The sequence below is a fragment of the Mesoplodon mirus genome (genome assembly GCF_964341445.2).
Source record: "Mesoplodon mirus genome assembly, chromosome: 7".
Taxonomy (NCBI): Eukaryota; Metazoa; Chordata; class Mammalia; order Artiodactyla; family Ziphiidae; genus Mesoplodon; species Mesoplodon mirus.
Window position 1 is genome coordinate 56,580,216 of NC_138983.1, and position 288,358 is coordinate 56,868,573.

The window sequence follows — 288,358 nt, forward strand, 5'->3', positions numbered from 1 at the left end:
ATCAGCTGCTCCACAGCAGCTCCTCAGAGAAAAGCCCCCACCCCTGTCGTCCCTGGGGGAGCCACCGAGGAAACGTTTAAAGGAGTGTGAGTAAACAAACAAGGGCAAGCCTGTCTGTCTCCTCCCCATTCTCTGCTCCAGGCACATAATGGGAGCACTGTGCTTGTCGGGTCAGCAGGGCAGCCACCCACTGCGCTGGGGTGGGGCTGGGGGTCAGAAGCCTGGATTCCAATCTCAGCCCCATAACCTTGACCAAGTCCCTTCTCCCTGGCCTCCACTTCCAGATCTGTAAAAGCATGTCCATCAGGCAGGTAGAGACTGAAGTGAGGAACTCTTAAAATGTTAGAAACCCTGGAATTTTGAAACGCTGGCAGCAGAGAATATTAGAATCATGGCAATGAATGAGGGACTTTCATGATAAGAGAAGCCTCCCTCACATTTGAACCCCACCAGAGCCATTTACAAAGTGCATAAAATAATAGTTCAACAGCAACTATGATTGATCGAGCACTTTGTGCCAGGTATACTTCTCAGGTGCTTTCATCTAGTATCTCGTTGAAGCCCCACAATAATCCTTGTTATTCCCAGGAAACTGGGGCCTGGAGAGGTCCAGGCACTTGTGCAGATTTGCTTGGTTATTAAGCAGTGAAGACAAGATTCACACCCAGCAGTCCTGGCTTCTAACCATTATTCTAGTAGGAGCTTTTAAAACTCCCGATACACAGGTCATACCCAGTAATAATTAAATCAGAATATCTGGGGGCAGGAGGTAAGCACTGATAGTCTTCAAAGATACCCAGGTGATTCAGTGTACAGCAAAGTTTGGGCCCCACTGCAACTCTATTGGGTACTTTACTAGATGGGTAGGATCTTTACTCCTATTTTACAGATGGACAAACTGAGCTATAGCATGTGACTTGTCCATGTGTGTGACGGAGCTTGGATTGGAATCCAGGTGCCCTCTGATCTTGAGCGCAGCTTACTTTTGAGCTGGTGCCTTCGCCCCTCCCCCCACTAGCTCACACCTGTTGCTGCGCAGCAAGGGCTGGCTGGCACACCTGGGTTGGAAGGCCCGGGCTTGTCCCTGCTTCTCTTGCTACTCCCTCCCATCTTCAAGCTCAGACATAGGTCAGATAAGACGGCCAGGTGCAAACTCCCTCTCCAACCCCCCTTGATGCACCCACCTGTCTACACCTGTTGCGACGCTGCTGCCAAAACGGCCGCTACTTGGTGCTGCGGCCTCCCAACCCGCTGCGCCTGCGCTTTGTGCGCCCCAGAACGCCCGGGGCTGTTCACTCCCCAGGCGGCGCCCGGGGTCTAGCTGCCTCGGGGCCCCGCCCTCCGGTCCCGCCCCGCCACCAGGGAGGGGGCGGGGCGCGTAGAGATGTGCGACAGGAGGCCTTCTGGGACTTGTAGTCTGCAGGCCTAGATATGGGTAATCAATATACAGCCTCTCGTGGGTGGTAGCCCTGTGCCCAACCGGAGCACAGGTGAGAGGCCGCACCTGCGATTTTATTTTGTTATTAAGTCATTATTTTGTTCATTCATTTATCATGAAATACTTTTTTCCCAAGAATCTTGAGCTCTAATTTTCTAGAAAAATGTAAATTACAAGGAGAAACCAGGCTCCTAGTTTTGCCATGTTTTCTTGATACTCAGTTTGTGCCTGGCACCGGGCGTTAGTGGAGGGCACAAAAAAGCATCCGACAAGGCTCTTCCTCTTCTTTTCCCGGCTTCCCGTCTGGTGGAGGAGACAACATAAACACACAATTAAAGCACAGGGTATGGTTTGACAATGGAAAGAAGACTCTGACTTTGACCAAGAGGTTCAGGAAGGCTTCCCAGAGGAGGCTGAAAGAGGTCTTGAAGGATGAGTATGAGTGTCCAGTATTTCAGCGTGTTTGGAAAGTAGAGTGCAGGGGTGGGGGTGGGGAGGGCATGGGGATCAGCAGGTGATGAAGCTGCAGGGGTTGCAAGGATATAACCTGAAGGTCTTGGATGACAGGCTCAGGAGCTTGGGCATTATGACATAATGACTGGAGCTTGGGCTTGCGGGTTTCAAGGTGAAGAGTTCGGTGGTTTAATTTATGGGTTGGAAAGGTATTTCTAGGACAGTCAAAAATGGATTGAGGGCCTCCCTGGTGGCGCAGTGGTTGAGAGTCCGCCTGCCGATGCAGGGGATACGGGTTCGTTCCCCGGTCTGGGAGGATCCCATATGCCTCGGAGCGGCTGGGCCCGTGAGCCATGGCCGCTGAGCCTGCGCGTCCGGAGCCTGCGCTCCGCAACGGGAGAGGCCACAGCAGTGAGAGGCCCGCATACCGCAAAAAGAAAAAAAAAAAAAAAATGGATTGAAAGGGGCCCAACTAGAGAAAGACTGTTTCTCTATCTACCACCACAGTCTGTTCCTCCAGGATCATTTCCTTGAATAGCTCAGCCCCACAAACCGCCACCTAGGAGCAGACCCAGGATGTCATTCAGAGGATAGAGCTTGTCAGGGCCTGAAAGATCCCTTGAGAAGGGAACCCACCCTGCCCTGGGCCCTTTCTCCTGTCCCAGAGATCTCTTTCTTACCGGAGCTGCAGGGCTCATGGTTCCAGGGCGACTAGAGCAGCATGTCCCAGAAGGCTTCTGCAGGGGGACATTTCCCTAAGCACCTTGGAGATAAGGGGATCAGGAAGGTGCTACCAAGTGGAAACCGGAAGGGGGTGTCAAAGAGAGGGGGCACATAGATCCTAGAGAAAGTCGTCCTTTCTCTCCAGTTCCAGGCCCACCGACTGATCCCCTATTTGACCTTCAGTTCACTGGATAACAAGTCATCTGTGATTCGGAGGTGGTCTTGGACTAGCATCGCTCAGATTCCCGGTGGGGGGCGAAGCCAGCCCTCCTTCCTCGGTTGGGGGCGGGGCTCAATCCTCCTCCAGCCGGGCTTGACCGTGCCATCACCCCAGTCCTGGATGCACAGCTTGGCTCTTTAAGCTTCCCTGTCTTGCTCCTGGTTTTCTGTAATCCTGACCTCAAGCTAACCCGGTGCCTCGGACCTTCATGCAGTGCGTGCCTTGCTGGGGGATCCGCCAGGGCTGATCCTATCTGCCTCTGAGCTCATCCCCTCCGTGCAGCCCCAGGAATCAGTTCTCCTAAACCACGCTGTTTTCCATCCTTGTGTCTGTCTGGAATGTCCCACACCTACCTTCTCCAGACTACAGTTGCTGCTGCTACTGCAGAAGGACGGAAAGGAGGGAGGGTAGGGTGGAGCTGGCCTCAGGGAATCTGGGTGCTGCCCCTCTTCCCTGCTCTCCCTCCTCCCCTTGGTGGCTCCTTCAAAGTGGGATGGGGCGGGGGAACAGTGCAGACAGCTCCCAGATGACATTCTCTGGATTTAGTAACAGATGAAAAGAGAAGATTTTCCAGCATCAGTGTGAAATTCAGGGAAAGGTCTCCTCACTCCCCAACCAAAGAGGGGGGGCGCTATGATGAGAAAAAAGGGAAAGGGGAAAGGATGCTTGGCAAACTAAAACCACAGATGCCACTACAGAATCTAAACGCAGCATGACCTGACATAAATCTCTAAAATGTTGGTCAATGACCCTCTTTGAGAAGCTGATAAATGTTGTAGACGCTGCCCAGGAAAAAATGCACACACATCACATTTTGCATATAATTCCTGGGGCTTCCTAGACCCCTGAAGCTATGATGGTTACTACTGAGATTGTTTTTAATCTTCACAGCTGTGCAGATGGGTGGGAAGAGTGTGGATCGACAAGTGAGAAGTGCTGAGAGCATAGTAGGAAACAGCTTCAGCAGTACTGGCTTTGAGAGGCTGTTTAATTAACTAAAATGTACTGGCTTTGAGAGGCTGTTTAATTAACTACAATGTATTGAGACTAACAAGCCAACAAGTTAACTTTTACATTTCTGTTGTAACTGTGGTACATAGAGCCATTAGCAGAGAGAAAAGTATTTTTTATTTCAAATGTCTCTGGTGGATGAACAGCTCATGGATAATATATTGTTTAGAGAATAGTGGGCTGGCTTATCAAATTAAAATTTACTACTTACATTTTCTAGAGAGTATAATATAATGAGAATAATTTATATTATCTCCATTTATCAAAAAATTCTGAAATTTATATCAAAATGCAACTGGAGCAAAACCTCTTATGTAAAAGTTTAAAAATAATTTTAGTGAGATATAATTTACATACTATGAAATTCACTCTTTTAAAGTATACAATTCACTGCTCTGATATATTCACAGAGTTGTGCAACCATCACCGCTATCTAGTCTCAGATTATTTTCATCACCCCAAAAAGAAACTTGTGTGGTCAGGCCACTCAAGATGGCTGTTCTCTTACTCTCTGTGAATCCCCTGCCAGACCAGTGCCTGCTTCACCTAAACCCTACGCAAATGACTGACCTTCCTACATACTTGCCCCAGGCCCCAGCTGTTAATTGTTCTTATCAAAGGGGCAGTGATACTGGTTTCCCTGGTAACTAATGAGCCCACCTGACATCAATTCCCCTATAACTGGTAATTTTCCCTTACCTCGGAGCGAAAACTGCCACCATATCCTGCCCCCGTCTGCCGTGCATCGTGGGGTGTCACTCCAGGATCTTGCTTCGGACGTGTAAGCCCCCCCATCCATTAAATCATCGATCTCTCTGTTGATGACTTCGGGCTCTTTCTTCAGTCTTGAAGCTGGGCAAGCACAGGCCTTGTAGGTCTGTGGGGCGCAGCCCAACAAAACTCTGTATCCTGGGACTTCCTTGGCAGTGCAGTGGTTAAGACTTCCTGCCTCCACTGCAGGGGGTGTGGGTTCGATCCCTGGTTGGGGAAATAAGATCTCACATGCCATGCAGCCCAGCAAAAAAACACAACAAAACAAAACTCTATATCCTCTAGCAGTCACTCTCAATCCCCTTTCTCCCCAGCCCCTGCCGACCACTACTTTGTATGAATTTGCCTATTCTGAACATTACATATGTGACCTTTCATGATTTGCTTCTTTCACTTAATGTTTTCTAGTTTCATCCATGTTGTAGCAGGTATCAGTACAGCTGACCCTCTGTATCTGCGGGGAATTGGTTCCAGGACTCCCCAAAACACACACACCAAAATCCTCAGGTGCTCAAGTCCCTTATATAAAATGGCATAATATTTGCATATAACCTACACACATCCACATCCTATACTTTATTTTATTTTTTAAAATTTACTTTATTATATTATTATTATTTTTTGGCTGTGTTGGGTCTTTGTTGCTCCGCGCGGGCTTTCTCTACCTGCGGTGCGGGAGCTTCTCATTGTGGTGGCTTCTCTTGTTGCGGAGCACGGGCTCTAGGCACATGGGCTTCATTAGTTGCAGCACGGGGGCTCACTAGTTGTGGCTCACGAGTTCTAGAGTGCAGGCTCAGTAGTTGTGGTGCACGGGCTTAGTTGCTCCGTGGCATGTGGGATCTTCCCAGACCAGGGCTTGAACCCATGTCTCCTGCACTGGCAGGCGGATTCTTAACCACTGTGCCACCAGGGAAGCCCCACACATCCTATACTTTAAAATATCTCTAGATTACTTATAATACCTAAAACAATGTAAATACTGTGTAAATAGTTGCAAATACAATGTGTTTTTACAACTACATAAATTTGCCTTCCCTAGGAAAATTCAAATTTTGCTTTTTGGCACTTACTGGAATTCTTTAAAATATATTTTTGATCTGTAGTTGATTGAATTCACAGGTGCAGAAACTGCTGGTATGGAGGGTTGACTGTACTTCATTTCTTTGTATTGATGAATAACATTCTATACCATGTTTTATTTATCCATTCATTAGTTAATAGACATTTTCGGTTTCTACCTTTTAGCTATTATCAACAATACTGCTATGAATATTTGTGTACAAGTATTTGGGTGAAATATGTTTTTATTCCTCTTGGGTATGATATTGCTGAATCATATGGTAACTTTCACATTTTGAGGAACTGTCAAACTATTTTCCAAAGTGGCTGCACCATTTTACAATCCCACCAGCAATCCATGAGCATTCCAGTTTTTCTCATCCTCATCAACCCTTGTTATTGTCTCTCTTTTTGATTACAGCCATTCTAGCAGGTGAAAAGTATTGTCTTGTGGTTTTGATTTGCATTTCCCTAGTGATCAGTGATGCTGAGCATATTTTCATGTGCTTATTAGCTATTTGTATATTTTCTTTGGAGAAATGCTTCTTCTCCATTTTTTAGTTGGATTGTTCTTTATTGTTGTAAAATTTTTTTAACTTAAAAAATGTAGATAATTTTCAAATAACTTTGAAGAAAAAAATGAAATGGTCTTGCAGTGTTTCAGAGGTTTGAGTAGAAAGAAGGGTTACATTCAGGCTCAAAGAACCTGGAAGGTAATGTACTTCCATTTGCTGGACAGGAATGTCCAGAGAAAAACCCAGCCCGTGAGGGAAGATAAGAAGGACAGCAATCTCTTAGTGGAAAGCCATCCCTGAAGGCTTCATCCAGGCTTCTGGCGTGGGAGGCAGTTAGTTTTATTTATGTCTAGGCTATAATACCCATTATTCAATCAAAATGCTAATCTAGGCGTTACTGTGAAGGTATTTTGTAGATGTGGTCAACCTCTACAATCAGTTGACTTTAAGTAAAGGAGATTATCCTTGATGATCATCCAATTAGTCAAAGGGCCTTAAGAGCAAAATGGAGATTTCCCTGAGGAAGAAGACTATATAGTCTGTGGACTATAGTCTCAGCCCCTGACTGAGAGTTTCCAGTCTGCTGGCCTGCACTACAGGTTTCAGGCTTGCCAGCCCTCACAATTGCATAAGCCAATTCCTTGAGATAAATCTCTTTATATATGTATGTATAGCCTACTGGTTCTGTTTCTCTAGAGATCCCTGACTAGTACAGGGAGGAAGATGTCTTCTTGTCAGGAACTCCCTGTTTGAATGTATTGGAAACACCAGATTTGGGAATGGAAGAAGAAAGCCTGGCAGCCAAGGAGAGGGTCTGAGGGGAGGGGTGTTGAGACCCTCCTATCTCAGAAGAAACAGCACCCCATGCCCAGAGATGAGGGCTTGCAAATGCTCCCTGGAAGATTCTCCATCTGGATCATCAGATGCATGAGGAACCACTTCTAGGAGCTCACTGTTTCCATTGTTGTTTGTCTCATATCTGCAATGTTTTGTCTTGAGATGAAGAGGTTTCTTTCAGCCTCCTGTGCTCTTGTCCAGTGATCAGGACCTTTTGGTTCAAGGGAGATAATTTGGTTTTGAGAACAAATGATGCTTTCCAGCTTTTCGTAAAGGTCTTTGATTTGCTCTCTGAAGGTCTTCAGCTCTTCATTTGCATGCTCATCCTGTCATTTGCTTCAGAACTTTCCTCCTCTTGTTCCAAGTAATGATCTTCCTGGACAGATAATTTCTCAAGAGACTCCATTTCTTTCTCTTGAAAAAGTTCAGTCACTTCCTCTTCCCTGAAGACTTTGATATGCACTTTTTCAAAAGTCAAGATTTGCTCAGCCTGAAGACTTCTAAGATGATTAGTCATGTTGGCTTTTTTGTTTCCTTCTTTAGCAATGTTGATGTAGAATTGATTTCTCCCTCCATCTTGGATGTTTAAATGCACACTCGACTTTTCAACATCAGTCAGTTTCCTCCTGGCTCCTCTGGTCTGGTCATAAATACTGTCTCCACTTCCCAAGTCCAAGTCATTATCTGTGTTCTCTTCTCCAAGGGGAGCTGTCAGGTCTTTCATCTTTAGCCAACATTCCTCCAGAGACTTGACCTGACTCTTTACACATGCCCTGGAGTTCTGTATGAAGGTCCTGAGTCTTTCTTTTGTTACCCATACAGCATCAGGTTTGCTTTTGCTTTTTCCACTTGTATTTTTGATGGATTTGGTTTCTGCTTCCAGAGACAGGATCTTTCTCATGTTATAAGAGATTGGCTTATCTTGATATGAATATTGGAGTTTTTCTTTTCCTAGCTGGTTTGCTATTAAGCATAAGGTGGACTAAATCATGTGGTTAGGCATTTCCAGGGTGTCAGGCACTCCTTTCATTGCAGTGTGAAACTGACAAGGCCTTTTATTTTATTTTATTTTATTCTATTTTATTTTTTTTGTGTGTGTGTGTGGTACGCGGGCCTCTCACTCTTGTGGCCTCTCCTGCTGCGGAGCACAGGCTCCGGACGCGCAGGCTCAGCGGCCATGGCTCACGGGCCCAGCCGCTCCGCAGCATGTGGGATCTTCCCAGACTGGGGCACGAACCCGTGTCCCCTGCATCAGCCGGTGGACTCTCAACCACTGCGCCACCAGGGAAGCCCGGTCTTTTATTTTATTATAACTATTGCTGAATTGTTAATAGTGTGTTCCTTGACTCTTTGTACAAAAAAATTCTGCCTAAAACCAAGAGAACTGTTAACACATATACTGTCATGGCACATGGAACCAACTCCCAATGATGCCCAGGAGAGTGAGACATGGTCTCACATTGTCAGGTACTCCTGCATAGAACTGTGCAGCGGCTCCCAAGTTTGCCAACAGTGCAGCTCCATGTCAGGACAAAGCCCGTCCACAATATCTAGGCTACACAGAGCCCCCTCTGCTGTCACCAAGTCCCTCTGGGAGTGGAGAACACTGAGCAAGTTTCCGCCCAGAACCAAGCCTGCTTCTGGCAACTGGGCAAACTGTGAACGAGAGGGTCAAGGCGGGACAGAAAGAATACAACAGCCCTGTGTCAGATACCCTGATACCCTCAACCTTGTCCAGGGCTCCTTCTTTTCTCTACTTAAACCTCTCCTTCTGTGGCCCTGGAGGCCTCATCCTATTCCCTCTGCCCGGAAAATGCTGCCCAGCTGTGGGCAAGGCCCATCCTGTGGTTACTTGGCCTCATTGTCTCTGTGTCCCCTGTGCCCAAGGCAGAGCTTGGCACAGAATAGGTGCTCAGTGCTCCATGAATATTCTTGGAGAGAATGAATGAATGAGTGAACAGATGAAGGAGGGACAAAGCCATCATTTGCCATCCCTGCAGATTCACAGGTAACACTAGCTCTGTTGCCTCAGGAGATGGTTCCCTTAGGAGAGCTTAAAACTCCTCTCCAATCCAGTGTAGGATGGTGGAGAGAAAGGGGCAGTGGGAGTTCTGCCCTAGGCTCCTCATTCCTGGGCCGCTCCCACCCTGCCATCCCCGCCAGGAGACTGTTTTATCGGCATGTGTAAATTGGTACAACAATGCCTGCTTCACATGAAGTTGTGAGGAGTAACACAAGAGTAGACATAGAGCCTGGCAGGTAATGGGTTCAAAAGAGTTTAGTAAAATTCCGTCATCCAAGGCATTAGCTCCTTCCATTAATAACTCCTTCCATTAATCAAGTATTCTGTTATTCCACCCAGGTTTAGCAAGAGCATTGAGATAAGAAAACAAAATAGCAGTTATAAACTTAAGAAAAAAAGAGAAAACTCTTTTTACTGTTAACAGTATATGCCTGGTAAACATTAAGAGACTCTAGTAAAAACTGCTAGAATTAATAAAAGAATTGGGCAAGGTGACTGTATACAAAATAAACAAAAAGTGCAAGTGCTTTTTTTTTTTTGAGAAAACTTCATATCGAGGTATAAAAAGCAACTGTAGACTGTTAGCTCCTCTCTCCTTCGATTCCCTCCTCTGGAACCTGGCATCCCCAGGCCTGGTTGGTTCCACAGCTTGCCAATGCTGAACATATTTTTGGGGGCAGAGTGGTGGGTAGGGAGAACTATTTTATCTGGCTTTTGTAGTTGTTCTCAGCAGGGGCACTCACTGCCAAAAGCTGCTCTATCACACTTGGAAGCAAAAGTGTCAATCTTTTTTTTTTTTTAACTCTTAGAATGATTACTTACAATGAAAACTGGAGGGAAAATTACATTTATAGCAACCCAAACTGGAATACTTCAGAAAACACTTAACAAGAGAAGTATAGAACCTATAAAGAGAAACCACCAAATCTTATTAAAAGGTATAAAACTAGACTTGAATGAGTGAAAAGACATGCTGCATTCTTGAATGGAAAGATATAAATTCATAGAAATGTCAATTCTCCAAAATTACTATATACATTCAATTAATTCCAGCTAGAATACTAACAAATTTACTTCATCTTATTTTTAGGAATTGACAAAAGAAAGTATGAAGAATAAAAGCAGAGGAGGAGATGTTGCCAAAACTTGACCTCTGTTCACTGGTGCTGAATAGAAACAAGGAGACAGAGTTTTGGGTGAAGTAGAAAAGAATAGCTTTATTGTTTTGCCAGGCAAAGGGGGCCACAGTGGGCTAATGCCCTCAAAATTGTGTGTCCCACCCTGGAGGGGGTAGTGAGGAGTCTTATAGTGTTCAAGGAGCAGTGCGTGAGCAGCTCATGGGCATTCTTCTGATTGGTTGGTGGTGAGGTAATTGGGAGTCAACATCATCAACCTTCTGGTTCTAACCAGCCTGGGAGTCTATGCACTTGTGGGCAGCATACAGAAAACTTCTCCCACCTGGTGGGGGTTTCAGTATCTGCAAAACAGCTCAAAGGACATGGCTCAGAATATTATCTGTAGCCCTTGAGGAAGAACTAAATGTCCTTGATTTTGTTTAATGGCTAAAGTATTATTATTTTGTCCTGCTTGACTGCTTTCCTTTCTTTCTGCATTTTCTCATTTCTCTGATTAAATTTATTCCTTTTTTTAACATCTTTATTGGAGTATAATTGCTTCAGGATGATGTGTTAGTTTCTGCTTTATAACAAAGTGAATCAGCTATACCTATACATATATCCCCATATCTCCTCCCTCTTGAGTCTCCCTCCCTCCCCACCCTCCCTATCCCACCCCTCTAGGTGGACACAAAGCACTGAGCTGATCTCCCTGTGCTATGCGGCTGCTTCCCCCTAGCTATCTATTTTACATTTGGTAGTGTATATATGTCCATGCCACTCTCTCACTTTGTCACAGCCTACCCTTTAAATTTACTCTTTGACTAAAATTTTTCTACAGACAAAAGGCAGGCAGAGGACATGAATGGGGGTCTATTCTGGGAAGGCCTCATAGGGTCCTGCTCAGTTACAGAGACTTTTCTCCAGAAATCAGAATTGACTAGAAAGCCATGTAATCAAAGCAATCTGTGGCAGACACTGCTAATTTACCTACAATATTCATTCTCCTCTTCCCCAGTGGAACCCGAAATTTACATCTGGGCACATAGCCACTTGGAATAAAGACCATAGCTCCAACCTATCTTCCAGCTTAGTTTGGCCACGTAAGTTTCGCAAATGAGATATAGGCAGAAGTGTCCTGTGCAACTTCAGGAAATGTCCTTAGAGGGAGAGACATATCTTTGTTTCTTTCACCTTCTGTTGGTTGAAAGGCAGTCATTATGGCTAGAGCTTGAGCAGCCATCGTGGACTATGAAAGAAAAGCCATGTGCTGAGGATGGTGAAACAAGAAAGAAGAGGTCTGGGTCCCTGAAACTGTGGAGGGTCAAGATTACTTATATCTGGACTGCATTTATGGGAGACAAATAAACTTTTATTTAGTTTAAACCACCATTACTTTAATTTTTCTGTTACTCACAGGTGAACCTAATTCTAATTGATGTTGAATTTGGTACCTGGAAAGAAGGCACTGCAAGTGACAGAATCTAGATGCTTAATTAATGAGTGCAGTTGGGTTGCAGATGGCAAGGACTCAGGCATTGCAGACTGGAACGCCTGTGACTCTGGTTAGACAGTAGTAAAACATTTGATCAAAACTTTGTGTTAGTTACCTATTACTCTGTGGCAAACCACCCCTCCCCGCCAAAACTTAATGGGTTAAAACAACAAGCATTTTATTACCTCACATAATTCTCTGGGTTGACTGAGATCAGCTGGGTGGTTCTTCTGCCAGTCTCACAGGGGTCTTGCATGAGGTTTCAGTCAGATGGTGCCTGGGGATGGAATATTCGAGATGACTTCACTCACATGTGTGGCACCTTGCTGAGATGGCTGAAAGGGCTGTCACCTCTCTCTCCATGTGCTGTAGCTTGGGCTTCTTCACATGACAGCTGGACCCCAAGTATGCAAAAGTAAAAGCTGTCAGACTTTCTTAAGGATTTACAGTGATTCACAGTGCCAGCCCGGATTTAAAGGGAGGGTACTGGGAATTCCCTGGTAGTCCAGAGGTTCCCTGGTCGGGGAACTAATTTCCTGCAAGTGGTGCGGGGTGTCAAAAAATAAATACATAAAGGGAGGGTACTACATAGGTTGTGAATACTGGGAGATGTGTTTCATTGGAGGCAATCTTCAGACACTAGATACCCCACCTTGAAAAGCATATTATGGTCTATTTGAGGTTGTGGCAGTGCAAGGTAGCAATGTAGAAAGGTAGGGAAATTTAGAATGTTGGTGTTTTCTGGCTTCTTCGTGCTACTTCTAGCAAAGTCCTACTAGACAGAAAGACAGAGAAGCTCAAACTAGAGCTACCTACTCTGTACAACTTTGCTAAGGGAGAATTCTTTGCTATAACCTGTAATCTGGGTTGACTGAGAATCCTGTAATTTTGAGTTTTGCAGAGTCTAAAAAGTCAGTTGCTTCCTCACTGAAGCACTTATGAGTGGTAACTGCGAAGTGGCAGCCTTAGGAGGAGCTGAGACTAGTGCCTCTTTAGAAAAGCTGTGAGCCTATTGGCAAAGAAACATGGTGCTTTCCCACTCAAGCCTGGTGTTTCAGGTGGCCTGAAGAGAGCCACCATCTAGTTGGAGGAATGGCAAGAAAATAGATCAGAATCTTCACGCTTGAAAGCCATGTCTAGATAAGATCTTTGGCTGTAGTTACTCACATTGGAATTGACCAGAACCAAACAGACCAAAGGTCTACTAAATTTTTTAAGGAATTATGCTATCAATGAAACCCAACCCAGCCTGCAAAAGCCTGTGATTGCTCAACCTTCAAAAACACTTCTTGGGGGCTTCCCTGGTGGCGCAGTGGTTGAGAGTCCGCCTGCCGATGCAGGGGATACGGGTTCGTGCCCCAGTCCGGGAAGATCCCACATGCCGCGGAGCAGCTGGGCCTGTGAGCCATGGCCGCTGAGCCTGCGCGTCTAGAGCCTGTGCTCTGCAGCGGGAGAGGCCACAACAGTGAGAGGCCCAAGTACCGCAAAAAAAAAAAAAACAAAAAAAAACCACTTCTTGTGCCCTTGAACCTGCACCAGCAGAAAGTGAATTTGGATGGCTGTGAATTTCCCAAGAAGTGCATCCTCTCTCACATACTTCATGGATGTGGCTATCCAGCTTTGGGCTTGTGTGCTGCTTCTCAGTGACGTGGCCAATCTAGGAATTAAGTGAGGACTGTTGACTTCCTCATGAGTTTAACCAATTTTTACTGAATGCTTATATGTGTCTTGTATGGGATTAGTGCTGGGGAAGCAGTTGTGAAAGGAGAGAGGGGCAGTTGAGGGTCCAGAAATTCTGGGAGGACCCCCATTCACACAGGCTCATCATCCACAGCTGTGTCTCCTCAATGAGGCCCTTTGGAAGGGCTCCAGAATTTCCTACATCTATCTCTGTAGTTGATCTCGGTGCTCCGTATCCTGGCTGCACCAGCTTCCTTTCATTTTCTAGATGTCAGTCTTGTTGGAGCTCTCCAGGTCATTTCTGTATCTAGGCCTCCCTCTGACATTTCCATTACACTGGTTAGAAAGGTTACACTGGGGCTTCCCTGGTGGCACAGTGGTTGAGAGTCCGCCTGCTGATGCAGGGGATGCAGGTTCGTGCCCCGGTCCGGGAGGATCCCACATGCCGCGGAGCGGCTGGGCCCGTGAGCCATGGCCGCTGGGCCTGCACGTCTGGAGCCTGTGCTCCGCAACGGGAGAGGCCGCAGCAGTGAGAGGCCTGCGTACCGCAAAAAAAACAAAAACAACAACAACAACAAAAAAAAGAAAGGTTACACTGGTTAGATAAGTTGCGCAGGTTAGGATTCATGCCCCTGGTGACCTCAGACAGAATATTCCCAAGAATGGACGGTGCAAGGAAGTGGTTATAACCTATTGTACAATGGGCCACACCCCTCCTGCCTAAACAACCCATCCCAAGTGGGAAGAAAACCTGGGGATAACAGCAAGTATTTTTAGGACTATATTTCAGTTTTATTCTTTAGCAGTAGGAGTATGAATCATTTAGATAAATTTAGATAAGTAAGCAAGACAATAGGATAAATTCCAAAGGAAATAAACAGTGTGTTGTAATAGAAATAATAGTGTAGGTGGAAGGGGGAGTGCTGGTTAAGAAAGTCCTTCTAGAGGAGGTAATGTTGAAGCTATGACACAAAGGAGGAAAAGGAGCCAACCCCCAAGAGGAAGAGCAGCACAGGATGAAGAAACAGCTGGTGCAAAGGCCCTGGGGCAGGGAATAACCTGGTGTATTTGAGAACAGAGAGGCTGGGCCTTAGTGAACAAAGAGGGAGAGATTGGTATGAAAATGTTCAGAGAGGAAAACAGGAGCAAACATATACTGAGTGTGATGGAAGCCCTTGGAGAGGTTTTATTTATTTTTTTTTAATTTAACTTATTTATTTTGGGCTGCATTGGGTCTTTGTTGCTGTGTGCAGGCTTTCTTTAGTTGTGGTGAGCGGGGGCTACTCTTCGTTACGGTGCACGGACTTCTCATTGCAGTGGCTTCTCTTGTTGCAGGGCACGGGCTCTAGGTGTGCGGGCTTTAGTAGTTGTGGCACGTAGGCTCTAGAGCGCAGGCTCAGTAGTGGTTGTGGTGCATGGGCTTTATTGCTCCTCAGCATGTGGGATCTTCCCAGACCAGGGCTTGAACCCATGTCGCCTGCATTGGCAGGCAGATTCTTAACCACTGCGCCACCAGGGAAGCCCCCTTGGAGAGTTTTTGACAAGTAAATGACATGATGTGATTTATGTTTTTAAAAGCTTACTGTACCTGCTAGGTAAAGAGTCTTCAAGTGGGACAAAAATGGAGCAAGAAGACTAGTTAGGAGACCATGCCAGGCAGTAGGTGGAAGTGACTTGGAAGGGGGAGGTGGCAGTAGAGATGGCAAGAAGTGGATGGATTTTGTATGCATTTTGGAGATTTTGCTAACTTGCTGATGGGCTGAGTGTAGATGTTGAAGGAAAGAGAATTTAGGAAAGGCTCTCAGGTTTCTAGCTTGAAGTGGAGGCATTTGCATATATATATGAATATATGCACATATATATATATATATATGATTTGTTTAAATATGTACAAAATATTTCTAGAAGGCCAGACAAGAAATTTGATGGGAAGTGTGATAGATTACAAAATATGGCCACAAATTCCTCCCAATCCCTGTATGCATAGCCTTTTGCTATGTGATTTTGCTGCTCCTACCATCAGGAGATGGAGTCTAGGGAATTCCCTGGGGTCCAGTGGTTAGGACTCTGCATTTTCACTTCCAAGGGTGGGGATTCAATTCCTGGTCAGGGAACTAAGATCCCGCACGCTGCATGGCGTGGTGAAAAACAAAAGAGGAGATGGAGTCTGTTTCTCCCCACTCTCACAGCTGTCTGGCCAGGTAACTTGCTTTGACCGATAGAATGCAACTGAAGTGATGTCAGAGTTCTGGGCTTGGGCCTTAAGAATCCTTGTAGCTTCTATCCTTTTCCCCTTCTTGCCCTGAAACCGCCATGTGAAGAAGCCTCCCTGGGGATGAGAGACCACAAGGAGAAAAAGGCCCAGAAGCCTGAACAGCCACACATGTGAGTGAGGCCATCTTATACCTGTAGCCACAGTCTATCTGCCAAGGGACTGGGCAGCATGATTCACCCCAGGTAGGACTAGCAGAAGCACCACCCAGCTTGGTCCCGCCCAAATTACTGACCCACATAGTTGTGAGCAAATAAGTGGTTCTTGCTTTAAGCCCTTAAGTCCTGGGGTGATTTATTGCACAGTTATAGATAACTGTTACAGGTCGGAACTGAGTGGCTGAAGAACAGGAATGGGAGAGAGATTTTTCATTCACCCTTTTGAATCATTAGAATTTTGAACCTTGTGAATATATTACCTATTTATTCTCAAAAACTTTTATGCCATATTCAATGCATAAATCACTTATTTTGAACAAAAAGAGTACAGTTTTTAATTGACCCATCATTACCATTGATGTTTTATTAACTTTTCTTGAAGCATAACATACCTACAGAAAAGTACACAAATCATAATGGTCCAGCTTGATGAACTTTCACAAAGTGAACATGCCTGTGTAACTAGCACCCAGATCAAGAAACAACACCAGCCTCCTTCAAGCCCCTTCCTAGCTGCTGACCACAAGGAATATATTTATATTTATATTTACATATATGTATTTGTAGCTATTTTTATTTACATATATTGTATTTATTAATAGAAAAGTAGTTTCTTTTCCTCCCCACTAAATGCATTTAAACACGTATTTAAAGAAAGTCATTTTAAAGGCACATCAAGTTATTTGCCTTCACCAGGGCACCCGCAAATCTCCATCTGGCTTTTCTGCTGCAGCGGGGTAAAATCATCTTGAGGTGTTCCTGGTTGTAGCCAAACCCCTGCAGTTGGGAAAATGTTCTACTGCCCCCTTGGGGCCATACTTTGTTTTTGCATCCAAGCCGGGCATCCAGATCAGTATAGGACTTTCCAATGCTTTAGCCAAGATGAAGAATTAGATAAACTGGGCTCCATTCTGGACTGGCATTTTATTTATTATTATTATTATTTTTTTGGCTGCACCATACAGCTTTCAGGATCTTAGTTCCCTGACCAGGGATTGAAACTGGGCCCCACCAGTGAAAGCGCCGAGTCCTAACCACTGGAGTATCAGGGATTGAATTTCAGAGCAACCCTTCTAGCTGACAGTCCCCCGCTTGAGTAGCACCTGTAAAGGTACTCCAGGGGCTAGTAGATGATTGCTACAAGCAGTGGTGATTGTCCACTGCTGACAGTCACCCCAGGAAGTGATTGTCCTTCATGGGGAGAAGATGGGTTAAGATGGGGAGTAGGGAAGGGCAGCTGAAGGTTCCTCCTGAAAGAGCAGCCAGCTTCAACTAGAGACTGGCTTTGACATTCTCAGAACATGGTATTTGGGAGGACCCTGCGTGGGCCCATATGGTTGAAGCCCTGAAGCCCCACTTCTCTGGAGCTTCTCCCTGACTCAGGTCCTGTGGGAGAGGTGTGGGAAGCTTCAGTAAAAACCAGGGGGCATGGCCACGGAAGCTCTGGACTTCACAGGATAGGACCCACCAGTGTGAGCAGGCACAGGGAGGAAGAGAGGGGCGAACACACAGAGTGCGATGGAAAGCAGTGGAGGGTTTTCAACAGAGAAATGACATCACGAGGGCTTCCCTGGTGGCGCAGTGGTTGAGAATCTGCCTGCTAATGCAGGGGACATGGGTTTGAGCCCTGGTCTGGGAAGATCCCACATGCCGCGGAGCAACTAGGCCCGTGAGCCACAACTACTGAGCCTGCGCATCTGGAGCCTGTGCTCCGCAACGGGAGAGGCCGCAATAGTGAGAGGCCCGCGCACTGCGATGAAGAGTGGCCCCCGCTTGCCACAACTAGAGAAAGCCCTCGCACAGAAACGAAGACCCAACACAGCCAAAAATAAATAAATAAACAAATGTGGGGTTTAAAAAAAAAAAACCACTTCTCTAATAAAAAAAAAAAAGAAATGACATCACGTGATTTATGTTTTTAAAAGCTCACTCTTTTTTTAAAAAAATATTTATTTGGTTGCGCCAGGTCTTAGTTGTGGCTCACAGGATCTTCATTGCCACGTGTGGGCTCTTTGTTGCAGCATGTGGGATCTAGGATCGAACCTGGGCCCCCTGCTTTGGGAATGCAGCATCTTAACTACTGGACCACCAGGGAAGTCCCTAAAAGCTCACTCTTGGGAGGTGAAAGGAACTGGTGATTTCTTGAGATGGGACCTGGTAGATGAAGGGCCACAGAAAGTGGATCTGCTGGGGGGGTCTCTATGAATAGATAGTGCTGCTGGAGGCCTTGTCTCCTGCCTCTCACAGCTGGGGCTTTACCCTGCAGCTTGAGGAGCGGGTCTGGTTGAGAGGACAGAGCTAGTTGCAATCAATTGATGTTGACAGTGGTCAATTCTAGTTTATGGCTACTTTACTGTCCCTATCTTACAGTTTCCTCTTTGCCTGTCATGCAAAGAAGTTATGGGACACACACCACTAGCCCTACTCAGCAGGGCAGTTATAAAAGAGGGTAAAATAGGGGAAGCTGACAAGCAGAGAAGTCAGGCACAGGCAATCCTTGGAATTCTCATTACCCACTGCACTGTGGCCCAGTAGAAAGGGACTGTCCCAGCAGTGCTGAAATGGAGAAGGAACATATTTTGCTGACATGAATGATTTTTACTTGTTTTTTGATTTTTTTTTTTTTTTGGCCACACCCCGCGGCTTGTGGGATCTTAGTTCCCAGACCAGGGGATGAATCCGTACCCTCAGCAGTGAAAGTACAGAGTCCTAACCACTGGACCACCAGGGAACCCCATGAATGATCTTTAAAAAGTAACTTAAATAGAGTGGATATGGGGAAGAGAACAGCTATGTGTCTATGTCACATTGCAAGCTCCCCTGTCGAGGAAGTAAACTCGTTAGAAAGGGGGAGCTCCTAGAACCCAGCAGCTGACACCACTGGGCTCATACAGACATGCTGAGCTGACTGTCTGGGGGGTGAAATGAGCCTCCATTTAAGGCCATCCAGATATATCTCTTTGTAGACTTAAAAAGATATTTCATATCAATTAGGATGTTTTTGGCTGTAATTAATTCTTCCCAACAGAAAGTCATAGAAGTTTTATAATCTTGTTTCACAGGAAGTCAGCTGCACAGCCCCTGGTTTGACTCAGTGGCTCAATCTGTCACTCAGGACCTTGCTGTCTCTCCCCTCAGCCACCCTCCCTGGCAACATCTTCCTTCAAGGTTGTAAGACTGGCTGCTGCAGATGCAAATATCACAGCATTACACAACAACGTGCAAAATCCCCCCACCCCACCCTGCCCTTGTCTCTCTCTCTTTACTCTTCTTTTTTATCAGGAAGTGAAATCTTTCTTAAAATTCTGCTTCCACCTCCCAACAGGAGACCTCCCCTTTCATCCCACTGGTCAGAAGTGCGGCACACAGACTCCACTAAACCAACTGCAGGGGACAGAGGCTGGTTTGGACCAGTCATGATTCATCCTATCAATGGGGAGAAAGAGAGAAGGCCTGTTGGGAAGTGACTTGCCTGTGTGGGCCATTAAGTTTTTTGTTCTCATCTCTCATTACAAAAGTCGTATATAATCATTGCAGAAAATTTGGGAAATCCAGAGGATAAGAAGAAAATCTCCTAATATTCTGCCACCCAAATCCAACCACTGCCTTATCCATTTTGCACTGGTTTTATCCCTCTCTGCACTCCACTCCTCCCAGCCCCCTCCATCCTCATTTTGCACCAGCCCAGAAATCTGCCTGCCCACTCTCAGGCACACAAAATGTTGTTGTAAGCCATGGCCCTGAACTTGTCGCTCACTTTTTTTTTAAATTAAAAAAAAACCCCAGGGCTTCCCGGGTGGCGCAGTGGTTGAAAGTCCGCCTGCCGATGCAGAGGACACGGGTTCGTGTCCCGGTCCGGGAAGATCCCACATGCCATGGAGTGGCTGGGCCTGTGAGCCATGGCTGCTGAGCCTGCACGTCCGGAGCCTGTGCTCCGCAACGGGAGAGGCCACAACGGTGAGAGGCCCGCGTACCAAAAAAAAAAAAAAAAAAAAAAAGGAAAAGAAAACTAGAAAATCCCAAAATGTTTGGAAATTGAACAGTATACTACCAAATAATCTGTAGGTCAGCAAATAAACCACAATAGAAATTACAAAATATTTAAAAACTTGTGGAATGCAGCCAAAGCAGTACTTAAAGTGAAATTTATGTTTTAAATGTATGTAGTGGAAAGAAAAAAATTGCTGAAAATTAATTATCTATATATCTACCTCAAATAGGTAGGAAAAGCACCCAGAAATTAAATCCAAATAAAGTAGGAAGAAAATAATAAAGATGATAGAAGAGTTAATAAAATAGAAAACATGAAAGAGAGCATCAAAAGAACCAAATGTTAATTCTCTGATAAGACTCCTAAAACTGATACATTTCTGGCAAGACTGATGAATGAAAAATAGAGGATACCCAACTATCACTTTAGAAATGAAAAGAGTGTGTCATCATTACCAATTCTACATTCATCAAAAAGATAACAAGAGGGGAATTCCCTAGTGGTCCAGTGGTTAGGACTCTGCACTTTCACTGCCGAGTGCTCGGGTTCAATCCCTGGTAGGAGAACTAAGATCCCACAAGCCACGCAGTGAAGATATTATGAATAACTATATCCCAACAAACTTGAAAATTCAGATGAAATGGACAAATTCCTAGAAAAACAAAGCCTACTAAAATTGACACAAGAAGAAATAGGAAAACTGAGCAGTCCTGTTTCTAATAAAGAAATTGAATTAAAAAAAAATCTTCCCACAAAGAAAACTCCAGGTCCAGATATTTCCAGAGAACAGAAAAAGTGGAAGTACTTTTTGACATAGTCTATGTGATCAGCATTACCTAGGTACAAGAACCTAACAAGAACATTGTGAGGAAGGAAAATTATAGGTCAAACAGAGATGCAAAAATTCTAAACAAAATATCAGCAAAACTAAACCAAGATCTATAAGGAAGATAATATGGGACTTCCCTGGTGGCACAGTGGTTAAGAATCTGCCTGCCAATGAAGAGAACACGGATTCAATCCCTGGTCTGGGAAGATCCCACATACGAGGAGCAACTAAGCCCGAGAGCCACAACTACTGAGGCCGCATGCCACAACTACTGAAGCCTGCTAGCCTAGAGCCTGTGCTCCACAACGAGAAGCCCCTGCTCGCCTCAACTAGAGGAAGCCCGAGTGAAGCAACGAAGACCCAACGCAGCCAAAAATAAATAAATAAATAAATTTATATATTAAAAAAAAGATAATATTACACAACGAAATTTTGTTTATTCCAGGAACACAAGGTTGGTTTGACATTTGAAAATTAACATAATTCACCCCATTAACAGAATAAAGTTAAAAAAAATCACAGATCATCTCAAGAGGTGTAGAAAAATAACATTTGATAAAAGTCACTGCCCATTTATGATAAAATCCTTTTCAAACTAAGAATGGAAGGGAACTTCCTTTATCTGATAAACAGTAGGCACAAACAACCTACAGCAAACATCATGCTTTTTGGGGATATATAAAAATCTTTCCCCCTGAGATGGGGATGAGAACAGGGTGCCCACTATCACAATTTCTATTCAACATTGTAGTAGAGGTTCTCCCAATAAAATAACAAGAAAACTTAAAAGGTTAGGGGCAGGGCTTCCCTGGTGGTGCAGTGGTTGAGAGTCCACCTGCGGATGCAGGGGACACGGGTTCGTGCCCCGGTCTGGGAAGATCCCACATGCCGTGGAGCGGCTGGGCCCGTGAGCCATGGCCGCTGAGCCTGGGCGCCCGGAGCCTGTGCTCCGCAACGGGAGAGGCCACAACAGCGAGAGGCCCGCATACCGCAAAAAAAAGAAAAAAAAAAAAAAAAGATTAGGGGCACAAAAAGGTAAAACTGTCATCATTTGAGGGCTTGGTCTGATTCCTCTGCCAGGGCCTGGCACAGAGTAGGTGTTTGGTGAATGACTGCTGAGTGGACAGATAGGGTAATAGATGGACCATGAGAATGTTAAGTAATGGGCCCCAAGGCAGGGGCCTTCACTATGGACACTGGCCACTACACAATCAGTAGAAAAAATAAAACAACAGTGAAATCCCATACAGTGAGAATTTTTATTGATGAAAAGTTGTTGGAAGAATCACAGAAATCTTGATAAAATGCAGACCAGCCAAGTCCTGTCTCCATTTCTATTTTCTCTCTAGGAGCTTCAGCAGAGAGGTCAGGAATTTGGCCCACTGTTTTGACCCTAAGGATGTTTTTGTCTTGTGTTTATAAATGCAGATTTTTAGATGGAATTATATCATATTGATTACTTTTGTCTGAGATAATATTCCCCAGAACAAATGCCATTAGGTCAGTTCAATACTTTTGATTTTTCTACACAGCCTATTAAATCTATTTCCAACCTATCCATATTCACTTAAACTGAGCTACAATTATCTTCATCTGAAAAACAGTTTTTTGTATAAATTTTATACTGATGATATGAGTTAGTCAATTAAAAAGATCCATATCACAGTTTAATAATTATAGCTTCTGCCATCGTAAGGTATCTTCTGTGGTCATTATTTCTATGTTCTATCAGGTCTACTTTTCCTGGGACAAATTTGCCAATCTACATTTTGTCAAGAAGATTTATTTGATTTTTCCATCAAGTTTTTGTCAATAAGTAATTTCTCTGTGTGCAATTTAGCTGCTGTCACTGTTATTTTTTTCTCTTGATTATGTAGTGGGTACAAATCTTACTCCACAAACTTAGGGGAGTAAGAAATGACATTATTTTATTCAATTTAAATCAAATTAAGTCCTGGTCATTATTTGGGTTCCTTCCCTTACAAAGATCTGGGGTGTGAGGCAAGAAAAATATTTGGGGAGTCTCCTTCCCATGCTTAGTGGATACCAATAGACTTCTGTCTACCATTCCACCTCCAGAGAACAGGCCACACACATGTCCAAGCCCCAGACCTTCCTGGTTCTAGGAATCTCCTCTCTTTCACCGCCTTCAAAGGCACTGGCCTTCTTTCCTCCACTCCTCAACACCCACCCCAAACCCCAGCATAATCATTTCATGGCCTTTCCAGAAAACAGCCTCCCAGACTGTCTTGGATGAGAAGCAGACAAATTTCTCTTCCCCTTAATTTATCTCTTTAAGGACTGGAGTATTTCAAGGGAAGTTTAGGAGAAAGCAAAATGCCTAGAAGAAAATATGAGAGCTGGAAAGGATGGAGTTGGTCTGGGAGCACAGATTTCTCATTCTCTTTGAAATCAGTCTTGATGGACAAAGAATGGTCATCCATAACATATAAAGACTTTCTAAAATTAGAGGAAAAAAAGAACCGCCCCCCCTTAAGACCACAATGAGAGCAGACTGGTGGGTACACAGGTGGTTGCTATTCTGTCCTCAGACCTTTTCCATCTCTTGGACTTCATTAATGTAGCAGGCCCTACATATTTGGGCCAAGCCCCAGCCTTTGAGGGGTGTCCTGGTTTCCAGGCTTTTCCCTCCTGGAGGTTGTCCTGTCTCCATCCTGCTCTCTCTGCACTGTTTTGTTTAACTAAAGTGTATTCTCTGAGAAGTGCTAAGATTGCTCCATCCTGAGACAACTTCTTGCCTGATCTTGCCACTCTGCTCCATGTATCCGGTCATCCACAAGTGCCTTTTGTGAATCTTTCTGGAGCTTTCCTCCTTCATAAAGAACAACAACAAAAAAATACAGGTGTAAGCAAACAAAACAGAAGGCAAAATACCTGTCTCTGTACAGAGCTTAAGGGTTAAAGGGAAATTTACATTAGACTCTCAGAACAGCCTTGTGAGGTGTATGTGAGTAAACTTTCCCAAGGGACCTCAGTCCAGAATGGAATTTGATGCCTAGAGTGCCAGTGACCCCTGTCTTGCCCCCTTCCCGTTCCTGTCCTTGAGCAGCCATTGCAGGAGTGTCTGTTCAGGGCAGCCTATCTCTCTGGCAGTGCAAGGAGCTTGCTTTGCTGGTGATCTTTGATGGAATAGCAAGGCCAAGTCAGAAGCTGGAAGGAGGCCTGCTGAAGCTCCAGGTACAAGAGTCCTGACTGCCTTGGGGCCCAGGTGACTGCACAGCACAGAGCTGGGGAGAGGACCCATCTCTCCTCTTCTGAATGGAATCTGCTGCTCTCCTGGAACCTGAGGCTGAGCTAAGGGGATGTCAGCACAGGGCACAGGGGAGCTGGGCCAGGGTTGAAGGAGCATGGGATTTACACAGGGAATTTTTTGTTTCCCTAGACCATGAAGTTCATGAAATCTTGTTTGTTTTGGCTCACAACTCAGAACCCAGAATCCAGTATGGTATCTGGCAAATGGTAGATATTCAGGAAAAGCCTGATGAATGAATAAATGCATGGACATTATACCTGTGGGAGTGGGGGTTGGAGGGGCTTTGTAGGGGCACAAGGTCCTGTGCAATGTGACTTAATTTATATTCATTCACTTGACAAATATTACTGAGTGATTAATATGGGCCTGGCACTGTTACTGTGTTGGGGATACAGCAGTAAACAAAATAGACAAGCATCCTGGCCCTCATGAAACTTATAGTGTCTTGAAAAGAATCTGCAGGTGGCAACACTATCCTTATACTTGACCTCTTGGCCTGGGTTAGGTGTTCCCTCTGGGCTCCCACAGTCCCTCACTTTCTTCCACCATGACACTGATCACATTGGGATGTAACTGTCTGTCAGCAGATTCCCCTAGACTGTGAGCTCCTTGGGGACAAGGCCATGTTCAATTAACCCTGGGGCCCTAGCACCAGCAAAGGATCTGGGGTCAGTACCTTAAGCTGAATGAATGATGAATAAATATCGAACATGGTCCATCTTCTTCCACAGGGGTCCACAGACCCCAGCTGGAGGAACCTCAGCTCTTCTGGGAATAGAAGCCCTTTGTTCTTACCCTTTTAATGGAAGGCTTACCCACCTTCTAGTTGAAATGAAAGTTGGTGACTCCCTCCCTCCCCCTTCCCCATCATCCATACATAACTCAAAACAAAAAGAAAAAAAAGGAAGGAAGGAACAAGGGGAAAGAAAAAAGAAAAGAAGAAATAAAGAAAGGAAGGAAGGAAGAAAGGAAGAAGGGAGGGAGGAAGGAAGGATCTCTCCTGCTCTCTGGACAAAGCAAAGTTATGAAACTCCTAGGGGTCAGGCACTGAGTTTTCCATGAATTAACTCATTTCACCCTATAGGGAGATAATTTTAGCCACATCTTACAGTTGAGGACTTGGAAGTCCAGTAAGGAGAAATGATTTTCCCAACATCATAGACTCTAAGTTACTGAGCTGGGTTATGAACCCAGGTCTGGCCTCCTCATATCTGTACATTTTGTATGACACCAGAGCTCTTCACACTGATTTGAAGTATGAGCCATCCCAGGAGGCAGGGAAAGAACTAAGAGTGCAAGAAGGATTAAGAACAGAAAAGGCACAGGTTCAAAGACAATGAATGTTAACACCAGTTTTCCATAGCTGCTGTTAGAGATGACAGATTAAGTGAAACTGAGAAACATTTCCCGAAATAGGTTCCTCTGAATCTATTTGGGGGACTTAAGATATTTGCTAATTACTTGATTATGTGGGTTTACAGTTTAATTGGTGTATTAGTTTCCTCCGTGCTGTCTTAACAAATTGCTACAAACTGGGTGGCTTAAAACAACAGAAATTTATTCTCTTACAGTTGTGGAGGCCAGAAGTCTGAAATCAAGGTGTTGGTAGCGCTGGTTCCATCTGGAGGCTCTGAAGGAGAATCCCTTCATGCCTTTCTCCTAGCCTCTGGTGGCTGCCAGCAAGCCTCGGTGTGCCTTGCTTGGGGCCACATGCCTAATCTCTGCCTCTGTCCTCACATAGCCTTCCCCTTGGTGTTTCTGTGTTTCAGATCTCCTCTCCTTTCTCTTATAAAGACATCACGCATTGGGGTTAGGGTCCACCTAAATCCAGAACTGATTTCATCCTGCCTTCTTAACTGCCAAGACCTTCCTACAAAATGAGGCCACATTCACAAGTATGCAGGTATGGGGGTTAGGACTTGGACATACCTTTTTTGGGAGATGCAATTCACGACTCAACGCACTATAATTGGTATGCTTTTTTGGGGGTTAAGTTTATCAACATGAGCAGCTTTATGCAAAAGATTCTCCTAAGTGTAAACTTTCCTCCAAATTCTCTTCTAACCTTTATCACTAACAACCCTCACCTTGGTCAGCTCTTCATAGCTTGTAAAGCATCTGGTGCCTTAATTAACTCTTTTTTTCTACCCTGGGAGTTCTGCAAGGTCAGCCATTTTCCAGATATGGAAATAGGTGCAGGAGGGGAGGGAATGTGAGGACACCCAATCCTGGCTGAAGCGGCATTTGAACCCAGGATGTCAAAGCTCTTTCCTCACTGCTGCTGCTGCGCTGGAGCTTTGGTAGCTGTAATCAGTTCTTGCCGATTCATTTGTGATTTACTTGTGCCCTAAATTTTATTTAATGTGCACTTTTCCGTTGTCAGTAATTTTTTTCAGCTTTACCGAGGTATTTCCCTTGTCATTTTAATTGATTATCTATAGCGTCTATATACGTCATGTTAATTGATTGATTGATTCATTAATTCAACCACCATTTACAGAAGCCTTACCCTGTGAGAAGCTTCAGGCGGAACTGAGCTCTATGCCACAGAGATGAATGGAACCACCTTGGTCCTTGTCCTTGAGGGCAGTAAATTGACAATGAACATCCAGTGTGAGCTGGCTGTGGGAGCTGAGTGGGCTGCTAACCTAACTGGGGGGTCAGAAGAGGCTTCCTGATGTCTGAATTAGGTCTTAAAGGATAGGCAGAATGCAATGTTATTCCTTTACTATTGGTTATTAGAATTAAATATTAGGATGGGCATTTGACATTCATCTACTGAATGTCAGGAGTGTGCTATTAGTTTTCTAGCACTCTTCCAAGCTGGCATAACAGGTTTATATATCAGCCTTCATCACAAATGGCAGAAACATCCATTTGCCCAATGTTGGGTCATTTACAAAACATTTTCACACTCCTGGTCTCATTTGCTGTCACAAAAAGCTCTTTGAGAACGCTTTGTTTATATCCACATATTCCTCTTGCTTTGTATCCTGGTCAAACTCAAAAATTTTAATTTTCCAACAAGATGAAGTGCAGGGACTTCCCAGGCGGTCCAGGGGTTAAGACTCTGCACTCCCAATGCAAGGGGCACAGAATTTGATCCCTAGTTGGGGAACTAAGATCCCAAATGCCGTGTGGCTCAGCCAAAAAACAAACAAACAAACAACAGGATGAAGTGCAAAAGTTTTAAAACTAGATAATTTTGGACATTATAATCATTCAAATTGCACTGAGAATTAAACCAGGGCCTGGTTTCTGTTCCTAACGTGGCCAATATCTCCTTCTCTGGGTCTTAATTTCCTCTACTATAAAATGGCCATGTGAAGGAAATTTAGGCTGTAGGATTAAATGAGATAATGGATCTTAGACCCCAGCACAGCCCCTGGCTCATTAAAGATTGGTTCTCCTAACATGGTCTCTAACATCCATTTTCCTGCAATTCTGAGGCATTCTTAAAGTAATGCTCCAGCCCACATTTGTGTGCCAAGGCTCCTAAAGAGGTGCTTTGAGAGAAAGAGAGAGCTCAAAGCCGGCTCATTAACATAGCTGGGACAAAACCATTTCACAGTCTGAGTCAATCAGATAGTAACAGGCAAAGGATAATGTTTTGACACTGTCATTTTGTCCCTGAGTTTGTTTTTGTTGGGTTGCAGAAAAAAAATTGGACGGGTAGAAATAACACAAAATAAAACTGACAATGGCTAAAACTACACGTGGTAAAAATTTCTTATGGATGGAAAAGCAAACTGAATGATCCCATCTTTGTTGGTAACATTGAACATTGCAAAGTTGACCCCTGGGAAAATTCCACTTGGTAGAAATAATCAACACAAAATAAAACCGCCAATGGCTCAAATTGATTCCAAGAAAAGGTGGACTTTGTGGAAATAATGACTAGAGATTTCATGACAGCTGAAGCAATAATCAGTAAAAATTGATAAAGATAAAAGATAACAGATGAATTAAATCTTTCTTATAAAACTGATAGAGAAAAGGATATATCTTATGAAATTACAATTTAGAAAAAAATCTAGGAAAGTCAGAAATTGTTTAACTGTGCTATATAGAAAATTTATCAAGAAATTAAATTGGCTTAATAGAGCAAATTCCTAAAACACTTTAATAAATTCATTAATTATAATATAATTCTGAGTAAAAAGTTTACATGCCAAGAATTAGATGCAGGGATTTGGAGAGAGAATTCTCAAATTAGATGAAGGGTTGGATTGTAAGTGGCAATTTACAGTCTTCAAAGCACTTTCATACCCACTGTTTTATTGGACTCTCCTAATAACATTATGAGGTCACACGCCAGGAATCATCCTTTTATTCATTTTACAGACGTAAACATGAGGTTCAGAAAAAAAAAAAAATTAAGGGACTTACTAAAGGTCACCCAGCATGCTCATGGCAAGGTCTAATTTAGGATCTGATTACCAGATTCCTAGTCTGGTAAGCTTCCTCATACCTATTCCCGTAGCTCAGATGTGCTTTCCTCGCTGGACAGATCCATCCCTTTTAATTTTGATTGCCCATCTCCCACTGTCTGCCAGTTGGAGAAGTGGAGAAAAGGAGGAGGAGAAGGAATGAAGTGGGCTTAGAAGATGGGATGGTCAGTGCAACACTCAGAGAGGGGAAGGGACATAGCCCACATTTCATAGGCACATTTCTTATTATTCTCAGAGAAGGGAGCAGAGGATATAGGACTTTTTTGTGGGGAGGGGACCTGGAATTTTAAGGCTGGGAGAATAGGATGAAAAACGAGGTAGTTTGAAAAAGACAGTGCCTGATGTATTTGGGGAAAATGAGTCATAAGGCACAGGAGTGTAATTAGATTTAGGTGGGGTGAAGCTGCTGAAGAGATTGCAGCAGGACTATGGACCAAGTTAACCTTTGATTCAGGCAATCTGGACTTTCTCTGATAGGCCTGTGCTTCTCCAGCGGGCTGGCTAGTGGAGCTTGAATGTTCTGGTGTTTTCTTGCAGAACGGTGAGGAATAATTACATAAAATCTAAAATACTGTAATTGAATACCGGATTTATGTTAAGTCACAGATCATCTGATACTATATTCCATATTCTAGAAGAGCTGGACACAGAAGGAAGCAATTTTTTTTTTTTTCCTGTGCCATGTGGGATTTTAGTTCCCCCACCAGGGATGGAACCTGTGCCTTGTGCAGTGGAAGTGCGGCATCTTAACCACTGGACCTCCAGGGAAGTCCCAGAAGGAAACAATTTTTAAGTGTAAGACTTATTTCTTCAGTCTATAGACAATGCTTTGTTTAAATATTGCTTTGTAGACCCTTTACAATAACTTTATTTCTCCCTCTTCATTCCTCTTCCCCACAGTGATCTCTGGCTCACAGATTAGAAACCATCGCTAGAAGAATTCAGACACAAGGAAAATCAGTATACCTAAAATATATGTTCTAGGGAAGGTAGGACTTTGGCTTTAGTTTCAAGAATGAGTAGAAAAGGAGGAAATGGGTGTGGAAAGACCAGAAGAAGGAAAAATTTGAGAAGAGACAATGAAAATTGAGAAAATCCTCCCTACTAACTTAATGTTCTTTTGTGAATTGTAAGTGACCGCCATTATTTGTTTTAGTTATTTATTTTTAATATATTTGGCTGCATTGGGTCTTAGCTGTGGCACGTGGGATCTTTGTTGCTGAGCGCAGGACTTTTAGTTGCAGCATGCAGGATCTTTTAGTTTCAGCATGCAGGCTCTAGTTCCCTGACCAGGGATTGAACCCAGGCCTCCTGCATTGGGAGCTCGGAGTCTTAGCCACTGGACCACCAGGGAAGTCCCCACCATTATTTGTTTTAATTAGTGGAAATGTTGAGCTCCCAGAAAAACCAGACAGACCTCGTTTTGGAGCACCACTGAGGGCAATAGAAACCCATGAAAAGCTTTTAGGTAGCAAAAACAGGTTGCTGTTGGATTTGAAAATTATATTTTTTGAAAATAGTTTTATAGCTTAAAAAGTTATGTGCTCTTTTTAAACAATTCAGGCAATATGAAAATGAAAATTACTTGAAATCTGACACTCTTTACTCCAAGATAATCACAGATGTTATTTTGGGGAACCTCTTTCCTGAAATCTTTCTATGCTTACAGAACATTGTCTCAAGCTTCATATAAATTAGATCATTCTAAACTTGCTATTCTCTTATCAATTTTTTTCCCTCGAGAATAAATTGTGAATAGCTTTTGATGTCAAGAAAAAGATCCATATCATTATTTTAAACGGCTGCTTAGTAATGCATTGTTTGTATATATAATTTAACCAGCTCCTGTTGAAGGACATTTAAGTTTACCTCACTATAATCAACAATCTCAGATAACAACCTTGTCCATTCATCTTTTCCAAATTGTTTGATTATCTTTCTAAGGTAAATTCTTAAAAGTAGCGGAGCTGGGTCAAGAAGTACGCTCTTTATATTTGGGTTCAAGCTGCCAAATCGTCTACAGTTTTGCAGGGAGAGCAGGAGGCTGCTGCATTAGCTCTGGTGCGAGACAGTGGCAACGGGTATTGCGAAGAAAGTACAGACTTCCAGGTGATCTAGCCAATCTAGGCCTGTTCTCGGTGGGTTGACATATTTCCTTCCTTTTTTCCTCTCTTTCACTTCTTTTTCTTAACATGGAGGAAGAACTGAGAACTGCATCTCCCAGCATTTCGCAAGGACCACACTCCCTGGGAACTGTAGTACCGGGTCTGAGAAGGGTCCGGAAGGAGGGCGAGAGTCTGTGGGCATGCTGGGAAATGTAGTCCAGCGGGAGGTGGTGGCGGGGCTCCGTGTGGGGAGGTGTGCGCGCGCGTAAAGAAGTCGGAGACGCCGCTAACACCGTCCCTTGGGGGATGGGCCGCTGTGCGGCCTAACTTGCCTCCTATGTGGTCTTTGAGTCTACAAAAGCCACCCGCGGATGGTTGGCTGTATTCCATTGTCTGAGACCAAGGAGGGAATGGTCCCTCCGCGTCGGGCGCGCGCCGGGAGGCGCCGGCTGCGCGCGAGCCGGAGTGGGGCATGCCGGGAGTTGTGGTCCCGCCGGGCTGAGGCTGTGGGACGTGTCGCGGAGCTGCGCTGGCTCCTCCTTCCCAGCCCTTCTCAGCGGTCCCCCGCCCCTTCCCTCAGCCTCCTCCTCCCTAGCCCGCAGCCCAGCGTCCCCTCCCCCCACCCGTCGGGCTCCTCGGCGGCTACTGCAGAGGATTCAGAGCCGAGTCGCTGAGGAGGAGGAGGCTCCCAGTCCCTGCGCGCCATCCGCCACCTTACTGGACACGGGCGAGGGAGCGAGAGCGTCGCCTCTGTAGCCTTCAGAGAAGACAAGGGCATCGCCGCTTCAGCTGCCGCCGCCGCCGTTTTCGCCTGCAGCGGCTCGCCGGTGAGGAGATCACCCCCCCACCCTACCCCGGTCCGCTCTCCCTGAGCCTGGGCCGGTGGTACTGGGGAGAATGAGAGTGGGGGCTGCGGAGCCCCTTCGCGGGTTGGGGGAAGGGGGTTGAGGTCGCGATGGAACGGCGGGCTGGCTGGGGAGACTTGTCCAGGCGCGGGCTGGGGGTGGGGTGAGGGTGGGACACAAGCAGGTTGGGGGGGGAGAGACAAGGGAAGGGGACTTTTAATGGGAACGACCTGGGACAGGAGCTTGGGGTTGTAGGGTTGGGGTGGAATTTGGATGGTTTTGGGCGAAATGGATGTTGAGACTGGAGTGGGCTGGCTTTTAATGGGGGAGGGGACTGACTGAGGGTGGTGGATTTGGGGTTGGCCTGGAGCAATTGACAGCTTGGGATCTGGGCCGGGTTGCGGGGTAAGGGATTGATTGTAATAGAGAGTGCGATTGCAGAGTTGGATAGGACCCTGGGGGGTGACTAATTCAGGAGGGTGGAATTTGGGGTGGACCTAGGGCAGGCTGATAGAGGTGGTAGGAGCCGGGGGTGAGGAGGGGCTTGGCATGGGCTGAGACCTGAGCTAGAAGTGGGCGCTTGGCATCTGGGGGTGGTGGAATTTGTTGAGATTTTATGGCATAGCGTGGGTTAGGAGAGCAGAGGAGGTAGAATTCGGGGTTTTCCCGGTGAGTGCTTATGGAGGTTGGAATAGGAGCTGGTGGGGGTGGGACTTTGAATGAGGGGAGTGTGAGGGTGAGCTGGCAGGAGGGGGTAAAGTAGAAGTTAGGCCCAAAATGGGCGGACAAGGATTGAAATTGGGCGGGGAGGGGAAGGCGGGGGGAGCACAGTGGGATGGGATTTAGAGTGATCTTAGAACCACTGGTGGCTCCCTGGGTACAGGGTGAAGGCAGAGGGCACAGAAGATGCTTCTGGGCTGGACTCACTGAAAGAATAGTGGCAGGTGGTGAGCAAGGTTGGGGGATGGTATCTTGAAGAAAATGTCTCTTGGCCAAGGTGGCAGAGGGAGTTTTGGGGCAAGAATGTCTGAGATGAACTGGTAGGACTGGAGAGGTGGTTGCTGATAGTGAGGTAGCAGATGGGGCTAATTAAGGAGTGGGAAACCTGGGGTTGTTGGTATGGAGGGGGCAGGGAGGATGGAGACGGGCAGTGAGCAGTGCTGGGAAGAGGTGGATTGGATGATTCTGGAGAAGGATTGAGATGGCCTCCAAGAGACACAAGAGGGTTGGGAGTTGGACTTAAATGGACAGTTTTGGAGGCTGTGGTTGGGGAGAGAGAAGGTACATAAAAGACTTTTCTAGAGGACTTCTTAAGCTGTTAGTTTTTGTTTGTTTCACTTGTATTAGTATCATATTTGGAAGTAAACCAACACAAAGGGTAAAGTTGAGAGGGGCTTAAGTTAAGGTAGAATTGAGGAGGGGAAATTATCTTCTTTTTTTTCTTTTTTTGAGGAGGGGAAAGTATCTTCTATTATTCATGTATTATAAAAAGAAAGTTGGGGGAGAAAAACCCACTCCAGTAACTAAAGATGAAGAAGATGAAACTGGAATGTGATAGATGTCTTTCTATTTGATGTCTCTGCCTTCTCCTTTCCTCTCTCCTCCAGGTGCATTTAAAAATTAGTCCTGGAATTTGGTATTAAATAGATTTGATGAGCTTGAGGAGGTGGTTAAGGGAGCATTCCCTGCTTGAGAACTGATGAATGAGACTGAAAAATACAAGGCTGAATTTATTTCCCAGTCAGGCAATGTGCATGTATTCAGAAAGAGCTTAGGCCTTTTTTTCTCCTCCTCTTAAAATTGATTGCTTGAAGACTCCATTTATTGGTGTCCTGGTTTGCAAGGCAATTAGGCCCATCATTGTATTGCAGGCTAATAATCCAGAGATGAATCTTGGTACCACCGTTTTATGTAAACAGAGAAGACAGAAAATATGGAAATGTCATAAATATTCATTGGTGAGATAGTTCGGTATTTTCATTTGATTCTCTTTTGACATTACCTGATAAGATTTAAAATAATTGGACTATATTTCTGTAGATTGAATTTTCTTCTAAAGGAATTCAGGTGGTTAGAATTCTGTCAGATGTGGATAAAAACATAAAGAATCATTTTTATTTTATTATTTTTAGGAGATGTAAGCGTATTCCATTAACTACAAAAACAATACCTCCATCTATTCATCAGAAATTTTGTTTAAAGCTTAATGATATGCTCATTCTCATGGCAGAAGAGTGATGCTGGAGGGTAGAGAAGGGTGTTAATGGAGGAAAGATCTTTAGGAAAATAGTTTTCTGGACTTAATTGCATTAGCTGTGATATGTTAAACATGAAGTGGCTGTTGATTAGAGCTTAGACTGGGGAAAAAATGGGGAGGGATGTAAGGCACCAACGGGATCAAAATAATTCTTTTTTTGTTCAAGCTTCAGGGTTCAGCTTGTAAACAAACCATTTTCCTTGGCCTTCACAATTGAACACATGAAAATACCCAATATTAAGAATCTTTTTTTTTTTTTTGTAGCTCCAAAATGGGCAGAATGATTGAAGGTTGGACTTATCCTTGGAAGTGAAAGTGTTTTGTTATGAGGAAGCTTTCTGTATTGCAATAAAAATCAGGTTTGAGCAGTTACCCATAATTTGATGAGAGAGTAATCTAACTAATGCAAGCATTTCTCCTCATAACTTTACTCTGGGGTAAATGGTTGCATAACATTGTGAATGTACTTATTTCCACTAAATTGTACAATTAAATACAGTTAAAATTGTAAAAAAAATGAACAAAAAACAGTTGTCAAGGAGCTTTCAGTGTCATGGGAGAGACGGATGATTTAAATGTTGTGAGAAAAGTGAGGCAAAACTAACGTAGTGGTCAAGAGTGTGGGTTCTGAAGTCTGTCCACCATTTACTACTAGCTATGTGACCTTGGGCACAGTGGTCTCATCTGTAAAATGGGCATAAGAGACCTAGTCTCATAGGGTTGTTTTGAGGATTAAACAAAAGAATCCATGGTAAGCATTTAATACAATGTGTTACATTGTACACATTAAAAAATATTAGATGTTATTATTAGATAGAAGAGACTAGAATGTGAATAGCCTTGTGTGTCCTACCATTGAGTTCTTAGTATTATGATATATTATTTAGAAAGGAGGTATTACTGTGTATTATTATCTCACAGTTTATCTGCATATTTGTATGTTGGTACTGTAGTCTAGGAACTTTAAAATTTTTTATTTATTTATTTATTTATTTGGTTGCACCGGGTCTTAGTTGCAGCTCGCAACTAAGCCCATGCGCCTTTATTGAGGCATGTGAACTCTTAGTTGTGGCATGCATGTGGGATCTAGTTCCCTGACCAGGGATCAACCCAGGCCCCCTGCATTGGGAACGCAGAGTCTTAACCACTGCGCCACCAGGGAAGTCCCTAGTCTAGGAACTTTAAACAGTAAAGTACTAAACATATATTAGTTGTGAGTTTCTTCATCTATAAAATAAGAAGAAAAACTGCTGAGAGGTAAAATGATTTGCTTAAGATTACACAGTGAGTGGAAGAGTTTGGGTTACAGCCCTGATATTCTGATTCTTCAACCCTGTTTATATCTTCTTTTTAAATTGTGAGATAAACCATATGTATAAAAGTGCATATAATATAAATCTTCAGTTTAAAGAATGATAGCAAATTGAAGGCCTGTGCTTTTGCTACCCAGTTTAACAAAAAGGAGATTTTTAGTACCTTTAAAGCTTCTTGTGATTCCCTGCCTGATTGAATCTCTGTCCTTCTCCCTCAGAAGTAACCACTTTCCTGAATTTTGTGTGAATCATTCCCTTGCTTTTAAAAATAGTTTTACCAAACAAGTATGTATCCTAAACAATATTTTTTGTACCTTTATAACTTTATATAAATAGAATCATAGTGTAAGTATTTTTCTGTGACTTGCTTTTTTCTTATTTATGATCCTTATTTTTTAATTTTAAAAGAGCTTTATTTCTTCCACCATTAATTAAAATAACATGCTCATAGCAGAAATTGAAAATTACAGAAAAAGTAAAAGGAAGCAATATTATTGTCTATAGTCCCATTACTCAGCAACACTTCTTATTTGTATGTATATTATATATACACATATAAAAATATATTCTTTAGTATATGTCTAAGTATGCGTGTACATACATATATGGGTAGTCAAGATGGCAAGAGGAAGCCAGTTTGCATTTATGGATGATCAGATTATCCAGATGTGGATCAATCATACTTGGAAATAGGAATGGGAGAGTGTAGTAGCAGCCTTTGTGAGCTGTGAAAGAACAGCATCTTAAGAGTTTTTTCTTATTGGCGGATTTTTTATTTACTAGATACTGATTCTTTGTAATACCAGCTTAGAGCTTCATGTCATGTTTTGGCAAGTCACTTAACTCTTCTGATCAGAATTTCTGTGCATCTTTCTTTTTGCAGAAAGGCAGCCTGGTACATTGGTCCTCACCTGATTGTACGGAGGGTCTGTTCTCTGATGTACAGAGTGTACCATGAATAGGAAATCATTAGTTATGCATATCAGAAGCTTAGCAACCTAAACCCCAAGAATTTTTTGTCTACGAGATGTGAAATCCAAATGCATTAATAATCTGTTGGAGTTTCAGTTTACTCTCCTGTAAAGTGGGGCTCAAATGAGGTAATAAATGTGAAAATACTCTTTAAACTGTAAAGCACTATATAAATGTTAGTTGGTTTTTTTTTTTTTTTCCTCTCTAGTTTACAAAAATGAAGTCAGGGCACCCCACACAGAGGTGAAAAGCTTGTCATATTTGGTTTATTGCCTTTCCAAAGGGTTCTTCTCCCAGTGGAGGAGGAATACATGAAGATCAGTTCACAGTTTCTCCCTTAAAACTTGCAGATTGTTGGATATAGTGGGACAGAGAGGGTGCTAGAGGACTTTCTCCTAGTGAATTTATGGGACCTGGTTCTACATTAACTGTGCTGGCTTGCTCAGAAGGAAACAACTGATGCTTTTTGAAGTGGAGGATGCAGTATACAATGTTTACTCTTCACTATGCTGACAAATACAGTCATTTCCCTCTTAGTTTTCTACCTGTAACTTATTACAGGGTAGAGTAGTACAGTGAGATGGATTATTTATGCATAAGTAAAAGAGAGATAATACTCAGTTGTTGGGTTGTTAATGGATTATATGAGATAAGAAGGACAAAGAACCCGGAACACTGAATGGCACATACGTAGTTGGTGCTTAATATGGTAAATACTACTGTTGTTATTTTTATTTTACTTATGAATTGTTTAGAGCTAACTTTTCCTCCAGGCTATTCTTTTATTATTCAGTGTTTTCCTGCTGCTATATCTCCCCTCACTCATTTTACATTTGGAATATACATTTATTTTAAAATTATCATAAGTAAAGCAAAACAAAGAATGTAAATCCTCAATGCATTCCAAGGCCAAGGAACTAGTAGTTGGGTGTGTGACAGATATGTTTAAGACATCTGTTCCAACAAGTATCTATTGAGTGGTTATTAGATGACAGTCAGGGAGTGCTGGGAGTATGGGATACAAAAATTAAAATTCCCTCCTCTTAAGGAGCTTATAGTTAATCTAGTGTGGGGACAGACACGTCACACATAACTGTAGCATAATGGAATAATTGCTACAGTGGGGACCTGGGCAAGGGCCATGGGGAGGATGGAGGTTGACATGGCCTGACCTGCCTGAGGGAGCAAGGAAGAGAGAGATGCTTGGGGGAGTTAATGCTTGAGCTGAGACCTGAAGGATATGTGGGTGTACTAGGGAAGTAGAGGTTACGAATGTTTCATGATGTCAACAGCACAATCTTCCTTGATTTTTCCCTCCCAGTGTTCTTGTAGGCCTTACTTTGTACCTCTTTTTTTTTTTTTTTTTTTTCGGTATGCGGGCCTCTCACTGTTGTGGTCTCTCCCGTTGCGGAGCACAGGCTCCGGACGCGCAGGCTCAGCGGCCATGGCTCACGGGCCCAGCCGCTCCGCGGCATGTGGGATCTTCCCGGACCGGGGCACGAACCCGTGTCCCCTGCATCAGCAGGCGGACTCTCAACCACTGTGCCACCAGGGAAGCCCTGTACCTCTTTTTAAGGGCTTTCTAGCATGTATGTCTACTGTAAAACCAAGTAAACAGGGGCTTAACTGCTGGTGGCGCAGTGGTTAAGAATCCACCTGCCAATGCAGGGGACACGGGTTGGAATCCTGGTCTGGGAAGATCCCACATGTTGCGGAGCAGCTAAGCCTGTGCGCCACAACTACTGAGCCTGCTCTCGAGAGCCCGCGAGCCACAACTACTGAGCCGCGTGCCACAACTACTGAAGCCTGCACGCCTAGAGCCCGTGCTCTGCAACAAGAGAAGCCACTGCAGTGAGAAGCCCGGGCACCACAACGAAGAGTAGTCCCCTGCTCACCACAACTAGAGAAAGCCCACGCGTAGCAACAAAGACCGAACACAGCCAAAAATAAATAAATAAAATAAATGAATTAAAAAGAAAAAAATAAGGGGAGAGATTCTCCCCTCCCTTTAAAAAAAAAACAAACCAAATAAGCAAATCCCCAGACATGCTGTACTATTATGCCCTTATTCTTTCCATATGTTGTGCCTTCCACCTGGAAAGCCCTTCCCCTACTAAGTTCCTTAATCTTTACTTTGTCCATTAGATGAGCTGTACTAATGAATATATTTCATGGTTGTTCTTTCCAGTCTGTTGTTTAGCAGGAAGAGATTTTTGAAGCTTTTGAAACTACCTAATATTTAAGAAGAGATCTTTATTGTTTCTGCTTTCTTAGTAAATGTTGATATTCCTTAGTGTTGGCTCCTTGACTCACTGGACTTTTTAAGATTCTTTCTTTGAGTAGTCTTGCCCACTCTGTTGGCTTTAACTGCTGCTGTATGGTGATGACTCTCAAAATCTCTATCTCCAGCTCCGACCTCTTTCCTGAGCTCTAGACTTGTATATCTCACTGTCTACTGGCAACCTGCATACATCCATTTTGATGGTCCTTAAATTCAGTAGGTCCAGAGCAACTCATTTTCCCCATCTCCTTCTTCTGACCTCTCCCCTTTTGTATCTCCCCCAGAAGTTAAAGTCATCTCTTCCTGTAGTTTTGTCCTAACTTAAAGGCACTGCTGTTCATCCAGTCATTCAAGATATGAATCTGTGCTATTAGTCTTTTCTTCTCCCTTATCTCTATAGCCAAAAATAAATCCTTCCAAATATTTCTGAAACTCATCTCCCCTTTCCTACAGTTATCGCCTTAGTTCAGGCCCTAATCTTACCTGGACAAGGGCAGTAGCCTGCTAACTAGTTTGTATATCACCCATGTAGTAAACCTGTCTTCCACCCAGCAACCAGAACATCTACCCGGTGGTGTATATGTCCACATCACTCCCTTGCTTAAATCCCTTCATTGGCTCTAAAGTCTTAAGCTCCTTAGCATGACATATTAGGCCTTCTATGACCTGTCCTTATGTACTCCTCTGCCTGATCTCCCATCACTGGTAATACTGAGTAGCATGTAGTTTCTACAGATATTTTACAGTTTCACACCTTTGCTCATGCTGTTTCTCCTTTTATTCATCCCTCTGGGTTAAGTGCATCTCCCCTAAGGAACCTTACAGAATTCTTAAGGTTGTCATAAGTGCCCCCATTTTGTTCACAGGGAGTATCCAGTGTGTGCCTCTGTCATAATATTGATACTTGCCCTGTTTTAGGAAAATTGACTGTTTCTGTCTGCTCCTTCACTTAACTGTAAGTTTCTTGGGGGCAGGGGCTGTCTTCTAGTCATCTTATAAAGCCCTAGGTCCTGGAGGGTGCCTTGCAGGTAGTGAATGATTAATTTTTGAACTGAACATAGTAAGGAGAGATGACAAACCAGTAGTATGATATTCTCACGAGGAGTAAGGTGATAGGTGTTTTTCCAGATGTAGGTTTTTATTTATTTAGAATGGAATTTAGAATTTAATTGGATTGATAAAGGCTTTGATGATGATGGTGTATAGCACAAGGTTCAAAAGTAGAAGACAGCAAGATGGTGTGCTCAGAGGTTGGCAAATGCTTTCTGTAAAATATTTTAGGCTTTGTGGGTCACATACAGTCTCTATTATTTTTTTTTCCTTCTCTTTCCCCTCCCCATCTTCTCCCCTCTTCCCTCCTCCTATGTTTCATTCTTAGCTCACAAGCCATACAGAAAGAGGCCATGGGTGTGCCATAGCTTGACAATCCCTGGTATGTTATCAGAAATCAGACTTAAAGTTGTAGACTCCCCCCCACCCCCCACCGAGGTCTGCGGGGGTTCCCCGAACCGAGCCCCCGGCAGTGGAAGCACAGCGTCTTAACCACTGAACTGCCAGGGAAGTCCCTTAAAGTTGTAGACTAGTGAAGAGCAAAGAGACTAAAGCAAGTTCATTTTTCTTGTTTTATTTATTATAAAATTTAGTTCCTTAGGAAATTATGCATATCTTTAGTACTGAAAATAATTGTACAGAATCTTTTTTGTCAAACTACTATTTATCTAAAAGTTTATTTTGTTAAATAGGCCATCAATTTCTTTTTTTAAATATTTATTTATTTATTTATTTGCTTGTGCTGGGTCTTAGTTGTGGCAGGCAGGCTCCTCAGTTGTGGCTCGCTGACTCCTCTGTTGTGGCATGCATGTGGGATCTAGTTCCTTGACCAGGGATTGAACCTGGGCCCCCTGCATTGGGAGCGTGGAGTCTTAATCACTGCACCATGAGGGAAGTCCCTAGGCCATCGATTTCTGTATAAAGATGCTATGAAAACACCTTGGTTTATAAAGCTCCAATACAACTCCCCCACCTTTTTCCTTTTAGGCAGGTGTCTGGGTACTTTCAGAATATGCCTATTTTTATGATATTATAGATTGTGCTTTTTCTTAGATACAGACATTTTGAAGGAACCCTGGGCTGATATATTTTTCACAGTAAACTTCAATCCCTGGCTGACTAGAGATTATAATCTCGATTTGGCTTCTGATCATGTCCTTCAGGTTTGATAGTTTCTGCTGGTGCTCATATTTTCGAGCTTCTGTTTTATAGCTTTATATGCATATCCTAGTTTTCTTTTTTTTTTAAGTATTGTGTTTTTGTTTTTGTTTTTTTTGGCTGCACCACGCGGTTTGTGGGATCTCAGCTCCCTGACCAGGGATTGAACCCAGACCATGGGAGTGAAAGCCCAGAATCCTAACCACTAGGCAACCAGGAAACTCCCTATCTTAGTTTTCTAATGTGTTGTCCTCTCTCTTTTATTTTGAGTTGGTAGCAGAAATCCCTGTCTGTAAATATAGTTACACTATTTATACTTCTGCAAATATAATTATACTATTTTATTTGACCTACAGTGCATAGGTTGGTCATGTAGCATTATTTTCATTTTAAGGATGAAGAAATCAAGAGTCAAGAGGGTAATTTAGTTTTGGCCTTAGGACTAGTAGGAGATGAAGGTGGAAAGACAGAAAGGACTTAATATTTGAATATCTGTGGTAGGCAATATGCTGGGTGCTTTCTCTCCCTTATATAATTTAATCCTCACATTTACCCTGTTTAGGGTATTGTGCCCATTTTACAGAAGAGGAAGCTGAAGCAACTGAGGCCTATAGGGATTAAGTAGCTTGCTTGCATTTGGTTACATAATAAAAGAAGAGAAGCTAGTATTAAAAACCTGATCTGCCTTGCTCCAAAGTCCTTGTTCTTTTTACTGTGTTGTATATAAAAGCTCCCTGGTTTTAAATTCTTAGATCAGTATTTTTCAACCTATTTAGGTGAGCAGTAGCTTGGCTACACATTAGAATCACCTGAAAATCTGTCTTTAAAAAAAGCCCTGCTTCTACCCTGACCAGTGCTAACAAAATTTCTTCACGTGAGCCTAAAGCAGGTGTGTGTATGGGTGTATTTTTTTTTTTTTTAGAAAATATAGATTAAAAAGAAATTGTATTGAGGTATATATACAAGAAAAAGTGCACAAAAAGTGTAACCAGCACTCAGATCAGGAAAGGCGGGCTTCCCTGGTGGCGCAGTGGTTGAGAGTCCGCCTGCCGATGCAGGGGACACGGGTTCATGCCCCGGCCCGGGAAGATCCCACATGCCGCGGAGCGGCTGGGCCCGTGAGCCATGGCCGCTGGGCCTGCGTGTCCAGAGCCTGTGCTCCGCAACAGGAGAGGCCTCTCAAAAAAAAAAAGAAAGGGAACGTTGGGAATTCCCTGGCAGTCCAGTGGTTGGGACTCGATGCTTTCACTGCTGTGGCCCGGATTCAGTCCCTGGTTGGGTAACGAATATGCTGACTTCCAATACCATAGATTATTTTTGCCTACTTATGAACTTTTATAAGGTATGACTGGCTTTTGCACTCAGCTTTGTTTGTGAGGTTCATTTATGTTCTTGTATGTAGCAATAGTTTATCCTTCTCATTGCTATATGGCAATAGTTCTCAAACATTTTGGCGTCTTCACTCTTTCTATTAAAGACCCCAAAGAGCTTTTGTTTGTGGGTTGTATGTACCAGTATTTACTGTGTTAAAAATTAAAACTGTGCATTTAAAAATAATAAACTTATTAAATGTTAGCATATTTTAATGAAAATAACTATTCCACCAAAATAGAAGAATAATATTTAAAATTTTTCCAAATCTCTTCACTGACTGGATACATATCTGCTTCTACATTCAGTCTGCTGCAACTGGTTGTTTTTTTGGTGGTATATAAAGAAAATCCAGTTCCACATATATGTGGCTAGAAAAGGGAGGAATTTTTTTTTTAATAAATAAATAATTTATTTATTTGTGGCTGTGTTGGGTCTTCGTTGCTGTGCGCGGGCTTTCTCTAGTTGCGGCGAGTGGAGGTTACTCTTTGTTGCGGTGTGTGGGCTACTCATTGCGGTGGCTTCTCTTGCTGCAGAGCACCGGCTCTAGGCACGCGGGCTTTATTATTTGTGGCATGAGGGCCCTAGAGTGCAGGCTCAGTAGTTGTGGCACACGGGCTTAGTTGCTCCGCGGCATGTGGGATCTTCCCGGACCAGGGCTCGAACCCGTGTCCCCTGCATTGGCAGGCGGATTCTTAACCACTGTGCCACCAGGGAAGCCCTGACAGGCAGATTCTTAACCACTTCGCCACCAGGGAAGTCCCAGGAGGAATGTTTTAATTGACTTTTTTTATTTTTTGGCTGCACTGAGAGGCTTGTGGGATCCTAGTTCCCCTACCAGGGATTGAACCCAGGCCCCTGGCAGTGGAAGTGCAGAGTCCTAACCACTGGGCTGCCAGGGAATTCCCTTCATTGACTTTTTAGATAACTATGGATATTCTTTTTTTATATACTACACCAAAACTTGTCAGTTGGTAGTTTCTTTAGAGTTCCATTATCTTGTGGAATCTGAAACCACATCAGTGAGCCTTTCATACTCTGTTACACTAAAGTCCATTGGTCTGTTTTGTACTTTGAATGGATTTTCTACTCATGCATAATTTTGTGTCATTATGCTTTGGTCATTTCGAAAACATTGGTTCATTGAGTTATGCAGATCTTCTAAAATTTGACATATTTTATTATACAGTATCAAAAAATCACATTTGTTAATATCTCTACCCATTTCATCAGACAAGTCTTCTCTAGTTTTTGCTTGAAAGCCCAAATTCTATCATTGGCAACAAATACTGACAGTTGTTTTCCTTGAAGTGACAGTCTCACATTGTTCATTTTTGAAAAAATGTCTGCCAAACATCCAAGTCTGAATAATCAGTTTGCCTGGCAGTTGTTCTTTCAAGTAAAAATGGTGTTTCATGAAAAAAAGCAGGTAGTTCAGCTTGCAACTTAATTGCACAAGTGCCTAAGTGCTTTTCCTTGAGATAACTCTTGTACTTTGCTCTGCAGAAAGATGTGTAGTTAAGGACTGAGATTTTTGTGGCTTCAGCAAGACCTCAAAATAGTTCTTTTTTTTTTTTTTTTTTGGCATGGCTATGTAGAATGCAATGACACTTACAGTTTGATGTCACTGCCTTAATTCAATACAAGATGATATAATTTTATTTATTAGTATAATTATGTTTCCTGGCTTTACTGATTTCTTATTGAATAGGTGGATTTGTTAAACCTTTACTAAAAATACTGCTTTGAAAGCTAGCATGAATGCAGTTGGTCTTTCACTTACTAGAACTTTAGAGTTGAGCAGTTTTACAGCTTTGTCAGGATGTTAGAAAATCACTGGGCTTGGGACTTCCCTGGCGGTCCAGTGGTTAAGACTTCGTCTTCCAGTGCAGGGCGTGCGGTTTCGATCCCTGGTTGGGGAACTAAGATCCCACATGCCTTGTGGCCAAAAAACCAAAACATAAAACAGAAGCAGTGTTGTAACAAATTCAATAAAGACTTTAAAAATGGTCCACATCAAAAAAAAAAGAAAGAAAAAGAAAATCATTGGGTTTGATGCTTATTCTTTACCGCCTGTGCACGTGTGTGCACACGTGCATGCGTGTGTGTTTTAATATTTATTTATTTTGGCTGTGCTGAGTCTTAGTTGCAGCATGCGGGATCCTTTGTTGTGGCGTGCGGGATCTTTAGTTGCGGCATGCATGTGGGATCTAGTTCCCCTACCAGGGATCGAATCTGGGCCCCCTGCATTGGGAGCGTGGAGTCTTACCCACTGGACCACCAGGGAAGTCCCACCACTTGTGTTGAAAGAAAGGCATGAAGTGTAGTCTTTAGAGAACTGTGCATAGCTGTGTATAAAAGTGATTCTGTGTCTTCTTACCCTTAACCTGGAGCATTTGCAGCAGAAAAAGAAAAAGATGCAGATGAAGCCACAGCCAAGTGATCTTGTTGTGTAATGACTTTGGTTTTTCACTATGATTGGGCAGAGGGAGATGGAGGAGGTTGGCTAAATAAGTCATAATAATGAGCATTGTCTTACCTTTCAGCCAACACCCCTATACAGTCTGGAACCTTAGTTCTGGGGGGAGGAGAATTAACATTCATTGTGTGCCTGCATTGTGCTAGGCCCTTTATGTGTGGTAACTTATTTAAACTCACAGTTAGACTGTAGGGTGGCCATAATTATTTTATTTTACACATGAGAAAGCTTAGGCTCAGAGATGTAGCGCCTACTCAGGCCCACCAGCCAGTAAGTGACTAGGGTGGGATTTATTCCCAGACTTTGCTACCTCCATAGCCTATGAATGGTCTTTCCTATATTCTGTGCTATCTTCCAAAGACAGTGTGTCACTGATTATTTCTGTATCCTTGATACCTGGAACCTAGTAGGGTTTAGTACATGTTTGTTGAAAAATTGAGTTGGTGCTAAATGAGTGAACCAGTTTTTACAGATTAGGATGTTACCTAACACCCCTGGGCTACTGTGTAGATTGGTGCATGGTAGGGTCTGGTCACCATTGGTGGTTGTTGTGGGGAAAGGGTCAATCTTCTTAATGATAGACTCTGAAACTATTTAAATAATTTGGATATTTAGGAATTGAAGAGATCTAATAAGATGAATTTTCCTTAGATTGTCAATAATCTCTTCAGAAATAGGTAATATATCTATGCTGCCCTTGTTTTCCCCCATACCAGCTGTGAGACCTTGGGCAAGTTACTTTACTTTACTGTACCTCATTTTTTTAATCTTTAAAAAGGGAAGGACAGCAATAATAGTACATAATTCCTAGGTAGTTGAGAGGATTGAATGAGACAATTCATATAAAGAACTTAGCACAGTGCTTGGAATATATTACTGTCAATAAATGGGAGCTGTTATTCATATTATCCTTCTAGAATGAAGCATGGATTTAATGTGACTTTTAGCATGTGAAGAAGGAACAGTATTTTGGCTTTTAAAGCATTTTTTTTTTTTTTTTTTTTTTGTGGTATGCAGGCCTGTCACTGCTGTGGCTTCTCCCGCCGCGGAGCACAGGCTCCGGACGCGCAGGCTCAGCGGCCATGGCTCACGGGCCCAGCCGCTCCGCGGCATGTGGGATCTTCCCGGACCGGGGCACGAACCCGTGTCTCCTGCATTGGCAGGTGGACTCTCAACCACTGCGCCACCAGGGAAGCCCTAAAGCATTTTTATTAGAGAAACAAAGCACTGAATTTATTGGGGTTTTTTTTTTTTGAATTTGTTTTCTGAGTGTAGTTTACTTGGTCTTCCTGACAGGGAAGGTCTGTAATTTTGGCTGTTTGCCTGGGTTTGTTGGTGAACCAGTGCAGGTATAGTATGGCTTTTGGCTCTCCATCAACTTTTTAAACTTTTTAGTCTAGTTGAAACAGTTTGAATTGTTCTGGAGAGTTCACTGATGTTGATAGTTCTTTCTAAATGAAAAATGTCAGTGAATGTGAGAAATGCCCCTTTCTAAATTTTTTTTCTAACTATACTACTCATTACTGAGGGGATCAAATATTTCTCCATAGTACTCTGCCCCAGAACCAAAGGAGGAGGGTGTTTTTCGAATTTTTCTGCATTTATTTTTGTTGGTGGTAATTTTATCCATACTTTTGAGGTTTAAGGCTTTGACAGAACTTTTTTTTTTTTTTTTTGAAGTATAGTTGACAGTACATTTTGATCAGGCTGTGGAGTTATGGAGGAGAAAACCAACTATCCATTCTACATGAGCATATCTGAAAGCCTGCCTGCCCTTCAGTCAAGTGTCAGTGTAGGTACACTGTCTCTTAGATGGGGTTCCCTAGTATGGTTTTTAGTAAGAGAGTTAGCTCAGTGTTCTCTCCCTAACTCTCTCCAGTGTCATTCATTGTTTGCCTCTCCTCCCAGCTTACATGTTTTACCTTTAGTAGTAATGATGTAGTAATGATTGTTTGGTGTTTGCAGGTCTCCAGATGTGCCAAGCTTCTTGCTTTAATGTCTTTGCACATGCTCCTCTCTGGGCCTGGACATCTCCTTTTAACTTTTAACTTGTCTAACTCCTACTCAGCCTTTAAGACTCAGCCTAGGAGTTAACCTTTTCCAGAAAACTTTCCTTGACTTTTCTGGGTTGGGATTGGGTGCCCCGTCTCTGGGTTGCCCTATCTCTGGGTTGTAGTTATCCATTTATTATTTATTGGTCTCCTCTACTTGCAGTGAGCAGGGATTGCATCTAATCATCCTTTTATTCTCAAGAGCTCATTTTTGGACCTTACACAGAATAGGCACCAGTAAGGTCTTGTTGAGTGAATCCATAGTTTCAGCCTGGTCTGTTAGCACTGTAACTTCCCAACCATGTTGTTCTAGGCTGAGTTTTAGTAGAATGACTTTTCTTTTGTGGCCATTGCACCTTCCCCTGCCTCCCCTTGTGTTGTGTCCACTATACTTCAGCTCACACTCATCCTCTATTCTTTGCCCATAGCTGGGTCAGTGGAATGGTGTACACACTAGACATGTATATCTTCATAAAGAACTTGATTTGTGACAGGTCCTGGAATCTCACTTGGAATGAATGAAATCACATTGGTAAAGGGAGAAGTTGGGACCTTATGATTGCTTTTCTAACTCTTAGTTCTTTTCTCTGCTTCCAAGTTTCCTCTTTATTAATTTTTTTGTCAATTTTAACTTTTAGGTAACATAAAATGAATGCTACAAAACCAAACCACAAGTACTCTGCTTATGCATTTGATTTTTTTGAGCATAAGTATAGGATTTGACTTATCTGTTATGGTGGTGGGATGACTGAAACTTTAAGAAATGTAGGGTTTTTAAGCCTTATTAAGCCCTTCATAGTTCCTGACACATGATTTAAATTATGGCTTCCAAAAAAAATTTTGTTGATTAGAGTCTTAGTAGCAGGCAAAAATAATTATTTATGCTTGCATTCATTTAGTTAACATGGATATCAGGCTCTGTGCTAGGTAGGTTCTGATGATACACAGAGATGAGTAAAATGTGGCCTCTGTCTCCAAGGAACTCCCAGGTGCAAGGGAGAAGCTATAAATAAATACATTACAGTTCAGTGTATGGTACATGCTGTAGAATAAGTAGCAGAGAGGGAGGTGTTAATGACTTTTTCAGGGAAGAGTTCTTGGAGGAATAGACACCTGAGCTTATTTCTGAAAGGACATTAGGTCTTGTGTGTGGAAGATTCTGGATACATGGTCAAAATCTGGATTTGAACCCCAGCTCTGCCACTTACTAGCTGTCTGACTTGGGGCAAGTTGTTTAAGCACTCTGAATCTCAGTTTTTTTCCCCTGTAAAGTGAGGATGACCATGTCTGTATCTGCTTTTGAAAGTTGAGAGGATTTAATATATGTGAAAGAATTTCATAAATGTGCTAAACAAATATTATATCCTGTTTGTTTTTCTTTTTAAATAAATTTATTTATTTATTTATTTATTTTTGGCTGCGTTGGGTCTTCATTGCTGCACGTGGGTTTTCTCTAGTTGTGGCGAGCGGGGGATACTCTTCGTTGTGGTGCTTGGGCTTCTCATTGCGGTGGCTTCTCTTTGTTGCAGAGCACGGGCTCTAGGCACACGGCTTCAGTAGTAGTGGCACAGAGGCTCAGTAGTTGTGGCTTGCGGGCTCTAGAGTGCTGGCTCAGTAGCTGTGGCACATGGGCTCAGTTGCTCCTCTGCATGTAGGATCTTCCCAGACCAGGGCTTGAACCCGTGTCCCCTGAATTGGCAGGTGGATTCTTAACCACTGAGCCACCAGGGAAGTCCCTATATCCTGGTTTTTGTGTTTTATTTTCATTGATAATAGTATTTTGACAGATTGGAGCATAAGTTTTCTTACTCAAATCAGAAATGAGAAAAAGAAAAAGATTGGGTATGTTAGTGTATAGATGTCGTTTATAAAGCATTAACACTGTATAAACATCATGATTTAGAGCAAAGAGTTTTTAAGTCCAGAATCCATGAAACTTTGGTTCTGTGCTGCTATGGAAGATACTGCTTAAGATGCTTAAGGGGAGTGGTCTCTGAAAAAGTACTGAGTGTGGTTCTGAGTGACTTGGATGGCAATAAGCCAAACTGGAAAGAGCTCCATTTCTTGTCAGGAGACTTATATCTGTGCCACTATTAAAGGTTATTTAACATTTCAGAATTGCATTTTCCCCATCAATAAAACAGAGAAAAATAATAGTAATTTGCAGACTGAGAATTAGGGATAAAATGGGTAAAGTGCATACTGTTAGCCATAATCAGTTAAAAGTTTAATTTGTAGAATATTAAAACAAATTTTCTCCTCTTTCAATACAAGAGACTTCTTTTAGAGAAACTTGCTTAAAGAATAGAGGGGACTTTCTATCATCTGTACTATACTAAGACTTACAGTATTTTACTTCTTTTTTCAAGTTCATTCCTCAGAAAAATTTTGCAAGGTGAGTTTAAGTCCCAGCTCTTGTACTCAGTGGCTGTATGACCTCAAAGTTACTTAATCTTTCTGTAACTTATTTTATCCATCTATGAGATGGGGATATAGTGGTATTTACAATGTATAGTTGTTGGGAGGATTAAATGAGATAATTACATAAAGTGCTTAGATTGGTGTTTGGCACATGATATGATTTCAATAAATGGTAGCATTGTTATTATCACTTTCATTTTATAAATGAGGAACTGGATACAGATTTAGCAACCTGAATAGATTCACTTGAAACCTGGGATTCAATCCAGGTTTGCGCAATGCCATTACTCTTTATCCTTTTACCAGGCTGCATTTTGTAATTAACATTTTATTTGTTTGGATACTATTCTGAAGTGCTGTAGAGTGTGTTTGGAAATAATCTATTACTCTTAGTTATCTAAAACTTCCTTTCTGTGATGTTTTACTAATAGTTTATATAAACTCAGAACTAAGTTGGTTAGGGAAAGAACTCTTTGGCCTGGTTTTCCTGTGATTAGACAAAATTTAAGGGCAGATATTCTGGGGTCATGGTCAGTGATTAGTAAAAAGAGCAATGTGTTTTTTCCTTCCTGAACAGGTTTATTGAGGTAAAACTGACAAACAGTAAATGACACAAATTTAATGTAGTTTGCTAAGTTTTAGCACGTGTGTACATCTGTGAAACCATCACTGCAATTCAAATAGTGAATATATCTATCACCTCTCAAAAGTTTCCTGGTACTCCTATGCAATCCCTTCTTCCTGCTCTCTCTGATCCCTCATCCAAGCAAACATTGGTCTGCCTTCTATAACTTTTTACTTCTATTATTATTATAGATTAAACAATGGTTTTGAAGTCAGAGCAATCAGGACTGAGATCCCCAGTCTGCCACTGTGTTAGTTGGGTGACCTTGGAGAAGTCATTTTATCTCTCAGCCTGGTTTACTCACGTGTAAAATAGGGATTCTATCACTGGCCCAAAGGACCATGAGGAAGAGAGGAACAGTGTGTAGAAAGAGCCCAGCGTGGCGCCTGACTCATAGCTGGCCTTCAGGCCCTGGAAGTCGCCAGCCCAGAGTACATTTAGGAGTCAGAGCTCCAAAATGCTTTTCTATCACCTAGACCTTGTGTTCCCTCTTACTGAATGAGCTTTCTTGAAATAGGAAAGTTTAGATTAAGCAGCTCAAGGACCTAAAGGGCTTTCTGGTACTCCTTCCTTCCCTCCTCCATGCCCAATGTTCCACATGCTATTAATTATGAACAGATGTTCTTCATAAATAAGCAAAGAACTCCACCACAGATTTTTGAGTTCTTTATGCCTATGTTTAAGTCTGGCATTGTGATAAAGCTGCATGAGCAATGAGCTTGTAGTCAAAGTTCTGGGTTTTAGTTTCCATGCTGTCTTAGGCAAATTGTAAAATCTTTCTGAGCCTCAGTTTTCTCAGATATAAAGCTGGGGCTGGGCTTCCCTGGTGGCACAGTGGTTAAGAATCCGCCTGCCAATGCAGGGGACACGGTTTGAGCCCTGGTCCGGGAAGATCCCACATGCCACGGAGCAGCTAAGCCCGTGCACCACAACTACTGAGCCTGCGCTGTAGAGCCCGTGCTCCGCAACAAGAGAAGCCACCGCAATGAGAAGCCTGCGCACCACAACAAAGGGTAGCCTCTGCTCGCCCCAACTAGAGAAAGCCCGCATGCAGCAGCAAAGACCCAACACAGACAAAAAATAAAATAAATAAATAAATAAATAAAAGTAAAGTTGGGGCGGATCATACCACACAAATTTGTTGGGAGGATTAAAGGAGAATTTTGAAAATGAATTGTATGATGATGTCATAGTTCATCTGCATTGTCCCGTGACTGCCTTGCAGTGTTAGAACTCTGTGAAAGGTTCAGGTAGCATTTAAATTTGATATCCTAGAGGTTTTTTTTTTTTTTTAAAGTATATTTTATTAGGTTTTACTAATAGGTAGCACAAAAAAGCAAAAACCAAAGGTTAAAAGTGCTTAGAATTTAAAGTCAGAGAAACGTTAATTCAAATTTTAGTTTAGTAGCTGTGTGACCTTGGGCAAGTTATTTATTTTCTCTGAGCCTTAAATTCTCACCTGTCAATAAGGGATATCTGGTCTTCCTCTGAGGGTTATTGTGAGGATTAGAAATAATATGTGTACAGTGGTTGGCAAATAGCAGATAGCCAGTGATACTAGTTTCTTTCCTTCCATTTCCAAAATTGGTAGATATGTGGAGTTCAGTGAACTATTACTGAAGGGATTACTTTTGTCTTCCCCATTCCATGATACAGTTTGGCCCAGGATAGCCATTAGGTGGTGTCTCAGATTTCCCATTTAAGTCTGAAAATGCAGCTCGAGGTTTATGATGCCAGCAGTTATTGTAAAGGGATTTTCTTTTTCCTAATGGAGGAACTGATGCCATGTTTTTGTACTTTCTGATTAATTCTCATTGCTGTAGCTGGAGGTACTTTGTATTGTGGGAGCCAGGGAAACCGGTATCCATTTTCCTTGTCTCTTCTGTCTGTGTTTATTTGGGTTGGAGAATTGTCTAAAGGCTTCTTAGTGAATAAAGTAGATTTGCTAAGTTCAGATTCTTCCTTCCTGGGTGAGCCCAGGAATGACCTAGTGGGGGGAAAAACAAATAGGAAATTGTGGGGGTGATTGGTGAGTTCTGCTTGTAAAGTTGTCAGCAACTTTGAGTTTGGGGGCAGCGGAGAAGAGTTGTTCCTCCGTTCCCCTCTTCCCCTCCAGAGCGTTTACAGCCCAACACAAAGGGAGCTTTAAGATGGAGGTCTGCATTGTAATTTCCTAGAAATTGCAGCTTCTGGTAACGGCTCATTCAGTTTGCACCTCTTTGCTGCAGTAGATGAAACAATGGGGACAATAAAGCCATTTATCTGATAGCTGTAGCCTCAATGGCATGTTTGTTTTAATAATGGTATAATTTGCAGGGCTCATAAATTGTGATTTTATTCTCATGGAAATACTGCCTGGTGGTATTTGGATTCTCAGGTCTCCTGTTGTGGATAATTTCACTAACATCCTGGCTGACAATTCTCTTTATTCCACACTTCGTTTTAGATTGTTCAGGCTGGTTGGGTAATTAGACCAGTGCAGAGCCAATTTTCTTTAGTTTGAGGCTGGCAGGTGGTTACTAGGTAACTAGAGGATCTTCTGAACAGGCAAGAAATTCTGCTTAGGGATTCAAGGCAAAAAAGCTGAGTTTGTTCTTGATTGTCATGTGGAATTTTTTTTTTTTTTTTTTTTTTTGCTGTACGTGGGCCTCTCACAGTTGTGGCCTCTCCCGTTGCGGAGCACAGGCTCCGGACACGCAGGCTCAGCGGCCATGGCTCACGGGCCTAGCCGCTCCACGGCATGTGGGATCTTCCCAGACCGGGGCACGAACCCGTGTCCCCTGCATTGGCAGGTGGACTCTCAACCACTGCGCCACCAGGGAAGCCCCTGGAATTTTTTTTTTAAGGTTTTGTCTATCCAACGCCAAAATATCTGAAAGAAAAAAAATTTTTTTTCCAATCATCTGAATATTTACTTTCCATGGTACCAAACATCCCATTCTATTTGGAAAATCATATAGTTGAGTTTTTAATATTCATCTACATGTTTTTTTCTGGGAGTATTCACAGAGGGCAAAGGATGAGACTAGCTACCATGTGCTAGACATTGTCCTAGGTGATACACACATTATATCTAAATCTTAATTAGAACCCTGAGAGGTAGGTATTGTTTCTTCCATTTTACATATGCAGAAACCTAAATTCAGAGAATTTAAGTAACCAAATTAAGGTATCTCAGTTAATACGTGGTGGGCAGTTTACCGGACTCAAACCTCGTGTTAGGTTTTTAATTATAGCATAAGATATTCTGAAGATACATTAAAGTTTCTCTTCAGCTCTTAGACATTACAGTGATTGGCTCAGTAATATATTGTACATGAATTAGTACCTGTCATCAGATGTATATCTGATTGTTCTTCCTGTCATCTAATTTTTTTAAATCTAATTTTTATTTTATATTGGAGTATAGTTGATTTACAATTTTGTGTTAGTTTCAGGTGTACAGCAAAGTAATTCAGTTGTACATACACATCCATTCTTTTTCAGATTCTTTTCCCATATAGGTTATTACAGAATATTGAGTAAAGTTCTCTGTGCTATACGGTAGGTCCTTGTTGGTTACCTATTTTATATATAGTAGTGTTATATGTGTCATCTAATCTTATATTATTACAGCAGTTAAGGTTCATGGAGTATTTTGATTATCTTACCAAAATTAAAGGCCTTCCAGACATATTCTGTTTTAGGAATTCTTTAAAAGTTTGGCACTATATCATGCGCCAAAACATGATATAGTCGCTGGAAATAACCTCAGACTTGTAGTTTGGGAACTGGGTTTTAAAATCTGGGCACTGCCACTTATTGGATGGTTTTGGATAAACCTTTTAACCCTCATTGGCTAACCGTTACTCCTTGCATAAGCCTCGTTACTCCTTGCATAAGCCTCGTTTTGCTCATCGGAAGAATAGGGATATGATACCCACATTAAAGGGATTTTAGGGTTAGTGCCTAGTATATGCCTGTAACATAGTAGGGGCTCAGTAAGTGCTGGCTTCCTTCCTTCTTGACTTACTCTATTACTGAACTATTGGGATAATTTGATGCTTCTTTCATCATTGGCCACAGGATTTACTAAAAGACGGCCAACTTCTAGTGCTATTTTGTTACATTTCATGTTGATGCTGTTAAACTGTATAAGAGTTCATTTTTCTCTAGGAACTTGCTGCCCAAACTAGGTAATTTGTTTAAGGGACATTTAGACATCTGGTTCATTGTTTATACTCTTAGGCAGGAGAGTGAGTGCATATATGGAAAGGGCATTGGATTTGTGATTATACAAACTTGGTTAAAGTTCTAGCTTTGCTGCTTACTAGCTGAGTTGCTTGGGACAACTGACTTTCTCTAGCTGAGACCTGGAGGAGGAATAATAATAACTGACCTGTTTTGTTGTGAGGATCAAATGAGAATGGATGTGAAGATGCCTTTTAAATTGAAAAATGCTAGGTGAGATAGTAACCATTATGTGACTTGCATAGTTAGACCAGGTGGGGCTTAGTGAGAATCCACTACTGTTTTAAGAGAGAAATTTTAAATTTCACTTGAACTGTATAAAGGAAACATTTTTTTTTTTTTTTGCGGTACGTGGGCCTCTCACTGTTGTGGCCTCTCCTGTTGCGGAGCACAGGCGCCGGATGCACAGGCTCTGCGGCCACGGCTCACGAGCCTAGCCTCTCCGTGGCATGTGGGATCTTCCCGGACTGGGGCACGAACCCGTGTCCCCTGCATCGGCAGGCGGACTCTCAACCACTGCGCCACCAGAGAAGCCCCATAAAGGAAACATTTTGATGAGTTTTATGTTAGCTCTTGGGGACAGCTGAAGAGAACAGGCTAGAATGAGGTCCTGGGTAGAGAAAGCATTGAGTGTCTATAATTGGATGGTAGAGGTGAGAATGGGGTGGGGTGGGAGTACAGCTGTGAGTCAGGCCAAGGGAACTTAGAGAATAGTTAAGACATGAAGTTTGGATCTTGGTCTAGTCTTGATCCATAGAGCAAAGAAGAGGGAGGCTCCTTGATTAGAAAATCTTAGAACACTGAGCAGTGTGTGGAGAACTGGTTGAAAGAGTAGGGATGGTTGAAAGAGTAGGGATGAGAGAAGCTAACAGTTTTAGCTTCTCTCATGAGGACGCTCAAGTTGAAATCCCAGTTTTAAGTCTTCTAGGAATACGTACAGAAGTAAAATAGATTTTGTTTCATTCCCAACTCCTCCTACCCCACAACAGCTGTGTGTCCATTTTGGCAGGGGTGGGGGGACGTTCCAAGTGAAGCTTGTGCTTATTGTGCATGAATCACTTGGTGGCTCTCAGGTGGGAACATCGGCATGTTTTCATTTAAAGAGGTGCAGGTGGCTGGCAAGTGGGGAATTAGAAAGCTTAATTTTATGCAGTCATATTCAGGTTATCTCTTCCCTGAAAATTGGTTCTGTTTACAGCATTTCAGTAGTGCAGATGGTATTTTTCATAAGTGGAACATCAACCAAAAAAATTTTTTTTTATAAATTTATTTTATTTATTTTTTATTTTTGGCTGTGTTGAGTCTTCGTTGCTGCACATGGGCTTTCTCTAGTTGCAGGGAGCGGGGGCTCTTTGTTGCGGTGCACAGGCTTCTCATTACAGTGGCTTCTCTTGTTGCGGAGCATGGGCTCTAGGCTCATGGGCTTCAGTAGTTGTGGCGCACGGGCTTAGTTGCTCCGCAGCATGTGGGATCTTCCCAGACCAGGACTCGAACCCGTGTCCCCTGCATTGGCAGGCGGATTCTCAACCACTGCGCCACCAGGGAAGCCTAACCAAAATTTTTAATGTGTTTAATTATTGATGTGTCTGAATGGTGCAGTGTATTGGTTAAGATAAAGATTTTTTCATATGAAGAAAGCCTTCTGGCTCTGAAGTTTGGTACTACACCAGTTTTTTCATTTTTCTCTCAGGAGGATGTTGTTTTTTTCTTTACTACAAGTGCCTGCATTATGCTTTCTGCATCATTACCTTCTCTTTTGAGTATTGAGGTAGAATAGTTGTTGAATAGGATAGTTTCAAAGCCTCCATTTATTTGATTATCAGAACACATTTAGGCCTCTGTCTTCTACCTCCTTTGTCTATTAGTTTGAAGGTGTTGCAGTGATTAGGTAGGAGATGGATTTCTATAGGCTCCACTCAGAATCAGTCTGAGTTATTTTATATTAACTTCTCATATAATAATGTCAACTGATATTTGCATAATTTTTTTAGGTAGGTATTTTGTTATTAAAATTTTTTTTCTTTCTTCTGACCTGTTTCTTGCACTAAATTGGTAGCTCTTTTGGGGCAGGACCATGTATTTCTTCATCTTTGTATTCACTGTATTCAGCACAGATCTAATAATAATGATGCTAGCTGCACTGTGCTATATATCTGACATTGTTCCAAGGGCAATATTTGTTTCAATCCTCATTATCCCCATTTTATAGAAGAAAAAACTGAGACTTGGAGAAAGGAAGTAACTTGCTCAGTCTCACATATAACGAAGGGATGCAGCTGTGATTAGAACCCAAGTAGTCTAGGACTTCCCTGGTGGTCCGGTGGTTGAGACTCCAAGCTTCCCACTGCAGGGGGCACGGGTTTGATCCCTGGTCAGGGAACTAGGATCCCACATGCCGCGAGGCATGGGGCACCCCCCCACCAAAAGAAAAGAACCCAAGCAGTCTGACTTCAGAGCCTACGTACTTAACCTCTACCCTATAATTTCTCAGAAACTGCTTGTAAGCATATATAGGTATATATAAAATGTATCTTATTTGCACCTTAAAACTCTGTGAAGCAGATATGCTGTATCCACTTTATAGATGAGGAAAAGTGAAGTAAATTAATTATACAAAGTTATGCATCTGTTGAGTGGCAGAATCTGGAGTCCAACTCCCTGGCTTCCTGACTCCAACTCCCATATTTTTTCCCCTCTATCATTACTATAGCCATTGGTTAGAGCTGTACATCTATTTTAGGAATAATCTTTTTAGGTATGGAAATAAATTTATTTATCTAGACTATCTGGCTATAAGAGGCAGGTTTAAAGAATCTTTCTGTACTCCCTTCTTTTTCAAATCCAAGGGGCAAAATTCCCCAGTAGATAGACTATGAAAGCTCCTTGAGAGTACATAGGACAGCTGTGTGAGAGTGTGTGTGTGTGTGTGTGTGTGTGTGTGTGTGAGTGTGAGAGAGAGAGAGAGAGAGAGAGAGAGAGAGAGAGGGGTGGGGGGTGGGGGGGAGGATCTCTATTTTTCTAGTACCTGACATGGAGTATGTTTTCTGTAAAGAAAGGTTGCTGACGGACTGCATGATTGAAAGAGTTCATGCTAAGTCTAGTACTATTAAAGAGTGATGATGCTAAAATTGCTAGATTACTTTTATATCCTTTGCTTTCTCCTGATTGCTTCATTCTTGGTCACTGATTATGTTTGAAAATTACAGTAACACTAATTATAATGGCATTTAATGTATATTTGAGCCAGTATATGGTCACTGTCTATATAACAGAGCCTTCATATTAGAGAGGGGTTGCAGTTATGCATTTGTAATACTTGAAGAAGCAATTTTTCTATGTCTAGGGGAACTTAATTTTACTGAACTCTTTCTGATTGCCTTGTCAGATTTTCTTTTTGTATTTCTATGAAGAAGATATGACAGTGGCAAATTAGTTTTCCAGGTTTTTTTTTTTTGCTTAAATATGCATTTTAAATAAATTGAAGTAATGCTCTATTGTGACTTCCTTTTTTTACATTGAAATATTAACATTAAAATAATTGAAGGCTAACTCAGTAGTATATCATTAGAATATTTATGAACTTTGGAACTTCATAGAGCTGGGTGAGATCATCATCTGCTCCACCCTCACACTGTCCTACATTTCAAATGAGGACTGGAAGCCCAGGAAAATCAGTTAATTTGTCCAAGGTCATACAGTTTGAAAATGGATAACCTGGGACTAGAACCTAAGTTTCTCTGTTTTTTCCACACTTTTTCTCCTTTGAAAACTATTTTCTTACTTTGGCAATTTCGAAGCCAAATATTGCCTTTAAGGTGACATCATACGGCCAAAATCACAAGCTCAAGAGTTTTGGCTCATCTGTCCTGTAAATAAGTAAATAGATAAATATAGATAGATTGTGTGGCTTTTGATAGGGACATCCTAATAGCAACAAACATCAAGGAGCAAGTTCCATTAATAGCCTTCTTCCAGGTCTTTGAGAAGAAGCTGGTTTTGTTTCATTTAGCTTCTAGGCAATATCACATTCACATATGGTCATGACATAGCCTAGCTACTTGATTTTCTGGGTACGTTGCCCTGCATTATTTTTTGCGTATGATTATAGTGCAGCATGTTTGAGAATTCCTAAGCCCCTCTTATTTTAGTCTGACATGGTTTTTATGTTCATGTAAATTACCCCTTACCTAGGAATGTCATAATTGATTCCTTTGTTCCAGATTGTAGATTTGAGTGTCAGGTAGTATTCTACATATTACTTTATCTTTTAAGAGTTAGTTGTTTTATTGTGGGAACTGTATGAGATCAAAGAATTTGAATTTTCAATCTTGATTACTTGGCTACAGTCCTGGTCCTACTCTGTCACTTGGCATACATCAATCCAGCTGTTTTCTCATTTTATGTTTGTGAGTGCACACGTGCATACATCATGAATGTTCCCCTCAAATCTTAAAGGTATTACCAATATATAGTAGGGCCCTGAGATTTGTCTTGCATAGTTCCTTGCAGGATTTACAAGTTTAGAGGGTATATAAGTCGAGTACAGGTTAGCTGCTGAAAGAGACACTCAAAAAGTCAGTGGCTCAAACAAGAGAGACATTTATCTCTTACAGCTGGGTTGCACGTGCCTCAGTTAAATCTTGGCAGAGAGTGCGGGTAGGGTAGTGTCTATACTGAAAGGAAGAAAGGGAAAATGGATACTCTTAGCAGCTTCTTCCACAGAGTCATAGGTAGAGGCTAATAATAATATAGTCCTTCCCCCATCCATTATTCTCTTCAGTCCTCACCACAACCTTTGAGGTAAGTGGTATTATAACCATTTTGCTAACTAGGAAACTGATTTTGAGGTATTAAGTGACTGATTTAAAGTCACATGGTTGGCTCAAAACCTGAACCCATTATCTTCTTCCCCAAACCTTCTCTAGTGTTTCTTGTCTTAACTAATGCCACCACCATTCTCTCAGTCACTCAAGCTGGAAATTTGCGATTTCCTTATCTTCCCATACTCCTGCACTCACTAAGCTGTATGGATGTTATTATTAGTTTAAATTTATTTTATTTATTTATTTTTGGCTGCATTGGGTCTTCATTGCTGCACCTGGGCTTTCTCTAGTAGTGGCGAGTGGTGGCTACTCTTCGTTGCGGTTCGTGGGCTTCTCATTCGGTGGCTTCTCTTGTTGCGGAGCACAAGCTCTAGGCGCACAGACTTCAGTAGTTGTGGCTCGCGGGCTCTAGAGCGCAGGCTCAGGAGTTGTGGCACATGGGCTTAGTTGCTCCGCGGCATGTGGGATCTTCCTGGACCAGGGCTCGAACCGGTGTCCCCTGCATTGGCAGATGGATTCTTAACCACTGTGCCACCAGGGAAGCCCTAAACTGTATGGATATTATAACCTTAATATTTCCCAAATCTATGCCTTTCTCTCCTCCCCATAGCTGTTGCCTCAGCTCAGACTCTCAGTATCTCTTGTCCAGACAGTAGCTTCCATTCTTCCCTTTGCTGCCAGGGTCACCTCCAGTGACCCTCCCCCCCCAACCCTTCTCAGCCTGACCTTGCCAAACTACTTGTAATCCCTGGGATTTACCATATGCTGTTATACTGTCAAACCATTACTCATGTTGTTACTTCTGTTCAAGTGGTCCTTCTCTTCTTACCCTGGCAACACACAGCCTTATTGTATTTTAAAAAATCTAGCACCAATATCTCTTCCTCTATAAAGCTGTTGCTTTCTTTTCCGGGTAGAATTGACTGTTTTTCTTCATGTTTCTCCTGTGTTGATGCCTGTCATAGAACCTGTAATACTTTGTTGTATTCATTTATGTGTCTTCCTTGAACCATCAACACTTACTAATTGCTTGAATGAATGGAGTATATGACAGGTACTTAAATCCAAATTCTGTGTTTTTCTTATCATAATGACTCATCTTACGTGAGTGTGTACATATTTCTCTGGAATTGCTTCCCAGCACCGAATCTGGAGTTCTGACCTTCTGGGAGCTCTTTTCTTTGGCAGTCAGGAGCAAACTCTGCTTGAACAGGGCTATTTCAACAAATAGGTGCCATTGTGGTATCATCATTGCCCTGTCACATGTTTAGAGTTCACATAAACAGTTTAATTTGTAAGAGTCCATCTCTTCGAAAGGACCTTAGAATAATCAAACTTGTGGGAAAATTATTTTTCCATTTTTGGGTTTTGTTTATTTGGCTTTTAATGCAGGTGCTGCTAATACGATTGTCCGTGACCTGCAAAATAAATGTTGGATGTTTGGGCTTAATTTTTATTGATTAAATCAAGGGACAAAAGAGGTTTGCTATACATTTTGGAGGAAAAGTAGACAAGTTAGAAAAAAATGCATCCCCTTAAATGTGGTTTTATTCTTGAGGTTATTTATAAAGTAAATGAAAATGAAAAATAAATAACTTCAATTTACAATAGGCACAATTTAGGGAAACATGGTAACATCTTAGCCATGAGTGTAAATTCAACTTGGTCATTATCATTTCTGATCACTGAAGCTTACTTATTGTGGATTGAAACCATCTGTTTTGGTGTTAATCCTTTAAAACTCAATTGGTGGATGTTAACATGATAAAGGGTAATAAAGCTTGAAAGATGGTAGTCATTTGGTCTGGTTTACTTTTCAACTAATTGCATGCAAACTTAAGTGTCTTTGGGAAAAAGGAAAGGGAGGAATTAATGCTGTAATCAACTATTTTGATCTCAGCTTGAGCCCTGCACACCTGTCACTGGCTTGTGGAAGTTTTCCTCTGTAGTTAAAGCTCCTCTCTCATATTATTACTTAATTGGATGCCACTAGAGCCCGGTGAAACAGTGGAATCCTCTTAATTGCATACCAGCTCTTAAAACAAATCACCAATGTTTAATGTGGTATTGTTTTTATAAGCCTTTCCTGGAAACAGTTTTGATCTTCAAGTCCAGAAGGAAATGTAGTCCCTATATTTTGAAGCATTGAGGATTCTGGTCTTTATAGAAGTCATATAATACTTTGAAACATCTTTCCACAAAGAGTTAAAAAACAGAATAACTAATATTTACACGATGGTTTACAATTTGATCATGTGCTTTCCCGTGCTCTGTGTTGTTTTTTTCCTATAACAGCTTCATGAAGAAAGAATATACTCATGTTTCCCATCTTACAGGTGAGGAAACTGAAGGTTAGAAAAGTGACTTGCCTGGGGTTACACAATTAGTAACTGGTGGGGACTGATGTAGACCCAAAATCCTACCTCCTTTTTGGTACCTCATGCTGTCTCAATGAGCATAAAGTGCATGTGTGGATATGCCGGTTTTGTGGGGTTTAATTTTAATTCTGTTTTGTCATATGATAATGTGGTCTCAGCTTAGTGTGTTTGGTTCTTTTCTCTTTGAGCTTTCAACCCTTATACATATAGTGGAAAGAGGCAGCGTGGTAGTAGGTAAGGAAGCTAAAATGCTGGAAAATGATGGATTGTTTAGTTCCATGTTTGGACCATGACTGTATCTAGCGGAAACATCTTTCTGTAGGGTTGGCATGGTCTTTGCAGTCCTGCTGCTTATGTGGACAAGGCCTTTGCAGTATATATAAGTGCTGAGCAGTTTTGACAGCTAATTTAAGTGAGCTTCTGTGGCAGTCACCTCCACTGATGCTCCAGTACCCATCTTCCTCTCCTACCATTAGGACCTAGTAGTGGAAGGAGCTCTTGACAGGGAATCAGGAAACCTTTGTTCTACTCTTGTAGCTGAGTGATTTGCTACCTGACCTGGACTAAGTTTGGTTAGTACCACCTCTATGAAGACTTCCCTGAGTCCCCTGGTGGCCTTAATGCCTTTTGTTTCTGGATCCTGTGACACTTAGCCGCTGTAGCACTTATTGCTTTGTACTGCAGTTATGTTTCTTTCTTCTCCATTGGAACCATAACTCTAACCCTTTTTTCTACCAGACATTTGCACTTATGAATCATTGCCCTAAATTCTAAATTCCTTGAGAGCACAGTCACAGGGTTCCTTGTGGTGGACGTTTGTAATTTGCTTCTTTAGCTTGATAATGGCCTCAGATGTTGGTTTTAGCAACCCAACCTCCCCATTATTTTGTGGTTTGGGTAGGAACTTCTTAGCCCTGGTGTACCTGAACTAGGCCCAAGCTAACCAGCACATCACATTCCTCTAGCCACAGTGATTGATTTAGGGGTAAAAATATGTTCTAAGCCTCTCTAAACTGGATGTTCAAGACTTTTGTGGGAGCTACTATAGAAAACCCTCTCTCAATCCTGCTGGACTAGAAGGGTGCTAGCTTCTAGAAGGACTAGAAGGTGCTAGGCTGTTTGGCCACCATAAGAGGGGACTTTGGCTCATGATAGAACCAACATTGAGGAAGCAAGGCTAAAGAGATGGAGATGATGACTTGAGCTCTGAATTAGAAGCTCTTACCTAGGCTTCCCTAATCCTGGGCTTCAGTTAATTAAGCCAGTAATTAGACCTTTTGCTTAAACTAGTTTTGATTAAATTTTCTGTCATTTACAGTGGAAAGAGTTTTAACTGATCTATTTCTCTTCTGCACCTAGCATAGTTCATGGCCTAGAATTTGTTACATGCATAAATGATCTCTGTGAACATGAACAGGAATTTTTTCTCTCAGTCTGTTTCTTTTTTTTTAATAAAATGAGAATAATAATTTCTGCCTGTGTAATTCAAAGAGTTTTTGTGAATTAATAGAAGGAGAAGCTTTCTAGTCTCCTTCAGCACTTAGTCTATGCCAAACAATTTACAAATTTAATTATATAATTATATATAATGGTTAACTTGTTTTCTCTCAACTAGATTGTTGAGAGACCCTCTAAAAGCGGGACTGCATCTATACCTATTGTTTTACTCTAGTGCTCAGCACAGTGTTGGGAGAATAGTGGGCTTTCATGAATGCTTATTAATTATGTCAATAACAGCTATAATTTATTGTATACTTTCTTTTAAAAAATATTTATTTGATTGTGCTGGGTCTTAGTTGCGGCAGGCAGGCTCCTTAGTTGTGGCTCACTGGCTCCTTAGTTGCAGCACACGGGCTCCTTAGTTGTGGCATGTGAACTCTTAGTTGCGGCATGTATGTGGGATCTAGTTCCCTGACCAGGGATGGAACCCGGGCCCCTTGCATTGGGAGCACGGAGTCTTAACCACTGCGCCACCAGGGAAGTCCCTGCACACTTTCTTTAGGCCAGACATTATGTAGAGATTCTATGTAAATTACCTTTAAAAGTTACTTAGCTAATAGCACTACCTGTTAGGTAGCTATTAGATAAGTAGTGTTGTCTTCAGAAGTTAGGTCATACAGTTAACAAGTGAGAAAGCTGAAATTGTTGGTTGAGCTATGATGGGAAATAAATGTGACTGAGCCTTCCAGAACATATACTAGGAATGTTTTTTGTTTGTTTGTTTGTTTGTTTGTTTTAAGAAAGTGTCTCCTGACTTCTTTTAAATACATTTATTTATTTATTTTTAGCTGTGTTGGGTCTTCGTTTCTGTGCAAGGGCTTTCTCTAGTTGCGGCGAGTGGGGGCCACTCTTCATCGCGGTGCACGGGCCTCTCACTATCGCGCCCTCTCGTTGTGGAGCACGGGCTCCAGATGCACAGGCTCAGTAGTTGTGGCTCATGGGTCCAGTCGCTCCGCGGCATGTGGGATCTTCCCAGACCAGGGCTCGAACCTGTGTCCCCTGCATCGGTAGGCAGATTCTCAACCACTGTGCCACCAGGGAAGCCCACTAGGAATGTTTGAGGGGTCTGGCTTAGGTGAACGATAGAGATGAACATCAAGTAAATACCTGACAGGCCTGGAATTGCTTCAGAAGCCACCGTAGAGTCTCTTCTTGGCATAATTTCATTGATTTCCCCAATTTTATCAGTATTAAATAATGAAAGATATAGAGAGTAGAGGCATTGGCAATTCCGGTTGTGAGTGTAGTGTATAGTATGGTGGTGATGCCCCATTGAATAGCTCAGTAAATGCCCGCTTCCTGGGTCCTTCATGAATTAATGCCTTAGCAAATGGGCTTGACTGGTGCCCAGGGAATATTTTGCTCAGGTTCTGGCAGAACTACCTTGCTAGTAGGTAACCTTTAGTTTTTTTTGGTTTTGGTTTTTTTTTTTAATATTTATTTATTTGGCTGCACCGGGTCTTAATTGCGAAACCTTTAGTGTTGTTTTTAAAAAATATTTATTTATTTTATCTGGTTGTGCTGGCTCTTAGTTGTGACAGGCAGGCTCCTTAGTTGTGGCATGTGAACTCTTAGTTGGGGCATGCGTGTGGGATCTAGTTCCCTGACCAGGGATTGAACCCGGGCCCCCTGCACTGGGAGCGCAGAGTCTTATCCACTGCACCACCAGGGAAGTCCTGAAACCTTTAGTTGTTTTTTGTTTTTTTTTTGAAAGTTATTTATTATTTTATTTTATTATTTATTTTTGGCCACATTGGGTCTTCGTTGCTGCTTGTGGGCTTTCTCTATTTGCGGCGAATAGGGGCTACTCTTCGTTGTGGTGCTCAGACTTCTCATTGCAGTGGCTTCTCTTGTTGCAGAGCATGGGCTCTAGGTGCATGAGCTTCGGTAGTTGTGGCACACGGGCTCAGTAGTTGTGATCCACGGGCTCAGTAGTTGTGGCTCATGGGCTCTAGAGCACAGGCTCAGTAGTTGTGGCACACGGGCTTATTTGCTCTGTGGCATGTGGGATCTTCCCGCACCAGGGCTTAAACCCATGTCCCCCGCGTTGGCAGGCGGATTCCTTTTTTCCTTAATAAACTTATTTATTTATTTATTTTTGGCTGCATTGGGTCTTCATTCCTGTGCACGGGCTTTTCTCTGTTTGCGTTGAGCGGGGGCTACTCTTTGTTGCAGTGCGCAGGCTTCTCATTGCGGTGGCTTCTCTTGTTGCAGAGCCACAAGCCAAGGATGACTTTTAAAAGGAGAAAACAAGGGAGTTCCCTGGAGGTCCAGTGGTTAGGACTCGGCGCTTTCATTGCCATGGGCCCGGGTTTGATCCCTGGTTGGGGAACTAAGATCCCTCAAGCTGCACAGAGTGGACAAAAAAAAAAAAATTTTTTATGTATACACACACACACACACACACACATGTTTATATATGTTTATGTATATATGTATATGTAATATGTGTTTATATATATATATATATATATATATATATATATACATATATATATATATATATATATAAATGTGCAAGCTGTAGTTTAAAGTAGTATAGGGTAAGTTCCCAGAGGTGGGATTAATCTGCACTTCTGTGATTATAGGAGCTCCGAGGAGGGGGAGGCCACTTTTGGCTGGCGTAACCAGGAAAGACTTCTCAGCAGAGCAGTGGTTATGTTGGGAGTCCAGCAGGTAGACATGTCTGGCTGGAATGGGGACTTCGTGTAGGAGCCCAGGCCATCCAAGCACATAGGTATTCAGACACTCCTGTTGCAGGATAGGTTTCAACCTCTTCCCCCTTTTCAGGACTCAGAGGCTCCTCATTTCTCTATACCAGTTGCATCTTCTGCCAAGGCCCTCCTTTGTGGTCTGGTTTACCCCCATTTCCCAGGATGGATATACTCCAAGAAGCTACTTTACCTCCTATATGTTCAAACATGCTTGCTCTTCTTTCTTTCTTTTTTTTTTTTTTCCTGAAATGACTTTTTCCCCAGCTTACATGTTTTTTGCACCTTTCAGGCTCTTCTCACTGGAAAAAGGAGAGCTGGTGATACATCTGTGAGCTCCTGATATATTTGTTAATGGTGTAAAAAAAAGTGCTTTGGCATGTAGAGGTAAGAACATACTTCTTAAGTATGTTAATAATAGATTAAGGTTAGGAGGTTTCCATATTAGAGAAAATCAATAGATTAGTCTCAGCAAAAAGTACCTTAATTTTAAAGTGGATAAACCAGGGATATCAAAATTGAAAAAAATTTGGTTTTAGACAACATTGTACTAGATAAGTTTTTTGATGAATTACATTACATTACAGAATGTCTTTACATAGTACCTGACATATTGTAGATATTCAGTAAATTTTTTTTTTAATTTTAATTTTTGGCTGCATTGGGTGGGTCTTCATTGCTGTGCACAGGCTTTCTCTAATAGTGGTGAGCAGGGGCTACTCTTGGTTGCAGTGCGCTGACTTTTCATTGCAGTGGCTTCTCTTGTTGCAGAGCACGGGCTCTAGGCGCACGGGCTTCAGTAGTTGTGGCATGCAGGCTCAGTAGTTGTGGCTCACGGGCTCTAGAGCGCAGGCTCAGTAGTTGTGGCGCCCGGGCTTAGTTGCTCCGTGGCATGTGGGATCTTCCCGGACCAGGGCTCAAACCCCAGTCCCCTGCATTGGCAGGCGGATTCTTAACCACTGCACCACCAGGGAAGCCCAGTAAATGTTTGTTGAATTGTATTACTTAAAAACAAAACAAAACAAACCTTTTTATTTTGAAATAAATGTAGACTAGCAGGAAGTTACAAAACTAGACATAGAGTCCTGTGTAACCTTCCAACTTTCCCGGGTGGTGACATCTTATATAATGAAGAGAATGTCAAAACCAGGTAATTGACATTGATACAATATATTTACTAGACTACAGACCTCATTCATTCATTTTACCATTTTTTTTACATGCATCGCTTTGTGTGTTTGTGTGTGTGTGTATAGGTCTATCTCATGTATAGACTTATGTAACAGCTGCTGCAGTCAAGATACAGAGCTGTTCTATCACCGCAAAGGAACTCCTCCTACTGCCCCCTTTATATTTGCGCATAAACCTCCTTCTCTCCCCCAACCTATTCCTATTGCCGTCCTCTGGCAACCAGTAATGTGTTCTTCATCTGTAAACTAGTTTTGTAATTTTGAGAATGATATATAAATGGAATCATATAGTGTATAACCTTATGAGATTGGCATCACTAATCATAATGCCCTTGAGAGTCATCCAGATTGTTGTGTGTATATTATATTATCCTTTTTTTGCTGAATAGAATTCCATTGTATGGATGTACCAGCGTTTATTTAACCATTCACCTGTTGAAGGACATTTGGGTTGTTTCCAGGCTTTTGCTATTACAAATAAAGCTGCTGTGAGCATTTGTATACAGGCTTTTGTGTTTTTATTTCTCTGGGATAAATGCTGAAGAGTGCCATTGCTGGGTTGTATAGTAAGTGCATGTTTTGTTTTATAAGAAACTGCCAAACTGTTTTCTAGGGTGGCTGTACAATTTTACATTCCCACCAGCAGTGTATGAGAAACCCAGTTTCTCTGCATCCTTGCCAGCATTTAGTATTATCATTGTGTTTTATTTCAGCTATTTGAATAGATATGTAGTACTTCTTTCAGTTTTTCTTTGATTAAAGATACATTTTTTAGCACATGGTGGGTTGATAGCCTTAATCAAGACTAGCTTTTCAGATTTGTTGTTTGTACCCATTGCACTTAATTTTTTTTTTTTTAATGTACTTTACTTTTTTTTTTTGGCCAAGCGTTGCGGCTTGCGGGATCCAGGGGTTGAACCCAGGCCCCCTGCAGTGGAAGCTTGGAGTCCTAACCACTGGACAGCCCGGGAATTCCCAATGTACTTTACATTTTTTAAAAAATGTAGGCCTGGGCTTCCCTGGTGGCGCAGTGGTTGAGAGTCCGCCTGCCGATGCAGGGGACACGGGTTCGTGCCCCGGTCTGGGAAGATCCCACATGTCGCGGAGTGGCTAGGCCCGTGAGCCAAGGCCGCTGAGCCTGCACGTCCGGAGCCTGTGCTCCGCAACGGGAGAGGCCACAACAGTGAGAGGCCCGCGTACCGCAAAAAAAAAGAAAAAAAAAATGTAAGCCTACAAGGCTATTTAAAACTTTTTCCAGTATTTTAGTTTTCTCTTTGTCTCTACGTGTATCCTGGATCCCAGCAACAGGAGTATTAGCAAAAGTGCCTTCACTGGGCTTCCCTGAGTGAGACTAATTCTATGGATACGGACACCTGGACTTATTTAATGTTAGTGTAGAGCAATTGAGAATTTTGTTTATATTCTCATTTGCGGCAGCTCCCTAGAGATCTTGTTTTCTTTCTTGATGAGAATCAAGAAATGCCTTCTGTCTGTTGCTATAATTTGGGCCATGGAAGGAAAAGGCAATAACTCAGTTTTGGGGATGTGTTTGTAAGGGGAGTGTTCTCTTATTGACTGACTGAAGTGAAATTCACATAACATGAAATTAACCATTTTAAAGTGAACAGTCCAGTGGCATTTAGTACATTCACAATGTTGACAACTATATCTGTCTAGTTCCAAAACATTTTCATCACCTCAAACAGAAATCCTGTACTCATTAAGTAGTCATTCCCCATCCTTCCCTTCCCCCAGCTGCTGGCAACCACCAGTCCAATTCTGTCTCAGTGGATTTACCTGTTCTGTATATTTCATGTAAATGAAATCATACCATATGTGGCCTTTTGTGTCTGGCTTCTTTCACTTAAGATAGTGTTTTTGAGGTTCATCCACACTGTAGCATGTATCAGTGCTTCATTCCTTTTTATATTTGAATAATGTTACACTGAATGGATATGTCACAATTTGTTTATCCATTCTCCCGTTGATGGACATTTAGGTTGTTTCTACCTTTTGATTATTGTGAGTAGTACTGCTGTAAACATGTGGGTACATGTATTGTTTGAGTACCTATTTTCAATTCTTTGGGGTCTATATCTAGGAGTAGAATTGCTGGGTCATATACAATAATTGCTTAAGCTGTTGAGCTGCCAAACTGTTTTTCGTAACAGTTGCACCATTTAACATTCCCACCAGCAATGTATGAGGGTTCAGATTTTTCCACATCCTTGCCAACACTTGTTATATTCTCCTTTTTTTTAAAATGACCATTTTAGTGGATGTGATGTGGTATCTCATGGTTTTAATTTGTATTTTCTTATTAGGTTTTTATTCTTTTTTCTTTTTTTTTTTGGTTGGGCTATGTGGCATACGGGATCTTAGTTCCCCAACCAGGGATCGAATCTGTGCCCCATACAGTGGAAGCATGGAGTCTTAACCACTGGACTGCCAGGGAAGTCCTGCATTTTCTTATTGACTAATGATGTTAAGCATCTTTTCATGTGCTTGTTGGCCATTTATATATCTTTAGAGAAATAACTATTCAAGTTCTTAATCCATTTTTAAATTGGGTTGTTTGCATTTTGGTTGTTGAATTGTAAACATTCTTTATATATTCTGGATACCAGATCTTTGTCAGATATATGATTTCCAAATATTTTCTCCCATTCTGTAGGTTGTCATTTCACTTTCTTGATCATGTCCTTTTTTGTACAAATGTTTTTAAATTTAATGAAATACAGTTTATCCATTTGTTTTGTTGCTCATGCTTTTGGTGTCATATCTAAGATCCATTGCCAAATCTAGGGTCATGAAGATTTACCCCTGTGTTTTCTTCTGGGAGTTTTATGGTTTTGGCTCTTATATTAGGTCACTGATCTATTTTGAATTAATTTTTATATATGGTATGAGGTAAGAGTCTAGCTTTATTCATTTGCATGTAAATATGCAGTTGTCCTGGCACCATTTGTTGAAGACACTAGTCTTTCCCCATTGATTGATCTTGACCCGCTTGCCAAAAATCAGGTGGCCATAGATGTATGGGTTTACTTCTGGACTCAGTTCTATTCCATCGATCTATATGTTTCGCCTTACACCAGTACCATGCTGTTTTGCTTACTGTAGTTTTATAGTCAATTTTGAAATTGAGACTTAGAGTTCTCCAACTTTCTTCTTCCTTTTAAAAGATTGTTTTGGCTACTTGGAGCTCCTTGTAATTCCTTATGAATTTGAGCATTGGCTCTTCCATTTTTTAAAAAAAGGCTGTTGAAATTTTGTTTTTAATTTTTTTTTCAATAATTAAAAAAATTTTTTTTGGCCGCGCTGCACAGCATGTGGGATCTTAGTTCCCTGACCAGGGATAGAACCCACGTCCCCTGCATTGGAAGTGTGGAGTCTTAACCACTGGATTGCCAGGGAAGTCCCAAGGCTTTGGGAATTTTGATAGAGATTGCATTGAATTTGTAAATCTCTTTGGGTAATATTGACATCTTAACAGTGTTAAGTCTTCCAGTCCGTGAACATGGGATGTCTTTTCAGTAATAATTCAATTTTAAGGTCTTCACTTTTCCAGCCTCCCCTGTGAATCACGTTTTGAAAGAAGAATCCACCTTCTTTAATAATGTGGAAAATCCACTTTTTGGAGTCTTGGAGATTTACAGACATTCATGAAGCATCAAGTTCATCCCCCTTCTTAGTTTTTAGTTAAAACTGCTTAATCTAATAATCTTAGTGGTTCACTATCCTCAGTGGCATATACTGGAAATACCTTGAATTTTGTAATCAGATAGATCTGGGCTCCAATCTTGGCTCAGATTGTATAACATTGTGCAGTACAGATACTGTGCTGAGCAAAAATAGATATAGTTCCCATAAACTTATGGAGCTTACAGTCTAGTGGATGAGACATTGATCAAATGATCATACACACACAATGTGTAAAATTATAACTTAGGTAAGTACTACCAATTAGTGCTTTGTGTTGCTCTGGGTAAATATCATATGGGAATCTGACCTAGTCTGGAAATTCTGTGAAGGCTTCTCTAAGGAAGTGATATTGGATGTGAAGTCTGAAGGATGAGTTGGAGTTTTTTAGGCAAAGGCAAGGTGGGGATGGTGAGTAGAGTCTTCTAGGTAAAGGAAACAGCATATATAAAGCCTCTGTGACAGAAAAGAGCTTGGTATATTTGAGAAAATGAAATAAGGATTGCCTATCTACAAAGTATAGAGCTAGAGGGGGGACATAAATAAAAAACATTAGAGGACCTGATGTTTTTCTTTGTTTTTTTGTGTTTGTTTGGTTTTTGGTTTTGGCTGCGCCACGCAGCATGCAGGATCTTAGTTCCCTGACCAGGGATTGAACCCATGCCCCCTGCAGTGGAAGTGCAGCGTCTTAACCACTGGACTGCCAGGGAAGTCCCTGATGTTTTTCTTTATACTAAGAATAAGTGGAAGCCATTAAAGGGTTTTTTTTTAAAGTTATTATAAAATATTGGCTATATTCCATGTGCTGTACAATACATCCCTGTAGCTTATTTATTTTATACATAGTAGTTTGTACCTCTTAATCCCCTACTCTTATCTTACCCCTCCCCATTTCTGTCTCACCACTGGTAACCACTAGTTTGTTCTCTATATCTGTGAGTCTGTTTCTGTTTTGTTATATTCATTTGTTTGTTTTATTTTTTAGATCCCACATATAAGTGATAACATTCAGTATTTGTCTTTCTCTGTCTGACTTATTTCACTAAGCATAATGCCTTTCACGTCCATCCATGTTGCTGCAAATGGCAAAATTCTTTTTTATGGCTGAGTAGTATTCCATTGTATATATATGTCACATCTTCTTTATCCATTCCTCTGTTGATGGACACTTAGGTTGCTTCCATATTTTGACAGTTGTAAATAATGCTGCTGTGAACGTTGGAGTGCATGAATCTTATCAAATTAGTGTTTTTGTTTTTTTCAGATATATTCCCAAGAGTGGAATTGCTGGATTACATGGTACTTCTACTTTTAGTTTTTGGAGGAACCTCCATACTGTTTTACACAGTGGCTGCACCAATGTACATTCCCATGAACAGTGTACAAGCATTCCCCTTTCTCCACATCCTTGCCAATGTTTGTTGTTTGTGGTCTTTTTATGATAGCTATTCTGATAGATGGGAAGTGATATCTCACTGTGGTTTTGATTGCATTTCTCTAATGATTAGTGATGTTGAGCATCTTTTCATGTCTATTCAGTTCTTTTGCCCATTTTAAAGTCAGGTGTTTTTTTTTCATATTGAATTGTATCAGCTGTTTATGTAGTTTGGATACTAACCCCTTATTGTTTATATCATTTGCAAATATTTTCTCCCATTCAGTAAGTTGTCTTTTCATTTTGTTGATGGTTCCCTTTGCTGTGCAAAAGCTTTTAAGTTTAATTAGGTCACATTAAGGTTTTTTTGCTTTTGTTTCCTTTGCCTTAGGAGGCAGATCCAAAAAAATATTTCTCCAATTTATGTCAAAGAGTGTTCTGCCTATGTTTTCTTCTAGGAGTCTTCTGGCCTTACATTTAGGTCTTTAATCCATTTTGAGTTTATTTTTGTAAATACATAGTGTGAGAAAATGTTCTAATTTTATTCTTTTGCATGTAGCTGTCAATTTTCCCAGCACCACTTATTGAAGAGACTGTCTTTCCCCCATTGTATATTCTTGCCTCCTTTGTCATAGATTAGTTGACCATAGTGTGTTGGTTTATTTCTGGGTTCTCTATTCTGTTCCTTTGAGCTATGTGTCTTTTTTTGTACCAGTACTGTACTGTTTTGATGACTGTAGCTTTATAGTATAGTCTGAAGCTAGGGAGTGTGATACCCACCTCTCTTCTTCTTTCTCAGGATTGCTTTGGCTATTCGGGATCTTTTATGTTTCCATATGAATTTTAGAATTATTTTTTCTAGTTCTGTGAATAATGCCATTGGTATTTTGATAGGGATTTCGTTGAATCTGTAGAGTGCCTTGGATAGTATGGTCATTTTAACAATATTAATTCTTCCAATCCATGAACACGGTTTCTTTCTTTGTGTTGTCTTCAGTTTCTTTCATCTGTGTCTTATAGTTTTCCGAGTACAGGTCTTTTACCTCCTTAGTGAGATTTATTTATAAGTATTTTATTCTTTTTGATGTGAAAGTAAATGGGATTGTTTCTTTAATTTCTCTTTCTGATAATTCATTGTTGTATATTAGTTTTGTATCCTGCAACTTTACCAGATTTGTTGATGCACTCTAGTAATTTTTTGGTGCTGTCTTTAGGAGATTTTCTATGTATAGTATCATGTCATCTGCAGACAGTGACAGTTTTACTCCTTCCTTTCCAATTTGGATTCCTTTTATTATTTTTCTTGTCTGATGGCTGTGTCTAGGGCTTCACCTTAATGGGTTTTATGCAAGGGAGAATTGCAAGATCTGAATTTGGAAAACAGCACTATGCCTGAGATGTAGAGAAAAGATTATAGAGGAATATCAGTCAGTGCAGGGATGCTCTTGCACAGATATGGTCCGTGTAAGAGACCAGATGGTAGGTTGGATGAGGAGGATGGTAGGCAGAGATGAGGAGAAATGTAAGAGATTTATTTAGTAGGTTGAATTGGTAGAACTGTGTGATGGATTATATATTGGGGATAAAGGAGAAGGAAGTGATAAGGATGGCTCCCAGTGCCTGGCTTAATCACTAGGGGGTAGATGGTAGTACCTTTCACTGAAATGAGGACACTGGAAAGGGACTGGCTTGGGAATGGAGTATTATGAATTCAGTTTTGGACATGTTGAATTTGAGGTGACTTTAAGACATCCAAGGGATGATGTTGAGTAGGCAGTTAGATAAATGTGCCTGGAACTTAGAGAAAGGTAAGGGCCAGAGGAAAATTGGTTGTATGTTTGGCAGTTAGATGGTAAGTAAAGTCATGGACGTGGATTAGATTGTCTAGGGAGAGAGAATAGAGTGAGAAAAGAATAGAGAATAGTATAGTCTTTAACATTTAACCACTGGGCAGAAGAGGTTAACCTTGGAAAGCAGGCAAAGAAGGGGCAGATAGAGAGGTAGGAGGAAAATTAGGAGAATGTAATGTTCAGAAGCCAAGGGTTTCAGTTAGGAGGAAATGAACAACAGTGCTAAATGATGCTGAGAGATCAAATAAAAATAAGCACTGTTCATTGGATTTATCAGTGTGAAGGTCATTCATAACTTTAGTGAAATATGGTGAAGTGATTAATGGGGGATTATTTAGCTGATAACCTGTTTCATTGAAAAATAGAATGTTAACCTAGAAGGAAGGTTATCTAGTTTAGTGAATTAAAAAAAAATTTTTTTTGAGCGCTAGAACCCTTTTTCTACCAATTATTATGAGGCTCAATACAAATTGATCGAATGAGAGCTATTCTGGTTTAAGTGGGATTTAAAACACTACTCCTTTTTATCCCCCTTCTATTTACTTCTGGTCCTGGATACCTTTTCATAACCCTGAATTCTCTGAAGACCAGTTTGAAAACACTTATCTAGGTGGTCTCTTATTACTAAAGGGGAAACTGAGGGTTGGGGAGAGGTGGTCCCTTAGCAAAGCCTACACAGGAGGATTTAAGTTTAGAACTAGTATTAGTATAGTACTTTTACTAAAACTAAAGACTCTAGATCCTCTTCTAGAGCACGCTCCACAGACTCTGGACTCTAGTGGAATGTCTGTTCTCTTTTCCCCAGGCCAGCAGTTCTGACCCCTTGAGTCTTCAGGGTCCCTGTGACATGAAGAAAGTATACTAAGAGGGGTCTGGAGGCAGCCTGCTTCCCTCATTGTTTCATATTTGTGTCCTTGAGGTGATGGGCACTGTGGTGGTTGTGTATTTGCCAACTTTCATTACAACCCAAAGAATTAATTTGTCAAGTGGTCATGGTAATCCCTTGCCTCTTGCCAGTGAATGACTTAGGAATGAGTATGTGCCCAAAGTCTGGCCAGGGAGACATGACAGGAATGCTACTAGAAACTTTTGAAAAAGGTTCTTGGCTTTAAAAAAACAAACAGAAAAAGATACCTGAAAGGTGGCCTTTTTTTCTGGTGGATATTTTCTGCTACTTAATTTTTTAGAATAAACTGAGTTTGGTCAAATGGAGATTTTTTTCTTAAGTGAATTTAAAAAAAAAATTATTTATTTATTTTGGCTACGCCAGATCTTAGTTGCAGCTCGTGGGCTACTTAGTTGCGGCTCGCCGGCTCCTTGGTTGCGGCTGGTGGGTTCCTTAGTTGCAGCTTGTAGGCTCCTTAGTTGTGGCATGCAAACTGTTAGTCGCGGCATGCATGTGGGATCTAGTTCCCTGATGAGGGATGGAACCCACGTCCCCTGCATTGGAAGGCAGATTCTTAACCACTGTGCCACCAGGGAAGTCCTGGTCAAATGGAGATATTAATACTTATCCCTCAGAGTTGCTGTAGGAGTAAATTATTTAATGCATTTGGAAATTCTGAGAACTGTTTGTTCACTGGATAGTATTGTAGATCACCCAGTAGAGCTAGGTAGAAGAATGGGCCACAGGATTGGAATGTTTTTAAAGTATATGGAGGAATAAAAGATCTTATTTAAATTACCCTTGAACTTGGTGGTGCTGGGAGTGGGAGAGGATGAGGGAAACCAGCCAGAAGGAGACTGGAGCTGGTAATGATTTCTAGGGCTGGTCTGGGGGAGGAAAGGGAGTGAGGGTTATTAATCAGTGAAGCATGGTTAAGCAGTAGCAATATCTTGGGCAGTGCCAGTGGAGTGTTTTTGTGCTCCTGGAGGAAACATTGTAAACAAATGACCTAAGTGTCTTTGTCCTGCTTGGTCAATTTGGGGTCTGAAAGACCTGTGGTTAGCCACGCCTCTTTTCTCCTATAGTGGCTCAGTGTTGAGAGCATCCCCATCACTGGCCACTGGGGATTGCCTAGAAAAGTACTTGGTAATGACTCAATCTAGGTACTCCTAGCTGGTAACTTCTAGCAGAGCTGGAGGGGAGGACAGGTCAGGGGCCTAGGAGAGGCCCTAACACAGGAGAGGCACCTGCTTGGGAAGAAGGTAGCATTTTTGTTGTTGTTTGGTGGTGTTTTTTTTTTTGAGACAACAGTTGATCACTCCTCAAGGGTTTGGGAGTCAGATTGACCTAGATTCACATTGCATCTTTACCATTTATATCATCCTAGATAAGTCAGTATGAAAACAAAATTGTAACATTTACCTTTCAGGGTTACTGTTATGATTAGAGAGAATGTTTATAAAGCTCCAACCATAGGGCCCCATGCATATTAGCTGCTCAAGTAAATGATAGTTGTTTTGCTGTTACTAACAATTAACAAGGTTAAGTCAATGAGACCGCTTTCATAACACATCTCTCAGATTACCCATGGATTTGCTTGTTTGCGGCCCTTTGGGGGTTCTATGCTTAGTATTTGTTTTAATTAGGACTCAGTTGCATGTAAAATTACTAAATTGGATGTGGATGGAAATGGCAATTGAAGGGAGGGATGGGGGAGACATTGCTGTTTTCCTTTGCCTCCAAGCTCCTAAGGATTTGCCTTAGTCTTCAGAGTTTTACTTCTTTATCCTTTTTTCCATTTCTTTTATTTTCCCCATTTTTTATCCTTAAGTAACTTTTTTTTGCATTTTGTAATTTTTGAAAATTGTGGTGAAATATTTATATACACATGTTAAAATTTACCATTTTAACCATTTTAAAGTGTACAATTCAGTGACATTTAAGTACTTTCACATTGTTATGCAACCATCCTACCATCCATCTCCAGAACATTTTTCCTGTTGCACAACTGAAACTCATTAAACAGTAACTCCCCATTTTCCTCTCCTTCCAGCCCTCAGCAACAACTGTTCTATTTTCTGTCACTGTGGAATCATACAGTTTTTGTCATTTTATGAGTGGCTTTCACTTAGCATGATGTCTTCAAGATTCATCCATGTTGTAGCATGTGTCAGAATTTCCTTTTTAGGGCTGAATAATATTCCATTATATGTATATACCATTTAAAAAAATCTATTCATCTGTCAGTGAACACTTAGATTGCCTCTACCTTTTGACTATTGTGAATTTCCCATTGCTTACTTGCTTCTCTATCTATCTATCTATTTTCAACTGCATGGGGTCTTTGTTGCTGCGCATGGGCTTTCTCTAGTTGCGGTGAGTGGGGACTCCTCTTCAGTGTGGTGTGTGGGCTTCTCATTGCAGTGGCTTCTCTTGTTGTGGAGCATGGGCTCTAGGAGCTCAGGCTTCAGTACTTGTGGCATGTAGGCTCAGTAGTTGTGGCACATGGGCTTAGTTGCTCCATAGCATGTGGGATCTTCCTAGACCAGGGATTGAACCTGTGTGCCCTGCATTGGCAGGTGGATTCTTAACCACTGCGCCACCAGGGAAGTCCCCCCAGTGCTTTTTTTTTTTTTTGTGGCTGTGTTGGGTCTTTGCTGCTGCGCACGGGCTTTCTCTAGGTGTGGCGCGCGGGCTTCTCATTGCAGTGGCTTCTCGTTGCGGAGCATGGGCTCTAGGTGTGCAGGCTTCAGTAGTTGGCAGTGTGCAGGCTCAGTAGTTGTGACTCGCGGGCTCTAGAGTGCAGGCTCAGTAGTTGTGGCGCACGGGTTGAGTTGCTCCGCGGCACATGGGATCTTCCCGGACCAGGGCTCGAACCCGTGTCCCCTGCATTGGCAGGTGGATTCTTAACCACTTCGCCACCAGGGAAGTCCCCTCATTGCTTTTTTTTTTTTTTTTTTGCGGTACGCGGGCCTCTCACTGTTGCGGCCTCTCCCGTTGCGGAGCACAGGCTCCGGACGCGCAGGCCCAGCGGCCATGGCTCACAGGCCCAGCCGCTCCGCGGCATGTGGGATCCTCCCGGACCGGGGCACGAACCCGCATCCCTTGCATTGGCAGGCGGACTCTCAACCACTGCGCCACCAGGGAAGCCCCCCTCATTGCTTTTTAATATAACAGCAAGTCCCCCTCTCTCTTTTTCTTTTTCTTCACAAGTATTTATAGAGCACCTTTTTCATGCTCACTGTTTTTAGTATTGGAGACATGGCAGTGAACAAGGCAAAGTGTTTGGAGCTTACATTCTGCAGGTGAGAATGGGTCCCGCTTTGGAAGTCTTGCGGGGGCTGGTGCTCTGATTTGTAGAGTTTGTGTCAGGCCAGAGTTTATATCAGTAGTGTGCTACCATCTTGAATGTTGCTGCCCTTAGACCCATTTTTCCTTTGTGTCTCAACTTTGGCACCTTCTCTCAGAGGCCTTATATGAGCCCCCAGGCTGAATTGTTTGCTCCTACTCTGTGCTAACCACCTTTCACTTATCTTTACCATAATGCTACCTAACTGTCTCTTCTGCTGGAGTTATCTCCTACTGGACTGGCACCCTTGTTGACTGGTTCATGTGCAGCTGCTTGGCTATAGTACATCAGGCATTCAGGTCCTTTGGGACAGGCCCCTGATGACTTCTGCAACCATGTCTGTCACCACTGCCCGCCTTGCACTTTGTACTCTAGCAACACTGAAATGAATATCATTTCCCCAGATAAATTGTTAAATTGTTTCTATTCTCTGGACTGTGCCTTTTTCCTAGAATGCCCTTCTCCCCTTCTCCAGGTTCATGCCTTTTTCCTTTATTTTTTTTTTCTTTTTTCTTTTTTTTTTTTGAAGGCCTAAACAGAATAAAAAGGCTGACCCTTACACGCCTTTTTCCTTTAAATGAGTTGTCTTTCAGAAAGCCTTTGTGGACCCTCTCTAGACTATTTTGCCACATTCTTGTTGCTGGCTTCTGTCATGGTCTTTTTTTTTTTTTTTTTTTTTTTTTTTGCGGTACGCGGGCCTCTCACTGTTGTGGCCTCTCCTGTTGCGGAGCACAGGCTCCGGACGCGCAGGCTCAGCGGCCATGGCTCACGGGCCCAGCTGCTCTGTGGCATGTGGGATCCTCCCGGACCGGGGCACGAACCCATGTCCCCTGCATCGGCAGGCGGACTCTCAACCACTGCGCCACCAGGGAAGCCCTGTCATGGTCTTTAAAACACTGTATGGTAATTGACTGGTTTCGTGCCATCAAGGAACTCACAGATTTTAGCACTAGGTATTAGCTGGATTTCTGCCATCTTCTTCCAGTCATCAAGCTTCAGTCCTCACCTCATTCATTGAACTTGACTTTGCTGTTGACAGACATTCTGGAATGAAAGTGACCTCCTGGGAATCTGATTGGATTTCCTTCTTATTGCTCTCCCATTGTGTTTCACCCTTGTAGTTTTGTCAGTTCTCACTAGGATTAACGTAATCCTTCTGTATAGAAATAATATGCCTTTTATATTCTTCTCACCTGGCAGAGAGTCCAAAGATCTTGATCAATCCTGATGGTATTTAATATTCTTACTTTTCTTCTGTAAATCTCCTCCACCCTGTGGTTTTTTGAAAAATGCCTATTATGGAAAATTGGAAAACTTGGCAACATCTCCCTATAGCCTATTCTTCCTACGTCCTACCATGCAGAAATAAACTTTAAAAATTTTCAACATTTTTAAAAGTTTTTTTCCTATTTTATATAAAGATCATATTATATATACTATTTGTGGAGTGCTTTTTAATTTAATATTAGGTTATAAGCATTTTTCAGTGTCAATTTTTTTTGTTTAGCATCTATGACTATGCATTGCATGATGTGATTTATTTACTCATAACCTTATTGTTGGACATGTAGGTTACTTTCCATTTTTGGATATTATAATACTGTGATAAGCATCTTTGTAAATTTTGGTCTGTATTTTTTGTTAGCTTTATTCAGATAAAAATTTAGGAATACAGTAATTGGGATAAAGGTATACTATTTTTAAGGCTCTTGCTACATACTGTCAAGTTGTTCTAGTTCATTGCAGGGACTCAATAAATAAAATATTTGTTAAAGGAAATAATAAATACTACCCCAAAAGACTGTACCTAGTCATGCTTTCAACAGGAAGGAATGAGTACCTGTAACCCTCATACTGCCTTTCATATTTGACCCTATAAGCACCCTCTGTCCTTATTTGTTCATAGTTAGGGCTTTATTCTCTTGTTAGTTTCAGATTTAGTTGCTTTGTCTATTTTCAGGTCACATAAAATCAGGTCTTTGCTCCTTCTCTCTCAAAGAAGAGACACTGATTTTCTCCTCATTTGGTCATGTTCCTTCTTGACCCTTCCATCATTCGTTGGTAGTATCTTCTGATTCAGTGGTCTCTTCCTGTAACCACAGAGTATGGAAAAACTTGACCAGTCTCATAGGTAATGTTTAAAATATGGAAAGAGAGTAAGCCCTAGTAGAAGAAAATCTAGTACTAGTTTCTGAGAGACCAAAGGGGATTCTTGTTTCTGTCCTAGCTGAGTGATCTTAACCTTTACTCACTCTGGGACTGTTTCTTATCTGTGAGGTAGACCTACAAGAATACTTTCCCTATTTACCACATAGGCTTGGTTGGATTAATCAGTTCTTGGTGTGATTAATCAATTCAAAATGCATTCTTTTTTTTTTTAAAGGAATGAATCAGTGTTGATTTTTATTTCTACACTTATTTACTGGACAGAAAAAAATCGTCTCTGTTGATTCATTTTATACAAGTTAACTCCTAATTTTTTTTTCACAATACATTCTTATTGAATGGCTGCTGTGTGAAGATTGTATGATAAATTCAGAGAGATGTTCCTCTTGTCACAGAACTGTGATATCTTCAGTTCATTCATTCAACTAGTCATCCATTATTTATTCAGCTGGTCAGCAGATGTTTATTGAGGTTTTATGCTAAATATTAATGGGGAGGAAGACAGCAGATAAGTTGTAATTCAGTGTTGGTAGTAACAACAACAGCAACTAACAGTTAATGATTGCCTACTATGTGCCGGGCACTATTCTAAGCCCTTTACCTATATTAATTCATTTAATTGTCACAATAAACTTCTAAGGTACATGCATAATTACTGTTCTACACAAATTATATATAGTAAGGTACAAAGGAGAATGTAAAAATAGTTAACCATTTAGTGAATGCCCACATGAGCCAAATATTCTGTAGATAGTTTACGTACATTTTCTTTTATCCTCACCACAACTCTGCAGGTTTAGGTATTATCATTTTACACCTGAGAAAGTAGAGTCTCAGGAAGATTAAGAAATGTGTTAAGTTCATACAGTGTGTAAGAGGTAGAGTTGGAATTGAACCCACTTTTAGTCCAGTTCCAAAGCCTTGGTTCTTAAGATTTTATTGGTTCAAGGCAGGAGGGTAGGTAAAGCTCTCTAGGCTAAGGAATTATGGGTTCAAAGATACCAGAGTCCATTGCCTTTTAAGAGAATTGGAGGTAAACTGAAAGCTACTTTCTTAAAATTGTGAGATTGTGCCTTCCATTTCCCCATATATCCCCACCTTTCCAGGACAGGCTAAGTAATCCTCTTATACCAGTGTGAGCATGTAGGTAGTTTTTTTTTTTTTTTTTTTTTGCGGTACGCAGGCCTCTCACTGTTGTGGCCTCTCCCGTTGCGGAGCACAGGCTCCGGACACGCAGGCTCAGCAGCCATGGCTCATGGGCCCAGCCACGCCATGGCTCACGGGCCCAGCCGCTCCATGGCATGTGGGATCTTCCCGGACCGGGGCACGAACCCGTGTCCCCTGCATCGGCAGGCGGACTCTCAACCACTGAGCCACCAGGGAAGCCCGTGTAGGTAGTTTTTAAGTACTGTACTTGTGGCTCTTGCTGTTTGTTGATGGCACATGCCAGTTCTGAATGCTTTAGCCAAGTGCCTAACAACTGAAAATGTTATATTCATTCAGGACAGCTGCACCATGTAACCAGATGGGATTTTAAATTGACATGTTCATATTTTTTAAAGCTAATTAAAAAATGTCAATTTGCAACCTGATGTTGCCATGTTAGAATTAAATTTTTTTTCTCTCCAATAAAGAATAGGCAGTGTTTTGTTAAACTCCTGTTAAATTGTTCACCCTTGTTGCACACTGCACAGATGTGCTCAGCTGGCTGAAGTGGTTTTCCAACATTGTGTGCAGTGAAAAAGAGAAAAATGTACAGTTTTAGTCTGAAGTCCAGAATAGCTATTGAATAAAAAGAGTGAGTAATTTTTTAGAGTTTATGTAACTGACTTTAATAGTTGCTTTTGTAGTTGTGCTATATAATTGAATCATGGTGTTACAGCTTTGGGTGGCATAGACTAATGGAGAGAGACCCATTTAAAATAGGTTGTGTTTAAAACTATTTGCATCAGATGGGCCCTGTCTCATCATTTTTTTTTTTTTTCCATTTTTGAAAAAAAATTGTGGTAAAATATACTGTCTCTTCACTTCTTGCCGCAACTTCCTGACTGGTCTCCCTGCTTCTGTCTCACCTCCCCCAAATCATCCTCCGTACTGCTGCTCTGTGAGCTTTAATGTAGCTTTCACTCCTCTTTCCTGCTTTAAAACTTTCGGAGGCTTCCCATAGCTTTGAGGATAAAATTCAAAAAGCTTTGAGGATAAAATTCAAACTCCTTAGTTTAGCTTGCAGACCTTTTTCATGATTTGGCTTTTGCTTGCCTCATTAGCCTCAAATTGTCTTTCTCATGTTGTTCCAACCAACCTGAACTACTAGACACTTACTGTCAAGTCAAATTCCTATACCTTCATCAATGACGTTGTCTCTATTTGTGACACCCTCTCGCTCTTTCTTCATCTCCCAACCTTTTAATTTCCTTTCAAAATGTAGCTTGGGTTCATTTCTAAGCAGCCTCCCTTGTGGTTCCCCCATCCTTTGCCACATTACACCACTGGATTCTGAGCCTGTCCTTTGTGTTCTTCATAGTTTCTGGTATTTCCCCGTATCATAGAGCACTTAGCACTTTGTATTATTCCAATTTAAATTTCTATCTGCCTAAACTAGAACTTATTTATTTCTCTTTCTTTAGCCCCTAGCCCTTATAGATGTTCAGAAAATGTGCCAAATGACTATTTTTTAATATAAAGAGCATACTTTATACTTTTTATATAGAGAGGATATATTAATTTGAGTCCCCAAAAGTGTGATAAATTTTGAACAGTGTCTCTCTGTTTTTATTTCTGCCGAGTTGTAAGATTGTTCCAGTATTTGAAAGAAATTCCTTTTAAAATCAACTGCAGTTTAATAACATGCCAAACTTGAAACAAGAAGTAAGCTTCTTCTTCATCAAGTCTTACATTAAATAGTGGAGCCTTGGTTTGGGGAGAGGGACTGAACAAAGGCTTTCTGATTACCTCTAGCTATCGTGGTTCCTACCTCTTTCCACAAGTTGGGATGTTGGTGGGTAATTATACTGATTCTAGCCTATAAGGAACATTGAACTTACAGAGCAGAGACTCTGGTGGTCTGTGATAATACGAAAGGTGGGACAAGCTCCCTGTTACCCAGTGTCATTCCTAAGAGACATTTACTGGGAATTTAGTAAGTGCTAGGTGCTGCGATACAGAAATGAATTAAGCATAGCTCCTGCCAAACTGCCCGCTAGACTGTGTTCCTCAGAAAACATACACAATCTAGACACAACCCTGTCCAATTGAACTTTCTGCAGTGATGGAAATATCCTATATCTGTGTTGTCCAGTGTGGTAGTCACCAACCATATGTGGCTGTTGAGTGCTTGAAATATAGCTAGTGAGGCTGAGGAACTGAATTTTAAATTTTATTTAGTTTTAGTTAACATAAATTTGAATTTAAGAAGGTACGTGTGGCTACTGTATGGGAAAGCAAACATCCAGAAGGACAAATCGGTAGGTAGACAGACATGTAAATAAGGAAGTATAATTAAGTGTATGTAATAGGTTCTATGATAGAAATATATCTAGGGTTCGGTCAGATAATATCTGGGGTAAAGTGGAACCCAAAGGAAGAAGTGGATTAGTCAATTCTGGCAGTGCGGAGAGGGATTTAAGAAAAGTTTCATAGCTTTATGAGTCTTAAAAGATGAATGGGTATACCTGATTGTCACATGCTAGCTTAAACAGTTACTGCTGTCTTAGAGCATTCACAGGTTACTAGTTTTCCAAGAATCAAGACATAGTAAGACATAGTTACTCTTGAAACCTCGCTGTACACAGTGTAATCTTATCTTTGATTCAAAAAGAAATTTGGAGATAGGAACTTGTAAAAGTTTGGAGATAGATCATTATTATTAGAGCACTTATTGTATAAAATTGATGAGAAAGCTGGTAAATTGGTAATCCCTTTATTATATAATAATATAATAACTTATATTAGTTGGTACTTGTACTTTAAAATGGAAAAAATGTTCAATTTTTACATGAACAAGCAGCATTTACTAGAGATAGGCTAGTTTTCTAGCCACTGGCAATAGAGTAACACAGGTATGTTCTTGCTATTATGAGAGTTACTGGTTGGAGGAGCACACCATACGTACCCTTGTATTTTTTTTAATTAATTTTTTTTTTTGGCTCTGTAGGATCTTAGTTGCAGCACACAGGATCTTCATTGAGGCATGTGGGATCTTTTGTTGTGGTGTGCAGGCATCTCTCTAGTTGTGGCGTGCGGGTTTTCTCTCTCTAGTTGTGGCACACGGGCTCCAGGGCACGTGAGCTCTGTAGTTGTGGTGCGTGGGTTCCAGAGTGCGTAGGCTCTGTAGTTTGCGGCACGTGGGCTCTCTAGTTGAGGCACACGAGCTCAGTAGTTGTGGCGCGCGGGCTTAATTGCCCCATGGCATGTGGGATCTTCATTCCCTGACCAGGGATCGAACCTGCATCCCCTGCATTGTAAGGTGGATTCTTTACCACTGGACCACTAGGGAAATCCTTGTATTGATCTATGTGTGGATATATGCCCTCTATGTAAAGATAACAACATGGTATTGTTGAATATGGGATGAGAGCTATGGATAGTACTACCTTAAGTCAGGAAAGGAGATGAACACTATGGTCTGGGACAATTATAACAGATTTTGTAAAAATGGATGGGACCTGAGTTGTTTCATGAAAGGTGAATTGAACTTAGGTAAACCAAATTTTGGTGGTGATGAGTCTCATGGGAACTGCAGCAACAAAGGTGCTGAAGCAGGTTTTCAGGGCATAGTTAAGGGGAAGAGGGCTTCATGTTTGGCAGGTGCTCAGAGTTCTTGGAAAGATGTATCTGGAAAGAAAGGCAAGAGCCAGTTTACAAAAGGACCTTACATGCTAATTAAGGTGTATAGAGTTTATTCTGAAGGTAGTGGGGAGCTGCTGGTAGGTCTTATTAGGGATTTGCTGTCATTTTTTTTTCCAGAAGTAGTTGTGGGTTATCTAGAACTCTTGGGGAGATGGACTGCAGATGCACCATACTTTTGTGTGTGTGGGTATTTATGAGGAATTATGGATTGCATCATGCTTGCTTATAGGAACCCTCCTTGTGTAGTACTAGTACACTGGAAAAGATGGATAAGCTCTTTCTTTTAATCCGACTTTATTCATTTACGCAATTATTTATATATTCAAATATGAGTGCTTCTCTGTGCCAGGTTCTGTGCCTGGGGATCTAGATGTAAGTTATAATTTCTGCCCTCAAGGAGCTCATAATCACATTTTCGTGAGTTTTTGTTTGATAGATCAGGGGCACCTGACCCATCCTGAGGACTAGGGATGAGGGCCCCAGTGGGTGGTGCTGACCATCCATTTTAGATATTCCCTAGTTCCCACCACATGGCGGTGACTCCTTTTCCTCCCCAGTAGATGCTTATTTCTCCTCTCACTTTGCCAGCCAGAGAATTCTTGCTTCCCCTGCAGCCTGCTGCCTGGCTAGAACACTGTGGCTTTTTCTATTTCTGTCACTTTATGTTAATTAAGCTAATTGTGGCTTAAAAAAATTTTCCACCTGCGTATGTGTCTGTTTGTCTAAGGGAGAATAGAGGAGAGGAAGTAGTCTCTATGCAAGTTTCTGAGCAAAAAGAGCTCTACTGCAAGCATCTCAGCTGCTAGGTGAGCCAGAAGTGCTCCCAAGATATCCCAGGATTATGAACGTCCTTGTGAGGACCAAGACAAAACCAGTTAATAAGATAGCTAAGAAAAACAAAGTGTGAACTTAAAAAAATTGCTATTTGTTTGGAATAAGCCAACAAACCAGACATTTCAAGCATGAAGGAAAAAAGGAATAAAGCTAACATTTATTGAGGAGCAGCCCCTGATCTAAGTGCTTTGCATGTAATTCCTACATCAACTCTTTTTTTAAAAAATTTTATTGATTGATTGATTGGCTGCATTAGGTCTTTGTTGCGGTGTGCGGGCTTCTCATTGTGGTGGCTTCTCATTGCGGAGCACGGGCTCTAGAGCGCGCGGGCTTCAGTAGATGCAGCATGTGGGCTCAGTAGTTGTGGCTCGTGGGCTCTAGAGTGCAGGCTCAGTAGTTGTGGCTCATGGGCTTAGTTGCTCCGCGGCATGTGGGATCTTCCCGGACCAGGGCTCGAACCCATGTCCCCTGCATTGGCAGGCGGATTCTTAACCACTGTGCCACCAGGGAAGCCCCCCGAGAAGCCTCCCGAGAAGCCCCCCCTACATCAACTCTTGAAGATAGGTACTATTTCTTGCTGATGAGGAAATTAAAGTTTAGAGAGGTGAAATAGAAGGTCTGAGTTTGAATCCTGGCTCCTTTACTTCTTTCCCTTTGCTTTTTAGCTATGAGATCTTTGCAAGTTACTTAACTGCCTGATTCTCACTTTACTTGGTGGTTAAAAAAAAAAGGAAGGGTGGCAGCCAATAATAAGTCAAAGGATTCTTTTTTAGGATTGAATGAAAAACCTCCTGTGAAAAAATCTAATTCAGAAACGTAGTAGGTGCTTAGTTAAGTTTGGTTGAATGTGAACCTCTTGACACTTTCTTTAATCAGTGATTCCTTTTAAGGAACAAATTAAAATTCCTAGAAGGACTAAGATGTTTTTACAAAGAAACATGGAGAATTAAATGCAGTCTAGGGTTTAATAAATACAGCTAACAGGTATATTTATTATTTGGTGTATTATGTTTATTTGATAGAAGCAACAGGAGAGAAAGGAACTCATGTGCTGAGGAGGCTTCACTGACCTTCCTTGAATAATAAGGTCTGATTATGCAGAAAGTTAGAAAGTTAGTTCCACGTACCCTCTCTTCCATCATCAAGCTCCTCCTTAGGTCCCTGTTCATGCTGTTGGCACTTTAGTTCGGCTTATTGTGCTGCTTTTTTTTTTTTCTCTTTTAAAATTTCTGCTTTTCAGATAAATAAGCATTGACACATAAGTCATAACTATGAGGTATGAGGGAATAAAGAACTTAAGTAGAAACAAAGGATATTTGCTTAGTGTTGGGCATGGAGTTAAATTATAGCATCCATTTGTAGGATGGGGATACAGAGTGTGATGTTTGTTCTGCAGAGCCTTGGGCTAAAGGGGACAGTCCTTCGCCCAGAGCAAATATGAAAACTACTCAAAAGTACAAAATGCCACAAAGTAGGATGGTGGCACTTTGAATCTGACAGTATTGGAGGGCAGTATTGAAACTGGGATGCTGGAGTCTCGGGCAGAGGGGGTCTTAGTAGATTGTGTGTGTGTGTGTTTCCTGCCTGTGATGATCTAGAACTGTCATTATTTTGCTTTTTCTTTTATGGGCTGCATTGGGGCATGGTTCCGAAGGGAGTGACTGTGGAGCCAGCTACATTTAATTATGTACTTTTTTTACAAGAATGCTCTTGATGTTTCCACAATGCTTTTAATCTGCTATATTGGTTGTATAGTATGTCTGCTTCTAATGTGGTTCTGTTCAGTTGAAAGCTTAGGTCGTCAGGACTAGCCTGAGTAGTTATCTTTGTCAACTTCTATCTGCAATATTTAATATAGTATTTTATGCTGTAGTATAGTGGTTAAGGGCCTGGGCTATAGAGTCAGACTGCCTGAGTTTGAATTCAGTCTGAGTTAACTAGCTATGTGATCTTGAGCAAGTGGGTTGGCCTTACTAGGCTCAGCTTTCTCATTTGTGAAAGAGAGGTCTAATAGTTGGGGTTATGGTCAGGGTTAAGTGAAATAATGTGCTCGCTCATAGTAAACACTGATAAACATTAGCTATTATTATAATTTTACTTGAAGTAACATTACCACATATGCCTAGCTTATTTATTTATTCATAAATAAATAAATAAATAAATAAATAAATAAATAAATTGTGGCTCATAAAATTTACCTTTTTTTAACTATACAGTTCAGTGATATTAAGCGCATTAATATTCTTGTGCAACCTTCCCACCATCCATCTCCAAAACTCTCTTCATCTTGCAAAAGTAAAACTCTACACCCATTGAACAACCACCCCCCATTGTCCCCTCCCCCAACTACTGGCAACCACCATTCTACGTCCTGTCCCTGTGATTCTGACTACTCGAAGTACCTCGTATAAGTGGAAGCATACAGTATTTGTCTTTTGTGACTGGCTTATTTCACTTAGCATAATGTCCTCAAGGTTCATCCATGTTGTAGCATATGACAGAATTTCCTTCCTTTTTAAGGCTGAGTAATTGTATATATACACCAGATTTTGCTTATCCCTTCATTGTTAAGGGATACTTAGGTTGCTTACACATTTTACCTATTGTGAATAATGCTGCTATGAACACAGGTGTACAAACATCTCTTTGAGACCCTGCTTTTAGTTTTTTTTGAGTATATACCCAGAAATGGAACTGCTAGATCATATGGTTATTCTTTGTTTAATTTTTTGAGGAAACACTATAGTGTTTTCCACAGCAGCAATACCATTTTACATTCCCACCAGTGGTGCACAAGGATTCCAATTTCTCCACATCCTCATCAACACTTGTTATTTTCTTTCTTTCTTTCTTTCTTTTTTTTTTTTGGTAATAGCCATCCTAATGAGTGTAAGGTGGTATCTCATTGTGGTTTTGATTTGTGTTTCTTTAATGATTAGTGATACTGAGCATCATTTCAGTGCTTATTGAGCATTTGTATATCTTCTTTGGAGAAATGTCTGTTCAGGTCCTTTGCCCATTTTTGAATCAGGTTTTTGTTGTTGTTATTGTGAGTTTTAGGAGTTATCTATATATTCTGGATATTAATCCCTTATCAATATATGATTTGCAAATATTTTCTTCCATTCTATGGGTTGCCTTTTTACTCTGTTGATAATGTCTTTTGATGCACAGCAGCTTACTTTTTAATATGTATGCAGGTTTTCTTAAATTTTACTTTTATTTTTTATAAATTTATTTATTTATTTTTGGCTGCGTTGGGTCTTCGTTGCTGCATGCAGGCTTTCTCTAGTTGCGGCGAGCGGGGGCTACTCTTCGTTGTGGTGCGCGTGCTTCTCATTGTAGTGTCTTCTCGTTGCAGAGCATAGGCTATAGGTGCGTGGGCTTCAGTAATTGTGGCAGCCGGGCTCAGTAGTTGTGGCTCACGGGCTCTAGAGCGCAGGCTCAGTAGTTGATGGCACACGGGCTTAGTTGCTCCGTGGCATGTGGGATCTTCCCGGACCAGGGCTCAAACCCCAGTCCCCTGCATTGGCAGGCAGATTCTTAACCCCTGTGCCACCAGGGAAGCCCCTTAAATTTTACTTTTAAGTTAACAATAGAGTTGACCTTTCTGTGTCAGAATTTAGTAATGCTTAGATTTGTGTAATCACTATCATAGTCAAGGTACAGAATAGTTCCATCACCCCAAAAAACTTCCTTGTCACAGCCTAGCTTTTTAATAAGTACTTTTGGTGGTATCATTAAGATGTCTTGTTTCAGGAATTACCAAGATCAGTTACAAACCTGTCCGAAGTGTGTATGGTTCTTGATTGGTTTGCTGGGGAATGCTGTGGACTTTTTTTGTCTTTCTCTCTTTCTTTTTTTCCCCCACATAGGTGACCTTGGGAATCAGATCCAGCCAACTCTCTTTTCATGTAGCATAGCACTGCTGACCCAGTAGTTAAACGCAGGGATATTGGATTTTGTGTTATACAGTTTTGATCATCATTCTGTTAATCTGTGATTATAAATCTGTGTTCTTATGATCTCTTAGTTCTTAGTACTTACTTTTATGAGTAAGTGCTACAGCTAGGTCTTAATTATGCTTACTAGCAAGAAGTTGGGGATGAGTGGTGAGAAAGAGCCCTAGATTTGGAGATAGTGAATGCAGGACCAACTCCTGGCTCTGATAATTTACTGTAGGTCTGAAATCATTTATTTATTTGGCCACACCATGTGACATGTGGGATCTTAGTTCCCCGACCAGGGATTGAACCTGTGCCCCTGCATTGGGAGCATGGAGTCTTCACCACTGGACCATCAGGGAAGTCCCTGAATCATTTAACTTTTATGAGCTATGGATTTCTTACCTGCAAAATGGATGAGTTGATAACTCCTGTCTCACAGCCTTTTTGGTTGTATTGAGTAAAATAAAGTGAGAGTTATCTAACCTTCAATAAATGTTAACTTTTCTTTTTCCTTAAAACATTTTTTTGTTTACTGTTTTACAAAAACTATTTTAATTTTTAGAAATTCCATATATTTGGCAACCACAGCCAAGGCCAGTCTCATCTGTGCTTGGCTTTTATAAGCTCTTATTTTATCTCCTAATGCCAAGGACCTGTTCAAAGTCTGTCTGAAGATGAGCTCTGGTGAACAATTTGATAGCTGCTGCTGTGAGATGAAATCCTACCCTGAATAAATGTTAATTTGAATGTGAATGGTAAGAATGTTGATAAATGGAACCTGAAATAAACCCCAGATTACATTTTTAAAGTTTTTTTACTAACAGCTTTATTGAGCTATAATTCACGTACCATACAATTTGCCCATTTAAAGCGTACAGTTCAGTGCTTTTTTATTCACAGAATTGTGCAGCCATTGTCACAATCAATTTTAGAACATTTTCATTACCCCAAAAAGAAACATGTACCCTTTAGCAGCCACCCATACTTCTCCCATCTCCACCAGCCCTAGGTAACCAGTAATCTATCTTCTTTTTTAAAAAAAAAATTAATTTGTTTATTTATTTATTCCACCCCATACTTCTCCCATCTCCACCAGCCCTAGGCAACCAGTAATCTATCTTCTTTTTTAAAAAAATAAATTTCCTTCTTTCTTTCTTTCTTTTCTTTCTTTTCTTTCTTTTCTTTCTTATGTTGGGTCTTTGTTGCTGCACACAGGCTCTCTCTAGTTGTGGTGAGTGGGGGCTATTCTTCGTTGTGGTGCGTGGGCTTCTCCTTGCGGTGGCTTCTCTTGTTGTGGAGCACGGGCTCTGGGCATACGGGCTTCAGCAGTTGTGTCACATGAGCTCAGTAGTTGTGGCTTGCGGGATTTAGAGCGCAGGCTCAGTAGTTGTGGTGCACGGGCTTAGTTGCTCCACGGCATGTGGGATCTTCCTGGACCAGGGTTCAAACCTGTGTCCCCTGCATTGGCAGAGGGATTCTTAACCACTGTGCCACCAGGGAAGTCCACTAATCTATCTTCTACAGTAGGTTTGCCTATTCTGGATATTTCATATAAAAGTTATCATACAGTAGTTGGCTTTTTATGACCAGACTTCTTTCATTTAGTATAATGTTTTCAAGGTTCATCCATGTTGTAGCATGTATCAATACTTCATTCCTTTTTACTGCAAAATATTCTATTGTATGGATATACCACATTTATTCATCTATTCATCAGTTAATAGACATTTGGGTAGTTTCTGCTTTTTAGCTATTATGAATAATGCTGCTGTGAACATTTGTATATGAAGTTTTTGTGTGGGTATTTGTTATATGTTTTCATTTCCCTTAGGTAGAGGAAATGAATTCTAGGAGTGAAATTGCTGGATCACATGGTAACTTTATGTTTAACCCTTTGAGGAACTTAAGACTGTTTTCTGAAGTGGCTGCACCATTTTATTCCCCCCAGCAGTGTATGAGGGTTCCGGTTTCTCCACATCCTCTTCACCACTTGTCTTTTTTATTTTGGTCATCCTAGTGAATGTGAATTGAATGGTATTTCACTGTGATTTGGTTTGTATTTCCTTGATGGCTAATGATGCTGAGTATCTTTTCATGTGTTTATTATCCATCTTATTACTATTTTTATGTACCTCTCTCTGTTTTACTACCTAGCTAGGTAGTATCCTTCTTTAATAAGATGGTGCTCTGTACCTAAAGGTGCTTATTAATACTTACTGATTTGTTAGCTGATTATAAGAGGATCCCAGAAGAAGAAAAATATGGCTTCATTTTACCATTCTCTCCTTTTTAAATTACTTCTACATTATCACTAGTTGAATTGAAAGTTCTCAGAGAGGATATCCAGAATTGGGAGATTTTCATTTGAAAATAGTATTTAGTCTGTTTAGGGGAAGACTAGATTGAGGACATAAGATATTAATTACAAAATAATTAATGGCTAAATTGATTACTGGTATGGATTATAGAGCACATACAATCTTGGCACTGGGGATATAGCAGTGAATAAATGAAAGTCCCTGATTTCAATGGCACTCTAGTGGGCAGAAATATGAAAAATTAGGCAATGTATGGGGAAAGGGAGTTATTGAAAAGGAGTCTGTTTTACTTTTATTATTTTATTTTATTTTTGGCTGCACCGCACAGCTTGCAGGATCTTAGTTCCCCAACCAGGATTGAACTTGGGCCTCTGGCAATAAGAGTGCCAAGTCCTAACCACTGAACCGCCAGGGAATTCCCAGGAGGGGTCTTTTTTAGATATGATTGGTTGACCTAGGCCTTTTTGGTGAGGTGAAATTTGAGAAGAGATGTTATGAAATAAAGGAACACGTCATATTAATAGTCTGAGGGAAGAGTGCTTTAGGCAGAGAGAACTGTAAGCATTAAATCCCTGAGGTGGGGTTGTGCTCAGTTTATCAGTGAACAACAAGGAGGGAAAGAATGTTCCTGCTGTTCACATTAAGGAGTCCAAGGCTTGCATATTCTTGGTCTTTGCTTTTGGCCACTTCAGAGTTGTTCCCAAACAACATGAATGTTGGTGTTAAAATTTAATTTTACTGCAGTGTGGCTGAAGTGTAATGAGCAAAGAGGACAGTGGTAGTGGGTAAGATCAGATAGGTAGAATGGATCCAGATTACATGATGTCTTGTAGCCCATGGTAATAACCTTTATTTTATTCTGGTTGAGATGAGAAACTATTGCAGGATTTCAAACAGAGTAGAGTGACATGCTCTAATTGAATTTAAAAGGATCATTTTGGCTTCTGAGGAGAGAGGGATAGGGGATGGATAGGGCAAGGGCAGAAGCAGGGGAATCAGATAGGAAGCTGTAACAAGAGTTAGGGAATGAGATAAAGGAAGCTTGAGACAGTGTGGTAGCAGTAGAAATGGTAAGAAATTGTTGGAATCAGGATATGTTTTGAAAGTAGAGCTGACAGAATTTGCTGATAGATTGAGGATTATGAGATTAAGAAAATAGTCAATGGAAGGTTTTTGACTTGAGTGACTATAAGATTGGAGTTGCTGTTTACAGAGATAGGAAAGACTGGCAGGTGCAGGTTTGTAGTGGGGGGGTCAAGTGTTTGATTTTAGACATATTACATTTCAGATGGCTGTAAGACAACCAAAAGGAGACGTTGGGTAGGCAGTTGGATATACAAGTCTGGAATTCAGAGAAGTCCAGGTCAGAAATGGAAATCATTAGTATATGTAAAGTCATGGAGTAGATGTGATTACCCAAGAAATGTGTATAGATAGAGCAGAGAAGAGATCTGACATTTGAGCTCTGGACACGCTGACCTAGGTGGTGGTGGGGTGGGGGTGGGGTTGAGAAGATCAAAGGATCAGCCAGTGAAGTACAAGAAGAATCAAGAGAAAGTGGAGTACCAGAGGTCAACTAGTTTGTGGGGGTAATGGCAGGTGTCCCAGCTTGGTTGCCTGGAGACCTAGAGTCTAATTATTGTTCGGTTCTAAATAACTGTGGGACATTGACAGTTCACTTACCTTTTTGGGCCTTAGAGTGATCTCTAAAGTGAAAGCCTTGACTAGATTGCCTCTAAACTTTTTCTCATTGTCATAATTTCTCATCATATATTTATATAACATATTATAGTTTGCATAAAACATTTTCATGTGTTTATTGGATTTAATTATCATAATAGATCTATGGGCCTTATTTTTTAATACCCACTTTACAGATAAAATTAAAGAAGTTTAGAGACTTGTCCAAAGTCACACAGTCATACTCAGTTAGAGACTTGAACCCACATCTGCCTGATTGCAAAGCTTGTGCTCCTTATGCTATGTAACAAGTACTTTTTTTTTTTTTTTTTTTTTTTTTTGCGGTACGCGGGCCTCTCACTGTTGTGGCCTCTCCCGTTGCGGAGCACAGGCTCTGGACGTGCAGGCTCAGTGACCATGGCTCACGGGCTCAGCCGCTCCGCGGCATGTGGGATCCTCCCGGACCGGGGCACGAACCCGTGTCCCCTGCATCGGCAGGCGGACTCTCAACCACTGCGCCACCAGGGAAGCCCTGTAACAAGTACTTTTTTACACTAATATTCTAGAGCTCTGTGATTTTGATCACAGAATTCACTCATTGATTCACTGAATATTTGTTGAGCACCTGCAATGTACTAGTCACTGTTCTAAACACAGGGGATACAGTTGTGACCAAGAAAAAGTCCTTGTCCTCAAAAATCTTTCATCTAGGGGCTTCCCTGGTGGCGCAGTGGTTGAGAGTCTGCCTGCCGATGCAGGGGACACGGGTTCGTGCCCCGGTCTGGGAAGATCCCACATGCCACGGAGCGGCTGGGCCCGTGACCTATGGCCGCTGAGCCTGTGCGTCCAGAGCCTGTGCTCCACCACGGGAGGGGCCACAACAGTGAGAGGCCCCCATACTGCAAAGCAAAAACAAAAACAAAAACCTTTCATTCTAGTGGGAGAGACTGACAGTAAACAAACAAATAAACTAATAAATAATGCAATGTTAGTGTCATAATAAAAAAATAAAGCAAAGTAAGGGAACAGTATATGTTGGGGGGATGATCAAGAAAAGCTTCTCTGAAGAGATGGCGTTTGAGTAGAGCCCTGAATGATCTAAAGTAGGAAACATTGAGAAGATGTGAAGATAGAGGAAATAGCAAGCAGAAAGGTCCAGAGGTAGGAATCTGCTAGCTGTGTTTGAGGAACCGCAAGAAGGCCATTATTGGTTGGACAGGAGGTTGACAAACAATGCATAGAGCTTTGGAATCATTTAGCCCTGGGGGGTCATTTCTGACTCCTGTCACTTAATTTGCTGTGTGACTGGGCAGAGTACCTGAGTTTTAATTTCCTTATATACAAAATGGAGATAAAAGAAAGGCTGTCTCGAGAATTAAAAGAGACAATATATGTATAACACCTAGAATGTTGCCTGGCACATTACTTTATTAAATATATGTTTACTGCACATCTACTATTATCAGCTGTGTCATTAGACACTCATTCCACCATCATCTGGTAAATTCAGTTCGTTTTTCTCTGTTTTTTCAAGTTGTTCTAGTCAGCAGATCTTAAGGTTCTATTCTTGTGCCTGGGCTCTGCTAGGCATTCTCCCTGAACTCGCCTTTGTATTGAAAAATCAAGGAAGAAAGTGTTGGACTGAAAAGAAAATGATTTAGAAGTTGGTGAGTAGGTACAAAAGTAAGGGCTTGGGATTCTGGTAATTGCAGCCTCTGATATATTCATTTATTATGGAAAGAAACTGCCTGTGCATTTCTGTCATCTTTCCTCATCACTGAATGCTAGTTCTACTCCAGCACTTCCCAGCCAGGCTTCCTGCTGACCCAAACCTGCTTGCCTTAGGAAAATCAGATAGGAGCCAAGTCCTCCATCCTTATAAGACCATCTGTTTTCAGAGCCACAGCTGCTACCCTTACAATTGCAACCCAACACAACTGGAATGATTTATTCATCTCCAGGTAACATTTGTGCACCAGGCTTCCAGCAAACTATAGTATCAGCTTTACACTTAATGAAGCATCCAGCACAGGTGGGGAGCTGTACTGTAAAGGATGCTTCTGGCTTACGAATGGCTGATGGACAGGTAGAGGTAAGCTGTTAGTCCTGAACGTGTGGCCAGGGAGAGTAGAGTAAACACTGGGCAGTAAGGGAGCATTTCTTGTCCAGTAAAGAGTCTCGATTGTATATACAATATTCCTGGAATTTCAAGATAACTTAACTCATCTTTAAGTTAAATGTTGTACTGCTGTTGAGTTAGGTGAGAAAATTAAAATCCAGAAAGGGGAAGAGACTTAATTTAAGCTGCATACCAGTTTGGCACAGTTAAGTCTAGAACTCAGGTATTCCATTTCCCAGCCCATTGTTTACCTCCACATGTTTCATTGTGCAGTGAAAAACTTTAAAGCAAGTATGAGATGGCATTATTATTTTTTTGCTCAGTTTATAACTTTCTGATACTGTGAACAAATCACAACTTTTGTCCCTTAATAACTAAGTGACCAAGTTGCTAATTTTTTTGAACCCCTCTTCTTATATATAAAATGAGGATAATTAACACTTGTTCTGAATTATTTTATGGATTAAGCAAGGTAAAGTATACAAAAGCTGTTTAGGTTATTTTTATTAATCAGCAGGTACTAAACAAATGCGAATTTGTCTTTTTCAGTTCACTTGAGCAGACACTGGTTAAACATCTACTTTGTGCCAGCTCAGTTTCTAGACTCTTTACTTACATTATCTTTTTTTTTTTTTTTAAATAAATTTATTTATTTATGTTCAGCTGCGTGGGGTCTTCTTTGCTGAGCGCAGGCTTTCTCTAGCTGCGGCAAGCGGGGGCTACTTTTCGTTGTGGAGCACGGGCTTCTCATTGCGGTGGCTTCTCTTGTCATGGAGAACGTGCTCTAGGCGTGTGGGCTTCAGTAGGCGTGCGGGCTTCAGTAGTTGTGGCACGTGGACTCAGTAGCTGTGGCTTGAGGGCTCTAGAGTGTAGTTGTGGCACACGGGCCTAGTTGCTGTGTGGCATGTGGGATCCTCCCGGACCAGGGCTTGAACCCTTGTCCCCTGCATTGGCAGGCAGATTCTTAACCACTGCTCCACCAGGGAAGTCCCACATTATCTTATTTAACCTTTAGTTTCCTTTCTTTCCCCCCTTATTATATTTAGGATCTAATTGATACAATAGTACTCTTTTTCCATAACAAAATACTTCTATAGTGAAATCTCCATAACTGAGCACAGTTGTTGCAAACAAGTGATTCTTGCTTTTAGGAAAAATCTATAGTGTTAGTGTGAACCTGTGATGATGTCTGTGGACCAGTGCAGCTAGAGCTAGTCTATGAGTCTTGGCTTTTGCCCCTCCTACAAGGTGCTTTGGGGACCCTGTGTTTAGAGGGCAAGTCATAACTGTGACAGCACTCTTTGTCACCTCAGAGAAAGTTTCTCTTTCGGAATGCTTGGTTTTAGTGAATTGCTTCCTTTTCCACCTTAGGTTTTAGGCTCTTTGACAAGCCATCTGCTTCTCAAATCCAATTTCCCTTTACCACCAAGGGCTTGTAGACAGTAGTTCAGATGGAGAACAAAAGCTTTCTCCAGTTCCTGGTGGTTCTGTAAGAGTGGGAAGGCCTCAGGGAGAGGTTGCATCTGCTTAATGGAATTCATTTGTGATGTGTGCCTGACTAGGCAGTATTTTACCAGGCACTCTGCTGGGGCTGGCTGAGGAGACGAGATTTAGAAATGGAGATCTGTCAACATGAGTTTCGGCTATTTCTGTACTTGCCCGTATCAGCTAGGGCTCCAAAGAGCTTGTTGGAATCGATGTTGCTGCTGCTGCTTATTTTCTTTTTCCTTTTCCTTTTCTTCTTCTCGTCTTTTCTTTTTTCTTTTCTGTCTTTTTGCTACCTGTGTCTATTGTCCAAGTTTTCCATTTGCACCTGGTTCTTCTGTTTGGTTGTTTTTCTAGGTTGTTGATCTGTTCAGTGAGTGGCTCAGTATAATGCAATTCAACGACTAAGTGGAGATTTAGTAATGACTAAAATAAGGTACAGGGAAACCTAGTGTGAGGTGTAGTAGAAAAACATTGGTAAACCCATAGACATGTGGCTTCAAATCTCAGCTTTGCCTTATACCTGCTCTGTGATCTTGGGTAAATCATTTGTTCTCTTTGAGATATAGTTTCTTCATCTCTAAAAATGGGAATATAAATATCTGCTTTGTTCAAGGTTGTGGTGAGGATTAAATGAGAGATTAAATGAGAGAAATGAGGAAAGAATCAAGCATTAAGTTGGTGCTTGTTAAATATTCCTTTCCATCTTTCCTCCCATCTCCTTAAGGGAGTGTACATGGGAAAATCAGACATGTATACAAATGAGTGTGTATGAGTGTGTGTGTGTTCTCATGTATCTATGTGTTAGTTTAATATAGCTCTGAGAAATGGCAGAAAATTGCCCTAGTCATTGGGAATTGGGAGGTGAGGGCTTGGGAATTGGGAGGTGAGGGCTTGGGGTTGATGCATATCTTCCTTAAAACCAGGCTGAGAGACATACTCTGATACAAGGTAACATAACACAATCTTTGTGCCTTTAAAGAAGACCTTAGAGGAGAAAAAGAAAGAACCTGTTGGTGGAGGCCTTAGGATGCTGCTTTCCTCAGGGGGATCATTAGGGGGGATCATTAGAGTGTCTCTGGTAGCTACTGGTCTCTTAGAGGTAGAATAATCTGCTTCACAGTAAGCTGAGCGTTTGTAAGCATGAGAGTTGCCTTTTAGGAACAGTTAGTACATAGCTCGGAAGGTTGTAGCCACCAACCTTCCTTTCCCACCCCCCAAATCTGTTATATCATCATCAGAATGATCTTTTCCTAGATTCAAACCTTATCATCTTTTTTTTTTTTTTTTTTTTTTTTTCTTTTTGCGGTATGCGGGCCTCTCACTGTTGTGGCCTCTCCCGTTGCGGAGCACAGGCTCCGGATGCGCAGGCCCAGCGGCCATGGCTCACGGGCCCAGCCGCTCCGCGGCATATGGGATCCTCCCAGACCGGGGCACGAACCCGTATCCCCTGCATCGGCAGGCGGACTCTCAACCACTGCGCCACCAGGGAGGCCCCAAACCTTATCATCTTAATTTGCTGTTAAAACTCTTCATTGGCTCCAAGTTGCCTTCAGGTTAGAGTCTAAATTCCTTGTATAACATACAAGGTCTTCCTTGATCTGATTTCTGCTCATATCCTACTGCTCTTGCCTGTACTCTAGTGACACTGCATTATTTGCAGCTTCTTAACCTCTCCATCCTCATGTATGTTGTGGCCCATGATAGTCTTTCTGCTGTGCTGTACTCTTTCCTGTTCTTCTGTTTTACTTGACAATCTCTACCTTTCTTTAAAACTCTTCTCAACTACTGTGTTTTCTGTGAAGTCTTCCCTGACTTCTGAAGGTGAGGTGCCATGGGATGAGAGACTTCCCTTCTCTAGGTTCATCTAGAATTTTGTACATACAAATGTCTAACTACATGTAGCATCAGTGATTAGTAGGCACAGTGATGTCTCTTAATGCTTTTATGACCCATTGGCTTCTTTTAGTGCCTTCATTGGGACACTCAATCCATCCTTATGTAGATCTATACACAACAGATATCTTTAGAATTAGAAAAATAAATGCAGTTACAATATAGCTCCTTGCTAGACTTAGCAAACTCTATTTTATTATATGCCTCTTACCCCTGATGAAGTGAATAGCCATCAGTAAAATGAACCATTAAGTTTGGAGGAGCTATTTATTATCAGGTTGATGGCATAAGTCCATCTGATCTGATTTTTTTTTTTTTGCCATGCTGCACGGCTTGCGGGATCTTAGTTCCCTGACCAGGGATCAAACCCAGGCCCCCTGCAGTAGAAGTGCAGAGTCCTAACCACTGGACCGCCAGGGAATTCCCTGATCTGATATATTTTTAAAATAGACTATTGTATATTTTATTTTATTTTTCTTGATTGCTCCACCTTTTTATTTTATTTTTATTTTTTTAACATCTTTATTGGAGTATAATTGCTATACAATGCTGTGTTAGTTTCTGCTTTATAACAAAGTGAATCAGCTGTACATATACATATATCCCTATATCTCCTCCCTCTTGCATCTCCCTCCCACCCTCCCTATCCCACCCCCCTAGGTGGTCACAAAGCACCGAGCTGATCTCCCTGTGCTATGTGGCTGCTTCCCACTAGCTGTCTGTTTTACATTTGGTAGTATATATAAGTCCATGCCACTCTCTCACTTCATCCCAGCTTACCCTTCCCCCTCCCTGTGTCCTCAAGTCCATTCCGTATGTCTGCATCTTTATTCCTGTCCTGCCCCTAGGTTCTTCAGAACCTTTTTTTTTTTTTTAGATTCCATATATATGTGTTAACATACGGTATTTATTTTTCTCTTTCTGACTTACTTCACTCTGTATGACAGTCTCTAGGTCCATCCACCTCACTACAAATAACTCAACTTCATTTCTTTTTATGGCTGACTAATATTCCATTGTATATATGTGCCACTTCTTCTTTATCCATTCATCTGTCGATGGACACTTAGGTTGCTTCCATGTCCTGGCTATTGTAAATAGAGCTACAATGAACGTTGTGGTACATGACTCTTTTTGAATTATGGTTTTCTCAGGGTATATACCCAGTAGTGGGATTGCTGGGTCGTATGGTAGTTCTATTTTTAGTTTTTTAAGGAACCTCCATACTGTTCTCCATAGTGGCTGTATCAATTTACATTCCCACCAACAATGCAAGAGGGTTCCCTTTTCTCCACACCCTCTCCAGCATTTATTGTTTGTAGATTTTTTGATGATGGCCATTCTGACTGGTGTGAGGTGATACCTCATTGTAGTTTTGATTTGCATTTCTCTAATGATTAATGATGTTGAACATTCTTTCATGTGTTTGTTGGCAATCTGTATATCTTCTTTGTAGAAATGTCTATTTAGGTCTTCTGCTCATTTTTGGATCGGGTTGTCTGTTTTTTTGATATTGAGCTGTATGAGCTGCTTGTAAATTTTGGAGATTAATCCTTTGTCAGTTGCTTTGTTTGCAAATATTTTCTCCCATTCTGAGGGTTGTCTTTTGGTCTTGTTTATGGTTTCCTTTGCTGTGCAAAAGCTTTTAAGTTTCATCAGGTCCCATTTGTTTATATTTGTTTTTGTTTCCATTTCTCTAGGAGTTGGGTCAAAAAGGATCTTGCTGTGTTTTATGTCATAGAGTGTTCTGCCTATGTTTTCCTCTAAGAGTTTGATAGTGTCTGGCCTTACATTTAGGTCTTTAATCCATTTTGAGTTTATTTTTGTGTATGGTGTTAGGGAGTGTTCTGATTTTGTTCTTTTACATGTAGCTGTCCAGTTTTCCCAGCATGACTTATTGAAGAGGCTGTCTTTTCTCCATTGTATATTCTTGCCTCCTTTATCAAAAATAAGGTGACCATATGTGCGTGGGTTTATCTCTGGGCTTTCTGTCCTGTTCCATTCCTGATCTGATTTTTTAATCATTGGTAAACTTTGGCCAAGGTAAGAATAATTATTATACTTATGCTTTCTTTCAAATAAGTTTTCACTTGCATCCTCAAATTTCTTCTAATATTAATAGGATCTGAATTCTGCTTTTCATGCTGGAGTTTTCCCCAGATGTCTGGTAACCCTTGATTGTTTGTATTTTAAAATGGGATACTAAAAAGCTGATTGGAAATTTTAAATACTTGGGTGGAGCTTACTGATTATGGACCTCAACTATAATGGTGATCTGCCTGGGCTATTTGTGGGGCAACTGCAATGTCAGTATCTTTAGATCTTTTTACTAGGGCTGGTCAGATTCTCTTGAAGGATCTTCTGGTCTCCTTCCTAGAGGTTATAGGCCTGGCTGCCAGTGGTCTGGAAGCTGGGGGGCGGGGGGCGCTGCAGGGGAAGGTGTGGGGAGGCCCTCAGTGTTCAGTTCACTTAACACTATTATTTTCAGTATAGTAACCCTGCCTTCAACTGTGGTGCTCCCACATTATGAGTTTATTAGATATGTTTTTAAAGGAAGAGTGAGGCCCCAGGGACTCTACTGGTAGTAAAGTGTGAAGAATTAGAGGCAGTTATTTTGGTTTTGAAGATGCTTTTTTTACTTACTTCCTAGTTCTCTGTGTGTTCCAGAAAGACAAGGTTAATTCCTAAGATGAAAATTTAGTGCAATAAGGAATAGTCCTCATTTGATCCTTATGGTAGCCCAGTGGGACAGGTAATATTTTTTCCTATTTCCCCCCCCCACCAGGGAAATTGAAGCTCACTGAGATTAAATGACTTGTCCAAGGTCACTTGGCAAAATAAAGAGTGGCAGAGCTGGGACTCATTCTCTTCCTTTGACTCCAAATCCTACTCTCTGATTGCAATGCATGATACTTCCTCCCTCAATATGAATGGGCTGCCAAAAGAGAAAATATGCCAGCCACATGGGTATTAGACAGCAGTAGTTTGAACTGTTAGTAAACAGCCAAGTCCTCTTCCCTGGGAAGATTTCAGCTGATTAGAGTTCTCAGTCTATTTTTCCAATTTATGTAAAGGAGGAGGATAAAGAACTGTTGTGTTCGGACTTGCAACAAACTTTAATTCCTTTAGTGGAAGCACTAAAGATACACAGTTGCATTGCCAGTTTGGCACAAGGAAGTACTTAAGCTCTCAAGTAGAAATAACTGAGTTTCTAGTACAGCTTAAATGTTCTGGACTCCAGGAGGGATTCATCATGAATCTGGGGAAAGTTAAGGCTCTAAGATCCATTCATTCTTGGGCTTGAAGGCTGAGTTTGTCTACACAGTTCATTAGAATAATTCTGTATACCTTTTTGAGCTCCTGCTTACTAGGAGCAATAATAGACACTGGGAAATATCTTGCTTAGGAATCTCATGGTCCAGTTGGGAAGGGACACACAAACAAATAATTACATTATTTGTAAGAAACTAAGTGTAAGAAAGTACTATAATTGAGAGATATACAACAAGTGCTGAACAGGGCATGATTCATTCTGCCCAGATCAAGGGTACAGGGAATGACTGGAGAAGACTTTACAGTGAAAATGCTGATTGATATGTGCTTTGCAAGAAGGGTCAGATATTTAGATAGATAGGAAATGAAGGGCATTGTAGGCAGAGGGAACAGTATGTGCAAAATCCCAGAAAGATGAAAGAGATTGTTGTTTTGAGGGAAGCAGTGGGCAGCTTGATTCAGCTAGAACTAGAGAGTAAGGTAAACCAGGGCTCTTCTCTGGTCTAGGGCTCCAGGGTCCCTTCCTATCATGCTATGCCAGCATCTGCTCACCATAGGTGTATCCTTCCTAATACGCAAGTGTTCTCTGAAGCAGCCTGCATCTCCTCTCTATTCTTGCTTGCCTTTCTTCAGAGCTTATTTAGTATAATTACCTCTCTTCTCCAAACTCCTGTTGCCCTTTGAAAGCCAGTGCAATTCCCTCCTAAGTTAATACCGACAAGTGTTCATCCATAATTTGTTTCTGTGTCGCTTTCTATTCTAGAAGGATTTTCCATTAGTGATATTTCTGATTATGCCCAGAGTGGAGGTTTATTGTTTGGTTACTTGCACTTCTTGAGCCTTGGTTATAGATTTATTTTCAAGTTCACCTTCTATTCAGCTCAGGAATCCTTCAGCTTAGAGAGTAAAGTGTGGTAAAATGAGAGCACCTAGGAAGCATCTCTTACTAGCCTCGAAGAGCTAGTAATTTCTTTTTGTCTTGGTGTTTGTCACCCCTCCCTAGAACTTCCTCTTTTTTTAGTGTCTGTCTTCCCATCTAGATAGTGGACCATCTGAGAGCAGGGATTTATTATAGTTCATCTCTTGTGTTTTCAACAGCCAACATAGAGCCTGGACACATAAGAAGTGTTTGATACATGTTTATTATTTATTGAGAGTCAGGATATAGGAGTTCTAGTTTCAGTTCAACAAGCGTGTGACCTTGAGCATATTACTTTCAATCTTTGAAACTGTAGTTTTCTTATCTGTAAAATACGGAGGCTGGACTCTGTCGGCAGTATCATAGCATTTATCCTACTTATAGCAGTCAGGGTCCGGTTGAAGTGATAGAAGTCACACCATTAATTTGAAACAGGTAAAATTTAATATCAAGAATTGTTAACTAGGTAAAAAGTAGTTAACTACTAAGAGAGATAAAAAGAGAACCCTGAGGTATAATAGAGGTGGTGACTGCAAAAAATGACTACCATCCCTAAGTCTGAGGGAAAAGCAAACAAGGAAGGAACTTACAAGCTTAAGAAAAGAGAGCTCCACGAGGCCAAGATTCTGAGGAGAGTGCATGGAATACACTCATAGGAATGTGCTGCTTATTGCTGTGGTGAAGAAACTGCCTAGAGGGCGCTCGCCTCAGAACCTGGAGAGCCACTGTCTTCAAATCTACCATGTCCCCCTGTATGCTGATCTGCTTGCTGCCTTATGGAAAAACCAAACACTGGAAAAAGTCCTTTCTTTCTCCCTTAGCCTTCTAGTCTCCTTCCAGTACCTTCTATTGGCATAACCTGATGTGAACCAGCTGGGGAAGGAGAAATGTAGTCTGCAGAATCCAGTCAGAGTAGAGCAATGAAGAATTGGTTTGGAGCTGTAAGGCAAAATTAACAATTTCTATACTGTAATAATCTGTTTCGATATTTGTCTTCCTCATTGCATCATGAGCTCGGTAGTGGCTGGAACGTTGTCATATTGGTCTCTGCATTGACCCAGAATGGGCCTGGCGCCTCAGAGTTGTTCAGTAAATACTGTTTGAATGAAGGAAAGTCTCTGTAATATAGGGAAAATTAGGTGTTTCTCTAGGTTGGCTTAAGTCTTATTATCTTGAAAGGGATTGGGGCTAGGCATCCTCCTCAGCAGTTAAAACCTTATTGAATGCTATTGTCTTGGGCCTATCGTGTGCATAGTTGCATTAGATGCTAGAGTAAGGACAGGGAAAACATTCTGCAGTTAATATTCGTATATTCTATGAAATTAAACATATTCCCTTTTCTAAAGGGTAACAATCTGAATAGGTACTTTGTAACCAAGGGTATTCCTCACAAGGGCAAGGAGACTAAGAGAGTCATGTGCAATTTAGTCCATTTCATCCCTACAGCCCATTGTATTATGCCCATTTTACAGATAGAGGGCTTTGCCTGGTGGTCTGGTGGTTAAGACTCCGTGCTTCCACTGCAGGGGGTGCAGGTTCGATCCCTGGTCAGGGAACTAAGATCCCATGTGCCGTGAGGCCAAAAAAAAAAAAAAAATCCTCATATACAGAGAGAAAAACTGATGCTGGGCTTCCCTGGTGGCGCAGTGGTTAAGAATCTGCCTGCCAATGCAAGGGACATGGGTTCAAGCCCTGGCCCGGGAAGATTCCACATGCCGTGGAGCAACTAAGCCCATGTATCACAACTGTTGAGCCTTAGCTCTAGAGCTCGCAAGCCACAACTACTGAGCCCATGTGCCACAACTACTGAAGCCTGTGTGCCTTGAGCCCATGCACCGCAACAAGAGAAGCCATGACAATGAGAAGCCCACACACCGCTATGAAGAGTAGCCCCCGCTCACCACAACTAGAGAAAGCCTGCGCACAGCAATGAAGACCCAACACAGCCAAAAATAAATGAATGAATGAATGAATGAAGAAACTGATGCTGAGGGACTTGACCAAAGTTATACAGCTAGTAAGTGGCAAAGGTAGTCCAGGCTTGACTGTTTTAAAATTTGAACAGGGTGGTACTCTCTCTCTTTTCCCCAGCTTGAGGGCAAGCACAGAGTTTTTGTTAGCTGATGGCAATAGAAACCTGTGGAACTGATTTCTGTTTCTGGCTGTTTGGGGCTGAGCAAGTAACAACAGAATAAAATAGCAGCACTTGCAAGGCTGCAATCATAGTGTTTGCTAGTAATTGGCCTTTTAAATAAGCCAGTTTGAGCCTGTGCTTCAGACACCTGATTTGTGAAGCAGTTGCTATCTGGCAGCAGGGTATTCATCTTCTTCCTCTTTTTTTTTTTTTTTTTTTTTTTTAAACCCCACACTAGCAGCTCACAAAAGAGTTCTGATGCATTCCTTGCAACATTAAGCTTCTTTTCTCTTGCTCTTCCAGGTTTCTTCCCTTTTCTGGGGACTGAAACTAGATAGACTGCTTAATTATTATTAGAAAGCAAAATTTATGAGGCTGGTAGTGTTTCTTGCTTCTGGGCCAGCACACACGAAGCCTTTAAGTAAGTTATTTAGGGTTGAGTGTCAGTTGTTCCTTTCTCAAGTCATCAGCCAGGCAGAGTTGGGGACCCTGATGCCTGTCTCATTTCTTGAAGGGTCAGAATATTGCAAATGGCCTGGGAGAGATACTGTTACAAGAAAAGCTTTCCATTAAAAGTACTGGAAGAGGCTGGTGATGTCAGGATTTGCTAATCAAATTATTCATCTGGTTATTTTGTGATTATCCATTGGGATACCCACTGCGATTGGCTAATGTGGGAGTGTGATTTCATCATGACAGTGAAAAGCCCTTGGACAAATGTCATCTATCCTTGGTTTCTTTTGTACTGCCATTGACTAGGGAATCAGGATAGTCACGTTCCCCTTTGACTTTCCTGGGAGTAAATGCTGCTGCTTTACTGCTTTTCAGAAATGACGACATTTATACTTTGGAAGGAGCTGAAGAAGGAGTCTATACGTGTCATTTATTTTTAACTGCATACTCATTGGAGTTGAAGCCTTACTTTCATTTTGTGGTTTAGTATCAAACAAGAAAGGGGATGTAGTAGAACTAGTATGGGCTTTAATAGCAGAACCACCTGACAAAACCCTATTCTGCTACTTAATAACTTAATAGTTATTTATACTGTCGAGCCTCAGTTTCCTTATCATTAAAATGAGAATAGTGATACATAATAACAACAATAATAGTGATCCACAATTTTGGGTAAGTGAATTTCTGTGAACCTCAATTTATTTATCTGTAAAATGGAGGCAGTAATTTCTCAGTAATAGGTTTGGTTTGAGAAAGAAACTGGCTAACCTAAATGGAAGTGTCTAGTGGAGTGCCTGGCACATAGTATTTGTGAAAGCTAAGTGCTAAGTAAATGGCTATGACTGTTCTTAGGAGATCTGAAGGAAAAGATTCCTGAGGGTAGCATAGTTCCTGTGGGATGGGTCAGGGCTTAATAAATATTCGTTGATTAATTCTTTCAGTAGGGAGCTCTTGTCATTTCCTTTAAGGACAGTTTTACTTGATCTGCTGGTGTTCTTTCTCCTACCGTCATTTCTCCAGACAGAGCTATGGAGTTGTTTCCCCTGAGAGTTTCCTTCCTAAGCTGTAGTCTTGATTTTGTTGTTCCAAGTTGCTCCCTATAGAGAAAGTGGGGTACAAAGTCTGAGTTGTGCTTCAAAACCTAGTAGTGTGTATTTCTGGGTCAGTGTTTTGTATATCAGATCAAGGCGGGTTTGTCAGAGGTCTTTAAGGAGATGTGATCATGCTGTTATTTTGCTATTTCTTTGGTATATACCAAGAAGGAGGGCTGGCCAGTAAAAAAATGTTTTATGGACCAGTAAACTAGATATCTCTGTAAAGCTGGGCTGTGATCTACTTAACCTCTTCAGGCAAGAGACTCTGGCGAGTGTAAATTCCAACTGTTTTAGTACAGGGTTTCATTTCTCTTTTTGTCACAGAATTATAGAATCCTTAGAGATCTTCAGAAGCTGAAACACAGAGATTAGAGGGCTTAAGTCATGTGGTAAAACCAGAACCTATATTTCTTCCTTTTAACTCTCTTCCTGTAGTTTTTTGGAAAATTAGCAGTTTATTTCATAGACTGTCTAGCCAACAATAAGCAGTTTATTTTTGAGAATACTCTGATTTTCCTTCTTACGAATGCTACAGGATTGTATTGAGCTGTGAAGTTTACAAGGTTCTTTCATGGCCAGTGTTGCTCTTCTCTTCACACCTTTGTGCCATAAGCAAGTCAAATACTCTTAATGATTTCAGTTTTTCTTCTTCTTTTTTTTTTTTTTTTTAAAAACTGATGAGAAAATTGAGGCCCAGACAGGGGAGATGACTTGTTCAGAGTCACATAGTGAGTGAATGGTAGGGTTAGTATTAGCAAGAAGGCCATTTTATTTTTTAGGTTTTTGATTATCCCTGGGAACATTGTCATACCTTGTCATCACTGGATATTATTACTCTCTAAAATTTTTGCATGTCTGTTGAGAGAAAAATAGCTTATTGTTTTAATTTTCATCTCCCTAGTGAAGTTAAATATTTTTTCATGTTTATTGGCCATTTGTAGTTGTTCTGTGAATTTTATGTCATTTATTGCACATTTTCTGCTAGGCTCTTTTTTTTTTAACATCTTTATTGGAGTATAATCGCTTTACAATGGTGTGTTAGTTTCTGCTTTATAACAAAGTGAATCAGTTCTACATATACATATATCCCCATATCTCTTCCCTCTTGTGTCTCCCTCCCTCCCACCCTCCCACCCTCCCTATCCCACCCCTCTAGGTGGTCACAAAGCATCAAGCTGATCTCCCTGTGTTATGCGGCTGCTTCCTACTAGCTATCTGTTTTACATTTGGTAGTGTATATATGTCCATGCCACTCTCTCACTTCATCACAGCTTACCCTTCCCCCTCCCCATATCCTCAAGTCCATTCTCTAGTAGGTCTGTGTCTTTATTCCCGTCTTGCCCCTAGGTTCTTCATGACCATTTTTTAGATTCCTTATATATGTGTTAGCATATTGTATTTGTTTTTCTCTTTCTGACTTACTTCACTCTGTATGACAGATTCTAGGTCCATCCACCTCACTACAAATAACTCAATTTTGTTTCTCTTTATGGCTGACTAATATTCCATTGTATATATGTGCCACTTCTTCTTTATCCATTCATCTGTCGATGGACACTTAGGTTGCTTCCATGTCCTGGCTATTGTAAATAGAGCTACAATGAACGTTGTGGTACATGACTCTTTTTGAATTATGGTTTTCTCAGGGTATATACCCAGTAGTGGGATTGCTGGGTCGTATGGTAGTTCTATTTTTAGTTTTTTTTTTTTTTTTTTTTGCGGTATGCGGGCCTCTCACTGCTGGGGCCCCTCCCGTTGCGGAGCACAGGCTCCGGACGCGCAGGCCCAGCGGCCATGGCTCACGGGCCCAGCCGCTCCGCGGCATATGGGATCCTCCCAGACCGGGGCACGAACCCGTATCCCCTGCATCGGCAGGCGGACTCTCAACCACTGCGCCACCAGGGAGGCCCTATTTTTAGTTTTTTAAGGAACCTCCATACTGTTCTCCATAGTGGCTGTGTCAATTTACATTCCCACCAACAATGCAAGAGGGTTCCCTTTTCTCTGCACCTTCTCCAGCATTTATTGTTTGTAGAGTTTTTGATGAAGGCCATTCTGACTGGTGTGAGATGATATCTCACTGTAGTTTTGATTTGCATTTCCCTAATGATTAATGATGTTGAGCATTCTTTCATGTGTTTGTTGGCAGTCTGTATATCTTCTTTGTAGAAATGTCTATTTAGGTCTTCTGCCCATTTTTGGATTGGGTTGTTTGTTTTTTTGATATTGAACTGCATGAGCTGCTTGTAAATTTTGGAGATTAATCCTTTGTCAGTTGCTTCATTTGCAAATATTTTCTCCCATTCTGAGGGTTGTCTTTTGGTCTTGTTTATGGTTTCCTTTGCTGTGCAAAAGCTTTTAAGTTTCATTAGGTCCCATTTGTTTATTTTTGTTTTTGTTTCCATTTCTCTAGGAGTTGGGTCAAAAAGGATCTTGCTGTGATTTATGTCATAGAGTGTTCTGCCTATGTTTTCCTCTAAGAGTTTGATAGTGTCTGGCCTTACATTTAGGTCTCTAATCCATTTTGAGTTTATTTTTGTGTATGGTGTTAGGGAGTGTTCTAATTTCATTCTTTTACATGTAGCTGTCCAGTTTTCCCAGCACTACTTATTGAAGAGGCTGTCTTTTCTCCACTGTATATTCTTGCCTCCTTTATCAAAGGTAAGGTGACCACATGTGCGTGGGTTTATCTCTGGGCTTTCTGTCCTGTTCCATTGATCTGTATTTCTGTTTTTGTGCTAGTAACATACTGTCTTGATTACTGTAGCTTTGCAGTATAGTCTGAAGTCAGGGAGCCTGATTCCTCCAGCTCCGTTTTTCTATCTCAAGATTGCTTTGTCTATTCGGGGTCTTTTTTTTTTTTTTTTTTTTTTTTTGCGGTGCACGGGCCTGTCACTGTTGTGGCCTCTCCCGTTGTGGAGCACAGGCTCTGGACGCGCAGGCTCAGCGGCCATGGCTCACGGGCCCAGCCGCTCCATGGCATGTGGGATCCTCCCAGACCGGGGCATGAACCTGTGTCCCCTGCATCGGCAGGCGTACTCTCAACCACTGCGCCACCAGGGAAGCCCATGGCCTTCATTATGTTGAGGTAAGTTCCCTCTATGCCTACTTTCCGGAGGGTTTTTATCATAAATGGCTGTTGAATTTTGTCGAAACCCTTCTCTGCATCAATTGAGATGATCATATGGTTTTTATTCTTCAGTTTGTCAATATGGTGTATCACATTGATTGATTTGCATATATTGAAGAATCCTTGCATTCCTGGAATAAACCCCACTTGATCATGGGGTATGATCCTTTTAATGTGCTGTTGGATTCTGTTTGCTAGTATTTTGTTGAGGATTTTTGCATCTATGTTCATCAGTGATATTGGCCTGTAGTTTTCTTTCTTTGTGGCATCTTTTTCTGGTTTTGGTATCAGGGTGATGGTGGCCTCATAGCATGAGTTTGGGAGTGTTCCTCCCTCTGCTATATTTTGGAAGAGTTTGTGAAGGATAGGTGTTAGCTCTTCTCTAGCTGTTTGATAAAATTTGCCTGTGAAGCCATCTGGTCCTGGGCTTTTGTTTGTTGGAAGATTTTTTATCACAGTTTCAATTTCAGTGCTTGTGATTGGTCTGTTCATATTTTCTGTTTCTTCCTGGTTCAGTTTCAGATGGTTGTGCATTTCTATGAATTTGTCCATTTCTTCCAGGTTGTCCATTTTATTGGCATAGAGTTGCTTGTAGTAATCTCTCATGATCCTTTGTATTTCTGCAGTGTCAGTTGTTACTTCTCCTTTTTCATTTCTAATTCTATTGATTTGAGTCTTCTCCCTTTTTTTCTTGATGAGTCTGGCTAACGGTATCAATTTCATTTATCTTCTCAAAGAACCAGATTTTGGTTTTATTGATCTTTGCTATCGTTTCCTTCATTCTTTTTCATTTATTTTTGATCTGATCTTTATGATTTCTTTCCTTCTGCTAACTTTGGGGTTTTTTCGTTCTTCTTTCTCTAATTGCTTTAGGTGTAAGGTTAGGTTGTTTATTTGAGATGTTTTTTGTTTCATAAGGTAGGATTGTATTGCTGTAAACTTCTCTCTTAGAACTGCTTTTGCTGCATCCCATAGGTTTTGGGTTGTCGTGTTTTCATTGTCATTTGTTTCTAGGTATTTTTTGATTTCCTCTTTGATTTCTTCAGTGATCTCTTGGTTATTAAGTAGTGTATTGTTTAGCTTCCATGTGTTTGTATTTTTTACAGACTTTTTCCTGTAATTGATATCTAGTCTCATAGCGTTGAGGTTGGAAAAGATACTTGATACGATTTCAAGTTTCTTAAATTTACCAAGTCTTGATTTGTGACCCAAGATATGATGTATCCTGGAGAATGTTCCATGAGCACTTGAGAAGAAGTGTATTCTGTTGTTTTTGGATGGAATGTCCTATAAATATCAATTAAGTCCATCTTGTTTAATGTATCATTTAAAGCTTGTGTTTCCTTATTTATTTTCATTTTGGATGATCTGTCCATTGGTGAAAGTGGGGTGTTAAAGTCCCCTACTATGATTGTGTTACTGTCGATTTCCCCTGTTATGGCTGCTAGTATTTGCCTTATGTATTGAGGTGCTCCTATGTTGGGTGCATAAATATTTACAATTGTTATATCTTCTTCTTGGATCGATCCCTTGATCATTATGTAGTGAGTGTCCTTCTTTGTCTCTTGTAATAGTCTTTGTTTTAAAGTCTATCTTGTCTGATATGAGAATTGCTAGTCCAGCTTTCTTTTTTTTTTTTTTTTTGTGGTATGCGGGCCTCTCACTGTTGTGGCCTCTCCCGTTGCGGAGCACAGGCTCTGGACACGCAGGTTCAGCTGCCATGGCTCACAGGCCCAGCCGCTCCATGGCATGTGGGATCTTCCCGGACCAGGGCACGAACCCGTGTCCCCTGCATCGGCAGGCGGACTCTCAACCACTGTGCCACCAGTGAAGCCCTGTGTTTAATTTTTGATAGTTTGATTAATATGTGTCTTGGCGTGTTTCTCCTTGGCTTTATCCTGTATGGGACTCTCTGTGCTTCCTGGACCTGAATAACTATTTCCTTTCCCATATTAGGGAAGTTTTCAACTATAATCTCTTCAAATAATTTCTCAGTCCCTTTCTTTTTCTCTTCTTCTTCTGGGACCCCTATAATTCGAATGTTGGTGTATTTAATGTTGTCCCAGAGGTCTCTGAGACTGTCCTCAATTCTTTTCATTCTTTTGTCTTTATTCTGCTCTGGAGTAGTTATTTCCACTATTTTATCTTCCAGGTCACTTATCCGTTCTTCTGCCTTAGTTTTTCTGCTATTGATCCCTTCTAGAGAATTTTTAATTTCATTTATTGTGTTGTTCATCACTGTTTGTTTGTTCTTTAAGTTCTTCTAGGTCCTTGTTAAACGTTTCTTGTGTTTTCTGCATTTTATTTCCAAGATTTTGGGTCATCTCTACTATCATTACTGTGAATTCTTTTTCAGGTAGACTGCCTATTTCCTCTTCATTTGTTAGGTCTGGTGGGTTTTTACCTTGCTCCTTCATCTGCTGTGTGTTTCTGTCTTCTCATTTTGCTTAACTTACTGTGTTTGGGGTCTCCTTTTCGCAGGCTGCACGTTCATAGTTCCCATTGTTTTTGGTGTCTGCCCCTAGTGGCTAAGGTTGGTTCAGTGGATTGTGTAGGCTTCCTGGTGGAGGGGACTAGTGCCTGTGTTCTGGTGGATGAGGCTGGATCTTGTCCTTCTGGTGGGCAGGTCCACGTCTGGTGGTGTGTTTTGGGGTGTCTGTGGCCTTATTCTGATTTTAGGCAGCCTCTCTGCTAATGGGTGGGGTTGTGTTCCTGTCTTGCTAGTTGTTTGGCATAGGGTGTCCAGCCCTGTAGCTTGCTGGTCGTTGAGCGGAGCTGGGTCTTGGTGTTGAGATGGAGATCTCTGGGAGATTTTCGCCATTTGATATTACATGGAGCTGGGAGGTCTCTTGTGGACCAATGTCCTGAACTTGGCTCTCCCACCTCAGAGGCACAGCCCTGATGCCTGTCTGGAGCACCAAGAGCCTGTCATTCACACGGGTCAGAATAAAAGGGAGAAAAGAAAGAAAGAAAGAAGAAGATAAAATAAAATAAAATAAAGTTATTAAAATGAAAAGTAAAAACTAATTATTAAAATTTTTTAAGTAATTACAAAAAGAAAAAGGAAGAAGAGAGCAACCAAACCAAAAAACAAATCCACCAATGATAATGAGCACTAAAAACTATACAACCCCTCCCGCCCCAAAAACGGACAGACAGAACCCTAGGACAAATTGTAAAAGCAAAGCTATACAGACAAAATCACACACAGAAGCATACACATACACACTCACAAAAAGAGAAAAAGGGAAAAAAAAAATATATCGTTGCTCCCAAAGTCCACCGCCTCAATTTGGGATGATTCGTTGTCTACAGGTATTCCACAGATGCAGGGTATGTCAAGTTGATTGTGGAGACTTAATCCCCTGCTCCTGAGGCTGCTGGGAGAGGTTTCCCTTTCTCTTCTTTGTTCGAACAGCTCCTGAGATTCAGCTTTGGATTTGGCCCCACCTCTGCCTGTAGGTCACCTAAGGGCATCTGTTCTTTGCTCAGACAGGACGGGGTTAAAGGAGCAGCTGCTTCAGGGGCTCTGGCTCACTTAGGCCGGGGGGGAGGGAGGGGTACGGATGCGGGGAGAGCCTGCGGCGGCAGATCCTAGCGTGACATTGCAATAGCCTGAGGTGCGCTGTGTGTTCTCCCGGGGATTTTGTCCCTGGATCACGGGACCCTGGCATTGGTGGGCTGCACAGACTCCCGGGAGGGGCGGTGTGGATAGAGACCTGTGCGAGCACACAGGCTTCTTGGTGGCTGCAGCAGCAGCCTTAGTGTCTCATGCCCATCTCTGGGGTCTGCGCTGATAGCCGCGGCTCGCGCCGTCTCTGGAGCTCCTTTAATCGGCGCTCTTAATCCCCTCTCCTTGCACACCTGGAAACAAAGAGGCAAGAAAAAGTCTCTTGCCTCTTCGGCAGCTCCAGACTTTTTCCCGGACTTCCTCCTGGCTAGCTGTGGCGCACTAGCCCCCTTCAGGCTGTGTTCACGCAGCCAACCCCAGTCCTCTCCCTGGGATCCGACCGAAGCCCAAGCCTCAGCTCCCAGCCCCCACCCGTCCTGGTGGGTGAGCAGACAGGCCTCTTGGGCTGGTGAGTGCCGGCACCGATCCTCTGTGCGGGATCCTCTCTGCTTTGCCCTCCGCACCCCTGTTGCTGCACTCTCCTCCGTGGCTCCGAAGCTTCCCCGCTCCGCCACCCGCAGTCTCCGCCCGAGAAGGGCCTTTCTAGTGTGTGGAAACCGTTCCTCCTTCACAGCTCCCTCCCACTGATGCAGGTCCCGTCCCTATTCTTTTGTCTCTGTTTTTTCTTTTTTCTTTTGCCCTACCCAGGTACATGGGGAGTTTCTTGCCTTTTGGGAGGTCTGAGGTCTTCTGCCAGCATTCAGTAGGTGTTCTGTAGGAGTTGTTTCACATGTAGATCTATTTCTGATGTATTTGTGGGGAGGAAGGTGATCTCCACGTCTTACTCTTCCACCATCTTGAAGCTCCCTCTCTGCTAGGTTCTTTGTCTCTTATCAATTTTGCAGGGTGGGGGGGCTCTTTGTATATTAAGGGTATTCACCTTTTGATATATATGCTGTAAATATTTTTGATGTTTTATTTATGAAACTTGGTGCTTCCCTAGAGCACCCAAAGAGAAAAATCCTTTATATTGGAATAGCTATTAAAAAAATAGCGTACCAAAATAAAGACAAGCAAATAAAAAAGATTAAAAAAAGGAAAACATAGAATACTACTGCTACCACTAACACTATTACTAAACTTTTACTTAATAAGTTTCCCCAAAACTTTCATATTCTGTATTTTGTCCTTTCAATAACTTCATGAGGGGGCTTATGATTAAAATAAGTTGGATTGAACATGTACATCTTACCTTATCTCCTTTTAAAAACTCCATTGAAATGGCATAAAACTGGTATTAACTCACAAAGACTAAGAGAAGAGACAAGATGGGAAAGAGGCACAGATGATGAATGATTTAGTGGATCAGGGAAAGCAGAAAGCTCAAGCTACAGAGGGGATGTGAATCTGTATAAAGGCATTTTGTCATACAGAACTCTAGAAAGCCCTAGGTATTGGAGGTTCTTGGCATCTTGAATATTAGGATGAGAGGTGGAGCTGAAAACAGGAGTTCAGAGGTATATAAGGAACAATTAAACCATCACATCTTTTCTCTATTTCAGCAGAACATTGGAGGTTTATCCTCTAGAGAAATAAAATCAGAGAGGCCCTGGCTTTGGGAATACCAAATTTAGCTGAGAGTAAAAGAGAGGTGCCACTCTAAAAACAGGGATTAAGTGAAGGGCTCCATCTAGTTCTTATCTCCCAGAAATAGGTAGTCAGGTTTATTTTCCTCAGGTGGGAGATTAGAGGATTCCTTGCTGAGAAACTGACTCACAGACATCTGGGAACCTCCCCAGTAAAAAACCGGCTTGACATTTTCTCTTGTTACATTGAAGCCTAGAAGTTAACATGCCCTGCTGCTCATACAATGTTTCTCTGTGTGCCTTACTCTTAAATATGAAAGAAAAGGCAAAGATCACCTGATGTTTGAGAAAAACCTCTAACATGAATAACAAATGAAAACAAATAGATATAAGGACCCCCATCCCCCCAAAAGAGAGCAGTGGGTAGAGACAGAGCACAAGAGACAATGTAGGGAGCAAAAGAAAATTTGAAGAAAACTCAGATCAGAGAAGATACTGCCTCAGTGAAACAAGAATAGGGTTCTGTTAAAAGGAATAGAGAGGTGGCTTCCCTGGTGGCGCAGTGGTTGAGAGTTCGCCTGCCGATGCAGGGGACACGGGTTCGTGCCCCGGTCCAGGAAGATCCCACATGCCGCGGAGCGGCTAGGCCCGTGAGCCATGGCCGCTGAGCCTGCGCGTCCGGAGCCTGTGCTCCGCAATGGGAGAGGCCACAACAGTGAGAGGCCCGCGTACCAAAAAAAAAAAAAAAAAAAAAAAAAGGAATAGAGAACAAAAAAGAAGTTTTGGACACTTAAAAAATATATCAGAGTAAAGAATTTAAAACGAAGAAGTAGAAAATAAATAAGAGGATCAGTTTTAAGATTTATTTAAATATAAAAGTTATTTAAATTTAAGAGAATTGATATAATTATTTTTGATGACTTTATTCTCTCCAATTCCTGCAGTTTTTCTCCTTTAGATCTTTGGATCTCCTAATAGTCAGATGTGGGGTCATAGAGTGAAAGAAATCATCAAAGAAATAATATAGCAATTTCCCAGAACTTAAGTACACATATGTTTATATTGAAAAAACCCCATCAGGCACTCAGTACAATGAATTTTAAAAAAGAAACACATCATTATGAAATTTCAGAACACTGAGTAGAGTGAGAATATCATAAAAGCTGCCAGAGAGAATTAACAAGTCGCATACAAAGGCATTGGACTTCTCAAAAGCAATATTGGAAGCTAGAAGAAAGTGGAGGAATTGCCTTACATTCTGAGAAGAAATCATTTCCAACCTAGCGTTCTATACCCAGTCAAAACTAACAATCAAATATGAAAGTAGGGGGAAAAAAGACATTTTCAGACATCTCAAAAAGATTTATTTCCCATGTATGCTATCTCAGGCAACTTAGTAGTTTGATATACCATAATGAGATAGGAAAGAAATAGGAAGGCATGGACCCAGGAATCAAAGGAATCTAACATAGAAGAGAAAAGTGAGTATAAGTCCCAGAATGATGATTAAGGGGTATTCCAGGACCACAGCTATGCAGGAGACCTACAGACTAGAGAGAGTTATCAGATTTGAACGAGAGGTTGGGGATTCCAAGAGAGATGCTTTAAAGCAGTGGTCCCCAACCTTTTTGGCACCAGGGACTGGTTTCCTGGAAGACAGTTTTTCCACACATGGGGTGGGCGTGGGGGGAGAGGATGGTTCAGGCGGTAATGCAAGCGATGGGGAGCGGCAGATGAAGCTTCCCTCGCTCGCCGCTTACCTCCTGCTGTGCAGTCCAGGGCCTGGGGGTTGGGGACTCCACTTTAAAGAAAATACAGAACAACATCAGTAAATTATCTGACATGTTTGACCATTTTAAAAAGAACCTTAAAGTTATTTTGGAGAATTTGGAGATGAATTGGGGAAAAGGACATTAAAACCAAGCAAATTAAAAACGAGACAACTATTAATTCTAGGAAAACCCAGAATTCTAGTTATCCAAGAAAGGCAATGTAGTCATAATACACTATGTGGTTTAGTTGTGAAAATCATTGTATAGACCCTGAGTATTCTTGAAAAAAAGAAAGTGTTGGAATACTGTTCCTCCAGATAACAAAACATTAAAAAGCTTTGGTAATCATGCCTTGGTGTATTCCCAAGAGAAGTGAAAGCAGATAGCCACATAAAGGCTTTTGTATAAATTTTCATTAAAAACAATATTTATAATAGCTAAAACTTGAAATCAACCTGTTGTAGGTTGAATTGTATTCCCTCTAAATAAATATGTTGTGATTCCCCCTGAAAATAATATAGACCTTGATGTTAAGGTTTTATTTAATTTTTATTGGGGTATAGTTGATTTATGAATATTAATTTTGAAAACATTTTATTTTGAAATAATTATAGATTGACAGGAAGTTGCAAAGATAAACAGAGAAGCCCTATATATATTTTACCCAGTTTCCTCCAATGGTTAGATCTTGTGTAACTGTAGTACAGTATCAAAACCATGAAAATGACATTGGTGCAATGTGTATATATGGTTTCTGTGCCATTTAATCATGTGTGTAGATTTGTGTAACCACCACTGCAATCATGATACAGAATATTCCATTACTATAAAGATTTTCCTCGCTCTACCCCTTTATATTCACAGCACAACACCCCCTACCCCCATCCCTAACTCCTGGAAACCACTAGTTTATTTAACATTTGTATAATTTTGTTATTTCAAGATAAATATATAAATGGAATCATACAGTATGTGACCTTTTTTTCACTCAGCATAATGCACTTGAGACCCATACAAGTGGTTGTATATCAATAGTTCATTCTTTTTGATTGCTGAGTAGTATTCCATGGAATGGGCATATCCTAAATATTAATTTAACTAAAAATTGTGATGCGACTATGTTGGTGGAAGGGGAAGTGTGTGTACATGTGTATGTATGGGTGGTCATGGGGGTGATGATCATGATATGAAAGAGCAGATCTTCAAAACAGAAAGATGATAAATAGTGACTAAAATTGACCCCAAAAGTGCCAATATAAGCATTTATTTTTTGGAAATAAAGAGATAAATACTAAGAGAAAGAGCTAAAAGTTGAAAGTGATTGCCTTTGAGAAGCAGAAATTCAGAGTGAGGTAGGGGACTGCTGCTTTTTGTTATACATCTGAAGTCAACTATTACCATACTTAAAAATAAGGCCCAGAGACTTAGGGGCCCAAAGTTTTAGAATGAATAACTAGAGAAGCTGAGCCTACAGCTCAGGCTCTCTGACTCTCACCAGTGCCCTTTCTGCCTCTCCCTGCCTTGGAATGTTTGCTGATGTTTATATGAGTGAAAGCTTGTGCTCCCAACAGAGCTCTCTCAATATTTTTTATATTGGTTGTTACAGCCTCTGCATTTGGGATACTGCAAAGTACCTGACATAGCAAACAAGAGTCCTAATGACTCAGTTCCTAAGTAGCTGATGCTGGGGTAATAAATTACCATAAAACTGCTTTTTGAAGTGCCAACTTGACAGCCATGTCCATTTTCATTTCTTTTGATGAACTAGGCATGGCTCTTTTATAGGAATTGTATGGACCCATTTTTTGGTTTGTTTTGTTTTTTGTTTGAAAATCGGTTGCTGGCCCCTGACAAAATACCCGTGTCATGAGAGAGGGAAGTCACAGTCTAGGCTCAGGAGTCAGAGAACTTGAATGCAATCTAGTGCTCCACTACTCTCTTTGCTTTTTTTGGTGGGGTGTGTGTGTGGGGGGGCGGTGATTGTTTCTCCTTTAGCAAGGTTGGATTCCTTCCTTTCTAAGCTACAATTTCAGCTTCCTTGAGAATTCCCTCCTTGACATCTTTGTTTAACTCTAGTGTTCCCAGATTTCCTGTGCCCCTGATAGTTCTTTGGGTCACTTCTGCAAATGATTTATTGCTCATCCATCCTGCACGGGAATTTTATTTTCAGTGAGGAATCCCATTGTCTAGTGCTGGAGAATCATTCTTCGCTCTTTGCTCGCATGTGCCAACTATAAGATTCAAGCCCAGAGGGAAGGCTTCAGAATGAGCCAGCACCCTAGTGCTTTACTTCAAATATTAGGTTATCCCCTTCCCAACTGTTGTTACCATTATAGCATTCTTGTCCACAGGCATTAGCCGCAAGCTCCCTTGGTTTTCTTTGCTTACTGATGAGGGTGCGCTGTGGTTGTTTTATCCAGCTGAAGACTAATTTCCTAATTGTGAAGATGAAAATAAGAGCTGTTATTCACCACCAGAGCAAAATGTCATGACCAGGTAGGAGCACAACCGAGAACAGAGCTGCTTCTTTTTTTTTTTTTTTTGCGGTATGCAGGCCTCTCACTGTTGTAGCCTCTCCCGTTGCGGAGCACAGGCTCCGGATGTGCAGGCTCAGCGGCCATGGCTCACGGGCCCAGCTGCTCCGCGGCATTTGGGATCTTCCTGGACCAGGGCACGAACCCGTGTCCCCTGCATCGGCAGGTGGACTCTCAACCACTGCGCCACCAGGGAAGCCCCGAGAGCTTCATTTTTATCACCTGCCACCCCTGGGCTCAGTGGAGAGGAAGAGGGGGGCCCTTAGCCTGGTCAAGTGCTCTTGACCAGAAGGTAGGTAGGGGTAGGTGTGTCTCAGCTCTCTTATCCCAAAGAGCGATCCCTTTGGAGGGTTCCACAGATGTTGCAGTAACAGTACAGGCAAGAGTATAGAGTGCTGTTATTCAGACTGCCCTGGAGAGTGGGCCAAAGGGCTCCTTTTATGGCTGTTACTTGAGAGCCACAATAAACATTCATAGGCTAGGTTGCACATGCAGAAAAAAGCCATCAGTCCTTTCAAATTATAACTCTAAAATCAATCTCATTATTAAAATAATAGCACATACATTTTCTGAAACTACTGTTCTATAATAAAATTTTATCATCTCATTTATAACTTGGTACTTGCTGGTTTTAACTAATGTTAGAGATAGGCTTCTAGACCAAAGGACCTTGCTATAAAGTAGCATTTGCTAGGAGGTCCCAGACCCTTGAAATGGTTTTCTGGGAACAATTGCCAGTATCAGCTGATGATTTCAGTTGTCTTTGGGTGCAGGGATAGATGTTTGACAGTAGTGTGAAATAATGGGTAAACCCATCTTTTTTTTTTTCTCCCGTGGGCTTGACACATGATAAGAGGACAAAGGCTTTGAGTGGAGTAAGCCTTTGGGCAGGTTATTAGGGAGCTGCTTTGATGTTCTGAATTCTATGAAGGAGCTGTTTCTTTTTAGACTGGGCATCCTTTGGTGACAGGCTTGATCATCCTCCCCATTAGAGGATTGTGGTTTCAGTGAAACATTTTGAGATGACTGCTGAAGAAAACTAGGTCAAATCAGGTATGATTTATGAAATGTATCATTAATGAGGCAATGAGAAAGTCAATTTTGTCTTTCTGTGCCCTGAAATTCTAAAGAGGTTAATTACAGGAAGTCCTTCAAACCGTATGGTCCTTTGTCTTGGAAACATTCCCATTTTTGAATAATGTGCTAGTCATACAGTATCAGTATCAGCACTTACTACTTGAGTTCTTTTGTTTTACATCTGAACTTATATAAACCTGGCTTTAAAATAATATTTAAATTAGAATTTTGAGAGGTGAATCTACTGATATGCTACACTCACTGATCTATGATTAACCCAAAAATTATATGCTTCAAAAATTTCTTCTCAGGTCCTTTTGCTACTCTCCGACTTGTTCACTCTGTTCTGCCCATATTCATTGTCTCTTAGTCTCTTAGTTCCTCTGAAAGCGTGTCGAGTTCTTTTCTGCTTCAGTGCCTTTGCCCATGCTATTCCTTTCCCTGAAATGTTTCCCTGCTCCTCCCTCCAACATGACTAACTACTCATCTGTTATGGCTTATTTAAATGTCCCCACCTTGGAGTGTTCTTTCTTGACTTGTCATTCTTGAGAAGATCTCTATGGTTCCTTCTTTATGAGCATCTCTTACATGTTATAATTAGAGGATATATTAGTTTTTCCCACTTGCTCTTCATCTTTTTCCTCCTCTAGAGTATAAACTCTGTGAGGACAGGGACAGTGGCTGAGTGGTTCACTGTTGCATTCTCAGTGCCTAAGACAATGTCTGGGGCCTGACACATAGTAGGAATTTGTAACAAATACTTGTTGAAAGCTTGAATGAATGAAGGAGCCCTTTCTTTTGGGGGAGCATCCAAAAGCCAGGCAAAAACTTGAATGGCCTATAGTTGACTATATTTATGGCTCATTTTTTACTTAGCTTTGGAAGTCACACAACATTACTTCCTCTGCATCCTATTGATCGGGCTAGTCCAGCTCAGATTCACTGGGAGGAGAGTTAGGCTCTACCTCTTCATGGGATTGTGGCAATCTTTGGAAAATACAATCTGTCACAAGAGATTATTCCAAGCTGGGTACTGGATATCATCTCAAAGAAATGATGTAGCTCTATTATAGGCATTTATACTACTCTGATATCCCTAGATAGACACCCCTGGAGTATAGAGAGGCAGAGGTTCAGATCATGATTCTGTCACTTACTAGTGATAGAGAAAGAAAAACCTATCAAAAAATGTAAGTGGTTCCTTCATTCATTCAGGCTTTCAATAAATGTATTTTGAGTACTGTGTGCCAAGACTCGGACATTGTGTTAGACACTGAGAATGCAGTAGTGAGCCAGACAGCCTTTTACTACTATCCTCAAAGCACACAGTCAATAAATGGAATCACTGGGACTCCCCACTCTTTCCCCTAAACTCCACTGCCTCTTTTTAAAAAAAAGACTCTTAAAATAAATAAATAAATAATAAAAAACTCCATTTTCTTAGAGCAGTTTTAGGTTTACAACAAAATTGAGAGGGAGGTACAGAGATTTCCCATATACCTCTCCCCACCACATGTGCGTAGTCTCCCCCATTATCAATATCACTCATCAGAACGATATATTTTTTACCAAGGATTAGCTTACATTGACACATCAAGATTACCTAAAGTCCATAGTTTACCTCAGGGTTCACTCCTGGTGTTATACATCCTATGAGTTTGGACAAATATTTAATGACATATATACATTATTATAATATCATACAGAATATTTCACTGCCCTGAAAATCTTCTGTCTATTCATCCTACTCTCCCCTCCCCACCCCCACCAACCACTGATCTCTTTATTGTCTCCATAGTTTTTTTTTAACTTTTTTTTTTTTTTTTTTTAGATGTTGGGGTAGGAGTTTATTAACTTATTTATTTATTTTTGCTGTGTTGGGTCTTCGTTTCTGTGCCAGGGCTTTCTCTAGTTGTGGCAAGCGGGGGCCACTCTTCATCGCGGTGCACGGGCCTCTCACTATCGCGGCCTCTCCTATTGCGGAGCACAGGCTCCAGACGCGCAGGCTCAGTAGTTGTGGCTCACGGGCCTAGTTGCTCCGCGGCATGTGGCATCTTCCCAGACCAGGGCTCGAACCCGTGTCCCCTGCATTAGCAGGCAGATTCTCAACCACTGTGCCACCAGGGAAGCCCCTAAAACTTTTTAAATTGAAGTATAGTTAATTTACAACATTGTGTTAGTTTCAAGTGTACAGCAGAGTGATTCAGTTTTATATATATATATATATTTTTTTTTTCAGATTCTTTTCCATTATAGGTTATTATAAGATATTGAGTATAGTTCCCTGTGCTATACAGTAGGTCCTTGTTTTTTACCTATTTTATATATAGCAGTGTGTATATGTTAATCCTAACCTCCTAATTTATCTTCCTTCCTGCCCGCCCCCACTATCCCCTTTGGTAACCATAAATTTGTTTTCTATCTCTGTGAGTCTATTTCTGTTTTGTAAATAAGTTCATTTATATCATTTTTAAAGTTTCCATCTCCATAGTTTTTGCCTTTTCCAGAGTGTCGTATAGTTGGAATCATACAGTATGTAGCCTTTTAAGATTATATATTTAGTAATATACATTTAAGTTTTCTCCATGTATTTTCATGGCTTGATAGCTTATTTCTTTTTAGAACTGAATAATATTCCATTGGGTGTACTACAGTTTATTTATCCTTTCACCTGCTGAAGGACATCTTGGTTGCTTCAAAGTTTTCACAATTATGAATAAAGCTATTATAAATATCTTTGTGCTGCTTTTTATGTGGACATGAATAACAAGGAATGTGATTGCTGGTTTATGTGGTAAGAATACGTTTAGTTTTGTAAGAAACCGACAAACTGTCTTCCAGAGTGACTGTACCATTTTGCATTCCCACCAGCAATGTACGTGTGTTCCTGTTGCTCCACATCCTCACCAGCATTTGGTGTTGTCAGTATTCCAGATTTTGGTCATTCTAATAGATGTGTAGTGGCATCTTCTGTTGTTTTAATTTGCATCTCCCTGATGACATGTGATATGGAGCATCTTTTTATATACTGTTTTCCATCTGTATATCTGTATATCTTCTTTGGTCAGATGTCTGTTAAGGTCTTTGGTCTTGAAGTTGGTAGCACCAGTCCTCCAACTTTGTTCTTTTCCTTCAATATTGTGTTGGCTATTCTGGGTCTTTTTCCTCTCCATATAAGCTTTAGAATCAGCTTGTCAATATCCATAAAATAATTTGTTGGGATTTTTATTGGGATTGCATTGAATCTATAGATCAAGTTGGGAACAACTGCCATCTTAACAATATTGAGTCTTTCTATCCCTAAACTTGGAATATCTTTCCATTTTATTTAGTTCTTCTTTTATTTCATTCATCAGAGTTTTGTACTTTTCCTTATATAGATCTTATAATATTTCGTTAGCTTTATACCTAAGTATTTAATTTTCTATGATGCTATTGTAAATGTGTTTGTAAATTTTTGTAAAAATATTGTAAATGTATTGTGTTTTTAATTTCACATTAACCTGTTCATTGTTAATATATAGAAAAGCAGTTGACTTTTGTAATTAACCTTTTAGCCTGCAACCTTTCTATAATCGCTTATTAATTCTAGGAGTTTTTTGTTAATTCTTTTGAATTTTCTATGTAGATGATTATTTCATTTGTGAACAAATACAGTTCTACGTCTTCCTTCCCAAACTGTGTGTACCTTTTATTTCCTTTTTTTGCCTTCCTTCATTAGCAAGGACTTCCAGTATGGTGTTGAAAGGAGTGGTAAGAGGGGACCTCCTTGCTTTGTATGGGATCTTAGTGGGAAAAGTTTGAGTTTCTCACCATTAAGTATGATGCTAGCTGTAGGTTTCTTGTAGTCATTATCAAGTTAAGAAAGTTCTTCTCTCTTTCTAGTGTACTGAGAATTTTTATCATGAGTGCATGTTAGATTTTGTCAAATGCTTTTTCTTGCATCTGTTAATATGATTGTGATTTTTCTTTTTTTTTAGTCTATTAATGTGATGGATTACATTAATTGATTTTGAATGTTGAACCAGCCTTGCATAGCTGGGATAAATCCTGCTTGGTCATGGTATATAATTCTTTATATAATTTTTAGATTCAATATTTTTTAGATTCAATATGCTAATATTTTGTTGAGGATTTTTGCATCTATGCTCATGAGAGATATTGGCCAATAGTTTTCTTTTCTTGTAATGTCTTTGTCTGGTTTCGGTATTAGGGTAATGCTGGACTCATAGAATGAGTTAGGAAATATTCCCTCTGCTTCTGTACTCTGAAAGAAGTTGTAGAGAATTGGTATAATTTCTTCCTTAAATATTTGGTAGAATTTACCAGTGAACCCACCTGGGCCTGGTGCTTTCTCTTTTAGAAGATTATTAATTATTGATTCAGTTTCTTTAATAGATATTGGTCTATTCAGATTGTTTCTTTTTGTGTGTTTTGGCAGATAGTCTTTCAATGAATTGGTCTATATCATGTAGAGTTGTTCGTAATATTCCTTTATTATCCTTTTAATTTCCAAGGGGTCTGTAGTGATGTCTCTTTTTCATTTCTGATATTAGTTATTTGTGTCTTCTCTCTTTTTTTCTTAGCCTAGTGATAAAATACTAGGCTAAATACTTAGCCTAGATAAAATCAGGCTTACTGATTTTATCGATCTTTTGGTTAGGGTTTTTTTTTTTTTTTTTTTTTTTCTTTTTGCGGTATGCGGGCCTCTCACTGTTGTGGCCTCTCCCGTTGCGGAGCACAGGCTCCGGATGCGCAGGCCCAGCGGCCATGGCTCACGGGCCCAGCTGCTCCGCGGCATATGGGATCCTCCCAGACCGGGGCACGAACCCGTATCCCCTGCATCGGCAGGCGGACTCTCAACCACTGCGCCACCAGGGAGGCCCTTGGTTAGGGTTTTATCGATCTTTTTACCCTTTTAATTTCCAAGGGGTCTGTAGTGATGTCCCTTTTCATTTCTGATATTCATTATTTGTGTCTTCTCTCTTTTTTTCTTAGCCTAGTGATAAAATATTAGGCTAAAATACTTAGCCTAGATAAAATCAGGCTTACTGATTTTATCGATCTTTTGGTTTTGTTGATTTTTCTCTATTGATTTTCTGTTTTCAGTTTTAGTGATTTCTACTCTAATTCTTATTGGGTTTTTTTTTCTTCTGCTTATTTTGGATTTAATTTGCTCTTCTTTTTCTAGTTTCCTAAGGCCCACTGCCTTTTTCATAGGCATTTACTATCAAGTTGCGACCCATGCTGAAAGGAATGGTTCCAAATCTTCTGCTTGTGTAATTGACCCCAACTTGAATGGCTTATGCTCCCCATCTTATGTTGAAAAGATACAGTATCTGCCTTCATGTTAAAAAAAACACCCAGGGTCATATCGGGTATTTCAAAAAGTGATTGGTATCCCTGAGTCAAGACCAAGGTTTGCAGTATAAAAGACACTTAAATGAGATGTTTTCCCCTGATCTCCTTGAGAGACAGAAATATTTATTTTTGCATTTAGGAGTGTACTTTCAGAGAACTAATGGCAACAAGTTCAGAGCTCTTGTTATTATAGGCTCATTTTCTAGAGTTCTGTAATGTTCCCTCAAAGGGCCAGAGTTCCTAGTGCTTTTGAGGAGTTTTCTAAGATTCTGATTCTTAGAACTCAGCCAAAATGCCATCTTTCATGATGCCTTTCCTGTGAGAAGTGATTTCTTCAGCCTCATTTCTCATTTATTAATATTCTGTGGCATTTTTACTTTTTAACTTTAGCTATGTGTGCCCAGTTTTTATCTTTTCTCCTACTTATAGTCCTCTTGAAGGCAAGACAGTTGTTCTGGATATTTTTGTATTAATCAGCACATGTTCATTGAGCCCCTGTATTAGTTCATGGGCTTTTATAATTTGTATATCATGAATGGTTATAGTTTTTCATACCTTCACTAGAATTCTTTTGTTATTTAAATAGATTGAGAGAGGCACTTTTTCTTTTCCTTCTTTTATTTATTAGATAGTTGTTTTCTTTGGTTTATAAGAAGTAACATAACTGTTGAAGTGTTACCCCTTCCTGGAATAAATGTCTTATAGAAGACACTATAATTGGCCAGAGGAAGCTCTTCTGAGGCAGAGTGAATTACAGTACCTTTCCTTCACACCTGGAGGTAGTGATGAGGAAGCTGCTGACAGGGAAGTACTTTTTCATTCTGTTACTTTAAAAGGACACTTGTCTTTTCCTACTGATCCTTAGATAGGTGTAGATTAAGCTCTGGGGGCTTATATTAATCTTTCTTTAATAAGAATCTTCACTGGATTCTCGTGAAGATCAAATGTAGCAGTGTATAGGAGGTCATTTGGACATATAAAGTACCATACAGACAGGAGTATGGTTTTTTACCCCCCTCGAAAATTAATAACTGCTCTTTCTGAACTAGTTAAAGCACAGTTCTTCTCCCAAACAGTATGTTTTTTCTTGCTTTAGACAGCATAGACTCCTATTAGAATTTCTCAGTCAACCATCAGGTTCAATGTCACATTTTTGATGGTTCAATGTCACATTTTTTCCCCCAAAGGCAATTGAATTATGCCACCTGTTTTTGTATATTTCACTTAATTATCATAACAACTCTGAGAGGATGGTGTTAACTACCTCCATTTAAAGTTGAGTAAATCAAGGACCAGTGAGTTCAAATAACCTAGCGAAAATAGTAAGAGGTAGAATATAGATCTGAATTCATATATTCTGGGTTTGTTTCTCGTTAACATTTATATTAGTCAGGACATGCAGAATTATGCTGTGGTATCAAATTGGCCACAAGATTTCAGTGGCTTAACATGACAAAGATTTGTTGAATTCTTGCTCATATGAATTCCACTGCAGGCCAGGTGACTCTGGAGGGCAGTTGTCCTCCAGGAAGTGATGACTAGTGCATTTATGCTGCTTTTGTCTTATGATGCCACCATCTCAACATAAGACTTCCAAGATGTCTTTGAAGAATAGAGAGAAAGGGAGGCAGGGAGGGAGGGAGGAAGTGCATGTCAGAGCTGTAGGGTCATATACCAGATTTTGAATACTTCTTCCTGAAGGTGAGACATGTCACCTTCGTTCACAGATCATTAGCGCTAACTAACTGCAAGAGGTCTGGGAACTGTGGGGGCCGGCCAGACCACTTCACCCAGATGTTTCCCAAGGGAAATTATTTTTACACAGAACATGTTTCCTTCTAGCTTGCAAGTTAGGGATAGTTCAACATGTCTGAGCCTCATTTTATACTGTGAATGTCTCAAGGTCAGGAATTAAATTAATAAATTTGATAATTTTTAAGTTCAATTCAATTAAATATTATTGAACACCTGCAGTTTCAGGCCTTGTTTTCTTTCCAGAATCTATAGCCTATATCTATCTGTCTATCTATATTATATGTAAGTAATAGTAACTAGATAGTTCTAGATTTTAAGTTCCTTGAGGACACTATAGAATAATGGTTAAAAGCACTGATTTTGAGAATCAGAATTCTGGGTCTGTCACTTCCTAACTCTTTGATCCTCGGCAAGTTGTTTGTTTGTTTGTTTTGGCTGTATCGCGTGGCTTGTGGGATTTTAGTTCCTTGACCAGGGATTGAACCCGGGCCCTTGGCAGTGAAAGCGTGGAGCCCTAACCACCAGACCGCCAGGGAATTCCCAAGTGTTTTTGTTTGTTTGTTTGTTTGTTTGTTTGTTTTTGCGGTACGCGGGCCTCTCACTGTTGTGGCCTCTCCTGTTGCGGAGCACAGGCTCCCGATGCGCAGGCTCAGCGGCCATGGCTCACGGGCCTAGCCGCTCTGCGGCATGTGGGATCTTCCCGGACCAGGGCACGAACCCGTGTCCCCTACATCGGCAGGCGGACTCTCAACCACTGCGCCACCAGGGAAACCCTGTTTGTTTGTTTTTTTAAACAGCTTTATTAAGATATAATACACCATAAAATCCACTCTTTTTTAAAAAAATAAGTTTATTTTATTTTATAAATTTATTTATTTATTTTTGGCTGCATTGTGTCTCTGTTGCTGTGCGCGGGCTTTCTCTAGTTGTGGCGAGTGGGGGCTACTCTTTGTTGCAGTTCATGGCCTCCTCATTGCGGTGGCTTCTCATTGCAGAGCACGGGCTTTAGGCGTGCAGGCTTCAGTAGTTGTGGTGTGGGCTCTAGAGCACAGGTTCAGTATTGTGGCACATGAGCTTAGTTGCTCCACGGCATGTGGGATCTTCCTGGACCAGGGCTCAAACCTGTGTCCCCTGCATTAGCAGGCGGATTCTTAACCAGTGTGCCACCAGGGAAGTCCCATATCCACTCTTAAAGTATACTATTTGTAGTTTTTTAGTATATTCACAGACTTGTGCAACCACACCTCTAATTTAAAACATCTTATCATATGGAAAGAAACCTTGTACCTATTAGCAGTCACTTCTCATTCTCCCGTTCCCTCAGCCTCCCCCCGCCCCCTGCCCCGCCAGAACACCAAACTACCTTCTTTCTCTGTGGATTTGCCTGTTCTGGATTTGGGCAAGTTATTTAACCTTTCTGTGTCTCAGTTTTCTCATTAACAAGGTCGGGACAATAATACTTAACCTCATCAGCTTGTTATAAGTGTCATATGGGAGCAGGAAGAGTTAAAGGACTTAGAATTGTGTCTGACACATAGTAAGTGCTATGTATTTGTTGTTGTTGGGTTGTATTATTATGTTCAACATTATCGTGATCATTATTTTGTTCCCCTTATACCACCTAGCATAGGACTGGACACATGGTAGGCACATTCATCTAATTTCCTAAGGCCCCTGCTTTGTGCCAGGCACTGTTTTAGGGGATCTCAAATATAGATTAAAATCTCTGCTCTCAGGTTGTTGACAATCTCATGGCAGAGGCAGATATAGAAAGAGTATATACATATACTCTAACACAGGCTGACCCTGTGAGGTGAGGATTCTTAGTCACATTATTATAGATGAGGAAACTAAGGCTCGGCAATGTTAAATAACTTACATGAGGTCATGTAGGTAGTAAGTAGTTGAGCTGGGATTTGAACCTGAATCTGACTGATTGTAAAACCTGTTTTTACTATTGCTTTTTTTTTTTTTTTTTGCGGTATGCGGGCCTCTCACTGTTGTGGCCTCTCCCGCTGCAGAGCACAGGCTCCAGACACGCAGGCCCAGCGGCCACGGCTCACGGGCCCAGCCGCTCCACGGCATGTGGGATCCTCCCAGACCGGGGCACGAACCTGCGTCCCCTGCATCGGCAGGCGGACCCCCAATCACTGCGCCACCAGGGAAGCCCTGTTTTTACTATTTCTGATGCTTACAAAAAAAATTGCTGCTACTTCTCTGAAATCTTAAGCTCTACAAAGCAAAAACTATATTTTTGGCTAAAAGAACTTGAGATTCAGCACGGTTTTTTTTTTGGTATATAATTTTTAAAAAGTTTTATTTATGTATGTATGTATGTATTTATTTATTTATGGCTGTGTTGGGTCTTTGTTGCTGCTGCACACGGGCTTTCTCTAGTTGTGGTGAGCGGGGGCTATTCTTCGTTGCGGTGCGTGGGCTCTAGGCGTGCAGGCTTCAGTAGGTGTGGCGTGCAGGCTTCAGTAGGTGTGGCATGCAGGCTCAGTAGTTGTGGCGCATGGGCCCAGCTGCTCCACGGCATGTGGGATCTTCCCGGACCAGGGCTCGAACCCGTGTCCCCTGCATTGGCAGGCGGATTCTTAACCACTGCACCACCAGGGAAGTCCCATCAACACATGTTTTTAAAAAATTCAACCAGTGGAGCCCTGCTGTTCTATTCCTCCCTTTACCTGCTCTGGCAAGAAAAAAAACAAAAACAAAACACAAAAAAACTGAGGACCAAGATGGCCCAAGATGTGGCCTCAGCTCTGGGCAGGATGGGCTATGTTTCATTTGGCTTTGTCCTTTGTCTCTCCTGCCAGGCTCCTGACTGGTCCCTCTCCTTCTCTGGTCAACGAGGCTCCTTTGTATGGGCAGGGACTTTGGGACCTCAGTGGAGTGTTTGTGCAGAGCTTCCTGTGAGAAGTGTTCCTGTGATTAGCCGTGACCTCCTAGCAGCAGATGCATTCATCATTTGGCTTCAACTTTCCCATCCCCCATTTGAAGTTCCATTGGGTCTGCCCATCACAGAGCAGCTTCCATTGAATTCAGCAGCCTGTTTCTGGTTACATTAGGCATTATCTGTATTGCACTTTTGGCTCAACAAATGAATGGTCTAGTACTATGGTTATTTTCCACAGAATATCAAAGTTGTCAGGGCCCTTAAAAATCCCTGACCTAGGGAATTCCCTGGTGGTCCAGTGGCTAGGACTCAGTGCATTCAATGCCAGGGGCCCAAGCTTAATCCCTGGTCCGGGAACGAAGGTCCTGCAAACTGCATGGTGTGCCCCCCCCCCAAAAAAAAATCCCTGACCTAACCCCTGCTCATTTCACAGAGGAAGAAAACTGAGACCTAATAAAGGGAAGGTATTTATCCAATCCCACAGGTTCTGTGATAGAGGTAAGACCAGGACCGTGATGCCTTGACTCTAGCCAATTTTCCCCTTACCAGGCTCTGCTACCTCCTTCTCCCCAACTTACATAACATCATAAGCTCTTAGAGGGCAGAGATCATTCCTTATGTACCTTTATATCCCTCAGAGAGCCTAAGTTACTGGTATGCCTAATAACCTCTGAGATTTGTTATTATCTAATTTTACATACGGTGAATATGTTGCCTAGTCGAAGGAGCTAGGTAGTTGTGGGTGGGGATCTTGGCTAGGAATTAATGGAGCTGGGATTCCAACTCACATATTCCAAGTCCAGGTTGTCCAGTTTTCTTTCTAGTAAATTATAACTGGATTGGTGTGATTTTGACAGTGGAAGAACAGTCCAGAGAGAGCCAAGCTCCAGAGACAGTAAGTGTTCGTTGCATTTGGAGAGAAGCATTTAAACTGATGTGGCCAGGGCACAGGTTGAATTAAGTGGAGGGAGATGGGGGGAAGGCAATGAGAAATGAGGTGAAAAAGATTCAGAGCCAAAGAGAACAGATCCCTTTAATGTGGGCTTTTCAGAGGAAGCCTCTTGGAGTTGGGAGCCTTGAGCTGGGCCTGAAGGATGGTTAGGATTTAAATTTACAGGGATGGTGCAAGATTTGAGAGCATACATTTCTATTCCTCTGTAAACAAAGTGAAAAAGCCAAGCACTGGTCTAATTTGCCTAGAGCATTGTTGACAAGGGAAGGATGCTGGAGAGTAGAGGTTAGGGCTAGGTTTTTAAAAGCCTAGAATTTTAGGTGTGAGGATTTTACTTTTATTTCCATTAATATCACTGTATGTGCTTACTTGTTCTTCAAAGATGAGTTGTGGGAACACTGGATGACAGCTGAGTAATGCACTCTCTGCCTTTTTACTCTGTACAGATCAGGACTTTGTTTTAAACATTTCACTTTGATGAACTTACCATATGTAGCTCTGGCTATTCTTGAGCGGCCTCAGGGGTCCATGACATGTCATAATTTCCCACTTTCCTGAGGTGAGCATTTGAAAACTATTTGATGAGGCAGTGGTGGATGAGAGTGATTTACTTTAGCTAAGGAATGGCTCCCACTTACAGTTAATGGCATTTCTAAATTCGCAGATTCTTCAGCCATCTCTGGGGATTTGTTCACAAATGATAAGGTTTTTAATATATTCCCTTCCTACATACTTTATACTCAAGTCCACAATTGGCCTAGTCCTGGGTTCTGATCTCAGCTCTACTCCTTGTCTGTGTGACCACTGATAAGCCTCTTTCCCTTAGTTCTTATATCCATAATAACAGTGATGCTGTGCTGGATAATCTCTAAAGGCTCTTCTGGTTCTGATATTTTAGGACTCTGTATATGGGGTGCAGATCAACTTTTTCTTTGACATTCTTCGTGTACACAGATCATAATGCATTAAAACATATTTGTATCACAGTGACTACACACATATTGGCTTATTCAACACATGCTTATGAAACAGTTCCCATTGGTGGTCATGCTACACTGACTTTTTGCGTATTTTTATTGTGTCCTCTCCTTTTTGTGTCCTCTGCTGCCTTCATGTTCTGGCTGTACCTTCTGTCATCCCGCAGAGCAGGCCAGACCCAGACACCACTGTGTTCTAATAGTATCAGAAAAGCAAACAACAGAGAAACACAACCAGCTGCTTCAATTTAAACTGGCCTTCCTGGCAGCTACAGATTATCAATTCCTGCACAAGCAGCCTGCAGGGCTAGAAGGAGGAGATGACAGTTTTGTCCCAACTTGGTGGTAAAACCCCAAGCCTCACCTTTCATGTCAGTTGCAAGTACATTTGCAATTTACATAGCTTGCATTTCCACTCCTGCTTTTCTGCAGTATTAAAGATGTTTGGAAGGAGGCCAGAAATGCAAAAGAGGGAGCTAGCTATAAGGAACTATATTTAGAAAAATGTTTAGGACAACTGTCTTTGGACATGTTTTTTCCTCATTCTAATTAATTTGCTGCATAGTTTTGAATACGAGTAATAGTAATAAGTATTCCAGACATTTCATGGCACTTTAAACTTCAGAACCTTTTTTCTCCTTATCTAACACATCTTTATAAACAACCGGGAGATGATGCATACATACTATAGTTACTATAGTATGAGTATAAGTAACTATAGTTACTTTTTATTGAGTGTTTACTATGTGCCTGACACTGTGCTGAGTGCTTAACATGTATTATTTAATTTAACTTTTATATCAGCTGTAAAAGTGGTATTATCACCGTTGAAACAGATGAAGACACTAGGAACCAAAGGGGTTAAGTAAGGTGCCCAAATTCACACAGTTAATATGTGATGGAGTTATGATTTGAATCCAGCCAACAGTGCCTGGCTTCACAGCTGCTGGTTCTGTTAACTTCTGAGTTTTACAGACTCTCTGTGAAGTGTGGCATTGTATCTTGCTCACTAGAGAGGTTATAACTTGCTAATAATCATGTGGCATGTATATGGTCGATATAGGACCTGAATTTTGATCATTTGATTTAAATCTATGCCCCTGGTTTTTATTTGTTTTCATTTTTAACTGTCTTATTTTTATATCTTAATGAGATGAACTACTTAACATCCTTTTGGATTAGTCTTGGTATGGATTATAAATAAATTATAAAAAGGTCTTACTTGGGATGCAAAGAAAAATAAGATATTTTCAAGGAACTAATAGTTGGTTGTAAGAAAAAGAAATGCACAAACATAAATAAATAAGTAAATAAATATTTTTAAAAAATATATATGTATACATACACACACAATGGAATATTACTCAGCCATTAAAAAGAATTAAATAATGCCATTTGCAGCAACAAGGATGGACCTAGAGATTGTCATACTGAGTGAAGTAAGTCAGAGAAAGGGAAATATAAATGATACAAATGAACCTATTTACAAAACAAACTCACAGACTTAGAGAAAGAACTTATGGTTACAGGGTTATGGGGGAAGGATGGGGGGAAGGGATAGTCAGGGAGTTTGGGATTGATATGTACACACTGCTATATTTAAAATGGATAACCAACAAGGACCTACTATATAGCACAGGGAACTCTGCTCAGTGTTACGTGGCAGCCTGGATGGGAGGGGTGTTTGGGGGAGAATGGATACATGCATATGTATGGCTGAGTCCCTTTGCTCTGCACCTGAAACTATCACAATTGTTAATCGGCTATACTCTAATGTAAAATAAAAAAAAATTTTTTTTAAGAAGATGTTGGGGGTAGGAGTTTATTAATTAATTTATTTTTGCTGTGTTGCATCTTCGTTTCTGTGCGAGGGTTTTCTCTAGTTGTGGCAAGTGGGGGCCATTCTTCATCGCGGTGCGCAGGCCTCTCACTATGGCAGCCTCTCTTGTTGCGGAGCACAGGCTCCAGACGCGCAGGCTCAGTAGTTGTGGCTCACGGGCCTAGTTGCTCCGCGGCATGTGGCATCTTCCCAGACCAGGGCTCGAACCCGTGTCCCCTGCATTAGCAGGCGGATTCTCAACCACTGTGCCACCAGCGAAGCCCTAAAATAAAAAAATTTTTTAAATGAAGTTATAGGAGTAGAGGATGTAGCAGGGAGCTTGGCATATAGTAATAATAATAACTAATTAAAGTGACTTTTTTAGTTCTGGCTATATGGATTGTTGTATTTAGTACTCAAGGAATCCTATTAGGTGGGTACTATTTTTGTACCGATTTTATGTATGAGGAAATTATGTATAAGGAAATTAAATTATGTATGAGGAAATGAAATCTCAGAAATGAACTCTGACAGGCTCATTAAAAAAAGTAAAAAAAAAAATTTAAAAAGAAAAAAAAAATTAAAAAATAAAGAAAAATTAAAAGAGAAAAAGAAACAAAAAAAACCATTAAAAAAGAAAGAAAAAGACAGGTACAGAATTAGAGGTGCTCCCACTATATATTAAGTGGGGAAAAAACCCTAACTGAGTAGTTTGGACTATGAGGGCTTTAAAGAAGGGAAATACAAGTGTGAGCTGTGATTTACTAGGGAGAGGGTTTTTTTTGGGGGGGGGTTAAGTATAGTATATAATAATAAAAGACCCAAAACTCTCTTAAGTGTGATTAGGGAAAAAAAAAATTGGAGCCACATTTTGTTTTTAGTAGGAACACAGCTCTGAAATGTTTCTGTGAATAGGAAAGGCAATATATGTGAAACTTTCATGAATTTATCATTTAGTATATTTGTGTTTTCAGTGCCTAGCTTACACAAATATTTATTGAATGAATGAATTTTGGGTCTGACTCTGAAGGTGTGGGGGTGCTATGCCATTATTATAATACAATGTGCTATAAAGGGTTGAAGATGGAACCTTTAAAGAATACCTAGTCTAACTTCTACTTCTAACTGATGAGAGAAGTGGGACCTAGGGAGTGGAAGTGACTTTTCTAATAAGTTGTAAAGGAGGACTAGAATCCACTGCTCCTGGCAGCACTAATGGTTTTCTGGAATAGATGGCCAGTATTTTCACAGCGGTTTCATGAACACGGGTAAAATGTATAGAGTAAATATTGTTGAAAGTATTTTGATTCACTGGCTTCTTTACAGATAAAGTGAGGATATAGCGATTTGTTCTTTTCTTCTTATTTCTGTAGTTCTTGTGTACCAACTTTAGATTAGAAAGTTTCAGTAGGTTGAACCTAAGTTGATTGTAGTTCTTCGGCAGTGCAAATATAGCAGAGCCTTTCCCCTCAAAGGCCTGGTTGGAAGCAGTGGCCTTTATTTCTGATGTATAATTTACCTCTCCTTCCTGGTGTTTGAGTCTTGTTGGTCTTGATAAATGCCTGTTTTCTATGCACAGCATGCAGTTAACATGGGGTCCTGGTGTGGAGCTGCTTAGGAAGTGGTGGGTGAGAGTGCATGTGAGAGTGGGCAGTTAAAGGCAGCCTGGACCTTTAACTACTTTGGTTAATCCATTAATCCAGAGAACTTGTCTAATCATAGTGAATCTGTAAATCTCAGTGCTAGAATGGGAAACTGATGTGAAAAGGATTCATTGGTCTTGTTTCACTGCAGAAAGGAATGGAGGTCAAACAGGGTCCAGAAGTGGAGAAGAAATTGGAGTCAGTAGTCCCAGATTTGACTCTAAGCTCAGTCATTTATAAGCCATGTGACCTTGGACAGGTTCCTTAGTCTGAACCTCAGGTCTCCCATCTATAAAATGGTGTTAGTAATATCAAGTACCTCAGAGAGAATTCAGTTCTTCCCCAGATATCTGTGTGGCTTGCTCCTTTACTACTCTTTTCGGACCTTTTCTCAAGAATCACCTTCTCGGGCTTCCCTGGTGGCGCAGTGGTTGAGAGTCCGCCTGCCGATGCAGGGGACACGGGTTCGTGCCCCGATCCCGGAGGATCCCACATGCCGCGGAGCGGCTGGGCCCGCGAGCCATGGCCGCGGAGCCTGTGTGTCCGGAGCCTGTGCTCCGCAACGGGAGAGGCCACAGCAGTGAGAGGCCCGTGTACAGAAAAAAAAAAAAAAAAAAAAAAAAAAAAAAGAATCACCTTCTCAGTGAAGGTTTCCCTAACTATCATCTTAAAAATTGCAGTCCCTATCTTGGCACTCCCTGTTCCCTTACCCTGCTTTATTTTTCTGCCATATCACTAAATGGCCATATTTTTTGTTACTATTTGTTGATTGTCTTTGCCCCCACTAATAACAATAACAAAATACAGCAATAATGGTAACAGCTAGTTCTTATATTTGGGGCACTGTTCTAAGCACTTTACATACGTTAACTAATTTAATCCTTACAGAAACCTTATTAGGCAGTACTATTTTTTTTACATCTTTTTTTTAAATTTTTTTTTTTTTTTTTTTTTTTTTTGCGGTACGCGGGCCTCTCACTGTTGTGGCCTCTCCCGTTGCGGAGCACAGGCTCCGGACGCGCAGGCTCAGCAGCCATGGCTCATGGGTCCAGCTGCTCTGCGGCATGTGGGATCTTCCCGGACCGGGGCACGAACCCGTGTCCCCTGCATTGGCAGGCAGACTCTCAACCACTGTGCCACCAGGGAAGCCCCTTTTTTTACATCTTTATTGGATTATAATTGCTTTACAATGGTGTGTTAGTTTCTGCTTTATAACAAAGTGACTCAGTTATACATATACATATGTTCCCATATCTCTTCCCACTTGTGTCTCCCTCCCATCCTCCCTATCCCACCCCTCTAGGTGGTCACAAAGCACGGAGCTGATCTCCCTGTGCTATGCGGCTGCTTCCCACTAGCTATCTATTTTACATTTGGTAGTGTATGTATGTCCATGCCACTCTCTCACTTCATCACAGCTTACCCTTCCCCCTCCCCATATCCTCAAGTCCATTCTCTAGTAGGTCTGTGTCTTTATTCCCGTCTTACCCCTAGGTTCTTCATGACATTTATTTTTTTTCTTAGATTCCATATATATGTGTTAGCATACGGTATTTGTCTTTCTCTTTCTGACTTACTTCACTCTGTAAGACAGACTCTAGGTCCATCCACCTCACTACAAATAACTCAATTTCATTTCTTTTTATGGCTGACTAATATTCCATTGTATATATGTGCCACATCTTCTTTATCCATTCATCCGATGATGGACACTTAGGTTGCTTCCATCTCCTGGCTATTGTAAATAGAGCTGCAATGAACATTTTGGTACATGACTCTTTTTGAATTATGGTTTTCTCAGGGTATATGCTCAGTAGTGGGATTGCTGGGTCATATGGTAGTTCTATTTGTAGTTTTTTAAGGAACCTCCATACTATTCTCCATAGTGGCTGTACCAATTCACATTCCCACCAGCAGTGCAAGAGTGTTCCCTTTTCTCCACACCCTCTCCAGCATTTATTGTTTCTAGCTTTCTTGATGATGGCCATTCTGACTGGTGTGAGATGGTATATCATTGTAGTTTTGATTTGCATTTCCCTAATGATTAGTGATGTTGAGCATTCTTTCATGTGTTTGTTGGCAGTCTGTATATCTTCTTTGGAGAAATGTCTATTTAAGTCTTCTGCCCATTTTTGGATTGGGTTGTTTGTTTTTTTGTTATTGAGCTACGTGAGCTGCTTGTAAATTTTGGAGATTATCCTCTGTCAGTTGCTTCATTTGAAAATATTTTCTCCCATTCTGAGGGTTGTCTTTTGGTCTTGTATATGATTTCCTATGCTGTGCAAAAGCTTTTAAGTTTCATTTTGTTTATTTTTGTTTTTGTTTCCATTTCTCTAGGAGGTGGGTCAAAAAGGATCCTCCTGTGATTTATGTCATAGAGTGTCCTGCCTATGTTTTCCTCTAAGAGTTTGATAGTTTCTGGCCTTACATTTAGGTCTTTAATCCATTTGGAGTTTATTTTTGTGTATGGTGTTAGGGAGTGTCCTAATCTCCTACTTTTACATGTACCTGTCCAGTTTTCCCAGCACCACTTATTGAAGAGGCTGTCCTTTGTCCAGTGTACATTCCTGCCTCCTTTATCAAAGATAAGGAGACCATATGTGCGTGGGTTTATATCTGGACTTTCTATCCTGTTCCATTGATCTATGTTTCTGTTTTTGTGCCAGTACCATACTGTCTTGATTACTGTAGCTTTGTAGTATAGTCTGAAGTCAGGGATCCCTGCCTGATTCCTCCAGCTCCGTTTTTCGTTCTCAAGATTGCTTTGGCTATTCGGGGTCTTTTCTGTTTCCTTACTAATTGTGACATTTTTGTTGTAGTTCTGTGAAAAATGCCAGTGGTAGTTTGATAGGGATTACATTGAATCTATAGATTGCTTTGGGTAGTAGAGTCATTTTCACAATGTTGATTCTTCCAATCCAAGAACATGGTATATCTCTCTATCTATTTGTATCATCTTTAATTTCTTTCATCAGTGTCTTATAATTTTCTGCATACAGGTCTTTTGTCTCCTTAGGTAGGTTTATTCCTAGATATTTTATTCTTTTTGTTGCAATGGTAAATGGGCGTGTTTTCTTAATTTCACTTTCAGACTTTTCATCATTAGTGTATAGGAATGCCAGAGTTTTCTGTGCATTAATTTTGTATCCTGCTACTTTACCAAATTCATTGCTTAGCTCTAGTAGTTTTCTGGTAGCATCTTTAGGATTCTCTATGTATAGTATCATGTCACCTGCAAACAGTGACAGCTTTACTTCTTCTTTTCTGATTTGGATTCCTTTTATTTCCTTTTCTTCCCTGATTGCTGTGGCTAAAACTTCCAAAACTATGTTGAATAAGAGTGGTGAGAGTGGGCAACCTTGTCTTGTTCCTGATCTTAGTGGAAATGGTTTCAGTTTTTCACCATTGAGGATGATGGTGGCTGTGGGTTTGTCATATATGGCCTGTATTACGTTGAGGAAAGTTCCTTCTATGCCTACTTTCTGCAGGGTTTTTATCATAAATGGGTGTTGAATTTTGTCAAAAGCTTTCTCTGCATCTATTGAGATGATCATATGATTTTTCTCCTTCAATTTGTTAATATGGTGTATCACGTTGATTGATTTGCATATATTGAAGAATCCTTGCATTCCTGGAATAGACCCCACTTGATCATGGTGTATGATCCTTTTAATGTGCTGTTGGATTCTGTTTGCTAGTATTTTATTGAGGATTTTTGCATCTACGTTCATCAGTGATATTGGCCTGTAGTTTTCTTTCTTTGTGACATCCTTGCCTGGTTTTGGTATCAGGGTGATGGTGACCTCGTAGAATGAGTTTGGAAGTGTTCCTCCCTCTGCTATATTTTGGAAGAGTTTGAGAAGGATAGGTGTTAGCTCTTCTGTAAATGTTTGATAGAATTCGCCTGTGAGGCCATCTGGTCCTGGGCTTTTGTTTGTTGGAAGATTTTTAATCACAGTTTCAATTTCACTGCTTGTGATTGGTCTGTTCATATTTTCTGTTTCTTCCTGATTCAGTCTTGGCAGGTTGTGCATTTCTAGGAATTTGTCCATTTCTTCCAGGTTGTCCATTTTATTGGCGTAGTGTTGCTTGTAGTAATCTCTCATGATCTTTTGTATTTCTGCAGTGTCAGTTGTTACTTCTCCTTTTTCATTTCTAATTCTATTGATTTGAGTCTTCTCCCTTTTTTTCTTGATGAGTCTGGCTAATGGTTTATCAATTTCGTTTATCTTCTCAAAGAACCAGCTTTTAGTTTTATTGATCTTTGCTATCGTTTCCTTCATTCTTTTTCATTTATTTCTGATCTGATCTTTATGATTTCTTTCCTTCTGCTAACTCTGGGGTTTTTTTGTTCTTCTTCCTCTGATTGCTTTAGGTGCAAGGTTAGGTTGTTTATTCGAGATGTTTCCTGTTTCTTAAGGTAGGATTATACTGCTATAAACTTCCCTCTTAGAACTGCTTTTGCTGCATCCATAGGTTTTGGGTTGTCGTGTCTCCATTGTCATTTGTTTCTAGGTATTTTTTGATTTCCTCTTTGATTTCTTCAGTGATCTCTTGGTTATTAAGTAGTGTATTGTTTAGCTTCCATGTGTTTGTATTTTTTACAGATCTTTTCCTATAATTGATATCTAGTCTTATAGTGTTGTGGTCGGAAAAGATACTTGATACAATTTCAATTTTCTTAAATTTACCAAGTCTTGATTTGTGACCCAAGATATGATGTATCCTGGAGAATGTTCCATGAGCCCTTGAAAAATGTGTATTCTGTTGTTTTTGGATGGAATGTCCTATAAATATCAATTAAGTCCATCTTGTTTAATGTATCATTTAAAGCTTGTGTTTCCTTCTTTATTTTCATTTTGGATGATCTGTCCCTTGGTGAAAGTGGGGTGTTAAAGTCCCCTACTATGCATGTGTTACTGTCGATTTCCCCTTTTATGGCTGCTAGTATTTGCCTTATGTATTGAGGTGCTCCTATGTTGGGTGCATAAATATTTACAATTGTTATATCTTCTTGGATCGATCCCTTGATCATTATGTAGTGTCCTTCTTTGTCTCTTGTAATAGTCTTTATTTTAAAGTCCATTTTGCCTGATATGAGAATTGCCACTCCAGCTTTCTTTTGGTTTCCATTTGCATTTCCATCCTCTCACTTTCAGGCTGTATGTGTCCCTAGGTCTGAAGTGGGTCTCTTGTAGACGGCACCTATATGGGTCTTGTTTTTGTATCCATTCAGCCAGTCTGTGTCTTTTGGTTGGAGCATTTAATCCCTTTACATTTAAGGTAATTATTGATATGTATATTCCTATTCCCATTTTCTTAATTGTTTTGGGTTTTGTTATTGTAGGTCTTTTCCTTCTCTTGTGTTTCTTGCCTAGAGAAGTTCCTTTAGCATTTGTTGTAGAGCTGGTTTGGTGGTGCTGAACTCTCTCAGCTTTTGCTTGTCTGTAAAGGTTTTAATTTCTCCATCAAATCTGAATGAGATCCTTGCTGGGTAGAATAATCTTGGCTGTAGGTTTTTCTCCTTCATCACTTTAAATATGTCCTGCCAGTCCCTTTTGGCTTGCAGAGTTTCTGCTGAAAGATCAGCTGTTAACCTTATGGGGATTCCCTTGTGTATTATTTGTTGTTTTTCCCTTGCTGCTTTTAATATGTTTTCTTTGTATTTAATATTTGACAGTTTGATTAATATGTGTCTTGGCGTGTTTCTCCTTGGATTTATCCTGTATGGGACCCTCTGTGCTTCCTGGACTTGATTAACTATTTCCTTTCCCGTATTAGGGAAGTTTTCAACTATAATCTCTTCAAATATTTTCTCAGTCCCTTTCTTTTTCTCTTCTTCTTCTGGGACCCCTATAATTCGAATGTTGGTGTATTTAATGTTGTCCCAGAGGTCTCTGAGACTGTCCTCAATTCTTTTCATTCTTTTGTCTTTATTCTGCTCTGGAGTAGTTATTTCCACTATTTTATCTTCCACGTCACTTATCCGTTCTTCTGCCTCAGTTATTCTGCTATTGATCCCTTCTAGATTTTTTTTTTTTTTTTTGCGGTACACTGGCCTCTCACTGTTGTGGCCTCTCCCGTTGCGGAGCACAGGCTCCGGACGCACAGGCTCAGCAGCCATGGCTCACGGGCCCAGCCGCTCCGTGGCATGTGGGATCCTCCTGGACTGGGGCACGAACCCGTGTCCCCTACATCAACAGGCAGACTCTCAGCCACTGTGCCACCAGGGAAGCCCCCTTCTAGAGTATTTTTAATTTCATTTATTGTGTTGTTCATCGTTGCTTGTTTCCTCTTTAGTTCTTCTAAGTCCTTGTTAAATGTTTCTTGCATTGTCTCTATTCTATTTCCAAGATTTTGGATCATCTTTACTATCATTATTGTGAATTCTTTTTCAGGTAGACTGCCTATTTCCTCTTCATTTGTTAGGTCTGGTGGGTTTTTATCTTGCTCCTTCATCTGCTGTGTGTTTTTCTGTCTTCTCATTTTGCTTATCTTACTGTGTTTGGGGTCTCCTTTTTGCAGGCTGCAGGTTCGTAGTTCCCGTTGTTTTTGGTGTCTGTCTCCAGTGGCTAAAGTTGGTTCAATGTGTTGTGTAGGCTTCCTGGTGGAGGGGACTAGTGCCTGTGTTCTGGTGGATGAGGCTGGATCTTGTCCTTCTGGTGGGCAGGTCCACGTCTGGTGGTGTGTTTTGGGGTGTCTGTGGCCTTATTCTGATTTTAGGCAGCCTCTCTGCTAATGGGTGGGGTTGTGTTTCTGTCTTGCTAGTTGTTTGGCATAGGGTGTCCAGCACTATAGCTTGCTGGTCGTTGAGTGAAGCTGGGTGTACATATTGAGATGGAGATCTCTGGGAGATTTTCGCCATTTGATATCACGTGGAGCTGGGTGGTTTCTTGTGGACCAGTGTCCTGAAGTTGCCTCTCCCACCTCAGAGGCACCGCACTGACTCCTGGCTGCAGCACCAAGAGCCTTTCATCCACACGGCTGCTAGTGCTGGAGGGTCTCCTTCAGAGGTAGGGGGCAGCTGTGGCTCACTGTGGGGACAAGGACACTGGCAGCAGAAGTTATGGGAAGTACTCCATGGCATAATCCCTCCCGGAGTCTGCCATTAGCCCCAGCAAAGAGCCTGTCAGTACTATTATGATCCCCATTTGATAGATTGAAAAACTGAAGCATGAAGAAGTTAAGTAATTTTCAGAGAGAACATAGGTAGTTAGCAGTGGAGCCAGGCTCTGAACCTAAGCCCTCTGGCTCCAAAGTCCTTGCTTTGACCACTGTCCTATACTGCCTCATTAGAACATAAGCTTCTTCTTTTTTAAAAAAAATAAATTTATTTATTTATTTATTTATTTTTGGCTGTGTTGGGTCTTCGTTGCTGTGTGCAGGCTTTCTCTATTTGCAGTGAGCGGGGGCTACTCTTTGTTGTGGTGCGCGGGCCTCTCATTGTCGTGGCTTCTCTTGTTGCTGAGCACGGGCTCTAGGCGCACAGGCTTCAGTAGTTGTGGCACGTGGGCTCAGTAGTTGTGGCTTGCAGGCTCTAGAGCTCAGGCTCAGTAGTTGTGGCGCATGGGCTTAGTTGCTCCGTGGCACGTGGGATCTTCCCAGGCCAGGGTTCGAACCCATTTCCCTTGCATTGACAGGCAGATTCTTAGCCACTGCGCCACCAGGGAAGCCCAAGAACATAAGCTTTTTAAGAATAGGGTTTTTTTTGTTTTTTTGGACTGCGTTTGGTCTTCATTGTTTTGCGCGGACTTTTCTCCAGTTGTGGCAAGTGGGGGCTACTCTTTGTTGTGGTGCGCAGGCTTTTCATTGCGGTGGCTTCTCTTGTTGCAGAGCACAGGCTCTAGGCGCACAGGCTTCAGTAGTTGTGGCACGTGGGCTCAGTAGTTGTGGCTTGCAGGCTCTAGAGCTCAGGCTCAGTAGTTGTGGCACATGGGCTTAGTTGCTCTGCAGCATGTGGAATCTTCAGGGCTGGAACCTGTGTCCCCTGCATTGGCAGGCGGATTCTTAACCACTGTGCCACCAGGGAAGTCCGAGAGCATGGATGTTTGTCTTTGTGTTTACTGTTGTTTCCCCAGGACGTAGAATAGTACCTGGCACATAGTAAGCAATGAATATTTGTTGAATGAATGAATGAATGAATGTGTAGTGATAATATGTGATGGAAAAAATGTTAAATGGCATTGTTTTTACCTTGGCCCCTCTTTATCTTCTGGGGTCCTAACTATTGCTTTAGTCCTGTGCTGTTCAATACAGTAGCCAGTAGCCACATTTCAGGTGCTCAGTAGCCATGTGTAGCTAGCTAATAGCTTCTATATTGAACAGCACAGATGTAGAACATTTCTATCACTGTAGAAGTTCTGTTTGGATCAGACAGAGGGCAAGTAAAATGAGGCCTGAGGAGGAGCAAGTGGTGAGAATGGAGAGATAGAGAAGGATGGGCTCATGGAGGGCTTTGGATGCTAACATAAAGTTTGGACTTTATTTTGAAGCCCGTAGTTCCTGAATTTGGCCACATAGTAGAAAAAACTGGGGAAGCTTGTCTAAAATTCTGACTCCCAGATGGTCTTGTTTTTTTTTGGCTGCATTGGGTCTTAGTTGTGACATGTGGGATCTTTTGTTGCAGCTTGCAGGCTCTCTAGTTGTGGCACACAGGCTCTAGAGTGTGCAGGCTCAGTAGTTGTGGTGCGTGGGCTTAGTTGCCCCGCAGCATGTGGGATCTTAGTTCCCTGACCAGGGATCGAACCAGCGTCCCCTGCATTGGAAGGCAGATTCTTAACCACTGGACCACGAGGGAAGTCCCCATCCTAACCATTTTTAAGTGTGCAGTACAGTAGTATTAACTATATGCACCTTGTTGTTCAGCAGATCTCTAGTACTTTCCTCTTGCAAAACTGAAACTGTACCCATTAAACAACAATTCTGCATCCCCCAACAGCCCCTGGCAACCACCATTTTTTTCTGTTTCTCAGGGTTTGTCTGCTTTAGATACCTCATGTAAGTGTAATCATGTAGTATTTGTTTTTTTGTGACTGGTTTATTTCACCTATCATACACTTATTCACAGTGTAGCATATGACAGGATTTTCTTCTTTGTTAAGGCTTAATAATATTATTTTGGGGCTTCCCTGGTGGCGCAGTGGTTGAGAGTCCGCCTGCCGATGCAGGGGACACGGGTTCGTGCCCCGGTCCGGGAAGATCCCACATGCCGCGGAGCGGCTAGGCCCGTGAGCCATGGCTGCTGGGCCTGTGCGTCCAGAGCCTGTGCTCCGCAACGGGAGAGGCCACAGCAGTGAGAAGCCCACGTAATGCAAAAAAAAAAAAAAATAATAATAATAATATTATTATTATTATTTTGTATATATACACCATTTTCTTTATCCATTCATCTGTCAGTGGACATTTAATTTTCTTCCACCTCTTGGATATTGTAAATAATCCTGCAGTGAACATGGGTGTGCACATATCTCTTCAAGATCCTATTTTCAATTCTTTTGGATCTAGACCCAGAAGTGGGATTGCTGGATCATATACTAATTATATTTTTACTTTTTTTGAGGAACCTCCATACTGTTTTCCATAGTGGCTGCACCATTTTACATTCCCACAGATAGTCCACAAGGGTTCCAATTTTTCTGCATCCTTACTAACACTTGTTATTTTCTGGGTTTTTTTGTTTGTTTTGTTTTTTTTAATAGTGGCTATCCTCACAGATTTGAGATGGTATTTGATTTGCATTTCCCTGATGATTAGTGATGTTGAACACCTTTTCATATGTGTGTTGGCCATTTGCATGTCTTCTCTGGAGAAATGTCTGTTCATGTTCTTTGCCCTTTTTTTTTTTTTTTTTTTTTTGCGGTATGCGGGCCTCTCACTGTTGTGGCCTCTCCCGTTGCGGAGCACAGGCTCCGGACGTGCAGGTTAGCGGCCATGGCTCACGGACCCAGCCACTCTGCGGCACGTGGGATCTTTCCGGACCGGGGCACGAACCCGTGTCCCCTGCGTCGGCAGGCGGACTCTCAACCGCTGTGCCACCAGGGAAGCCCTCTTTGCCCATTTTAAATCAAGTTATTTGTAAAACTCTGTTGTAAATAAGAACTCCAGGTGATTCTGATGGAGGGTGGTGGTGAGTGGGCCAGCAGCTGTGTTGGAGAGTGAGGAGGCTTGGATTGCTCAAGCTGCATTATTCTTGACTAGGTTATTCTTGGCATCACATGTGATCTCCAGTTTGATTTTTTTTGTGTGATGTCTATACCATTAAGGTTCAAATTAGACAGGTGCTTCCCTGGGGAGTCTTTACCATGTCCTGAAATTACCCTTTCTTCCATTTTCTGAGCTTTTAGCCTCTTCTAATACAATCTCTTTCCTTTTCATCAAGAGTGCTTTCTTAGTGTTGGTGCTTTTGGGCAGGAATCTAACTCTCCTTTGCTCCCATCCCCCCCCCCTTTTTTTTTCAGTTTTTCTTCAGCTTCATCACAGTAAAACTCTTCCTGATCCTGTGCCCAGGCCTGTAGCCCAGAGCATCCTGGGGTCTTTGCATCTAACAAGGGTGGTTCTGCCAGGTTTTTCTGAGCCTTTTTGTCCTGAGACAAAAGATTTGGCCTCATATTTAGAGTCTCAACTGTTTGGAATGCAGAAGCTCCTGATCAGTCTTAGACCTCCCATTGCAAGGGCCCAGTAGGCTTTGAACTAACCAGCAAGCAGAGGAGATCTCTTGTGCTTTGGGTAGAAAAGTGGCCTCATTGCCACTCTCCTGGCTGGGAGTCTGGAGGCCTGAGGTCCAGTCCTGGATCTTTTACTGACTTGCTCTGTGACTGAGCAAGTTACTGGGTCTCTGTTTTCTCTGTTGCAAAATGAAAGGATTGAATTAAATGATCTTTGAGACCCTACCAAACTCTAACTTCTCTGGTTCATTTCAGTTACTTAATAGTGTGCTTGGCTCTGTATTAGCCAGTGAGGAACTCCATAGGTTAACAAGGTAGCCTCTGCTTTCACAGAGCTCATAGCCCAGGAGAGAAGTAGTCATGTAAACAACCTGGTCTAACTTGAGGCAAGTCTAGAATGGGGCTATCACCAAGTGTGTTTGGAACAGAGTGATTAGTTCCAGTTGGAAGGATATGTGAAGCTTTATGTAGGTTGGAGTGTTTGAGCCTTTGGTCCCGTCTTCATCTCTTCTGTTGTTCTTTCTTCTCCCATCTCATATGAATAGCCAAGCCCATTCCCTTCCTAAACTGTCACAGTTTTCATGGTAAATCATGTTCCTCCTTAAAAAACAAAAACTAACAAAAAACCTAAAACAAAAAAACCCGAAAAAACCTAAAAACTAAAGGCACACAGTCACAGAAATCCTCTCCTCCTTTCTCCAAACTCCTGCAGTAGTTTATAGGTTACCTGTAAAATTCCTTTAACTGTTATTGTCTTGCCTTTCTTTTCTTATTTGGAACTCTGAGTTCAAGCTGCTTCTCTCATTTTGTCTGCTACCAGGAGTTTCAGCTCTGAGTAATTGGGTCTTATTTTTGCTACTAGATTGTGTGCTCCATAAGGGCAAACAATATATCTTTTTTTTTTTTTTTTTTTTTAAAGAAGATGTTGGGGGTAGGAGTTTATTAATTAATTAATTTATCTTTGCTGTGTTGGGTCTTCGTTTCTGTGCGAGGGCTTTCTCCAGCTGTGGCAAGCGGGGGCCACTCTTCATCACGGTGCGCAGGCCTCTCACCATCGTGGTCTCTCTTGTTGAGGGGCACAGGCTCCAGGCGCACAGGCTCAGTACTTGTGGCTCACGGGCCTAGTTGCTCCGCGGCATGTGGGATCCTCCCAGACCAGGGCCCGAACCCGTGTCCCCTGCATTAGCAGGCAGACTCTCAACCACTGCGCCACCAGGGAAGCCCCAAACAATATATCTTAATCTCTCATAATCCATGCCTCTTCCAAGTGATTTACATAGTAGAGTGTCATTAAATGTGGGTTTGTTTATTTTAAACCAAGTCTCTTTGCTCTGATATGGATGTCATATTTGCATATTTATTCAGCATTGCTTTTTATGTTGTTAAGTGATTAATTTATAACATGTAACAGTCTTTTTGTCACTCTTGATCCTTCTTTCTTGCCTTAACCATCTCCTTGGGTCTAAGAAGTATAGTGAATATCATGACATGTTGGAAGGAACACTGGGCTTGGAGTGTGAAGAGTCAGGGTAAAATCTGGGCAAGTTGCTTTTCTTCTTTGAGGCTTTTCTCATCTGTAAAGTAGATCTCAGCCCTGATTCCCCATTGAGTTGTTGGATGGCCACAGAAATGCTTTGGAAAGTCAAAAATCAATGTTTTTATTTCTTTGGCTTTTTGGGCATTTTGAATTTAACAGACATTCACAAAGTACATATTATGTGCTAAGTCCTTTGCTAGAGGGGCAGAAGGAAGAATCACATATGGCCTTTGCCCTCCAAGGACTTTACACACTAATTGGACAGGTAGGTATGAACACAAAGGAATCAAGGGAGTGAACAAAGAGGAAAATAACTGGGGAAATGCTTGAATGTGGGACTTGCCAGCTTATGGGGTTCAGTTTGGGCACTTGGCTTGCCTTGTGAAGATCCCATCTATGATATCTTTTCTCAGAGTATAGCTGAAGTTGGAGAGAGGGTCAGTGTTCAATCAGTTAGTTTTATATAACAATAACAGTGTGGCACAGGACAAAGAACAGGGAACTTGAGTTTAAATCTCTCGTCTGTCACCTAGAGGATATGCATCCTTGAGTGTGTCATGTAATGTTGCTGAAAGCTCAGCTTCATCATGAGTAAAAATGGAGAATAAATGCCTCAAATTTAACAAACATTTATAGGAGTCTACTCTGCTAGCTGGATTCTGAAGTTGCAAGAGTGAAAGGATAGTCTCCCAGGAACTCTGTCTGTGGGAAGAATTGTGCCATTCAGAGTGTGAAACAGAAACCATGTGAGAGCATCCTTTGATTGTAAGTGCTATATAAACATGAAGACTTCCACCATGGATGGCTATTCATAGGGCTGCTTCCCACTGGAATGGTGTTACCATAAGTAATGTCCCATCATATCTCCTTTCTGTTTGTGATCCTCTCTCTCAGCCTACCTCTGTGTGTGTGTGTGTGTGTGTGTGTGTGTGTGTGTGTTTTCTTTATGATCAGCTGGCCCCTGAAAGCTCTGGATTATTATAAGGAGTAAATATAATAATATCCCAGTGAGGTCAACTGGGATTATCATCTGATACACAGTAGGCAGTGACTAATGGGAGCTTTCATTATCCATGATCTGTGTGTCATCCAAGTCACAGAACAAGGGCAGCCTCTCAAATTAATTGCATGTTCTGGGTCTTGGTCTAGGTACTAAGGGTACAACAGTGAACAAAATAGTTGAAAATTCCTGCCATCATGGGACTTATAATTTTGAGGAAGACACATAATTAACAAAATAAAAAGTAAAATATTAAGTATGGTGGATAAGTGGGAAAGAAGAAAAATAAAACAAGGAAGGGAGAACCATGGGGTGATGGGGGGGTGGTGAAGATTTAACTTTTAAATAGGGAGCCAAGGAAGGCCTCACTTCAGAAGGTGACTTTTGATTAAGACCTGAAGAAGGTGAGATAATGTACTAGAGGAGGAACATTCCAGGCAGAGGGAACAGCAAGTGCCAAGGCTCTGAAGCCAGACCTGGTATGTTTCAAGGAACGGCAGAAGACAAGGATGGCTGAAGTGAAGTGGTCAGAGGGGAGATCAATAGAAGAGGGCAGAAGATTGTGATGGGAGCACATCTTTTTGGGTCTTCTAGATTCTAGTAACGACTTGGCTTTTCTGTTGAGTGAGATGGGAAGTCATTGAGGATTTTGGTCAGAAGAGTGGCTTTTCCATACGTTTTCACAGAATCATTCTGACTGCTGTGTTGAGAATAGAAGAAGTGGTAAATGCAAAAGCAGGAGACTAGTTAGGAAGCAATTGCATTAATCCTGGTAAGAGATGATGGTGGCTTAGGTTAAGATGGTGGAATTGGGGGTAATGAGAATTGATTTTAAAGGTAGAACTGAAAAAGATTTATTGATGGACTAGTTGTGAGGTATAAGAAAAAGAGAAGTCAAGACTGACACCAGAATTTTGACCTGTGCAATTGAAAGGATGGAGTTGTCATTGGCTGAACTGGGAGAAGACAGGAGAAACAGATTTCGGGGGAGGGGATGAGTGAATATAAAAATATGGTGGTATTTAGATCATGAGATTAGATGAGGTGACCTTGGGAGTGCATGACAATAGAAAAGAGACTCAAGATTTGAGCCTAGGTCACCATAAAGTTTAGAAATTGAGAATAAGCTGTCAGAATAATGGGGGGAAAACAAAACACTCCCCCCTCCCCAAACTCAGTATAGTGTCTGGAAACCAAATGAAAGAAGTATCTAAAAGAAGGAGAGAGTGGTCAACTGGGTGACATGCTGCTGTGACATATCCAGGAAAATGAGAGCTGAAAATAGGTCACTAATTGTAGCATGGTGAAGAGGTCATTGGTGACTTTGATAAGAACAGTTGTGGTCATATAGTGGGAATGAAAGTCTGGTTGGAGTGAGTTCAGAAGAATGGGAGGAAGGATGAGAGAAAGCAAATATATATATATATATATATATATATATATATATATATATATATATATATATATATATATATAAGCTTTGATGTGAAGGGAAGGAGAGAAATGGATTGGTAGCTGGTGTGTTAGATGGAATAAAGAAAGGAGTTTTTATTTGTTTATTTTATTTATTTTTTAGACAAGACAAGTAGCAGTATGTTAATAGGCATAATTCTGCAGAAAAGGAAAATCCTGATGACATGGGAGAAAGAGGGGGGGAAATGCCTCTCGTTTGATGAAGGGATGTAATCTAGTGTATCAGTGGAGGGTTGGACATGGACTGTTATCCATAGTAATAGGAGAGAAGTTAGTTAATGTGCTCAGATGCAGTTTGATAGGTAAAAGGATGGGGACTTGTGAAAGTGCTCTTCTGGATGATTGATTTTATGTAGACAAATAAGCTAAATCACTAGGTGAAAGTGAGATTAGGAGCAGAGAAAGCATGAAATTGTCTAGGAAAGTAAATGGTCTTCGCAAATATAGAATGACTGTCAGGTTGCATTTAGAGTCCACATGAAAATAGTGATCATGAATTTAAAGTTTAACTTTAGTGAGTATAGTTGTATATGTTTTCCTCCTCCCAAGACTTGTGCCAGTGTAAGCAGAGAGTAGATTGTGAATTGGATTTAACCAGGGTTGTTGGTTTAATCAAACTAGTGTTAATATAAGTGATAGAGGGCCAAGGGAGTGATTTTTAAAATCAACTGAGGGACTTCCCTGGTGGTGCAGTGGTTAAGAATCTGCCTGCCAATGCAGGGGACACGGATTCGAGCCCTGGTCCGGGAAGATCCCACATGCCGCGGAGCAACTAAGCCCATGAGCCACAACTACTGAGCCCGTGCTCTAGAGCCCGCGACCCACAACTACTGAAGCCCGCATGCTGCAACTACTAAAGCCCGTGCACCTAGAGCCTGTGCTGTGCAACAAGAGAAGCCACTGTAATGAGAAACCCGTGCACCACAACGAAGTGTAGCCCCGCTCGCCACAACTAGAGAAAGCCCACTTGCAGCAACGAAGACCCAAAGCAACCAAAAATAAATAAATAAATTTATATTTTAAAAAAATCGACAGGAATTTAAACCTGCCAGGGTTAGGAATAAGGAAGCTGATGGATAGGTAGGTAGGATCAATAGATTAAATGTCCTGATAGGCTAAAGGATTATTAGAGGTGGGGTACTACAGTGAGAAAACTGGAAAAATAAGAGATAGTGGTTGGAGAATGAAATCTTTGGGATTATGATTAGAGAAGATTGGCAGTTATTGGTAACGACAAAGTCAAGAGTATAACCAGAGGATTGAGAGGCTGAAATAGAGTGGAAGTCAAGATCAACAGAGGAGAGGCAGTCAAGTAACTGGGAGGGCAGTATGTTGTAACCATTATTTATATAGTTATTAAAATTACCAAGAATTATGGCAAGAATGGTGTTGGAGTGGATTTCTGGGAGCCACAGTCTTTAAGCATTAAAAGGGGAGTAACTTGGGGGTGGTAAATGGCTGCAAGGAAGAGTGATGTTGAATCCGATAATGTCAGATTCAAAACTGGTTGTTTGCATACAGGAGGGTCTGGAAAGAACAATGAGGTTCAAGGCCCACTGGTAGATAGGGAGTGAGAGAAAACCAGCCACCCTTTGAGAGGGGTGCAGAGGAAATATTATAAGGGACTGCCAGCTTTTACTTAGAGCAGGAAGGTGAAGGGGGCATTCACAGAAGAGGTTGAAGATACATACAGAAATTTAGCTAACCTTGAGGTCCAGAGGTTACAGTGGAAAAAAAATGTCAGGAGTTGAAGAGGGGAGAGAGATGAGAATCAGAACGTGTAATGTATAGAGGCACATAAGATTGAAGTCTGGGAAATGAGGGATGGCCTGGGTGTCCTGGAGGCAGGGGCAGGGGCCAGGTGGGGTGTGGAACAAATGACACTCCCAACAGAGAAGGAGGGGGTCTTTTCTAATTGCTTGTAGTAAGATTATCCACATTGGTCTTCCAGTGCCATTTGGAAAGATATGATTTGCTGGTTAAAAACTAATCCATGTGGATAATATAAATCAGTGTGGATAATAGAAATTTGTTTGCAAATGTTAAAAGCATGCTACTTTGGAATAGGAAACATTTATAGATGTATTATGAAAACCAGACAGATACATATTTGTCCTCCAAGAAAATGTTTGGTAATATCAAAGCAGATCAGTATCTTGTTCTAAACATTAATCTTCTTTATTCAAACATTGATACCATATTGTCTTTTTTATTGAGGGTTATTTTGCTTCCTAATGAACACGTTGGAATTTATTTTCACAGTAACAGTTTACTCCATCTGAATGATCTATAGTTGAAAATAGATGTGCAAGATTGCAAATCAATTTGGAAATCTCAATAGAACCAGAAGGAAAAAAAATCCTACAGTGAGCTTTAGATTTTATCTTGAAAAGCTAAGTAAATGGTGGTCAACCTTATAGTTTGTGATCAACTTTATCTGAAATTGAAAGTCTGGAATTTTTGTTTGTTTGTTTGTTTGTTGCTGTGCCATGTCTTGCAGAATCTTAGTTCCCCCACCAGGGATTGAACCCGGGCCCTGGCAGTGAAAGCACTGAGTCCTAACCACTGGGCTGCCAGGGAGTTCCCTGGAATATTTTAAGAACTAATGTTTTTCATGCTACAATATGGATAAACCTTGAAAACATTATGCTAACTGAAATGGAAAGTAGAATGATAGTTGCTAGGGAGAGGAGAGAATGAGGAGTTAGTGTTTAATGGGTACAAAGTTTCAGATGGGAAGGATGGAAATGTTCTGGAAATAGATGGTGGTGATTTGCACACCAGTGTAAATGTACTTAATGCCACAGAATTGTATACTTAAAAATGGTTAAAATGGGGGCTTCCCTGGTGGCGCAGTGGTTGAGAGTCCGCCTGCCGGTGCAGGGGATACGGGTTCGTGCCCCGGTCCGGGAAAATCCCACATGCCGTGGAGCGGCTGGGCCCGTGAGCCATGGCCGCTGAGCCTGCGCGTCTGGAGCCTGTGCTCCGCAACGGGAGAGGCCACAACAGTGAGAGGCCCGCCTACCGCAAAAGAAAAAAAAAAAAAAAAAAAAAAAAAAAGGTTAAAATGGTAAATTTTATGGTATATATTTACCACCACAAACCAAAAAATACTTCCAATGTTTTAAGTGTCCAATGCCTACAAGACTGCTTGTCAAATTTTGGTCAACTGTACTTGCATCATATTACAAATAATGAACCCCTTTTTCTTCAACACTTTACGTTAGTGTAGTACTCTACAGTTTAGGAACTGTCTTCTTACCTGCTTTCCCTTTGGATCTTCAGAACAGCCACAAGAAGTAGGTAGATAGGAATAGATAAGGGATTCTAAGAGATTTGTAGGTCAGGGACAGAGATAAGTGTCTAGACCAATATGGTCTGTCTAGTTCCAGAACCTCCCCATCCATAAATGTGGGGGCTGAAAACTTAAAATGGGAGCATTTCAAGAGTAGAGCCTTGGCATCTTTGAAGCAATATAGTTCCTCCAGCAAAGGCTTCCTTTATTAGAGCTCAGAGGCAGTTGAGCTCTGCACTGCTGACTTGCACATGGGGCCTGGTTTGTCTCCAGACCTTCAGCAAAGCATCTGGGCAAAGGAGAATGATCATATCACATCATCACATCAAAGCTTGATTGACTAAATACTATATACCCAACTTTTTTTTTCCCTAGAGGAAATTAGTTTTTAAAATATGCATAATGTAGTAGGATCACAAGTAAATAAAGAGTTTCACAGTGAAGGAGGAAATAAGGAAAACAGAGTAAGTGAATGCAGAAGTTCTTGTTTATTGCTAAGGTTTGGTTCAACCCTGAGCTTCTTAGTGGCCAGAGCAAGGCCTGGTCCAAGGTTCACAGGATCCAGCATTTATTCATTTATTCTTTCAACTGATAGTTTATTCCTTTTAAGTGTTTGAATAGTCAGAAGACACACTGATCTCTGAGTGTAATATCTGAAGAAAATAGAGCTCATCCTAAACGATAGATGACATTAGTGGTTGCCACAATAAACCTGATGGTAGAGTCTGTGGTTTATTTCTGTTGAGCCTATACCTGGCACCAGTAATTGGCTTAGACTGAATACTTACTATGGATCTACTGAATGAATAAGAAATGATTGCTTTTTAAGGATCTGATGTAAAACTTGGACAAAGAAATGACTTCATAACAGTCATTTTGATGTTCAGCAAATACTGAATACTTTTGGTGTATACTTGGTCATGTAGGAGATAAAGACATGAATAAATTACGGCTTTATCCTCAAGGGGTATTTTTTAAAAACCAAGGATACAAAGTAGTGTGTGATGATATAAAATGCTTTGGGAGGATAATGAGAGCTCAGAGGAGAGTTCTTTGTAGGCCAACTGTCCAGTTTTCCTATTGGTAAGTTGGGAATAATAAATAGTACTTTATAAGGTAGATGTGAAAATTAAAGGAGGTAACATATGTAATTATCTAAGAAAAATTCCTCTCCTAGCTAAACATTTCATAAATGGTAGCTAATATAATATTCAGGGAGGACATCCTGGAGAAGGGGTGTGTGGAGTTAGGTTCTCTAGACCTCCATGCTCATCTCTACCGCAGCACATGGATGTCCTTGTTTGACTCTTTACCTGTTTCCCTTCTTTGCTAGCACCAAGGTCCTTAAGGGCATGTTCCATAACTTATTCATCTTCATATCCCTAATGCTGGTACTGGGCCTGGTATAAAATAAAGACCTAGTGAGGTTTATTGACTGAAAGAAGGAAGCAAGCAAGCATATTGGGAGCCAAGCAGGCTTGCTTCTTTAGTGACTGAGAAAGTTCTAAAGACATGCTTTAAGGGAGCCCTACTCGGCTCTGAATTACATCTGACAGCATATTCTCCTGTGCTGTTATTCTTCTTCCATGTTTCTTCATTCCTTACTGCTTTTATACGCTTACTGGACTACTACTTTTTTTTTCCAGCCACGCAATGCGGCTTGTGGAATCTTAGTTCCCTGACCAGGGATTGAACCCGGGCCATGGCAGTGAAAGCGCCGAGTCCTAACCATTGGACAGCCAGAGAATTCCCTGGACCACTTCTGCTAACCTCTAAGCAAATGAACATAATGGTTGGTGGGTAGTTAGTTCGCAGCAGTCATAGTCTCTCATCAGTATTTCCAGATACCCAGTTGTTCATTGGACATCTCTGCCTCTGCTTGTTCAAAAATGAACACTATCTTTCAGTGCTTACCCTAGAAACCCCTTACTTTCCCCTCATCAAGCCCTGCATATAGAGAGTTTCTAAATCCTGTCAGTTCTGACTCCAAAATATTTCCTATATTCTTTCCTTCTTTTCTGTTTCGCCTTTTTTTTAGTTAAGACCTTCTGTTTCTCTTCTGCCAGTCCATCCTCCATCTTCTCATGAAATATTGTTCTAAAACACAGATATGTTTATGGCACTTTGTTACTTTAATCCTTCATGGCTCCCTGTTCATCTTCATAGCAATTCTTTGGATTAAATGGTAGTGTTTCCATTTTATAGATGAGGAGATAATTGCCTTCCTGTAGCAGATAGCCTCAAGGTGACTAGTACCCCTCTTACTCTTTTGAGGCTTTCTAATTACCCTTCTAAAGCCATAGACCTGGGAAGAGGATAGTCCACGGTCCTGGGTGTCACTATGGGCATTGTGGGTCCCAGGCCATTGAAATCACATGTGATGAGGATGTTTCCCCAGATGAAATAATGATAAAGCCACCATTTGTTAAGTGTTTACATGTCCTCTGGCAAAACATATATTGTCTCATTTAACCCTCTCAACAATCCTAGGATGTAGTTACCCCTGGTATTTCCACTATACAGAAGAGGAAACTGAAATTAAGTAAGCTATCCAAGGCCTCACAGCTGTGGTGACTTAAAAACCTATGTTCTTGGGCTTCCCTGGTGGTGCAGTGGTTAAGAATCCACCTGCCAATGGAGAGGACACAGGTTCAAGCCCTGGTCCGGGAAGATCCCACATGCCGCGGAGCAACTAAGCCCGTGTGCCACAACTACTGAGCCTGCACTCTAGAGCCCGCGTGCCACAACTACTGAAGCCCATGTGCCTAGAGCCTGTGCTCTGCAACAAGAGAAGCCACCACAGTGAGAAGCCTGTGCACTGTAATGAAGAGTAGCCCCTGCTAGCCGCAACTAGAGAAAGCCCGCATGCAGCAGCAAAGACCGAACGAAGCCAAAAATAAATATAAATAAAAATCTATGTTCTTAACCATTCATTATATGAAATTGCTAGGCAGCACTTTGCACATGTTACTTCCCCAGGAAAGGTGATGACTTTGGGTGCTATAAACTTACTGTTGAGAATTCCCAATATAGTGGGCTTCATGGGTTTGCTTCAGAGAACTAACATATTCTGGTTACACTTTGACTGAATGGGTTCTTCAAACAAATACCTGCATTTCTTTATATTCCCTTAGTATCCTATGTCTCATGACAGATGAATCTAAAATACCAAGAAAGGGACTTCGCTGGTGGTCCAGTGGTTAAGACTCCGCGCTCCCAGTGCAGGGGGCCCGGATTTGATCCCTGGTCAGGGAACTAGATCCCACATGCCTCAACTAAGACGCAGTGCAGCCAAATAAATAAATAAATATTTAAAAAATGAAATGCCAAGAAAGACACAGGACCAGCAAAAGGGCAGAGGGGCATTCCTGGAACTGTATTGTCATACAGCTTATTTGTTCATTTCTCTTTCCACTTAATTGTTTGATCATCTATCTAACCAGAGGATGGTAGCAAGGTGATACAGTGGAAAGCCTCCAGTCTAAGGGCAGGAGACCTGGATTTTGTTCAGGGCACTGTCCACAACCCTGACTTGCCATGTATTTCTAGGGTAGTCCTTTCCCTTCTTTGTGCCTCAGTTTTCACTTCTAAATAAAAATAAGTAAAGCTATTGGGTGTCATGACCATAGTCCTCTTCCAACTAGCTCTCTGCAACTAGAAGGTGATGGAGATAATATGGCACTTGTACTTTTCAAAAGGAGCACCATTATTTTTATACTGTGTCACAGGCCTTACTAAAAAGATAAAATATGGTTTATATCTTTGCATTGCAAATCTAGCCTCTTGTGTGTAACCATTAAAGAGGGACTCTCAGGATTGCTGATTCATAGTCTCTCTAGAAATGCCTGGTCAATCACGTTTCTTGTAGTTTGGGATGTTATAGCAAGTGTGGCCGCAGCAACCCATTTCCAGCAAATTATAACTTTGCTTTAGAGTTGTGTGATAATTTACAGTCATTGTATTATGTGGTTTTGAAACTGTGTTTATTCAGCAAATATTTTCAAAGCACATACTTTGTGCCTGACTTTGTTCTAGGTGTCAGGGATCCCTGCTGTCATGTGCTTTACAAGCAGGAGTGTGATACAATTACATTACAATTGACGCTTTTTAATTGATTAATTAATTAATCAATTAATTTTTGGCTGCCTTGGGTCTTCATTGCCGCGCGCGGACTTTTTCTAGTTGTGGCGAGTGGGGGCTGCTCTTCATTGAGGTGCGCAGGCTTCTCATTGCAGTGGCTTCTCTTGTTGCAGAGCACGGGCTCTAGGCGTGCAGGCTTCGGTAGTTGTGGCTTGCGGGCTCCAGATCGCAGGCTCAGTAGTTGTGGTGCACAGGCTTAGTTGCCCTGCAGCCTGTGGGATCTTCCCGAACCAGGGCTCGAACCTGTGTCCCCTGCATTGGCAGGCGGATTCTTAACCATGGCGCCACCAGGGAAGTCCCTACAGTTGATTCTTGAACAACACAGATTGAGCTGCGTGGTTCCACTGACACATGGACTTTTTGCAATAAATACGTACTACAGTACTACACAATCCATGGGAGGTTGAATCCACAGATGCTGAACCATGGATACGGAGGGCTGACTATAAAAGTTCTACTTGGATTTTCGACTGCACGGTTGGTTTGCACCCCTAATCCCTGCATTGTTTGAGAGTCAACTGTGTAATGTGATAAATACTACAGAAGCTTCTCAATGAAAGTAGCATTTAATTGAGCCCTGAAAAGAAGAGTAGGAATTGTCCAGACTAAAAGATAGGGAGACTGAAGAAGAAACCCCTGTGATTGAGAAGGGTGGTATTTCAGACAGGGAGAATAGCACGTGTAAAGACTCAGAGGCAAGAGAGTATAGTATGTTCAGGGGAACTCAGAGAAGATCAAATCTGCTGGATTCTAAAGTGTGAAGGCAAGAAAATGTTATTTTGAAATTACAGCCATTTTAGGTATCATGCCTGGATTGTGAAACAGCATGATGTCATGGAAGGCACAGGACTTGGAATCTAAAGACCTAGGTTATAGTCCCTGGCTGTCCACTAACCACCTCTGGAATCTTGAACTAAATCATTTAACTTTTCAGATTCTGTTTCTTTATCTGTGAAGTGGTAATTGTTAACTCTTGCACCATCCTTATAAGCTATGAAAGTGCTGCACTATGAAAGCTTTCCTTGACCTTTCTGCCAAACAAAATGACTTCTTTCTGTTTTAAGAACTTTGTTTTAAAATATAACACTTTTATTGTAGTCATTCTTTTACAAAACTGTTTCCCCACTAAAAGATGAATTATTTTAAGGACAGAGAAATGACACATAGTAAGTCCCAAGTACTTGTGAGGTTTAATGAATAATTGGATTCTATATTAAGGGAGATTTGTTTGCCCTTAAACACAAAATTTGTTTGCCCTTAAACACAAAACAAAACAAAACAAAAACCTTGAGAAGAAATTTTGTATTATTTGCAAGCATTTGGCTTTAAAGACAATTTTGTTGTGTTTTTGACTAGGAAAAAGCCATTTTCTTAAAGCTATTTCAATGCGCTGAACGCTTTAGTCGTTAGAATGTGACATTTTGCAGATAAGCATTTCATTTACAGGTAGGCACAAGAGGTGGTATTGAGCCTTTAGATGGAAAGATCTGTTAACTGTGGGAGCCTTTTTGATATTGAGATCCTCTTGGCAGATTCCTAGAAATCAGAGTTCTCCATTTCATCTTTAAATTGAAATATTTTCTGAGACGAAATGATATATACAGAACTGTAAAACACAGAAATACAATGTGCAGTCTGATTACATTTGGCAGACAGTATGAAGAAGTAGATGGCTGCTATAAGAACTGGGCTTCCTTCAGCCTCTTAGCACAGGGAGATCAGCACAGGGAGATCAGCTCGGTGCTTTGCGACCACCTAGAGGGGTGGGATAGGGAGGATGGGAGGGAGGGAGATGCAAGAGGGAGGGGATATGGGGACATATGTATGCATATGGCTGATTCACTTTGTTGTACAACAGAAAATAACAGTATTGTGAAGCAATTATACTCCAATAAAGATCTATTTAAAAAAACAAACAAACAACTGGGCTTCTTTGTGTATAGAATTAAAGGGAAAAAATGCCAAAACTGTGTTTTCTTAAATTTGGTAAGAAGTTAATGTGATATTAAACTATTGAATTCCAGTAAAGCTTTCTTTTAACTTACTCATTAGTTACTTCATTGATCTAGTAAAAAATGTTTATTGAACACCCTGCTTTATACCAGGCCCTTTACTAGAAATTCAGTAGTGAATAAAACAGATATGGTCCCTTGACCTTATGTTGCTTAAAATGTAGCAGGAAGAAAAGAATTGGGCAAGCAAATTACAGCTGCAACAAGTATTTATAACAGACAAGTTCAGAGAGCTCTGGGATCATAAAATGGCCTGTAGCCATGCCCAATCTGGCTTTCTGAGATCCTTTTTTTTTTTTTTTAGCTGTGCTGCATGGCTTGCTGGATCTTAGTTCCCTGACCAGGGATTGAACCTGCACCCTCGGCAGTGAAAGTGCAGAGTTCTAACCACTGGACCGCCTGGGAATTCTCTGAGATCCTTCATAAGAGCTGAGAGGACGCAATTGAGAAATGGGGACAGGATGATAATATTCCTGCCATGTTTTCCCTCAGATTCTGTGTCCCAGCCTTTCAGAACTATTCAGTATTCTCTGAATGTGCCTTGCTCTCTCATGGTATAATTTCATGAATGGCTTTTCCTTCCCCTTCTCCCTGTAGAATTCCTGTCATCCTTCAAAACATAGATCAAATGACACATTCTTTTGAAATCTTATATATCTCTCTCCCCAATTAAATAGGATTAGGTTCAGCTACATATAACAAATCTAAAATAACAGTGGTTTAAAAACATAGGGTTTTATTTTCTCATGTAACAGAGTACAGAGGTAGTCCAGGGCTGAAATGATCAAGGATCCAGGCTCCTTCTGCCGTCCTTGGTTTGAGACTTCCATTCTCAAGGTCGCTTCACGGAAAAGGCTGATGAGCTCCAGTCATTATGTCCTAATTCTAGATAGCAGGAACGAGTAAGGGGAGAAGGAAGGGCACCTCCCCCAGCTACCACTGTTCCCTTTAAGCAGGCTTTAAGCATAAGTCCTATACTATATTTCAGTTATATCTCACTGAGCAGAACTAACCACATAGCCACACTTAACTGCAAGAGAGAGTGGGAAATAGAATCCTTTAACTGAGCATATTGCCATCTAGTGGCAGTTAGAGCATTTTTCCCCCCACCCCCGCCTTAAATTAGTTGTTCTTTCTTTAAATTCTAGCACTCAGTATAATAACAGTACAATTTTGCTATTAATTCTCAGTCCATGTCTGTCTCCCTCATATAAACACCCCAGGGACAGAAATTATGTCCTGGTATATCTGACCTAGTAACACTTTGCTCAGAGCTTGGCACAGAGCTTGGCACAAGAGGTTTCAGTTCACGTGTATAAAATGAGGGTATTGAATTAAATAACTTAATTCCTTTCAGCTTATTTTTAAAAATCTGTATTTTTTCTTTGCTGATTCAAAAATTACCAATTTGTATTATTTTAAATAGCTTTATTGAGGTATAACTTATATATGATAAACGTCAACCATTTTAAGTGTACAATTCAGTGCTTTTTAGTGAATTTACAGAGTTGTGCAACTATCACCAAAATCCAGTTTTAGACCATTTTTAGTTACCCCAAAGAGATCTCTTGCTCTCATGTGATGTCAATCCCCATTCCCTCTCCAGGTCCCAGGTAACCAAATATCTATCTGCTCCTTTTGTTTGCCTTTATTTATTTAGTTTTTATACAATAGGTTCTTATTATCTATTTTATACATATTAGTGTATACATGTCAATCCCAATCTCCCAATTCACCCCCCACACACACTTTCCCCCCTTGGTGTCCATACGTTTGTTCTCTACATCTGTGTTTCTATTTCTGCCTTGCAAACCGGTTCATCTGTACTATTTTTCTAGATTCCATATATATGCATTAATATACAATATTTGTTTTTCTCTTTCGGACTTACTTCACTCTGTATGAAAGTCTCTAGGTCCATCTACGTCTCTACAAATGACCCAATTTCGTTCCTTTTTATGGCTGAGTAGTATTTCATTGTATGTATGTACCACATCTTCTTTATCCATTCCTGTGTCGATGGGCATTTAGGTTGCTTCCATGACCTGGCTATTGTACAAATAGTGCTGCAATGAACATGCAGCACTTTCTGAATTATGGTTTTCTCAGGGTATATGCCCAGTAATGGATTGCTGGGTCATACGGTAGTTCTATTTGTAGTTTTTTAAGGAACCTCCATACTGTTCTGTATAGTGGTTGTATCAATTTACATTCCCACCAACAGTGCAAGAGGGTTCCCTTTTCTCCACACCCTCTCCAGCATTTGTTGTTTGTAGATTTTCTGATGATGCCCATTCTAACCCGTGTGAGGTGAATGAACTACCTCATTGTAGTTTTGATTTGCATTTCTCTGATAATTAGTGATGTTGAGCAGCTTTTCATGTGCTTCCTGGCCATCTGTTTGTCTTCTTTGGAGAGATGTCTATTTAGGTCTTCTGCCCATTTTCTGATTGGGTTGTTTGTTTTTCTAATATTGAGCTGCATGAGTTGTTCATATATTTTGGAGATTAATCTTTTGTCCGTTGATTCACTTGTAAATATTTTCTCCCATTCTGAGGGTTATCTTTTCGTTTTGCTTATAGTTTCTTTTGCTGTGCAACAGCCTTTAAGTTTCATTAGGCCCCATTTGTTTATTTTTGTTTTTATTTCCATTACTTTAGGAGGTGGGTCAAAAAGGATCTTGCTGTGATTTATGTCAAAGAGTATTCTTCCTATGTTTTCCTCTAAGAGTTTTATAGTGTCCAGTCTTTCATTTAGGTCTTTAATCCATTTTAAGTTTATTTTTGTATATGGTGTTAGGGAGTGTTCTAATTTCATTCTTTTACATGTAGCTGTCCAGTTTTCCCAGCATCACTTACTGAAGAGACTGTCTTTTCTCCATTTTATATCCTTGCCTCCCTTGTCATAGATTAGTTGACCATAGGTGCATGGGTTTATCTCTGGGCTTTCTATCCTGTTCCACTGATCTATATTTCTGTTCCTGTGCCAGTACCATATTGTCTTGATTACTGTAGCTTTGTAGTATAATCTGAAGTCAGGGAGTCTGATCCTCCAGCTCCATTTTTTTCCTCTCAAGACTGCTTTGGCTATTTGGGGTCTTTTGTGTCTCCATACAAATTTTTTTTCTTTTTAAAAAAGATTATTTATTTATTTATTTATTTATCTTTGGCTGTGCTGGTTCCTTGTTTCTGTGCGAGGGCCCTCTCCAGCTGCAGCGAGTGGGGGCCACTCTTCATTGCGGCGCGGCCTCTCTCATTGCAGAGCACAAGCCCCAGACACACAGGCTCAGCAGCTGTGGCTCACGGGCCCAGCTCCGCGGCATGTGGGATCCTCCCAGACCAGGGCTTGAACCTGTGTCCCCTGCATTGGCAGGTAGACTCTCAACCACTGTGCCACCAGGGAAGCCCCATCCGTACAAATTTTAAGATTTTTTGTTCTAGTTCTGTAAAAAATGCCACTGATAATTTGATAGGGATTGTATTGAATCTGTAGATTGCTTTGGGTAGTATAGTCATTTTCACAATATTGATTCTTCCAGTCCAAGAACATGGTATATCTCTCCATCTGTTTGTATCATCTTTGATTTCTTGCAACAGTGTCTTATAGTTTTCTGAGTACAGGTCTTTTACCTCCTTAGGTAGGTTTATTCCTAGGTATTTTATTATTTTTGTTGCAATGGTGAATGGGATTGTTTCCTTAATTTCTCTTTCTGGTCTTTCATTGTTAGTGTACAGGAATACAAGAGATTTCTGTGCATTAATTTTGTATCCTGCTACTTTACCAAATTCATTGATAGCTCTAGTAGTTTTCTGGTGGCATCTTTAGGATTCTCTATGTATAGTAGTATGTCATCTGCAAACAGTGACAGTTTTACTTCTTCTTTTCCAATTTGTATTCCTTTTATTTCTTTTTTTTTCTCTGATTGCCATGGCTAGGACTTCCAAAACTATGTTGAATAATCGTGGTGAGAGTGGACATCCTTGCCTTGTTCTTGATCTTAGAGGAAATGCTTTCAGTTTTTCACCATTGAGAATAATGTTTGCTGTGGGTTTGTCATATATGGGCTTTATTATGTTGTGGTAGTTTCCTTCTGTGCCCACTTTCTGGAGAGTTTTTACCATAAATGGGTATTGAATTTTGTCAAAAGCTTTTTCTGCATCTATTGAGATGATCATATGGTTTTTATTCTTCAGTTTGTTAATATAGTGTATCACATTGATTGATTTGCGTATATTGAAGAATCCTTGCATCCCTGGGATAAATCCCACCTGATCATAGTGTATGATCCTTTTAATGTGTTGTTGGATTCTGTTTGCTAGTATTTTGTTGAGGATTTTTTGTTTGTTTGTTTGTTTTGTTTTTTTGTCTTTTTGGGGTTTTTTTGCAGTACGTGGGCCTCTCACTGTCGTGGCCTCTCCCGTTGCGGAGCGCAGGCTCAGCGGCCATGGCTCACGGGCCCAGCCGCTCCGCGGCATGTGGGATCCTCCCAGACCGGGGCACGAACCCGTGTCCCCTGCATCGGCAGGCGGACTCTCAACCACTGCACCACCAGGGAAGCCCTGTTGAGGATTTTTGCATCTATATTCATCAGTGATTTTGGTCTGTAATTTTCTTTTTTTGTAGTATCTCTGTCTGGTTTTGGTATCAGGGTGATGTTGGCCTCGTATAATAAGTTTGGGAATGTTCCTTCCTCTGCAAATTTTTGGAAGAGTTTGGGAAGGATGGGTGTTAGCTCTTCTCTAAGTGTTTGATAGAATTCACTTGTGAAGCCATCTGGTCCTGGACTTTTGTTTGTTGGAAGCTTTATTTTTTATTTTTATTTTTTTTCGTGGTACACGGGCCTCTCACTGTTGTCGACTCTCCCATTGCAGAGCACAGGCTCCGTATGCGCAGGCTTAGTGGCCATGGCTCACGGGCCCAGCCACTCTGAGGCATGTGGGATCTTCCCGGACCGGGGAACAAACCCGTGTCCCCTGCATTGGCAGGCAGACTCTCAACCACTGCGCCACCAGGGAAGCCCAGTTGGAAGATTCTTAATCACAGTTTCAATTTCATTGTTGTGATTGGTCTGTTCATATTTTCTATTTCTTCCTGGTTCAGTCTTGGAAGGTTATACCTTTCTAAGAATTTGTCCGTTTCTTCCAGGTTGTCCATTTTATTGGCATAGAGTTGCTTGTAGTAGCCTTTTAGCATGCTTTGTATTTCTGTGGTTTCCATTGTAACTTCTCCTTTTTCATTTCTAATTTTATTGATTTGAGTCCTCTCCCTCTTTTTCTTGATGAGTCTGGCTAAAGGTTTATCAGTTTTGTTGATCTTCTCAAAGAACCAGCTTTTAGTTTTATTGATCTTTGCTATTGTTTTCTTTGTTTCTATTTCATTTATTTCTGCTCTGATCTTTATGATTTCTTTCCTTCTACTAACTTTGGGTTTTGTTTGTTCTTCTTTCTCTAGTTCCTTTAGGTGTAAGGTTAGATTGTTTATTTGAGATTTTTCTTGTTTCTTGAGGTAAGATTGTATTGCTATAAACTTCCCTCTTAGAACTGCTTTTGCTGTATTCCATAGGTTTTGGATTGTTATGTTTTCATTGTCATTTGTCTCTAGGCATTTTTTGATTTCCTCTTTGATTTCTTCAGTGATCTCTTGGTTATTTAGTAATATATTGTTTAGCCTCCATGTGTTTTTTTCCCTGTAATTGATTTCTAATCTCATAGCATTGTGGTCAGAAAAGATTCTTGATATGATATCAGTTTTCTTCAGTTTCCTGAGGCTTGATTTGTGACCCAAGATGTGATGTATCCTGGAGAATGTTCCGTGTGCACTTGAGAAGAAAGTGTAGTCTGCTGTTTTTGGATGGAATGTCCTATAAATATCAATTAAATCTATCTGGTCTGTTGCGGCATTTAAATCTTGTGTTTCCTTATTAGTTTTCTGTCTGTATGATCTGTCCATTGGTGTAAGTGAGGTGTTAAAGTTCCCCACTATTATTGTGTTACTGTCGATTTCCTCTTTTATAGCTGTTAGCAGTTTCCTTATGTATTGAAGTGCTCCTATGTTGGGTGCATATATATTTATAATTGTTATATGTTCTTCTTGGATTGATCCCTTGATCATTATGTAGTGTCCTTCCTTGTCTCTTGTAACATTCTTTATTTTTTTTTTTTTTTTTTTTTTTTTTTTGCGGTATGCGGGCCTCTCACTGTTGTGGCCTCTCCCGTTGCGGAGCACAGGCTCCGGACGCGCAGGCCCAGCGGCCATGGCTCACGGGCCCAGCCGCTCCGCGGCATATGGGATCCTCCCAGACCGGGGCACGAACCCGTATCCCCTGCATCGGCAGGCGGACTCTCAACCACTGCGCCACCAGGGAGGCCCACATTCTTTATTTTAAAGTTTATTTTATCTGATATGTGTATTGCTACTCCACCTGTCTTTTCATTTCCATTTGCGTGGAATATCTTTTTTCATCCCCTCACTTTCAGTCTGTATGTGTCCCTAGGTCTGAAGTAGGTCTCTTGTAGACAGCGTATATATGAGTCTTGTTTTTGTATCCATTCAGCAAGCCTGTGTCTTTTGGTTGGAGCATTTAATCCATTCACGCTTCAGGTAATTATTGATATGTATGTTCCTATTACCATTTTCTTAATTGTTATGAGTTTGTTTTTGTAGGTCCTTTTCTTCTCTTGTGTTTCCCACTTAGAGAAGTTCCTTTAGCATTTTCTATAGTGCTGGTTTGGTGGTGCTGAATTCTCTTAGCTTTTGCTTGTCTGTAAAGCTTTTGATTTCTCCATCAAATCTGAATGAGATCCTTGCTGGGTAGAGTAACCTTGGTTGTAGTTTCTTCCCTTTCATCACTTTAAATGTATTGTGCCACTCCATTCTGGCTTGTAGAGTTTTTGCTGAAAAATCAGCTGTTAACCTTATGGGAGTTCCCTTGTATGTTATTTGTCATTTTTCCCTTGCTGCTTTCAATAATTTTTCTTTGTCTTTAATTTTTGCCAGTTTGATTACTATGTGTCTCGGTGTGTTTCTCCTTGGGTTTATCCTGCCTGGGACTCTCTGCGCTTCCTGGACTTGGGTGCCCATTTCCTTTCCCATGTTAGGGAAGTTTTCGACTATAATCCTTCAAATATTTTCTTGGGTTCTTTCTCTCTCTCTTCTCCTTCGGGGCCCCCTATAATGCGAATGTTGGTGCGTTTAATGTTGTCCCAGAGGTCTCTTAGGCTGTCTTCATTTCTTTTCATTCTTTTTTCTTTATTCTTTTCTGTGGCAGTGAATTCCACTATTCTGTTTTCCAGGTCACTTATCCATTCTTCTGCCTCCGTTATTCTGCTATTGATTCCTTCTAGCGTAGTTTTCATTTCAGTTATTGTATTGTTCATCTCTGTTTGTTTGTTCTTTAATTCTTCTAGGTCTTTGTTAAACATTTCTTGTATCTTCTCGATCTTTGCCTCCATTCTTTTTCCGAGGTCCTGGATCATCTCACTATCATTATTCTAAATTCTTTTTCTGGAAGATTGCCCATCTCCACTTCATTTAATTGTTTTTCTGGGGTTTTATCTTGTTCCTTCATGTGGTACATAGTCCTCTGCCTTTTCATTTTGCTGTCTGTGAATGTGGTTTTCATTCCAGAGGCTGCAGGATTGTAGTTCTTCTTGCTTCTTATCTATCTGCTTCTATAGATTTGCCCTTTCTGAACATTTTGTATAAATGGAATCACACAATGTGTTGTCTTTTGCTCTGGCTTCTTAAACTTAGCCCAGTATTTTCGAGGTTAATTCATGCTGTGATATGTATCAGTGGTTTGTTCCTTTTTATTGTTGATATCATTGATATTTTTATTAAATTTTAAAAGTCGTTTTCTTAGTGGTTGCTTTGGGGATTAAATATATATCTTCATTTTTTACAAATTACATATTGATTATAATCTACTTCATATACAATCTACTTCAAATATAAACTAACTTAATTTCAGTAAAATTTAGAAACTTTGTTCAGGTGTAGCTCCATTTTCCCTGTCTTTTACTTTGCATCTTTGTTTTTCTGTAAATTAAATCTTTATATGTTCATATACCCAACAATATAGTTTTAAAGTTATTGTATGTAACTGTCTTTTAAGTGTTTTAAGAGAAAAATATTTATACTATCTTTATATTTACCTATGTAATCGCCTTTACTGGTACTCTTTATCTTTTCATGTGGATTTGAATTGCTCTGTAGTGCCATTTCCTTTCAGCCAGAAGGCTTTAGTATGTCTTTAGGGTTTTTGAAAGGCAGGTTGCTAGCAGTGAATCATCTCAGTTGTTATCTATTTGGGAATGTCTTTATGCCTTTAATTTTGGATTAAAAAAAATAATTATTTATTTATTTATTTATTTTAATTTTTGGCTGTGTTGGGTCTTCATTGCTGCCCACGGGCTTTCTCTAGTTGAGGAGAGTGGGTCTACTCTTCGTTGTGGTGCATGGGCTTCTCATTGCAGTGGCTTCTCTTCTTGCAGAGCACAGGCTCTAGGCATGCAGGCTTCAGTAGTTGTGGCATGTGGGCTCAGTAGTTGCGACTTGTGGGCTCTACAGCACAGGCTTATGGGCTTAGTTGCTCCATGGCATGTGGGATCTTCCCGGACCAGGGCTTGAACCCGTGTCCCCTGCACTGGCAGACAGATTCTTAACCACTGTGCCACCAGGGAAGTCCCTTACGTTTAATTTTGAATGATAGTTTTACTGGGGTCAGAAATCATGGTTGGTACTTTTTTTTCTTTCTTTCAGCACATTTATTATTCCACTGCTGCTGGCCTCCATTGTTTCTAATGAGAATTGAGCTGTTAATCTTATTGTTGATCCCTTTTATCTGATAAGTTTTTGTCTCTTGCCACTTTCAAAATTTTCTCTTTGGCTTTCAACAGTTAATGATATGTACAGGTGTGGCTCTTTTTGTGTTTAGCCCACTTGGAGTTCACTGTCTGTCTTGGGTATAGTTTAATGTTTGTTTGTTTTTAAAATCAAATTTGGGAAGCTTTTGATGATTATATCTTCAGATATTTTTTCTACTCCTTTCTTTCTTCTTGCTAGAACTCCCATTACTTGTATGTTGGTTTGCTCCAGAGTTTCCCACAGGTCTCTGACTTCATTTTTCATTTTTTCTTTTTGTTTTTTAGATAGCATTATCTATGTTGATCTCTCTTTGAGTTCGATGATTCTTTGTTCTGCCAGCCCAGATTTGTTTTTGAGTCCTCTTGAATGTTTCATTTCAGAATACAACTTCCAGGGACTTCCCTGGTGGTCCAGCATTTAAGACTCTGCACTTCCACTACAGGGGGCATGGGTTCGATCCCTAGTCAGGGAACTAAGTTCCAACATGCCGTGCAGCACGGCCAAAAGTGAACAAAACAAAACAAAACGAACAATTACCATTTGGTTATTTTTATAATTTCTATTTATTGACATTCTCTATTTGATGCGTAATTATTATCATACTTTAATTTAATTATTTAAATATGGCTTCCCTTAGTTCTTTAAAGTACTTATAATAGCTGCTTTGAAATATTTATCTGCTGATTCCAACATCTGGGCCCCCATAGAGGCCATATCTATACGTAGTCTCCTTTCCCCCCCCACCCGCCCCAGTAAATGGGTCACACTTCCCTCTTTCTTTGCATGTTTTATGATTTTTTTGGTTGAAAAACTATGTTTTAGATAATATAGCAACACTGGATTCAGATTCTTCCACCACTAGCGGATGGGAGGGTTCTTGCTGGGTTTTTTTTTTTTTTCTTTTTGGTTTAGTCAGTGACTTGTTCAGACAATTCTGTAGTATCTGTCTCCTTTGTAGTGTGTGACTGCTGATATCTCTCTCTTTTTAACCATGCATATTTAATTATTTATTTAACATGCAAGTAATTTATTCTGGTCATATTTTTAAAATTATTGTTTTAATTTTTAAACTTGGCTTCTTAAAGGTCACCCCTGGGTCAGCATAGATTAGTGATCAACAATGACTGGCTTCAATCCTAGGCCAGGAAATCTTCTACCCTTTGTTGATGGATTTGTTTGTTGATCGGGGAATGCATTCAAAGTCCAGGCAATTTGCAGTTCTGCTCCAGCCTTTACTTTCAGTGTGTTCAAGACCTTACATTCACATAGGATCAGTAGATAGCTAGGACCTCTCCAGTTTCTCCTTAGCAGGTATGAAAGCTTATAGATCACCAGGGATCCCATAGTGGGTCTTATCTTTTGTTCCCCAGCACTCCCTTTAAAATTTCTGGCTTATCTGCAGGCCTGTTTCCTGCCCTAACTAGCATTATGACCTTAGGCCAGCTGTAGTAGTGGCCTTCCTGGATAACTTACTATTGTTCCCCAGATTGTCCCTCTATTGTTTTTGACAATGACCCTGGGCAATATCCAGAGCAAATTTTCTACACTCAGCTTCAAATTAAATCAGCCCACTCTGGCAAGAGTCATCCTCTTGGCCTGGCCTGATGGAATTACCCCCAGGGAGCTGGGGGTTGTGGGGTAGGAGCAGTTTCAGGCTAAATTGCCACAGATTCTCACTGTTCTTAATATGGTTCAGTAATTCTTCTTGAATAAACATTTCTCAACTTGATGTATGCCTTTGGTTAATTTTCAGAGGCCCGAAATGGTTGTTTTTGACCATCTTGGTCAGTTTTATTGTTGCTTTTAGGGAAGAGTTTGCTAAGCAGTTTAGGTATTCCAGAAGTTCCACCTCCTTGTGTTACTTATGGCATCTTTATTTTTATTTAACTTTTAAAATTCCCTAGCTAGACCATAACCTCCTTTGGGCAGACACTATCTATATCTTTTCCCTACAGTGTCCATCCTAATATGCATTAAAACTTTAAGCTTTAGGGCTTCCCTGGTGGCGCAGTGGCTGGGAGTTCGCCTGCCGATGCAGGGTCCGGGAGGATCCCACATGCCGTGGAGCGGCTGGGCCTGTGAGCCATGGCCGCTGGGCCTGCGCGTCCGGAGCGTGTGCTCCGCAACGGGAGAGGCCCCAACAGTGAGAGGCCTGCGTACCGCAAAAAAAAAACCCCAAAAACTTTAAGCTTTAATTTCTTTATCTGTCTGATGAAATTAATTATCCCTGTGTTGCTTACTTCAACGGATCCAGTGAAATAGTGGCTAAAATCTCATTGTAAACTACAGATCTTCCTCAGCTTACAATGAGGTTACATCCCAATAAACCCATTGTGAATTGAAAATGCATTTAATAGCCTAGCCTACTTTAAACATGCTCAGAACACAGCAGCCTACAGTTGGGCAAAATCGTCTAGCACAAAGTCTATTTTGTAATGTTGAATATCTCATGTAATTTATTGAATACTATATTTTAAGTGCAAAACAGGATGGTTATAGTTTTACAGAATGGTTGCAAGTGTAAATCAGTTCTTTACCCTCGATCACATGGCTGACTTGGAGCTGCAGCTCACTGCTGCTGCTGCTGCCCAGCATCACAAGAGAGTTTTGTGTTGCATACTACTAGCTCAGGAAAAGCACAAAATTCAGAATGCAAAGTATGTTCCTACCGAATGCTTATTGCTTTGATACCATTGTAAAGTTGAAAAATCTTAAGCGAACCATCCTGATTTGGGGACCACCTGTATAACCTTTGTAAATGGTAAGGTTCTTTAAAAAGTTTAAAGCAGTGTGTAAACTACAACACTAATTTTAAACACTGCAACCTGTTGTGCATATGGTACTTCCAAGTGTTCATCCTGCAACCCTGGAACTTTTTTCTTGTCATTTTGTGCTCATAGATTTTGCTGTTGATTTGAAAGAAATACTTCAGGTGGTTTTAAGGGCAGCAGCAGGCTATTTGCAAAACGGTCTGGGAATGAATGCCAGCTCCACTAAGAGGGAGGTCTTTAGCACCTCTGTCTGTTTTCCTCAGTCATCATGCCACCACCTGGCTCACCATTGCTTGTTCTGCCCAAGATGAGCTATCGGTAGAGGCTTCTCTGAATATTGGAAGTAAATGCTGTAGAGATGTGAAGCCAAGTAGTTGACTGAGATATGCCAAGAAGTGCCAAGCACCTTGAAACTTTTTCCAGAGTTGTTTTTTGGAGTAGCATGAAGGATGGTTCGTTATTTATTCAACTATGCATTTAGTGCCCATTATATGCTGGAAATATCCTGGGTATTGGGGATACGAGACAAAATAAACAGAATCCTTGTTCTCATGGAACTTATAACTCTAATGGGGGAAAGAATAAACAAATATGCAAGAAAATATATCAGTTAGTGATTGGTGTCAATAGGAAAAGTAAAGCAGGAATTGGGGACAGAGAATAACAGTAGTAGTTATTTTTAGATAGGTTGGTTAAGGAAGTAATTTCTGGCAGGGTGAAATTTGTGCAGAGACCTGAATGAAGTAAGGGAGTATGCCATTTGAATATCTGGGGGAAGGGCATTTTAGGTGTGGGAAAGCGCAAGTGCAAACACCCTGAGGCATAAGCATACATGTGTGTTCAGGGAACAAGGAGGTCATTGTGAGTGGAGTGGAGAAAGCAAGGGATAGTGGTAGGAGTTGCAACTAGAGAGGTGGGCATGTGAGACCAGATCATATAAGGTCCTGTAGACCTTTATAAGGACTTTGGATTTTATTCTGAATAAGATGGGAAGCTATTGCAGAGTTGTGTTTGCTGACACAAGTAATGTAGACTTACTGTGGTTCAACCCCAGGGAACAGGGGAAATTCCATACTTGGCTCTGGAGAGGGAGCTAGACGGGACTTGCACAACAGGCACTTATCTTACTTGTCTTACTTAAGAAGTAAAATCAGGTTGGATCGGGAGCATATCGCAACTAAGATCCTAGACAGCTGGCAGGAATAGAAGTCAGGCAGACAGTGCTTTTATTCTCTCATAACTGCCTGTGTGTGTCCAGCAGGGACCCAGTAGGTAGATTTGAACTGCCTCCATGGTGGGATCTATCAGGGTCCAAACAGAGCACAAGGGGCCCCGAGTTAAAGGAGGGTTAGGGAGGGGCCTGCTATTCCAGAGGAGAAACCAGTGCTGGGTTGGGAGACTAGGGAGACTGGGAAACTCAAACTCATCTAGCACAGTGGAAGTAGCTTGGACATTGGAATCAGAAGACCTGGTTATTCTCTCAATTCTTAGTTATGAGACTTTGGGCAAGTTGCTTCATTTCTCTGGACTTAAGTTTATCCACCTATAGTACAGTGAAAATAATACCTATTTTGCAAGATCATTGTGATCTTATAAGACTTATAGGGACTAATAAGGTAAATTGGTAGCACAGTACTTGTCACCTGGTAGATCTTCAATAAATAGTAGCTGCTGGTAGTAGAGGTAATATTTATAATAGTAGTAATGGTTGTTTACCTTTACAGAATGCTCATTGTATACCAGCCATTGTTTTAAACAGAATTCTTAGACATCTCAAATTTAAGTCCAAATCCAAATTTCTGTCCTTTACACCAAAACATGCTCCTTTCATAGTTCTCATCCCAGTAAATGGCATTTTTATTATTCCAGTTTCTCAAGTTAACTTTGGAGTCATCCTTGATGTCTTTCTTCCTCTCATACTCTATAGTCAATCTGTTAGTAATTCCCATCAGCTTGATCTTCAGATTATACCCAAAATATGACTACTTCCCACCACCACCACCAATGCTACCACCCTATTTCAAGCCACCATTACCTTTCATATGGATCATTTTAATAGCATCCTAACTCATCTCCCTGATTCTCCTCTTGCCTTCCTGCTCTTTGATCTCAGCTCAACAAAGTAATCTTCTTAAAATGAAGTCAAATCAAGTCACTCTTCTGCTTGAAACACTCCTAATCTCATTTAGAATAAAAAACAACGTCCTTATACTGGCCTACAAGGCTGTACATGATTTGGCCTTCATCACCTGTCTGATCTCACTGCCTACTCTTTTCTCTTTCATTCACTGTGTGTGCTCCAGCTAAACTGGCCTTCATGCTATTTCTCAGACATGGTTCCACTTCAGGACATTTGCCTTTGCTGTTTTCTCTACTTGGACAGTTTCCCCTCAAGAGACCTGCATGGCTTGCTCCTTCAGCTTTTTCAGGTCTCTGCTTAGATGTCACTCAATAACACTTTCTCTAACTATCTTATTTAAAATTGTACCTCCTCCCCTTGGTACTCTCTGTCCACCTTCAGAGGATTTCTCTAGCATTTACTGCCATGTGATATACAGTATATTTTACTTTTTAAAAAATTTTTGTGTCTTCCTCCCCCCTCCCAACTGGAATGTAAGCAGGAATTTTTATTAGTCTCGTTCACTGCTGTATCTCAATTCCTCTATCAAGCTTATGTAAGACAAATGGCATTTGACATAGAAAGTCTCAGGCAGTGTCTTCAAACTGGGCATCAAAATATCCTTAGAAACACAAATACATATATTCCTGAGCCCCATGCCAGATAGAGCATAGAGGATCTTCTATACCATGTGAAGGAGTAGGGATTTTATTCCCCAGGCTTTTGAGGGGAGTAATGCCCTTATCCAACCTATGCTTTAATAAAGAATATCAAGGATTAATTAGAGTTGGTTAGAATGGGGGAAAAGAGTCCCCTTAGGACTGTTTAATATTTCAGACAAGAGATATTGAAATTTGAACTAGAGAGCAGTAGCAATGAGAAAGCTAAGTTTATGAGGACTTGGTGATTGGGTGTGAAAGAGTGGGAGGAATTTAGGATGACTTTCAGGGTTTCTCGCTTAAAGTGCCAGGTGGATGGATTGTCAGTAACTGTGAGACAGTCAATACTGGATGGAAGAATGGGCTTGGGGAAGAATGTTGAGTTTACTTTTGAATGTTGTGAGTTTGAATTGCTTATGGAGTTATCAGGAAGAAACGTTCAGGAAGTAGGTATGTGTGAAAGTAGATGTGGGTGAGTACTGCATTATAATAATTATTTTAAGAGATGTGAATTTCATATATCATGAACTAATCTAGACAACTACAGATCTATTTTCTGTCTCTGTAGATTTGCCTATTCTGGACATTTCATAAAAATGGAATCACAGAATATGTAGCCTTTTGTGATGGGTTTCTTTCACTTAATATGTTTTCAAGGTTCATCCATGTTGTAGTGTGTATCAGTACTTCATTCCTTTTTATTTCCAAATATTCCATTGTATGGATATACCACATTTCATTTATCCATTCATCAGTTGAACATTTGGATTGTTTCCACCTTTTGACTATTATGGATAATGCTGCTATGAACATTTGTGTTCATACATTTTCATTTCTTTTGGTATATATCTAGAAGTGGCATTGCTGGGTCATGTGGTAACTCTGTGTTTAACTATTTGAGGAGCTGTCAGATGTTTTCCCAAAGTGGCCATGTCGTTTTACATTCCCACCAGCATTGTATAAGGGTCTAGATTTCTCCACATCCTTGCCAACACATTTTATTATCTTTTTGATTATAGCCATCCTAGTGTATGTGAAGTGGTATCTCGTGGTTTCGATTTGCATCTTTTCATGTGCTTATTGGCCATGTATATAACTTCTTTGAAGAAATGTATGTTGAGATTCTTTTCCCATTTTTTAAATTGGGTTATTGGCCTTTTTATTATTGAGCTAAGAGTTCCTTATATATTTTAAATACAAATGCCTTATGTAAATGATCTGCAAAAATCTTCTGTCATTCTGTGGGTTGTCTTTCACTTTCTCGATGGTGTCCTTTAATACACGAAAGCTTTTAGTTTTCCTTGCCATTTTTTTTAATACATTTATCTATTTATGTATTTATTTTTGGCTGCGTTGGGTTTTCATTGCTGCACACAGGCTTTCTCTAGTTGCAGAGAACGGGGGCTACTCTTCGTTGCGGTGCATTTCTCTTGTTGCGGAGCATGGGCTCTAGGTGCGTGGCTTCAGTAGTTGTGGCTCTTGGGCTCAGTAGTTGTGGCTTACGGGCTCTAGAGTGCAGGATCAGTAGTTGTGGCGCATGGGCTTAGTTGTTCCACGGCATGTGGGATCTTCCCGGACCAGGGCTCGAACCCATATTCCCTGCATTGGCAGGTGTATTCTTAACCACTGTGCCACCAGGGAAGTCCCAAAAGTTTTTAGTTTTTTTTTTTTTTTTTCTTTTTTGCGGTACGCAGGCCTCTCACTGTTGTAGCCTCTCCCGTTACGGAGCACAGGCTCTGGACGCGCAGGCTCAGTGGCCATGGCTCACTGGCCCAGCCACTCCGTGGCATGCGGCATCTTCCTGGACTGGGGCACGAACCCGCGTCCCCTGCATCAGCAGGCGGACTCTCAACCACTGCGCCACCAGGGAAGCCCAGTTTTTAGTTTTGATGAATCCATTTTATCTATTTTTTTCCTTTCGTTGTTTGTGCTATTGGTATCATAATTACCATTGCCAAGTCCGAGGTCACAAAGGTTTAGGCTATCTTTTCTTCTTTCTTCTAAGAGTTTTATGTTTTTAGCTCTCTCATTTAGGTCTTTGATCCATTTGGGGTGCTAATCTTGACCTTGTCCCTTACTTATTTTGTGACCTCGGACTGTTCATTTGCCTTTTTTCAGCCTCACTTTTTTCATCTGTTAAAATAAAAGTTGATATGTGAGTACACAAAACAACAGAAAACAGATCAGTGGTTGCCACAGCTGGGAGTTGTGGGCAGGGTATTGACCACAAAGATGAGAGAACTTTTGGGGGTGATGAAAATACTTTGTATCTTAATTGTGGTGGTGTTTGTACAACTATATACATTTTTCAGAGCTCACAGAACTGTATACCTAAAAGGAGTAAATTTTACTGTATGTATATTATACCTCAGTAAACCTAGCTTTAAAAAAAAAACACAAAAGCCTTACAACAACTCTACAAAGTATGTGTTATTCTTTTCCATTTTGAGGCTAGAGGAAACTGATACTCAAGAAAGTTAGTGGACTTGCCTATGGTCCCACATTTGGTATGTGGCAGTTCTAGGATTTTAACCTAAATCTGCCTGATTGTAGAGCTTGTGATCTTCCTACTCATTTTTAGCCTGTCCCTGAAACTATTAACAGTGTGTGGATTCTGTCGTAAAAGGCTAACCTTCTCGTGAAAGCCAGGAACTCTGTCTGCCTGTGAGCCACTCCCCAGAAGTAGCTGTCTTATTCTTATTCCAAATTCTGAACCCCTGGCAGATCTCATTTCTGCCAGTCATTAGTTGAGATTGGAATCCATACTGTTGTGGAGTGCTACTCAGGCATGGTCTCATGAGACTGTGGCCCTCATCTTGGAGCAGCAGGAGACCAGTTTCAAAACTGATGAGTTTCTTTGGTTATGAAAAGCAATTTCTAACTTTGTCCAATCAGCAGCACAGAGTACCTTCTCCGTAGGAGAGTGCTCAGATGTTTACAGGGCCCGTTGTGCTGCTTATTAGCACAGTCTTCCTTACTCTGGCTTATTTAGCAGAGAACTGGTCGGGTGGAAGAGAGATCCAGGGCAATCACCGTCATCATTTACATCTGCATGCCACTTTATAGTTTGCAGTGTATTTTAACATCTGTGAACTCTCTTAATTTTCTTAGCACCTTGCCAGGAGAGTGCTTATATTTAGAGAGAGTGTACTTGGCTGTATTCTTGGATAACTCTGGCTGCGTGTTTTTTCCTTAAATTGTGCTGCAGTGGGTATATCTCCTGTAACTTTTATCCTCAAATTGTTCTAGTTTCAGTTTGTCAATTGGTGGTAGTTTAATCTAGCCTCTTGCCCTGGGGTGATTTGGCAGGGCTGCGCATTGGGTACATTTCAAGTTCTATCCTCTGAATTTGACCAACATCATGTCCTTTTTTGCCTGTTTGACTGCCCCACCTTCCTCTCTTTGGGAACCCATCTTTCCTCCACCTCTCATTCCAGAACCCTGGACAGAGTAATTAATCTCAGAGCAATCGTCATCAAGCCAGCTGTTGACTTTAACTGCCTGTCTTCAGCGTTTGACTTGTTTCCTATCCTGAGGTGCTATGGGAGAAATAAATGACCTAAAAAATTGTCCATCTATCATGTGAGCCTAGTTAGGAGGGAACTGTTTGATTTTTATGACGTGTAAATAATATGTTTGAAGACATTTTCAAATATGTGTTGGCCTGTGTGTCAGAGTTGGTTCCCTAAACAAGGGGGACAAATTGGCTCGGTAATAGAGCCTAATGACAGATTTTCCATTAATCAGAATGGAGAACGTGCTTCATTAAGATAATTAACAGATCACTTGTGCAGGTGATACTTATTGCACAGAAATTTCCTAGTTTCTTTCCCTTGAATAAGCTTTGAAAGAGATCTTGGCTGTGTTTCCTTGTTTGCATTAAAATGATCAATGGCCGTAAATTCCCATTTTTTTCCAAAACTGCTAGTAACTAGTATCCTGTCCTCTGTAAGTGCAAAAGGTGGGTGACACACTTGCTGCTCTTCCAGCAGTCTGTGTGTTTATCACCAGGTACTCGGGCTCCCTGGTGAAGAGTAGAATTGCATCCTTTCCCAGCTCCTAGACCAGCAACCTTAGAATTAGAAAGGGCCTCAGAGAGCCTAAAGTAATTGATTTTACATCAGGACACTGAAGCCCAGAGAGGGGACGGGACTTGGCCAGTGCCACACAGTACACTCATGGTAGAGGCATCTGTGGGATAGTGGGACTAGTACTGAACTGAGAATCAAAAGGCCGGGGTTGACATTAGGCAAATTGTGTCACCTCTCTGCCTGTCAGTATCTTCATGTGTACAATGGGAAAAGTGTCTAGCATGGGCCAAATACAAACAAATGGCTTTTTTGTAGTCCTCTTTCTACTATACCGTGTTGCTTCTCTATGAGTGTGACCTGAAGATTATAGATCGGAAGTTGATGTCAGGGAGAATGAGCAATCATTAATCAATGCTGTTTTTTTGTTTGTTTGTTTGTGTCTCTGTAGGATTCTCAGTTGTCCACGATGAACCCTGTTTATAGCCCCGTGCAGCCTGGGGCTCCTTATGGCAACCCTAAGAACATGGCCTACACAGGTGAGTGGTGTGGGGATGGCTCTCATTTTGAGAAATGGTGGTTAAGGATGTTATCTCATAACATTGTGAATGACTTTTGGTATACTGCACCTCCAAAAGCCCTAGTAAAGCTTGGGAACTTGTAGAAGGGAGACATGTCTGGGGTCTAGTGCAGATGGAAATGACATTCTTAAGACAATGGTCTATTGAATTGCCAACTAGGAGAAAGGAAGGGAGGTAACATTTATTTATTACTGAGTACCTACCATGGGCCTAGCCCTGTGCTGGGCACTTTTACATATCATGTTTAACTTTAATCTTAGAAGTAGTTGTACAGGGTGTGGTTTATTATCACCATTGCACAGATGAGAAACTACAGTTGAAGTAAGAGGCCACAAACAAAAATAGATATTTGAACCCTCTGCTGATTCTGAAGGCTGATCTTTTTCCTGACTGCATACCATGCTGTTTCCTACTGCACTGCCTTTGTGTATGTTGTCCCTCTGTCTAGAATGCCACTGTCCCCTGACAACTTCACCTTATCCTTTAAGATCTCGGCTCTGAGCTCAGACAGCACTTTTCCAGGGAGAATTCTCTCCCTTACTTGGCCTTGGGCAAGCTTTTTTTAAATAATCAATTAATTTATTGATTGATTTGGGGCTGCGTTGGGTCTTTGTTGCTGCATGTGGGCTTTCTCTAGGTGCGGTGAGCGGGGGCTACTCTTCGTTGTGGTGTGCAGGCTTCTTATTTGGTGGCTTCTCTTGTTGTGGAGCACAGGCTCTAGGCACGTGGGCTTCACTAGTTGTGGCTTGCGGGCTCTAGAGTGCAGGCTCAATAGTTGTGGCACACGGACGTAGTTGCTGTGGGGCATGTGGGATTTTCCCGGACCAGGGCTCAATCCTGTGTCACCTGCAATGACAGGCGGATTCTTAAAGCTCTTTCAGATAATAGCTAGATGACTTTGGACAAGTTGCTTAACCTCCCTAAATTTAATTTATTTTATAAATTGAGATAATGTTATCTATTTCACAGGATAGTTATGAGAATTAAACGAGATAATTAGTACTCCATAGGGAGAGAGGGAGGATTGTCTTTGTTTCTACTAATCACTGAAGATCGGTATCAGCCTTGGAACTATGGAGTTTTTTGGCTGAGTTGTTTCTTCGTTGCTACGCTCAGGCTTTCTCTAGTTGCGGCGAGTGGGAACTACTCTTTGTTGTGGTGCATGGGCTTCTCATTGCGGTGGCTTCTCTTGTTGTGAAGCATGGGCTCTAGGTGCACGGCCTTCAGTAGTTGCAGCATGTGGGCTCAGTAGTGGTGGCTCACGGGCTTAGTTGCTCTGCTGCATGTGGGATCTTCCCAGACCAGGGATCGAACCTGTGTCCCCTGCATTGGCAGGCGCATTTTTAACCACTGTGCCACCAGGAAAGTCCCTGGAACTATGTTTTCAGTTAATTTTTCTGCTGGGATTCTAAGACTACACAGATAGTATAAACTCCACAGAAGTAGAATACATTCAAACTTCACACAGGCCAAGGTTTCAAATTCTTCGGGAAACTTTCTTTTTTACCCTTAGCTTCCTGTTGTCTCTGTACTTTTCAGACAAATTTTTTTCTTTTAAACTGACTTATGACTTCTCTAAATTCTCAGCTTTGTGCAGGGGAATTGGAGTTCCAGCTCTTGGCTTCTCCAAGGCCCAGAGCTTCATCTCCCATCCCCGCCATAGCTATGAAAAGCAAGCCCTTTGATTGCCCAGACCAAAAAACCTTCCCAGAGCATCCCCATATCAGTTCACTGTAAGAGTTCCTGATTTTTCATTTCATTTTTTGACCCTGGAGAATTTTTTCTTTCCTAAAATCTCAAGTCTGCCTGTGTTTGTTATATAACATAAACTGTTTGTTATACTTTTTATCCAGCTTTTCTAAGTGTTACGGAGTAGGCAGATTTTCAGGTTATCTTTTCCTCCACATTGCGAGAAATAAAGATCCAAGTGAGATAATCTGTAAGCAAATGCCAAATACAATGCTTTAGAGTAAACATTTGTTATTATTGTTAGTAACAATAATGGTTATGTTAAAGAGTGTTAATTACCATTTGGCAAGCACATACTAAGTACTTTATATATATTAATTATAATCTTATTAATCATAAACCCTATAGTACTCTTCTTTTAGCAAAGTAACTGGTAGTTTAATTCAGGTTGTATTACTTGGCCAGTATATGTAGCTTCTGAAGGATGAGGAAGGATTTGAACTCGGATCTTTATGATATCAAAGTGATATGCTTTCTGTTATAGCAAGCTGATTTGTCATAAAATATGTGCTTCTTTCACTGCTTCCAGTGATAAGCTAGGGGAGAGGGTTGTCTTTTCAGTTTCTAGGACTAGGGAGCCTCACCTTTGAGGAGCTAGGAGCCTGCTCCTGGCCAGCAATTTGGGGTAGACTGGGAAGGGGGCAGTAGAAGTGGAGGGTCAAGTCCATTGTGCTGTCATCTGCTTCAGGGGTAATGGGGTGGTGGACACAAGGAATAGAGAAGTTGGGAAAATTCCTGATTTGAAATTGTCTCTGAAATGTAAGAGGGAAATAAAATACAGCTTTGCAGTTATAATTCTGACACTAATTCCAATGTGCGGGTTCTTTCCCCACACCAAGCTGTTCTCTGACACCAGCTGGGTGTCCTGCAGTTCAACTCAATTCTGACACTGTCTACCTGGAGATAACGTCATTTCAGAGGTTGAGAGCTCAGCCCCGCAAAACTGTCCTCATTTCGGATGCCAGTCACACACAAGTCCAGGTTGTGACCTGTGCTTCTGACTGATTGGCTATAAATCAGAGGTTCCCATACCCACCCCCCTTGGGTTCAATTAATTTGCCAGAGCAGCTCATAGAACTTAGGAAACCAGTTTAGTCACTAGATTATTGGTTTATTATAAAAAGATGTAGCTCAGGAACAGACAGATGGAAGAGATGCATAGGGCAATGTATGCAGAAAGGAATGTGGATCCTCTAGAGCAAGGGTCTCCAGCCCCCGGGCCATGGACAACTACAGGTCCAGGCCTGTTAGGAACCGGGCCTCACAGCAGGAGGTGAGTTGCAGGCCAGGGAGCGAAAGCTTCATCTGTCACCCCCCATTGCTCTCATTACCGCCTGAACACCCCATCCCCCACCATCTGTGGAAAAATTGTCTTCCATGAAACTTGTCCCTCATGCCAAAAAGGTTGGGGACCGCTGCTCTAGAGGGTGCCACTCTCCCAGCACCTCCACATGTTCAGCAGCCTAGAAGCTCTCGTCCTTTTTGGTTTTTATGTTGGCTTCAGTACATAGGTGTGATTGGCCATTGCTGATTGATTCAACTTGCAGCCCCTCTCCTCTCCCCAGAGGTCAAGAGGAGGGGTGGGACTGAAAGTTTCAAATCTTCAATAACATGCTTGGTCTCCTTGGCAACTAGCCCCCATCCTTAGGTGCTTTCCAAAAGTTACTTTATTAACATAAACTTGGGTGTGGTTGAAAGGGGTTTGTCATGAATATCAAGACATCCTTTGGGAATTCCCTGGCAGTCCAGTGGTTAGGACTCTGCACTTCCAATGCAGGGGCAGGGGTTTGATCCCTGGTCAGGCCGTAGGATCCTGCATGCCGTAGGATCCTGCATGCCACACAGCGTGGACAAAACAACAACAACAAAAAGACATCTTTATTGCTCTTATCACTTAGGAAATTTCAAGGGTTTTTAGGAACCCTGTGCCAGGAACAGGGATGAAGACCAAATATATACTTATTATGTCGCAATATCACAGCAATACAGTGTATTCCAGTGAACAGCTGGCTTCTAGCCAATTGACAGCATTCTCTCTCTCTCCTTTTAAAAGCTCTTTTACTGAGCACTTATTGTGTGCCAAAAATTGAGCTCAGTGTTTTACAGGCTATTTATTTTTATACTTGCAGTAATCCTATGAAGTGGTTATAACTAGCTCCTTGAACACCTTGGAAAAGTGAATTTAGAGAATATAATCTGTTCATATACTTTCAAATAACTGAATGTGTAGATAGTGTTGTAGACTGAATGTTTATGTCCCCCCAGATTCATATGTTGAAGCTCTGACCCGCAATGTCATAGTATTTGGAGATGGGGCCTTTGGGAGATAATTAGGTTTAGATGAGGTCATGAGGGTGGGGCCTTCATAGTGGGATTAGTATGCTTATAAGAAGAGGAGGAGACACCAGAGCTCTCTCTCTGCCGTGAGAGGACACAGCAAGAAGGCTGCCATCAGCAAACCAGGAAGAGAGAGCCCTCACTATAACTCAACCAGGCTGGCACCCTGATCGCATACTTCCAGCCTCCAGAATTGTGAGAAAGAAATTTCTGTTGTTTAAGCCACCCAGTCTATGGTATTTTGTTGTGGCAGCTCTAGCTGACAATAAAGGTAGTAAGTACAGTGAACACTTGAATATGCTTCACATAGATTCACCATGACAATGGGCTTTTTACAGACTGGACATTTCTTTTTCTGAAAGGCCTCAGAAATGTTTCTCTGCTAGAAGTTTGAAATGAAGTCAAGACCAAAACATTCTCTATTTTTCTTTTCTTTCTTTTTCTCTTCTTTTCTTAAAATATTCTAATAGTGAGAGTGTCCAAGGATCACCAGAGGTCTGGTATATGTGCTGAAGAGAGGACAGGTTTTGGAACCTATCAGATCTAGAGTAGAATCTAGGCTCTGCCACTAATTAGCTGCGTGAGCTTGAGTGAGTTATTTAACCTTTCTGAATCTCAGGTTCCTCAACTGTGAAATGTGATAATGATCTATACAGATGGTTGGTTCATGGGTCCATGTTTATAAAGCCTCTGGCACCAGGCTCATAGCTGACACTCAGTTAATGGTTATCACAATGCACAGCAATGAGTATACCTCTGTAGGGGAAAGAATGTGGGATATGGAGTTAGTGACTTAGATTACAGACCTGATTCTGCCACTTAAAAACTATGTGACATCAGTTAAATTATTAAACTTTCTGGGCCTCAGTATATCCTTTGCAAAAAGAAAAAGGACTAGGAATGCCTTCTTTACAAGGCAGCTGAGAGTAATAAATGTAACAGGGCCAACCATTGACTTGTAGTGAAGTTTCAAAAACCCAATTAGAAAAGAATTCTGAAATGTGAGAACAGATGGACCCCCTTACACTAACCCATCATTTTATAGGTGAGAAGATGGAGAAGTGTTTGAGGAAAGTGTTGGAGCTAGGTCTTGTACCTAGGTCTTCCCACAAAGTAACAACCAAGGTTTTATCCTTGAAAACCTTGCTTGTCAACATCCTGTCCTGGCCACTTCCCAATCTTCTGCTGGCCCAGACCAGCTCACATGCTCTCCCCACTCCTGTTCTGAGCCCTAAATGCATTTCCTGGCTTCAGCATGCAGCAAACACGTTAAATACTTCATATACCCCCCACAAAAGACATGACCCTCAAGGTTGCAAAGCTAGGAAATCAATCTGTTCAAATACTTCACTAGCGTTTTTCACCAGTTTGTTTTCCCCTAGAATGCTTTCTTTACTTAAAAAAATAAAGTCAATTTAAGAAGCAGATTTGGGGACTTCCCTGGTGGCACAGTGGTTACGAATCTGCCTGCCAATGCAGGGGACACAAGTTTCATCCCTGGCCTGGGAACACGCCACATGCTCCGGAGCAGCTAAGCCCATGTGCCACAACTACTGAGCCTGCGCTCTAGAGCCTGCAAGCCACAACTGCCGAGCCTGCGCACCACAACTACTGAAGCCCACGTGCTCTAGGGCCCACATGCCACAACTACTGAGCCCATGTGCCACAACTACTGAAGCCCGTGTGCCACAACAAGAGAAGCCACCGCAATGAGAAGCCCACGCACCACAACAAAGAGTAGCCCCCACTTGCCACAACTAGAGAAAGCCCTCGTGCAGCAATGAAGACCCAATGCAGCCAAAAATAAATTTAAATGAAAAAAGTTTAAAAAAAGCAGATTTGTATTTGACCACGGCAGTTTATCAGCTAGAGGACCTTAATAATTAAGCTGACAGCCTGCAAATACAATGAATAATCTGATATATCAGTAAGGCTTAAAAAAAAAAAATCTTTCTCTGCAGTGGCCCAGGCCCTGTACCTTTCACCCTTCTCTGTTAAGGACCACCTGGTGGAGGTTTTAAGACTAACTGACATTTGTACTTCATTCTTTGCAAAGAACTTTTGTATGTTTTTTCCCTATTTATTTCTTATAACAAGTCTGGGGAGATAGCCCTTATTTTCCAGATAAAATGACTGGGGATGAGCTTTCCCAAGGTCATGCTACTACTGAGCCTGTGTGCCACAACTGCTGAAGCCCACATGCCTAGAGCCCGTGCTCCGCAACAAGAGAAGCCACCGCAATGAGAAGCCTGCGAACCGCAACGAAGAGTAGCCCCTGCTCACTGCAACTAGAGAAAGCCCACGCACAGCGACGAAGACCCAATGCAGCCAAAAAAAAAAAACCACAAAAAACTACGAGTCAAGTTTTCCCTTTTAAAATAAATAAGTAAATAAATAAATACCTTTATGTTTCTCAGATTACATCTTTCTTCCCCATCCTTCCCACCCTTTATCATTCAGGCCATTCTTACTCTTTCTTGGATTATTTACACTGCCCCCTAACTGGTCTTTCTGACTCCTATCACATACCTCCTCCCCAATGCATTCTTTACAAATCAACTAAAATCATTTTTCTAACTTGAAAATTTGACCACATCACTCAAGTGCTTAAAACCCTTTAATGATTCTTCACTGTCCTTTGGATAAAGTCGAAACTTCTTAGCTTGCAATAGGAGATTTTTATGACCTGACCATTGAGATCTCTCCAGCCCATCTTCTGCTCATCTTATCTATCCATATTCTCAGTCCAGATGGTGGCTGTCATTATGTTTTAGAGCTATAATTTCATTAGAGGTCATCAAGTACAATCTTATTCTCAGATGAGGAATCTGAGGTCTTATAAGTGCCTAAGGAAAGAACTTATTACAGTTCACAGTGAATTCAGTATCTGATTTACTAGTACCCAGCTTGCCCCTGGCATACCATGAATATTGTCTAAATATTTTTTAGGTAAATAGATGGATGGACAAATATCAAAGTTGGAAGTAGAAACCAAAACTTTGGCAGCCAATCTAGTTCTCTTTCTACTTACTTTATGCTGCTTCTTTATTTCCAAGAATGAATATGTATATATAAACATCTAGTATGTAGTTAGGCTCTCATTAGGTACTAAAACATTAGTAGCCATTGTTTTATTAGTCATCATTATATCCCCAGAGCCTAGCACAAAGATGGGTACAGAGTAGATTCTCGGTAAATTTCAAAGGGAGAAGTGAAGGAGAAGAGAAAGAAAGAAAGGAAGGAAAGGAGAGAGGGAGGGAGGGAGAGAGAAGAGGAGGGGAGGGGATGGGGTCACATCAGAGAATTATGAGATGGGGCTGAGGGAAAGACTCCTTTGATCTGGCTGCCCTTTCTAATGAGTAGCCCTCTGCCATGGCAGGAAGAGTCTGGGATAGGTTGCCAGTGTGGGAGAGATTGTTATTGCTTTGTAGGTGAATGAACTGAGGCTCAGAGAATTTAATTGGGATGATCTGTTGTGACTGGTCGACCCTTTGGATGGACCAGATGGAACAGGGGGATTTTTCTCCTTATGAGTTATGAAGAGACAACAGAGATCCTCAGAGAAAACAAAAGGGATCTTCTCCCCTTGCCTACTTGGTTTATAGCAAATTTTCTTTTTTAGAACAATGATAGTTGAAGTCTAACAATTCCTTCGAGCTTCTTAAAAAGGAATAGGTATCCTCAAACCTCCTACATTACCTCTGTAGTCAGCTTTGGACTGGCTTACTTTGGGTCTCAGCCTCTTTGCTAACAAAGCCCGATTTGACTTCTAAAAACAAAATTAACTTTCAGTTATAAGATAAATAAGTACTAGGGATGTAATGTACAACATGATAAATATAATTAACACTGCTGTATTTTATATATGAAATTTACTAAGCAAATCCTGCGTCCTCATCACAAATAAAAAATATTTTTTTCTATTTTTTAAATTTTGTATCTGTATGAGATTATGGATGTTCAGTAAACTTATCGTGATAACCATTTCATGATATATGTAAGTCAAATCATTATGCTCTACACCTTAAACTTATACAGTGCTGTATATCAATTATATCTCAATAAAACTGGAAGAAAAAAATTGGATTCGCCTATACCAAATTTTCTCTGAAGCTTTAGAAAACAAGGGTCCGCAGAACCCCATGTAATAATAGATAAGCAGTAAAATACTTTACAACTTTACCATTTGTAATTTCATTGAATCCTTATAACAGTTGTATGAGGTAGAAATTTTTATTAAAATATTCATTTTAACAGATGAAGAAAGACTAAGAAAGGTCAATAAGTGTGTACAAGTTTTTACTGCTTGTAAGTGGCAAAGCTAAGACTAGAGCTTAGGTTTACTGGAATCTAAATCCAATTCCAGTGTACTTCCCACTCCACCACGCTGTCAGGCAAGGCCTCTCTGAGTTTTAAAGGAAACACAAGCAGTGTGTCTGCCTGTGATACATTATATGGATGTCAATACAAAAAGCAAATGGATTAAATCTTGTCTGGGCAAGAATCATGCACATTAAACTGATTTGCTCTTTGCTTGTGACTGATTTACTTGCCTGGATCACAAAATGATTTCCCGCTTTGGTAGGAAAGAAAGCAGTGTTTTCCCCCAAAGAAAGAAGTGTTGGCATTGAGTTATTATTCCCCTGCTCCTCTTGGCTTCCTGTTCTCTGAAGAAGTTGTTCATTAATTTCATGTCTTTCTAGACTGTGAGCTCCTTAAGTATAAAAGTCAAGAACCTCCTGTGCCTGGAAGAGAGCAGGCAGTTAGTTACTCATTAAATATTCATTGAGTTAAGTTATCATTATGTTTATATTAATTATAAATTACTGTTGCTGTAGGTAATTATTTTATAGTAATAACTACCATTAATGACTGTCAAATGGAGTGCCAGGCACTTTATAAACACTGTTGTGAATTCTCATGATAACTGTCAAAGGAAGAGCTATTACGTATGAGGGAATAAGGTTCAACTATGTTAAGTAACTTTCCCAAGGTCTTATAGCTTGTGTTACCTTAAGTGGAAAATAAGTATATGTAAAAAAATTTTTTACTTTATTTATTGTGGTAAAATATACATAAAATTTACCATTTTAACTATTTTAAGTGTATAATTTAGTGGCATTAAGTACACTCACAATGTTGTATAAACATACTCATTATTTCCAGAACTTTTTCATCACCCCAAACAGAAATTCTGTATCCATGAAATAATAATTCTCCCTTTCCTGTCCGTCCAGCCCCTGGTAACCTCTAATCTACTTTCTGCCTCTATGAATTTGCCTACTTTAGATATCTCACATAAGTGGAATCATACAGTTTGCCTCTTATTTGGCTTATTTCACTTAGCATAATGTTTTCAAGGTTCATCCATGTTGTAGCATATATAAAAATTCATTCCTTTTTGTGGCTGGTTAATATTCCATTTATGCCACATTTTGTTTATCCATTCAACATTTGTCTCCTTAAATCCCCTAGAATAAACTTTAGCCCTTTGAGGTTGAACCGTGGCTGTTAGCCTCTGTGCTGGTCCCTCAGCCAGCAAAAGCAGCAATGAGCAATCAAACACATAAACACAGTATTTAGAGGACAAGGTCATTATGGCCAGCCCTAGCTCCAGCAGGCCATGCCAGCAACTCAGGCCTTCACCCCTACTGCTGCCTGCCTGTGGGAAGGGGCAGGGTAGCTGCTGGGCAAAAGACTGAAATTAACTGAAATTTACCAGCCTCTACATCAAGCTCCCTCTGGATGCTGCATGTTTTTTTGACTAGACTCCTGTTCTGAAATAGTTACTTCAGACAGTTTCTGCCAGTTCGGGTTTGGTGGAGAAATGGATTTTTGGAGCTTCCTATTCTGACATCTTCCAGGACATCACTCCCAGTATAGGTATCCTAAAAACAAACAAACAAACAAAAATGGTGTCATATAAAAAAAGGTTCGTTACCATTGCATAAAAGAAAATATAAGGCAAGGATTTTTTTTTTCCTTTCCAGGTAAGGTCTTAATACATCCATAATTTTTTGCAAATAAAGAATAGCCATCATCCTGCTTGATGGTAGGAAACGTGCTTTCCATGTATTTGTTCACAGTGACAGATAGATTTTCAGAATTAGCTGAAGTAACAACAGTGTATTCAGTCATTGGCATATTTCTATTAAATGATGGAAATACTGTCCTATAGCTCACTTTGTTTCCTGTCTTCTACCCTGGTGAAAAAAATCTTTATTCATTAGCATGCTGAGAGCTTTGAATCAAGATTTAGGTGCGTTTATGCCTGAAGAGATTTCATTTAAGGTTTTTTGCTTTAAGGTATTTCAGACTTGCTTTGCCACCCTCCAGGGTGCTAGCCCTCATGTCTTTCCTCTGGAAATACTTTCTTGGATAGGCAGCAGGTTTGCTGAACAGAGCACTGGGGAACACCAGGTTCCAGCCCTGAATCTAATAATATTAGTTCTGTAGTGACTATTCATTGAGTAACAGGTTATACCAGATATGAGCTGGGTGCTTTATATAGTTCATCTCATTTAATCTTCCTAACATTCCAGAAGATAGATGCTATTATTCAGTTTTATAGATGAAAAAACTGATGCAGGGAGGTTAAATGACTTTTCCAAGGTCAAAGGATTTCAGTACAGTTTTGCTGGCCTCTAGAGACTCTTCTCTGACCTCTATGAGGGGAAGGCCTAGAACTTAAAGGTTCCTTTATTTTGGCTAAGCTTGCTCATTCAAAAAATGAGGAGGTTAGGGATATATTATACAACATGGGGAATATAACCAATATTTTATAATAACTATAAATGGACTATAACCTTTAAAAATTATGATTCACTATATTGTACTCTTGTAACAATATATTGTACACAACTATACTTCAATAAAATAATAAAATAAATAAATTTTTTTAAAATGAGGGGGTTGCTCCTCAAGATGCCTTAGGAGCTATTAAAGGGCAGGGTTAAGCAAAACAAGTGCTCCCTTCCCCTCCAGTAGATGTCTGCTCAGGCCGATTTTATATATAAACTTGCAGGTGAGATTTTGTTTGACAAGGGGGTTCTCTTGCCACAGGCAGGGGGAGCTAAATGAACTGGTCAGGATGAACTCTCACCTTCCAGTTTCTTATATCCTCTATTCTTCAAATTGTAAGATTATCAATTTTGTGAAGACACATACATGCAATGACTGTGTGTCCTTTGTGTATGTTGCCTCTCCATGGACTCGCTACCTTAACCAGCACAGATCTGTAAGAAGGGGAAAGACACAGACATGTAAGGAGACAGTTACAGTACAGTGAGACATGCTGTCTCAGAGGGATGTGCCACTATATTCCAAGAGCCTAACATAATAAATAGATGTACAAATTGCTGTGGAAACAAAGTGGGCATAGGGGAGGGGCCATAACTCTGTCAGAGGTTGTTATCAGGAAAGGGTTCTGAGAAGTCAAGCATGGAATTAGGTCTTGAAGCATGAGGTGGAGTTCTCAGTTCCAGGTCTGGTTCTGCTACTGATAACTGCAAGACACTGGGCAAGTCTTGCCTTCACTTTCCATCCAGGCTGTGAGGGACTTACGTGAGTTATTTAGCAATTTCCCTTCCATCTCTAACATTCTGGGCATTAATCTATAAATTTTCATTAGATTTCTTTCGTTGTAAAACTACTGACTAACGCATTCCCTTAATCTATTTCTTTTGCCTCTTCTTGAACACAATTTTCTGTGCCCCTTCTTGGAATCCCTGGTATTAATGAAAAGTTCAGAAACAAGGAAGGTGAGGTGAACTCAGTACACTTACTCAGAACCCTCTCCTACGGTGACAGTAGCTTCTGTCAGCCCAGGTCTTCTTGCCCTAGGGCTCCTTATATCCTTGGGCAAGATCAATAAGAAACCATGGAAAACCTTTTCACAAGGATCCTCCTATGAAAAGTTAGGGATAAGCCATAGCCACCTCCAGTGAGTGTGTTCCCTTTTCCTGCTACATAAGCTCATGCAATTTAATTTAATTTTCTATTAGTTATAATTCTTAGTTAATGGAAATATAATTTAGTACTTATATGAATTATACTTAACCCTGAATGGTATTTAGTATAGTATTTATATTAAATTATAATTAACCCTGAATACAACTGAAAATGGGTGGACTTTGATTAAGGACTGGAAGAGCTTTTGCTTATGCTGTATAGATTCTCATTGGAATGATTTCTGTTGCTTAATGTAGTGGGGAGAGTCCCTGTTTGAAGTCAGAAGACTTGAATTTGAATCCTGGCTCTGCCTGTAACTAAAAACTACAACTCATTTTACTTCGAGGGCCTCAGTTTCCTCCTCTGTAACGTAGGAAAAATAACACCTACCTTATCTGTCACTTGTTTGTGAGACTTTAAGGAGATAATTGATCTCTAAGAACTTTTCAAATAAGGACACAGCTAGTCAGGAGTGGAGCTGGGTCAGTGACTGCACTGACTGTTCTTATCCTGGAGGTTAACTGCTTGGGCAGGCTGAGGCCTCAGGAGAGGTCAGGAGGTTGATGAGATTAGCAACTTTACTAGTGCTGAAACATTTTTTTATGTGTGTTTTGAAGATAGCTCCCTGGCATTTGGGGGCAGAATTGGCCTAATTCCCAGACTTGTACTTCTCAAATAATCATAAGGTTTGGGGGTAGGAATGGAGGAAGTCCAGAGCTTAGGAAAAAAGATACCTGGGGAGAGATGACACCCTCTTATGCCTCAAACACTACAGAGCTAAGTTGTTTCTCCTGTGGGTGAGTTAGTAATAACAGCTATCTCTCATTAACAGTAATGGTTGCTGTTTGTTGCGCATCCATTATCAGCCACGCACAGTGTTTGGAAACTTTCCTAATGTACCTGACATCAGAGGAGAGCAAATTCAGCCTGGAAATAATCCAGAGCAGGTACTCCAAGGTTAAACTTTATTTGAAGTCTGTTTGAAGTTTATCTTCAAAATTCATATGAGTTTTACCTTGTCACCTTTATATAGTCATACTTGTTTTCCTTAAAATAAATACTTTAAATTGTTTGGTAATTTTTTTGTTTTGGTAAAATTAACATTCCAAGAAAGTGCATCGTATTTATTCAGTGCTTTCATGTACCCTTTAGCATATTGTTGAGTACCCACAGGGGCTCCTTTATCCAGTTTGAGAACTATGTCATCATTATTTTATTTAATCCTTATTATCTAAGTTTTAATAGATGTAGATACAAGTCAAGAAAGATGGAGGGCTTCCCTGGTGGCGCAGTGGTTGAGAGTCCGCCTGCCGATGCAGGGGACATGGGTTCTTGCCCCGGTCCGGGAGGATCCCACATTCCGCGGAGCGGCTGGGCCCATGAGCCATGGCCGCTGAGCCTGCGCGTCCGGAGCCTGTGCTCCGCAATGGGAGAGGTCACAACAGTGAGAGACCCACGTACCGCAAAAAAAAAAAAAAAAAGAAAAAAAAAGAAAGATGGAAAGACTTGTCGCTGTCACAGAACCATAAAGTGGTAGAGCCAGAATCAAGTCTAAGTTTGGATGCTCCGTGCTCTTAACCACTGAGCTGTATGTTTTCTATATTATTTACTGCCTTATACTTGTTTATATTTCTGTAACACTCATTGCTCTTGCAGGCAATCACTCTGTCCTCAGTGTTTAACACAGGGCCTAACACCAAGTAGACTCTCAGTGAATATTGATTGATTGAACGAATAAATGACTAAAATGACTCATCAAGTCCCTAATATGAAACCTATTCAGAGATCCATAAGTCTCTGGCAGATTGACCTCAGAGTATGGAATAAGTGTTTTTGTTCTGAGACTCTTCTAAAGCAGTGATTCACAGTTAACGCTAAGCCAATGCTTCTACACAGAAAATAATATTTGTAGAGAATTCTAGATAAACAAGGTTGCCCAGGAGCTCCTTTGCTCCCCTTCCTTCCCAGACATTCCTACAGAGCTTAAGGAATCGGTACCTCAGTTCACCTGTATCTCACTGACAGCTCCTACGCCACCATGAAGGATATCCACACACACAGTCTGTCTCTTCTTCTATATACACATCCACCCCTGATCATTACTATCAAGCACAGGTGTGTTGTGGACAAAGCTTGAGCGTCATTGTCTTAAAATTATTGTTGTTTTCTTAATAGCAGCTGGTAGTGAGTAGTCGATGCATACTTTGGGAGATTAGTGAACCTCCACTGCTGACTTATCCTTTCTTCCAGAGTGTATTGCTTGGAGCTCCTAGGGGAATTTGTCTTATAAAAACCCACAGGCATTGTCCAGTGTTCTGAAGCATTTGGAATCTGGCCCTTAGTTAAAGAGAAACCTGTAGAAGCCTGTTAGTATTTGCTTTTAGGGGGATTTAGGGGTGGGGTGAGGAGGATCATTTTATCTATCTATCTATCTATCTATCTATTTATTTATTTATTTACTTACTTACTTACCTTACTTACTTACTTACGGTATGTGGGCCTCTCACTGTTGTGGCCTCTCCCGTTGCAGAGCACAGGCTCCGGATGCGCAGGCTCAGTGGCCATGGCTCATGGGCCCAGCCGCTCCGCGGCATGTGGAATCTTCCCGGACCAGGGCACGAACCTGTGTCCCCTGCATCGGCAGGCGGACTCTCAACCACTGCGCCACCAGGGAAGCCCGATTGTTTTATTTTTGCATAAAAGAAGTGGGGAGCTATAAGCAAGATGAATATCCTGATACAGTGAATCTCTTCTTAGGCTTGGAGAGACTATTCCAACATCTGAAGGTGGCCAATTGTGAGTTTCCAAAGTCTCTATGACTGATTGATTTATACCTTATAGCAGTGGCTTCTAAGGGTAGTCCCCAAACCTAGGAATTTGTTAGAAATGCAAATTCTTGGGCCCTACCCCAGATCTACTGAATTACAAACTCCAGAGATGGTTCCCCAGCAATCTGTGTTTTCACAAGCTCCCCAGGTGATTCTGATGCTCATATCTTCCATTTAATAAATGTTCAATAAATAAGCTTTTTCTTCTTTCCCAATTCAGTGAGCTTGTCTAGGAATCTTGCCATCATAAATGTCATAATTCCTCTGAGAGATACCTTTTGGATTCAGAACAGCTTTAGAAACAGAGGCCATGTGTTAGCTTGGAGATGTGTCAGCTGTGACAGAGGAGTGGCTGGCCCCTTCTCAGACAGATTGGGAGGTCTGTGACCAGGCAGTTCTAACCCTGGACAGAGGAGTAGAAGGTACAGTTTTTAGAAAGATGGCCAACAATCCTACCTTTTTCCCTCTACATCTTAGGAGAACTAAATAATTGGCCCCAAAAATTGGCTTTAAAAGGACTCATGTTGGGTAAGGTCAAAAGTGTGATTACTTGAAAATTGCTTAGTTGTTGGGGAAGGTACTTGAATTTAAGAGTCTAAATCAGGTTTTTGCCAGTACTGCTCTCAGCAGGAAAAGAGGCAGAAAAATCAAAAGTCCTTGGTCTTGTTTAAGCTACAGAACCACACTTCTTGTTGCCTCCAAAGGCCTCTGACTGCCAGAGAGAGAAGCTTGAGCCATCACTGCCACGACAAGTGCTGCTACGGTTGTAAGTTTATGCTGAGTCCCTTGAACTCTGTCGTCTTATGTCTGCATGGCAGGAGGACTGGAATCTTTGTGGTACCATGAGATAGGTAAGAGTGAGCAGCCAAGACTGGACTCCAGACCTTCCTTCCCTTTTCCCTCCTTAGGGTGGCCCCTGAGCTGGGAGAACTGAATTCAGAGGTGCAGACAAGAGGGCTGGGCAGTGTCCGATAAGTTGGCCTGTTCCTGAGCAGCTCCGTTGTGATTTAGGTTACTGACAACCCTGAGTTTCCAGAGGAACATGGAGCCTTGAGGAGGAAGGCTGAGTGATTGATATTATTATAATCATTTTCATCATTTGAGTACCCATTCCCTACCAAGTCCAGTGCTGGGTGTTTCTCTTATAGCTTAGCGGTTAAGACTGCTTAATTTTGAATCTTATTAGCTGTATCATTTGATTACTCTGTATCAATTATAAATGCCTGAAGATGCTACTGGAAGACTTGACTAATGGTAGTTTAAACAAATAGGAGGTATATTTTTCTCATATAAAAAAGAAGTCTGAGGTCAGTGGCAGGTGGCATTGATTTATGAGGTCTGTGATTTCAAGACCAGTATCCCCTGACTCTTTTGGCTTTTTCTGCTTGATCTAAGATGACTGCTACAGCTGTAGGCATCACGTCTGTGATCAAGAAAGGAAAAAGGAGGTGTGGGGGAACATTGGTAATATTTGTCCTTTTACTAGGAAAGCAAAGGCTTTCCCAAAATTCCCCCAGGAGATTTCTTTGTATATTTCATTGGTTAGAACTGGGCCACCTGGCTAGTCCTAAGTACTAGGAAGGCTGAGAAAGCGAGTATTTAACTTTTCCAGCCTCAGTAGCGCAGAGGGGGGTGGAAAGGAGCATTGGGTTAGCCAGTCCACGGTCTACCAAAATGACCTGGGTGAGTAAATTAGCTTCTCCAGTTGATTCCTCATCTATAAAATAAAGATAATAGTAGAACCTACCTCATGAATGGGTTGTGAGGATTAAATGAGATCAATGTAAAGTGTTTAGCATAATACTTGATGCATAATAAGTAATAATATTGTCTTTATTGCTAGCATTATCATCTCAACTCTGCAAAGTTATTATTATTATTCCATTTTACATAAGAGGAAGCCAAAGCTCAGTGAGTGGAGATAAAAGTTTGCCTGAATTCACATACTCTGAAATGGCAAAACTGAGATTAGAGCCCCTATCTGAATCTAAAGTCCATTCTCCTTTTTCTGCAGTGGGAGTTGAGTCAGCAGAGAAATGGTGGTTAGCTGGTGAGTCTGTGTTGGCCAGACCCATGGCATCAGCCGTAGGCTGGGTGATTAGGCAGGGAAGGAGACTGAAAAGAGTAGGTCTGGACAGTGAGTGTCTAAGCAGAAGCCCCGGCCAGGACATAAAAGGACAAAGAGAAACATGACTGAAGGGGTCATCACTGGACTGATACTAGGATCCACTATATTGAGGAATGAGTACTTGAGAAAAATGGAAATATAATTTGATAAAAACTGTAAGAATAGCCTGTTATAAGAGTAGCCAGAAGGGATCCCCTAATGAGGCCTGGAGAGAGTAAGGTCAAGGGCAACTTTCTGAAGAAGGGAATGAGTGAAGGGCAAAGGAAAAACAATCCAAGCATTAGGGATAGCCTAAACAGTGACATGGAAACAGAACAGTTGAATGGAGTATGCTAGAATAGCTGTGTGTTTGGTATTGGTGTAGTGTAAAGTGCCAGGCCAGGATTGGCAAAAGAGGAAATAATAGGGCATCCAGATGGATGGGAGCCAGACACGGAGAGTCCTATGCCGTGCTAAGAAATTTGGAACTTACTCCTTGGCAGTAACCTTTATCCTTGTTTGGATATTTGTTTGGCACTTTATCCTTGGCCACCAGAGTGGCAATTTTGAAAGGTCTCTCTGGATGGAGGAAGGATGGATTGGAGAGAGAGAAAACGGAGGTCAGAAGATAAGTTAGGAGGTCCTTAAAGTAATTCAGTCAAGAGATGTGATCAAGGAGTGGTATTTGGGATGGAGAGGAGAGGACATCTTTGAGACATTTTTAGAGAGAACGGTGTCTGACATTCAGTAGACATTCAATATTTGTGGAATATGAGTGAGTAAGTTAGGACTGCATGTTGGACTCGGGGAGTAAGGGAGAAGGAGGAATCTGAACTTATCTCAGGCTTCCTCTGGGTTACATGACAGGTTGCATGGTTATGCCTTTTTCACTGAGTTCTTGGGAGTATTGAGGCCAGTGTGTGTCAGGGAGCTTTCCTTTTAGATGTTTCTCAGATAATTTTCTCATAACACTTGAGGAATCCACTTTTTTTTCTAGTGCTAGGATTTCTAAATTTAATACAGCTTGGTAATTATGTGGCAACATAATGCTATTCCCATTTTACAGATTTGGAAACTGAGGTGCAGTAGTTAATTAACTTGCCTGGGGTCATTCAGCTACTCAGAGTTAGGAGATGTTCTTTCCTCTACAGCATGTAAGGCTCTTGAACTTCCCATTGTAATTTCAACTGATTATAGGCCATAATAAAACAACTTGGACTTCCCTGGTGGCACAGTGGTTAAGAATCCACCTGCCAGTGCAGAGGACACAGGTTTGAGCCCTGGTCTGGGAAGATCCCACATGCCACGGAGCAACTAAGCCCATGCACCACAACTACTGAGCCTGCACTCTAGAGCCCACAAGCCACAACTCCTGAGCCACATGCCACAACTACTGAAGCCCACATGCCTAGAGCCTGTGCTCCGCAACAAGAGAAACCACTGCAGTGAGAAGCCCGCGCACACAACGAAGAATAGCCTCCACTTGCCGCAACTGGAGAAAGCCCACGCACAGCAATGAAGACCCAATGCAGCCAAAAATAAATAAATTAATTAATTAAAAAAAAATAAAACAAGCCATAGCATTTTAAAAGATTAGATTGATCTAGTTACTCAGCTGTTACGATGAGGCCATGAGTTAATCGTAATTCAGTGCACCTTCTAATTCAGTCCAATAGACTGTACAGTATCATTTGCATTATACAAAGAAACTTCTACTGATGCCTCCTTAGTGTTAAGAGGAAAAAAATAAAATAACTCATAGAAAGAGTCCACCTTGGGCTTCCCTGGTGGCGCAGTGGTTGAGAGTCCGCCTGCCGATGCAGGGGACGCGGGTTCGTGCCCCAGTCCGGGAGGATCCCACATGCCGTGGAGCAGCTGGGCCCGTGAGCCATGGCCGCTGAGCCTGTGTGTCCGGAGCCTGTGCCCCGCAATGGGAGAGGCCACAACAGTGAGAGGCCCACGTACCGTAAAAAAAAAAAAAAAAGAGTCCACCTTATTCTTCTTTATCAGATCTGGTTTCAGTCTTCACTGTCACTAACATTACTATGAGCAAATCACTTATTTTTGCAGAACCTCAGTTTTCTCACCTGTAAAAATATGGGAGATGTTCATTTAATAGTTGCTGTTATTATTATTTTGCATATGCAATAAGAGATTCAGAATTTGATAAGGATTATAAGGGTCTCGCCCAGGTCACATAGTAAGTTAGTGGCAGCTCTAAACAAAAAATGTGTTGAGAGGTCTACCCTGGTGGCACAGTGGTTAAGAATCTGCCTGCCAATGCAGGGGACATGGGTTCAAGCCCTGGTCCAGGAAGACCCCACACGCTGCGGAGCAACTAAGCCCGTGTGCCACACTGCTGAGCCTGTGCTCTAGAGCCCCCGAGCCACAACTACCGAGCCCGCATGCTGCAGCTACTGAAAGCCCACGTGCCTAGAGCCTGTGCTCCGCAACAAGAGAAGCCACCACAATAAGCCTGCGCACCGCAACAAAGAGTAGCCCCCACTCGCCGCAACTAGAGAAAGCCCGCGCGCAGCAACGAAGACCCACTGCAGTAAAAAAAAAAAAAAATGTGTTGAAATGGAAGCATTCTCTGGGGCTCTTTGACCTAAGACATGTTCTATATTTTAGTTTATTTGAAAACCCAATCCTGATCCAGAGACAATACACTATTAACACTTTGGTATCTGTTTTTTTCTAGATCCTTTAAAATGAGATTATATGCTATGTGCTGTCCTCTAACGCCTTAATTTGTTTAAGGAATTATGAGTTAGATTTGTCATTTAGATTTGTTTCAGATAATGCCGTTAGTAGACATTGAGGTTGCTTTAACTTTCACTATTAATGAGTAGCATAAAATAAAAATAATAGACTGAAAATGATTGAGAAATAAAAATGCAAAAGTGTGGGACACTGATATTTACACATTTTTGAAAGGGACAAAAATGCTTTTAAATGCACAAAAGGTTGTAAATACACATTATACACACAACAGTACACAAAAAATTACCTGTATTCAAAGCATAATGACTGGTTGGATGTTTCTACAAAAAGCCACACTGACTAGGAGATTGCTTTTGTCCAGCCTCTGCTTGGCCAAATAGCAATAGGCTTAATCACCTGGAGCCATGTAAGGAGAAGGGCAAAGCAGGAGTAAGGGACATGATTGAAGATTTAAAATTAAGATTTAAGATTCTCATTAAATAATCTTAAAATCCTTGGGCAAACACAACCATTTCCAAAAGAGAGCTTTTAATTAAAGGGGTAGGGGTAAGGGACTAACATTTATTAAAACACTTACTACTCTGTGCCAAGTATTTATGCTAGGTATTTTGCATGCTACCTCCTTTAATTTTCTAATCTATAGTATAGGATATTCCTGTGCTCCTGAGGCTCAGGTAAAGGGACTTGCCTAAGATTTCACATCTGGTAAGTTGTACAGCTGACTTTTGAATCCACACTTGCCTCCTTCAGAGCCCCTGTTCTCCCTACTGAACTATGATGGCTCCCATAGGACGGCCAGAGCAGGAAACTCCTCCTCTTGACTGTCAGTAGGAATATTTAGATGGGTGTCTACAAAGCAAGTTCATGATTGCCCTGCTTTCTTCCCTAGCCAGCCTATGTGCAGACACAGGAGCAGAAAAAAGAGACACTGGTCCCGACATAGAGTAGGTACTCAAAAAATATATGTTGAACAAGTAAATTAATTATTGTGTCTATTTTTTTAAAAATACATCAAATCTGAGGCTCTGAGAGTTGAAGAGATTTGCCCAAAGTCACAGAGCTAAGAAGTAAAAGAGCTGGGATTTGAATCTAGGTCTGCCTGTAAATGAAGCTCTTGCTGTTTCTATAACACTGTACAGTGTGTCTCAGTTTGACACCTGCTCTAAATGTCGACAACAGTGTTACTTGTTTGAATCAACAGTAGGGGAAGGTACATGGCCTGAGCAAAAGTAACACTCTACTTAAAGTCTCTTTTGTAACTAACATGGAGTTGCAGCAGCCTCTCCAATCCAGAAGTCAGACGGGATTGGAGGGAGAGGGAGCCAGTTAGGTGCTAAAATTCTTTTTGTCCTTCTTCCCTGTTCTATAGCACTTTGTATTTCCCTCTTTGACAGCCTTTATTCCAGGATGCCTAATACCAGGGTTACTTATGTGTTTGTTTGTCTTTTCAATTAGATGATGAATTTATAGAGGGCAAAGATTATGTGTTTTCATTTTGCATTTATTATAGCACCTAGAACATATTAAGTGTTCAAGTAAATATTTATTTAATTGAATTGACCATCATTTGTGTATTAGCTCACTTTTGAAGACAGTCACTCAGGTATTAATTTTTAATATATACACAATTCTAGAAAGGTTGAGTTTCTGGCCTTCCAGCCCACAACTAATTCTAGCACTGGGGAAGGGCTAGCTGAGAAAGGCTAAAAGGATGCAGGCTTCAGGATGATAAAATGAGTGTAAAAGTGTTAACTGCCTGAGCATAAATAAAGATGCATTTAGATCAATGCCCCTAATTTCCTTCATTTTTAAGGGGAAAAAAAGGTCTTTCCTTCATTCAAAACAAAGAATTCCTCTGGATCCTCCTACTTCTTCAAGCTGTCATAGCCATTCCTTTCCTTTACTATCAACATTTTAAAAAATTTTATTTATTTATTTATTTTTGGCTGCGTTGGGTCTTCATTGCTGCACGCGGGCTTCTCATTGCAGTGGCTTCTCTTGTTGCGGAGCATGGGTTCTAGGCGCGCAGGCTTCAGTAGTTGTGGCACACGGGCTCAGTAGTTGTGGCTTGTGGGCTCTAGAGCGCAGGCTCAGTAGTTGTGGTGCACGAGTTTAGTTGCTGCATGGCATGTGGGATCTTCCTGGACCAGGGATCGGACCCATGTCCCCTGCATTGGCAGGTGGATTCTTAACCACTGTGCCACCAGGGAAGTCCCTTACTATCAACATTTTTACTCATGTTTTAACACAGCCTGCTGTTCCAGTGCCTTCATTAAGTCTGCTCCATATCAAGTTAAAAGGCAGATATTGTCATGCTCAATTTTTAAAAAAGATCCAACTATATACTATCAACAGGAGATGCAGTTTAGATTCGAAGATACAAAAAGGTTGCAATGAAGAGTAGCCCCTGCTCGCCACAACTAGAGAAAGCCCATGCACAGCAACAAAGACCCAAAGCAGCCAAATACAAATCTAAATGAATAAACAAACAAACAAACAAACAAATAAAAGTTAATAAAGGTTGAAAGTAAAAGGATAGGAAAAGATCATGTAACAGCAACCTTAAGAAAGCTAAGGTGGCTGTGCTGGTATCAGACAGAACAGACTTTAAAACAACAAAAAATGTTACTAGAGTTAAAGAGGGACATTTTATAATAATAATAAAAGAGTCAATCATTCATGAAGGTATAACAATTATAAACATATATACACCTAACAATAGAATCCCAAAATATGTGAAACAAACTATACCTAACAGATATCTGTAGGACACGCCAACAACAGAATTTAGTTTTCTCCAGTACACGTGAAACATTCTCCAGGATAGTCAGTATGCTGGGCCATAAAACAACTCTCAGTACATTTAAAGGATTGAACTCATGCAGAGTATGTTCTCCAGTCACAATGGAATGAAATTATAAATTAATAATAAAAAGAAATTTGAGAAATTTACAATTTAGTGAAAATTAAATAACACACTCCTGAATAATCAATGGGTCAAAGAAGAAATCACAAGGGACATTAGAAAATACTTGGAGATGAGTGAAACACACCATACCAAAATTTATGGGATGTAGCTAAAGTATACTTAGAAGGAAATTTATAGCTATAAATGCCAACATTAAAAATGAAGAATGATCTCAACTCAGTAACCCAACCTTCCACCTTAACACACTGGGGGGAAAAAAAAGAGTAAACTAAACCTAAAGCAAGTAAAGGGAAGGAAATAATAAAGATTAGAGTAGAAATCAATGAAATTAAAAAAACAAGAACAATAGAGAAAATCAATAAATCAAAAGTTGGTTCTTTGAAAAGAGCAACAAAATTAACAAACTTTTATCTAGACTGATTAAGAATAAAAGAGAGAAGACTTAAATTACTAAAATCAGGAATGATACAGGGGGCATTATTACTGATTTTACAGAAATAAAAAGGATTATAAGGGCACATTATGAACAATTGTATGCCAACAAATCAGATATCTAGGTGGAATGGACGAACTACAGATGGTACCCGATTTATGATGATTCAACTTAGGATTTTTCAACTTTGCAATGGTGTGAAAGTAGAAAATCTGAATAGACCTATAACATACAGAATTAGTAAAAAAAAAAAAAAACAAACTTTCTACAAAGAAAAGCCCAGGACAGACAGCTTCATTGGTGAGTTCTAACAAATACCTAAATAAGAATTAACACTCACCTTCCACAGACTCTTCCAAAAAATAGAGGAGGGGGTAGTACTCTCTAACTTATTCAATAAGGCAAGTATTGTCCTGATACCAAAATCAGACAAAGATATCATAAGAAAACTATAGACTAATATCCCGCTTGAATATAAATGCAAAAGTCCTCAACAAAATAGTAGCAAAATGAGCGATAACGTATAGACAGGATTATATTATACACTGTGACCAAGTGGGATTTATCCCAGGGGGGAAGATCCATTCAACATAGGAAAATCAATCAATACAACACACCACATTAAAACATTAAAGGACAGAACTCACATAATCATCTCAATAGACACAGAAAAAGCTTTTGACAAACTCTAATACCCTTTCATGATTTAAAACAAACAAAGAAATGAACAAAAATGCCAACAAACTAGGAATAGAAGGAACTTCCTCAACCTGATAAAGGACATTTATGAAAAACCCATGGCTGTCATCATACTTAATAGAAAAAGACTGAATGCTTTTCCCATAACATTGTGAACAGGCAAGGATTTCAGGTCTCACCACTTCTATTGAACATTGTACTGGAGGTTCTAACCAGGGCAGTTGGGCGAGAAAATGAAATAAAGTCATCCAGATTGGAATGGAAGAAGTAAACTATCTGTCTTTGCAGATGACACGATCTTGCATAGAGAAAATTCTGAGGAATCCATGCAGAAACTATTAGAACTAGTAAATGAGTTCAGCAAGGTTGCAGGATATAAGATCAATATATAAAAATCAATCATATTTCTGTACAATTTGTAATAAATAATCCAAAAATGAAATTATGAAAACAATTCTGTTTACAATAGCATCAAAACAAAAAAATAGGAATAAATTTAACAAAAGAAGCATAAAACATACACTCTGAAAACTACAAAACATTCTTGAAAGAAATTAAAGATCTAAATAATTAGAAAAATATCCCATGTTCATGGATTGAAAGATTTAACATTTTTAAGATGGTAATACTCCCTAAATTGATCTACAGATTCAACACAGTCCCTGTCAGAATCCCAGCTGACTTGTTTGCATATTTTGACAAGCTGTTCCTAAACTTCACATGGAAATTCAAAGGACCCATACTGGCCAAAACAATCTTGAACAGGAACAAATTCAGAGGACCCACACTTCCCAATTTCCTAAAACTTATTAGAAAGCTACAGGTAATCAAGACAGTGTGTTTTTGGCATAAGGGTAGACATATGGATCACTGGAATAGTATTGAGTGTCCAGAAATAAACCCTCATATTTACAGTCAGTGATTTTCAACAAGGATACCAAAAACAAATCAGTGGGGGAAAGAACAGTCTTTTCAACATATGGTGCTGGGACAACTAGATATCTACATGTGAAAGAATGAAATAGGACCCCTCTTTCACATCATATGCAAAAATTAACTCAAAATGGTTCAAAGACCTAAATATAAGAGCTAGAACTATAAAACTCTTATAAGAAAACTTGGAGGTAAATCTTTGTGACCTTACATTTGGCAAGGGCTTCTTACATATGATACCAGTAGCACAAGAAGCCAAAGAAAAAATAGGTAAATTGGACTTAATCAAAATTTAAAACTTTTGTACTTCAAAGGACACCATCAAGAAAACAAAAAGACAACCCACATATTTGGGATAAAATATTTGCAAATCATCTGACAGATAAGGGACTTGTACCAATGTTTATATGTCAAGATCTCTTACAAGTCAGTAATAAAAAGACAACCAAATTAAGAAATATGCAAAGAATCTGAATAGATAGTTCTCCAAAGAAGATATAAAGATGGCTAATAGGGGCTTCCCTGAGAGGCCGCCTGCCGATGCAGGGGACACGGGTTCGTGCCCCGGTCCGGGAAGATCCCACATGCTGCGGAGCGGCTGGGCCCGTGAGCCATGGCCGCTGAGCTTGTGCGTCCGGAGCCTGTGCTCCGCGGCGGGAGAGGCCACAACAGTGAGAGGCCTGCGTACTGAAAAAAAAAGATGGCTAATAAACACATGAGAAGGTGTTCAACCTAATTAGTCATCAGGGAAATGCAAATCAAAACCACAGTAAGGTTCTATTTAACACCCTTAGAATGGCTGTAATTAAAAAGGCAGATAATAACAAGTGTTGGCAAGGATATGGAGAAATTAAAACTCTTATATACTGATGCTAGGAGTGTAAAAATGGTATAGCCACTTTGGAAAAGAGTCTGGCTATTTCTCAGATGGTTTCCTGTCTCTGTGGCCTTGCTTATACTGTTCTTTTTATTTGGGAATGCCAGTTCTTTTATCTTTGCCTGTCAGAATCCTGCCTATTCCACAAGGCCCAGCTTAAATTCCAGTTCCCCAAGCTTATATACTTAGAAACAGATTCTGCTAGGTTGTTTGTCTTTATTTGGTATTACAAGATTGCCTTTCAGAATGCTTTTACTAATTACCATTGTTTCAGATCCTTCCTAACACTTGATATTGTCAGACTTCAAAATATTTGTCAGTCTGATAGGTGTGAAATAATATTGTATTCCATCTACTTGGATTTTGCTGATTACTAGTGTCGTTGAACATCTTTTTCTTTTCTCCTCCATCTCCCTAGTCATTTGAGTGATTTCTTCCATGAATTGCATGATTAGATTCTCTTGCCTTATTTTCATTTTCTTACTGATTAATATGAGTTCTTTATTCTGGATACTAGTTCTTTTTAAATGTGTGATAAATATCTTTTCTTACTCTGTGCTTGCTTTTTTTTTTTTTTTTTTTTTTTTTGTGGTACGCGGGCCTCTCACCGCTGTGGCTTCTCCCGCTGCGGAGCACAGGCTCCGGACGCGCAGGCTCAGCGGCCATGGCTCACGGGCCCAGCCGCTCCGCGGCATGTGGGATCTTCCCGGACTGGGGCACGAACCCGTGTCCCCTGCATCAGCAGGCAGACTCTCAACCACTGCACCACCAGGGAAGCCCTCTGTGCTTGCTTTTTAACTCTGTTTATAGCATCTTGTCATACAGATTTAAATTTTGATAAGTTAAATTTATCAACCTTTTGGTCTCATCTAAGAAATATTGATACTTTCTAATCCCAAGGTCAAACTGATATTCTTTTTTTTTTCTAATAGTTTTAAAGTTTTTGTTTCTTTGTTTAATTTAGGTCTTTGGTCTTTCTGGAATTGGAGAAGTGAGAGGTGGGGATCTAATTTTTTTTTCTTCACATGAAAAACCAAGTATCCCAATATATTTTATTGAATCTGAGCAAGATTCTTTCCTTTACCAAATCTTGTTAAACAGAATAATGAAATGAAAGAGTGAATTGATCTGGGAGGGAAAGGGATTCATGGACCAAATCATCAGTTTGCAAGATTTCATCTTGCTTTTAATCTCTTTTAAAAGATAAATGCAGGGAGGGCAGGAATCATTCACCGAACAGTCTGTAAAGTGCTGAGTACCTCCCATCTGTCTTATAGATGGTGGCGGGGCTGGGGGAGCAGCAGCATACTCCTGGAGTGGTGATTGAGACAGAATAGGCCATCTGCTTTCCATTAAAATTTCTCCCATACTGGCAGATAGGGAACTTTGGTGATATTTTTAGATTTGTAAAAGAATGTTTCCCCCTGAGGAATAGAACACACTTACCTTATGTGCTTACTTAGTAGCAATTTTATTACTAGCTTTAACCTAGCCTATTTTCTTATCTTTTTTTGTTGTTATATTGTTTTTACACTGAAGACATATCAAGCTAGGTCTGCTCTGGTTTTAGCAGCCTTTCTCTTCTAGGGCCCAGCCAAGGTGAATGACCCACAGGTTGGTGGACTTTCACCTGATGGATGAGTTCTCCCTGAAGATGCAACAATGTAACTCAGAGCACAGTTGATTACAGGATAGTGCCCCCTTTCTTGTTACCTCAGGGGGAGTTGTCTTGCCCCAATTAAGGACAATGCCTCACTTACACCCTTATATTTCCCTGGGGCTCACTAGTGGGAGGCTGGGTGGGTGGGCCTTGAATCCAGTGTACAGGCTTCCTCAGATTCAGGTCTGGTGAGCTGGTCCAGAGCCAGCACTGCAGAACTGCTGCCTGCCTCCCTGACCTACATTCCGCCAGTATAGCACTCTTAGCAGCCAGGCCTCCCAACTAGTAAGAGGAATTCAGATTTAGGCTTTTTATCTGGAGCGAACACATTCAAAGGTCCATTTAATTTATTTTCTTTCCTTCTGCCTATCTAAAGAAAAGGGGGAAAATAGCCCGCAAACCCTGCAGTTAGAATGTTTCCCATCTTTACTTGTAGCCTTTCAGCTCAGTGCAATAAAAATGATTTTGCTGTCAGGATGAAGTTTTGTGAGCTCTGTCTCCTAAACTTCTTTGTAGTTCCACTCTCTTTATCCCATTGTTACTGTTTTAGCTTTGCCTTTGGGCTGTTGCACCAACTTCCCATCTGGTCCCTCCTCTGATCTCACCCACTCTGAACCCCTTTCTACATTGCTACTGTAGTTGTTTTTATAAAACACAAATTTGAAACTCCCCAATTTAAAATCCTCCAATGGATTCTTAAATTCCATGCCTTAGCCTGGCATTCAGATCTCTTCACAATCTGTCCCCAGTGTATTTTTTAAACCTTCATTTCCTGCCATTCTTCCCCACTCACTGTAACCTCCAACCACACTAAACTATTTGCCATTTGCCTGATATGGGATACATTTTCATGTCTTCATGCATGAAACGAATATGTATTTCTTTGTCCCCACCCTCACACACCTCTGACAAACTCCTCTTATTCATTGTTCCAGGCCAGCTAAAATCTTTCTTCTTCTTGGGAAAAGCTATTCCCAACTGTCCCAGACCTGTTCTTCACTCCTTCCTCAGCATTTCAAGAATACCCCGACATTCTCTGATTATATATCATATATATTGCCTATAGATTAATATAAATAACCTATGTTACTTCCCTGTTAGACTGTACGCTCTATGTAGAGAACCTAGCACCATGCTTGGCACAGTAAACATCTGCTAGATGCTAACTATGCTGATGGATAATGATGAAGAAATCTGGATTAAGTCACTTTAGGCCTTCATTGACCACTTATTACCAGTCTTGTGTCAATTCAGTTCTTTTTTTTTTTTTTTAAATCAAGGGAAAAAAAGAAGTGTGAGCAAGGCAGGAAGAAAATGGAATTATTTTAAGGGAAGATGATTTGTAAATTGAAATCTGACCAAAGGTGGACAATCAGGATGGGGAAGAGTTGAAGGAATTGAGTCTGGATTTGAGCAAGAGAAAATTCAGGAAGAATAACTGATATCTTCATATCTGTGGACAGTTGTGCTGGAGCAGAGGAAACAGACATGTTCTGTGAGGGTGGAACTAGGACCAGTAGTTTAGAAGCTGTTCAGGGTTAGATTCCTTACAAGGTTGATTTTTAGCGCAAAGTAAAGAATTTCTTAACCTCCAGAGCTCTCCAACAGGAGCTTTGACTGCCTCAAGAGATTCTGAACATACCATCATTAGAAGGTGTGCTGGCAGAGGCCATGTGGCCAGCCATGTGGGCCACTATAGAAGATATTACAGTGCTGAGTGTCAAATTAGACTCAATCATCTCTAATACCTCTTCTAACTGTGTAATTCAGTGCCTGTGTGATGCTTTTCAATAACGTGAGCATGACCTATATTAGGATACTGAATGGGAACAGAATAGCTTTTTTTTTTCTTTTAAATAACTGCACCATCTTTGACCAAATCGATTCTCCTGAGTAATTTCCTGTTTTCTCAGGTTTTGAATCTGAAATAAAAGAATGTTGGCGAAGAAAACGGCAGCCAGATCCAGAGGTTTACGCAAAGTAGACTCATGTTTTGAGGGAGGTTGTTAGAATGGACTTTGTCTCATTCAGCCGGCCCAGTTCTGTCTCCACTCTCTTTTTAGTAGTTGTGTAAGATAAGTCTAAGCTTTCAATATCCTCATCTATAAAATGGGACTAATAATGTATTTCACAGAGTTAGGGTAAAAATTAAGTCAGATAAAGAAGTGCCTGGCACAGTGCTCAGAACGTGTTACAGATTCAAAACTGTATCCTTCCTCTTGCCCTCTTCTTTTTTATTTTGAGAGAATTAAAGATTTTTATTATGCTTGTTTGGTTTTTTTTGGTCACCCCTAGGGTTGGGGGCAGTTTTCTTCATTTTAATTGTGAGCTTCAGAGCTCTGTCTTCATTGCATAAGTGTTCCCCCTGCTCACAAAGGAATAATCCTCTTTGTCTTCCTGACCCAAGGAGTTAGTCTTCCACTACCTTTTTGATACTCTGCTATTTTTACTTCCTAAAGATCAAGTAGTTTCAGAAATAGTTTCTGATTTCTCTTGAAAGTAATTTCTAATTTCCATATTAATCAAAAAAATAGCTTTACATTTCTTCAGTCCTAATCCTAGTAGCAACAAGTAAAAGGGATTAGATTGTATTAACATCTGTAAAGCAGTTAAAATGTACACATCAGAATCTTGGGAAACCTGATCACTACTGTAGCCTTTGAGGTACAGAGGAGAAAAGCTCATTTGTGTCCATTTATTCTCTTCACTCTTGACCTCCAAAGAATATAAATACAGGAGGGGCACACTTGTTCCCAAGGAGCAAGTCATAGTTATTTGGTAGGTGTGGAAAAGGCCAGTTCCCACCACTGATTTACTGAATAATCTCAGCCAAAAAATCACTTTACCTCTTTGAGCCTTGATTTCCTTATCTACAAAATGGGGAAAATAACATTAGTGTTGTTTTGAGGCTTGAATGACATAGCATGTATGAAAATATCTTTTGTCTGAGTGATGGGTGAAATATCCATGGTGTATTATTTGAATTCCATGTCTTTACCCCCAATGCACTTCAACAGATCCAGGCAGTCTTGGGGAACTGGGACTTGGAGTGCGCTCCACTCGCTTTGGTGGGGCAGAGCCTATCCACAGTCTTGGGAGTGTGCTGAGAGGAGACTTCAGCAGGTAATAGCCACAGTCTAGCAAGTGTTACTATGACCTGAAGCTTACATTCTAGTAGTGGGAGATAGGCAGTCTCCCATAAGTACGTAAACATATAGTATATCAGGTTGTTAACTGCTGTGAAGGAAAACAAAGCATGATAAGGAGCACAGAGAGTAATGGAAGTTGAAGGTAGTATTTTAGAAAGAATGTAAGGTGACCTTTGAACAGAGTTCCAGAAGGGAAGAAAGGGACAGGGTAAAGGCTCTGAGATGGGAAAGTGCTTGACACATTTGAAGAACAGCAAGGAGGCCATTGTGGCTGGAGTAGATTAGCATGGGGGCAAGGCGAGGAGGTTAGAGAGGTAGCTGAAGTCCAGGTGGGTCATTGAAAGGATTTCACCGTAGTTGTCTTGGGAAGCTACTGTGGGGCTTAAAGAGAGGAGTGTCATGATCTGATTTAATGTTTTAATGGATCTGTTCTGGCTGCTGTGGTAAAGAGACTGCATAGGATCAAAGGTAGAAGCAGGGAGACCCGTTAAGAAGCTACTGCAATAATCTAGGTGAGAAATAATGATGACTTGGACTAGGATAGAAAGTATATAGGCAATGAGATGTGGTCAGATTTTAAATATATTCTAAAGGTGGAACTGAAAGGACTTGCTGATGGATTAGATGTGGATAGAAGAAGAGTAGAGTCAAGGATGACTCTAAGATTTTTGGCCTGAGGAGCTAGAAGAATGAGTTGTCATTTACTGGTGTGGAGAAAAAGCTTAGAGAACAGATTTGGAAGGGAATGGGAAGATAAAAGTAAATATTTAATTTTGAATGTCATAAGTTTAAAATAATAATAGCTAACTTTTGGAAGTCTTAACTGTTTGCCTGGCTCCTAGTACTTTGAGGTCTTACTAATTTGATACTTTACAGCAACCTATTAGTAAATAATATTATTATTCCCACTTTACAAATGGGAAAACTAAAGCACAGAGAAGTTAAGTAAGTGGCCCAAGGTCACACAAATAATTAGTGGTGTTGCTGGAATTCAAACCTAAGCTTAGATCTAGCTCCAGAGACCATACTCTTAGCCACTCTACCCATATAGCCTTGATGTCTAGCAAACGTCCAAGTGGAGATGTTAAGTAGGTAGTTAGATACTGTGAGTCTGGAGTTCAGGACAGCAGTCCAGTCTAGCAATATGAAACTAGGGCATAGGTAGTGGACAGATGAAACTGAAAAGGTAAGTTAGGGTCAATGACTGTAAAGGGAGATATGGTCACAAGAAGACAAAATGATGAGATCAAGACCTAAAAGGCAACCCACCCTTTTAGGTGTGGTTAACCCATCAATCCTGCTTCATAGAGCCAAGGAGGGTACAAGCCAAGCCACTTATGGATGTCCCCAAAATGCTACCCTTCATCCTTCTGCCTGGAATGTTCTTCCTCCCCTTTTTTTGTCCACATCAAGGGACACCTAGTGCCCAGTATAATCCCTGGCAGACAATAGGTACTAAATAAATGTTGGTTGATGAAGGCCCCTTCTCTGCTCACTTTACATCCTTGTCATGGCACTTTTCGGGCTGCATTCTAACTGTCCACTCACCTGTTTTTCTCCCTCATTACTTGGTGACACTCTCAAAGCCAGGGACCCTCTTGGATTTGTTTCTTTTGTCTTTAAACCTTTCATAGCTCCAGAATACAATGCCCTGGGTAATCTCTTTATTGAGTACCTATTCTCTGCAGTTATCTGTGCTAGGCACTAGAGATGCCAGCATCATCAACAGAGGCAGCAGGATGAGTAATATCAGTTGGGGACAAGGAAACAAAATAAACAAAACAAACCCAGAAAAGTTGTAGGAAGGAAGCCCAGCTTTCATATGATGCCCTTTTTGGACAGGGGAAGTTGATGGTCGGGAAGGGATACTCTCTACTGGCCACACAGACTATTCATCACCACCCTGTGTTTGAGAAGCTTGGATGCTTGCTGTCCAGGCTGAGGGGAAGAGGAGGTGGTTGTGCGCTCAGGGAGTAGAAAATAGGAACTGATCAAGAGCTCTTGTGTACAGGCAAATGAGACATAGCTATGCCTTCAAGAAGCTTACAGATTGGGGAAAGGGGGGAGGACAGGAAATGTAAACAAACCATGGAAGTACACTCTGATAAGGTCTGTCATTGGGGACGCATGTGTCTTCAAATTTGTTCTGTTCTACAGGGTAGAAGGTACAGATAGAGTTTGGTGAAGTATGAGAAGTCCCTTTCAGACAATCAGAGCAGTTTCACGGTGGAGGGGGCTGCCAAGTCTCAGGGAAGGACAGAGTTTATTATGGTCAGTAGAGGCATAAGAGCTGGGATGAATGATGCGCGAGTGTGTTGCAGGGTAGCCCTAGCCTCAAATGGCCTTGAAGGTGCTTCTAACCTCTGCAATCTGTGACCCTAATCCCTTCCTTTTTCTCAGCCTAAGGATGTCACCTAGAAAATGAAGAGGGCTCTTTCTAATGCTGCCATTCTTTGATACCTGCCAAATTCAAGTGAATGAAAAATAAGTCTACTTAGAAACACTGAAGGAAGATCCTGTAATTGCCCCTAAAGTAAAAGACATCTGAAATGACATAATAGGGGTATGATTACCCTTGGCTGTACAATCTCTCACATGAAGCTGAATACAGATTTCAACCATGAGACCAGGTCACTTCACTTCCCAGATTAAACCCTTGACTTTCTCCTTGAGAAGTGGCAGACCTCCATATTGCTAATTAAGTGACAACAAGTTGGCTGCCTTGGTTCTGAAATCAGAAAATGATTGGGAGTAAAGAGAGATGAATTTTCTTTGGAATTGGAAAGGATTTAGGGAGAGGTATATTAACAAAGATACATTATTAAAGCTCAATATTTATAAATCCCAAAGAAGCTTTTAGGGGTTTAGGGATTTAATCTTTGACTTTTAAAATCAGCTTTCCATTGTCAGTCAAAATACCAGTGAGCATTTAAAAACTGCAGGGAGCAGTGAGACAGGCACTTACACACTGCTAGTGTGAATACAAATTCATAGTCTTTCTAGAAAACAGAGTGGCAAAGTATGTGAAAACTCTTAGCATGTCACTTCTCATCATTTCTGCTGCTACTTCCCTGATCTGAGCCCCATCATCTATTGCAAGGAGTTTGCAGTAGCCTCCTAACTGGTCTCTCTGCTTCTCTACTCTTCCCCCATTATAGTCTGTTTTCCACACAGCAATCAGAGTGACTCTTTTCAAACATAAGTCAGACCATGTTATTATTTTGCTCCAGACCCCATCATGGCTTCTCATTTCACTCAGAGTAAAAGTTGAAGTCCTTACAGTAGCCTGAAGGCCCTACATGAACTGACCAGCCTTTTATCTCTCTGACTCCTCTACTACTACTTTCCCCCTCGCTTGTTCCACTTCAGCTACACTGGCCTCTTTGCTATTCCTCAGACATGTCCCATATCATATACTCCCAACTTAGGGCCTTTGAACTGACTGTTTCCTTCCTGTGAAATGCTCTTCCTTCAGCCATCTTGCTTGGTTAACTCTATTTCCTTCAAGTCTGTGTGGAAACCTTACTTTCTCAGTGTGTCTTATACTGGTTACCCTATTTAATAGTGCAGTCCCAACACCGTGGCACGTCTGATGCCCTTTACCCTGCCCTTTTTCTCTTTTCCATAGCACTTAAGACTGTTTTTTTAATATTTACTATTTATCCACTGCCTTCTCCAACCCTCTTAAAATGTAAGCTCCACAAGGGCAGGGATCACAGTGTCTGGCACAGAGTAGATACTGAAATATTTGCTGAATGAATGGGCTTTAAAAATAGCACTATCGGGCTTCCCTGGTGGCGCAGTGGTTGAGAGTCCGCCTGCCGATGCAGGGGACACGGGTTCGTGCCCCGGTCCGGGAGGATCCCACATGCCGCGGGGCAGCTGGGCCACAGAGCCATGGCCGCTGAGCCTGCGCGTCCGGAGCCTGTGCTCCACAATGGGAGAGGCCACAACAGTGAGAGGCCCGCGTACTGCAAAAAAAAAATAAAATAAATTAAATAAATAAATAAATAAATAAAAATAAAAATAAAAATAGCACTATCTTTTGACCTAGAAAGCTCACTTCTAGAACTCATTCCTGAAAAAATAATTAGAAATGCAGCCAAAGATTTATTTGGGTTGTTCTCATACCTTTATTTATAATAATGAAAATTTGCAAACAAAGTAAACCTATAAAAATAGAGTTATGGTTAAATAATTTGATATATCTACATAATGGAATATTATCAAGATATTAAAAAGTGTCTTGAAGAGAATTACGTGGGAAAATGCTTATAATGTTAAAGTGAAAAAATAGAATTTAAAACAACATTTACCCTTATCTCACACCATATACAAAAATGAATTAATGATGGGAATTCCCTGGCAGTCCAGTGGTTAGAACTCCATGCTTTCACTGCCGAGGGCCCGGGTTCAGTCCCTGGTCGGGGAACTAAGATCCCCACAAGCCGTGGGGAAAAAGGATCAATGATATAAATATAAGTGTCAAGCCTTAAAACTCTTAGAAGAAAATATAGGGTAAATCTTCATGACCTTGGATTTAGCAAGTGTATTCTTAGATATGACACCAAAAACATGAGCAACAAAGGAAAAATAGATAAATTGGATTTCATCAAAATTAAATCTGGTAAAGTTTTTTTGTTTTCTTAGTTTTTAATGGAGTATAGTTGATTTACAATGTTGTTAGTTTCTGCTGAACAGCAAAGTGAATCAGTTATACATATACATATATCCACTCATTTTTAGATTCTTCTTCCATATAGTTCATTACAGAGAACTGACCTATGCTATACAGTAGGTCCTTATTAGTTATCTATTTTATATATAGTAGTGTTGTATATGTCAATCCCAATTTCCCAATTTATCCCCCTCCCCCAACTTCCCCCCCCAGTAACCATAAGTTTGTTTTCTACATCTGTGACTCTATTTCTGTTTTGTAAATAAGTTCATTTGTACCTTTTTTTTTAGATTCCACATATAAGCGATATCATATATTTGTCTGTCTGGCTTACTTCACTCAGTATGACAAATCTGATAAAGGTTTAATATCCAGAATATATTTAAAAAGTCCTACAATTCAACAACAAAACAACCCAACTTTTTAAGTGGGCAAATGTTTTGAATAGACATTTCTCCAAACAAATGTACAAATGACCAATAAGCACATGAAAAGATGTTCAGCATCATTAATCATTAGGGAAATGCGCATCAAAACCACAAAGAGATACCGATTCACACCTGCTAGGACGGCTATAATTTTTTTAAAAATAGAAAATAACACATGTTGGTGAGGATGTGTAAAAATTGGAACCCTTGTGCATTGCTGGTGGGAGTGTAAAATGGTATAGCCACTGTGAAAAACAATTTGGTGGTTCCTCAAAAAGCTAAAGATAAAATTACCATATAACCCAGCAATTCTGCTCCTCAGTATATACCCCCAAAAATTGAAAACAGGGACTCAAACTGATACTTGTATATCAGTGTTCACAGCAGCATTATTCACAATATCCAAAAGGTGGAAACAACCCAAGTGTCTATCAACAGGTGAATGAATAAACAAAATGTGATATATATATATATATATATATACAGTGGAATATTACTCAGCCATAAAAAGGAATGAAGTTCTGATACATGCTAAAACATGAATGAACTCTGAAAAAATTATGCTAAGAAGCCAGGCACAAAAGGATAAATAGTGTTTGATTCCATGTGTTAGAATACATAAAATATCTAGAATAGGCAAATTCATAGAGACAGAAAGTAGATTAGAAGTTAATCATGAAGAACCTAGGGGCAGGACAGGAATAAAGACGCAGACGTAGAGAATGGACTTGAGGATATGGGGAGGGGGAAGGGTAAACTGGGACAAAATGAGAGAGTGGCATGGACATATATACACTACCAAATGTAAAACAGATAGCTAGTGGGAAGCAGCCACATAGCACAGGGAGATCAGCTCCGTGCTTTTTGACCACCTAGAGGGGTGGGATAGGGAGGGTGGGAGGGAGGGAGATGCAAGAGGGAAGAGATATGGGAACATATGTATATGTATAACTGATTCACTTTGTTATCAAGCAGAAACTAACACACCATTGTAAAGCAATTATACTCCAATAAAGATGTTAAAAAAAAAAAAGAAGTTAAGATGGGTTATGGGAAGAGGGAATGGAGTGCTATTGCTTAATGGGTACAGAGTTCTGTTTGGGGTGGTTAAAAACTTTTAGAAATACATAGTGGGGATTGTTGCACAACATTGTGAATGTAATTAGTGCCACTGAATTGTACACTTAAATTGTTAAAATCACAAATTTTATCTTATATATATTTTGTCACAATTAAAAAAAGTTTTTTAAATCCCTATATATAATATGCAGTGGTGGACTGGATCAGGCTTGTGTGGGCTCTCTAGAGCCAATTGTGAGCTTCTCAGCTACTTATTCAGTGATGTTGGTAGCTTGCAATTGGCCATGGTTGGGAGTGCTTACACCGTGGAACTTAGCAAATGCTACAAGTAGGGCTCCACCCCAGTCCCCTTGAGCCAGTCGTTAAATATTTACTAGCTCACCACTGAATATATGTGTATAAAAATGCATGGAAAACTATCTGGAGACATAGATGCCAAACTGCTATTATCTCTGGGGAGGAGAGTAGTATTATGGCAGGAATGTGAAAGTAAACTTACACTCTCTACCATATATACTTCCAAAGTGTTTCAGGGTTTTTTACAGTGAGCATATAGACATATATTTCTTGTACTTCTTTTTAAAAACAGACAGAAAAATGTGTATATGTTGGGACTGTGGTATTGGTGATTTTTCTTGAGAGGCTAAAACCAGTCACATATACTACCTGAAATGGCCCATGAAGAGGCTGAAGGCCAAGCTTGGGACTTGGATTCCATTTCCTCAGAAATCTGCTTTCTTCTTGCCCAACTAAATGGAACTTTTTTGTCTCTTCATAGGTTACCCTACAGCCTATCCAGCTGCAGCCCCTGCCTACAATCCCAGCCTGTACCCCACCAATAGCCCCAGTTATGCTCCAGGTAAGGAGAAAGTGAAGACAGCAGTGGTGAGTGGGGTGGGAGTGAGGCTCTATTTGGGAAAAAAAAGCCCAAAACACTAGCTGGCCTTTCCATGTCCTTAATTGCTCTGGGCTCAGCCTGTCCATGCTTGATTGTCCAGGGAGTCCCCTCTGGGAACTGGGGCAGTTCAGCCTCCGGGAATAGAATTTCTTCCATTCTCCTTGGGACTTAAAGTTGGCCCATCTCTCTTCTGCTGGAATATCTGAGACCTGTATCCTCCTCACAGAACCTTTTCTGCTCTCCCAGTATCCACACCCAGTTTTTGCTCGGTTTCCCCTGAAGCTGCCGTTGACACACACACACACACACACACACACACACACACACACACACACCCTCACCCTCGGTTTCCCCTGAGGCTGCCATTGACACACACACACACACACACACACACACACATCCTCGGTTTCCCCTGAGGCTGCCATTGACACACACACACACACATACATCCTCGGTTTCCCCTGAGGCTGCCATTGACACACACACACGCACACACACACACACACACATCCTCGGTTTCCCCTGAGGCTGCCATTGACACACACACCCTCGGTTTCCCCTGAGGCTGCCGTTGACACACACACACACACACACACACACACACATCCTCAGTTTCCCCTGAGGCTGCCATTGACACATATACACACACACACACCACCCACCCACCCACCCACCCCTTCCTGGACATGGATTTGGAAGAGAGTGAGAGACTTGCCACATTTTCAAGCTGCAGCGAGGAACTTGTTTTTCAAAAATGATAAAGGCCCAACACTCCTTGGGTAGAGGTTGAAATAGATTTGAAAGTATCGAAGTTTGTTTCAGTTTGGGAGCAATGCAGAGGTTTTACCACCATCTTGACCCCCACGCTCAAAAAAAAACAAGCCACTCTCAGCTGGTGCTTTAATACTCAAGGAGCAGGAGAAAGAGTGTGGGCTCTGTAGTTAGTAAGTCCTGGGTTTGAATCCTGATTACTCAACTCACTAGTTGTGAGTCCTTAGACAAGTTACCTCACCTCTCTGAGAAATGTGCTACACCTACCTCGTGGTTATAGATGGTTTTATGTAAGTTCCTCTTCATTTACTCAACAAGTATTTATTTGCTGAATGTCCTCCACACTAGAATAGAAAAAAGGAAGGATGCTGTCTTTGCCTGAAGTAGCTTGCAGTCCATTTGGAAGCTGACGTGTGAACAAATTCATGGCTGTACGGTGTGATGAATATTGTAAAAGGAATATGTACAAGAGGAGAGGAAGTGGAGGAGGGAACAACCTCTGCCTGGGGTTGAGGGTGTAGGGGAGGCTTCACAGAGGACCTAGCAGTGGAGACTTGAGGGAGAAGTAAGAGGCATTCTTTTTTGTTTGTTTGGTTGTTTTTTTGTTGTTGCTGTTAAGAGGCATTCTTTTAAACATGCAAAGGAAGAGTTGGGCATTCTAGGCAGAGTAGAGCCTGGGCAAAGACATGGAGGTGTGAGGAATGACACTGAAGAACCTTGAAGTAGTGAGAATGGTTGAAGCATAGGCTCTAGGGTGGCGGCGTAATAGATGAATCTGGACTACAGATGTGCGAGGGCCAGATTTGGAAACGCCTTGAATGTCATAATACCCTCATTTTCTTGTTTAGTAATTTTTTTTAATACCATTTGTTTTATTTGGCAGTTGTGACTTTTTAAAATAATTTATTTATATCTTATTTATTTTGGGCTGCTTTGGGTCCTCGTTGCTGCGCGGGCTTTCTCTAGTTGTGGCGAGTGGGGGCTACTCTTTGTTGCTGTGCACGTGCTTCTCATTGCGGTGGCTTCTCTAGTTGTGGAGCACAAGCTGTAGGTGCGCAGGCTACAGTAGTTGTGGCACGTGGGCTCAGTAGTTGTGGCTCGCGGGCTCTAGAGCGCAGGCTCAGTAGTTGTGGTGCATGGCTTAGTTGCTCCACGGCATGTGGGATCTTCCTGGACCAGGTATCGAACCCGTGTCCCCTGCATTGGCAGGTGGATTCTTAACCACTGTGCCAACAGGGAAGTCCCTGCATGCTTTTTTTTAAATTTATTTACTTATTTATTTATTTTTGGCTGCATTGGGTCTTTTTTTTATTTATTTAATTTATTTTAATTTTTGGCTATGTTGGGTCTTCGTTGCTGTGCGCGGGCTTTCTCTAGTTGAAGTGAGTGGGGGCTACTCTTCATTGCGGTGTGCGGGCTTCCCATTGCGGTGGCTTCTCTTGTTGCAGAGCATGGGCTCTAGGCGTGCGGGCTTTAGTGGTTGTTTCTCATGGCCTCTAGAGCGCAGGCTCAGTAGTTGTGGCTCACGGGCTTAGTTGCTCCACAGCATGTGGGATCTTCCCGGACCAGGGCTTGAACCCGTGTCCCCTTCATTGGCAGGAGGATTCTTAACCACTGCGCCACCAGGGAAGCCCCCCGCATGCATTCTTAACCACAGTGTTATAGTTGCAGTCGGCTAGAGAAAAATTGAGGTGTTAGACTAGAGCAGTCAGATTAGCGAGGAAAGGGAGAACAGACAGGAAGAGCCTGAGATTGTGGGGGTGCGGGGAAGGGAGAGATTGGAAAGCTCCTGGCATGTGTAAAGTACTGATTAAGTTTTAATTTTAAAGCACACAAAATATCAACCCACGTCTAACTTGATTTTCCCCAATTTTACTTTTGAAAAGTCACCATATTTCTAAGCTGTGACTAAACCAACCCAGACTATTTTCTCATACAGTCCACTAGACAGGGTGGTATTAGCACATTGTGTCAAAAGCCCCAAACTGGGAGTTGGAAGACCGGAGTTATAGCACTGACTCTGCTACTGATTTTGGTGTGACTTTGGGCAGATCCTTTTCCCTTTGGAGTTACACATACACACAACTGGTCTGTGTCATATGTTGGGAGGCTGGCCTCTGCTTTTACCAGGTCTCCTGACTGCAGTGGAGGAGCTGACTCAAGGTCAGAGAGGACAGTGTACGTACTCTCAGCTTCCTCCCAGAGCTGGCCGTTTGTGATGCTGAGAGATGCTTGCGGGATAGAAGCCTGCAAAGGAGCCAGGCTCTCAGGTTTAAATTCCTCTCAACTTTTTCAAGAAGACCAAGAAGTTGCTTCAGAAAGAGCTATTTTTAGCAGCTCTGAATACCCAAAGATGTCCTCTATCCAGGATGCAGGGAAATATTTCACTCCTTCATTGGTTCTGAAAGCAATGTGGGTACTTGAAGCTTTCTTCCAAGCTCTTAATGACTTCAGGGATCTTACTTAAGAACTCTTTGGCCCCGCAGGAGGCAGAGCCAGTAGAGACTTGTTTTCAAAATCTGGAGACCAAAGGATGGGTCATATTAATGGTAATCTGACTTGAAAATGAAGGGAAAGGATGAACAGGATAACTAATATAGATAAAACTGAAATACCTCCTCACAAAAAAAATCTGTTTATCAGTCATTGTCATCTGTTGTCTCACTTGATTCCATAGCAGCACTGTAAAGTACAATTACTCCCATTTTGCATATGATGAACCTGGGGAAGGGGAGGGAAAAGGAATTTGAGTTTTCTGAACACCTGCCGTGTTCCAGACACTATGCAAGTCTTGTCACAAATGTTAATTTTTTTTCCGTAATCTTGTGAGTTAGAGCTTCTTGCCTTCAGTTTTGCTCAGAGAGGTTAAATAACATGTCCAAAGTTGCACAGCTAAAAAGCAGTGGAGCTCAGATTCAAAGCCAAGCTGTCTGCCCACAGTCTGTGCCCCTTGTACAGCACCACGCTCTCCCAGAGGTCTCAGGGAATTAAGTGCCTCTGCATTGGTCCTGGCCCTCTAGGACTTTAAACAGAGCTCTTCAGAGGCCAAAGATGATGATTTTGTCCCTGAACCTTTACCTCCTCTGGCACATAAAGCCTCTGTCATGTGTGAAGTCCCTTTGCAATGCTTGGGAGACTTGAAATTTATTCTTAGCATGGACAAGCAAAGAGCAGGAACTTGGACTTACACACTTCCAGGCAGCTTCTGGGTCAGCTGCCTGGAGGATGTCATGGCATCCAAGGACGTACCCTTCCTCAATGAATGGGCTTTCCTGGATGGCAAGTCTGTCACCCTCTCCAGGGTAGAGGTACTTTGCACCCTCTGCGTTCACTGTTCCTTGCGTAGCCTGGGGGAAACTGCTTTTTTAAGACAAAGTTTGTTTTTGTAACTGCAATATGTCCTACTTGCACAGATTCTTAGTGGTAATTTCAACTAACATTTCTATCCAACAGAGTTTCAGTTCCTGCATTCAGCTTATGGTAGGAGAGCTATTTTTCCTCATCTGTATTATGGCCTATGAATGTGTTATCTCGTAACAACAGTAGATCCCCTCTCCTTCCCTCCCCAGATCCCATCCCCTAGGCTTGGGCTCCCCCAGGTGGCTCAGCAGCAGTTCCTGAAGCATGCAGGAACATGTCTGATGGTGCAAAATCATGGGTTGGAGACACACGTGAACCGTCCCCTAGGGCAGCAGTGAAGGATCATGGCACTAAAAGGCGTCTCTCCCCTTCCTCACCTCTGGGGTCCCATCTGACCTAGGTCGGAAACCTTTACCCTCACATGGCTGCTGAATTCAAACAAACAAGTGAACAAAAATTCCTGGGTCTCTATGGCTCCTCTGTTGGCTTTATGGCAACCCCTGCGGAGGAGTACCTGGATTATGCCTGTAAGAATGCAAAACACCAGTCTGCCCCACGATCAGATTTTCCATCTCCATTGGCAGTCTCACATGTTTGAAGACCTGGTTAACTTTAGATACAATCTATTCCCTTAGCCCAGATCTTGAGCTCTGGCTCATTTTGGGGGCATTTTCCTGGATGGTGAGAGGTGAGGGTCAAGTGTGCTAATAAGCCAGGGACCAGAACTGGATTCTCTGGGCAGTGTGGACTCCAGGCCCAAGGCACCACGGGAACTTCTGGGCACCTGTGAGGGTCCCAGCAGTGTAACTTGACTAGGTCCTTTTTTGTCATAGACAGGAAGGGACCATAGGAGGGACTTGCTGCTTTCACCACCCTCACCTGGGCTGCTCAGGACAATGTTTTCGTAAAGTCTCTGCACACTTTCTCAACTTTTAACCTTGAATTATTTGGATGTTGAAAATTGAATTTGTGTGTGGCACATCTTTTAGGAGATGAGCTGTGAAAATCTCTTCTTGCTACTGCTGTGGGCTGCGTGATCTTGGGCAATTTGCTAATGTCTCCAGGCCATAGATAAAGTGTTTTATTCCAGATGATCTCTGAGGTCCCTTTAAATGCTAACAGGTTGCCCTCTTATAATCTTATTCTTTCAGTTTTGCTAGTCACAGACCTGTTTCTCTTATTGTTTATGAGGAGTCGTGTTTGTTTGCCTCAGGATATATGAACTTGAACAGAAGACTCCATATAAAGTGAGAGAAGCTCTCCTGCCTCCTCACCCCTCCTGTTATAGCATCTGAAACAGAAATACTAAAGTGTATGTATGGAGCTCTTCTCTTCACAAAATGTTCTGTCCCAGACCCTAAGCTGGTCCTTTGAAGATACAAAGTTCAGTAAGACAGGGTTCCTGTTTTCAAGGAGCTCAAAGTTTAGCAGAGGAGATGGACAATCTAGCAAGTACAGGGGCTTCTAAGAATCACAGGAACTGGGATAGTGAACCAAGTGGGATACATGAGGGGGCTGTGATCAAGAAGTGGGGAAAAGAAGGACTTCATAGTAGAGGTGAGTCTTCAGCTCCTGGTTGATGGATTAATAAATGTCTACTAGGTGGCATTTGGGGAAGGACATGCCAGGAAGAGTGAGCAGTGTGAGCAAAAATACAGAGAAGTGATGCTTCTTGGCATAGTCTGGGAATGGGGAACAGTTTGTGTGGCTGTCCTGTAGGGTTTGAGAGTGAGAATGGTGAGTCTAGAGAGATCATAGGACTAGATCACGAGGGGCCTCGAGTGCCACACAAGGAGTTAGGTAACGGAGAATCATGGAATGGTTTTAAGAAAGAAGTTTTTGTGATTAGGTTTAGGTCTTAGAAATATCACTCTGACTGCAGCTTGGAGATTGGAGTTGGCAGGTTTAAAAACAAACAGAACAGTGAGGAAGCAGTTGCAATAATTCAGGTAAGAGGTGATGAGAGCTTCCATTGGAGCTGTCCACACCTGTGGGGATGGAAGAGTAGACAGACACCAGAAGTAGAAACTGTAAGACTGGCTGACACTTGATTTTTGATCCTCACAATCAATACTATGAAGCAATTAAGGAGTGGTTATTATTGCCAGTTTATGAGACAACAGACCTGAAGTTTTGAAAGGTATAGTGACTTGCCCAAGGTCCCACAGCTAATAAGTGGCACAGCCCAGGCTAGAACTCAGATTTCCTGACTTACTACATTGTTCAGGATGATGGTCCCTTGCTGCCTCTCCTCCTTGTAAGTGTGCTTAACAGATTGTTCAAGTGTCAGAGGGCGTGAGGGCCCCGTGTCCAGGGATGTGAACAACCCAGCACTTGGACGTGGGCCGCATGCTGTGACTGGGCCATGGCCCTTCACTGCCATGGGTTCTCTCTCTCTCTTTTTTTAAATTGAGGAATAGTACATATATAGTACTACATAAAGTGCAAAAGTACATAGTCTCAAACGTACACCTCAATAATATTTGACATATATACACTTGTATTTATTCAAAATATAGACCATTTCTAGGAGTTGGGTACCTTTCATGGCACCCAAGAACAGGCATACCTGTCAGAGCAGCGTCCTCTATTACCATGCCTCTAAAAGCTTCAGTTGGATTGTCTTCATCCCACAGCTGAGCTCTGAATCACTACCAGCAGCAGAATGGGTTTCTTTAGAATTGTATATGGATGTATAGCTAACTAATGAGGAAGTCAAGTCGACAGCTGTTATTTGTTGTTTCCAGTCTTCATATTTATCCAGTTATTTAAATTATTATGTATTCATATATACAGAAAAATATAGAAAATATTAGTATTTGTTTTCTTTATAATGAAACCAGAAGAAATACCCACTTCCTCAGGAACATGTATAGGTTAGTTCACTTGCTCAGTTGGGAAACACATAATCAAAGGCACAGTTGCACTTGCTTCTTTCCTGGTTAATCTGGAACATTGTTTTACTGTGTGTAATGCTGTCTTGTTCACTCTCTGGTTGGCGTGTGGCTGTGTTGCATCCCCAGCTAGACCATAAATACCTGGTGTGCGGTGCCCATGACCCACGTCATGTGTTCTGTCCACCGTGGCGCTCCCCTCAGTGCTGAGTGCAGTGTAGGCCTCAGTCACTCTTTGGTTAATTTTGATTTACTTACTTTAGTTGTCACACAGTCCTTTAGGCTAATGTCAGACTTTTGGCTTATGATTAAAATTATGGTAAAGATGCACCACTTGGGTTAAAAACTGGACCAGAACAGGTCCTCCAAATTCTCAGCAGCCAAATTTAGGCCTCCTGCCCCCTGGTGGATTCCTGTGGGGTCTTGAGGGTCTGGGCTTGCTCTATCTGACTTCTCAGAGCTACATGTTTCACTTTTTAGGGAGTTGTTTTAGGTGGCCAGGGCTTTCCAGCCACGTGGAGTGGCAGATTCTAAATCTGGAACCATCTTAATAAGATTTTTCAACACTAATTGGGTCCTTTATTAATTCCCACCACTCCACCCATCCCTGCCCCCCAGGAAAAGAAACCCATGATAATTGTTTAAATTGACTGCCCTCCTCCTGTGTTGTCTGCAGAGTCATGTTGTAATGTCCAGCAAAGGCCCTGGACTCTGCATTGGAATTCTGCTGGATCTCCATTTTCTTCTATCAGAATTCTCCTTTTAGTGTCACTTCCCTGCCCATGATTTCCTTCTCATTTCTCAGCATCTGCTGTATATATTGCGGGCCATTGATGCAAGTGCAGAGTCAGCCCAGAACAGCTATACTTCTATCCTTGGTTCAGCAAAAACAGTAGAGTCTTTGACCTCCTCCTCTGACCCCAGTACTTCCATGACTGAAGGAACCAGAGGCATTTCCTGTTACCTAGACAGGCAGAGGGGTTTATGGAGATCTCTCTGGAGGTGGACTATCCTTGTCCTGATGGAATGAGAGGGTATAGGCAAACTTGCTTCTCATACCACCCTGTCTTACGTAGCCCCTTGTTAAAATGTTTCACATATATCCAACTGTTGCCAATACTAATATACTTTAAAACACCCCATATCCATGTCTCCCAAGACCTTATTTGAGTGGAAAAGATACTGTTAAAATCATTCTTTAGCCATAAGGAGAAATTTGGGTCAAGAATATTTCTCCTCGGGAATTCCCTGGCGGTCCTGTGGTTAGGACTCCCCGCTTTCACTGCCGAGGGCCCGTGTTCAATCCCTGGTCGGGGAACTTGGATCCCAAAAGCTGCACAGTGTGGCCAAAAAAAAAATTTTTTTTCCTCTATTGTTTGAAAATATATCAAGGGAGATACCTACAATGTTAGGCAATCCCTCCCCCCCTCCTTTGAAACCCTATTTCCTCTCTCCTTCCCTACAGGACACATGAAGGTAAGTTTTTTGAGTCACTCCCCACTTCTATTCCATAGGAAACATCATCCTTCAAATTTCTCAAGCTGAGCTTTGAGTCAGCCTGGGAAGTCTCTGCAGATTTCTTTCAAACTGAGCCTCATCTCTATTTCACACCTACCCCAAGTTTGACATTTGCTTTCTTAGTGGCCCAGAAGATCATCTCTAACTCATGAGGTGATATCTCAGGTGGAGCACCAGTAGCCCTCAGCAGGAGACATAAAAGGTGTGCAAGAAGTTTGTCTGGCCCTGGCTAGGTCTACAGGAGAAGAAGTTTGCAGGTAGTGTCCCGCTGGACAGCCTTTGCCTTCTAAGCCACCAAAGCTCAGTCCCTTTAGAGGAGATGACAGTCCAGCAAGGTTCATGTCATGTGGTTATTAGTATTTTGGGGTCGCTCTTTGAAAACAATTTGTTAAATACGCCTACAGATGAGATTTCAGGCATAAAAAGGGGTACTCAGTTGATCTGGCCCAGTACATAGTCAAAGGCTCTGAGTTGCTACACGTTAACGAGCAGGTGGCTAAGGAGTATCCCAGAGTCTTAGGCTAGAATGTCAGGAAGTAGAAGGCAGTATTCATAAGCATTTTCATGGGTTTGATAGTGGGTAGAAAATCCTGACTCCCCTACTTAGTATAAGCTTAGGTCTCCTCAGTTTCAAATCATTTAGAAGGTCACTTCAGCGCTCCTCCCAACCACTCACCCATCTCAGAAAGCTGAACCATCCTGTGTGTCTGAACAGGGCCCCTTGGGTTATATGTTTCCGTCCAGCACAAGATCCTTGCTTTTGTGTCTGTGATTGGTGGTGCCCACTTCTTATTTCTGCCTAATGCCATTCTTGTGTCTTCCCTTAAGCAACTCTGCTGATGAAACAGGCCTGGCCACAGAACTCGTCTTCCTGTGGCACTGAAGGCACCTTCCACCTCCCAGTGGACACCGGGACCGAGAACCGAACTTACCAAGCATCCTCTGCGGCTTTCAGTAAATACAGCCTGTCTCCTCCTTTCCTTGTTCCCCTTGGTTGGGACTGATTTGTCTCTTAGGAAGAAAGGAAAGGGAACTTTTAAAACTGACATTTATAGGACACTGTTTTAAGAGGTTCTCTCTCCTACCCACCAAAAAATTGGCCCTCCTCATATAGAAACGGTCATCCTCTTTGATCACACACCCTGCTTTGAGGAGACACAAAGCAGTGAGGGAGAGAGAAGGAAGTACTCACCTGGCCAATGAGTTTGATGAGGGAAGGACTGTTACTGCATTTCAAGGGAAGGACAGAAGGCACTTTAAAGTCTTGTGGACTTTTGGACATAGGGGGCTCCTCCAGCTAGCACAGGGTTTTTCAACCTCAGCACTGTGGACATCGGGAGCAGATAATTCTTGGTTGGGTGTGGGGGGGCTGTCCTGTGCATATCCCCGGGGGCAAAATTGCCCCCTGCTTGAGAAACACTGCCCTCGTGGAGGCTACACTGTGAGAGCAAGGTATGTGCAGGAAGTCCTTGTGAAGGTCGGAAACCATTTGGCCCGTCAGATTGGTCGCGTTCACTTGAGGCTCAGTAGAGTGACTGATGGTTTCACCTTCACATCTGATTTTTAACACAAAATGGCTCCACTGGGTAAAATGAGGACCAGTGTTTAGAAATGACTGAGTGGCATTTTGACTCTGTATGAGGAAAAGCTTCGTGCCTTGTTGCGGTTGTCCAAAAGAGGAGTGGCTGGCTTTGGATGTGGTGAACGCCAGTCTCTTAAGTTGTGCCAGCAAGGGCTGCACAGGCCTTCGGAGGGATGTTGCGGACTAGGCCCGATGGTCTGGGGTTCAGTGAAGTGTTAATCTATTAAGTAAGTAAATTAGAAGAATACATTGTATTTTAAATTTTTCTTTAAAATGTTATTTTCTCCTTAACTATCATTGCCCCTTCAGGTCAACATCAACTTATGTTTATACAACATAACTCTCACCTTTTGCAGAATATGTTTTCATGGTCACCTTCTCATTTAATCTACACTATTGTCCCATTTGGGTGGATTTTTATTCCAGTTTGAAAGCTGAGGCTCAGAAAGGTAATATGCCCAATGCCATCCAACTGGTAAGCAGCACGACTAGAAAAGTGTATCACCCAAGTTAAGTTTCTATTACTGACTTTTTTTCTTGAGATTAATTTTACTCTTATTTAAGAGAGGGGTGATAGCAGTAGGGAATTTTTCCAGGTACCTATGATATTATATATGTAAAGGGGCATATACATGCATATTCTGTCTTATATCTGCACATATGGAGGTAGATGCATATAGACACACCTGCTGTAGTGTAGCAGAAAGAAGCCTGGAGTGGAAGACCAAAAGAGTTGGATCTAGACTTGGTTCTGTATAACCTTGGAAAATTCATGTCTGTGCTTTGGACCTTATTTTTTCCAAATGTAAAATGAGTGGGTTGGACTAGGTCATCTTTAAGGTTCTCTCTAGCTATTAGGCTCCTGATTCTATCACCTTGGTGCTGTATACCCAATATCCTCCACTCTTTCAGGGGCCTCCTCTCTAGCTGCCCAGACCAGTAGCTGGCCAACTAGCCTTTGTTCACACATCTCCAGGTATGGAGTATTCATTCCCTCCAGAAGCAACCCTTTCCACAATGAGAAAGTCTGAGTATTAGAAGGCCTTGCCTTCCACTATGTTGACATCTTCCTGAAGTACCACTGAGAAGTCCAGTAGCTATATCCCACTGTCCTCTCACAGGCTATCACAGTCCCTAGAAAGGGCCAAGATGTACCCTCTTTCTCATAATCCGTAAATAGAGGTGGGATTGACTGGTCCTCCCATGTCCCACCAGAGTTCCTCCCAGCACACGGATTTTGTGGCTTCTAATACCACAGAAAACTCAGGGCACTTTGACAAATTCAACTTAATTTCACTAACACTTGCTAAGCCTGTTTGTAGTTAGGTCTCCCTCCTACTTATTCAGCACTCTCTTGTTCAGCTGCCAACAAGGAGACTGGGGGGTCAAGGCAAGAATCATACATAGAGCTTTGTCCAGACATATACATCTGATAGTCAATAAACCGATCAGTCTAAAAGGCATCCTTGATGTGAGGATCAATGTGTTTGAAGGTGGTAGGGGCTCTACAACTGAAAAAGATTTATGACAGTGCAGAAGGATTGAAGAGGGGGCTGAAAAAGTTTTATCTTGCTAATGTACACACTCTCTTTATTACCCTATTTGATGGAGTCTAAAATTATGGTTAGCAACCTGAGAGAAAGAATAGGGTACCATAAACAAAGCCTCTTTCATAAGTCAGGGCTGGGACTGCTAGTCATCAAATTCCTTTTTTCTCTCACAATATTGCCTTTAATGAAATGAAGACACAAAGGCCAATATACCAAATGTCCAAGATTGGACTGCAGAGATGTATAATTTCAGAAAGGAGCTCTGCCCAGGGCATGGTAAGCCCTGAACTCTGGGCCCAGTCCCGCACTGATTTTCTGTGCAGTTTTGGGAAAGTTTCTGCTCCCCTGGGCTCTAGATTCTTCATCTGAATTGGAGAGGATTGAATCCAAGTCTCTAATGTCCTTAAGGTATAGCATTCCAAAGTCCTAATTCTGTAACCTTCAGACAGAGGTAGAACTCTTTTCAGGAGACCCAGGCCCTGAGTGAGTGAGTTGAATCTAAGTTCATTTGAGCAAAATCAGTGAGTTTCTGTTTTGACTTGGTTTTGTTTCATTTTTGTTTGCATCAAATCCAGCGGCTTTTTTTTTTTTTCTTAACTTAGGTGCATAAAGTAATAAACCCTGAATTTTGTGATACCCAAGGTAGCCCAGGCTACAGCCCCAGGGGAATTTCCAGTGATCCTCAAGGGTATGGACAGGACTATCAGTCAGTTGTGGAATGTCCTCTGCAATGATTTTCTAATAGAAGTCCCACTGAAATACTCAGAACTTAGAATATCAGCACTAGAAAGGTCCTCTGATATTATCTAGTCCAGTGAAGGTATTCCTTGAGAGAAGAATTGACCTGAATCACTGACAGAGCCCAGGACTGGGACCACTGTAGTCAGGGGAGGAGCACTGAGTCCTGGGTCCTCGTGAGCCATCGCTCACTTGCTCTCATTTCATCTGTGAAACGTTCGTGTTGGTCTTGATGATCTCTAAGGTCTTTTCTAGCTCTGCAGTTCTGCTTCTCCCTTTTCAACCTGTCTGGACAAATAGGCAAGGCCTTCGTCTCCAGCATCATCTTTTCGGCCACCAAGTGTGTTTTGGCTACTGATTTGTATTTTGAGTTTGTGTGTGTCTCATTTCATAACATGAAGAAAGGATACATTTGTAGACAAGGTTATTCTTGGGTGTGGAAACCAAATTCTACTGCAGTCTCTTGGAACCTTTTGATTTTCCTCAGAGGGATAATCTCAACACTTTGTAAGATGGTTGTCCTTGTGACAGAGAGGGTTACTGCAGGCTTCCTCAGAGGATAAAACTTCAGTACACATTCTGTGGAAGCATAAAGGAAAGTCACCAGGACTGTTGGCCTGTTAACTTTAAAGAATCTTAAAATCATGGCATTTTAAACCATAAAATTTTAGAATCTTAGAATCCTGGAGTCTGTGTTCCAAGCTGGATCACACCATAAAAGTCATAATAGTTTAACCTCCTATGTACTGTCATCTTTCAGACCAGTCTCTGCTTGTATACCCCCTAGAACAGGAAGCTTACTATCTCTCTATACAGTGAGAGAGAAAAGAATAATAGCTAACCTTTATGAACTGCTTTTAATGTGTCAGGCATTCTTTTAAGGGCTTTGCACTTATTAGTTAATGTATTCATCACAGTAACCCTATGAAGTAAGTGCTGTTATTATCCCCATTTTATAGATGAGGAGACGGATGTTCTACAGCTGTTAAGTAGGAGGGCTGGGGTTTGGACCCAGGTGGTCAGTCTGGCTCCAGACTACTCATAATCACAACCCTGTGCTATGTAGCTTTCAGAGACAGGCATCTTAGGATTCAGGGGTGTCCTGCCCTCCTGCATGGAAGAGAGGTGCTCTCCACTCTGGCAGGACTCCCCATAACCTGTTTTATTCCTTTAAACCAGGAGTTAGCAGGCTTTTCCTGTAAAGGGCCAGATAATAAATATCTTAGGCTTTTGGGGCCTTATGATCTCTGCCATAACTACCATTCTACCAGTAAAGCAGCCATAGTCAGTATGTAAATGAATGGGCATGGCTGTGTTACAGTAAAACTTGATTTACCAAAACAAGCTACAGTCACACACAAAAAATTGTAGTTTGCATGTTTTAAATGTGAATAGGATGAATAAAAGATCCTGTGGTAAAACAAATTTGGAAATAGTCTCCTGCATATCCCTATCTTGGAGATTCACAGTTCATCCTATCATTTTAAAATTTCTCAGTGTCATGGAATAAAACCTATTTCTCTCTTATTTTATATTTCTCCTCCTCCTCCCCCTCTTCCCCCTTCCCTCCCACCTTCTCCTTGTCCTTCTTTTTTTGGGGGGTGGTGGCAAAATAACAGTTAGGATCCCTTGGCATCATAGTCCATTGTATACTCTTGGGACATGCCCATCTTGAGAATCCCCTTTGTTTTACAGACAAGTAAACTGTGTCTCCAAGGTGAAGTACACCTCAAATAGCTCCTTCTAGATGTCTGCAAACCTAGACCCCCTGTGTTCCCCACAGTATCTGCTTCTCCTGTGACCACATTTCATGATTAGCTGCACAATCTAGAAACTTGGAGGAACCTGCTCTAGACTTCTTCCTCAGTGACTCGTACCTCCACTTCCAGTTAGTTTCTAGTTCTTATCAGTGCTACCTTCTCATTAATGTATTTTTCCAGCCCCATTGCTACTTATTTCCCAACCATATTTGACCACAAAATCAGTTTCTCCAGTTTCTCATGGAACAAACTATGGGTTTGCAGGTGGAAAGATAAATGACATGATTCCAGGGGAGGGGGCAGGACAGCTTTTCGGTGGTGCCTTGGGTGGTGACTAAATAACAGCTCTCATATCCTTCTGAGTACCTCATCAGGGGCAGGGGGTCACCATGCCAAAGCTGTGGTGTGACTTGAGAGAGATTTGTGACTGTGTGGCAGCTTGCTTTAACTTGGGGTTAGGATAGAAGAGACCCAGGGTCTTCAGAAAAATGGGATTTTAGTTCAGGAAGAGATCTTCATTCTTAGCTTTCTAATTTTACAAAATAGGAAACTAAGGCCCAGAGACTTGCCAGTAGTCACAGCAAATAGGAGGAAATCCTGGCTTGAAGCCTGGACCTCTTCTCTTCCAGTAAAGCACCCTTTTCACTCTGGCCCCAGTCCCTTGTAAAAACAGCTCCATGTCACTGAAAGGGTCCTTGGTGAGCATCTTGTAGGAGAAAGACCTGAGGCCAAGAGAGGTTCAGTGATGTGTCAGCCAGACTGAGCCAGGATGGGGACAGGGAAGAAGCCCCAGCGGCACCCCACTGGAGATCCAAAGCCAGGGTCCCTTGGCACTGTCCCTTCAACTTAGAAAGAAGGTGATGTTCCTACAAAGACTTGCTCTTTCTGAACCCCAGGATCCCCTAGTAGAGTAAGAGAGTGGGGGCTACTTGATCACTTGGGTTCCAAAGATCATTCCATTTTGTGATTCTCTAAGAACACAGTCTTGTTCCTGAGTGATTCATGTTTCAGGTTTTTCCTGCGAACTTAGGATCTGACTCTCTTTTCCAGAAAATTCAAGGGCAGCACAACTTGTTTGAATGGCTGATTGTGAGCTTCCTGGGGCCTGACTTCTCAGCCCTTACCCCAGCTTCAGTCCACCCTGCTGACCCCACATGGCCTGGGTTCCAGGTCGACGTGAACCTTTTTGATCCTTGACTTCAGTCTTTCAGACAGCGGTGGCCCTCCCCCAAACCCCAGGAGGGGAGGAAAGGCCAGCTGTGTAGAGCAAAGTTTTTCAGCATCCCAGAAGATGAGGGTCTCTGAATGGGGTTTTCAAGGGAGTTTCCACCTTAAGACTTGGCAGGGAAGAAGGGGAACATGGTGGAGGGCAGTCCAAAAGGGGACAGAGATACAAGGAGAAAAAGAGAGAATACAGGAGAAAGCAAGACAGAAGCAGCAGCAGAGGATGCCCTGAGGTGCTGAGTACGGAGACAGAAAAGCGAGAAGAGAGAGCAGTATAGAGCGAGCGGGTTGAGGGTCTCTCGTCCATGCACACCTGCCTGTCTCATGGCACATGGCTCAGAGTCCCAGACTGTCTGAGCTGCAAGGGTCCCTTAAGAGATCATCTGGTCCCAGCCTCTTATTTTATAGATCAGAGCCCTGAGACAGAGAAATAAAAGATGCCACACGTGCAGCCACTGAGGGAGCTGCCCCTGGGGCCAGGGCTCTCTGGGTGGAGCCCTGTTCTCTGTCTGTTCTCATCTGTGTTTCAAGCCTGGATTCAGCCCATGTTTGTCTGGGGAGTCGTTGACTGGGACCTGCTGCCTTCCAGCGATGCTGTTCTGCCAACTAATTGAAAATCTCTCTTATTGCCTTGGTACAGGATATACTGCGGGGACACCATACAAGGTCCCACCGACCCAGAGTAATACTGCTCCGCCCCCCTACTCCCCATCACCCAACCCCTATCAGACGGCCATGTATCCCATCAGAAGTGCCTACCCCCAGCAGAACCTGTATGCCCAGGTAGGTACATGTAGAAGGCCGGGCCCACATCTTCTGCAGGTAAAGGAGCCACCAGCCTGGGTGGGGTGGAGGGGGGTGAAGGAGAGAGTTCGTGGCTCTGATCAGCTGTCGCTGTTGTGTCATTAAAACAATAACCTTGCAGTCTACACACTCCCCCAGTCTACCTCAGTCCACAGTCTGAGGCTCTTGTTATTATTTAGCAAAAACATTTGAGAAGCTCTGGATTAAGATGATCCAGGACGCCCTGTCTGCTCTGCCCAAAGGTCAGCAGACCTGTGGGCTGTGACAGCACAAAGCAGTCATGTGATCCAGGCAGTGGGATGTCACCTCAGACCATCGTCTCCATCCTCAACCTTTTTTGCCTACAGGGAAATAGATAGTAAGAGACATTTGGGGAAGTGCTCTGCGTTTATGACATTTTTCCAGTATGTAAAATGGCAGCATTCACACCAGTATGATACTCCCACCAGTAATCCCTCACGGGTACACATGCACAGTGCTCTGAAGTTCACCAGCCTCGTCCACAGCCCTCTTCACTCACTGATCGTGGTCCCTACCTTTATATTTTAAGCAGTCTAAGAAGAAGCGCATTGCAATAAGACAAACATAGTAGATCGTCATCGCAGCCCTAGTAGCGAGGCAGGACAGGGTTCAAGCCTTATTTTTCAAACCAGAAGCTGAGCCCAGCACTGAACTGTCCACAGCCACGTAGAAGACAGAAGCAGAGCCCCAGACCTTGTGTCCCTGGGCCAGAGCTTCTCTGACCCCATCCCTTAGGGTTTGGGACAGGCTCCCCTCCCCTCTCCCCTCCTCTCCAGAAGCCTGTGTGACCTCAGCCTCTTTTCCCCCAGGGAGCCTACTACACACAGCCGGTGTATGCTGCCCAGCCCCATGTCATCCACCACACCACGGTCGTCCAGCCCAACAGCATTCCCTCTGCCATCTACCCAGCGCCTGTCGCTGCTCCCAGGACCAATGGCGTGGCCATGGGCATGGTGGCCGGCACCACCATGGCGATGTCAGCAGGTAAGGGCAACATCTGTGTCGGTGTCCATCCCCTTCCTCCAGGAACTCACGACAGAGTGGAGAACACAGTCATGGAATCGATTGTAGCAAAGCATGAAGAATTCTGTGCCTGGGGGTTCTAGGAACACAGAGGAGGACCCTGTAACTCTGTCCACAGGGACGGGGAAGATTCCACCAAGGAGGACGTACTGAGCTAGGCCTTAAAGGGTGAGCAGAGGCTAACCAGAGAGACCAAAAAGGGAAGGGCAGTCCAGGGGTAAAAAACATGGGTAAAGCACATTCACAGAATGGAAATGGTCTAAGTCACTTAGAAAATAGGGGCATGGAGTTGGAAGGGTGGCTGGAATAGTTGTCAGAGATAAAGTGGTGGAGGGTCTTGAATACCTTTAGGTAACAGGCAGATAGAAAGGGGTTTAAGTAGAGGAGAGATGGAGTTTGGTTTAATCATTCTCTCTGGCTGCAAGGTGGAGGCAGGCTTAGCCAGGGGAAAGCTCTGGTTTAGAGGAGACATGATGATGCTAGGACTCTGGTAGCAGCAGGGTTCCAGAAAGGAGGGCATAGGGCAATGTTATTTAGCAGGCAGGAGCTTAAGGACCTGTCCAGTAATTAATTGTGAGGCTTAGGAGAAGCAGGAGTCCGAGAGGACCCCTTCTCCATTTCTGGCTTACTCCAGAAACCCTGCCCTTCAGGAACCTTGAGAATGGGGGCAGGGAGAGATGCCAGAGGAAGAGCAGGTTTAGGGAAGTCTTTGGATGAACTGGCATTAAAAAGAAAGGCATGAGAAGAAAAGAGGGCTCTGAATAACCTTTAGAGACCCAACTTTCAAAGAATCAGCTAGGTCACCTTCTGGGGGAAGAGAGTACGAGGGGTTGAGTGGGCAGGAGGTGGGAGTTGGGATTTGATTCTGCCCCCTAATGTAGGCGTTGTTCAGGCCTCTCACTCCCCAGATCAGGTCAGCAAGCTAGTGAATGTCTGCTGGGTGCCAGCCTTGTTGGTTGGGTCCTGGGGACCAAATACTGATAGATCAGGCCAGAACCCTACCCGTAGGAACAGCTAGGTTAGTGGGAACACAGCGACGTGAACCAGCGATCACCACTCAGTGTGATGTTGGTGCAGCGAGAGGAGCGTACAAAGAAGGGTGAGAGGAGGCCACTGAAGGTGAGTGAGTGACTGTCCTGGAGCATGAGGAAAGCGTCCCCTGGCAGGATGCGGAAGGGTGGGCAGCAGCTGTGTGAGAGACTGTGGCTTCGTCCTCTTCATCCCAGCGCTCAGGGACGGCCTCATCAGGTTTACTCTTCTCTCTCTGGATGCTCAGGTACCCTGCTGACTGCACCCCAGCATACCGCGATTGGGGCACACCCTGTCTCCATGCCAGCATACAGGGCCCAAGGGACCCCTGCGTACAGCTATGTGCCCCCGCACTGGTAAAGCCTGCATCCCATCCAAGTGAGTGGGGCCCAGGGTGGGAGAGGTAGGAGGGTGACAAAACAGAATTGTTTCAAAGCCCCTGTCTTGGTCTGAAGCACAGGTGTCAGCAGGGGGCAGGTGACAGTTACCAGTTACTTTCCTGCTCCGGGTTCAGCAATATCACTCTTAATAATAGCTGTCACTTTTTATATATTCTAGATGCTTAACGTATGCTCTTTCATGATCCTCACAGTAGCTCTGTGAAATAAGGATCATTAGCTCTGTTTTACAGATAAATACATAGTTCAACATCACTTAACTGGTAAAAACTAAGCTGGGACTTGAACAATCCTCTAGTACTAAATTCTGTGCTCTTTACCATACAGTCTTCAGATGTCTTCTACCTGTGGGCCCCATTCTTCCAATGAACTTTTACCTCAGTCAGATGTTGGCTCTGACTGGAGCCAGTCAGAAACCCTGGGCCATCCCCCCCACCAGACTCCTTGCTGCCCTCCGCAGCTGCCGAGGCAGTGCCAGAGAACTGCAGGGCTTCAGGGATGTCGCTTTGAAAGTCCTCTGCCCTACTTCCTCATCTCCCCCGCCCTCCTCCTCCAGGAGCTCTTGGCACTGGACGGGAAACAGGCAGCTCCACTGGGAAGCCACAGACGGTTCCACTTAAGGCCCCCAGCGTGAGGGGAGGGGGTCCAGTCGCTTCCTGAAGTGGCCTCAGGGATATCACTGTCACTAACAGGCCTTCCCCTTCCTCCCCCAGATCTGGAGTCACACATTGTATGCAACTACTCAAGTCTTACACAGGTGCTGGAGCAGCTCCCTAGCAGCACCACCTCTATTTGCAAGAAGAGACAACGGAAGTGCAAGGGTCACTTTATGCATCTTTAACGGTTTTGGTTTTTATTTTCGGTTTTTGTAAAAGCTGCTTTTTCTAATCTCCTGCCTCTCCCCATTGTCCCCCTTTTAGCCACTGCCCTTCCAGCTCTAGCCCTCCTCCTACCTGACCAGGCACATCCTCTCTGCTCTTCTTTTCTTCCCCAAGAATTCAGTCCCGGGAGCCTAGTCTAGCAGCAGTCAGAGAGTGGGGTCTGTTGCAGTGGTTCAGCTGAAGGCGCAATTTCCTTTGAAGAGCATGAGAGATGTGATCCTCAGGTCCAGGGTAGGAACTCAGAGCTGTTGAGCAGGCCACATCTCTGGGGGATTGTTTCTTTTTTGATTTTCCTCATGCAGGATTAGTTTAAGACATTACCATGTCCTGACACAAATGAAATCTCTTCTGAGAACCATCGCAACAGACCAAGAACAAAACCACCTGATTAGGTAGGAGTGTTCATAGCAGCTTAATAATACCCCAGATCAGAACCTGGGAAAACCAGATTCTTTCTTTGGGAGAACCTGGGGGAGGGTGGGGGGAGGGAGGGCACTATGGAAAGGAAGAGGGAAGAGGGTCGAGAGGCGCTTGCCTGCTGGCTTTGGTTGGTAGGGTCTCTGGCCAAATTGTCTGGGCCTGGATCCTCTAACTTGCACAGTGATGTTAACTGACCTGGCACTTCCTCAGAAGGTGATTTTGACCTCAGACCTACCAAGCAGCTGCAGGGTGGTGGGATCCCAGCCTCCCAAAGCCTTGGAAGGCCAGGTGCCCGGTGTAATCCAGACCTTGGCCCCTGGGCCCTCATGGATCCACTCTGATGAGGAGCTTGCTCCTGATTAGAGTGGAAACCTATGGCATTTCTCTCCCTTCCCTTTGCCCTTCCCACTGCCAGGGCTCACCTGTCTGTCCGTGGCGCTGGCAGACAGGCCAAGTTCTTGGTTACCTTGTGCCATTCACGGCCACAGTGAAGGAACCACATTCCAGGCGGGTGCTGGCGGCTCTGAAGGTCAGGATAGTGAAGGAAAAGCAATAGCAATAAACACTTCATAGACTCATGGAACTGAAGGGACCTTAGCAACCATCTCATCCATTCCCCTGTTTGACAGATGAGGAAGCTGAGGCCCAGAGAAGCGGAAAGGACTTCCCTAGACCTTGCAGTAAATTAGCATTAAATGCAGCCTTCCTGCCTGGGGCATGTTGCCCATGAAAATTTACCTAGGGATGGATTGGCTTGGTTTTGTAAAAATGAAGTCAGCAGTGCCCACACCTGGTGAGCTCGGGAACAGTCTCTGGGCTTTCGTTTCTGCTCTTTCCCTCCATGGATTCCAAAGGCAGGGATTGAAGACTGGGCAGAGGTCACATGGGGGCAGATGGCAGGAACAGAAATTGCAAATGAAGAAATAGCATTTGGAAATTCTGTGAAGACATCTGGAACTCTCATCCTATACCTGACTCCAGCCCTAGGGACGGCTGAAAAGGAGTCCATGCTTTTAAGACAGTAGCCCCTCATCCTGAGAGGAGAGGAGGAGGAGACACGGGCTTTCCTGGGAGAAGAGGGATGCACTGGTCTCAGCCAGGAGCCCGGTTGTCTAGCACTGTCCCCCTGCTCCCAGCACTTGGCTGGGCCAGCAGCCCCTTTGGGGATGCGGGGAGAGGAACATTTTACTGTACAGAATGGGATCATTGATAACATTTATAACTCTTAAATAACTCTCTTCATTTTAAATTCATGCATACTTGGACATAATCCCTACCCCCACCTGCCGTGTCTCCCTAAAGGAGGAGAAAATCAGGAAGCCCTTGGGCCAGAAGGACCTCAGAGGCTATCTGGCTGTTCCCAGGAGGGCAAAGCCCAGCAGCATCCTCAACCCAGAGCCAGGAGTTGGGGGCCCACCTTCTTGGCTTTCCAGGGAAATGCAGCACCAGTAAGGAGAAGCCCAGCTGTCCTAAATGATCTGTTCTGGGGTGCTGAAGAGGTTTCACTTTAAAACAATAGGAAGTTTTCCAGGGTTAATCCATTTTTTGCAAATACCTCCTACTCTCTGGTTTTCTAAGGGTGGGTGAAGGTTGTTTTAGATTATGTCATACATGTTTAGAAAATGCCAAAATAATAATAATGATTATAATAATAATAGGAAACCTTTGCATTTGTCAGGTGCCTCATTGACTTCAGAGCTCTTCACAGCCTTTAATTTACTGGCCCTGAGAGAAAGGGTCAGAGTTATTACACCCATTTGACAAATGAGGAAACTGGTTCTAGAAGGAAAGGGAACTTGCCCAAATTGAGCAGAATGCTGGTATCCTGACAAGCTTCCCTGAACCCTGCTGCCTCCAGATGGGCTAGGGTAGGACCACAGAGAGGAGGAGAAAGGGAGGAGATCTAGGAATGACCTTTTTACTTTTGTTCGTTCTATACCAGTAAGTAAAAACTAACACCTAGTACCTCACAGGTCACAAAGCAGTTTCATATCCATCATCTGGTTTAACCCTGTGAAATAGATCATTCTCTCATTTGATCCATGAGGACACTGAGACTTGGAAGAGCAAAGTGACTTGCTCAGTAGTGGCAGAGCCATTTGAATCCCAGCCTGCTGCCTCTGTCCCTCCAGTCTGAATCCACACACAGGCTCATGGACTGAAACATCAATGCTCAGTACCCTCTCTTAGCCCTAGTATGTAATTCAAGATCAAAGACAGGCCCCAAGGCAAAAACAAGGTGTGAAAAGGCTGTGGTCTGGAAGAGCCCAGGCCCAGCGCCCCTCTTTCAGCCTGAGCACTGGAGTCCCAGTTCAGCTGGCCTCACCCTTTTGCTTTGACAGAGATCCACAAGCCTGGCCAAGCTTGGGGAGTCATTGCGGAGGGACTGAGCCCAGGAACAGGGGCAGTAGTGTGCCTGCGGTGGGATGAGAGCACACTTGGCAGCATCACAGGCGTCTGTTGGGAGGTACCATGGGTGTTAACCAAAGACACTGGATGGCCCAGTGGTCAAGCTGGACAGAGGTCAGAGCTGGAAGGGCCCTGCCATTGCAGGAAGGCCAGCAAGCAAGAAAGGACAAGGGGTGTGCCCACATACATAGCAAGCTACAGCGTGGCACCAGCAAAGCCCTTTCTCCACCCCACTCCACTGCCTCTCCCCAGTACCACAAGCTTGGTGGCCAGGGTCAGGGGTACAGGTGGTTCCAGTCACCAGCCAACCCTCTTGGCTTCCGCCGCTTCTACCTGGCTCCTTCTCATTAGCCTGGGGCCTAGGAAGCTGGAGTCTGGATGCTGGAGTGCCCCCAAGTGGTTAAGAGCCTGGAATTTATCTTTCTGCCACGTTTTGGAAAAATGTGTTTAATTTCTTCCCCATGAGACAGGACAGTTGCTGCTGTTCCTCTTTCTCTCCTGGAAGTGACCCAAAAGTACATATCCCATTCCTGTATCTTGAAAAAGGACACTCGCACCTGTCCAGAGTTTTTTGTCTGTGTACAAAGTACTTCAACATTGATTGCCAAAAATCCCCATTTTGTAGATGGAAAAACTAAGTCTCAGAAGGCTTAAGAGACTTGCCAAAGGTCACACAGCTCATAAGAGAAAGAGCCAAGATTTGAACTCTTCAAACCTTCTGCTCTTTCTGCTGGCACCTGCTGGGTCTGGGTGGCAGGCATGCAGAAGGGATGGGCTACCTGTCTGCCCCCAAACAGAGAAAGACCCCACGGAAACCCGGGGAGCTTAGTCCTCCCAGCTGAGCAGATTTTTATGAGGAGCCCTGGGAACCCAGAGGCATATCCAGATGGCAGCACCCAGAGGATGAGAATTTGCAAGAAAAGGCCTAACTTGAGCAAAACATTTTGGGGTCATGAGGCCCAGGACTGAAGACATGTTCAAGGGCAGCCCCAGGCACCTGTCCGTTGAAAGACCCATGTCCCTGGGAAGCCTGCGTACCCTTACTTTCTAACCTTGGAGAGCCTGCCCACTGTCCAGACCCGGCGAGTTGGCACTTCCAGGGGACCTGGTGTAGCCCTGAATGGCCAAAAGCACATCTGACTCAAGTCTCTGGGCTTGTTTTTCTCATGGGTGAGGACCAGGATCTAGAGAGACACTGTGCAGTCCTTTCTCCTTATCCCAACTCTTACCCTTGGGCACCCAAAGTGTTCCAAGTTTGAGGTATCCCACTCCCAGAGATCTGGGAGTGCTTCTTTGGAGAGGCTGGCTTTGTTCTGAGTAGGCTTCAGAAATGAATCACATGGAGTATAAAAGTAGTGCAGATCTTCTGGTCACCAAGTTCTGGTGTCCTCATTGTACAGACAGGACTCTGGCTGAGTCAGGCCTGGAGCCCTGCATATCAGATCCTCAGCTCTGCTCTGTGGCCAGAGAGGGAAGGCCTAGAGGGCATGGGTCTTGGAGTGCTCTTGGTCCCAGCACTGTGGTTGGAGCAGTCATTTAGATGTCACCATGGCATTTTCTCCTCAATTGCTGTTGAGTGAAAGTATGTGGAAGCTCTGCTTTTCCATCCTGTATTCCACATCACTGTAGGATATGTGGTCCCCAGCTGCTTGCCAAGCTTGGGAATCTGGAGGGGGCAGGTTGGGCAGTGGAGGGGGCAGGTGAGGAGGAGGCTCCATACTGGTGTCCAGCCCCAGGGGAATCCAGGCCAGATCCTGTGATCCAGGATCACAGCAGAGGAGACCCAGCCAGGCTAACATCGAATTCCACACCCGAGCCTCTGAGAGCTCAGCCTACTATGGGTGTGCCAGGCTGGTGGCAGGATTTGTCCTTTACCTGTCCATGTTCCCTTCTCCTAGACAACTTGTTTCTGAAATTAGGCATTACGTGGCCCTAGGGCCCAGCCTTTAAAATTCCTGACAGGCCAGTTTCAACATTCCATAACCAACCTTGCCTGAGCCAGACTTGGGTCTCACTCCCTCACTTTCTCCAATGGGTATTTTCTATCTTACGTGCTGTTGAGTCCAGCCCAGTGGCCAGGTGATTGGGGTTGGTTGTCACAGAGCCAGAAAGGGAAACTAGAACTTTTGCTTCCCTGTGGCTGCATGCGTAGTCCCTGGGTATTCTTGCTGTGGCAGTGAGGCCCTGTACCCGGTCCAGCTCCTGGTAGAGGGGGTATTTTCCTTTCTGAGGAGAACAGATATAACAGCTTTGCTGATAAGTACCAGCCCATAGGACTCAAACGGGTGAAGTCATCTTTGGGCCTGACCCCAGCAAGACCAGCATCTCCAGGCTCCAGCCTTCCTCCTCATGCCTGAGAGTCAGGGAAAGAGTGGGACTGCCCAAAGACCACCTTCTTGGGTCAGACAGATTACCTGGATCTGTGGTGGGACTCCAGCTCTTCCTTACCCAAGGGGATGTAAGGCCAGGCCTCTAGCAACGTGGAGTTGTCTGTAGTGACCTTTAAAGGCCCAAGGGCCTGTTCCCATCTCCTGACTAAAAGGTATCTGCATCCCTGTTCATGTCACACGACAGAGAAAACTTGTTCTCGTGACATGTACCATCCCTGTGAGAGAGCGTTGTATATGATTTTGTATTTTTTAATTCATTTTAATCTACAGGTTGGAATCTAATTTTTAAATTTTATTGGAACTCACATTTTAAAAAGAAAAACATTTAAAATAATAATAATAAACCTTTGACCAGTGTCTTCCAAGTAGTTTGATCAAAGAACTTATAGGTGTTTTCAAAACACAGCCTGGAGTGTAAAGATTGGAAAGCCCCATGGCCTCGCTTGTGTGTATGAAGTGTAAATCTGGTTTTGTTTTGTTGTTTTGGATTCTTTTGGGTTTTTGTTTCGTTTTGTTTTGAAGATCAGATAGTGATCACTCTGAAAGATTGAAGCCAAGAATTTGTAACTATGATATTTACTGTAAGCTGTAGAACATTCAATAACTATTAAAAAAATTTCCAAAAAAAAGTCTGGGGTGACCAGACTGGTGGTTCTTGGGGGAGGGGGACACAGACACCTCCTGGGCCAGTGAGAGTCCCCTAGGCTTCTCCTCAAGTTGATCCTAAACTTGTTTTCACCAGTCAGGTAACACCTACGCTGCATCTCCGGGGAGGCCCTGGGACTCACAGTTGGGCCTGGGAAGCGGCCGTCGGCACCTGGACTAAGGTGTGTGATACCGAGTGCCCACCGTGTGGCCGGCACTGTGCTTTATGCTTCGGAACTCATAATCCTCACAGCAGGATGGGAGGTGAGCCCTGTTGTTAGCCCTGTCCTTGGTAGGGGGCAGCTAAGGAGGGTTAAGTAAGTACCTCAGCCAAGGTTACAGAGCTAGTGAGGGGCGGAGTTGGAACTTACACTTGGTCTGGCTCCAACGCCCAGGCACCAAGCCCCAAGCCCCAAATTCTCCTGCCCACCCTGGAGGAGGCAATGCCTGTACTCACTTCAAGGGTAAATTGGTCAGGTGGGAAACCAAGGGAAGGGCTTAGTGTGGTTTGTTGTCCCAGAAGGACAGTTTAAGGCAGTCCTATGGTCTCCATCCAAATGGTCATCAAGTGCTGTCAGTTTTATTTACATCCTAAACATCTCTCTCTTGTCGCCCTCCTGGGCGAAGCCACTGCCCTAGTCCAGGCCTGGGCTTCTCTCCCTGGTTATCACAGCGACCATCCCATCCTAGGGCCTGGCTCCTGCAGTCCACGCTCTCCCAGCCTCCAAGTATTCAGCTTCCTCAAATGGAGAGAGTACTTGAGGCCCAAAGAGGCTAAGTGACCTGGCTGTAACTAACACTCAGGACTCCTGACTCTCGAGCCCTTTCCACCAAACTGTACCCTGGGCCTCCATAGTGCCTTCCCCAGTTTCCTCTCCTGTCCTCACCTGACATGAAACTTATTCTCCCTCCCTTGTGATGGCAGAAAGCTCTGTCGGATGTGGTAGGGGAGGGCCTTGCTGGGCTCTCTTCCCCTGCACAGGAAGGGGATTTTCCCCAGGGACTCAGCTCCAGGTCAGTGGCAGGGCTGGGGGCCAGGAGCAGGTGGAAGGCAGAGACCGGGGGCCCAGCACCCACCATTCTGGCCCATGGGGGAGGGGTTGTGGAGTGAGAGAGGGCACTCAGAACTGTCCTCAGTGGTTGGCCCAGGGCCCCACCGTGTCCTCCAGCTCCCAGCCCTGCCAACAGCCTGGGCCTACCTTGAGCTCAAGAGCAGGATTTAGAGCCAAGAAAGCTTCCACGTGAGGGTGGGGGCCCTAAAAGCCAAGGGTATCAGACACACCCCTACCTGATCCCTCAGCTCCTCATCCCACTCTTGGGAGCTGGCCTCAATATCCTCCAGGGACAAGAGACTGAGGGAGGCCAGGGCTATTCCTTCTCTTACCTTCCAGCAAGCAGGAAATTGGGGTGGTGGGAGTGGTCTGGAGGGGAGCAGTGCTTATTACCCCAGGGCCCAGCACTGAGATGGGGTGTGCGTTACCTAACCCGGGAAGCCCAGACCCAGCCTCAGCCTCCACCGTTGCTGGCATCTGTATGTGCCTCACCCCAGGTAAGAGGGCATCCAGAGATCAGAGTCCAACTTCCCCCTGGGAAAGGAGGCCAGAGGGTGAGAGGGCTCAGCCTCCCACCCCTTTCCCCCAGGGCACTGTCTCGTCCTCATCTCAGTGTGTCACACAAGTCCTCGGTGAAGTGGGGTTGGTTGGCTGAGGGGACAGCCAAGTTTGAGAAGCCACACCCTGAGGTGCAGCTGAACAGCTGGCGAGTAGGGAGACCAGTCGCACCACGGCAGCCCCAGGGAACATTCCCTGGGGTGCACTGGTGATGCCCACTGGTCCCCTACAACAGACACCCTGTTCTAGACTTTGGCAACCTTTGTTTGCTCCAGAAAATTCCTCTTGTCCAGCCTGTCTCCTTCCCTCCCCTCTCCTAGAACAGGTGATGCTTTGCCTCTTGGGTCCTCAGAGGTGCCCTCCCTTCCCTGCCCACCTGAGAAGCCCCAGAGAGAGAAGCCTGTGCCCTAAGAGAGGTGAGAGGAAGGGAGAGGTTGAATCTCAAAGCTCAGCCTCCCCTCAGGCGGGGATTTTTCTCTGAAGCTGCTAGGCCGGCCCCTTGCCATGGCTTCTGCCCTGTGTGAAGCCTGGGCCTCCCGCAGGGTGTCCCTTTCCACACCTCCCCATGTTCCATGAACCTCACTTTTTGGTTCTTCAGCCTCTCCTTGGGCCTCTTTCCCATTAGTGTTGAAATACGTCCTTTCCTTCCATCATTTTTTTTTTCTTTTTTGGCCACACCACGCAGCATGCGGGGGGGGATCCTTAGTTCCTCAACCAGGGATTGAACCTGCTCCCCCTGCAGTGGATGTGCAGAGTCTTAACCACTGGACCACCAGGGAAGACCCTCCATCTTTTAAAACCATACCAAACACCAAAAGAACCTGGAATTAACTAAAAACCCTCTCTCCCTGGAGCCTGAGGCCCCACCAGCTATTAGCTGGCACAGTCAGGCTTCTGCAGAAAAGCTCAGTCCACTGGGACCTGACTCTGCTCTCGCCACGTCCGTGTCGGCTAGCCAGGGGACACTAGTCCTGACCCTGCAGCAGCGCCTGGCCTTGTGACCCACCCTGCTCCCCACACTCTCATCCTTCCCTAGCTTCCAGGACGCTGCACTCTCCTGCTTGCTTTCTTTCCTTCTCACCTTTCTGGGTCTTCCCTGAGCTCTCTCCCTGGAACGTGCTACCGCCTAGTCCAGTCCTGGTGCAAATGCCCATCTGAGTGCTTCCAGGTATCACCGTAGGCCAGGTCTGTCCCTCGAGCGCCGCGGGCCTTCACGCGCAGGTGCCTCAGGACATCCCGTGGGTCTGCATCACTGCTCCCCACCCAGCTGGCCCTAATCCCGTGAGCCACATCCCGGCACCAAGCCCTAGCAGTTCTGTCCTCTGTCCCAGGAGTCTTTCCATCGCCCCCGCAAAGCCCTGCTTCTCCGTCTCTTGTCTGGATGGCTGCAACAGCCTCCTGTGGATCCCTGCTCCCACAGCTCCTCCACCCTCCACAGTGGTCAGGCATGAGCTGGCCAGTCATACTTTTTCCCCTTCCTGAATGCTCTAGAGGCTCCTTGGGCATCCCTGGCATAGGGCCAATGGCTTCCAAGAGCCCATGTGGCTGCCCTCTGCTGCCACCCCCAGCCCAACCTTCACACCTCAGTCACTCTGTACTTGCAGCTTCTCCGGCTCCTCATATTTTCATTGCCGTCCGGCCTTTGTACATGCTGTTCCCTCTGTGGAACACAGCTCCCCTCCCCACATTCTCCAGCCCTCAATATGCCTTACTTACCCCATCCATTTGCCAGGCTCCACTTCCTCTAGGGCTGTGCTGTCCAATACAGGAGCCACTAGCCACGTGTGGTTATCAAGCCCTTGAAATAGGCTACTTCATATTAAGATGTGCTTTAAGTGTAGTTTACATACCACGTTTCAAAGCAAAAAAATGGTTCATTCATAATTTTTATACTGATTTCATACTGAAAGTATTTTAGATATACTAGTTTTAAGTAAAATATGTTGTCGATACCATTTAAAATAAGTTCACTTGTTCCTTTTTACTTTTTAAAATGTGGCTATTAGAAAATTTTTAATTACATATGTGGCACACTCTATTTCCGTTGGGCAGCACTGCTTCTAGGGCCTTCCGTGAGAACCAGGTGACCTGAGAGGCCTCCTCTGGCCCCACTTCAGCTGCTGCCTGGTGTCCACCTGCCAAACAGCAGGCGCTGCCAGGGGAGGGATGGCCTGTCCCACACACGGAGCCCGACACAGAACTATTCACTGAATGGGCAGACCTGAGAAGAGGCACAGGGAAAAAGAAACGCCTCATGACACTACTTTCCCACCTTTTATTATTCAACAAATGGATGGGTGTGGAGACACAAGGGTGGGACAACAGCGAAGTTTCAATAAATAAGAGAAACGGGGACAGCAGTGGGCCCATGCCTGCACAGCCCCACATAAATAACGAGGTTGCTGAGCCAGAGTGGAGACGTGGGCTGGGCAGTCGCCCGCACTGCCCAGGCCAGGGGACAGACACACCAACACCATGGGGACACAGAAACCACCGAGGCCAGAGGCCTCACCCCTTACCCTCCAAAGTGCCTGAGATCTTGTGGGTGGCTGGGCAGGTTGGGGCTCTGTACCACAGCCCTGCCCAGGTCAAGTCTGTTTTTTCAATTTCAATAAAAACAGCAGGGTCAGGGGCAGGCACGTGCATTATGCCCCTTCTGTAGGCAGAGCCATGGATGGGCAGCCCCATAGGAGCCTTGAAGGTGGTGGCCCTGAAGCAGCAAAAACGGGGCCAGATAAAACTACTAGTGGGAGGGGTGGCAAGGGGTCAAGCTCTCCATCTACACGACCCAGCCTAGAGCCTGCAAGATGCTGGAAGGCCCTGGGCACTGAGACGCCACTCTCTCCCTGCTTCACAGTCAGAAGAATTGGGACCCAGTAATGGCCAGGGGCTTGCCCAGGATTAGAACTCAGGAACTCGGGTCCTAGCTCATGGCTTTTTGTTGACCCCTCCCTTTGCAGGACCTGTCAGAAAGGAAGGGGAGGTCCCCTCTACAGAGGCAAGGGGTGGCTCATCACTAAGGCGTGGGGCCAGGGGGGCCAGGTAGAGGGCCCCTCCCACCACTGAGGCCTAGCCACCCGGCAGTGCAGAGGACCCTGTGGGCTCCTAGGATCCAGCCAGGGCAGGGCACAGTGTCAGGGACATCCTGCAGGGAAGGACATGGGCGGCAGGGACGGGAGGGGCTCTCAACCTGCTCCTGCACATAGCACCCGCCGGCCAGCTGGCCTGCCTCCTCACTGGGGTGGACGCTCCCACCTCCAGGCCTTGGCCTTGGCTGGCTGTCTGCTGGGCCATTCTGGATCCTCACTGGCTCAGCTGCAGCTCTACCTCCTCCAGGAAGCCTTCGGAACCTCCCAGGGCAGGGCTGCAGTATCCTCAGACGAGACAGCCCCTCAGATGACCAGGTTGCTCTCACTCAGCCGGACCACATAGCAGTTCTCCTGGGGGACAGGGGTGAGGGGTCAGAGCTGTCAGGGGGCTTCTGGACTCCAAGAAGGAGTATCACGGCAAACAGCTGGCGCAGACCAGCCACAGGCCTCTGCCCAGGTGAGTGGGCAGGTGGGCGAGGGCCCCAAACTAGGGCCCAGGAGACCCCAGGAGGTAGTGAAGGGGAAGCGGGGTGACAGGAGGGGCAACATACCCAAGTGGTGAGTCCCCAGGAGGCAGTAGCCTTCTGTACCTCCACCCCTGCCTGCCCCATCTGGAGTCGGGGTTGGCACAGGTGCCAACAGACACCTTTCCCCTCTGGTCCTCACCTCGGCCTTGTTCTCTGCTGGGGGCTTCAGCCATTTAGGGTGGCTTCCACCACTTCCCAGCAGTACCCGCTGCTCACTAGAGAGGCCACGTCGTGGGGAGTCAGGGAGATCACCCACTGAGGGCCCGGCCTCCGTGATGGTCTTCACCTCCGAGGCCACCGAACTCGTCCGCTGCTCAGGAATTCGGGCCACACGGAACCTGTGAGGAGAAGTAGTGCGATCATCCTCCATTAGAGGGGGGACCCCAGGTGTGGAGGGCGCAGCACCCGCCAGGGTCACACAGCAAGTTCATGGGTCAGAGCATGAGCCCTCCCCACGTCTTCCCACCCACTGACAAGCTCCCAGCACCTCCCGACATTAGGCTGCAGGTGGACAGGCTCTTAGCCTAAGGCGGCGCAGGTGTGATGGGGGGGCGCTATGACCCTGCCCTGGGGGCCCAAGGACTCCATGTGAGAGAGCGTAGCTAGGAAGACCTGGCTTTTCCCTGGCCGCCCCCACTGCAAAGAGGTCCACTGAGGCCAGGAAGGGTGAGGCCACCACTGAACCCACTGTTCACGGATCAGGCTAGGGCCCTGCCTCCCTGAGCTGTCATGTCACGTCGTGGCACCCTGCTGTGTCTATGCCCTCCTCACCTGCCCACAGACAAGATGGTGATCTCGCCCTGGCGTCCTGCCTTGGCCCCGACCTTGGGCGCCCTGGCTGGGTTGGGCAGGAGTCTGGGAGCAGGAGCGGTGGCAGCTGCAGCCTCGGGGGACAGCAGCACCTCGGGCCACTTCTGGCTACAACGGGAGCAGCAGGGGCCAGAGAGGGAGGCCAGGCCCTGCACAGTGTGGAGGTGGTGGCGATGCAGGCAGACGTGCGGCATGCTGGGTGGGCCCGGCGGCAGCCTGTGGAAGACAGGTGGGAGTGGTCACTGGGGCAGGGCAGGCCCAGGAGACCCCAGGAGGTAGGGAAGCAGGGTGACAGGAGGGGCAACATACCCAAGTGGTGAGCCCCCAGGAGGCAGGCTGATTACCTGTGGTTTGGGGCCCTCCTTGCCCACTCACCTGGGCAGAGGCCTGTGGCTGGTCTGCGCCAGCTGTTTGCTGTGATACTCCTTCAGCAGCTCCTCCAGGGCCGCCGCATTCTCTGTGGGCAGCTGTAGTCAGAACCCGGCTCTGGGCCGTGAGGGACACTCCCCCCAACCTCCTGCCCCAGCACAAATCCCCCTACCTACCCGCCACCCCCTCCCTGGCCCAGGCTGTGTGCCTTTTCCTCCACCTCTCACCAGGCAAGAGCAGGCAGAGAGGCGGCAGCACCATGAGCCACAGTGGTCAGAGTGGGGCACGCTGGCCTGAGGTATCCCGGCGGGAGGGGCAGGGCAGAGCTCTGGGAGGGATGGGGTCAGACCTCCCCCCTCACCTTTCTTCTCTGTGATCAGGCGCACCAGGACCCCAATGGTGTCCTCATTGGCATCCTCAGTATGGTAGGCAGGGTTGACCCCTGGGGAAGAACAGAGGACCATGACCCTAGGGAAGGAGGCAGGGGGACACTCTGGACTCACAGGCTACACCAGGACATGGCAGCAGAGGGCACCCCTGGCCTGGCTCTATGCGTACCTAAGGGCCTCAGCTCTGATTCTGAGCCCATTATCGCCTTCACTACTTACTCAGCATCACTGCTCCCTGCACCCAGCAGCATCAGGGGCTTAGCGGTTTCAGGGCCATCTGAACTCCACCGTCCCTGCAGAGTGTGTGGGATGAGGGAACCAGCCTCTCCCAGGGCCTGCCCTCTCCTCTCTTTAGCCTCAGGGAGCTGTGGGCTGCCTCTCTGCCCAGAACCTCCAACAGCCCCGGCAAACTCTGCCATCCCAGGCCTATCACCTCCGTGCATACTGACTGCCCTGTCGGTATAACTAACTGAGGACCCGAACCTCAAGGGCATGAGAATGGGCCATGCAATCATTCCTGGGCCAGCAGCAAACAGAACTCCTAGGGCTCGCACCCAGGCAACAGCCAACAGTTAAAGGTTGAGTCCTAGGCCAGGAAAACAAGTGCAGTTCCAGGCAAAATGGCCTGAGTTGCCACTTTCCTGCCTGCCTAAAGCGCCTGTCCCCCTCCTGCCTGCTGCAGACTGCAGTGTCAGAGGTTGAAAAGGGTGCTGGCATGGCAGGCACCATTCTATCTTGACTTGGCCCCCAATTTCTGTGAGCAGTGTTATGTGCATGTGGGATCCCGGCCCTACTGGCCCTCGGGGGACAGAGCCGGGGGGTAAGGGGAAGAAGAAAAGGGACCCAGGGCCCTGGGGTAGGGGCAGGAGGAACATGTCTCTCCCTCTGGGTCCAGGGCTCGTAACTCAAACCACAGCCTGGAGCTGAAACCTGAGCCTCTCATGGTTCCTGTCCAGGACAGCTGCCCTGCCAGCCCTTCAGGCCAGAGGTCGGAGGACACCCTGAGTACCCAGAAAGCAGTCCAACCCTTGAACCACACACACAACTGCAGCCCCTGAGGAGTCCAGGCCCTTACAGCTGGGTAGGGCCTCACACAGGGAGGGAATCCCACTGAAGCCACTTGACCTCCGCTCTGCCTCTGCTCCGTCCCAGTTGCCACCTCGGGCTGCCTCACCCTTCCTTCCACTTTGCCAGTCCGCAGTGTCTCCTCTGCGGCCCACGTGCGGCACCTCCAGGAAACTCTCCTGATTAGCCCTCTGCAGGCCTCTCCATGTCAGACTCTCCAGGCCAAGTAGGTTCTCAGCCTGCGCCCTCTGGCCTCCCCACCCAGCCCCAGGCTGGGCCTCACCGCTGCCTCCGCCTCCAGGGCCAGGCCCGACCTCCTTGTGGGCCGTGCAGTGGTAGCCCTTCCGCTTGAGCAGGTTACACACCAGGATGCCTAGCAGCCCCATGAGGCAGAAGATGGGCACAATGGCAATAACCGCGTACTGGGCAGCCGTCTCCTCGGGGCTGCCCGCCCGCGTGCTGTTCCCAGGCTGCCGCGTCTCCCCTGCACCGCTCGCCCCTGCTGCCACCTCCACGCCACGTCGGGCCCGTCGCCCCCGCTCTGAGCAACACGGAGGATGGAGGCATGGAGGAAAGACAGAGGCAGAGAGAAACACACTCAGAGAGGCCCAGGGCCCGGGTTACTGTGGGCAGGGGTCGGGGCAGTGGGTGGTACCGGCATGTCCAGAGCACCCACTCTCCACCATGGTGGGGAAGTAAAGGGCAACTCACACCCTCCTTTTTGGCCATCTGACCAGTCAGCCAGCCTGAGCAAGGCCTCCTCAGCCCTCAGGACGGCCAGACTCTGAGGCCTCTGTCCACCCCTCATGATGAGTCACAGGGGTGAACAAAAGGCAACGGTGGGCTTCCCTGGTGGCACAGTGGTTGAGAGTCCGCCTGCCGATGCAGGGGACACGGGTTCGTGCCCCGGTCCAGGAAGATCCCACATGCCGCGGAGCGGTTGGGCCCATGAGCCAGCGCGTCCAGAGCCTGTGCTCCGCAACGGGAGAGTCCACAACAGTGAGAGGCCCGTGTACCACAAAAAAAAAAAAAAAAAAAAAAAAAAAGGCAACGGTGCACATGCCTGGGCACAGCGACACCAGATCCTGCCTCCCCACAGCCTGACCCACGAGTTAGGTGCCTCAGAAGATGACCAACTCAACAGGTGAGAGGAGGTGCATGTGTGTAAGCGTATGTGCTCACACTCAGCTACGTGGGTTGTTTCAAGGGGATTAGGACAGGAGACCGGTTGGGATGTGAGCCCCAAGCTGTGGCAGCCACCTGCTGGACAGTCTCTGCCACTCAAAAATGGGGTGAGAAGACACAGCCAGTGGACCTGCTGGACATCCTGTGGCTGCACACCCTCCCCTGGGCTAGGGGAGTGAGGACCCCACTGCCCCAGACGGACACTGCGGGGCCCTTGGGCTCAAGCTCGCCAGACCCCTCCCCACACATACAACGCCAGTCCTAGCCACCACCTGCCACTCACCGTAACAGCCACGAGGACCCAGGGGTGTCCAGGAGCACAGCTGACAGGGAACATGGGGGACCTCTGACAGGGCAAACCACCTGCAGGGAGGGAAGATGTTACTGAAGCCCAAAAACTATCCTTAAGAGAGGCTGGGGCTTCCCTGGTGGCACAGTGGTTGAGAATCTGCCTGCCAATGCAGGGGACACGGGTTCGAGCCCCAGTCTTGGAAGATCCCACATGCCGTGGAGCAACTAGGCCCGTGAGCCACAATTACTGAGCCTGTGCGTCTGGAGCCTGTGCTCCGCAACAAGAGAGGCTGCGATAGTGAGAGGCCCGCGCACCGCGATGAGGAGTGGCCCCCACTTGCCGCAACCAGAGAAAGCCCTCGCACAGAAACGAAGAGCCAACACAGTCATAAATAAATAAATAAATAAATTTTTAAAAAGGCAAAATTCCTTAAAAAAAAAAAAAAAAGAGACTGGACCTTCCTACTGGGTACCCTCACTGGTCCTGACCCACCCCATTTCACAGATGGGAAGACTGCGGCCCACTAAGGTGAGTGAGGCTGGGACCCCAGGATCTCAAGTCCTGGTCACCTGGTCATGAACACCCACACCCCACCCCATGGCTCACCCAGGCTGGCAGTTTCCACATAGTGTGTCTCGAGTTGCCGTGCCCACCTGGGCCTCCAGCCTCCCTCGAGGGCTGCAGCGGGAGTGCGGCTGGCAAGGGCTAGAGCCCCAGGAAGCTGAGAAGGTGCCTGGGGGGCAGGACCTGCATAATGTGCCCTGCCCTGGTTCCTGCAGGAGGGAAAGAGTGAGAACAAAGCCAGGAGCCAGGCCTGAGGTCCCTGCCCCTGGCCCTCAACAGTCTTCCCAGGAGAGGTGGATGGGCAGGGCGAGCTCACCAGGTTGGGCTCCTCGCCGGGTGGGCACGGCCAAGGGGTTGTTGATGTGGCAGTGGCCAGAGGCCAGGGCAACAGCTGGAAGAAAAGAGGGCAGGACACACTGAGGGAGCGGAAAGCACTGGGACATGGCATCTCTGGGGCCACCTACCCCCCACCCACTTTCAGTCACCCCAGGCACAAGGACCACCAATATACAGGGCCACCCCCAGGCTTTGGGGACACTCTCTAACCTCAATCCCTTGTGCTACAAGTAAAATCTGCCTGTCCCAGACCTGCTGCATTGCCATTGCCTAGGCAAGGGGAGAACCACATCTGCTTCTGGAAAGTGCTGAAACGCCTCAGACAGGGCCAGATCAGGATCTTGAGCCCCTGGGTCTGTGAGTCATGCCCTTCTAGCTAACCAGGATGATGAGGAGGAAATTCTTCCGAATTCCTCTCTCAGGTTCCGCACCCCTTCCTGCTGCCTTGGTCCACACACCACAGCTGAAAATATCATTAACCAGCCTCAGTTCATCATCCCTGGGGCCGAGGCTGCAGATGGTGCCTCGGGGCCTTGGCTGAGTCTCTGGGACCACATCCTCCTCCGTGATGTTCCCACAACAAAAGGCCAGCCCGTTTACACCCTGGGACCCACACAGGGCATGACAGGCCCCAAAGGAAGGATCTTCTCCATTCGTGTCCTCCCCCTATTCCTCTCGGAGCTCCCTCTCTTCCTATTCCAGGTGTGAACTATCTGCCATGAATCCTGCCTGCAGGGGCGATCCCCCAGTCCTCCAGTTGGGCCGCAGTTTGGGGCAGGCACAGCGTAGAGCCAGCTACCCTGAAGGGCAGAGGGAATGTCACACGGAAGGTGTTAGAGACCTCCTCAGGCCCTAGACCCGGCTCCAGCAAAACACTGGGAGGCCAAGGGCACCAAGAGCACGTGGGGCAGGAGGCGCTTCCTAGGGTCAGACTGCCTCGATTCTTCAAAAGAAGAGCCACGTAACCAACCCCAGCACCCGCCGCGGCACGAGGTTCCTGAGTGCAGGGCTCAGGACTCACCTTCCCCCACGGTCCCATCCCCAACTCACCACAAGGAGGCAGGACAGGAGCCAGTGCGGTGGGCTCAGCTTCATCCTCAAGCCCCAGTGGGTCGCCAGCCTCAGGCAGATGGAGGGGAGGCTCAGACAGAGATGGGACAGGCAGGCAGGCAGGCAGCTGCCGTCCTCCTTCCAGGACAGGGCTGGAAAGGAACATCGAGAGGTGTCGCTGGGCGGGCAGAATGCTGGGGCGGCTTGGCCTACACCCACCGGCCCCGCCTTCTGGTCCACTGCAGGCCCTAGCAGAGATGGGGGCACCCTATCTGGGGCCAGCCTCCCAGGGCAGCTTCCCAGAGGAGGAAGGGCTTCCTGCCTCTTCCATAAACAGCCAGCTGCCCTAGGCCCGGGCAGGGGAGCAGGGGAGGAAGGAAGCCTACAGCCTACAGCCTCAGCCCCGGGGGTGGGAGGAACGAGAGCGCTAACAGTGACCCCACGCCCGGCCTCCCCGCTTGCATCCCCAGCTCTCAGGCTCCTGCCTCTCAGAACTCCTTGGGGCCCACAAGCATGCCCGCCTCTCCTGCTTCTCTGCCTTCACTCTTGCTGTTTCTGCTCCAAGGAAGGCCTTTTCTGTCACACTTCAAAGCCCAACACAAAGGCCTCTTGTTGTGGAAGCCTCTCTAGACTTCCATTTCCCCAAAGCTCCCCCACCCCCAACCCCATCACAATGCTGGTCCTCCCATGGGTCCCACGGTCCCGCCTGGCAGACTTCTCCAGAGATCTGGGATGTGTCTGACTGCATCTCTTGAGCCGCGGGCAGACCTGTAGGTAGGGGTGGGGAGTGGCAGCCAGCATTCAAGCCTTCTGTCTTCTCTTGGGCACCTGCTGTGTGCTGGGCACTGCCCTCAGCACGGGAAAAGGTATGAACAAGACAGGCGCTGTCCCTGTCCTCAGGGAACTCACACCCCAGGGGAAACCAACGACCAACAGATAAACAGTGAGTGTCCCGTGCCAGATGGAGGGAAGTGCCAAGAAACCAAATAAGGCATGTGAGGGCACAGAGGGTGATGGGCACGGGCCTGAGGCTGAGCCCCCAGGCTCAAGGGTGTGGCCTCCTCTGTAGAAAAGTCTCCAGCCCGAGGAGGACGAGGTTGGAAGAACAGGAAGAAAAATTTGGATTGCACAAAAGGGATAGTGGCAGAACAAGGGAGTTCAATGACCTCTTTCCAGGAGGCCTGTCTCCAGGCTCAGGAGGGTGAGGGAGGAGTGTATATGGAGGGCCTCAGGCACAGGCCACAGGCAGCCTCTGAACCCCAAGGGGCAGCCTCGAGCAGCCAAGCCCAGCATGTTGAGGGGGCCCTGCCTGGAACCCCGGGGCTGTCTGATACCCAGCCTGGCAGGAGAAGCACTGCCTGCAGTAAACCCCAGGTCACGGAAGAGCCGAGAGCCCCTTGGCCTACAGGCGGCCCGGACTTCCCACCAGGAAAAGGAGCCGGAGGAAACTGATCCGGCTGTGCTGTGGGCCTGGCCTGGCACAGACCTTGGCGGGCCAGGGGTTTGAATTACACCCAGGGGAGGGGCTGGGGCAGTGGTCACACTATCCTCAGGACTCTCCAGGTCACTGGCAGTGGCTCTCGGCCCAAGGCCAGCTCAGGGGAAAACCTGGGACAGAAGGTCCAACCACAGAGTAGAGTGAAGGCTGCACCCTGGCAGTCAGCACCCAACAGGTGGCATCCTCTGACCCATCCTCCACCGGTCCCTCCTCCAACATGGTCACAAGTGTCCCCCCTGCCCAGGCCCAGTTCCTACTCAAGCCCATCTCTCCATGGCCCCCTCCTTGGTTCTTCATGGGAGCTCACCCACAGACTTGACCACGAGCCCCAAGGCCTCAGGTTGGCCCCGTGGCCCTGTCCAGCCCCCAGACCCAGCACCCGTCCATATCCCCAGGGTGGGCTAGAGAGCTGGGGCAGGGATGGAAAGTAAGAGACCCAACAGCCACCGAGGAGAGACTCCCTCCTAGTCCCACCCCTGGCCGTGACTGGCACCTGCTGGGTGACCTGAGCCCACAGGGAGGGGCTGTGCAGCTGCTCACCTCCAGACAGACGGGGAGCTATGGTCTCAAGACTTCGAGGAGGGAAGTGGGGTCCAAAGGCCCAGACTCAAAGCCAGCGAGGGCCCACTCAGGCACATTCACAGACACTCGCTGCCTAGCGCCCTGACGCCTTCTAATTATGTGCTTTCTAATTACCCCAAACCAGCACTTACTCCAGTCTGGCTGCCTGAGTCTCTGCTTACAGCAGCTCCCCCAGCCCCCACAATCAGCCTGAGCCCCCAGAGGACCTGCCCAGTCAGGCAGCCACTGGCCTCCACCCAGATACCCCCTGCACGCACGTGGACCCCTGCTGCTCTGACTCCTCTCTGCACCTTCTCCCCACCCAGCCTCCAGCACCTATGCTCTGAGCCCTGGAACCCTGACTGAAAAGCAAGTTCAGATCAAGCCCCTTGGCTGGGGGAGGGGAGTCTGAGAAGGCTCCATCCCCACCCCTCTGCCTTCCAGAAGGCAGGGCAATCAGTGACCTTCCAAAGCCCTGCACCTCGGGGCACCTCCTGAGGGCTTCCTGGGGGAGGGCTGTCAAAGATGGGCAGACCCTCAGCCGCAGTGGTGGTGGTCTTCTCTGGCCTCAGGGCTCCTGGCAGAGGAGAACCACCCTTCAAGACCCCAGGGGCAGAGAAGGAAGTTAGCTTAGAGGCCACTCCTCCCTGAAATCTCAGCCTGGGGCCTGTTCCCACTGTCACCAACTCCCTGGGGGACCTGAGCCCCTGCTTCACCTTGCTGGGTCTCAGTTTCCTCACCTGCAAGATGGGGATGTTTATGTCCCAGAGCAAGGCTGTCACGAGGTTTAAACGAGGTAACGAGCCTGACGTAGGTCATGTGATTTCCTCCGTCACCCCTTCTTTCCCTCTGCACCTCCCACCAAGGCTTATGACTGTTTGTTTGCTTACTTGTTTGTTGCTTGCCCCCGCCCCCCTCCACCAGACAGTAGCGAGGGCAGGGATGTCTGTCTCACTCACCACAAAACCCTGCCCTGGTGTCTGGAGCAGGAGGCCTCCAGAAAACAGGTTCACGGGGGCATGGGGCGTGGGGCGGGGGGAAGGGTTCCTCACACTCAGCCCATCCCCACCCTCCAAAAAAACGCCCAAACCATTAGAACCAGAAACTCCCTGGAAGAAAGCCAACTAGCAAAGCTGCGACCAGGGCCCCAAGCGGGAGGTGCCAGAGCCCCAGGGAGGTGCAGCCTCGGAGGCCTCAGAGAAAGAGGAAGCTGTGTCACCACCCGGGGCCTCCTCAGGCCTCAGCAGCTTCCCCTTTCCCAGAACTGAAGCTCATGGGGTCACCCGGCCCCAGCCTGGGGCCCCATCTCCGCGCATTCCCTCTCCAGCCTCACCCGCCTCCGCGGTGGCCTCCTCCGAGGGTCTCCCACGGCTCCATGCTCACCCCACCCCTCGCCTGACCCCTGGCCTCCTCTTCAGCCCCCCGCAGCTTAGGCGTCTGAACACCCAGATCTGACCCCTGTCCCTCCCCACAACTCCAGCCACTCTGAGCTTCTCTCTGTCCCCCACACTTGCCTCTCTCACCTGGCACTGGTACCTGCTGTTTCCTCTGCCCAGAAACCCCTCCCATCACCCGACTGACAGCTACCCTTCCTTCAGAGCTTAGCTCGAAGTCACTTCCTCCTGGAAGCCCCCAACCACCACCTCACTTGTGCAGTCCTCACCCTGGGTGTGACCAGGCTACGCACCCACCCCTTTCCCACTGACGTGCTGCCCCCGTGCCGGGTGCCCAGCACGTGAAGAGGTATGTGCTGAACCGGGGGGTCAGAAAAGGCACTCAGGAGAGGGTCCACCTTCTCCCAAGGTCGAGAGGGCCAGGGACCAGGCTGACAATCAGCTCGGTGCTTTGTGACCGCCTGGAGGGGTGGGATAGGGAGGGTGGGAGGGAGATGCAAGAGGGAAGGGATATGGGAACAGATGTATATGTATAACTGATTCACTTTGTTATAAAGCAGAAACTAACACACCGTTGTGAAGCAATTATACTCCAATAAAGTTGTAAAAAAAAATAAAAAAAAATAAAAAAAAGAAGCCTAAAGGCTGGGCTCGGGGTGGGGGATTGAACCCGGATCTGAAGCCCTTGCCTGACTTGGGGAGAACCAGCCTTCCTTGCTCTGCTCTTCACTGGCTCTGTGCTGTGGACCCCACCCCCATTCCCCATCCCTCAGAGGGCTGTTGTGAGGCCGAGAGAAGGCACATTAAATGCTCAGCACAGAGCCCGACACAGAGCAGGCCCTCACTAAGCATTCACCGTGCCTCAGGTTCCCCACGTGTAAATCGTGGAGGGGGTTATGGCACACACTCGATGGGAGGTACGAGGTACAAACGAGATTCTCATATTTATGTACAATGCTTGGCGCAGAGCCTGGTACACGGGAGGTGCCTGATGAGACACACTGACAATCTGGGGGGTTGGGAGGGTGTAGCAAGGGAGAGAAAAGGTTGGTGGTCAGATCCCAGGTCACACCAAGCTTAGGCTGCAAGCTGAGAAGGCTGCATTTCCCCCAGGGCCTTGAAAGGTTAGCGGGGGAGGGAGAGGTGCGGAACAGCTTGCTTCTCAGAGGGCTTGCTGGGCCGCCTGCCAAGTGAGGCAGGGCTGGGGAGATGAGGTGGGAAGCAGGTACCCACCTGGAGCAGGGGGTGCGGGGCAGGTATTTCTGTTTCCCAGCCAGTGGCTTGAGGGCCTGGGGACCTCCCTGCAGCCTCCAGGGGCTAGGGTTGCCTGGAAACACAGCTGGACACAGGCCTTTCTCGGCAGTGGCTGCACCCTAGGCAGGAAGACAAAGGCCGCCCATCAATAGAGAAATCCAGGTTAGCAAGGAAGCCAGTGGTTCCTTGGCAACTGGGGCTGAAGTAGGGCAGTGCCCACAGTGGGCGGTAGTGAGGACAGCTAGGCATTGCCTCCTTTTCATCCTCTGCCCTCACAGGGAAGGGAACAGACTCCCATCGCCTTGGGCCAGGCCCTCACCCTGGGTTGCCTCCACTCCTCACAGGAGAGGTGAGCGTCCCTGCTTCACCCTTGGGTAACTGAGGTTGTGGCCTTGGGTCACCCAGCCAGGGGGAGGTAAGGCAGGGGTGGAGCCCAGGCCTACCTGACAGCTTCCCACCTCACTCTGGCCCCTCCTACCCAGGAGCCTGTCCCAGGGCCTGGCGCAAAACAGATGTTCTGAGCGTTTGCCAACCTGATGGCAGAGACTAGGGAGCTGGCGGCACACAGGAGGCGGCTCACCTGAAAGACTATTACAAAGCGCGCGGGCAGGCGCCAGGGAAGGAGGTACTGCCGCCACGGGGGTCTCTGGGGCCTCTGAGGTTTCCTGCATGCCTAGTGCCCTAGTCTACCACAGCTCCAGTAGGAAAAGGCACTGGGACCTGTGAGAAGCAGGAAGCCCAGGGAAGGAGGGGGAAGAGGAAGATCCCAGGGTAGAGCCCAGCTCCCTAGGACGAATGTGGGGCTGGGAGCCCAGAGATGTGCAGAGGCTGCCTCAGGGCCACTCAGTGAGAAGGGCTTTCCCGTTCCCACGCCCAGCCCAGCCTCAGGCAGCCAAGATCTCCCAGGTCACAACCCTGGGGTGAGGACTCCAGGCACACCAGGCAGCAGCTGCTCCCTGGCCCCCCACCAGGCCCGGGCTTAGAAGGCTCAGGGGTGTGAGGTGGGCAGGTGGGGCCGAGGGGGCTAATTGGCCCTTAAGGCTAAGAAAAGGGCTGAGGCAGCCAGACAGGGCCCACCCAGCCCCTCCCAGTCTGGGTGCAGATGCAATCCCTGCCCCCTCCCTGGCCTAAGCCTGGGGCTGGGGGGTGTGGCAGGGGCCCAAACCAGACAGTCGTCTCTGAGGCAGAGCTGGGGCTCCCCAACACCCCTCACTAAGAACCTACTACATGCCCATTCCCTTACCAGGCCTCAAAGACAGGGTTCCAGGCTTCACAAATGAGGAAACTGAGACTCAGAGTAGTACCCTGTAACCACTTAGTCTGAAAGGAGACAAGGTTTCCCATGCGGAGTGGGGACAGGCAGCTGGCAGCCCCTGCTATTGCCACCCCAGACCTGGCATTCCCGCTGTTCCCACACGCCCTGCTCCAGCCCAGCACCCAAGCACTCAGAACCAGAGCCTTCCTGCAGGGAGGCCGCGCCAGTTCCCAGGACAGGATGGCAAAGCGCTAGGAGGGCTGGAGGACACCCCACTGCCCACCAGCTCTCGCCACTGCTACCTTCTCCTCCGAGAAGCCACCTTTGCCTCCTGCCCCGGCCGCGCATCTGTACCGATCACTACTGTGCCAGGGCGCCCAGAGTTGCTCAGCCCCGACCAGGCTGACTTGGGGAGGCTTTGAGAGAGACTGAGGGGAGATCACAGGCCCAGCCTGCCCCGTTCTCCTACTCCTCCTCCAGACTCAAGGTGCTGGGGAAAGAGATTGCCCTGGCCCCAGCAATCCCAGGTCAGGCCCTAACCAACAGAGCCTGAGGATGGAGGTCAGCCTGAGGGGGAGGCTGGACCCGGAGCAGTCACACCTGGGCTCAAGCTCTAGGTCATCACTTAGGAGCTCTGTGACCCTGGGCAAGTTACTCACCCACCCTGAGCTTCAGGGTCCTCCCCTGCAAACAGGGGTTCTGGTCCCTGTCTCCAGGGATGCTGAGGGGATAAATGGAGCCCACTGTAAGTAATACTGGTCAGGGCCTGGCCTGACCAGGCCTCTCCTGAGCACCAGTCCTCAACAGCCTGCAAGGGCCAGAGGAGGAGCCAAGCTCAGAACCAAGCAGCAACCAACAAAGGTCACCCAGTGGCTCGGGAGCAGGCAAGAGTGCTTGGGGAACCCAACATCAGTCCCACCAGCATGGGTGGATGAGTCTTGGACTCGCCAGGTGGACCCTGGATGCCCATTTCCCAGCCCTTACACAGGCCTGTGTCCACCTGCTCCCACGCCAACTGAAGCCACAGTCAGGAAGGCGAGGGGTGCTGAGCAGTCAGGACCCAGCCCTACATCCCTGAACTTGTTTCCGCCCCTGTGATTTGGGACAACTGTGCCTGTCCAGCTGACCTCCTGGCACGGCTGAAGGATCCATGGTTCATCAGGGAACAGCGACTCTTCTTACAATCAGGCCTCAGCCCAGGTGCCACCTCCTGCAGGAAGCCTTCCCAGCCTCCCTGTCAGGGTGGACCCGCCCCTCTCCTGGCCCCTTCAGCCATCATTGTTCGAAGTCCCCTTCAGGGAGGGAGGCAGCAAGTGCACGCAGGAGGTGGGGCACGGAAGGGGAGGCAGCAAGTGCACGCAGGAGGTGGGGCACGGCTCCATCCCTGCGCTCACTGCTCCTTCTTACCGTGAGGGTGTCCAGGTCCAAGTTAGGTCCCTCCTTCTGGAAGCCCTCCTTACTTCTCTCTCCACCCACACACTCAGACCCTGCCTCTAACTGGCTGCAGAGGCCCCTCCATCCCTCTCCTGTGTCAAGCAGCCAGGGCACACACTCAGAGCCACATGGGCAGTTTATTATTAGAGCACTCATCTTTCCCAGGGTGGCCTGGGAAAAAGCTCTGGCCTTCCAGGCAAACATACCTGGGTTAGGATCCCAGTGACACTGGAGTCCTACAAGTCCCTTCCTGTCTCTGGGCCCTCTTCTCAATGCCTGTACCTGCACGGGGCTGCTGATGACCTGGGCATGAGGCTGAGGATGAGAGCCTCATGGTCCTACCCAGGGCTGAACACACAGCAGGGATGCAGCCTCGGCACCTCCGTCTTCCCTGCTGCCCCAACTGGGTGTTAAGGTCTGCCAGAGGTCATGTCCCAGTCCTGAGTCAGGGCAGGGTGGGGGGCGCTGCTGGCTGATCTCAGGCAAAATGCCTCCCCCTCTGGTCCAGCCCTCCTGCCTAACCTGGCAGAAGGGCTGGCCCTATAACGGAGGGAGTGGGCCTGAGCAGCCCTACCACCACTTCCTCCTCCCCCTGCAGATAGCCAGCCTGGTCCTTCTTTGAAAACTGACACCAAAGTTGTCAGACAACCCTGGCCTCCCACCTGGCGCCTGGTGGAGATGGGGCTGGGGGCTGGGCACGAGCTTGAGTGCCAGACTCCAGCACCAGTGACTGTGTGACTCAGACTAGGACTGGACCCTTCTGCCCTCTGAGTCTGGGCTCCCCATTGAGCCGCTTTGGAAGGAAAGGGATGCCCTGCCAGTGCTGCTGCAAGGAGCCCCACACCCAGGGCCTAACACACATTAGGGCCTCAGGGGGGAGCGTCTCTGCTGGCCCAGAATGAGAGCCTTGCCTGAGGAGTCCAGGGCAAGCACCAAACTGGCCCCTACGCACAGGAGTGGCCTTGAGTTTTCGCCCCTAACCCCCAGCACACGCTCGGGAGCACTGGAGACCCTGGGTACCAACCTCCCTGTGCATCCTAGCACACAGTAGGCCCTCAGCCTACGATGGCTGCCCTTCCTCAGGAAGAGGCCTGGCCAACACAGGTATGGCAGGGGGAGAGGAGAGGCTGTTGGCCAGGCCGGCCCCACCCAGCTGGGCGTGTGGTGCCCATGAGGACCCCACCCCTGTGCCTATTCCCAAAGGTGAGGGGGGACATGTGGCACATGGACCACACAATGAAGAAGGACTAACGCTGGGCTGGGAGGGCTTCCTGGGGGAGGCGGTGGGGCTGGGGCTGTACCCTGAATGGTCAGGAGGGTTCTAGAAAGGGGAGACAGCAAATGCAAAGGCAGAGTACAACCAAGGCATCTGGTAGGGAGGGATGAGGGTGAAAATGTAAAGTTCAAAAGGGTCCTCGAAGGAAAACCTCGATGCTAGGATGAGGAGTCTGGACTATATTTTGCAGGCAAACAGTACAAGTTACCTTAGGGAGGCCACTCTGGCACCGTGTGTGAGGGAACTGGAAACAGGGGCAGAGAGGCCAATACAGGAGTCTGGGCAAAGACAGCAAGGCCCGAGCTGGAACGTAAGAGACGCCCTGATTTTGCAAAGGCATGTCTCAGGCCTGCTTCCAGTCCTGGGCCACGTCCAGTCTGCTGGGGGACGTGTGGCAGGACAGAAGGTAGGTTCCCTGTCTAGAGGGTGAGAGCCAGAACATCAGGGTTGTGCGGGGCCTTGGTAAGTCCCAGCACTTCTCAGAACCTCGTCTCTCCCTCTGTAAAATGAGGCTGACCCTATGAGCAGGGGAAGGGGGCTGAAAGCTTCCCCTCCTTGGCCCGAAATGGGCACCTGCCTCTAGCAACTGTATCACACGAGTCCCAACCGGGGCCACACTGGAAACCCAGCTGGGCCCCACCACCATCCCTGTGGTCCAGGCAGCACAAGTTTCCAAAAAGGTTTGGCTTGGGCAGGGCACAGGGTGGGGCTGGGACCAGAAGAGGAGGTTAACCCTTGGTTAACCCTTCCCCTCTCCCTCCCCTTCCAGGACCCTGAGCTATTTCCACCTCTTTGCTGGGGATGGAAATAACTCAGGCTCAGCCCCAGGAGACCAAGACAGCTATTCTGATCAGCCCCAAGAAGCACAACTCCAGTCATTCCAGAGAGGACAGAGGGACACCCGGATCCCCAGCTCCAGCTCTCGGCAAAGCAGCAGCAGTGGACAGAGCTAGCAGGGGCCTCAGGGAAGAATGGGGACACTGAGGCCCTGAGAGGGTAGGCACAAGCTCAAGGTCACTCCTAGCCTGTCCCTCAACCCCCGCAGTGTGTGGGTGGATTGGGGAAAGTGCCCCTCGAACAACTCTGAGCAGGGGCACAGGGCCTCTCAGGTATGGTGAAGGTCAAGTGGGACTCTCGATTCTCCGGCTACTCTTGGAGCCTGGGCTATGCTGCTGACTCCCAACATTCTTCAGAGCCACATGGACGTTCCCCAAGCCAGTTACAGGCTCTAGAAGGCAGGAGACAGGACTTTCTGGTGACCTCTGGCTAGGAGGTGAGAGGTAGGGGGAGGGAGGAGGAAGAGGAACAGGAAGACCATGAAACCCAGCCATCCCTTATGTTCTAGACATGTGTACACCACACTCAGAACTCACAATGGCACACCCTGCCGAGGTCATGTTGCCAGCCTGCGTTTGAGAGAAGGAAGCCCAGATAAGCCATGAGCAGATATTAGGAAGGGGAGTGGCCCTCTCCAAGCATCTTACAGGGCTTCAGGCACAGGAGACCTGAATTCCAGTCCTGGCACTGTCCTGACTCTGTGTGACCTTGGGCAATCACTTCACTTTTCTGAGGTTCTGTTTCCTTCTCTGAAAAACAGTCAACACATCTCAGAGCCACTGTGAGGATTCAACAAGAGCACACCATAAAGCATTCAGCACAGCACCTGGCACTGTCTCCCCAACTCTCTCCCCGACCCAGAATGCCATCAACGTTTTTAGAGGATGACAGCAGAGGAGGGAACGTGCAGATCCTTCAGCAGGTGTCTCCTCACCTCTCCTGGGCTAGGGAGCCTGATTTCCATTCCACTTTGCACGAACCCAACAGACCCTCTTGTGTGGGTGGGGGCCTCAGGAGGGTCTAGCCCAGATGGTGAAGAGGGCCTGCTCCAGCTCTCCAAAGCAGAGGCGACTCATGCCCCCCAGGAACATGCCCCCTCTCCCCCCAAGAAGGGAACTGAAGAAAGGAGATGGACACCAGAGAAGTCAATGTTTATGGGTCAGAATTTTCGGCGTGATCTGAGGAGCTGTGCTTCCAACCCTGTCTCCAGCACCTGGGCGCAGCCCCTGGGCCACTCTGTCCCCAGCAGACAGCCTGCCCCCACCCCCTACTGCAGTCTTTCTGCCTGAAGGGAGGTAGGGGAGAACAGAGACAGTTGACAGTTGACCCCAAAACAATTGAGGATCCCGAAGTGATGATTCACATTCCATTCACAGCCCAACACCTCAGTGTGCAGACAGGGAAACTGAGGCCCAGCGAGGGCGGGCAGGATCTGAGAGCAAGATTATGCCTGGGGGGCTTCCCTGGTGGCGCAGTGGTTGAGAGTCTGCCTGCCAATGCAGGGGACACGGGTTCGAGCCCTGGTCTGGGAAGGTCCCACATGCCACGGAGCAACTAGGCCCGTGAGCCACACTACTGAGCCTGCGCATCTGGAGCCTGTGCTCCGCAACAAGAGAGGCCGCGATAGTGAGAGGCCCGTGCACCGCGATGAGGAGTGGCCCCCGCTTGCCGCAACTACAGAAAGCCCTCGCACAGAAACGAAGACCCAACACAGCCAAAAATAAAATAAATAAATAAAATTAAAAGTGTTAAAAAAAAAAAAAGATTATGCCTGGGCCCAGTGAGAATACACGTTACCAGGGACAGAGCTTAGCCAGGCCTCTCGGGGGGAGAGAGAGAGAGAGAGAGAGAGAGAGAGAGAGAGTGTGTGTGTGTGTGTGTGTGTGTGTCAGAAAAAGAGAGAGAAAGATGGAGCCTGAGGCTACCTCAGGGGCCCTCAGCTGCTGCCAGACGTATCAACCCACCAGATGCCCCTCAGCCTTGGCCCCTCTCCCTCTGCCAGGGCAAGTCACTCAGGGTCCACCCCCCTCACTAAACTGAGCTCCTGAGGGACGCCCTCTTGGGGACAGTCCTGGAGAGACCCTTGTCCCCTCCCTGGCCCCTCTCCTTCCAGCCCCCATCTGCTAGTAGGTGTTTGAGGTCCCTCCTCTTTCTGCGTCTTACTCATTTCCCTGAGGTGCAGACGCGAACACACACACACACACACACACACACACACACACACACACACTCTGCACTACATGACCCCACAGCACACTGTGACCCCAGTGCTTCAGAGGCTGGTTCTCACAGTCACTTGGGGTTCCTCCCCCTCTATACCATGTTAACTCACGTTCATGAGGGCCCTGGCCCGGTCCTGGTCACACCCCAGGCCACACACACACTCAGTGACCCCAGTAACCCGGGGTCTCACTCACAGTGGGCTGGGGTCACGGTCACCCGTAGTGACCCGGGGTGTCTCTCTCACACAGTCAAACGCACACACTCCGCCTGTCAGAGACACACAGAGCCCCTCGGTGTCTCCCCCTCGGCCCAACGTCACCGCGCAGTGTCCGGGCCACACGTTCGCCCTGGCTGGGCCGCCTCACGCGCCGTGTCATCCACAGTCACGGGCTGACACCGTTCAGAACCCCCCCTCCGGCCGCCCCGCGCCGCAGCCACACTGAGGAGCCGCCGTCCCGCCCCGCACCCCGTCCTGGTCTCAGTCCAAGTATTCCAGGCCGGGGCGTCTCCGGGGCCCGCCGGCTCCTCAAACTGCAAGTTCCGCCGCCGCCTCCCCATCACGCACGGTCGGGCCTGGAGCCGCGACCGGAGGACACACAGGTCCCCGGGCAGGGAGCTCAGAGACGGACGGGGGTCCGTGCGCGGAAGGCGCCGGGACAGGCCGCGGGGGCGGGGGGCCGCGGGGCCGGGGCTGCGGCATCCGCCGCGCCGGCGAACTTCCTCAGGGACGCTGAGAGGCAGGGGGCGCCGCTCGGGCCCGCATCCCTCTGGCCCCGGCCTCCGGGTTCGGACTCCGGGCTGGGGCTCCGCGCGTCCTCCTTACCTGGCCGCCCCGCGGCAGCTCCAGCAGCCCAGCTCCCACGCCGACGCGGTGCCCGAGCCCGGCTCGGCGAGCGCACGGGCGGCCGCGCAACCTGCGCGCCTTTTGAATGAATCGCCGCCCGGTCCGGGAAGGCGCGCAGCCCCACCCCCGCGCGTCACGGCCGTCGGCCCCGCCTCCGACGTCAGAGCCCAGGTTCGCGACCCCCGCCCCCCGCCCCTGGAGACCGCCATGGGGCTCGCGCTCTGCAGCCCGGCCGTGCTGCTCTGTGTCGCCATCTCTCGCGCTCCCCGGGAACTTCAGGGGGCTGCGCCGGACAAGGCCTCTCGGATCAGCCCCTTCTGGGCTCCAAACCAATAAAGAAGGGGTTGCAAGATGCAAGATAGACTGGAGACTTGGATGCTTCTCTGAGACCTGTCACTATTGCCAGTGCAAACGGGGCCACCGCTGTCCCTCCCTGGGTCTCGTTTTCCTCCTGGAAATTGGCAGCCAGGGACAACGACCTCACTTTGCCTTGTTGAAGAGGCCCAGGTCCACCCTCAGAAACCCCACCTGGTTGTTGAGAAAGGCCTGGTGAAAGTGAATCTGTAATGGAGGCCCACTTGGTGGTCTCCTGCCCATTTTTCAGGGCCCAGCCTAAACCTCCTTCCTCCAGGAGGCCTTTCCTGTCTCCATTCCCCGCCCCTCCCCTCTCTGCCAGGATAGTTAGTCCCTCCTTCCAGCAGGACAGATGATACACTGCTGTCCCTTCCCTACCACCAGCTGTCCCACCCTGCTGATTCCCGATGCCGGCCATCAGGGTGCGCAGCAGGGGGTGACTAAGGACCCCAGGGCACTATTCGTATTGTATTCCCAGCTCTGTGAATCGTGCCCCTTGGAGTTGTGCCATATGGTGGGCCAGAACTAGAGGCAGCAGCTCAAGAGCCAGGGTTTCCCCCACTCAGTACCATTCAGGGGATCCCAGGTGGCCCTCCCAGGACAGCAGGGCTGGGAGGAGATGCAGACAGTAGGGAGGGCCTTGTGCTGGGGGAGCAGAGGCCTGGCTGGGATCAGGATAATCACAGCTCATGGCAGAGGTGGAGGAAGGTAATAAATTGTTAGGGATACATTGTGAGGGGAGGTGGAGAATTCTAAATAAACTGTCATAGCTATATCTGAGCCATGGGGTGAGGGGGTGGGAAAGGTCAGGTCTCCAGGGTCCAGGAGATCCCAGGAGGAGAACTGGACACCTGCAGAGGGAGGGGGAAAGGGGAAGAGATTCCATTTCCTTGGGCCAGGCCCAGGTTGTGAGGGAAGGGCAGAAAGAGCTCCAGGTCACTGATGTTGGGATCATAGCACCAGCCAGGCCCCTTGTATGTCAACGAACACCCCCAGAGCTGGGTCAGGGGTGATCCCAGGGTCACATATCCCACATCCACAGAAGGATGTCCAGAGAAGATCCATGCTGGGGACCTGCTGAGGGGGCTAGAGCAGCCCAGGACGCCCTCTATCCCTGCAAATGTTTTCTTTGTAAGGGGACCTTCTATGCCCCAGTTCCAAGTACTGGAGTTCAAATGGTGGCATTTCACACGCACCCAGTAGGCCAAATGGGGATATGCTTTTTCGTCAAGGAAGCACTGGCTATTAATCAGACATCCTACAGAGGGTCCAGGCCTGTCTCTACTACCAGCTCTCAAATGCTTCCCCAATTCAGCTTCCCCATCTGAAAATTAGGCTGCCAAACTTGTTGCCTGGAGGTCATTCCAGTTCTCTGTGGGAGGAGGCGATCTGCCTGACGTGGCCGAGTGGGAAGGGTGAGCAGCCACCAGAGACAGAAGAAATGATCAGGGATGGAGGGGCCGAGGCAGTCCCTCCTGTCCTCTGAACCACAGCAAGCTGCAGCTGGGACCCTGCCCAAGAGTCTGGGAACATTTAGCCACTACAGCGAGGAGACAGGGAAGGAGTTGTGGAGGCCGCGGGAGAGATTTAGATCAGCTTTTTATGGAGGTTGGAGAACCACAGGCTCGAGAACAAAGGACTCTCAGAATCACAGGCTTTTAAAACTCCTGGCATCTCAGATGGATCCACGGAATCTTAGCATTACAAGCCCTGAGCTCAAGGACCTCACAGACCATCTCGTTGAACCTCTCATAGTGCAGCCAGAAAAGTGAGCCCGGAGAAGGCCCACACCTCATCCTAGGTGGCACAGCACAATAAGCTGGGATGAGCTGTGGTGATCCAGAGGCAGGGACATGGACTCCATGTCCCACTAAGACTCTCCCCGAGGTGGGGTGGGGATCCTGGGCCACAGGATTAGAGGGAGGCAGGTGTTTGCAGGGGATCTGAGCAGATGGCAGCCCCTGGGGTTATGGACCAGAAATGGTGGTGCCCTCTGCTGCTACCCTTAAATTCCAACATGGACGTCCAAAGCAAGAGGAAATGGCCCAGCTCAGATTGAAATTTCAAAACTCTGCACTTGGCTAACCCCCCAACTGGCCAAGCTCTACCTCAGAAGGTGGGCTGTCCTCCTGTGTTTGTGCCTTAGCTCTAGGGGGAGGGTGGGCTTGGTTTAAGGAAAAACTGGGGTTGGGAGGCCAGGGTGGGGCTCAGCTTGGGGCAGGAGCTGAGCTGGGGCTGCTAGGCCTGAGAGCTGGGTTCTGTCTGCATTTAGGTCCAGACCCTGGCTTGGGTCTGGAATACCACTGGGGTTGGGCTTTGGTGTCACACAGTTAGGGGTCAAGTCCTAGTTCTGCCGTTGTCAGGTTGTATGGCCTTAAACTAGTGACCTCACCTCTCTGAGTGCAAGCTCACCTGCCCAGGGTGTTGTGAGGATCTGCTGAGACTCCATTTGGGGGATACCAGCTTATTCTAGGCTGCTGGGCTCAGAACCCCCATCTGCTCCCTCTGGTCCCCCACCCTCAGTGTTTGCCCTGTGTCTCTCCACAGCCCAGCATCTGGGCTCTGCCCCCATTTCTCCCTGAGGCCTGCACGTTGCCCACTCCCCGTTCAGCCCTGCATCCTGCCCCTGACCCAGCCCCTTCACTTGCCTTTGCCAGGCAGGGCTCCTCATTGGCCATAATGGGCCCAAAATAGCACTTCCCCTTGCCACTTCCTGCAACCTGGCCTGTGGCTTAACGTCTGTGAAGACAGAAGAGAGACTTGGTGTTTGGCAGGCATGCAAAAGATGTGAAGAGCTCTCAGAGGTCACCTGGGTAAACTTTCTTCCTTTTCTGACCACAGGAAATCTTCCTGCCTGGTTCTCCTGTACACCCACCCCAGCCTCAATGCTGCCTTGCTGTGTGATGTTAGGTAAGTCTCTATCCCTTTCTGTGCCTCATCTTCCTTGTGAGGTAGATGTCTACCTAAACCCTGCTATTTGTCCCTAGCCCAAGGAAACACCTGGAGAACCCCCTTGGAGAGATGGCTTTTGGCCCTGACTCTCTCTTCTGAAGTCAGGACATCCTTCCCAGGGCTGGTCTGAGGAACATGTGCCAGATACCTCAAGAGTGACTGGATGTGTCTCTGGCTGCTCAGACTCTGTGTCCTGTTCTCCAGCCACCCCATGTGGCTGCCCTTCCTTTCTTCCATGAGGCACAGAGACCTGAGCAGACAGATCATATGTGAATCCAGGCTCTACTGCTTAGTAGGCAGGTGACCTTGAGGAAGGCTTTTAACCTCTCTGTACCTCAGTTTCCTCATCTGAAAAAGATGATAATGGTACCAACCTCCCAGGACCACTGAGGATTAAACCGGATGATCCATGCTCCTGGCTTGCAGCAAACAATAAATGGGAGCTGGGGTTATTGTTCTGTGACATTCAAGACCTAGAAGGGGATCCCAACTGAATTCTCTAGATTTAATTAAACAAATACTTATTGAGCACCTGCTGTGTGTCAGGCACTGCAGGTGGCCTGGGGATGGAGCAATGAACAAAACATCCCTCCCCCCTCCTGGAGCTCACGTTCTGGCTTCCCTGCCTTTTCTCCTTTCCCCTCTGCTCCAGCCGGGCCTACACCTTGGACCCCTCGCTCCAGGCTCCTCCACCCCTCCTTGCCTTGATTCAAGCTGTTCCTTCCCTCTCACATCAAAACCAGCGGGATCTTAGTTCCCCATCAGGGACTGACCCCGGGCCCGCAGCTGTGAAAGCGCAGAGTCCTAACCACTGGACCGCTGGCAAAGTCCCTGGCCGTGCCCTTTAAAGCAGTGGTTCTCCACCGCACTAGCAAAACTAAACCATGGTGTCAGAAGCCAGGGTGGGTTACCCTAGAAGGGGAGACTGGGAGGGAGCACGCGGGGAGCTTTTGCATGGTGGAACGTTCTCTTTTTTGGCCGCACCGCGCGGCATGTGGGATTTTAGTTCCCTGACTAGGGAACGAACCCGATACCCCTGCTGCAATGGAAGCGCGGAGTCTTAACTGCTCGACCGCCAGGGAAGTCCCAGAAGGTTCTATTTCTTGATCTGGGTGTGTTTATGAAAACTTACCTAGCTGCCCACTAACGACTTGAGTACCTTTCTGTACAAATGTTATACTTCAACTGTTTTCCTGAAAAAAATTACTGACACCTGGGTCCCACTCTCAGCATTCTGATTTAATTGGTCTGGAATGTGGCCTGGGCCCCTCAGGTGATTAGAATGTACAGCCAAGATTGAGAAGGACTGCTTTAGAGGAGCTGGTTCTTCCAGGCTCTCCCCTGGGCTGGCTGCCTAACAACTGTGCGTCCCAGGACCTCCCTGCCCACAGCTGACCTGTTCAGGGCTGTGCACCTCTCTCTCCACAGGCTGCCCAGTGCCCTGGGATGTGACCTCCTAAGAACAGTGGGCTGGGCTGGGCCCATTCCTACCAAGGCACTTGAGGAAAAATGATGAGGATTCAGCCTTGGGTAACCAGCGCTTAAAGTGAAGTCTATCCAGAGGCGGAAGAGGGCCTAAGGCAGCAGAAGCTGCGAAGCAGAGAGAACGGCAGCTGGCTGGCGGCGAGGCAGGGACCAGAGACTCAAGGTGGAGAGGCCAGGGGTCTTGAGATGGAGCAGCAATAGCTGGGCCACTGTACTGAGAGCTATTTGCTTCCAGTTCATGTCTCCACTAATTAGCTCCCCTTTTATTTCTGGGCAGAATGAATCTCTTCCTTGCAATCCAAAGACCTGTGCACACCAAGCAAGAGTCCCGTGGGAGAAAGGATTGTCAGCCCCGACTTACAGATGAGGAAATGGGGACTCAGAGGGGATATAGTTCATCCAAAGTCCCATGGCTAGTTAGTGGCAAAATTGAGGTTTCTGTTCAGCCTCAAAGCCTGTGCTCCTTCTATGCTTTGTTTCATAAATTCTACATGAATGTGGCTTTCTACTCTGTATCTGTGTTTTCTGTAATGCCCTCCTCCAGACTGTCCCAGTAGTGATGCTGCAAGGAGATATTTCATGCATGTCCCATGGCATCAGGGGCCTGGCAGACCCGAGATATGTGTACACCAGTGTGCAAAGCATAAGCCTGCACTGCCCCTTAGCAACTGATTTCTGTAAAGTCTTAATCGTTTAGGTTGGAAAATGTTGAAACGTGTTCAAGAGAACTGAGGCACAATCTGTCCTTTTCTTGAAGTCATCCCCTTGCACCTTGCCAGTGTACCCTGGTGGGAAGGGCTCTCTGCCCCTGCAAAGAATGGCCCCATGTTGTTGGCCTTTACATCCTTGTGTCTGCATTTAATGACCAGAAATCAGACAGACTTGGATTCTACCCCTGCTCACCTTGGCCTCCGTCAGATTCCGAGCCTCATGAAGCTTTGCTGGAGAGCACCGATTCCTGGAGTTGTAGACAGGCTCACATTCGCCTCGTTTTTCCCTTACAGCATGTGTCAGCTTCAGATACCCAAGCCTCATCAAAGACCCACTGACTCAGGAGCTAGGGGGAGCCTGGGAATGTGTATTTAGATTAAGTATAATAATTTATGTATTAAGCTTTGTGTTTACAATGTAACCTGTAAGGGATTCTAACATGCAGCCCTGGTTATAAAGCATCTGACTAGCACAACTCTTGGTTTTCCTGACAAGGAAGCTGCAGCCCAGACAGAGGCGGTGACCTGCCTGGGAAAGCACAGCAAGTCAGTGGCCGCCTTGCCATCTCTGCACTCTTCTGGGTCTCTGAGTCCCACCTCTGCCCAAGTGGGTGGGTGTTGGGAGGCCCACGCAGCTAGGGAGCCCTGAGGTTGCTGGCAGGAGGCCTCCACGGCTGCCGATGGGGACCAGTCATTTGGTGTTTCTATTTATTGACTCTTTAAACTTCATCATCCAAGGGAAGTTAATACATGACTGTTTGGTAGCAAGAGAAACATAGTCTAAGACCGCAATGACCCACCCACCCCAAACAAAAACAGAACCAAACAGAACAAAAACAAACCCCAACTGACACCAGAACTTTGGAGCTGCAGCTGAAGAAGCACGGGGGCTGGGGTCAGACTGGCTCCTGCAGTCTGGGGGCAGGGGAGAGGCTGCCCTCCATGGTAGCCTTCCCAGCCGAAGAGGCCATGTCCAGCCCCTCAGCTTTGGGCATCCTTCCTGGAAGGGCTGCCCCTGGCAGGAGAGGGTGTGAAGAGAGGGAGTCAGTGGTCAGAGTGAGGGGGCTCCTAGGTCCACCCTCCTAAGGTGACCATATGTGCCAGTGCATGAGACACAGGGGCTGGGGGGCAACTGTGAGGAGAGCGAGGGCCCTTTCCCTGCTCAGGCCAGGAGAGAGCCCTGGCCAAGGCCCAGTCAGTGTTCCCAAATTCAGAAACCACTAAGGCACTGCCAACAAGCAAGGAAATGCCAAGGCCTGGGGGAGCCCCCCCGGATGGGAGTCACTGTCTCCCGTAGTCATCACCTTGTTCTGGATGACTGAGGGGACTTGGCCCTTTTCTCTGGATACTGGAGGGCAGCCCAGTCAGGACGAGGCCGTGGAAAGTGTATGTTAAGAGGCAGTGTTTTAGTGCCCCGAACATGCAGTGTGTGTGTGTGCGTACATAATGAGAGGGGGACTGGTCCCTCCAAGAAGGCTGGTTAGGGTCCCAGGGTGGTTCCTAGGGCAGGAATAGCGTTTCTTTTTCTTCTGTCATTTTCTCAAATCACTCCCTGCCCCAGGTCACTGCATAAATAAGTGCTTGGGAAGATACACATCTAAAAAGAAACATAAATACTGTACATGGGAAAGGATTCCATCCCCTAGCCCTCCCACTGCCCCCAGAAAACCCTCCAAATATTGCACATGGCCCTCCCCAGCCCTGTGGGGCCCAGGCCCAGCCGTGTCTTTGGTAGAAGCTCCAGGGACAGAGGTCCTGGGCAGCCCACGTGCCCCCCTCCCCATCCCCATCATGACTGGGAGCACCGGAGCAGCCAGAGAGAGGGCCGGGAAAGGCCCTGGCCCGGCTGGCCCACAGGTGCTCCGTCAGGAATGCTTCCACGAGGATGGGAGGCGGCCCGTGCAGGCAGGGGCGTGGCCCTGGTCAGACACTCCTGGTCAGGGTCTGCCTGTGGGCTTGGAAGAGGCAAGCAGGCGGAGGGCAGGTGGGTGGGCAAGTCCTGGGCCACCACGGACAAGGTCACACCCTCCACAGGAGGAGGTGGTTCGTGCTGTCGTCTCGGCCCACAGTCTCGCTGCTGCCGCTGCCCCCACTGCTGAGTCGGAAGTCCTCGTAGCCGTCGCCTCCACTGATAACCAGCATTTTAGGCCTGGCCGAGGCAGGGCCTCGGTGCCGAGGGGAGTCCCGATGCTCCAGTGAGGGCAGCTTCTCGGGGCCTGGGGGGCAGAGGGGAGGATCCGTTAGCCTGGAGATGACTGGGGGTGGCACCATCTCAAGCTGTCTCTCTTCATACTCATTTCCCACTTCCAACAGCCCTTTCCCAGTTAGGCAACTTAAGTCTGCTCTGGACCCAGACAACTCCTTACCGAGGCTTCCCTGCTTCCTGATGCCACAGCTACTACCTCTTGGGAGTATGATTTCCTGTCCTGCCAAACAAGCCTTTGCTAACTGTGACCTCCTTCATGTACATTTCCTAACATGTTTCACTTTCTAATCCTCAGGGTCCCTTTCCTAGCCTATCTGCCACTCTATTTCCTGCTCTGCACATCACTTCCTGACTACTTCCTGCCGTATACCTCATTTCCAGTCCTGTTTTATTTCCTGTTGTATATATCCCTTCCTGTGCCATATTCTAATTCTTAGCCTGCAGTTCACTCCCTCGTTCTCATGACATTCTCTGGACAGAATTTTACACACACACACACACACACACACACACACACACACACTCTCTCTATCCTAATAGATTTTATTTTGGGGTTTCTATAGCCTATTTCCTGTAATACATGCCACTTCCAGCTCTGTATCATATTTTTCCTTCCTCGGGACAGTGGGGAGTCCTAAACCCAAAGCCGAGGTCCCTGGGTTGGGGTAGGGTGTGTAGACCCACCTGTGTCTGGGGGAGGTGGTGGGGTTGAGCAGAGCAGGTTGAAGCCATCTGGAAGCTGGACTGCGGCCAAGAAGCGGACGTGGCCAGTGTGTCCCTGGCCTAGGCCAGCAGGGCTGAGAGGCGCCCGAGGGCAGCTGACAGTACTGGGTGAGGTGGGCATGGTGAGCACAACGCCGGCACTGGTGCCCACCCACAGCAGCTCTTCACACACCAGCAGTGCTGTGATCCGCAGGCAGGCAGCCTTGTGCTGCCGGATGATGGCGTCTGAGCCTGGGGTGGGGGACAGACCAGTGCTCGGGCCGAGTCCTGGCCCTGGCTCAGCCTCCTCAATGCCAGGGACAGAAAGACTCCAAGGGCAGGGGCAGTGGTAGACTGGGGTCAGTACCTGCCAGCATCCTGTGCACGGGAGGTGTGACATCTACCTCTGCCAGCTGCTCAAAGGTGTCTGGATGGTAGAGACACACGTGGGCACTACCTTTCAGTGTCACCCACACGCCCAGGCTGGAGTCCACCATGCAAGCCACGCTGCGGCTGGAATCCTGCCCCACGGAGAATGTATGCTGGGGGGCGGGGGTAGAGAGCAGATGGGTGACTGACAGGCCTGCCTTTGCTGGCCCCTCCCTGCCTTGTGCTTCACCAGTGCCCATCCCTCCCTCCTTACAACTCACACCAAACCTCTCCAGAAAGCCCACCGGATTGACAGCAAAGGCAGCCTTGCTCCTTGGTCTGGATGATTAACCTTTCAAACCTTAGTTTCACTGGAGCCTCCCCACTGAAACCTCAGGAATTAAAATGGAAGTGCCTTTTCCCCATGAAATTTGAGTGAGTTAATGATCAGAGAAGTTCAAATCTTGAAGCGTTTTTTTTTTTTTTTTTTTTTTTTTGCTGTACGCGGGCCTCTCACTGCTGTGGCCTCTCCCGTTGCAGAGCACAGGCTCCGGACACACAGGCTCCGCGGCCATGGCTCGCGGGCCCAGCCGCTCCGCGGCATGTGGGATCTTCCGGGATCGGGGCACGAACCCGTGTCCCCTGCATCGGCAGGCGGACTCTCAACCACCGCGCCACCAGGGAAGCCCTTGAAGCGTTTTAAGAGCAGTCACTGGCCTCACCCTGTACAGCTGGGGAACTGAAGTCTAGAAGGGAAAGGAACCTGCCCAAGAACATCAGCAAGTCAGCCACAAACCTGGGCCTGAACCCAGCTCTACGCCTCTACACTCCCAGCCTAGCCAACGATGGGGTAAGTGAAAGGGAAATCAAGGGAACTAGTTACCCCTGGATACTACCAGGCTGACAATCTCTAATGTATATATAAATCAAATCAGGACTAAAGGCCAGAGTAATGCTAAGGGATACTGACATCAGGAAGGACCTTTGTCCACCCCCCAAAGACCCCAATGCCTGAGTTGAGAAATGGGGTTGGGGGCGGGGAGGAGGAATAAAGAATTCTAATGTACATGGGGCACTTACTGCAGCCCTCATCAGCTAGAAAGGAAATAAGGATTTGAGAAGAACAGGGGCTGGCCCAGATTCATACAGGGGTCAGGGGAAAGCCCTGGCCTCTCAGCTGGATGCTTTTTTATGGCCCTGTGGTCTCATCTCCTCTCTCGTGGGCCTGGCTCACCCCAAGCACCAATTCCCCAACCCCACCGCCATCCCCAGTACCTCCAGCTGCAGTGTGTCAGGACTCAGGACAAGGACTCGGTTCTGGCAGCCACACCACAGCCGCCCACCCACAGACACCATCTTGGTGATGGGGCTCCCCTGAGCGCCCAGGGTCACCGATTTGAAGTTCTGGGGGTCCCAGAAATGGCCTGGAGTGGGAGTGGGGTAAAGAAAACAGCAAATTCAATCTAGTATTGCATTGAGCCTCACCCTCCCCTGAAATAAGGTGCTGATAACCTCATTTATCAATGAGGACACCAAAGCCCAGAGAAGACCTGGGAGTTACCCAAAGTCACACCTCTGGCCCCAAGGCCCCAGCTCGCTCAAGAGGGAAATCCACTACCAGCAAGGGGCTCCAGCGGGGAGAGGGAGGGGTGGGCACTCACCTACTTCTCTTTGGTAGACCACGAGCTCTCCATTGGCCAGAGACACAAACACCTGGTTATTCAGATACCTAGGCAAGGAAAAGGAGTCATCAAGGGTTTCAAGAAGCCGAAGGAGATCACCTGGGCCCAGGGAATTGCAGATGGAATGGCTACGGTTCCTGAGAGACCACCTCCTCCCACCCCCTGTTCTCTAGGTGGTGGGCACCTGAGTCTAAGAAGAGATAGTGACTTGCACAAGGACACGGTGTGTGAAAGGCACAGTTGGCCTAGGGCAGGCCTCTGGCCACTGAAAGGAGGAGTAGGGAAGGGGACCCGGGGGTGCAGAAGGAGGTCTGCATGTGTAGCTGAGAAGGGTCTGAACCAGAAGAGCCATGCAGGGGCCTTACAGGATGCAGGTCACAGAGGCCACGTGCTGGAGCTTCAAGCTGTTCCTGCGATCACGGATGCTGTCAGAGGACTGGTACACGTGGACACTGTGGATCAGTGGTGTGTACCTGTGACAAGTGCTTGGGCATACCAATCCCTGGAGTCACCCCTATTTGCCTACTTGCCTCCACCAGGATCTCCTCCTGGCAGCTGCCCACCCAAGGTACCAAAATCCCACGGCCTCCCTGTGGGTTTCAGACCCTCCGGCAGCCCCGGCTGGCAGTACCCTTGAGGTCTGAACCAAAGCCCTCCTACTTCTGCTTCAGAACACCATACAAGTTCTAAAACAGGGACCTCAGGTTCTGGCACCACGACCCCGGCACCTCCTCTGTCCCTACCAGCCATCCTCAGTGCCCAGCCACACAGAGCTCTGGTAGGCCTCAGGGTCAACACTCAGCAGGTCCTCCAGGCTGCCACGGGTGAAGGAGCCACGGCTGGACCGGCGAAGGGCTCTCCCATCCATTGGGCTGGTGCCGCAGGGACTGCCAGGCCCAAAGGAGCCGGACAGTGGTAGGAAGCCAGGCTCCTGCTCCTCCTCCGAACTGGTGGTCTCTGCTGTGGCCTCCTTGGAGCTCGGGGTCTCCTCATCTGAGAAAAGACAAAGGTCTCTTTCTCCATTCCCCTCTGCCAGGCGCAAGACCTGGTATCTTTCTAGGCCTTAATCTTCCCTCGATGCACCCTTCTGGGCCGTGCCCCGCCTCTGGGCCTCCCACCATTGTTCTCCCCACACCCCCAGACCTCTGCATCAGCTCAGCCCTTGTTACCTTGCTGACTGACAGCTCCGCGCTACAGGCTCCTAGTCCTAGCCTGGCCCCCTCCAATCCACCACCACGGACAGAGGGACCAAGCACTCCACCCTCCTACTGCATCCTCCTCAACTGGCCATTCCAGGGTCCTCAGGATCCAGCCGGACTATCCCATGCTCTCTGGATCCTTGGTGTCATAGCCGCTGCCCCCAGTGCTCTCTGTGCTAACATCCTGAGGCTTGATTCCATGCCTTTGCCTATGCCCATCCCTACTCACCCATCACTAACAGCTGGGCTGCCCCCTGCTCTGGGCAGTCCACCCTGCCTGACAGCCCCAGCTGGATACTCACTGCCAAAGCTAGAGGAGATGGTGGACCGGCTGGCCTGGCTCTGCAGGGTCCCTGAGGGGCTGGGCGAAGACTCATCGTCAGAGTCACTGTCAAAGGGCACCAACTCCGGGCGGGGGTCACCCTCTGGGGGGCCTGGTGCCATCTCCAGGCCCGAGCCCGCAATGGAAATGTGCAGGCAGGGCTGGGGCCCCGGCTCGGCGAGCGTCGCCGCTTCCTCGTCTGCCGCCTCGACGTCCAGTTCCGGCCCGGTGGGCTCGGGTGCCGTCTCTGGGGGGTTCCTCAGAGACGCAGCCCGCTCCCTGCGAGACGAAGCGGTGGGGACGAGAGCTGCTAGTAGCCAGGTTCTGCCACACTCGCCGGCATGCCCTCCAGGCCCCGCCCACATTCCCAGGACACGCCCACACAACGTCAGAGCGGCCGCAGTGTGTGTTGGGGACGGGGACCCTGTCCCCAGGCCCCGGCCAGCCCGCGCCTCACCTGTGGCACCGGCGCTGCAGGCCTGGCACGGCCCCGATGCAGAGGATGCGGGCGGAGCAGACGGCGATGCAGGCCTCCACGTCAGGCTCGGCGCGCAGGCTCAGCAGGCACACCTGGCCCACGTAGCCGTCGCTGTTGCACACCCACACCTCGGGCGTGGGCTCCGGGCAGCTGCTCAGGGTCGGGGCTGCACATGAGAACTGCGGAAGGCGCCAAAGGATAGGGGAAGATGAATGAAGGAACTGCCGCCAACTCCACACTGCTCTCCAGGCCCTCGTGGGTGTGTATGGATTTTCAACACACCCTATGCATACACGTGCACACATAGAGCACACATGACACTCTTTACACATCAAATGCACACATCCCTCTGTGATTTAGGTGTCATATATTCATATATGTGTGTACACATATATCTACTCCAAATATGATCACACATACATGTATGTGTGTAACAAATGTGAAAAATGGTAACTTTTGTCCATATGTATGCAGACACATAAATGAGACACTTTCACATCAATGGTATAGTTCTGTTCACATGCACAGATACATACGTGCACGAATGTACCCATATACATGGGACACATATGCACTGTCCATGTGCTTGTGCAGAGAGCTGTACAAAGACATAGGGAGCCATTGCAATGTTCAAGACATGTACATGATGCTGTACACAGAACAAAAACACACGAACACATGCTGGCTTAGACTACATGCCCCCACCTACCCAGGTGCATACACACACCTGCATGCCACTGCGGGTTTTCATGATGGGAATGGCCTTCAGGAACTCAGGGTCTAGACAGCTTTTGCTGGAGGCTGTAGTGGAGATGGACAGACATACACTACTTAGCACCCACCTCACCCTGGTCCTGACCTTGCCCGTCTCCCTTCCTCTCCTGCCTCTCAGGGTCTCTCCAGGGAGAATGAGGTGGCTGTGGGTTATGTCCTACTTGCCCTTGGCCTCAATTTTCCCATCTGTACAATGAAAGAGGTAGACCCACAGGTCTGTAAGGATTTTCTATGAACCCCCATCAACGGCTTTCCCTGATCCAGGCGCGCGCGCGCGTGCGTGCGTGTGTGTTTCCTGGCCATCCACTCCCACAATAGGGCCCCTGCCCTAAGCTGACCTTATCCACAGAATCCCTGCCAAGGAGGCCCTGGGGAAGTCCTATATTTCTCTGCAGAAGTCTAAGTCCACCCTCCCACCAGCAGGGACTGGAACACAGGACATGGCAGTCTTGGGATTTCTGGGTCCTGATGTCACAGACAGCTGCAAGGAGGTTGTCACAGCTGTCACAGACAACTGCCTGGAGGTTCTAGGAGGAGGGCACTGGCCCGGGCCCTGGCTTACCCAGTTTCCTCTTGGCCTCATCAAAGGCCTGCTCGAAGCCAAGGCGGGCGTCAGGGTGAGGGAACTCAAAGATGAAGGAGTCGGTGCCCTCGGGCCTTGTGGTGCACAGCTCCAGCTTGGTAGGAGGGAAGGAAAGCGCATAGCACAGCGCCTGCTTCTCCGACAAGTCCCGGTGCATGGCAGCCGAGAGGTCCCGCAGTGCATCATCCAGGCTCTGCAGGGATGCGGGCCCAGGCCTCAGGGCCTCACTTCTCCCCACAGCCTGACCCTGCCCTGGGGATGGGACTGGGGATCTGCCTTTTCCCTCAGACAGAAAACGGGACTCTGTTTCCCCCGAGACCACGAGGTAGCCTCGATCCCTCCCATAGACATGAGGGGCCCTCTCTCCTCCCTCAGCTAGGGATGGAGCTGTGTCTCCACCCTCAGGCCTGGAACACATGACTTCCTTCAGATGGGGTGAGGCTGTATTTTCCCCCTCAGGTAACTGACAGCGATGTCCTCTCCCTCAGGCAAATGACAAGGCTGTTATTTCTCCTTCAGACTGGGTTAGGGAATCTCAGGCAGAAGGCGCAGACCTGGTGGGGGAAACCGAGGCTCTCAGAGAGCTTGCTCATCTGGCCCAGGGTGGTCAGGTCCTCGTCCAGGCGGCTGATAGCTTTCTGGATGTTCTCTCGATTGGCGGCTTGGGATGCCCCTAGTGGGGACAGAGGAAGGCCATGGGCAGATCCAGACACAGACAAGGTCAGGCTTGGACAGACACTCCTCCCCTCCCCTCCCCTCACAACTTGCAGTTGGGTGCAGGGAACAGCCTGACTAACTGATAGCTTGTAAACCACAAGACCTCAGGTTAACATTAACCCCAAAGTTAATGGACAGCTTGGACAGAACCTCCAGGCCCAAGAGCAGGGGACTGGGCCTGATTCACAGCCACCTGGCACAAGGTGTCGGTCCCTTGGAGAACTCCCTGGAAGAGCACAAAGAATAAACAGCAGACGGCTCTGCAGGTTATGCAGTCTCCAGCTGACGCTGGAGTGCTGGGTGGTACAGCCTCCCACAGGGGAGTCAGCTGGTCAGGCAGAGCCTCTGGCAGTCAAATTTGCTGACCAGGGACTCAATTCCCCCACACAGGAGGGAGCAATGAGCTGACGACCTAGATTCTCTGGTCCTATCCCGTACCTGACCACTGCCAAGTAGCTGGCCCTACAGGCCTGGCTGGGGGCGAACGCCCTGGACCAGTGGCCCATCAATGGGCTGAGTAGACAGCAGTGGAGTGTACTAGACAAGCCAGGGCTGAGGATATCTCCTGCTCCTTCTGAGGGGAAACTGTTCCCCCAGAACCCTCCCCCACCTGGGCAGCCACGCTTTCTCCCCTATGACCCTGGCCCTCTCTGGCCACAGCTGACTGGACCAGGTGTGGACACCTAACCTAAAGGTAGTCATTTTCTCCACTGGCCTGTTCTCTAGTGAGAAGAGATGTGCTGGACCAATAATCAGCTTGTCTTCCTACATAGGGGCCTGTGTGGGGCAGGCCTGGGTTCACCTAGGGGCTGAGTGAGCCTCTCCCTCACCCCGAGGGCCACCTCAAGTGAGCTCAGAGTCTGGGCCTGACCTGCCTGCCGGTCCAGAGGTGCCCTCACCGCCATCCCAGAACCACCACCCCACTCAGGAAGGTGAACTGTGCATCCTGGAGCAGCTGGGGCTGAGAGCTGAGTGAGAAAGGCCACAATGCAGAAAAGGCCATGATGGACCAAAGAGTTAGGAGGAGGCAGAGAAAGCCGACAGCAGTGAGGAGAGCTGGCCCAGAGGGGAGTGGGGGAGGAGGGGGGGGAGGGGGGAGGAGGGGGGGAGGAGGGGGAGAGGAGGGGGGAGGAGGGGGGAGGAGGGGGAGAGGAGGGGGGAGGAGGGGGAGAGGAGGGGGAGGAGGGGGAGAGGAGGGGGGAGGAGGGGAGAGGAGGGGGAGGAGGGGGGAGGAGGGGGGAGGAGGGGGAGAGGAGGGGGAGAGGAGGGGGAGGAGGGGGAGAGGAGGGGGGAGGAGGGGGAGAGGAGGGGGAGGAGGGGGAGAGGAGGGGGGAGGAGGGGGGATAGGAACACACACAGCCAGAGGAGTGGTTCTTTGAAGCCGAAGGAGTGGTTCTTTGAAGCCGCTGCCTCAGCTCCCAACAGTCTCAGCCCCAAACAAAAGGATCATTCCAACCAGCCTTCTGACTGGACTGACCTGAGTGAGTCTGTTCCCCAGGCACAAAACTGGGGGCCCAGAACAGTGCGCCACCATCTACTATGAAGCGCCTAAATGCGCCTGTGCACTGAATCAAGGCCACGGGTAAGTCTGCGCTCCCTGCCCCACCACAGTCTAGTCCACCTGCTAGCCCGTGGCAGGCCCCTGCCCAGTCAGAAGGTGGTCTGCACGGAAGGCCCTGGTCCGGCTCTGCAGGGCACAAACCGGATCCTGCACGCCAGCCCCCTTGAACAGGATGGGAAAGTGAGGCCAGAAAGCAGAAAAGCAGATAGATAGCCAGCCAACCTGACCAGAGCGCAAACCCTCCAGGCAGGCTTCTCAGAGGAAGACCCCCAAAGCCCAGAACCCCGGGCAGGCATGAGCCAGCCCCACCTTTGATGATGTCTGCGTCTTCCAGTGGCAGCTTCCACAGCAGCTTGTACTTGCTGGCCGTGTCAATGACGCTGGCTGCCGTGTACCTGTGGGGAGCCAAGGGGGTGCTCTGGCCAGGGCTGGGGAGTGGGCCCACGGAGGGACAACCGCTCCCGCTGCCCGAGCTCCCCGACCGTATCCCAGCCACTCACAGGCTCATGGAGCTGCGCCGCAGGGAGCCCGACTTCCGCTTCAGGGTGGTGCAGACGATGAGGTCCGTGAACAGGAAGAGGGACCGGTCCTTCTTGCCACCGACTGCCTTCTGTGGGGACCGACGCAGGATTCAGGCCCAGAGGCCCACCCTCCTGCCCACTGTGCCCAAGGGGACAGCCAGGCCCAGGGAGGGGGGAGGGCTCCCCGCATGCCCAGAGGCAGAGGCAGAGGCAGAGTTGGGACGTGACCCAGGGCTCCTGCTGGGGTGGAAGAGCAGGAGGCCCGTGGGCAGAAGCTGTGAGCAGAAGTGTGAAGAAAGCGGGGAGGTGGCGACAGGTGGGCAGATAACGGGACACTTCTTACCACTTCAATGACCATCTCCTGCCTCAGGAACCGCCGCAGAGGGACCTGGAGCTGTGGGGCAGGAGGGACAAGGCATCTTGAAGGCTCATTATGACTCCCTCCCCTCCCCAGACCCCGGTGACCCCTTGGCCCTGCTCCATGGGCCAGGTCAGTGGAAGCAACATCTTGTCCACCCTCTTGATGCTGTGTTGTCAGGCCACAGGATATGTGGCCAGAAACAGACACGGGAGAGGACACAGATGTGGACAGGGATGGATGCAAACACACTGCAGACACTGCTGTGGACGTGGACACGGCCACAGTTCCAGGCTGGAACCAGGCACGGGGGGAGCGGGGCAGGGCGGCGCTCACGTCCTCCATGCCCTCGACGTGGGCCTCGATCTCCTGCAGCACACGGGCGTGCCGCTCTGCCTCCTCGGCACTCCGCACGCCCTTGTTGATGCGTTCAGCCACCTGCTTGATGCTGCGCTGCGCGTCCAGCAGGAGCGGGTGGTCCGGGTGGTCCTCAGGCGTGTGCTTTAGGAGGTCCTGCGGTGGGAATGGGCACCAGACCTCTGCTTAGCTGCCCCTGTCAGGCCCCGGGGCCCCACAGTGACTGCTGGAAGAGGAGGGACTGGGAGTAGACTCCAGAGAGGACTTCCTTTCCTACCTGACCCCTGTGTCTCCACCAAGTGGGGGCCACAGAGCCCCCTGCATCCCCACATGCCTCCAGGCTTTGCCCACCTGCCCACCCAGCCCCATGCCCACCTTCACCAGAAGCTCATAGCGTGGGATCCGCTGCACAGGCTTGATCATGAGGTCGGACAGTGCCTGCTTCTCCTTGTTCTCACGCATGCTTTGCTGAAACCCAAAACAGGTGGATGGGCACCCAAGTGAGGAATGACATGCAAAGATGGAAATGTCCTGGGACAGGTCCCTAGCAAGCCCCTCCAGCTCAGCCCGAGGGCAGACACTGACCCACAGGGTAGGGCTCTGGTGCCCAGGCTGGGGGCTCCTGGGGCCCCCAAAGCTGGCCCACGGAGGGTGGCCTCCACACCCCTGCCCAGCCCCAGTACCTCCAGGAACTTGAGAAAGGCGGGCCTCGCCTCCTTAGCCACACGCACGGCGTCCTTTGCATTGAGAAAGTTATCGACATAGGCAGAGTAGATGTTGACCAGGACGTCCTTGGAGAACTGTGGGTGAAGAGGCAGGTTGGGGACCCTCAGGGTGTCCCCTACCCCACCTCACCCTGTCCTGGTTTCCACTGATTCGCGAGCCAACATCTTTTCTCTCCATCTGGAAATGATATGGTCTCTAAGGGACTGGGCATGTGCTCCTGTGTCAAGTGTACATGTCATATGTGTGACTGTGTGATTAAGCGTGTGCACACACACACACGTTTCTTATCTGTGTTCATATGCACACGTACATATGTGTGCCTGGACGTGTTCTGTGCGCACAGACCAGGTTCTCTCTCTTCCGACTGGGCTTTGCCATCCCCTGGTCTCCAACCCCACCAAGTCCAACCAGGCAGGTCTCCCTCCTCACTGTCCTCTGAGTGAAACAGGCTCTTTCCCGCTGCGTGGCTTTTGCTCATGTAATTCCCTCCACCAGGAAGGTCCTTCCCCCCACCCAAATCTCACCCACCCTAAGGCTGAGCTCCAGTTCTGCCGCCTCCAGGAAGTACTCCCTGCCCTGACAAGGGCTCTGCCTGGAACTATACCTGGCCTCAGGCCTCCCTGATCCCCCAAGACAAGTCTTCCCTCTCCAAGGAGACAGGTGCTCCCATCCCTCCTAGTAAAGCCCTGCTCAGGGCTGGCACACACTGCCTGGTGGCTAATACCTGCTGGCTGGCTGATGGCTGGGCTAAATGTGGATATTCTCGGTCAGAAGCCCTGGCTGGAAGTTCTGATACCCTAGTTCCTGTCTCAGCTACACCACGGATGGACCAGGTGACCTGTGTTGTTGTTTCTGGCCCCCTCTGGGCCTCCAAATCCATGGTTCTAGGTTATAGAGGCCACTTGTCCCCCTACCCCAGATGTGCTGCAGGGCAGAGGCTGAAGCAGCTCAGGGAGGAAGACAGCCCCTCAAACCACCCCACCCCCGATCCTGGGACAGGGCACCCTATGCTGACCCCTCCGTCAGCATAGGCTTCCACTGCTGTCCTTGGTCAGCATCAAGGTCAGCATCAGGCAGGGGGATGAACCCAGTGACAGTGAGGGTTGTGATGGGCTGGAGACGTCAGCACTCAAGCTGGGGTCCCACCACCACCGGGCCAAGGTTCTCGTCACATCAATTTGCAGGTCAGCAGGGACCTTCTTAGGCCCAAGGTCCACCCCACAACATCACAAACACGTGCAAACACACCCACATTGCATAAAAATAGATAAGGTGTTTTTCCGCTAGTAGAATTTTCTGGAAGGAGTTTTACAATTTTACTTTTGAATTATTTGGCTCTGAGTAAGCATCTAGTTTGTGTCTCACTAGGATTTCTCATCCATCATCATGCTTTTTTGGGAATTCTGGCAAAATAACAAAATGTAACTGAAATTTTTTCAAATGGAATTAAATTCATGTAAATGAATACTAAATTTAACAATTAAAGAAAATGGCTTGTTATGTTTTACAAACATTTAGTTGAATGTTCATTAGTTTTGCTTTTGCAGTCCTTTTTGAACTGTGAAGCCAATACCTTTCCTAAGGTCCCAATCACTATTGTAGGATCCTGAAAAGCTCACAGGCAGAAGCAAGTCTTGTCCGTGGTGAAAGGGTGGACGGCGTAGGGTACAGCGTGGGCGCTGGAACCAGGTTTCTTGGGGGTGAATCCTCCACCACTTACTAACTTTGATCAGGTTACTTTTTCTCCCTCTACGTGGCAGAGTCATAAACTTTATTTTTTGTTTGTTTGTCTTTTGTGGGGTGTTTATGGCCATGCCCCGCACAGCTTGCAGGATCTTACTTCCCCGACCAGGGATCAAACCCGGACCCTAGGCAGTGAAAGTGCAGAGTCCTACCCACTGGACCGCCAGGGAATTCCCAGAGTCATCAACTTTAAACTTGGGAATAATCATACCTTTCTCCTTAGTGTTGTTGATATGTACAATGTATTTAGAAGGCCTAGCACATAATAAGTGCCAAATAGCCATTATTATTAAAATGCCTGATAGAGAAAAGAGCTAGTCAAGACTAGGCCAATGTCAACATCAAGCCCAAGTCCAGGGTCAGGATCAGGGCAATTGTTTACATTCAGGTTAAGGTAGGGGTTGAGGTCAGTAAGAGCATCCATTTGAGATCTGGTCACAGTCAGTGGCAGCTCAGGATCAGGACTAGGGTCAGGTCAGTGCCAGCAACTGGGATTGGGTCCAAGGTCAGGGTCAGTGTCTGGTTGGGGTTGGGATCCATGCCAGAGTCCAGCCAAGCTCTAGGGTTGGGCAGTGTCCAGGTTCAGGTCAATCCAGGATCTGGGGTCACTACCAGTGTCTGGTCAAGTTCCGGGGTTGGATCAGGGATCAGTCAGTCTCCAGGAGGGGTGGAGGGCTCCATGGCAGCACCCAGCCCCTCCTAGGAGAGGCCAGAGCTTGTGGGGGCTATAGCAGTGGACAGCAGGGCCACTCACCGACTGGACAAGCAGGTCTCCCACCTTCTGCTGGGCATGCCAGGTCTGCACGCAGTGCCGCACTTGCTCCAGGAACTGCTCATGGTGCGCCAGGAGCTCTGGGATCTGGTCAAAAATCTCATCCACCAGTGAAGGGTCACATAGCAAGGAGTTCTCCGGCTGCTTCAGTGGCTGCATATAGCCCTGGGGGACCCACAGGGTCAGTACAGGTTCCCTCAGAGAGATGGCACCCCAACCCACCAGCATAGGTACACACAAAATCAACTGGGCCTGCAGCTCAGCGGCCCTGCCTCCCGGATCTCCCTCATTAGACTCGGAGCTCTGGGAGGGAGATGGGAAGATCTATTCCCACGCCCCTCACTCTGCCACCCAGGGCCTGGCACAGGATGGGGGTGAGGGGTCTTGGGAAAGATCTGTTGGATGCGTGAATGAACAGAACTTGGAGTGAGGAAAGCATGAAGACTGGGCTCCTGGGAGACCCCACACATTAATTCAGCAATTATTTTTTTGAGCACTTACTATGTGCCAGGCACTGTTCTGAGAACTGGGAGACAGCAGTGAACAAGAAAGATCAAAATCCCTGCCCTGATAGAGCATACAATCTAGTCAGATTAAACACACAAATAAAACAAATAAATAAAACCACATTCCATCAAATTTAAGATGCATCATTAATCTTTTTCTTTTGAAAAACAATTTTATTGAACTATAATTCACATTCCACGCAAGTCACTCTTTTAGAATATACAGTGCAATGGTTTTTAGTATGTTCGCAGTTATGCAACTAACACCACAATCAATTTTAGAACATTTTCATTATCTTCCCAAAAGAAATCCCATCCCCATTAACAGTCACTCACTTCCCACTCCCTAAAACCCTTCCAGGCCTTGGCAACCACTAATCTACTCTCTCTATGGATTTGCCTTTTCTGGGTGGTTCATATAAATGAAATCAGACAATACATGGTCCTATGTAACTGATTTTTAAAAATTTAATTTAATTTCTTTATACATCAGATTCTTATTAGTTATCTATTTTGGATGCATCATTAATCTTATTTATCTCAAAAAAATTTGCTGCCAATTAAGTTATTATAGGCCATCAATTATAGAATGAACCTGGATTTCAGAGATGGTAAAATGTGAAGAATGTGTCTTAGAATCGACTACATGTGGAAGTTCTGTGGTAAATTAAAAGGCGTTAATTGCTGTGGGGAAAATAAAGCAGGGAGGGTATGGGGGGGGCATATGGAAAGTTACTGAAGGCTTATTTGACACTATCTGAACACTGTTTTCACAGTTTTCAGATCTTCTGGTCAATCAGTGACTAAAACTCCCATTTTTCACCTCAAATCTGCATTCAGTGGCGTTTCCTGAGCATGAATAGCCCTGCTCAGTGGCTGCTGTCTCATTTAGATGTTGCCCTCTACTGGCCTAAACTGTAACTACAAGCCAAAGAAACAAGGCTGTTTGAAAAAGTATACGGAATGCTGCAAAAAATTTTATATCAAACATTTAAAAAACCTAGCTTGTTGTAAAACAAGCTTGAGAAAGTAAAGCTCAACAGTATCCTCTCGCCTGGTTTGGGATTCTGAAAAGGTTGGTGAGGAGACAGGCACCCTCCCTCTCACAGCTCCTAGGCTAGTCTGAACCAGGGCCGTATCTGTGCCAAGGTCTGTTGCCCAAGCAGCAGGAGCTAAACTGCTCACTTCCAGGTCCCAGCGCGCCTCACATAGAAGCCTGCACACAGTGGAAGGAAAGAATAAACAGTGACTGGGAACCCGATGCAGAACCTGCTAGGAGCCAGCACCTGCATTCACTCAGCACATACTCATTGAGCAACTACTGTGTGTCCAGCCTTCTAAGCACAGGCTGCATCTGTGGGCAGATAAAAGTCCCTGTGCTTGTGAGGTTGACAATTTAGTGGAAGGAGGTGGAAAATAAGCACCATAAATAACAAAATTATCACACAGTATATCAGAAGGTAGTAAGTGCAGTGGGAAATAAGACAGGGGGTTGGTCAGGGAAAGAGGGGTTGTTAGCTAGGAAGTGCGAGTTGAAGAAAGACTCCAAGGTTGAGGGTGACACTGAGGAATGGGTGTAGCCTTGGGACCTGGGTTCACATCCCACCTCTTTCTGGCTGTTAACCTTGGTATTTAACTTCTTTCTTCATTTTAAAGTCCTGGAATGCGGGAACAATACCAATCAATTTGGGTGGCAGTGGTCAGTACGAAGGGAACACCGGGGCTGTAGAGTCCAATCTCAGTTTGAGTATCACCTATGCTTAGGGAGCACCGTAGAGTGAGACTGACAGGGATTCAACCCAGGCTATGGCACTTCCCAGCTCTGTGAACCTGAGCAACTTGCCTTACTTCTCTGTGCTTAGTTTTATCATCTGTAAAATG

General features: G+C 44.3%; 4 protein-coding genes across 8 annotated transcripts in view; 1 reads left to right on the forward strand and 3 right to left on the reverse strand.

The window, feature by feature from the left end:
* Positions 1 to 1,304, reverse strand: part of PLEKHB1 (pleckstrin homology domain containing B1) — a 10,755-nt gene extending 9,451 nt beyond the window's left edge. For both annotated transcript variants that reach the window (XM_082627675.1, XM_082627674.1), the window contains exon 1: positions 1,185 to 1,304. The gene's annotated coding sequence lies outside the window, so the exon portion shown is untranslated. The remainder of the gene's footprint in view (positions 1 to 1,184) is intronic.
* Positions 1,305 to 31,017: 29,713 nt separating this feature from the next.
* FAM168A (family with sequence similarity 168 member A) lies at positions 31,018 to 238,060 on the forward strand. 2 transcript variants are annotated; one of them, XM_082626561.1, is made up of 9 exons: positions 31,018 to 31,247; positions 178,533 to 178,620; positions 216,002 to 216,082; positions 220,346 to 220,372; positions 225,493 to 225,618; positions 232,159 to 232,301; positions 233,153 to 233,327; positions 234,643 to 234,773; positions 235,507 to 238,060. In XM_082626561.1, the coding sequence occupies exons 2-8, from the start codon at positions 178,551 to 178,553 to the stop codon at positions 234,753 to 234,755; spliced, it is 735 nt and encodes a 244-aa protein (XP_082482687.1). In that variant the 5' UTR covers positions 31,018 to 31,247; positions 178,533 to 178,550; the 3' UTR covers positions 234,756 to 234,773; positions 235,507 to 238,060. The 2 variants fall into 2 exon arrangements, with proteins under 2 accessions (XP_082482687.1, XP_082482688.1); XM_082626562.1 differs by lacking the exon at positions 220,346 to 220,372 and having other exon boundaries at positions 31,019 to 31,247.
* Positions 238,061 to 245,409: 7,349 nt separating this feature from the next.
* Positions 245,410 to 265,491, reverse strand: RELT (RELT TNF receptor). 2 transcript variants are annotated; one of them, XM_082627894.1, is made up of 12 exons: positions 265,380 to 265,491; positions 257,511 to 257,650; positions 252,825 to 252,976; positions 251,755 to 251,829; positions 251,481 to 251,647; positions 250,866 to 250,945; positions 249,681 to 249,938; positions 248,305 to 248,385; positions 247,950 to 248,031; positions 247,536 to 247,790; positions 246,904 to 247,102; positions 245,410 to 246,588 (listed from the first exon to the last, which is right to left on the reverse strand). In XM_082627894.1, exons 3-12 carry the CDS (start codon positions 252,867 to 252,869, stop codon positions 246,541 to 246,543), a joined length of 1,290 nt encoding a protein of 429 aa, XP_082484020.1. In that variant the 5' UTR covers positions 252,870 to 252,976; positions 257,511 to 257,650; positions 265,380 to 265,491; the 3' UTR covers positions 245,410 to 246,540. The 2 variants fall into 2 exon arrangements, with proteins under 2 accessions (XP_082484020.1, XP_082484021.1); XM_082627895.1 differs by lacking the exons at positions 249,681 to 249,938; positions 257,511 to 257,650; positions 265,380 to 265,491 and having other exon boundaries at positions 252,825 to 252,985.
* Positions 265,492 to 271,595: 6,104 nt separating this feature from the next.
* The window catches only part of ARHGEF17 (Rho guanine nucleotide exchange factor 17), a 56,968-nt gene continuing 40,205 nt past the window's right edge, over positions 271,596 to 288,358 (reverse strand). For both annotated transcript variants that reach the window (XM_082626564.1, XM_082626563.1), the window contains 19 exons: positions 285,954 to 286,136; positions 283,414 to 283,530; positions 283,106 to 283,198; positions 282,710 to 282,886; positions 282,359 to 282,409; positions 281,995 to 282,104; positions 281,804 to 281,889; positions 279,771 to 279,889; positions 279,196 to 279,409; positions 278,587 to 278,660; positions 277,839 to 278,038; positions 277,362 to 277,660; positions 276,604 to 276,853; positions 276,226 to 276,312; positions 275,840 to 275,907; positions 275,454 to 275,602; positions 274,177 to 274,351; positions 273,792 to 274,061; positions 271,596 to 273,117 (listed from right to left, as the gene is read on the reverse strand). In XM_082626564.1, the coding sequence (XP_082482690.1) occupies positions 272,921 to 273,117; positions 273,792 to 274,061; positions 274,177 to 274,351; positions 275,454 to 275,602; positions 275,840 to 275,907; positions 276,226 to 276,312; positions 276,604 to 276,853; positions 277,362 to 277,660; positions 277,839 to 278,038; positions 278,587 to 278,660; positions 279,196 to 279,409; positions 279,771 to 279,889; positions 281,804 to 281,889; positions 281,995 to 282,104; positions 282,359 to 282,409; positions 282,710 to 282,886; positions 283,106 to 283,198; positions 283,414 to 283,530; positions 285,954 to 286,136 (2,919 nt within the window). In that variant the 3' untranslated portion in view covers positions 271,596 to 272,920. The remainder of the gene's footprint in view (positions 273,118 to 273,791; positions 274,062 to 274,176; positions 274,352 to 275,453; positions 275,603 to 275,839; positions 275,908 to 276,225; positions 276,313 to 276,603; positions 276,854 to 277,361; positions 277,661 to 277,838; positions 278,039 to 278,586; positions 278,661 to 279,195; positions 279,410 to 279,770; positions 279,890 to 281,803; positions 281,890 to 281,994; positions 282,105 to 282,358; positions 282,410 to 282,709; positions 282,887 to 283,105; positions 283,199 to 283,413; positions 283,531 to 285,953; positions 286,137 to 288,358) is intronic.

Bases quoted from the DNA above. Each gene is read 5' to 3' on its own strand.
- RELT (XM_082627894.1), bottom strand. From the start codon at position 252,869: ATGAAGCTGAGCCCACCGCACTGGCTCCTGTCCTGCCTCCTTGTG. The intron at 251,648-251,754 runs GTGAGCTCGCCC...TCCCTCCTGCAG, and splicing joins CCGGCGAGGAGCCCAACCTG to GAACCAGGGCAGGGCACATT. The intron at 248,386-249,680 runs GTGAGGCCCAGC...GTTCTTCCCCAG, and splicing joins CCCTGGAGGCGGAGGCAGCG to GGGTCAACCCTGCCTACCAT.
- FAM168A (XM_082626561.1), top strand. From the start codon at position 178,551: ATGAACCCTGTTTATAGCCCCGTGCAGCCTGGGGCTCCTTATGGCAAC. The intron at 216,083-220,345 runs GTAAGGAGAAAG...TCTATCCAACAG, and splicing joins TAGCCCCAGTTATGCTCCAG to AGTTTCAGTTCCTGCATTCA. The intron at 225,619-232,158 runs GTAAATACAGCC...GCCTTGGTACAG, and splicing joins AGCATCCTCTGCGGCTTTCA to GATATACTGCGGGGACACCA.